Here is a 282,698-nt window from a genome sequence, read left to right as displayed (position 1 = left end):
GACCACAAGTGGTTCGGCCACAGTGGATATCTGCCAGTCTTTTCTGAGAGAGCGACCGGTCCCAGGTCTCGTTGGACCACCCCGAGTGGAGTCGAGTTTATTGTCTCCACCTGCTTCCTGGGGTCATTTGCCCCCTAGCAACCCGCCTTTGTGAGTAGAACTTCTATCACACTTATTGTCCACTTTTTGTTGATCTAACATACTGCACTACTTGGCTCCCGTTTTGTGTTTCCTGTTATTTTTCTAGGGCGTCGAGACACCCCCATCTTCCCTACATTAGAGGCAGACGATCAGTGTTGTCCACCAGGCAATGTGCATTATTTAATAGGAAATAAACATGTCAGCCTCCATATTCCACTCACCTCGGGTTCCCTTTAAAGGATAGATCCAAGCTAAAAGAAAAATCAAAATCCACTTACCTGGGGCTTCCTCATGCCCCTGCCAGCCATCCTGTGCCCTCGCTGCAGCTCCGCTCACTGCCGGTGTTCTCCGCTGAAGAAGCCGACCTCACCAGGTCGGCTTCCGGGTCAGCTTCTTGTGCGCTCCATGGCGCGGGTCACGTGGTCCAGCCGACATCATCAGGTCTGTACTGCGCAGTACAGACCTGATGACATCGGCTAGACCACGTGAAGCAGACCTGGCGAGGTCGGCTTCTGCAGTGGAGGACACCGGCAGTGAGCGAAGCTGCAGCAAGGACACAGGACGGCTGTCTGGGGCTGGAGGAAGCCCCAGGTAAGTGGATTTTGATTTTTCTTTTAGCTTGGACCACTTAAAGGACTTAGGAGCCCAGACATAAAAAAAAAAGATCAGTACCTGTACATTTTTTTGTACCATAGAGGATGTCAGCGGCGCCCTCCCTTTCATTCCGCCGCCTGCAATTGGTTTTATCTGCCCCCCCGGCGGGTCCCGCACGGGTCGTGTTATTTTCCCCACTAAAATGGCCGCTGAGCTGAGCCGCAGCTGCACAGTACGCATACACGCGAGTGCGCCTGCGCAGCTCTCAGCCCTCCTCCAGCCGCGTCCTTGTTCCCTGCTTCCTCTTGTGCCGCTGTAGAGACACGGCTGGAGGAGGGCTGAGACTTCTAAATACAGGAACTTTCACTTAAGGACTTTGTACCTGTATTCCACAAGAATTTTGACTTTTTCCAAAATCTAAGTATTCTTTTGCATTTCATCGTTTTTAGCACAATTCTCTTTGCTACACATTGTTACTTATTTTTCTGTAACAATAATGTATGCACTTTTTAAAAAATGACTAAAAGTCATATTTCGGCTATTTGTACTATTTGAGTACTGCAGAAAAATACCTGCTTCCTAAAGAGACCTGTATTGTTTTATAAAGATTAGGTTGTGTTAACCCTTTCTTTTCCTCGGGCTTAGACTAGTCAGAAGGGACCTCTCCCCTTTATAATTGAAGGGTTATGGCAGTTTTTTACCATTTAGTTTTGCATAGCAATTATATTCTGTTGACATCTTCCCTCCTGACCTATCTGTGTACCCAATTCCAGGTACCTGGCACACTGATTGTATCCACGAGATTGGATTGTCTGTGAGCTGAGTAGATTGGGAGGCTTGAAGCGGGCTGGCCAGTAGGGGGCGTGTGACAGCAGCCTCCATATTTCTTTCACTTCAGGTTACCTTTAAATGTTGGTTTTGCAGTTCCTGGTATTAGTAGAAAACTCCGACGCTAGTTTGAGCAACTGAGATTTCAGCAATATTTCAAAACCTGTTCTGGACACAGCACTTTATAACTTCAGCATTTTTAGTAAACAGAAGCTATGGGTGGCCAATTTTACCTCAAAGGGGGAATGAATTCCTTCCTGCCCCCACTGAGGCTGCTGGCTGAGGTACAGACAAATTCTACAGTATATACTTTAAACTAAACATCCGCTGCCTATAAGGTGCTGGTGGTAAGACCACATGCCAGGCCATTTTAGCATTCAGTCAACATAGGTAGAAGTAGAACTGAAAAAAATTAGATTCTGCTAAGGCTACCCCTCCTCTGCCTACAGCCACATCTCCACCTTCTACTCCCAACTACCGGTATCTCTTAGGGCCTGTTTCCACTACACGCAGATTGAATGCAGGATGGATGCAGAAAAACTCTCCAATATCGGCCTATGGGAAAATCTGCATCATAAAATTTGCGTTTAGTGGAAACAGGCCCATAGCCATTCATTGGAGTCAGTTTTTCTGCATCCAATCTGCGTGTAGTGGAAACAGGCCCTAAGCCTTCTGCCCACAGCCATCCCTCCCATTCCCAGAGACACACCTCTCACTCATAGCCACCCCTACCGCTCCCAGCCATACCTCCTGTTCCCAGAGCCACGCCTCCCACTCCCAGCCAGCCCTCCTGCTCACCACCATCCCTTAGCTATCTGCCTCCAACCATCCCTCTCATGCCCAGAGCCACGCCTCTCACTCCCAGCCACACCTCCCACTCCCAGACATCCCTCGGCCTTCTGCCCCCAGCCATCCCTCTTGTGCCCAGAGCCACGCCTCTCACTCCCAGCCACACCTCCCACTCCCAGACATCCCTCGGCCTTCTGCCCCCAGCCATCCCTCTTGTGCCCAGAGCCACGCCTCTCACTCTAGGCCACATTTCTGCCTCTTATTCCCAACCATCTCTCGCCCTTCTGCCCCCAGCCATCCCTCCCCTGCCCACAGCCTAATCTCCACCTCCTGCTCCTATCTCTCAGCTCAGCTAATTTTGTGGGGGGAATGCTGGATAATCTTGTGGGGGAAATTTTATCTTATTATGTAGGGGAGGAGCTGGCTATTTTTTTATTTATGGGGGGGGGGGGGAGTGGCACTATCTAATTATGCAGGAGAAGAGCTAAGTTGGGGGTATGCTGGCTACTTTTGTGGGGTCAGAGGGGGGGGGGGGGGGGCAGCAGATTCTCCCAACATGGGGCCCAGAGATATCTGATGGCAGCCCTGACACCAGCCATAGAGGGAGGGGGAAAGGGAAGAAGAGAGACAAGGACACAGAACAGTTTTTCTCACTCACACAAACATCTTATTTACTAGAAATAAACCAGAAGTGAAAAGAGAAATATTAATACATTTCCATTTCCGCAAGAACAACACTCACTGTCACAGCTCCCCAATGTCATTTTCAGCCATTATTGCACGTTATTGCACACATGCTTCCCATTTCATGTACAGGCCTGCAGATTCTTCCCACAGCCATACAAAAACAGAAGTCTCCACGCAGCACTGTGCAGAAGCATTAGACCAGTGGAGTCAAACTCAATTCTAAAACACAGTGTTGTGGGCCAATTTTTTTTTCTCAGGATTTAACATTTTTTGAACTGTCTGAAACCGGAGATGTGCAGGGAGGCTGCGTGATCGCTGGATCCAGGCTGGGGGGGATCCGGGGGGATCATCAGTAATCGGGGGGATGCCGGCCACCTGTACTAGCTAGCCTAGTGCTAGCTGAACCTGTTACAGCCGTAGGATCAGTTAAAATCATCCTGGGGGTCTCCTGGGGACAGCCGGCGGTATGCGCGACACAGTGTCCGGCATACCGCTACGGAGGTTAACCTCCTTAGCGGTAACCCCATGCTGGACACAGAGTAAGCCACGCAGGAGGATTTCTCAGGCCCCGCTGGACCGATTTGCATAATTTTTTTTCTTAATATGCAGCTAGCACTTTGCTAGTTGCGTGTTATCTTCGATCGCCACCGCTCGCCACCGATTCGCCGCTACCCGCCGCGTCAGAGGGTGCCCCCCCCTAAGACTCCATGCGTTGCCTGGCAAATCAGTGCCAGGCAGCGCTGAGGGGTGGGACTCCCTCTGACGTTGATGACGTCGGTGACGTCATCGCGCACATCGCCATGGCGACGGGGGAAGCCCTCATGGAAATCCCGTTCAGACCGGGATTACCTGACGGGCCTGATCGCCAGAGGCGATCGAAGAGGGTAGGGGGATGCCGCTGCTCTGCGGCTATCATGTAGCTAGCGCTAGGCTAGCTACAAGATTTTTTTTTAAAAAAATAAAAAATAGTGCTGCGCTGCCTCCCTGGCGGATTTAATTGACCGCCAGGGAGGTTAATTAGGGGAGCCCAGAGGCTTGATACACAAAACAGTGCTAACGCATAGCACAACTGTGCTATGCGCTTAGCATGAAATGTAATGTGCGCAAAGGTTTGTAAGCGTAAAGATTTACAAGCGCATGCTAACGGCTGTTGCACGTTAATGCGCGCACCTTGCCACGTTAGCGTGCGCACGTTAATCTTTACGCATTACATTGCGTGCTAAACGCATAGCACGGTCATGCTATGCGTTAGCACTGTTTTGTGAATCAAGCCCCATGTGTCTGTAGCATATGGTGTATATATAGACACATAGGAAACAGGACATAGAATGATAAGAATTCCAACCATGAAGAGAAATAGCTTTTAGTTTATGGATCCAGAATGTTTTCCTCTTTAGCAACCAGCAGCCACACTCACCGCTCTTTCTGTATTTGACAATCTGAGCTATAAACATTCCTCTAAGTTTACATGTGTGATGCTGCATGTGAGGTGTACAGCCGCTGTTCATTCATGACAAGGCCAATCTCTTCATCCAATCTCTGTAAAAACCAGTCTGATGTCGCTCCTGTGCTTTCAAAATCTCTTAAAGGGGCCTATGCTCTTAGCCACATAGGGAAGACCACAGGGGTATTTAAAGTGTAACTGTAGGGAGAAAATGGTGCCCAAGGTAGTTATTCACCTTAGAAGAGGGAAACCTCTGGGTAATCCAGAGACTTCCTTAATCTCCCGGTGCTCGTTGTTCCCTGGAGCTGCTCGTGCATGATGGAAAAAGCTATGCACGAGCAGCATGGGCCGGGTTTCTGCAAAGGCTTCAAAGGCCAGGGCCTTGGGTGACTGCACATGGAATGGGAGGGACGTCCCTGCACACAAAAGGGGAAACATTACACGCTGGTTTATAATGGGAGCCCAGGGGAGCTATGTTATAATACTCATGAGTACACTAAGAGTTTTCAATTTGCACCTTCAAACCACTTTAAAGACAATCAAACATGTAGTCTACACTCACCTAAAGGATTATTAGGAAAACCTGTTCCATTTCTCATTAATGCAATTAACTAATCGTCCAATCACATGGCAGTTGCTTCAATGCATTTAGGGGTGTGGTCCTGGTCAAGACAATCTCCTGAACTCCAAACTGAATGTAAGAATGGGAAAGAAAGGCGATTTAAGCAATTTTGACCGTGGCATGGTTGTTGGTGCCAGAGGGTCCGGTCTGAGTATTTCACAACCTACTCAGTTACTGGGATTTTCATGCACAACCATTTCTAGGGTTTACAAAGAATGGTGTGAAAAGTGAAAAAAAACATGCAGTATGCGGCAGTCCTGTGGGCGAAAATGCCTTGTTGATGCTAGAGATCAGAGGAGAGTGGGCTGACTGATTCAAGCTGATAGAAGAGCAACGGTGACTGAAATAACCGCTCATTACAACTGAGGTATGCAGCAAAGCATTTGTGAAGCCACAACACACACAACCTTGAGGTGGATGGGCTACAACAGCAGAAGATCCCACCGGGTACAACTTATCTCAAAACGTCCTCTTTGCCCTGTTGACATGTGTGCTCCTGCTGCTCTCACCCACTGACACTGACACATCTGTGATTGGTGAACGGGAACATGCGTTCCCTAAGCCAATCAAAGTGCCTGTAAGGGAATGATCATGGCTTAAACGAGAAGCCAATGATCATTCCTGTAACAAACAATGCCTATGTCCTTTGAACTCTGTTCAGAGCACACAGACTAAATAGTGTGGGTGACATGTAATGGTAAAATAATTCACATTTTACACTACATGTTAAAGTATATACATTAAATAAAGATAAATTAACCCCTTCTATCCCCCTTCTCCTATAGTTACCATAATAGAACACTTGAAAAAAAAAATTAACAACATTTTTAAAAAATACATAGTTACCTTAGGGACTCAGTTTTTTTTAATATGCATGTCCTGACAGTATATTACCGTTATTTTAGCAAATAAGGGCTTATAATTATTGATCGAGTAAAAAAAAATAACTAAACAAACAAACAAAAAAATACGCCTTTATTTCCAAATAATATGTTGTCACCATACATTGTACTAGAAACATAATTTAAATGTTATAATAACCGACACAAATGGCAAATAAAATGTGTGGGTTTTATTTACAGTAGCGTTATTTAAAAAAAAAAAAAACCTAAAAGGGATGGATTTTTTTACCTTGTTTTTCCGTCTCAAATGCATGCAAAATAAAGTAATTACTGATAACAATTATCACCCCCCAAAATCCTAATTTGAGGTGAAAAAAATCAAGATATAGATCATTTAGGTGTGATAAGCAGTGATAAAGTTTTAGCCAAATGAAGGAGAGGAGCACTAACAGGTGAAAATTGTTGGTGGGAAGGGTAAAATAGCCTGTGGAGGTACAGGGGTTGGACAAAATAATGGAAACACCTTGAAAATCAACAGAATATATTTTAATACGGTGTAGGTCCACCTTTTGCGGCAATTACAGCCTTAATTCTCCGAGGTATTGATTCATACAAATTGTGAATTGTTTCCAAAGGAATTTTAGCCCATTCTTCAGTTAAAACACCCTCCACTTCTTTTAGAGACAATGGGCTTGATTCACAAAGCGGTGCTAACTGTTAGCACGCCTGTGAAAACCCCCTTAGCACGTCTAAACGAGCTTTTCGCGCACAAAACTTTATGTGCGCAAAACATTTATTAAAGCCTATGGGACATAGTGCGCGCGTAGGACGCGGAACTTAGCACGCGATCAGATTCAGAAATTAGCGTGCCTAAAGACTTTAGACGTGCTAAGTAGGTTAGCACCGCTTTGTGAATCAAGCCCAATGGCGGCAGAAATCAACTTCTTACTTGAATCTCTAATAACAACCATAAATGCTTAATAATGTTAAGATCTGGGGATTGTAGTGGCCAGATGAGATGCTCAACTTCATTATAATGTTCCTTGTGCCATTATTTAACAATTCTAGCTGTATGGATTGGGGCATTATCATCTTGAAGGATGGCACCATAGGATGAACTTGGTCGCCCAAAATTCCTAAATAGTCTCGGCTGTTAACTCTTCCATGAAGGGAAATCATTGGCCCGGCGGATTTCCAAGAAATAGCACCACAGATCATCACAGAACCCCCGTCATGATTTACGGTTGGGCGAAGGCAGTCTGGATGAAATGCTTCTTTCGGCTGTCTCCAAATGTACACTCAGCCGGAGGTCGGACATAAGGTAAACGATGATTCGTCAGAGAAAATCAAATTTTTCCACTGCTCGAGGGACCAATTCTGGTGGTTTAACTTCCTACACCACTCCAAACGCTTAGAAACATTTGTCTTTGAGAGCAGAGGTTTTCTAACTGCAGTTCTTCCGTGAAATCCAGATTTGTGCAGCTCCCGACGAACAGTTTTTGTGGAAACTGGGTTCTGTAGGTGTTCATTCAGCTCTGCAGTGATTTTAGGAGCCGTGTTCTTGCGAGCTTTTGTAACAATTCGATTTAGAGTCCGACGGTCTTTCTCAGACAACTTAGATTTTCGGCCACAACTGTGCTTTGCTGAGGAAGCTTTTCCTTCTCTTTCAAAGGCAGTCATTACTTTTGAGACAGTACCTCTTAAAATGCCAAGCATTTGGGCAGTTTCTGTTACAGTAGCGCCTGCCATACGAGCACCAACAATTTGGCCTCTTTGAAAGTCTGAGAGATCTGCCATTTTTATAAATTATATCCAACTTTTGTTTAAATATCTGTAAAAAAACAATTATTTTAATTAAACATATCAAATAACAAATTTAATAAACAAAAAAAAATTAACATATGTTGTTTTGATTGCTTAAAACATGTTCAAAGATTATGATGCCAAAATGTTAGGTGTTTCCATTATTTTGTCCAACCCCTGTAAGTGGTTAATTGCGAGTCCCAAAGCCAGTGCAAAATAAATCTTGTGTCCCACAATGCTCGGGGGGAATTTCACATAGCTAATCCGCTTAGGCTAATCATCATATATATATATATATATATATATATATAGCAATAAATAGCTATAGGAAGTGTTTCTGGTGCTGAAACTAGGAAAATTACCATACAAGTGGGAATCCTGAAAAATGTACTGCATTCTACTACAGGTAGTCCCCGACTTACGAACAACCGCCGATACGAACGGCATGGATTCTGTGTTTCCATGAGAACAAGTCAAAAACATTTTTTTAAATTGGATTTGTAGTTTTTGAGAAAATCGATTTCAAAGAGAAAATGCCTTTTAAACTTGTGTAAGCAGGTACAGAGGGCAGAGGTGACACAGAAGCGGACACTGGAGGCACAGGGGGGCACAAAGGAGGTACAGGGGACAGAGATGGCACAATGTTCCGACTTAAGAACAGATTCAGATTAAGAACGAACCTATCTCGTTCGTTAACAGGACTACCTGTATATGTCAATGTCTACCTTTAAGAGACTCTGACGTCTCCTAAAGATTAGGTTTTTACTTTAAAAACCTCATTAACACAATTGTCCCTCCTAAGACACCGCATCCGCTAAAAACGCCATAAATCACCCGAAATTACCATCGCGGGGCTCCTTCCGCATAGAGGCAGAGCTTTTGGCTGCAGATCTGCCTCTACACACGTCTCAGCGCGGATCGCCGCCTCTCCCCCGCCCCTCTTAGTCTTCCTTCACTGGGGGCGGGGAGAGGCGGCAATCAGTGCAGATTGATGAGCATGGAGGCAGAGCTACAGCCCAAAGCTCTGCCTCCTCCAGCAGCAAAATCCACGACCAAGAAAGTCGTGGATTTTGCCAGGGGAATTAAGGATGATTTATGGCGTTTTCAGCCACGGGGATGCAGCTTTGTAGGAGGGGCAATTATGCTAAAGAGGTTTTCAAAGTAAAAGCCTCATTTTTAGGAGACTTCACAGTCTCTTTAATACAGATCTAGTCACACAGCACAACCAGGAGGGGATACCTAAAATATTCACAATTCCAGCATCTCTCTAAAAATCTCTTCACTGGAAATACATTGGCAGCGGCCAAGAGAGACGGAATCCAAACCAGTTAGATTTGTTTCCAGGAAAAACACCACAGATTCTGTAAACACGAGGAGGGCAGCGTCTTCTCGCCAGTAATTATTTAAACAGCTTTGTGCACTTTTGTTCACTTGGAAAGCATTAGCAATAAAGCATTGGAAATACAAATCAAATGAAGAGGTCAGGATGAAGAGGCACGTAGCTGTTCATATGCAGCTTCTGGCAGCCCTGAAATCAGGACCTGCCTTTTCACTGCTCAGGAACTGCTAGGAGTAGATGGTAATGTGCTGTAAGCATGTGGTTGGCGGAATCTGACTTCGTGACCCGCCCCCTTCAGCTTCTGCTCAGTGATAGGTTGGGAGATTTCACAGGCATAAAAGAGGAGAGGGGGCAGACAGGTCTTCAGCTGCTTCGCCCTTATTAGCAGCACTGTTATAGCGGGATTGTCAAACACAATTCTATTTACCCACTTCTCTGTGTTTATTATGAAATCTACATCCTGACCCTGCATTACAAGCATTCCAATATAATCATAAATGTTTCTGCTGTAAGGAATCTTATCTAAGTCAGCCTGGCTCTATTCTGGTACATAGCCGGGGAGAGGGAAGCTTGTTATCTCCCCTTACACATTCCTGCTCCTCCCTAATTGGCTGAGGGAAGATCAGTGTGATATGAGGCTGAGAAGGGAAATACACCTCACCCCTCTGCACAAGCTGCTGAAATATGATCTATGCTGTGCTCACATGTCTTTACAAAGCAAGCTAGATATGTCGTTTCTATTAGGAGAAAAAAAAAAAAAGAGTAAGGGAGGAAATTACATCAGGATTGGCTTCAGTCAGAGGCAGTAAAGCTGGAAAATGCCTGGAACAGTTTCCCCTGTGTACTGTATACATCTATCCTCCCCTGTCAATCACCTGTCAATCACAAATCAATCACCTCCTGTCACTGCCACCCATCAGCTCAGACCCTCACCTGCCCCTTGTGGGCACCTGATCACCCGCCCAAACCCTCAGATTGCCCACAGACCCACCCTCAAATCACCTCCGAAAGTGCATTGTTTACATCTGCTCTCCCCTCTAATCACCCAGTGATCACCCATGAATCACCCATCAAACATCCCGTCACCACCTGTCACTGCTACCCATCAGATCAGACCCTAATCTGCCCCTTGCGGGCACTCAATCACCCGCCACACCCTCAAATAGCCCCCCAGACCCCCTCTGATCAACTCGCCAGTGCACTGCTTGCATATATTCTCCCCTGTAATCACCTACTGATCACCTATCAATCACCCCGTCACCCCCTGTCACCACCTCTTACTGCTACCCATCAGATCAGACCCTAATCTGCCCCTTTCGGGCACCCAATCACCCGCTAACACCCTCAGATAGCCCCCCAGACCCCCTCTGATCAACTCGCCAGTGCATTGCTTGCATGTATTCTCCTCTGTAATCACCTACTGATCACCTATCAATCACCCCGTCACCCCCTGTCACCACCTGTCACTGCTACCCATCAGATCACCCCCACACCCTCAGATAGCCCCCCAGACCCCTTCTGATCACCTCCCCAGTGCATTATTTACATCTGTTCTGACCTCTGATCACCCACTGATCACCCATCAATCACCCCCTTTCACCACCTGTCACTGCTACCCATCATACCCATGAGATCAGACCCTCATCTGCCCCTTGCGGGCACCCAGTGACCGGCCCACACCCTCAGATCGCCCTCAGATACCCCCGATCACCTCCCCAGCGCATTGCTTGCATTTATTCCCCCCTCTATTCACACCCTGAGACACCCATCAATCACCTCCTGTCACCCCCTAGCACACCTGCCCATCAATTCAGGCCCTAATTTGCCCCGTGTGGGCTCCTGATCACTCAGCCAAACCCTCAAATCCCCCTCAGACCACCTTCCGATCACCTCCCCAGTGCATTGATTGCATCTATTCCCCCCTCTAATCACCCACTGAGACACCCATCAATCACCTCCTGTCACCACCTGTCACCCCCTAGCACTCCTATCCATCAGATCAGGCCCTAATCTGCCCCCCCTGCGGGCTTCTGATCACCCGGCCAAACCCTCACCCACCCCACCGCAGTGACAGAATTTTTTTTCCTGATCACTGCTGGTACGACTTAATTGTGGCTGAGACCAACCGTTATGCCACACAATACGCAACCGCCAATCCAAGAAGCTACTATGCCCACCCTTTTTCGTGGAAGCCACTTCAAGTTTCCGAACGTAACATTTTTTGGGGCCTTCTCCTTAACATGGGTCTAGTCAAAAAGAATGTATTGCGGTCTTATTGGTCTACGCACCCAATACATCACATGCCCATGTTCTCTGCTGCCATGTCCAGGTCACGATTTGAGAACATCCTGCGCTTCCTGCACTTCAGTGCCAATATAACCTGTCATCTAAGAGGCCACCCTGCCAGGGGCGTAGCAATAGGGGGTGCAGAGGTAGCGACCGCATCGGGGCCCTTGGGCCAGAGGGGCCCCAAAGAGCCCTCCCTCAACTACAGTATTAACTCTCTATTGGTCCTGTGCTCATAATAATCACTTCTATAGATACTTTGAATAGTGGTCATCATTAACAAGCTGCTCCCCATCCCCTTCTTGCACCTCTGACACTGTAGTTGCCATTGGCAGGTTTTGGTGCGCCGTATCAATTGTTATGTATAGAGTGCTTGGGGGGCCCCAATGTAAAACTTGCATCAGGGCCCACAGCTCCTTAGCTACGCCACTGCACCCTGCTTATGACCGGTTCCACAAAATTCGGCCCCTCATAGACCACCTGTCATCAAAATTTGCAGATGTTTATACCCCTGAACAGTCATTTTGAGGCATTCGGTTTCTAGACTACTCCTCACGGTTTTGGGCCCCTAAAATGCCAGGGCCATATAGGAACCCCACAAGTGACCCCATTTTAGAAAGAAGACTCCCCAAGGTATTCCGTTAGGAGTATGATGAGTTTTATTTTTTGTCGCAAGTTAGCGGAAATTGATTTTTATTGGGTTTTTTTTTCACAAAGTGTCATTTTCCACTAACTTGTGACAAAAAATAAAATCTTCCATGAGCTCACCATACACCTAACGGAATACCTTGGGGTGTCTTCTTTCTAAAATGGGGTCACTTGTGGGGTACCTATACTGCCCTGGCATTTTAGGAGCCCTAAACCGTGATGACTCAGAGATGACTCCCCCCCCCCCCCCCCCAGTACAGGCAGCCAGAATACCCCCCCCCCCCTTCCCAGAAGTAGGAACGCCCATTCAGATTCCACGGAATTTACATTTTTTTCAGAAATCAGCATTTCCGATCGGAATCTTTAAAGCGGAAATTGTAATTTTCGTGGAAATCCGATTTACTGCAACTTGATAATTTTAGACCAATCACAACTTGGAAGCATTGAAAAAATGAAAATCGTGAAATCATAAATCGAAAAAAACAGAGATCGAAAAAACAGAAAATCGGCATTGACGGAAATCAATCTCTGGGGAATCGAAAATGGGAATTTTTGAACATCCCTAGTCAGTGACAGGCAGCCAGAAGTAGCCCCAAAATATAGGTATCCAGAAGCCCCCCCCCAGCATAGATACCAAGAATCAATGATGGGTGGAGCCTGGAGAGGCGGGTCACTTCTCTTATGCTCTCCTGCCCCTATTCTGGTACTCGGGGGTTATTTTGGCATCCGCTCAGCACCGGATTTGGGCGCCCATAGAGTGTACTGCTCACCAGGGCCGGATTTACCATAAGGCACTGTAGGTACGTGCCTAAAGGCGCCTGATGATGTAAAGGCGTCTTACTCTGCTCCTCATGCGCCTTCCTCCTTTCTTCCCTGTGCAGACTCCCGATGAGAGTGTAAATGAGAGGTTACTCACCCTGCTCTCGGGATTCCACTGATGAGATCTCCCTTCAGTTGGGGGCACCTCTAGCTACTGAAAATTGAGGGTTCTTCTGGCTACTTAATACTAAGGGACACCTGTAGCTACCTATGACCGGCAAGGGAAGTAATGGGGACGTGACAGCTGGACCAGCCAGCTAACTCGCGGTACGGTTCGGTGGGGGTTTGTAGGCTCATGGAGGGTGAAGTCTAAGGTGCCAGGACATCTGTGCCTCTAGGCTCCTGTGAGGTAAATCCGGGCCTGAGGCTCACTGTGTAATTTGGGTGCCAGGAATAGCCAGACCACGAATTACCCAATCAAGAGACATATTAGGTACTGTATATTTTGGACTATAAGACGCACCTAAGTTTACTGGGCAAAAATCAGGGGGAAAAAAAATACTAGATCTGGTACATCCATGGTGCCGGGGCACCGTATAGAGCTTTAGACACAAATATCAGCAGCAGATGACAACAATATAAAGGGTATAGTGCAAGGCAACTACTAATATAAGCAAATTGCAAGGGAAAAGTACAAACGCTTCCCAATAGATGCCACAAAGGGAGATGCTGCTGCCAAGATGATCCATACCTCCCAAATTTTGGGGATCAGAAAGAGGGATATTTAAGCCACGCCCCTTCCACGCCTCTAACCACGCCCCTGACACACCCCTAATCACGCACACTGTAAAGAAAATGATGATGTTTTATAATTCAAATCACACCAGTCCATTCTATCCTGGTTCATTTTCCTCCATATTAACATTTGAACGTAAGAAATATATCAATATAAAGGATAGGAATAACGTTTAGAGTCAATTAAACACATTTTTCAGTAGATATATGTACATAAATCAGTACATCAGTCCTAAAAGAGGGACACATGTGGAGGAAAGAGGGACAGAAGGACAGGTCTCCCAAAGAGGGACTGTCCCTCCAAAAGAGGGGTGGTTCTGAGCTATGATGATCTATCCCACCAATAGATAGCACAAGTAATTCCAAAAATCTCAGTGCAATCCACATAATACTAGTCTTCTTTATGGATATAAACAGCCGCAAGGCATCCACCTGAAATCACCAGTGCTCACATGACTGGGTGACATCACCAAAGCAAGCAAAAAAGCACTGTGTTCAGTACACAGGCACAGCCTTAAAGGCAGATTTATTCATAAATGTTTCACACAGAAAGATAAAAGCAAACACTCACAATGCAGATCCTGAGCAACAGGCACCAACGCCGGATTTCAGGTAAGGCCACAAAGGCTGTAGCCTAGGGCACCAGGAAAGTAAGGGGTGGGCTGTGGGCAGCAGGTGGGCAGCAGCAGTCAACCTGCTAAATATTCAGAGAAGTCGGATGAGCGCCTGAACGGGCTATTCCTGATGCTGTCTATGCAGCGCTGAGCACACATTCGCTGCCAGTGCCGGTCTGCGGTCGTCCTGCTTCACAGTTTGCACATGGAAGTGGGTGGCTACCAACAGCCAGATCTGGCACTCGGGGGGTGAAGGGGCTGCAAACAGGCACTTACAGTAATATCTAAGCTGTCTGTTACTCACCGAATGCGCCCCTACCAAGGAGCTTGCAATTCAATCCCTGCCATCGTGTTACTTACTGTCCTCAGCAGGGCCAGATTTGTACTTTTTACCGCCCAAGGCCACTGTCACCAGCCGCCCCCCCCCCCCTTCAGTATAGGTAGTGAGATAACCCCCCCCTTCCCTCTAGTATAGGTAACCTGATGACCCCCCTCCTCCAGTAGAGGTAGCCAGATAACCTCTCTCCCCTTTCCCTCCAGTACAGGTAGTCCGATGACTCCCTTAATCCCTCCTTTTCCCACTCCCGCTCCCCTTTCAGTATAGGTAGCCAGCTTGCTTTCACACCGCAGCAGCAATCAGTGTCGCTCATTTCTCAGCTTGTCTCCAGTGCAGAAGCTTCCTCTTCCCCTCTATCTCCAATGCTGCCCAAGTCCATAGCCGCCGGCCACAATGCAAACGTGCACAGAGAGCAAGGTGGGCGCTGTACCTCTGCGGTCAGGCGCGTGCCTAACCTCCCTGCATTGCAGCATTTGCAAGCTTGCAAATGCTGCATAAGTTCAGCCTGCTGCTTTGGTGCCCTTGCTCCTGTGGTGCTCTAGGCCATGGCCTAGGTGGCCTTAGCCTAAATCCGGTCCTGGTCCTCAGAGGAGCTTATAATGTAATCCCTGCTGTACTGTGGGGGAAGTTTAGGATGCTGTCGGTCCGGGGGCAGCTGGTGATAGTGGGCCTTGGGCAGTAAAAAGTACAAATGAGGCCCTGTCAGGGATCAATCTATAAACGCATTAAAAGCACGGACAGTGCCAATCACAAATGATTATTATTATTATTTAGTATTTATATAGCACCAGCCACTTCTACAGCGCTGCACAGAGTATATTGTCTTGTCACTTACCGTATTTTTCGGACTATAAGACGCTCCTGACCATAAGACGCACCTAGATTTAGAGGACAAAAACCAGAGAGGAAATAATATATACTAAACCTTGTGCATCCATGGAGAAGGGACATCTTGTGGATTATGCCCCCCTTTGTACCTTATGCCCCCTTGTGTCTCTCTGTGTCCTCCTCTGTCTCCCTTGTGCCCCCCTCTATGCCCCTTTGTGTCCCCGTGTCCTCCGTTTGTCCCCCTGTGTCCCCATCTATGCCCCTTTGTGTCCCCGTGTCCTCTGTTTGTCCCCCCTGTTTCCCCCTGTGTCCCCCTCTATGCCCCTTTGTGTCCCCCTGTGTCCTCCGTTTGTCCCCCTGTGTTCCCCCTCTATTCCCCTTTGTGTCCCCGTGTCCTCCGTTTGTCCCCCTGTTTCCCCCTCTATGTCCCTTTGTGTCCCCCTGTGTCCTCCTCAGTATGGGCACAGTACAGGGAGTCCCCGGCATTGCGGTGGGTTGGAGGATTGTATCGGCAGGCGTTCACAAGTCAGGAACTCCCTGCATTTAGACTATAAGACGCACTGACTTTTTTCTCCTTATTTTGGGGGAGAAACATTGAGTCTTATAGTCAAAAAATACAGTAACTGTCCCTCAGAGAGCTTCTTGATCTAATTCCTACCATAGTCCTCTGTCCATGTAGGCATCATGTAGTGTAAGTAGATATAATGCGCTGACATTTCTAGAATAACATATGATTAACGTCATGAGCATCCCGCATGGCTGTATAGATGCAGTGTCAGTACATAGCGTGCGTAGAATGCATCCTTAAAATGCCTGTGCACGAGGTAGCAAACACCATAAACAAGATATGACCTGTAACGCCCCACTGAGTTACCACAATAGAAAAATAAAAGATAAACTAAAAAGTGAATTAGTGCAGCATATAGAAAACAAAGAGAACCATACAAAGCGCTCCACAAGCAAACAGTTGCTTAAAGGACACCCGAGGTGAAAATAAAGTAATGAAATAAAAAATTGTATCTATCCTCCTTCTCCTAAAATGTTTTTTTAAGATATTCCACAGTTTTATTTTATACTTAAATCTACTTTTTAAGTTTTTACTGCTTTATTGTTTTTGCTCAATGACACATTCATTGAAGTATGCCAGAGCTGAAATCTATGAACTATTGATCCTTTTTATCTCTTTCCTGCTCTCGGAAGCCATTTTTTGCTAGGAAAGAGTTTTATAATTGTAATTTCTTATCAGCGAGGGTCACACTGTAGTCTAAAGCCCCATACACACGCTCAAACAAAGACGCTCAGTACAAACGAGAAGACAAATTTAAGCGATAAAAAGATGCACCTTGACGATAATAATACACACCGCACAACAAAACAAGCGACTTCCTTAAAGAGGTGTGTTTCCATCCACCAGCCATACTGGCCAGTGCGTATGGAGCGGAGAGAGACAGGACTAGTGAGCAGGCAGACGGTACTCCATAACTAAGCCAATGGTCTAGCAGCGTGGGTCCGGACTTCTGCATACAGGATGCCCCACGCTTCCTCCCAGCTTGGTGAGTGACTTCAGACGCTGCCATTAGTGCTGATAGCCCCCTGGGCCGGACAAAGGCACTTACTGCTCTTGGACCAATCACAATCTTCCCACGGCTCACACCAATCAACGATGGCGATTGGCTCAAGAGAGGTGCCCTTGTCCCACCCGCGGGCCTATCATCACCAATCAACAGCATCTGCAGTAACTTACTAAGCTGAGCGGAAGTATGTTACATCTTGTTTGCGGACCCACATAGTAAGACCACCCACTCAGACCTGAAGGAAGGACAGAGGTGCTTTCCTAACTTGCCGCAGCCGTATATTCAGACTATGACACACCAACTTTTTTCTTCCCCACTTTTGAGGAGACAAAGTGCGTCTTATAGCCCAAAAAATACAGTAATCAGCAGGGGAACATATTTTTTTATATACACCAAGATTACCGAGTGCAGGGAGAGCTGTCTTTCAGCCTCTCCCTGATCCCCATATGAAACGCAGCTGAACCATACGTACACCCGCCGCGGATCTTCGAGTGCTCCACCACAGACCCCCATACCATTTAGAGACGTAGCTGGGGTTTTCAGCGCCAGGGGACAAAGAAAGTTTTTGCTCCCCCCTCTGGACAGGCCTATACAAAAATGGGCCTTGCCACAAACCAGATTAGGGGGATGGTCATAGGAGGAGCCAAATGTACGAATGCTGTTTAGCTAGCCAGATGTGCCCCCTTCCCCTCTATAGCCGAGCGCCCTCACAGTACTGCGCCTGGGACATACAGTATGTCCCCCCTTGACCCCCCCATATCACTTGCCTCTGATATCACTGCAAGCCACACCCATTGGGGCCCTTGTTGCTATGGACCCCCTAGCAGTCACTATGGCTGCTGTGATGATCCCTACTCCTCAAGTGAGAATCAAGCGTGTGTACAGGAGCCCCCAACATTACCTAAAGAATCGGGCATGTTGGATCTCTAGCGCCATTAGACACCCGACCAGGGCCGGTTCTCCCATGAAGCAAGGTGAAACATTTGCATCAGAGGCAGAGATTACAGGGGCAGCATTTTTGTACTATGTTTACACTAACAGCATGCAGAGTAGGAGGAGAAGTGAGAGGAGAGCGAGTGAGGTGAAGAGGTCATCATTGGGGAAAAGCAACTTGTTGTGCTGTGTGAGGAGTCTGTCAGTGAGTGAGGAGGAGGGAGGCAGGAGAGCAGCAGTGTTTCATTTGGCTTGCACAGCAGAAGGGAGGAGGTGGCACTGCTGTCCTGAATGAGGAGGAATGGAGTGGCTGAGGTTGAGCAGTTTGACACAGACTCACAGCCAGACAGGGTGCTATTGTGTTGAGCTGCAGCATGTCATGTGAGAACATTAAATGAAGCAGAGTACATTGTTGGGTGCTGTGCGATCATTCCAAATCAGGAGGGGGGGGGGGGGTTGGGGGCGGCGGGGCGCATCTTTACAACTTTGCCTCAGGCAGCAGAAAGTCTAGAACCGGCCCTGAACCCGACTGACCCCGACTGACCCCTGAGTGCATGGCTCTCCCACTCCCCCCACACGCCAGAAAGGCAGGAACCACTACATGTTTTTGCATTAAATTTGCATGCAAGCTGGAATTGATTGTGTTTCATTGGCTGCCTCTAGAAATATTTTAACTGGCAGCTGAAATATATAAACTGGCACCGATCCTCTACAGGGTGCTGCTGGCAAAAAGAAAAGCTGTCAGCACTGTTTAACCTTCACCACAATGGTTCAGATATTGGAAGCCGGACAGCCCCCCAACTTGCTTGCACGCTATTTTGGCAGTTAGCCTGAGCAACTGCCCTGCCGTGCACTAAGTGCTTTTGGAAACCCTAATGCTACGTACACACATGCGACAACGATCGTTCGTTAAGAACGACGAACGAACTTTTAATTGATGAAAGAACGACCTAAGTAAAGATAGTTTTAAAATGTGTGTAACGATCTGATCGTTAGAACGAACGTTACATCACAGAAAGCAACTATTGCGCCTGCGCATAAAAATGAGAAGTTCCATGGAGAAATAGTGAAATGCGCATGTCAAGCCTAGTACGAACGATCGTTTCCAACGATGTACTACTTTTGCAAACGATCGTCGTTGGTTAAAATCCGCCGAGACAGAACTTTCTTTTGTAGCGATTTGGCTCGTTCGTCGTTTGCCTTAATAGTCGGTGGTTCGTTTTTTGTAACGATCGTCGTTGGTAAAGATCGGGGAACGATCGTTACAAACGACTATAGTCGCATGTGTGTACGCACCTTGAGAATCTACCGGTGATGTCAGGTGCATATCTGCAGAATGTTTGTTTACTCTGTGTTCTGAAGGCAGTAGAAATAAGACCTGGTCTCCCAGAATGCTCTAACAGGAGAATTCCGCATCGCTAAACAGCCTTGGCTGTGACATCAATGGGAAGGCGGGGCTACATACTGATGTACAGCAATTATACAGATATAGGAAGAGTTTTTGATGCCGGACGTCACTGTCAAGATTTCAGTTCTTCTATGACATTGCTTGTGCACAACGGAGCTCTGTAATACAGCATGATTTCTTGTTCTTATGTCTGGGTAAATAACAGTATTACCAATGGTAAATAAAGCAGACCTGAAGTGAAAAAAACGTATGATATAATGAATTGTATGTGTAGTACGGATTATCAATAGAACATTAGTAGCCAAGAAAAGAGTCTCTTATTTTTAGTTTGAGTTATAGAGCTTTTTTTTATAACATTGCACCATTCTGTCATATTTACAGTTTACTAACTGCATTCTGTCTTTTAAACTATAAAACTGACCAGAGCTAATGAGCCTTTGAACTTTTCTGCAGTAAAACCTTATCTCAACCTGTTCCTCACTGTTTCTTGGCTGTTTAAGTACTTCAGAAAACAGGACTGTTATTCACCCAAGTTGGGTGGTAGAGCTCAGAGAAGCTCTTTTGCATAGATAACAATTGTTTTTTCCTATGTTTCTGTCACTTACAGTAGGCTGTAAAAATCCTTTTTTTTCTGCACTAGTCAGTCTCCTAATGGGGGATTCTCAAGGTTTTCAAAAGCACTTACTAGGCCTGAACGATTTTAGGAAAAAATTGAATTGAGTGATTTCTGTCTAAAATTGCAATTTCGATTCGATTCACAATTTCCTTCAAATCAAGTTTTGTTCTCCCTGTCTCTCTTTGTGCCCCCTTTGCCTCTTTATGCCTCCTCTGGGTTTCTCTCTTGCCCCCTTTGTGTCTCTCTCTGTTCCTGCTCTGTTCCCGATAATCGCCGCTTTGACGATTCCGAAATTGTGATCTTGGTGATCACGATTTCGGTTTAAATTCGATTTATCTTTCAGGCCTAGCACTTACTGAAGGGCAGTTGCTAAATTCAACTGCAAGAATAGCGTGCAAGCAAGTCGGGAGGCAGGCCGGCATCTTTGTATATGTCGATCTCTATCCTAGGGCTATCACAGCTGTGATAAGCTTATCCCGCGGGTTAGCGCGCGTACAGGTTTGCGCGCGTAATAGCAAAGGTTTGCGCGCATTAACCTTCCCAGTTCACACGCTAACCCATATGTTAGCATGTGAACAGGAAAGTTACTATTACACGCGCAAACCTGTACACGCGCTAACCCGTGGGATAAGCTTATCACGGCTGTGATAGCATTCATCACAGCTTTGTGAATCGAGCCCCTAGAGTGCTTTTGTATAGAAAAAAGGAAAAACTGAGAATCTCCCATGAGGAGATGGACTACTCCAAAATCTGTCAAATCTGTTTTTACTGCTTACTGTAAGTGACAGCAACATACAAAAAAAAGTAATTTATAGTGAATATACGTGTACACAAGAATTTTATATTATAATATTTTTTGTATTAGCGGTCCTTTAACTGAAACTGAAACATCCAGACGTGCCGGGTCACTGAGAGTTCCAATAGCAGCTGCGGAATGTGTCTGTCAGTATTTCTGCTTCCTGGAAGGAGGATATTCTTCTTAGGAGGTTACTTCAGTTTCTGCCATATCCATGCACAGTAACACGAGCTGCTGCCAATGGCATTCATTACTGCTGCTGATTGTACGAGATAATTCTCTGTATCCACAGGAGAAGGCAACAAGAAACAGTAAGCTGGGATCACAGCTAGAGAAAGCCCAAACGGTTCGTCGGCGAACAGTTCCTGGCAAACTTCAGTGGTTTGCGTTCGCCATCGAACGCGAACTTTTCCAGAAGTTCGGTTCACCCCCATAATGCACCATTAGGGTCGTCTTTGACCCTCTAAATCACAGTCAGCAGGCACATTGTAGCCAATCAGGCTACACTCCCTCCTGGAGCCACTCCCCCCCTTATATAAGGCAGGCACCACCGGCCATTTGACTCACTCGTGTGCCTGCAGTAAATGGAGAAGGGACAGCTGCTGCTGCTGCTGCTGCTGCTGACTCTTATAGGGAAAGATTAGTTAGGCTCTTGTAGGCTTGTTAGCTTGCTCCTTGCTGATTCTTATTGCTAAAATAGCACCCCACGAAAGCTCTTTTGAGAGCTAATCTTGTTCTTGAGATGTATTTTTTTTTCTGTGTGTCCAACTGACACTTGTGTTGCATAGACAGCCTTGATAATTCATACTGTGTGTGTGCCACTGCCAGGCCCAGCACATTCAGTGACTATCTGTGTGTGTGACATGTGCACATTGTAATACCCATTACTGCATATACCTACCTACTGTTGTTCACAGTGCACCCACCTACCTACGTGAGTTGAGCGCACGCAGTGTCACTGTGCCTGCCCGCTACCTGTCTGTGTGTGACAGGTGCACATTGTAATACCCATTACTGCATATACCTACCTACCTGTTGTGCACAGTGCACCCACCTACCTACGTGAGTGCACGCAGTGTGATATACCACTCCGTGCATACCTGTTAACTGCACCTGTGTGACTGCACATTGTATTAGTCAAGTCAGTGCATACCTTTCACTTCATCCCCCCCCAATATGGACAAAACAAAAGGCAGAGGCACGCAACCTGGCAGGTCTGTTCAAGGTTGCGCTGTCGTGATTTCGTGCGGCTCTTGATCACAGTACAGTGTTCAGAAGAAGGCACGTGCCATCAACCCCCAATATTGTCAGGACGTAGTTGACTATTTAACACAGAACACCTCATCTTTCTCAGCTTCCGCACAGAAGCGTGACATATCTTCCTCCTCCTGCTCTGATTCTGGCACCCCACTTAACACTTAGTCGGCCGCCACCACCAAAGTGCCATCACCCCAGGGCTCAGCGGTGTGGACATTTTTTTGTGTGTCTGCCTCAGATGAGAGCAATGCCATCTGTACTCTCTGCCACCGAAAATTGAGCCGTGGAAAGACCAAGACCCGCGCAGGGACAACTACCTTACAAAGGCACATGATTACAAAGCACAAACTGTAATGGGATGACCACCTGAGGAAAAGCAGCACAAAAGCAAAGCCCCACACCGCATTGGAAGATACCAGGCCGCAATTTTTTTCTCAAAAAGGCGATACCCAAACTGTACCATGATGTTGAAAGGCAAGTGGTGACATCTCTGGCACACAGCGTTGGGTCAAGGGTCCCGGGGGGGAGGCACACCCAAGATAATAAGGTCGTTGCTTGATTGTGGACAGACCAAATTTGATCAGCTAGACAGTCACTGTTGTTCTATCATTGAGCTACCACAGCCCGGTGACCATATGGGCTTGAAAACCGATATCGCCTGCACTCTCGCCATGGTGCACACTCAGTCGGCCGCCACCACCAAAGTGCCAGCACCCCAGGGCTCAGCAGTGTGGACATTTTTTGTGTGTCTGCCTCAGATGAGAGCGATGCCATCTGTACTCTCTGCCACCGGAAATTAAGCAGTGGAAAGACCAAGACCCGCGTAAGGACAACTACCTTACGAAGGCACATGATTACAAAGCACAAACTGCAATGGGATGACCACCTGAGGAAAAGCAGCACCCAAAAGCAAAGCCACACACCGCAGTGGAAGATACCAGGCTGCAATTTTCTCTCAAAAAGGCGATACCCAAACTGTACTGTGATGTTGAAAGGCAAGTGGTGACATCTCTGGCACACAGCCTTGGGTCAAGGGTCCATCTGACCACGGGTGCCTGGTCTGCAAAGCACGCTCAGGCCTGCCCGAAGACTAAGTCAGTCCCCACACACAGCATCTCTACCTGCACGCCGTGTGACTCCCTGCCCCAAGACTAAGTTGCTCCCCACACAGCACCTCTGCTTGCAGGCCGCTTGACTGCTTTCTCCGCTACCACCAACAGGGTCCAGGACTCCAGGTGGATTCCTGAATTTTTAGGGCCGCTGCTAGCAGCGGCCGCTATACTTATTCTTCTGGTGCGTGTACATGCCTGCCTAATTTTTCTGGCTGCACTGCAGCTGCAACAACAAAACAAAAGGCATGTACATGTGCCCATTCCCCTTCGTGATCATTACCTTGCCGCGGTGAAGGGGCTTGCGTATCAGAATGAAGCGATGACCGCCGGCTATATGAGTGTCTCGGGGGGGGGGGGGTGGCACACCCAAGATAATAAGGTCATTGCTTGATTGTGGACAGACCAAATTTGATCAGCTGGACAGTCACTGTTGTTCTATCATTGAGCTACCACAGCCCGGCGACCATATGAGCTTGAAAACCGATATCGCCTGCACTCTCGCCATGGTGCACACTCAGTCGGCCGCCACCACCAAAGTGCCAGCACCCCAGGGCTCAACGGTGTGGACATTTTTTGTGTGTCTGCCTCAGATGAGAGCGATGCCATCTGTACTCTCTGCCACCGGAAATTAAGCAGTGGAAAGACCAAGACCCGCGTAAGGACAACTACCTTACGAAGGCACATGATTACAAAGCACAAACTGCAATGGGATGACCACCTGAGGAAAAGCAGCACACAAAAGCAAAGCCACACACCGCAGTGGAAGATACCAGGGCGCAATTTTCTCTCAAAAAGGCAATACCCAAACTGTACCGTGATGTTGAAAGGCAAGTGGTGAGTGACATCTCTGGCACACAGCGTTGGGTCAAGGGTCCATCTGTCCACGGGTGCCTGGTCTGCAAAGTACGCTAAGGCCTGCCCGAAAACTAAATCAGTCCCCACACACAGCATCTCCGCCTACACGACGTGTGACTGCCTGCCCCAAGACTAAGTCGCTCCCCATACAGCACCTCTGCTCGCAGGCCGCTTGACTGCCTTCTCCGCCACCACCAACAGGGTCCAGGACTCCAGGTGGATTCCTGAATTTTTAAGGCCGCTGCTAGCAGTGGCCGCTATACTAATTTTTCTGGTGCGTGTACATGCCTGCCTAATTTTTCTGGCTGCACTGTGGCTGCAACAACAAAACAAAAGGCATGTACATGTGCCCATTCCCCTTCATGATCATTACCTTGCCACGGTGAAGGGTCTTGCGTATCACAATGAAGCAATGACCGCCGGCTTTATGAGTGTCTAGGGGGGGCGTGGGGGGGGGGGGAGGCACACCCAAGATAATAAGGTCGTTGCTTGATTGTGGACAGACCAAATTTGTTCAGCTGGACAGTCACTGTTCTATCATTGAGCTACCACAGCCCGGCGATCATATGAGCTTGAAAAACGATATCGCCTGCACTCTGTTTGCGGTGCATTACACAGTGAGTTCGGTGTGCCAGTGTGAAGCGGTACTCTAATTACACTACCTGATTGATGTATACACATGCAAGATATTTTAAAGCACTTTAGGCCTGCAGTTTAGCATTCAATGGGATTTCTGCCCTTAAAACGCTGCTTTGCGTCCAATCCAGATTTTTCCCCGGGACTTTTGGCGTGTATCCCACTCCGCCATGCCCCCCTCCAGGTGTTAGACCCCTTGAAACATATTTTCCATCACTTTTCTGGCCAGCAGATTTTTTCTTGTTTTCAAAGTTCGCCTCCCCATTGAAGTCTATTGCGGTTCGCGAAAGTTCGCAAACCAAAAATCGGAGGTTCGGGCCAATCACAGTAAAGTGTTGCATTCCCAGGAGCGCAACACACAGGGGAATGTAAAGTTCATATCACATGTTGTGTCGCATACACTGAAGCATAGCGCCCCTTTTACACTAGGACACTTTTTTGCACTGTGTTACCTTTTCTGCACGCAGGGTAACACAACAGCAAAGAAAGTCTGTAGGGCCCAGTACACTAACCACATTACATCATGTTGACGGCGGTACTGCGGCGCACATGCGTGGAATAATGCAAATACAACAGGGAAGCCAGGAATCCCAGTGATGTACTTCGTGTCCAGCAGGGAGTACGTCACTGGGCAAGGGGAGGGGACAGCCGTGCGGGGGGGGGGGGGTGCTATGCATATTACCCTGTCGGCGCACTCTGCTGCAGGGTCATATAAATCCGTTATTTGACATTGCGGTGTGATGCGAGGGGGCGGAGCATCACACCGCAACACTCAGCTCATGTAAAAACCGACCTTACTGTTAACACGTGCATTTTGCGGGAACACACTGCATGAAGATGCCAGATTGCAGATGCCAGATCACGACTTCCTCTTCATGCACGAGTGCGACCGTCCTACACCTGCAGCGTGGCTGTGCTCATGCGTGTGGAGGAGCGTGGTCGCCATCTACAGGAGGGTCCGAGCAGCGGCGGTAGAGGCGAGGAGGACGTGGGAAACCTCTGGAGGATCCGCTACTACTCAACAAAGTCACATGTTTTGTGTTACATTTTTGTCAGGAAAGATGTCCTTGTCAGCTTCAATCAAGGACAAACCTCGTTACATAGTTACATAGTTACATAGTTACTTTGGTTGAAAAAAGACATACGTCCATCGAGCTCAACCAGTACAAAGTACAACACCAGCCTGCTCCCTCACATATTCCTGTTGACCCAGAGAAAGGCGAAAAAACCCTTACAAGGCATGGTCCAATTAGCCCCTAAAGGGAAAAATTCCTTCCCAACTCCAGATGGCAATCAGATAAAATCCCTGGATCAACATCATTAGGCATTACCTAGTAATTGTAGCCATCGATGTCTTTTAATGCAAGGAAAGCATCTAAGCCCCCTTTAAATGCAGGTATAGAGTTTGCCATAACGACTTCCTGTGGCAATGCATTCCACATCTTAATCACTCTTACTGTAAAGAACCCTTTCCTAAATAAATGGCTAAAACGTTTTTCCTCCATGCGCAGATCATGTCCTCTAGTCCTTTGAGAAGGCCTAGGGACAAAAAGCTCATCCGCCAAGCTATTATATTGCCCTCTGATGTATTTATACATGTTAATTAGATCCCCTCTAAGGCATCTTTTCTCTAGACTAAATAAACCCAGTTTATCTAACCTTTCTTGATAAGTGAGACCTTCCATCCCACGTATCAATTTTGTTGCTCGTCTCTGCACCTGCTCTAAAACTGCAATATCTTTTTTGTAATGTGGTGCCCAGAACTGGATTCCATATTCCAGATGTGGCCTTACTAGAGAGTTAAACAGGGGCAATATTATGCTAGCATCTCGAGTTTTTATTTCCCTTTTAATGCATCCCAAAATTTTGTTAGCTTTAGCTGCAGCTGCTTGGCATTGAGTGCGATTATTTAACTTGTTGTCGATGAGTACTCCTAAGTCCTTCTCCAAGTTTGATGTCCTCAACTGTATCCCATTTATTTTGTATGGTGCTAGACCATTCGTACGTCCAAAATGCATGATTTTACATTTGTCAACATTGAATTTCATCTGCCATGTATGTGCCCATTTAGCCATCCTATCCAGATCCTGTTGCAATATGACACTATCTTCCTGAGAGTTGATGATTCTGCACCATTTTGTATCATCTGCAAAAATAGCAACATTGCTCACTACTGCATTTACTAGGTCATTAATAAATAAATTGAAGAGCACTGGACCCAGAACAGACCCCTGTGGGACCCCACTGCTAACAGTCTCCCATTTTGAGTACGATCCATTGACCACAACTCTTTGTTTTCTGTCCATTAGCCAGTTCCCTATCCATGCACACAGACTCTTCCCCAGTCCTTGCATCCTCAACTTTTGCACCAGACTTTTGTGGGGAACAGTGTCGAAGGCCTTTGCAAAGTCCAAGTATATCACATCTACAGCATTCCCAATATCCATATTAGCATTAACTACCTCATAAAAGCTGAGCATGTTAGTCAAACAGGACCTGTCTTTAGTAAACCCATGTTGATGCTGAGAAATAAGATTATTTTCTACTATGAAGTCATGTATAGTATCTCTTAGTAACCCCTCAAATAGTTTGCATACAACTGATGTTAAGCTTACAGGTCTATAATTTCCTGGATCTGATTTTTTGCCCTTCTTAACCACTTAAGGACCGCCCCCAGCCGATGGGCGGCGGCAAAGTCCGGGCCCAAACGACCGCAATACGCCCATCGGCGGGGTCGGCTGCGGGAGTGGCTATGCGGCGATCGCGTCATTCGTGACGCGATCAGCCGCCGGGGACTGGCTCCGCCCACCGTTCGCTGTAACCCGCCGGCCGTTCGGAAGCGCCGGCGGGTTACTAGCACCCGGATCGCCGCTGAAACAATGTATAATAGGCTTTGTAATGTATACAAAGCCTATTATACTGGCTGCCTCCTGCCCTGGTGGTCCCAGTGTCCGAGGGACCACCAGGGCAGGCTGCAGCCACCCTAGTCTGCACCCAAGCACACTGATTTCCCCCCCCCCTGCCCCCTGATCGCCCACAGCACCCCTCAGACCCCCCCCTGCCCACCCCCCAGACCACTGTTTGCACCCAGTCACCCCCCTAATCACCCATCAATCACTCCCTGTCACTATCTGTCAACGCTATTTTTTTTTTAGTCCCTAATCTGCCCCCTACTCCCTCCTGATCACCCCCCCACCCCTCAGATTGTCCCCAGACCCCTCCCCAGACCCCCCCCATGTGTACTGTATGCATCTATCCCCCCTGATCACCTGTCAATCACCTGTCAATCACCCGTCAATCACCCGTCAATCACCCCCTGTCACTGCCACCCACCCTATCACCACCTGTCACTGTTACCTATCAGATTAGACCCTAATCTGCCCCTTGCGGGCACCCAATCACCCGCCCACACGCTCAGATTGCCCTCAGACCCCCCCTTATCAATTCGCCAGTGCAATATTTACATCTGTTATTCCCTGTAATAACCCACTGATCACCTGTCAATCACCCATCAATCACCCCCTGTCACTGCCACCCATCAATCACCCCCTGTCACTGCCACCCATCAATCAGCCCCTAACCTGCCCCTTGCGGGCAATCTGATCACCCACCCACACCAATAGATCGCCCGCAGGTCCGACATCAGATCACCTCCCAAGTGCAGTGTTTACATCTCTTCTCTCCTCTAAACACCCACTAATTACCCATCAATCACCCCCTATCACCACCTGTCACTGTTACCCATCAGATTAGACCCTAATCTGCCCCTTGCGGGCACCCAATCACCCGCCCACACGCTCAGATTGCCCTCAGACCCCCCCTTATCAATTCGTCAGTGCAATATTTACATCTGTTATTCCCTGTAATAACCCACTGATCACCTGTCAATCACCCATCAATCACCCCCTGTCACTGCCACCCATCAATCACCCCCTGTCACTGCCACCCATCAATCAGCCCCTAACCTGCCCCTTGCAGGCAATCTGATCACCCACCCACACCAATAGATCGCCCGCAGGTCCGACATCAGATCACCTCCCAAGTGCAGTGTTTACATCTCTTCTCTCCTCTAAACACCCACTAATTACCCATCAATCACCCCCTATCACCACCTGTCACTGTTACCCATCAGATTACACCCTAATCTGCCCCTAGGGCACCCAATCACCCGCCCACACCTCAGAACGCCCTCAGACCCCAGCCCTGATCACCTCGCCAGTGCATTGCTTGCATCTATTTCCCCCCTCTAATCACACCTTGAGACACCCATCAATCACCTCCTGTCACCCCCTAGCACACCTACCCATCAGATAATTTGCCCCGTGTGGGCTCCTGATCACTCGGCCAAACCCTCAGATCCCCCTCAGACCCCCTTCCGATCACCTCCCCAGTGCATTGATTGCATCTATTTTCCCCTCTAACCGCCCCCTGAGACACCCATCAATCACCTCCTGTCACCCCCCAAGCACTCCTATCCATCAGATCAGGCCCAATACATCCTGTCATCTAAGAGGCCACCCTGATTATGACCGGTTCCACAAAATTTGCCCCCTCATAGACCACCTGTCATCAAAATTTGCAGATGCTTATACCCCTGAACAGTCATTTTGAGAAATTTGGTTTCCAGACTACTCACAGTTTTGGGCCCGTAAAATGCCAGGGCAGTATAGGAACCCCACAAGTGACCCCATTTTAGAAAGAAGACACCCCAAGGTATTCTGTTAGGTATATGATGAGTTCATAGAAGATTTTATTTTTTGTCAAAAGTTAGCGGAAATTGATATGTATTGTTTTTTTTTTTCACAAAGTGTCATTTTCCGCCAACTTGTGACAAAAAATAAAATCTTCTATGAACTCACCATACCCCTAACGGAATACCTTGGGGTGTCTTCTTTCTAAAATGGGGTCACTTGTGGGGTTCCTATACTGCCCTGGCATTTTAGGGGCCCTAAACCGTGAGGAGTAGTCTAGAAAACAAATGCCTCAAAATGACCTGTGAATAGGACGTTGGGCCCCTTAGCGCACCTAGGCTGCAAAAAAGTGTCACACATGTGGTCTCGCCGTACTCAGAAGAAGTAGTATAATGTGTTTTGGGGTGTATTTTTATACATACCCATGCTGGGTGGGAGAAATCTCTCTGTTAATGGACAATTGTGTGTAAAAAAAAATCAAATAATTGTCATTTACAGAGATATTCCTCCCACCCAGCATCTGTATGTGTAAAAATACACCCCAAAACACATTATACTACTTCTTCTGAGTACGGCGATACCACATGTGTGGCACTTTTTTGCACCCTAACTGCGCTAAGGGGCCCAAAGTCCAATGAGTACCTTTAGGATTTCACAGGTCATTTTGCGACATTTGGTTTCAAGACTACTCCTCACGGTTTAGGGCCCCTAAAATGCCAGGGCAGTATAGGAACCCCACAAATGACCCCATTTTAGAAATAAGACACCCCAAGGTATTCCGTTAGGAGTACGGTGAGTTCATAGAAGATTTTATTTTTTGTCACAAGTTAGCGGAAAATGACACTTTGTGAAAAAAAAAAAACAATTAAAATCAATTTCCGCTAACTTGTGACAAAAAAAAAAAAAATCTTCTATGAACTCACCATACTCCTAACGGAATACCTTGGGGTGTCTTCTTTCTAAAATGGGGTAATTTGTGGGGTTCCTATACTGTCCTGGCATTTTAGGGGCCCTAAACCGTGAGGAGTAGTCTTGAAACCAAATTTCTCAAAATGACCTGTGAAATCCTAAAGGTACTCATTGGACTTTGGGCCCCTTAGCGCAGTTAGGGTGCAAAAAAGTGCCACACATGTGGTATTGCCGTGCTCAGGAGAAGTAATATAATGTGTTTTGGGGTGTATTTTTCCACATACCCATGCTGAGTGGGAGAAATATCTCTATAAATAGACAATTGTGTGTAAAAAAAATTAAAAAATTGTCATTTACGGAGATATTTCTCCCACCCAGCATGGGTATTTGTAAAAATACACCCCAAAACACATTATACTACTTCTCCTGAGTACGGCAATACCACATGTGTGGCACTTTTTTGCAGCCTAACTGCGCTAAGGGGCCCAAAGTCCAATGAGCATCTTTAGGCTTTACAGGGGTGCTTACAATTAGGCACCCCCCAAAATGCCAGGACAGTGAACACACCCCACAAATTACCCCATTTTGGAAAGTAGACACTTCAAGGTATTCAGAGAGGAGCATAGTGAGTCCGTGGCAGATTTCATTTTTTTTTTGTCGCAAGTTAGAAGAAATTGAAACGTTTTTTGTTTTTTTTTGTCACAAAGTATCATTTTCCGCTAACTTGTGACAAAAATAAAATCTTCTATGAACTCACCATGCCTCTCACTGAATACTTTGGGATGTCTTCTTTCCAAAATGGGGTCATTTGGGGGGTATTTGTACTATCCTGGAATTTTAGCCCCTCATGAAACCTGACAGGTGCGCAGAAAAGTCAGAGATGCTTGAAAATGGGAAAATTCACTTTTGGCACCATAGTTTGTAAACGCTATAACTTTTACCAAATCCAATAAATATACACTGAATGTTTTTTTTTATCAAAGACATGTAGCAGAATAACTTTCGCGCTCAAATGTATAGGAAATTTTACTTTATTTGAAAAATGTCAGCACAGAAAGTTAAAAAAGTCATTTTTTTGACAAAATTCATGTATTTTTTTAATGAATATATTAAAAAGTAAAACTCGCAGCAGCAATCAAATAGCACCAAAAGAAAGCTGTATTAGTGACAAGAAAAGGAGGTCAAATTCATTTAGGTGGTAGGTTGCATGAGCGAGCAATAAACCGTGAAAGCTGCAGTGGTCTGAATGGAGAAAAAGGCTCTGGTCCTTAAGGGGCGAAAAGACTGTGGTCCTCAAGTGATTAAATAATGGGAAAACGTGGGCTGTACGCCAATCCACTGGGACTCTGCCAGTTGCAAGAGAGTCACAAAAGATAAGATAAAGGGGTTTATCTATAACTGAACTTAATTCCCTTAGGACCCGAGGATGCATGCCATCCGGGCCAGGTGCCTTGTCTATTTTTAATTTATTTAGTCTTGCCTTCACTTCTTCCTGTGTTAAAGCGGAATATAACCCTGCATTTCAACTTTGCTCTAAAACATTATTTACAGCATATTATATGCAAAAAGCATTTTTTTTTTTACTAGACCAGCATTGGAAGGGTTAAACACAGAGGTTTTAAGTTCCGTGGAGAGATATGCAGAAGTTCAGATAGTTACATTCTATTTAGTTATATGTATCTATTTAGAAATGTTACACACTCTTTGGCTGTCCTCCAACTCCTTCTCAGTGAGAGAGATGAGTCACATTCAACACTTAGATACATTTATGTAAAAAAAATGTATCTATCTCAAGTTCGGATGCGTCTGCAGAAATCTCCAGGAACTTTAAAGCACTGTGTAACCTTTCCAATGCTGGTCTAGTAAAAAAAAATGCTGGTTGCATATTATATTGTAAGGCTTGGTGGTGTATTCTCCACAGTCAGCATGCAACGCATGAGCTGACGTGGAGGAGGTACACACACTAGCACAAGGAAACAGGCTATCCCTAGTATAGTGGAGGGGAGGACTGACTCCAATAGGAGATTGTGGCGCACAGAGCAGGTGCAGATCCGACAGCCACAAACAATACTTTTGCGATAACGTCTCAGCGCAAGGTAGCGCTGAGCGCATAAACCAGAACTGAGGAGATCAGGACAGGTAGACAGAATGAATGCTTGCTAGCTAGCGGCTACTTAGCGACAGCAAGCGTCCAAAACAAGACAGACTGGAATGAGGCAGCCAATGCGATTGCAGCGATGGCGTGCCTCACAAAGACAGGACAGGATAGTCAGGAAATAGCAGGATCAAGATAGATGAACGTAACACAGACAAATATACAATAAGTATGTTTCCCTAGCGTATTACAATTACAGCTATCAATGAAACTATTTGTAACGTCTGACTAACATATGTATATATCGGCAATGAACCGATATATGACATAAGCAGGAACGCTGACTAGGACTGGAGTAATACAGGGAACAGGACTCAGAAGGATTCGCTATCTCTTCGCAGAGATGAACGCAATCCACAAACTGTAACAGAACAGGATTCAGAAGGATTAGTTATCTCTTCACAGAGATGAACGCAATCCACAAACGGTAACAGGACAGGATTCAGAAGGATTCGTTATCTCCTCGCAGAGATGAACGCAATCCACAAACGGTAACAGAACAGGATTCAGAAGGATTCGTTATCTCTTCGCAGAGATGAACGCAATCCACAAACAGAACCAGGAGCAGGGTAACTACCTCAGCACGGGTGGTCACGGTACGCGCAACCTACCAAAACGTGCTGGAAAGCTGACTAACTGCACACAGGATATAAACAGTTCGTGTACGTATACATCAGCGACACTGATGTATCAACGTAACACAAATACAAGGAAAATAATAAACGTGCTGGTATGCATATATTTGGGAATTAACCAATATATGATGCAAAGACCAGAAAAGTATCTTTAGAACAAGAAACACGATCGAGGGCTAAAGCGACAGCAAGACAGGCTTAAACTGAAGCTATGAAAACCCAAGTAAACCCTGCAGGAAGCAGATCTTTATACTGAGGTCATCCAATGGGAGCAGACATGCAGATTCCCACACAGGTGAATGATAATCAGTCACAAGCTGACAGCAGGGAAAGACAGACAAAGCTATGCAGCTTGCATGGAAAGACATCAGAACTGCCTGAGCTGCAGCACTACTACTTCCAGCAACACCTGCTGCAGCAGCGATCATTACAGTACCCCCGCCCTTAAAAGCGGATTCCAGACGCTTTTCAAAACTGAAATTCCCAACAAAACAGTCTGACTGATAATTCATGATGACCGGGACAGCCCGGCAAGACCGAATTCCAGAATCAGTCCCCACAAGACTGGACCCATCAGAACCAGAACCTACAGAACCATGCCCATCAGTACTACAAGCCCCAGTGTGACACCCATCAAAACCATGATTTCCAGAAGAAAGCCCTCCGAAACTCCCTGAGCGATACCCACCGCCTTCCAGGAACCGTTCAGAAACGCCAAAGCCTTTGCAATGCCCACCGGGACTGTCTTTACCAACACAAAACCCACTGTTGAACCATTCCAAGGCACCAGGACAAATTTTCTCAGAGACCTCCCAGAACACCTTGAAGCTCCAAAGAGATCCCCATAGGTCAGAACGCCCCTTAGGCTCACATGGAGAACTATCAAGAACCCCTATGGAACCTAGGGCAATTCCCGAGTCAGGGCCACAAGGACAAACATCAAGATCAGGGCTTTCAGGGACCAGAACCATCTCTGGGCATGTAGGCAGACTGGCAACATCAGAACATGTTCCCACTAAGGAAGCATCAGAGCACGCTAACACCTTAGACACACTTGGGCATTCTGGCACACAAAGAACATCTGGGCACACTGGCACAAGAGAAACCTCTGGGCATGTCAAGGAACTGTGAGCCTCAGGGTCAGCCAAGACAGGACCAAAACCAGGACTGGCCAAAAAAAAATCATCATGACTAGACTTCGCAACTACTGGACTTTTACACGAGAATGCAGGATCAGACTTAGATGTCGCTGATTCCAGCAAAGTCAGTAACAAATCAGATTCAGGGGCACTAACAAGACAGGACAAATCTTCTGATGTATGCACTGAACCAGATAGGGACTCCACAACTACCTCTGGACTGGACAGAGACTCATCTAATACACTGGATTGGAGCTCATGAGGCGCTGCAGAACAAGTCAGTATTGCAGCAGCCCCCACTGGACTAGGCAAAACTGAGGAATTCCCTGGACAGGAAGGGGACTCTGGAACCTCTGCCACAGCGGCCAGAGAACCAGAATCTTTCAGGATACAGGGCTGGGTTTCAGGAACACTCATCAGACCGGACTGAAATTCTGAGATTTCTATTATTTTGACCAGAGAATCAGAATTATCCATGTTACAGGGCAAGACTTCTGAAACATTCAGAGGACAGGGCTGGAGTTCCTCGGCTGTTACAACACTGGAGAGGGACTCAACAACATTGGTTAAATCAGACTGTATACAGGGCAAGGTATCTAACACACTTGCTGACGAGGACAGTATTTCAATGGCTTCTGCTTTGCTGGGCAGAAATTCATCAAGTTTTATTAGAGCAGACTGTAATTCCAAAACAGCTGCTAGACAAGTGAATATTACTGCAACACCAACTGAGGTAAGCAGTGCCTCAGACTCCTCTGCTAGAGGGTTTGAAGTATCCAAAGTACTGGGTGAAGCATAAGACTCTGCGACCACAGCTTCACTGGACAGGATCACTGAACAGTCCATATTGCAGGGCAAAACCATGGAAGCACCTGCTGGACAGCATAATGATTCTGTGACCTGAGTTTCATTTGAGAGATCTACTGCACAATTCATGGTACAGGGCAAATTTACTGGAACATTTTCTGAACAAGGTAATAATTCTGCGATTTCAGGTTCACATAGCAGATGCTCTGAGCTATTCACGAAACTAGAGCGAGGTGTAGAAACAGGAAGATCAAGACACAATGTTTGCGCATCTGAATCACCATTCATTTGTAAAATTGGAAAATTCAGATGCTGGGGTTCTGAGGTTTCTAAACAGGATTGCTGGGACTCGGAAACTGATGTAGTGCATCTATTGGCATCTGCTGGATCAGACAGGAGTTGAACTTTATTAACACAGGTAATTTCTGCAGAAGTGTTTGCAGAGGCAGGCAAGATTTTTCTGGTGTCTGTTTCACTGAACAAAGACTCATGAGTACTGGCTAGGCTGGACTCGGAAGTCAGCAGGACCTCTGGATTCTCTGCTGAGAAATTTGCGCAGGGCAAGGTTAAGAATGTATCAGTGGCTTCTGTTTTACTGGTAAGTAACACTGAGTTATCCATGGTACAGGGTGGAATTGCAGGAACTTCAATTTCACACAAAAAGAGCTCCGAATCACCTGCTGAATCAGCCAAAGGTGCTGAAGCAGGCGGGTCAGAACGCCAAATTTGCGAATTCGGAGTCACATAAAAATCATCCAAAATCAGTTCCCACACATCAATCAATGGAGCCACAAAGTCATACTCACACACACCAGTTTTTATTAGGTTATAGGCAGACTTAATGCATGCATTCAATACTAATTCACTTTTTGCACTGTAAAATTGACAAAATGAACTTGAATCATTCTTCCATTCATTGACCAGAGCTTCCATCTCTCCTTTCTCAAATGGAGGATTCCAAGCATACTTAACAGGCAGATCATGGTTTGCAGATATGTTTGTAGCAGGGACATATATTGGGTTAATTAGCAGGTGATTGGCAGATTCCTTATTCCTAAGAATCTCCAATACCTGTAGCAAGTGCTGAACTGTAGTGTATGCAAACTTTCCTTGCTTCACAAATAAGTTGATTTGTTCAATACTCTGTAATATCTCCTCATAATCATACTCAGATAATTCTTTTAAACAAAAATCTTTATTTTCCCTAGCCAGGGAGGAAAGTTCATTAGTAGTTTCATAAGTCCATTTAACTCCCCTGAAAGACAATTGCATTTCATTATCTGTTAATGGCAGAATCTCATTATAGGTCTCAGTCGCTTAGGCCTCGTTCACATCAGGGCCGTTTCTGTGCGCTTTCCACAGCGCACTGCCCTGTGCGATCAGCAAGGTATTCATTTTCCCATGTAACTAAATGTAGCTGGTTCACATCGCAGCGTTACAGAAACGTAGTGTTGCATGCATTTCTGTGCGCTGAGCTGGAAAGCGCACAGCAATGCAAGTGAATGGGTCCGCTTTTTTAGCGCATAGAAGCGCGTACAAGCGCATAGAAGCGCATGCGTTTTTTACCCCTAATTGGAGAAAAAAATACATTTACATACAAAAACAAAGTTTTATTGACAACTGCTGCTGCTACAGTAAGCAAAACGTGCTTTAAAGAAGCGCAGCGCAACGCATAGAAACGCGGACTAAAGCGCGCACAAGCGCATGCGTTTTTTACCCTGCGCTTTAACACGTTTTTCAGCGCAGCAGATGTGAACGAGGCCTAAGGATAACGACTCTGCAGATCGGACACGTTTCTTAGAACGTTTGCGTTTTGCCTTAGACCCTGCTGTTTTTGGTGATTTATTCAAGGCTGCAGGAAAATTATCAGTAACACTTTCTGCTTGCTGAACATTTTTGCAAGCAATTGAAGGAGTAGCTGATTGGCCTGCTGCCAGGAGTTCATTAAGAGGAAAAGGCAATGGATCTATGCGCAACCAGTTATGGATCACAAACGCTAGAAATTCCAGCGGTCTCTCTTTCAAATCGGAATGATTGAGAACATCAAATGCCCACTGGAATAATTCCCCTTTAAACAAAATATAACTTAGTTGGAGTGCCCAGGTTGAAACAGGAGTCGCTTGGAGATCAGGATTGGCCAGGAACCTGGCACATTCAGAGAAAAACTCATTTTCTGTTTCAGAGCTAAGTTCTTCAAATTTCTTAAAGGAACAGGAACCATAATTAACAGTGTCATACTTTCTGGGAATCCCCCCCACAATGGGGATTGGTAATGGGGTTTTCATAATGTAAGGCTTGGTGGTGTATTCTCCACAGTCAGTATGCAGCGCATGAGCTGACGTGGAGGAGGTACACACACTAGCACAAGGAAACAGGCTATCCCTAGTATAGTGGAGGGGAGGACTGACTCCAATAGGAGATTGTGGCGCACAGAGCAGGTGCAGATCCGACAGCCACAAACAATGCTTTTGCGATAACGTCTCAGCGCAAGGTAGCGCTGAGCGCATAAACCAGAACTGAGGAGATCAGGACAGGTAGACAGAATGAACGCTTGCTAGCTAGCGGCTACTTAGCGACAGCAAGCGTCCAAAACAAGACAGACTGGAATGATGCAGCCAATGCGATTGCAGCGATGGCGTGCCTCACAAAGACAGGACAGGATAGTCAGGAAATAGCAGGATCAAGATAGATAAACGTAACACAGACAAATATACAATAAGTATGTTTTCCTAGCGTATTACAATTACAGCTATCAATGAAACTATTTGTAACGTCTGACTAACATATGTATATATCGGCAATGAACCGATATATGACATAAGCAGGAACGCTGACTAGGACTGGAGTAATACAGGGAACAGGACTCAGAAGGATTCGCTATCTCTTCGCAGAGATGAACGCAATCCACAAACGGTAACAGAACAGGATTCAGAAGGATTCGTTATCTCTTCACAGAGATGAACGCAATCCACAAACGGTAACAGGACAGGATTCAGAAGGATTCGTTATCTCCTCGCAGAGATGAACGCAATCCACAAACGGTAACAGAACAGGATTCAGAAGGATTCGTTATCTCTTCGCAGAGATGAACGCAATCCACAAACAGAACCAGGAGCAGGGTAACTACCTCAGCACGGGTGGTCACGGTACGCGCAACCTACCAAAACGTGCTGGAAAGCTGACTAACTGCACACAGGATATAAACAGTTTGTGTACGTATACATCAGCGACACTGATGTATCAACGTAACACAAATACAAGGAAAATAATAAACGTGCTGGTATGCATATATATTGGCAATGAACCAATATATGATGCAAAACCAGCAAAGTATCTTTAGAACAAGAAACACGATCGAGGGCTGAAGCGACAGCAAGACAGGCTTAAACTGAAGCTATGAAAACCCAAGTAAACCCTGCAGGAAGCAGATCTTTATACTAAGGTCATCCAATGGGAGCAGACATGCAGATTCCCACACAGGTGAATGATAATCAGTCACAAGCTGACAGCAGGGAAAGACAGACAAAGCTATGCAGCTTGCATGGAAAGACATCAGAACTGCCTGAGCTGCAGCACTACTACTTCCAGCAACACCTGCTGCAGCAGCGATCATTACATATATACTGTAAATAATGTTTTAGAGCAAAGTTGAAATGCAGGGTTATATTCCGCTTTAAGTATTTAATATTACAGTTAGAAGATTGGGACTCTTCCGCCTCTGTAATTTGCAACAGTGCTGTTTCTTTTGTGAAGACAGAAGCAAAGAAAGCATTTAATAACTCTGCCTTACCTTGGTCATCCACCATTGAGTTCCCACCCTCATCCTTTAGGAGTCCTATACAGTCAACCTTTCTTTTTTGAGAGTTAATGTACTTCTAAAACCTTTTTGGGTTAGATTTGATATCCCTAGCGATTGGTTTTTCAGCTTCAATCTTTGCCTGCCTAATTTCTTTTTTACAATTTTTATTGCACTCCTTATAATTGCTTAATGCAGCCTCGGTCCCCTCCTGTTTAAAGACCTTATAGGCATTCTTTTTCCTCTTCATTTTATCTTTAACCTTTCTATTCATCCATAGAGGCCTTTTTTATTCCTAGATATTTTGTTTCCATATGGGATATACATACTACAATATTGATTGAGTATAAGTTTAAAAGCTTGCCATTTCCCTTCAGCGTCCTCCCCTTGTAGTACATTATCCCAGTTCACCAAACTTAGTGCCTGTCTAATTTGATTGAACTTTGCTTTTCTAAAATTCATAGTTTTAGTGGTCCCGCTGCCCCGTGGCCTATCGGTCACCAGATCAAACGTTATCATGTTGTGATCACTATTTCCCAAATGTTCTTGAACCTGCACATTTGATACATTATCTGGTCTATTAGAAATGATCAGATCCAGTAACGCATTCCCCCTAGTTGGTTCAGTTACCATTTGAGTTAAGTAATTGTCCTGTAGTGCTGCCAGAAATCTGCTGCTTTTACCAGAATGGGTAGCCTCAATACTCCAGTCAATGTCTGGAAAGTTGAAGTCGCCCATAATTATGACCTCATTTTTACTTGCAGCTTTTTCAATCTGCTGTAGTAATCGCAGTTCTGCAGCTTCATTAATAAGAGGTGGCCTGTAGCATACCCCAATAAGCAATTGGCAACTTTTATTTCCACTATAAATATTTACCCAAACGGACTACACATCTTCGCAATCTTCTTCCATCTCATCGTTGAGGACAGCTGTAAGAGAATTCTTAACAAAGAGACAAACCCCTCCACCTTTATTCCCTGTTCTATCCCTCCTAAACACATTGTATCCTTTTAAATTAGCTATCCAGTCATGGCTTTCATCCATCCATGTCTCGGTTATTCCCACAATGTCATAGCCTTTGTCATTCAGAATGAACTCTAGTTCATCTAGTTTATTTGCAAGGCTCCGAGCATTGGTTACCATGCACTTTATATTTTTACCACCACATTTACCAATTTTGTTTACATGAAATGGGCTACTTGAATTTTTACCAACCTCCTTAATCTTTACACAGTCCCCACCCCCCTCTCCACCCCCCATAATGCTCTTTGTTTTCTCTGTTATTATTATTTTATCTGTTATTATTATTATTTTGGGCAGCACGGTGGCGTAGTGGTTAGCTCTCTCGCCTTGCAGTGCTGGGTCCCTGGTTCGAATCCCAGCCAGGGCACTATCTGCAAAGAGTTTGTATGTTCTCTCTGTGTCTGCGTGGGTTTCCTCCGGGCACTCCGGTTTCCTCCCACATTCCAAAAACATACAGATAAGTTAATTGGCTCCCTCTAAAAATAAAGACATATGGCAATGGTAGGGATTAGATTGTGAGCTCCTTTGAGGGACAGTTAGTGACAAGATATATATATACACTGTACAGCGCTGCGTAATATGTCGGCGCTATATAAATACTAAATAATAATAATAATTATTATTTCTCTGTTATTATTATTATTATTTTTTATTTGTATAGCGCCAACATCTTCCGTAGCGCTGTACATAGTGCAAACAAATAATAGGGAACAAATATACATAAGAAATACAAGACATTGTACTATCATGACATTGAATAGAATAAATACAGATACATACATAGTTGATATGTAGTTGGTACATGTACATATGTTAAAATAACAGCAGTATGAGAAACACTAGGAGGAGGTCCCTGCCCTTGCGGGCTTACAATCTAGAGGGTAGTGGGGAGGAAACAAAAGGGAAGGAAACACAAGGATTAGTGGGTGAGCCAGTGTGCCTTCAGTGCTGCCTATAGCAAATTATAGGCTTGTCTGAACAGGTGTGTTTTCAGAGTACATTTGAAGGTTTCCAGACTCGTGGCATGACGAACCGGCGGAGGGAGAGAGTTCCAAAGGAGAGGGACAGCCCGTGAGAAGTCTTGGATGCGAGAGTGAGAGGAGGTGACTAGGCTGGAGGACAAAAGGGTCTCCTGTGAGGAACGGAGGGTCCGGGCGGGGAGGTATCTGGAGATTAAAGAGGAAATGTATGGAGGTGATAGCTTGTGAAGAGCTTTGTATGCAAGTGTGAGAAGTTTAAACTGGATCCTTTGGGCAACTGGTAGTCAATGGAGGGATTGGCAGAGAGGGGCTGCCTCAGAGGATCTAGAAGAGAGGTGGATGAGACGGGCCGCAGAGTTTAGTAGAGATTGGAGAGGTGCCAGTCTGCTTTTTGGTAGACCACAGAGTAGGGTGTTGCAGTAGTCAAGACGGGAGGTGATTAGAACTAATGTTCTGGAACTAAACAGAAACTTTGAAGCTTTGTTCACATTGCGTTCCATTCGCGTGAGCGTCCGCGTTGGGGGGATTTTGTGGCGTGTTTTTTTAAAGCGATTCCAGGCGATTACCTGCGCTCTGTTTTTTTTTTAAAAAAAAAAAAACCTTTTCTAAGCAGTTTTGCAGAGCGATTGCGGTTTTTCACTCCCTGACGCAAGTCAGAAAGTGAACTCTTTGAACCGGAAAAGAATAAATTTAATGTATTTATTTTTAAAAATGCTCACGCAATCGCTGCACACAGCAAGTTTGTAAGCGTTTTTCCTATGCCTTCCATTGAAGCAAATATGCCTCAAAAATGGTACATGCAGCGCTTTTCTGAGCGGATCGTAAACGAACCGCTCAGATGTGAACTCTCTCATAGAGAATCATTGCACTAGTGTGAACGAGCCCTGAAGGAAACCAGAGCGCATACAAACCAAAAGATTTATATACATACCTGGGGCTTCCTCCAGCCCCATCTGCTTGGATCGCTCCCAGGCCGCTGTCCTCCGATGTCTGTCTGTACCGGGTCCCCACACTTCTGTCATTCGGAGCAGGAGAAGCCCCTGCAGCAGTCCTGTGCCCTCACAGCCACTCACAGATCCTCCGGTCTCCCGCCACCAGCTACTTTCGTTTTCAGCCGACAGCCTCACTGCACCTGCTCAGGCCTGGCCACGCGCCTCTTTCTTCGCGTTCCCGTCCGCAATACCGCCCTGCGAAGGATGATATTGCAGATGGGAACGCGAAGAAGGCTACGTGTGGCCAGGCCTGTTGGCGAAATGAAAGTAGCTGGCGGCCGAGGACAGGAGGCACCGCGAGTGACTGCGAGGGCTCAGGACTGCTGCAGGGGGTTGGTAGAAGCCTCAGGTGAGTAAAACTGATTTTTTTGCAGGCTTAAGTGCCTCTTTAACCAAGAACTAAACTTCATTCCAATCAGTAGTTGATGCCCCTTTCCCGTGAGAAGTCTTTACCTTTTCTTGAACAGATCATCAGGGTCTGTGGCTGATATTGTGGTGAAACCCCTCCCTTAGTGTGATGTCATCATGACCATGGTCCTAACAGTTTGTTGTCTGTGAACCTCGTTGCATTGTAGGAAATAACTGCTTTTTCCAACTGCCAAGCAAGCAATATCTCACTCTATGCATAGAACTCTCAGGAAACAAACATTCTGTACAGATCACCTGGCAGAACTAAAGATGTCACCACCAGTGATAAAGGTCAGAATGTAAATCAGGGAGAGGAAAGATTTTACAATGGGCAAAGACTTGACTAAATAATCTATAAGGCCTTGTTCACATTGCGTTCCGATCGCGATAACGTTCGCACTGGGCGTTTTTGGCACAATTTTTTTTTAGCGATTCCCGTCGCTTGGGTGGGTCGGTGCGTTGCTTTTCCAGGGTGGTTTTTAAATTCAGTCCCTGACGCAAGTCAGGAAGTGAACTCTTTGACCGGAAAATAATTGATACAATGTATTTATTCTTAAAAACGCAATCGCTGCACAAAGCAATTTTGTGAGAGTTTTGCGGTTTTCCTATACCTTCCATTGAGGTGGAATCGCAGGCCGATTGTGGATTAAACAACATGAACATTTCTTGATCTCTCGTCTGTTTTTTAACTTCTCAGTTTGCAATGTATTGATATTTTTTTTTTCCCTTTTTGATTAAAGTTCCCCCATAAATAGTAAAACGTCCCGATCAGTAGCAGAGCAGAGATCCGGATCATTGCATGTTCCCGTCAGCGGCTTATGGATGATAAACGCATTTCAACTGATAACTTCATTGCTACAAAGTAACTGACATGAACTCACAGTGCTGTGTTTGGTTGAGGTATTCCGCGTGCTGCAGTAACTGGAGGTATCAGAGTTTTTCCCATAGTGCTGGATCATTACACAGACATGGTTATTATCTGGGTCTGTGCAGGAGTTATTGCATCATATCTAATGAGCTTGCTGGAATTCCTGCTAAACAATCCCCAGATATCATGTCAAGGACTGTGTTAATGGTTAACTGTACTCTTAAATAGAGATGGCCCGAACCTCCGTGGTTCCTGATCGCGGTGAAACAGGAACTTTTCTGGAAGTTCGGTTCGCCCCTATAGTGCACCATTAGGGTCAACTTTGACCCTCTACATCACAGTCAGCAGGCACATTGTAGCCAATCAGGCTACACTCCCTCCTGGAGCCACTCCCCCCTTATAAAAGGCAGGCCCCGCCGGCCATTATACTCACTCGTGTGCCTGCAGTAAATAGAGAAGGGACAGCTGCTGCAGTGCAGACTCTCTCATAGGGAAAGATTAGTTAGGCTCTTGTAGGCTTGTTAGCTTGCTCCTTGCTGATTCTTATTGCTAAAATAGCACCCCACAACAGCTCTTATGAGAGCTAATCTTGTTCTTGTGATCTATTTTTTTTCTGTGTGTCCCACTGACACTTGTGTTGCATAGGCAGCCTTGATAATCCATACTGTGTGTGTGCCACTGCCAGGCCCAGCACATTCAGTGACTACCTGTGTGTGTGGCAGGTGCACATTGTAATACCCATTACTGCATATACCTACCTACCTGTTGTTCACAGTGCACCCACCTACCTATGTGAGTGCACGCACAGTCACTGTGCCTGTCTGGTACCTTTCTGTGTGTGACAGGTGTACATTATAATACCCATCACTGCATATACCTACCTGTTGTGTTCAGTGCACCCACCTACCTACATGAGTGCACGCAGTGTGATATACCACTCCGTGCATACCTGTTAACTGCACCTGTGTGACTGCACATTGTATTAGTCAAGTCAGTGCATACCTTTCACTTCATCCCCCCCCAATATGGACAAAACAAAAGGCAGAGGCACGCAACCTGGCAGGTCTGTTCAAGGTTGCGCTGTCATGATTTCGTGCAGCCCTCGACCAAAGTACAGTGTTCAGAAGAAGGCACGTGCCATCAACCCCCAATATTGTCAGGACGTAGTTGACTATTTAACACAGAACACCTCATCTTTCTCAGCTTCTGCACAGAAGCGTGACATATCTTCCTCCTCCTGCTCTGATTCTGGCACCCCACTTAACACTCAGTGCCATCACCCCAGGGCTCAGCGGTGTGGACATTTTTTCTGGAGACACAGAGCAAAGTCCTGCTTTATGTAGAGAGCTGCTGAAGCTTGTAGATAAAGTTAGTCCCAGTTATTCTGCATCTGTGATTACTGAACACTTTTTGCACACATGGGAGTGAGTTTTGCAGAGTTTATCTTTTTTAAGAAGGCAAATCTATATTTAACATTATGTGTCAAGCCACCTACGTGCGTTTTTGAACATTTAATAACAAACCCTTGGCAGTCATTTATGTGATTTATGAGATGTTACTCCTACTTTGTTGTTACATCGCTTCCAGTCTTCAGCCTCCGTTAGATTGTGGAACATGGGTGTGGTATGTGTTTTCATTCAGACACGAGGTTCAGTGAGGTCAGGCGGTGATATCGGGGCCTGGCTCACAATCTGTTATTCATCCTAACGTTGCTGGACGGCGTTCAGTCTGCGCTCTTTCAATACCAGGAACGTTTCTCTGCACCATACTCTGCATGACCTGGCTTTGAGTGCCGGAGCATTACCGTGGCAAAACAGGAAAGGGGTAGCAGGAAAAAAGGGCGCCGTCTGAGGGTGGACGAAAAGGGCGCTGCCATAGACTTGAATGCAATTATCGTTAATATGGAGAAAAAAAGCAGAAAAAAAGGGCGCCACGAAAAATTTCATTAATAACATTAGAACATTATTGTTTTTGAGGTAGTTATCGTTTTCGAAGTCTACAACGTTATAGTTTTTGTCATATTATTTAGTTTTAGGCACCACCAGGGGAGTGGTTAGGGTTAGGCACCACCTAGGTGGCAGTTAGTTTTAGGCACCACCATGGGGGTGGTTAGGGTTAGGCACCACCAGGGGGATCTTAGGGTTAGGCACCACAGTGGGGTGGTTAGGGTTAGGCACCACCGGGGGGAGTGATTAGTGTTAGGCGCCACTAGGGGAGTGGTTAGATTCAGGCACCACCAGGGAAGGGTTCTGTGTGAGGGTAGGGTTGGGTTAAGCAATATTGACGAAAAATGCAACAACATTTAACATTAATATTTATTCGTTATTATATCTCGTTTGTTTTTGCAACAGTAAATATCGTTAATAAAGCTTGCCTACGATGGTTCTCGTTATTAATTTCGTTAATACCTGGCGTCCCATTCGTTAATAAGTCGGGCCCTTTTTTGACGGCGTCCTTTTTTCATGCACGCAGGAAAGGAAACCTCTCAAGTAGTGATGGTCATGTCTAGAAGAACTCACGGAGAAGCAGGTGATTTGTTTGATCAGCTGATAGATTTGCAAAGCTCTGATTAGCTCTGATTTGCTGTGATCACATAGTACTTTAGCACATGATCAGGGGCGTAACCAGGGGCAGACTGACAACCCATGGGGTCCCTGGGCAATAGGAGATTATGGAACCCCGTACACCCGCAAGCCACACCTGCCCATACTCAAGCCCCACACACACACAACCCCGCCCACATAACCTACACTTGTTACAAAATGTTTCTTTGCTATGCTCAAAATAAATGTGTACTAATTAAATGTAGCCACTATGACCATCAAATAAATAAATGCAGCAACCATTACCTCTGACACATGAAATGTAAGAACCATTACCTCCGACACATGAAATGCAAGAACCATTAGAACCATTACCTCAGACACATGAAATGCAAGAACCATTACCTTTAAGGACAACTGAAGTTGGAGGGATATGGAGGCTGCCATATTTATGTCCTTTTAAACAATACCAGTTCCCTGGCAGCCCTGCTGATCTATTTGGCTGCAGTAGTGTCTGAATCACACCAGAAACAAGCATGCAGATAATCTTGTCAGATCTGACAATGTCAGAAAAACCTGAATTGCATATGCTTTTTCAGGGTCTATGACTAAAAGTGTTAGAGACAGAGGATCAGCAGGATAGCCAGGCAACTGGTATTGCTTAAAAGTAAATAAATATGGCAGCCTCCATAGCCCTCTTGCTACAGTTGGCCTTTAAACACATGAAATCCAAGTATATGTAAAAAGAGAACCAAGAGCCCAATATAGTGTAGTAAGTATTGACAATTGGGTAAATGAAACGAGTACAACATATACTCACAAACCAGGGTTACCTCCAAGTAACCACTGTACAGGCAGGTGAGGAGTCCTCACTCAGGATTAAGAAGTCGCTCTCTGTAGACAGGAGAAAGAAAGGGATATCCCCCTCCACCAGGGGTGGATATCAATTATAATGTAATGAAGAACAGAGGCGCCAACAGGATAAAATCAATTCTTAAAACTTTTAAAATTGCTTAGGAGGCGGTGGTGGACTTACCCCCCGCAGGCAGACACAAAAACTATGTATTCAAAAACAATCAAATTTATTGGTACACTTCAGGGGTTTTGCAACGCATTTCGCAGGAATTTTCCTGCTTCCTCAGGCAATAAAAAATAGGAGTACACACAGTACAGCCTCAAGGTCACGATAAGCGCCTCTGTGAGTGTGTTTATTGGTACACTCCAGGGGTTTTTGCAACGCGTTTCGCAGGCATATTCCCGCTTCGTCAGGCAATAAAAAACAGGAGTACACAAAGTACAGTCTCAAGGTCACGATAAGCGCCTCTGTGAGAGGCGCTTATCGTGACCTTGAGACTGTACTGTGTTTACTCCTATTTTTTATTGGCTGAGGAAGCGGGAATATGCCTGCGAAACGCGTTGCAAAAATCCCTGGAGTGTACCAATAAATTTGATTGTTTTGAATACACAGTTTTTGTGTCTGCTTGCGGGGGGTAAGTCCACCACTGCCTCCTAAGCAATTTTAAAAGTTTTAAGAATTTATTTTATCCTGTTGGCGCCTCTGTTCTTTATTATGTTATACATGAAATGCAAGAATCGTTAGCGAACCGTTACCTCCCATACATGAAATGTAAGAACCGTTACCTCCTACACATGAAATGTAAGAACCGTTACCTCCTACACATGAAATGTAAGAACCGTTACCTCCTACACATGAAATGCAAGAAACATTACCTTAAACACATGAAATGCAAAAATCATTTCCTCCGACACATGAAATACAAGAACCGTTAGCTTGAACACATGAAATCCTTTGCATTGTTTGGGTGCTGGGTGGGAGAGAGGGTGGTTTGGGTGCTGGCTGGGTGGTTTGGGTGCTGGGTGGGAGGGTGGTTTGGGTGTTGGGAGGGTGGTTTGGGTGTATGGATGGGTGGTTTGGGTGGTAAGGAGATTGCGTAGGAGTGGGCCCCCACAGCTCCCAGGCCCCTCAGCGGTTGCAGGGGCTATTGTTACATGATCATGGACTAGCAAATCAGACAAAATAATGGAAACACCTTGAAAATCAACAAAATATATTACAGCCTTAATTATCCGAGGTATTGATTCATACAAATTGTGAATTGTTTCCAAAGGAATTTTAGCCCATTCTTCAGTTAAAACACTCTCCAGTTCTTTTAGAGGCGACGGCGGCGGAAATCGACTTCTTACTTGTATCTCTATAAATGCTCAATAATGTTGAGGTTTGGGGATCGTGGTGGCCAGATGAGATGCTCAACTTCATTAGAATGTTCCTCGTGCCATTCTTTAACAATTCTAGCTGTATGGATTGGGGCATTATCATCTTGAAAGATGGCATTCCCCTCCGGAAGCAGTTCTTGAACCATGGGATGAACTTGGTCGCCCAAAATTCGGTCAGAAATTAGAGTTGGGCCGAACGGTTCGCCGGCGAACGGGGTTCGCGCGAACTTAGGTGGTTCGCGTGCGGGTACCGCACGCGAACCTTTTGCGGAAGAAGTTCGGTTCGCCCCATAATGCACCTGAGGGTCAACTTTGACCCTCTACATCACAGTCAGCAGGCCCAGTGTAGCCAATTAGGCTACACTAGCCCCTGGAGCCCCACCCCCCCTTATATAAGGCAGGCAGCGGCGGCCATTACGGCCACTCGTGTGCCTGCATTAGTCAGAGTAGGGCGAGCTGCTGCAGACTGTCTCTCAGGGAAAGATTAGTTAGGCTTAACTTCTTCCTGGCTGCATACCTGTTCTGTTCAGTGAGCCCTCAGCCCACTGCATACCTGTACTGTGATCCTGCCACTGCATAGCTGTTCAGTGATCCTGCCACAGCATACCTGTTCTGTTCAGTGAGCCCTCAGCCCACTGCATACCTGTACTGTGATCCTGCCACTGCATAGCTGTTCAGTGATCCTGCCACAGCATACCTGTTCTGTTCAGTGAGCCCTCAGCCCACTGCATACCTGTACTGTGATCCTGCCACTGCATACCTGTTCAGTGATCCTGCCACAGCATACCTGTTCTGTTCAGTGAGCCCTCAGCCCACTGCATACCTGTACTGTGATCCTGCCACTGCATAGCTGTTCAGTGATCCTGCCACAGCATACCTGTTCTGTTCAGTGAGCCCCCAGCCCACTGCATACCTGTACTGTGATCCTGCCACTGCATACCTGTTCAGTGATCCTGCCACAGCATACCTGTTCTGTTCAGTGAGCCCTCAGCCCACTGCATACCTGTACTGTGATCCTGCCACTGCATACCTGTTCAGTGATCCTGCCACAGCATACCTGTTCTGTTCAGTGAGCCCTCAGCCCACTGCATACCTGTACTGTGATCCTGCCACTGCATAGCTGTTCAGTGATCCTGCCACAGCATACCTGTTCTGTTCAGTGAGCCCTCAGCCCACTGCATACCTGTACTGTGATCCTGCCACTGCATACCTGTTCAGTGATCCTGCCACAGCATACCTGTTCTGTTCAGTGAGCCCTCAGCCCACTGCATACCTGTACTGTGATCCTGCCACTGCATAGCTGTTCAGTGATCCTGCCACAGCATACCTGTTCTGTTCAGTGAGCCCCCAGCCCACTGCATACCTGTACTGTGATCCTGCCACTGCATAGCTGTTCAGTGATCCTGCCACAGCATACCTGTTCTGTTCAGTGAGCCCTCAGCCCACTGCATACCTGTACTGTGATCCTGCCACTGCATACCTGTTCAGTGATCCTGCCACAGCATACCTGTTCTGTTCAGTGAGCCCTCAGCCCACTGCATACCTGTACTGTGATCCTGCCACTGCATAGCTGTTCAGTGATCCTGCCACAGCATACCTGTTCTGTTCAGTGAGCCCTCAGCCCACTGCATACCTGTACTGTGATCCTGCCACTGCATACCTGTTCAGTGATCCTGCCACAGCATACCTGTTCTGTTCAGTGAGCCCTCAGCCCACTGCATACCTGTACTGTGATACTGCCACTGCATACCTGTTCAGTGATCCTGCCACAGCATACCTGTTCTGTTCAGTGAGCCCTCAGCCCACTGCATACCTGTACTGTGATCCTGCCACTGCATAGCTGTTCAGTGATCCTGCCACAGCATACCTGTTCTGTTCAGTGAGCCCTCAGCCCACTGCATACCTGTACTGTGATCCTGCCACTGCATAGCTGTTCAGTGATCCTGCCACAGCATACCTGTTCTGTTCAGTGAGCCCTCAGCCCACTGCATACCTGTACTGTGATCCTGCCACTGCATAGCTGTTCAGTGATCCTGCCACAGCATACCTGTTCTGTTCAGTGAGCCCTCAGCCCACTGCATACCTGTACTGTGATCCTGCCACTGCATACCTGTTCAGTGATCCTGCCACTGTATACCTGTTCTGTGAACCCGCCACTGTATACCTGTTCTGTTCAGTGGACCCGCCACTGTATACCTGTTCTGTGAACCCGCCACTGTATACCTGTTCTGTTCAGTGGACCCGCCACTGTATACCTGTTCTGTGAACCCGCCACTGTATACCTGTTCTGTTCAGTGGACCCGCCACTGTATACCTGTTCTGTGAACCCGCCACTGTATACCTGTTCTGTTCAGTGGACCTGCCACTGTATACCTGTTTAGTGAACACGCCACTGCATACCTGTTATGTTCAGTGAACCTGCCACTGCATACCTGTTCTGTGAACCCGCCACTGTATACCTGTTCTGTTCAGTGGACCCGCCACTGTATACCTGTTCTGTTCAGTGGACCTGCCACTGTATACCTGTTCTGTTCAGTGGACCTGCCACTGTATACCTGTTTAGTGAACACGCCACTGCATACCTGTTGTGTTCAGTGAACCCGCCACTGTATACCTGTACTGTTCAGTGAACCCACCGCATCAGTGCGCATACCTGTGCAGTTAAGTGAACCCACCTACCTACGTGAGTGCACGCAGTGTGATATACCACTCCGTGCATACCCGATATGGACAAAACAGGTAGAGGAAGAGGAAGAGGTAGTGGCAGAGGCAGAGGAAGGCCACCCGGCAGGTCTGCGCGAGGTCGTGTAAATGTAATTTCGTGTGGACCTGGCCCACAGTACAGTGCTCGGAAGAAGGCACGTCCCATCACCTCCCAAGATTGTCAGGACGTGGTTGAGTATTTAGCGACACAGAACACCTCATCTTGCTCAGCCACCAGCGCTACTACTAGCACCACTTCCGCTGCATTTGACACTTCGCAAGAATTATTTAGTGGTGGTGAAATCACTGATGCACAGCCATTGTTACAGCCAGATGAATTTTCACCAGCTCATATGTCTGCGTTACGCGACAACACTATGGATGTAACGTGTAAGGAGGATGAAGGACCTACACATTTGGATTTTTCTGAGGCAAGCGAAGCTGGGCAGGATGATTACGATGATGACGATGATAGGGATCCTCTGTATGTTCCCAATAGAGGAGATGAAGAGGGGGACAGTTCAGAGGGGGAGTCAGAGAGTAGTAGGAGGATAGAAGTTGCTGAAAGAAGCTGGGGCAGCTCTTCGTCAGAAACAGCTGGTGGCAGAGTCCGGCACCATGTATCGCCAGATTCGCCACCTATGTACAGCCAGCCAACTTGCCCTTCAGCATCAGCTGCTGAGGTGCCCACATCCCAGGGTGGCTCAGCGGTGTGGAAATTTTTTAATGTGTGTGCCTCAGATCGGACCAAAGCCATCTGTTCGCTCTGCCAACAAAAATTGAGCCGTGGAAAGGCCAACACTCACGTAGGGACAAGTGCCTTACGAAGGCACCTGCAGAAAAGGCACAAACAGCAATGGGATGGCCACCTGAGCAAAAGCAGCAGCAGCACACAAAAGCAAAGTCACCCTCCTTCTCCTCTTCCTCCTTCAGGTGCATCATCTGCTTATGCCGCTCTCTCCCTTGCACCTTCACAGGCACCCTCCTCCACTCCGCCTCTGCCCTTGAGCGGTTCCTGCTCCTCTGCCCACAGCAGCAGTCAGGTGTCCGTGAAGGAAATGTTTGAGCGGAAGAAGCCACTTTTGGCCAGTCACCCCCTTGCCCGGCGTCTGACAGCTGGCGTGGCGGAACTGTTAGCTCGCCAGCTGTTACCATACCGGCTGGTGGACTCTGAGGCCTTCCGTAAATTTGTGGCCATCGGAACACCGCAGTGGAAGATGCCAGGCCGCACTCATTTTTCCAGAAAGGCCATACCCCAACTGCACCGTGAAGTTGAGAGGCAAGTGGTGTCATCTCTTGCGAAGAGCGTTGGGTCAAGGGTACACCTGACCACGGATGCCTGGTCTGCCAAGCACGGGCAGGGCCGCTACATTACCTACACAGCCCATTGGGTGAACCTGGTGGTGAACGATGGCAAGCAGAAAGCGGCGGACCAAATTGTGACACCTCCACGGCTTGCAGGCAGGCCTCCTGCCACCTCCTCTCCTCCTGCTACATGCTCTTCGCTGTCCTCCTCCTCCTCCTTGGCTGAGTGGCAGTTCTCCTCTCCAGCTACACAGCCCCAGCTCCGCAGGGCCTATGCTGCATGCCAGGTACGACGGTGTCACGCCATCTTAGACATGGCTTGTCTCAAAGCGGAGAGTCACACTGGAGCAGCTCTCCTGGCTGCTCTTAAGAAACAGGTGGATGAGTGGCTGACCCCGCACCACCTGGAGATAGGCAACGTGGTGTGCGACAACGGCAGCAATCTGCTTGCCGCTTTGCATATGGGGAAGCTGACACACATACCCTGCATGGCACATGTCATGAATCTGGTGGTTCAAAGATTTGTGGCAAAGTACCCTGGCTTAGCGGATGTCCTGAAGCAGGCCAGGAAGTTCTGTGGGCATTTGAGGCGCTCTTACACAGCCATGGCACGATTTGCAGAAATTCAGCGTAAAAACAACATGCCGGTGAGACGCCTCATTTGCGATAGCCCCACTCGCTGGAACTCGACCCTCCTCATGTTCTCCCGCCTGCTAGAACAGAAGAAAGCCGTCACCCAGTACCTCTACAACTGGAGTAGAACGAAACAGTCTGGGAAGATGGGGATGTTCTGGCCCGACAACTGGACAATGATGAAAAATGCATGCAGGCTCATGCGGCCGTTTGAGGAGGTGACCAACCTGGTGAGCCGCAGTGAGGGCACCATCAGCGACTTAATTCCCTACGCGTACTTCTTGGAGCGTGCTGTGCGTAGAGTGGCGGATGAAGCTGCGAATGAGCGTGACCAGGAACCGTTACGGCAGGAACAGGCATGGGACCAATTTTCATCAGACCCAGCTGTTTCCTCAACACCTGCGGCAGCACAGAGGGGGGAGGAGGAGGAAGAAGAGAGGTCATGTGCAGAAGATGAGTCAGACTCAGAGGATGATGAGCAAGGTGTTTCTTTGGGGGAGGAGGAGGAGGAGGAGGGGACAGCGGCAGGAGAACAACCGCAGCAGGCGTCGCAGGGGGCTTGTGCTGCGCAACCTTCCCGTGGTATTGTTCGCGGCTGGGGGGAGGAGGTTGACTTACCTGACGTCACTGAGGAAGAGCAAGAGGAGATGGAGGGTACTGGATCCGACTTTGTGCAGATGTCGTCTTTTATGCTGTCCTGCCTGTTGAGGGACCCCCGTATAAAAAACCTCAAGGGGAATGAGCTGTACTGGGTGGCCACACTACTAGACCCTCGGTACAGGCACAAAGTGGCGGACCTGTTACCAACTCACCGGAAGGTGGAAAGGATGCAGCACATGCAGAACCAGCTGTCAACTATGCTTTACAATGCCTTTAAGGGTGATGTGACGGCACAACGCCAGCAAGGTACCACTGCCACTAATCCTCCTCCCGTGTCCACGCAGTCAAAGACAGGACGCTCCAGCGATCTCATGGTGATGTCGGACATGCGGACGTTCTTTAGTCCAACGCCTCGCCGTAGCCCTTCCGGATCCACCCTCCACCAACGCCTGGAACGGCAGGTAGCCGACTACCTGGCCTTAAGTGTGGATGTAGACACTGCTGTGAACAGCGATGAGGAACCCTTGAACTACTGGGTGCGCAGGCTTGACCTGTGGCCAGAGCTGTCCCAATTTGCCATCCAACTTCTCTCCTGCCCTGCCGCAAGCGTCCTCTCAGAAAGGACCTTCAGCGCAGCTGGAGGCATTGTCACAGAGAAGAGAAGTCGCCTAAGTCACAAAAGTGTTAAGTACCTCACCTTTATAAAAATGAATGAGGCATGGATCCCGGAGGGCTGCTGCCCGCCCCAAGACTAAGTCAGTCCCCGCACATACAGCATCTCTGCCTGCACGCCGTGTGACTGGCTGCCTGGCCTGCCCCAAGAAGACTAAGTCGCTCCCAGTCCCTCCACACAGCATGTCTGCCTGCAGGCCGCTTCACTACCTTCTCCGCCACCACCAACAGGGTCCGGGACTCCAGGCGGATTGCTGAATTTTTTAGGCCGCTGCTAGCAGCGGCCGCTGTAATAATTTTTCGGGTGCGTGTACATGACTGCCTAATTTTTCTGGCTGCACTGCGGGCAGCTGCAACAACAAAAGAAAAGGCATGAACATGCGCCCATTCCCCTTCGTGATCATTACCTTGCAGTGGTGAAGGGGCTTGCGTATCACAATGGAGCAATGACCGGCGCCTAGATGAGTGTCTCGGGGGGCACACCCACGATAATAAGGTCGTTGCCTCATTGTGGTCAGACCAAATTTGATCAGCTGGACAGTCACTGTTCTGTCATTCAGCTACATCAGCCAGGTGACTGACCATATGGGCTGTAAAGCCACCAAAACCTGCACTCTCGCCATGGTGCGCACCAGTCCAGCACGGCCGTCACTACACAAACAGCTGTTTGCGGTGCGTTACACGATGAGTTTGGTGCGTCAGTGTGAAGCAGTACCTTAATTACACTACCTGATTGATGTATACACATGCAAGATGTTTGAAAGCACTTTAGGCCTGTCATTTAACATTCAATGTGATTTCTGCCCTTAAAACGCTGCTTTGCGTCAAATCCAGATTTTTCCCGGGGACTTTTGGCATGTATCCCACTCCGCCATCCCCCCCTCCAGGTGTTAGACCCCTTGAAACATCTTTTCCATCACTTTTGTGGCCAGCATAATTAATTTTTTTTTTCAAAGTTCGCATCCCCATTGAAGTCTATTGCGGTTCGCGAACTTTAACGCGAACCGAACCTTTCGCGAAAGTTCGCGAACCCGGTTCGCGAACCGAAAATCGGAGGTTCGGCCCAACTCTATCAGAAATAAGGTGAACGATGGTTCGTCAGAAAAAAATCACATTTTTCCACTGCTCGAGGGACCAATTCTGGTGGTTTCTACGCCACTTTAAATGCTTTGAAACATTTGTCTTTGAGAGCAGAGGTTTTCTAATTGCAGTTCTTCCGTGGAATCCAGATTTGTGCATCTCCCGACGAACAGTTTTTGTGGAAACTAAGTTCTGTAGGTGTTCATTCAGCTTCTGCAAAAATAATAAACAAAAAATGTTTTTGCATATGTCAAGTTTTGATTGCTTGAAACATGTCCAAAGATTATGATGCCAAAATGTTAGACGTTTCCATTATTTTGTCCAACCCCTGTATATCTATCACCTGACAAAACTGATCACATGCTTCACTATGACTTCTAGACATGGCCATCACTAGTCTCAATCTGTTATTACTAAAGCTGGAGGGAAACATTGCTCTACCCATTGTGTGTGGCAGCAATACTAAATCCTAAATCCTAAAAAAACCCTCTAGTTTGCACTGAAAGGGTTAAGCCTCAGTGTTCATGTCTGCTTCAGCAGAGCTCCTGCAGTCTATTCACAGTTGCTGATAAGAACTAATTAGACACTTTGATCTAATCTTTGGAACACAGACACAGGGAAGTGTTTTTGTTCAGCAACTACCATGTATGGGAAATAAACAACAATAATAACAATAACCACAATATTTTTGTAGCTAAAAACAGGGAACACCAAGAGCCCTAATAGTGTAATACGTACTGGATAAGGTGGCAATAAATTCGTATTGCTAGATACTCACAAGTCAGGGTCACCAGCCGGTAACCACTGTAAAGGCAGGTGGGGAGATTGTCCTGACCCCACTCAGGATTAAGAAGTCGTTCTCTGTAGACAGGAAAAAAGGGTAACAACCCTCCACCAAGGGTGGACTCGAAATTGTAAATAAGGAACAGAGGCGCCAAAAGTATAACATTCTGTCAAAGGCGCTTAACTTGAATCCTTGTGCAGATCGCTTGATACTCCTCCCTGTATTGCCTGATGAAGCGTGATTGAGCCTGCGAAACGCGTTGCAATTTTTTGGGAGTTTCTAATAAATGTGTTTGACTGTCTGAATCGCAGTATTTGTCGCGTCTGCTTGAGGGAGGTAAGACCACCACTTCCTCCTTCATTTTTGCCAATTGAGTTGGTTTTTAAGCTCATTTAATCTAATTGTATACTTTTGGCACCTCTGTTCCCTATATACAATATTTTTATAGCGCTTTTCTCCCTGGGGACTCAAAGCGCTGTGACCCTGCATTATGCAGTCTCAAAGGCTAGGGAAAAGAGGTGAGTTTTTAGCCTTTTTTTTAAAGCTGTCCAGAGAGGGAGCCTCTCGTACTGATTGTGGAAGTGAGTTCCATAGAGTAGGGGCTGCGTAGGAAAAGGCCCGAGCACCAAATGTTAGGTGTATCCTGGGAATAACCAGCTTCATCTTGCTGGCAGAGCGGAGGGTGCGTGGAGGGGCATAAAGTTCCAATAGATCCGCTATGTATTTGGGTCCCATGTGGTTTAGAGCCTTGAATGTCAGCAGGCAGATCTTAAAATGGATTCTCCATTTTACTGCGTAGGCGCAGTATCCGCTCTTCTGATGGAGATAGGCGAAAATAGCCTATCTCCGTTCGGGCCGTTCTACTGCGCAGGTGCAAGTCTCCTGCGCCTGTGCAGTAGAGCGGACCCGCCGCAGATCGGCTATTTTCACCTATCTCCGTCAGAAGAGCCGCAGCAGCGCCCCCGCTGGAGCCCAAAAAGGTAAATATTGCACAGGCTGTCGGATTTGTCGCCTGTGTGTTCCGTGGGCTGCAGCGAGACTGCCGTGGGACTGAGGAGGACGGGGGAAGCCTCAATAGGGTCCAGAGGCTTCCTTCTACTGAGGTGAGTACCCCCAGGGGAACTTTTTTTCAGTACAGGTTTTCTTTAAGGATCCAGTTGGGCCAGGTCGCAGGTAGTGGAGCGGAGACTTTAAATGAGAATTCCAAAATCTTCTTCACTCAGAGTGTCAAACACTTGCCATGGTGGTACGGTAGTAGGCATATGCAAAGTCCAGTAGTCAATTGATGTTGTTGGTGTAATGCTGGCAGGGATGGCAGATACCTTGTTTGTGAAGAAGGCAGAGAATTCTTCACACCTTTCCCTGGAGAATGTGGTTGGGGCTTTTAGGCAGGAAGGATTGCAGAGTGATTCCACTGTGTGGAAGAGTTGAGCAGCTCTGTTGTTGGCTGTAGATATTTTGTGCGAGATGAAGTCTGATTTTTTTCTTGGTTATTGCTTGTTGGTATTGTCTGAGGTGTTGAACTAGGCTGGATTTGTGCTCCTCAGACCCTGATTTACGCCACTGTCTTTCTAGTCTGCGCCCTTTCTTTTTTAGATCCATGATGGTTTTGTCAAACCAATTAGCTTTCTGCTTTTTGGTTGCTGATTTGGTGCGCCATGGGGCAATACTGTCAAGTGTTTCATATGTCGTGTTGTTGTACTGGGTTACTAGAGTGTTGGGGTCCATTTGACTATGGAGCACATTTGTAAAATCCAGGTTGGTAGTTATCCTCTCCGGTGTTAATTTATTCAAGGGACGGATTTTGATTGTTTCCTTAGGGTGCTGCTTGATAGGGTGATGTTCAATAGTAAACTGTATTATGTGATGGTCTGACCACACCACTGGGGTTACTGTTATGTTACTAATGTCCATTCCAAGGTGAAACAGTAAGTCTAGCGTATGCTCTCCTCTGTGGTTAGCAGATTTTACAACTTGTGTGAAGCCTAGTCCACCCATGACATTTATTAGTTCATTTGCATCTTGTGATTAAGTGTCATCAGCCCAGACGTTGAAGTCACCAAGGATGATCCATCTCGGATAAGACAGGGTTAGCATTGCCAGAAGTTCTGAGAATTCCTGTAGGAATGGGTCAGCATCTCCGGGAGGACGATAAACCACTAAAATTTTGAAGCCTTTACCAGCTGAGATCTGGGCACCTATACATTCAAAGGACTTTGTTGAGCCAACATTCAGGGCTCTGATCTGCAGAGTTGTTTTGCCACAAATTGCTACACCCCCCTCCTCTGCGGTCTCGTCTTCCCTCACTTAGGACTGAGTAATTGTATAGGATGGTTGCTTCCAATGTGGGGCCCGCATTGGCATCAATCCAGGTTTCAGTGATGCATGAAAAATCGCATGTCTGAATAAGGTCCGCAATAATGTCTTATTGTTTATAGAGCGGGCATTGCAGAGTGATGCAGTGACTGAATGGGGCTTAGCAATGGCGACTGGGTTCACTGCTGGGGTGTTACTGCATCTCTGACTAGGGACATGGTAACCTCTGCTACTTTCAGCCTCTGATTTCCAGTAAACGTCACTGGAGATCGCTGGAAAGTTCTTTTCCTTGAATGGACCTGGGTCCCTGAAGTTGGACTGAGTCTGAGTGTGGCACTTTTTATGGGCCTGGCCACCTTTTTTTACCTCTGTGTGTTTTATTTAAAATCCCTAGAGATTCCAGCAAACTAACTTGTTTTTTCCCAATGTGAGAAGCAGCTCTCAATGACCTGAGAGACAGTAAGGCCCCGTTCACACTTGCGTTTTGGCATGCAAACGACGGACCGGATCCGGATCGTATCAGGACCTGATCCGGATTGGAACCGTACGGTTCCGATCCGGATCCGATCCGGTCCGTTTGCATCAGGACTGCTTCAGACTGCCATCCGGATCCGTGGGGGAAAAAAAAATACCTTAAAATTTGTTGGGGTCTGCAGAAGGTGCACCTGGTGCACCTGTAGAATCAGGTCCTCCTCTGTGTAAGCCTCACCTCCACCTCCGACATTCTGCCAAACAGCTCCAGCACGTCTGTCACTGCTGCTCCCCTCCAGATATGCTGGGCCCATGTGTCCCCATCCGAAATGGCCGCTATAAATACGCATAGGAAGTGGGGTAGAACGTCCGGTGTTTGTCTCCAGTGTGTTCTGTGCTTCCGTTTCCCATTGCTTTCATATTTCCGGATGGTGCAGTCAGGCTCCGGTCTGGGTTCGTGGGCCGGATGATCCGGACCGAAAAATAGCGCATGTTGGAAAAGCGTCCGGCTCCAGTCCGGCTCTGTACTGTACGGAACGGACGCGTGTGAACGTCTGCATAGCCTTTGCATTGCTATGCGGAACGTATGTTCCATTTGTACAGTATACGGTCCGGATCCGGCCCGGCGAATCCGGACAGGGAACGCTAATGTGAACCGGGCCTTAGAAGCTGGCTTTATATATTAACATTGCTCTTTGGGAAGGAAAGAGTTAATTAAGCTCTTCCTTGATTGTTGTTGTTTATCAGTAGGGGGTAGACAAAAGAAAACTGCTGGCCTTGAGAATCTGCTAGAAGAGGTGTGAAAATTCCATTGATGTGCAGAAACATGGGACTTACTAAGGCTCACTTAGAAAGGCAATGGAGTCTATATAATTTCAGCCTCTAAATGCATTTAAAATATTTGTACAGTCTTCAAAAAACGGATTGCCAGCTGAAAGATGTTACTGCTGTTTGGGAAGGAGGATGAATTCCCTTACCTTGGGAAGAGGACTTGGGAAGGTAGGAGATCTGCTTGCTGTGTTGCATGGACAAGCTTTTTGATGTGTTGGTTTGTTTGAAGCTGTGAACCTCATGAGTATCCTGGTGGAGAAATCCTATTCCATTGTGTGTCCTTGTTGGAGTAGAGATGGCTTTTGTTTGTTTCTGTGGGTTATCAGCTTCCCAAGCAGGACTCCAAAACCAAGGTCAGCTACACAGGACTTTCCTAGTGAGTACAATCCAGCGAGTAATAAAGACTTTTCATTGTGTGCTTTGCAAGAGTTTGAGTCCGCTTTAACTTCTTACCAATAAGTTTTGTTTAGGGAGACGACGGCATCAAGCTTCCTCACTCTATACTGGCTGCCACGCCCTCTCCATGTTGGTAGACTACAAATAATCATTCATCATTAATGATCATTCATTATGATATACTGGGACTTGATTTTTGCATCTACTGCTGTATATGGTTTCACTTTTACCTCTCGCCCTGTAGGGTCTTATTCACAGAGGGATCATTACCTTCTCCTATGCAGGGCCATTACTTCTCTGTGGGCAAACTGGGCAATTACCCAGGGCCTCCAAACTCCCAAGGGGCCCCACAAGTCTGGGACTGTAGACGTGACAAGTTTACTGTCAGCACAGTATGAAGCTGTAAAGGGCACCACATTTATTTTTTTCCCAGGTTCCCATTTTATCTAAAATAGTCCCTGCTCCTATGATACCCTCTCCTCCTCGTTCTTACTTCCCTTCGGCTGCTTTCTCACGCTGCTTTCTTCACTATCACTTCCCTCTGCTGTGTTATCTAGGGGCATTTCATCTTCACTTATCATTCATCAGTTCTCTTTTCTGTTCCCCTTGTCATACATTGACGTGTTAATAATGTGTATAGTCAAGTCAATTGTGTCTTGTTGGTAACACTGGCTTTGTTCCACTAGTACAATTGTATGCTCAGCTACTGGATGTAGAAGATGACTCCAGCCATTGCATAAAGTTTCTCGCATGGGGCACAAAAGTATGATCACACTTTATCATCCCCTAACCCGGAGATGCCCAGCTCCAGTCCTCAGGGGCCGAGGTCAGAAATGCATTAGGATGTAATGGGGCCCTAGGCAAGGTAGAGAAGGGCCTCCTTGTGGTCTTTTTGGTAACCTGAAGTGTAGAGAGGTCAAAGAAGGTGGCTGGTTGGCTTCTTCACACCTGATAGGGCCCAGGCACCTGCCTAGGTTGCCTGGTGAATGATCCTGCTCTGGCCGAGGTCCTCAATCATTTTTGGCACAGCTCAGATTTATTGATGGAATTGATCAGGATAGGTGAGGTTCATCAAGTAGAACACACTTCTAATGATGAGCGTAATGACCCAATTACGATTACACGAAATTTCACGTAATTCACGAAATTCCGATTACGGCTGTAATCGAAGTTTCATGTATTTCACGAAATTACGCAAAATTTCGCGTTTTGGGGGAATTTTGTAATTACGATCCTTTACGTAACAGAAACAAATCAGAATTTCGTGTTTAACATAGAAATTTGTCCATTCTCGAAATTGTGTTCCAGTCCAGAGCCTCCTGATACATTTAAAGCGACAACACTTGCAGGTACCTTTGCATTATCAGATATTGCAAGGTCCAAAATCAAGTGTCTCCGCATGCATGACCTCTAAGTGCACCTTGACAAAGAGAACCTGTCTTAGAAGTGGTTGCAGGTACACCCTCCTGATATATTTAAAGCGACAGCATGTGCAGGGGCCTTTGCATTATCCGTAATTGCAATCAGAAATTGCAATCAATGGGCTTGATTCACAAAGCGGTGCTAACCTAGTTAGCACGCCTAAAGACTTTGGGTGTGTTAAGTAGGGTGCTAACTAGGTTAGCACCGTTTTGAAAATCAGATCTCGCGCAAAGTCCCGCGCGCGCGAAACGTCACATCGCTGTGCGACGAAAAGGGCGCACCTGATGCCCCTATAACGTCACATTCGATGCGACCTTAACGTCGCATAGTGTGACTTTAAGGTCACATCCAAAGCGACGTTATAGGCGCATCTGGTGCTCTGTTTTTGTTGCACTGCGATCCGACATTTCGCGTGCACCGCGCTGTGCGTGCGCAAAGTTTTGCGTGCGGGACTTTGCGCGCGAGAATTTTTTAACACGTGAAGAGGGGCTTTTCACAAGCGTGCTAACAGTTAGCACCGCTTTGTGAATCGAACCCAATGAGTGACTTTCCTGAGTTTACTCATTACCTAAATGTGCATAATTACTATTAGAAACAAAATTACGTCCATTTTTCGTAACTAAAATAACGGTTTCTATAGAAAACATGAAATTACGAAACTTCGCGTTAAACACGAATATGCGCCAAAATGCAAAATTACAAAACCGAAATTTTGCTTACGGAATTCCAAATTACGGTTTGCATGGCAATTACAAAATTACACACTCATGTCGTAGCGGCAAAATTTGCGTCCATAATTAAGGAAACATGAAATTACAAAAATTTTGGCTCAACACTATACACTTCTCCATTTCTCTGTCCATCCTAAACATTGAAAAAACACAAGTTTTGATCCTATTGAGAAGTAGTGCATGTACATTTAAAACAAAACTTTTATTATTTCTAATAAGCGCCTCTTACAAATGATGTGCCACTTGGGGCCACAAAAACTTTTGAATGCAACGATTAGGTTGGCTGGGCAGCCCGGCCCCTACCTGTCAAACTTTGCTTATCTGCGACTCACCTTGCTGCTCAAGTCTTCACCAAGAGAGTTACAGTACTAGTAGGGTTGGTCAACGAGTGTCAATAATTCCAGCTGGTTAAACAGTTATAGCACTTGGAAACGGACCAATCAGACGCAGCAGATTTGGTATTTGATTGGTTGATGTCCAAGCTGCATCTCACTGGCCAACCATCCTTAGTCACAAGACATGACCTTCAGTTCCAGTTTCCCATGCAAATTTCCACTGACTTGAAACTGAGACTATAAAGCCCAGAAGCTGCTTGTTAATTAACCAACTGACAGTGAATTAACCAGTAGCTTGATTGGCGCAATTTCAAGCCAGTGGAAATTTGCAAAGAAAGTAAGAATTGGAGCTCATCTGCAGTCATCACACATCAGTATATCCTGCCTCTGTTTGTTCTGCAGGTGTCCTGAGTAAGACACTTCTTAATCTCTTTGTTTGGGGGAACCCCTCTGGCAGTGACTCAAAGTCAAGAACAGAAATCTTGTCCAAATAAAACTAGGACATGTGTCTTTACACGCAAGCCAACCAAAGTGTGCTCTAATTTACTTTACTTCCCTAGTCGTGTGTCGGTAAGAACTTTGCTGTGTACTTTGGCACTGGTTATTGGCAGATCACCACATCATAAGTTTCTCATTATCTTCCAATCAGCAGAATGGAATTTGAAATATTCAGCTGCGTTGATAGTTCAGTGACCAGAGCAGATAAGTATGAATAGTGGAGAACCATCTGGACCCACAATGGCCATTCAGCTGTCTTGATGAACAAAACCACAGCTATTAATTCCTGGTAAACGTTGGACAAGAAGTCCTTAGTGGAATGAGGCAATGATGACAATTTATGGAGAGTGGAAGGTTCCAAGGCTTGACGTGACTGGATGACCCTTCCCAGTCTCTGGCCAAAACACCTGCTTTTACACACACAACCAGTTCACCACTGAGGGTTTTTTCCCCTCTTGGACCAGAGCAATTATCACATTTCAGCACTCCTCCCTTTCATTTGCCAATAACTTTATTACTACTTATCACAATGAATAATCTATATCTTGGGAGTTTTTTTTGCCAAGAATTAAGCTTTCTTTGGGTGGTACATTTTGCGAAGTATTATTTTATTCGAAATAGATTTTAATGGGAATAATAAGAAAAAAAATCAGTTTTCGTCCATTATAGTTCAAAAATAAAACATTCTACTGTGCATAAAACCAACACATTTTATTTGCCCATTTGTTCCAGTTATTACAACGATTAAAATATGTCCCTAGTACAATGTATGGCAACAATATTTTATTTAGAAATAAAGGTGTATTTTTTCAGTTTTGCATGGCTTGTAATTAGTGACTAATTACAAGCCCATATTTGCAAAAATAACAGTAATATACCCTCATAACATACATATTTAAAAAAAATGATTCCCTAAGGCTTCTATTTATGTATTTTTTTTTAAATGTCACCTTTAAAAAAAATGTATACAAGTGTTTTATTTTGGTAACTATGGGTAGGGTAAAAATGCATACAATTTCTCATTAATTAACCCCCTACGGTTAATTAATGAGAAATTGTATGCATTTTTATTTAATGTAATGTATGTAGGTGTAATTTTACTATTTGGCCACTAGATGTCCCCCCCCACTTTTAATCCACCTGTGTACTGTGAACATCACACAGGAAGTATTGCGTGTGTCGTGTTTCACTTTCACGTTTGTCAATGACCACCGACATCTCATTGATGCCGGAGATCATTGATCCCAGGCCCTTTGTTTGGTGAATGGGACCTGTGTTCCCATTCACTGATCAGTGTACTACTACTCTGCCACTGGGGGAGGTTGCGGGCACACGCTTTGGCGCGTGCTGCGCATTAGAAGAGGAAGATGCATATCTACACCCCTGGGATGGGACCAGTCTTCCCGCGGGGCATGGATATACTCCTGCATTTGTGGCTAGTAGTTAATGGCATCCAGGGCTGGGCCGAGGCAGAGGCGTGAGTGTAGGAGGGGGCGCACAACTCACTCACCTATCATTCCCCTATTGTTTTTGAAGAAGAGAGAAATAAGAAAAGGGGATACATGGCAGTGACCGCAAGCCAGATAACTAGACATTAAGCTGTTGGGAAGGTTGGGGGCCCTGGGGTGCCTCTTGCGTACAGTGATAAATGGCGCCGGTTAAATAATGGTGCCCCCCTTCTTCCCGATATTTGTTTTAAAACAATATTTATCATTTTTAAGGTTAAAAAATGGCGCAGACCTTCTGAACGTAATTTATCGTTTTAAAACCTGCTTTTTTTTGTCCTGCCTGAACGATATTTCTCGTTTTAAGCCCTGCTTTGCTTCCGTTTGAAAAATGTCTGCCCGCCGAATTTAACATTTAATAGCAAAGCCCCCTTAACTATCCAGTGGCTGGATAGTGTAATGGTTAAGGGCTCTGCCTCTGACACAGACGACCAGGGTTCGAATCTTGGCTCTGCCCGTTCTGTAAGCCAACACCTATTCAGTAGGAGACCTTGGGCAAGTCTCCCTAACACTGCTACTGCCTAAAGAGCACGTCTTAGTGGCTGCAGCTCTGGTGCTTTGAGTCTGCCAGGAGAAAAGTGTGATATAAATGTTCTGTGTTTGTTAAAAGCTAGAAACACCAAATTTGCAGGTTATGTAATGTTAAGAAGAAAATTGGGAACAAGATGGAAAAAATTATCTTCAAAAGGCCCTAATAGTTTTTGAGAAAATCGATTTAAAAGTTCTCCTTCTGACCGTGGGAAAATTAAACGCCCGTCGACTTTAGCGGTTAATAGCAAACCCCCCTTAAATGCCAGAAACACCAAATTTGCAGGGAATGTTAAGAAGATCAGCAGGAACAAGAAGAAAAACATTTTTTCCAAAAGACCTTATACTTTTTGAGAAAATCGATTTTAAAATTTCAAAGAAAAAAAGTATACATTTAAATCCCGTAATGCCAGTTCTTAGGGAAACAATTCCCACCGACTTTAGCAGTTAATAGCAAAGGCCCCTTAAATCCTAGCAACACCAGATTTGCAGGATATGTTAAAAAGATAGTGGGAAACAATATTTAAAAAAAAAATTGTATTCTTATTTTTTTTTTTTATTTTTTTTTTAATGTTCAGAGTGTGGGAATTTTTTTAAAAAAATGGAGTGGGAGTCCCCCCTCTGGAGTAGTGTTGGGCGAACACCTAGATGTTTGGGTTCGCGAACGTTCGCCGAACATCGCCGCGATGTTCGGGTGTTCGCGCCGAACTCCGAACATAATGGAAGTCAATGGGGACCCGAACTTTCGTGCTTTGTAAAGCTTCCTTACATGCTACATACCCCAAATTAGCAGGGTATGTGCACCTTGGGAGTGGGTACAAGAGGGGGAAAAAATATTTGAAAAAGAGCTTATAGTTTTTGAGAAAATTGATTGTAAAGTTTCAAAGGAAAAACTGTCTTTTAAATGTGGAAAATGTCATGTTTCTTTGCACAGGTAACATGCTTTTTTTCGCCATGCAGTCATAAATGTAATACAGAGAAGAGGTTCCAGGAAAAGGGACCGGTAACGCTAACCCAGCACCAGCAGCAGCAGACGTGATGGAACAGGAGGAGGCGCAGGAGGAGAAGGCCACGCTTTGTGAGACACAACAACCCAGGCCTTGCATGAGGACAAGAAGCGTGCGGATAGCATGCTTTGTACCGCCATGCAGTCATAAATGTAATAAAGATAAGTGGTTCAATAAACAGGGACCACGCGGCAACGCTAACCCAGCAGCAGCAGACGTGATGGAACAGGAGGAGGCGCAGGAGGAGAAGGCCACGCTTTGTGAGACACAACAACCCAGGCCTTGCATGAGGACAAGAAGCGTGCGGATAGCATGCTTTGTACCGCCATGCAGTCATAAATGTAATAAAGATAAGTGGTTCAATAAACAGGGACCCCGCGGCAACGCTAACCCAGCAGCAGCAGACGTGATGGAACAGGAGGAGGCGCAGGAGGAGAAGGCCACGCTTTGTGAGACACAACAACCCAGGCCTTGCATGAGGACAAGAAGCGTGCGGATAGCATGCTTTGTACCGCCATGCAGTCATAAATGTAATAAACATACAAAAAGGCAGACCGGGCATCAGTCCCTTTGAGTTACTTTATTACAGCATCTTGCCAAAAAGAGTGTTGCAGTAATACATTCGTATATGGTCACAAACGGATGGATCAAACCTGCATTGTTGAGGATGTTCGGGGAGTGCGGGGTGCGGGTGACCAGGGGTGAGTGGACTGCACTACAGCCGTTTCGCGCCCGACTGGCGCTTGTTCACGTGTTTGCGTCCTTGGAAATGGCGGTGCCGGGCGGCTTTCCGGAATATGTCCGTAAGCCACGCCCCCGGCGCACGCCATTGGTCCGATTGGAGTGTCAGGGGGGTGAGGGGTGTAGGGGCGGGGACTCGCCATGACGGCGAGAAGCTAGTAAGTGTCCGGATGAGCCAGCAAAGAAAACAGGCTGCTGGCATTGTCTTAAAGGGACTGTGCATAATAAAACTATTACGTGTGTATGTAAACATTGAAACTTCAAACTTGTGTACATAGAACCACCCTGGATTAAAACAAAAGGTAAACTAATTTGGACATGTGTGTCAAGATTCAGTGGCAAATCAGTTAAAGTGCATAAGACAGTGCATCCTTACATAAGGGCAAACCTATATTGGCATTGCTGCTGTGGAGTGCTTAATAAATCCTTCACATTACCTCAAACTGCGTTTAGCATTACAAACACATATGTTACATAGCTATCCCATTCTTTATTACCCCCCCAAAAAAAACCCCATAAAAACCTTCCCTAAAAAAGAGGCCGGGGATGCGACTGTTTTTCCCAAGAGACGAATTAAAAAGGTATATTTACCTTATAATTGGATAAATAGCAACCATTACTTTATTTATACAAGGAGGAGGCCAGAGCAATATCTGTCGGCTCAACGTTGCCTGTAGATAGCTATATACTGTGGTCCACCTACGGACATTCTAACATCATTTAGAGGTGTACGGAAACCAAATAGATGAGGATAAGATAAGGTGGGGGAGGGAAACGAGGTGGGGACAATACCCCAATAGAGAAAGGTCATAAAGTCCAAAGGTGAGGGCCCGTGGAAAGGGTTTCCCCACCCATCAAGGAAAAAGAGAAGAGGCACCACTACAGAGGATCCCAGAGGGGGAGAGGGGCTGGCGGGCGAACCTCAAGACACGGACCGCTTCCCATTTTGAGTGACAGTGACCACATAGGGGACCCCCTTACAGGATGCATCCCAAATGGTCAAACACAGGGGGGGGGGGGGAGAGGGGAGGTGAAAGAAAAGGGGTTAGGGTGCGGGATGTGCCCCCAGTTTGCACGGCTGGAGAGCTGCGTCCGGCTGCTACCCATTGCCTGTTGTGCCACCTGTCTAACTTCGTGGCACCCTGATGTGGGTATTCAGGGCTGTTTATTTCAAAATCCCTCTCCTCCCCCATTTGTCATCTCAACAATGGTAGCCGACTATTGTCAGACAAGAGGTGTGTATTACACTATTTTTCTCATAAGCAGTCCATTAGAGGGACGCCCATCAGTCCAATCTGTCCCTTAAAGTTGAAAAATGGCAAGAAAAGTTGATGCATACACCCGTGTGAATGGACCGTAAGTCCTCCAAAAAAATTGGAGAGGCAACTTAAACTTCTAGATATTGTTCCGGGTTTTTAGACAAAAGATGTGTCCCTAGGAGGGGGGTCCCAGGAGATTAAGGGTCAAGGAAACAGGACAACTCCAATCTGTCATTTAGGCCCAGTGGTCCCATTGCCTCTGTGCGTAAAATAACCCTTGACTCTCGTCTGGTTAATTCCTGGTCTCGATCACCCCCTCTTCGGGACGGAACTACATGTAAAAGACCGGCGAATTTTAGGCATTCTGCTCTGCCCCCATGGGCCTCTCTAACATGTTTGATGAGTCGGGGACAGCCTTTCCCCGATTTTATTGATTTAAAATGTTCCCCCACCCTCTCCTTTAAGGGGCGAGTGGTTTTGCCCACATAAAAGAACTGACATGGGCAAAATACAGCATAGGTGACAAAACCTGTCTGGCATGTGATGAAAGCTCTTACCTCCCATTGGATCCCACCCAGACGGTAATTTGTGCCCTCCCACATGTGTCGACAATATTTACAGTTTCCACATCTGTGGTTGCCCTTAGGGCGTCTAATGGTTAGCCAGTTTTGAGTCTGTGGTGAGTGGAACTCACTTCTGGTCAGGGTGTCCCCTAAAGTTGGGGCTTTCCTGAAGGCTACCCTGGGTGGATCCGGGAACACCTTTTGCAGAGTGGGATCCCGAGTGATTATTGCCCAATTTCTCTTTATGGTTTGGGTCAATTTCCGCGACACAGGAGTGTAATCAAATGTAAAGGTGAAAGGATTCTTCCCTTTGTTTTTGGTGGGTCTAGTGAGGAGGGAGGTACGGTCTCTTTTTCTAGCTTTGTCTTGTGCCTCCTGAAGGGAATATTCGTCATAATTTCTGGCTTGTAGGCGTGCTGTCAATTCCTCTGCCTGTTTCTCAAAGGTGGCCAGATTAGAATTATTCCGTCTGAGGCGTAAGTACTGGCCGTATGGCAGGGAGGTTTTGACATGTTCCGGATGAAAACTGCTCCTGTGAAGGAGCGAGTTGACAGCCGTGGCCTTCCTGAACCCCTCACATGCCAACCTTGCTCCATCAGGCCTGATCTTCAGGTCCAAAAAGTTGATGGATTTATCGCTTATTTCAGAGGTAAAGCGCATATTTATTGGGTTGTCATTGAGGAGGTCCATAAAGGCCTCGAATTCATCCGTACCTCCCCGCCACACGACCAGCACATCGTCCACATAGCGAGCCCACATTTCGACATTATGTCTGAATACATTCTTTGGGCTTCTCACATAGTCCTCCTCCCAGGCCCCCAGGAACAGGCCCGCATAGGTACATGCCACAGAGGTCCCCATGGCCGTCCCGGAGGTCTGGTGGTACCACCTTCCATCGAAGAGGAACGCATTATGCGTCAAGACGAAACTCAGACATTCACACAGGAAGTCTTTGTAACCTTCGTCTTTGTTCGTTTTATCCAAGAACCTACGGACCGCCTTAATTCCCTCGTCATGGGGTATTCTGCTATAAAGACTTTCCACATCGATTGTGGCTAGTCTGTACCCTGGCCTCCATGTCACGCTTTCAACGAGGTTAATCGTGTCGAGCGTGTCTGCCAGGTAGGCTGGTACCCCAGATAATAAGGTGGTCCAGGAACCGGGACAACCGTTCTGTCAACGAGCCGCACCCCGAGATGATGGGTCTTCCCGGGGGGGTTTTTGCGGACTTATGTAGCTTTGGAAGGTGGTACCACACAGGGTAGCGGGGGGACAGGGGGAGTAGGTCGACTGCCAACCTCTGCGACATGTACCCTTTTTCCACTCCACGTCTAAGCAAAGTGCGTAGAGTGGACTGGTACCTGACCGTGGGGTTGCCACTCAACTTGGTATAATACTCCAAATTGTTTAGTTGTCTGTGGGCTTCTCTGATGTAAAATTCAGTGGACATAATTACCACATTCCCCCCTTTGTCCGCCTGTTTTATCACCAGGTCGCGATGCTGTCTGAACCATCTGATGGCGGTTCTGTCGGTCTGGCTTAAATTGCATGGGGCTCCCTCATAGCAGAGAGCTTTCATCTCAGCTGCGACCTGGTGAAGAAACTGGTCTATAGGCGAACCGGGGGGAATGGGTATGGAGCGTGTGGATTTACAAGCTCTGAAACTTCCGGGATCCCCAAGAGACAGGCTTTGTGTGGGTCTCACCCTATCTGCCTCATCAGGACACCCTCCCTCCTCCCATAGCTCCTCCAATATCCGGAGTGCCTCTATCTCGGTGGCATCCCAGGTCACCTCGGGGCTAAACCCCAAAGTAGACATAGGATCTGCCTCCGGTTTGATCCATCCGTTTGTGACCATATACGAATGTATTACTGCAACACTCTTTTTGGCAAGATGCTGTAATAAAGTAACTCAAAGGGACTGATGCCCGGTCTGCCTTTTTGTATGTATATTGATGGACTGTTATTCACAGATTTTGAAACCGGTGCACGTCCAGAGTTCCAGTCATATGCCATTTGTTTAAGTGACTGAAAACAAGAGGGGAAGTATCTATTGAACAATAAGCAAATGCAGAGCCCGCCCCTCATGCACATGCACTGGGTTTGAGTGCCAAGTGTTTTCTATTCTACATTGTACCATTTGAATTTTGTATCTCCACTTTTGAGCACCAATAGTACCCATGAATGCCGAGGGGTGCACACTCAATGATAACCCGGCGGAGTTAGAAAGTGACACGGACTCCTGTCTGGACTTTCCATTAATCAGCCAAGGTGTGTCAGAGGGCAGAGAAGGAGCAAGCTCCATCTTCGACTACAGTATTAGTCCTGCACCTGCAAACAGGGACGTGGTGACCAGGGTCTTGGAGTTGAGACTAGGGGGACTTTGCGAAAAAGAGACGAAATTGTTTTGGACGGCAACCACTTTAAATAAATACAAGGAGGAAGGCTACATTGCACGTGGCTTCAGATCCTACAAGGAACCGTCAGAATATCGTGAGGATGGGGAGTTTGTGGAGAGGTGTAAGGGAACGCACAATCGAGGAGCATAACAAAGTTTCTGAGGAGCTCCAGGACACGAGAGAAAAGTTACAAGAGGTAACTACGGAGGAAAGTTTTACAACTATTATCTCTAAAATCGAGAAAAAAATTCTACCTATCCAGAATGAGTTGAAGGCGAGAAAGCTGAAAAAATTCCACCGAGACCAAGACGACTTTAAGAAGGGACGGATTTTTTATTGGGGCCAAGGAGGCACCCCGATTCGAGGTGGTAAACCTAAAAAAGGAAAAGGCTATTGGACAACTGACTCGGGTTCTGACTCCGAAGGCGAGAAGCCGGAGGGCAAACCGAAACCTAAACACTACAGGAAAAAGAAACAGGGTAACAACCCGGAGCCAAAAGCAAAACCGGCCCCGATACAGTCATGTGCCTCGACCCCTTTAGGCGGAGAATCCGCCGAGGCGGAAGAAACAGACACCAGGAAAAATGTCACCTGGGACTCTCAGACAGCCACCAGGAACCAGCAAGGAAGCAACAAGATCAAGAGAAGGAGAATCAAGGAATAGAGGAAAAAAGTGAGGCGGATCAGCTGCCTGTAGGGGGCGAACTTCAGGTGGTTAACCTGACCGATGCCATTATCCCTCAGTTCTGCATCACCTTACTCCAAAAGGGACTGGGTTTTTCACCCACACAGGGGTTTGACTATGTGGATTTTTTCATTGATTTATACAAAACCACAAGGAAAATGATGATCAAACAGCTCTACCAACATGGGGAGGGATCTAAGGAGCTCCAAGGACAAGGTGATGGAGGCCCAACATCGGAGGCAGATCCTATGTCTACTTTGGGGTTTAGCCCCGAGGTGACCTGGGATGCCACCGAGATAGAGGCACTCCGGATATTGGAGGAGCTATGGGAGGAGGGAGGGTGTCCTGATGAGGCAGATAGGGTGAGACCCACACAAAGCCTGTCTCTTGGGGATCCCGGAAGTTTCAGAGCTTGTAAATCCACACGCTCCATACCCATTCCCCCCGGTTCGCCTATAGACCAGTTTCTTCACCAGGTCGCAGCTGAGATGAAAGCTCTCTGCTATGAGGGAGCCCCATGCAATTTAAGCCAGACCGACAGAACCGCCATCAGATGGTTCAGACAGCATCGCGACCTGGTGATAAAACAGGCGGACAAAGGGGGGAATGTGGTAATTATGTCCACTGAATTTTACATCAGAGAAGCCCACAGACAACTAAACAATTTGGAGTATTATACCAAGTTGAGTGGCAACCCCACGGTCAGGTACCAGTCCACTCTACGCACTTTGCTTAGACGTGGAGTGGAAAAAGGGTACATGTCGCAGAGGTTGGCAGTCGACCTACTCCCCCTGTCCCCCCGCTACCCTGTGTGGTACCACCTTCCAAAGCTACATAAGTCCGCAAACCCCCCCCCCCCCCCCCCCCCCGGGAAGACCCATCGTCTCGGGGTGCGGCTCGTTGACAGAACGGTTGTCCCGGTTCCTGGACCACCTATTACGTCCCTTATTATCTGGGGTACCGGCCTACCTGGCAGACACGCTCGACACGATTAACCTCGTTGAAAGCGTGACATGGAGGCCAGGGTACAGACTAGCCACAATCGATGTGGAAAGTCTTTATAGCAGAATACCCCATGACGAGGGAATTAAGGCGGTCCGTAGGTTCTTGGATAAAACGAACAAAGACGAAGGTTACAAAGACTTCCTGTGTGAATGTCTGAGTTTCGTCTTGACGCATAATGCGTTCCTCTTCGATGGAAGGTGGTACCACCAGACCTCCGGGACGGCCATGGGGACCTCTGTGGCATGTACCTATGCGGGCCTGTTCCTGGGGGCCTGGGAGGAGGACTATGTGAGAAGCCCAAAGAATGTATTCAGACATAATGTCGAAATGTGGGCTCGCTATGTGGACGATGTGCTGGTCGTGTGGCGGGGAGGTACGGATGAATTCGAGGCCTTTATGGACCTCCTCAATGACAACCCAATAAATATGCGCTTTACCTCTGAAATAAGCGATAAATCCATCAACTTTTTGGACCTGAAGATCAGGCCTGATGGAGCAAGGTTGGCATGTGAGGGGTTCAGGAAGGCCACGGCTGTCAACTCGCTCCTTCACAGGAGCAGTTTTCATCCGGAACATGTCAAAACCTCCCTGCCATACGGCCAGTACTTACGCCTCAGACGGAATAATTCTAATCTGGCCACCTTTGAGAAACAGGCAGAGGAATTGACAGCACGCCTACAAGCCAGAAATTATGACGAATATTCCCTTCAGGAGGCACAAGACAAAGCTAGAAAAAGAGACCGTACCTCCCTCCTCACTAGACCCACCAAAAACAAAGGGAAGAATCCTTTCACCTTTACATTTGATTACACTCCTGTGTCCCGGAAATTGACCCAAACCATAAAGAGAAATTGGGCAATAATCACTCGGGATCCCACTCTGCAAAAGGTGTTCCCGGATCCACCCAGGGTAGCCTTCAGGAAAGCCCCAACTTTAGGGGACACCCTGACCAGAAGTGAGTTCCACTCACCACAGACTCAAAACTGGCTAACCATTAGACGCCCTAAGGGCAACCACAGATGTGGAAACTGTAAATATTGTCGACACATGTGGGAGGGCACAAATTACCGTCTGGGTGGGATCCAATGGGAGGTAAGAGCTTTCATCACATGCCAGACAGGTTTTGTCACCTATGCTGTATTTTGCCCATGTCAGTTCTTTTATGTGGGCAAAACCACTCGCCCCTTAAAGGAGAGGGTGGGGGAACATTTTAAATCAATAAAATCGGGGAAAGGCTGTCCCCGACTCATCAAACATGTTAGAGAGGCCCATGGGGGCAGAGCAGAATGCCTAAAATTCGCCGGTCTTTTACATGTAGTTCCGTCCCGAAGAGGGGGTGATCGAGACCAGGAATTAACCAGACGAGAGTCAAGGGTTATTTTACGCACAGAGGCAATGGGACCACTGGGCCTAAATGACAGATTGGAGTTGTCCTGTTTCCTTGACCCTTAATCTCCTGGGACCCCCCTCCTAGGGACACATCTTTTGTCTAAAAACCCGGAACAATATCTAGAAGTTTAAGTTGCCTCTCCAATTTTTTTGGAGGACTTACGGTCCATTCACACGGGTGTATGCATCAACTTTTCTTGCCATTTTTCAACTTTAAGGGACAGATTGGACTGATGGGCGTCCCTCTAATGGACTGCTTATGAGAAAAATAGTGTAATACACACCTCTTGTCTGACAATAGTCGGCTACCATTGTTGAGATGACAAATGGGGGAGGAGAGGGATTTTGAAATAAACAGCCCTGAATACCCACATCAGGGTGCCACGAAGTTAGACAGGTGGCACAACAGGCAATGGGTAGCAGCCGGACGCAGCTCTCCAGCCGTGCAAACTGGGGGCACATCCCGCACCCTAACCCCTTTTCTTTCACCTCCCCTCTCCCCCCCCCCCCCTGTGTTTGACCATTTGGGATGCATCCTGTAAGGGGGTCCCCTATGTGGTCACTGTCACTCAAAATGGGAAGCGGTCCGTGTCTTGAGGTTCGCCCGCCAGCCCCTCTCCCCCTCTGGGATCCTCTGTAGTGGTGCCTCTTCTCTTTTTCCTTGATGGGTGGGGAAACCCTTTCCACGGGCCCTCACCTTTGGACTTTATGACCTTTCTCTATTGGGGTATTGTCCCCACCTCGTTTCCCTCCCCCACCTTATCTTATCCTCATCTATTTGGTTTCCGTACACCTCTAAATGATGTTAGAATGTCCGTAGGTGGACCACAGTATATAGCTATCTACAGGCAACGTTGAGCCGACAGATATTGCTCTGGCCTCCTCCTTGTATAAATAAAGTAATGGTTGCTATTTATCCAATTATAAGGTAAATATACCTTTTTAATTCGTCTCTTGGGAAAAACAGTCGCATCCCCGGCCTCTTTTTTAGGGAAGGTTTTTATGGGGTTTTTTTGGGGGGGTAATAAAGAATGGGATAGCTATGTAACATATGTGTTTGTAATGCTAAACGCAGTTTGAGGTAATGTGAAGGATTTATTAAGCACTCCACAGCAGCAATGCCAATATAGGTTTGCCCTTATGTAAGGATGCACTGTCTTATGCACTTTAACTGATTTGCCACTGAATCTTGACACACATGTCCAAATTAGTTTACCTTTTGTTTTAATCCAGGGTGGTTCTATGTACACAAGTTTGAAGTTTCAATGTTTACATACACACGTAATAGTTTTATTATGCACAGTCCCTTTAAGACAATGCCAGCAGCCTGTTTTCTTTGCTGGCTCATCCGGACACTTACTAGCTTCTCGCCGTCATGGCGAGTCCCCGCCCCTTCACCCCTCACCCCCCTGACACTCCTATCGGACCAATGGCGTGTGCCGGGGGCGTGGCTTACGGACATATTCCGGAAAGCCGCCCGGCACCGCCATTTCCAAGGACGCAAACACGTGAACAAGCGCCAGTCGGGCGCGAAACGGCTGTAGTGCAGTCCACTCACCCCTGGTCACCCGCACCCCGCACTCCCCGAACATCCTCAACAATGCAGGTTTGATCCATCAGTTTGTGACCATATACGAATGTATTACTGCAACACTCTTTTTGGCAAGATGCTGTAATAAAGTAACTCAAAGGGACTGATGCCCGGTCTGCCTTTTTGTATGTATATTGATGGACTGTTATTCACAGATTTTGAAACCGGTGCACGTCCAGAGTTCCAGTCATATGCCATTTGTTTAAGTGACTGAAAACAAGAGGGGAAGTATCTATTGAACAATAAGCAAATGCAGAGCCCGCCCCTCATGCACATGCACTGGGTTTGAGTGCCAAGTGTTTTCTATTCTACATTGTACCATATAAATGTAATAAAGATAAGTGGTTCAATAAACAGGGACCCCGCGGCAACGCTAACCCAGCAGCAGCAGACGTGATGGAACAGGAGGAGGCGCAGGAGGAGAAGGCCACGCTTTGTGAGACACAACAACCCAGGCCTTGCATGAGGACAAGAAGCGTGCGGATAGCATGCTTTGTACCGCCATGCAGTCATAAATGTAATAAAGATAAGTGGTTCAATAGACAGGGACCCCGCGGCAACGCTAACCCAGCAGCAGCAGACGTGATGGAACAGGAGGAGGCGCAGGAGGAGAAGGCCACGCTTTGTGAGACACAACAACCCAGGCCTTGCATGAGGACAAGAAGCGTGCGGATAGCATGCTTTGTACCGCCATGCAGTCATAAATGTAATAAAGATAAGTGGTTCAATAAACAGGGACCCCGCGGCAACGCTAACCCAGCAGCAGCAGACGTGATGGAACAGGAGGAGGCGCAGGAGGAGAAGGCCACGCTTTGTGAGACACAACAACCCAGGCCTTGCATGAGGACAAGAAGCGTGCGGATAGCATGCTTTGTACCGCCATGCAGTCATAAATGTAATAAAGATAAGTGGTTCAATAAACAGGGACCCCGCGGCAACGCTAACCCAGCACCAGCAGACGTGATGGAACAGGAGGAGGCGCAGGAGGAGAAGGCCACGCTTTGTGAGACACAACAACCCAGGCCTTGCATGAGGACAAGAAGCGTGCGGATAGCATGCTTTGTACCGCCATGCAGTCATAAATGTAATAAAGATAAGTGGTTCAATAAACAGGGACCACGCGGCAACGCTAACCCAGCAGCAGCAGACGTGATGGAACAGGAGGAGGCGCAGGAGGAGAAGGCCATGCTTTTTGAGACACAACAACCTAGGCCTTGCATAAGGACAAAAAGCGTGCGGATATAGCAGCAATGCTTTTTGCCGCCATGCAGTCATAAATGTAATACAGATGAGAGGTTCAATAAACAGGGACCGGAAACGCTACACCATCCCAGATGTTCATTAGTCATGTTACTTGGTTGGGGTCCTGGAGTGTTGCGTAGTCATTTCCAATCCAGGATTGATTCATTTTAATTTGAGTCAGACGGTCTGCATTTTCTGTGGAGAGGCGGATACGCCGATCTGTGACGATGCCTCCGGCAGCACTGAAACAGCGTTCCGACATAACGCTGGCTGCCGGGCAAGCCAGCACCTCTATTGCGTACATTGCCAGTTCGTGCCAGGTGTCTAGCTTCGATACCCAATAGTTGAAGGGTGCAGATGGATTGTTCGACACAGCTACGTCATCTGACATGTAGTCCTTGACCATCTTCTCCAGGCGATCGGTGTTGGAGGTGGATCTGCACGCTTGCTGTTCAGTGGGCTGCTGCTGCATGGGTGCCAGAAAATTTTCCCACTCCAAGGACACTGCCGATACCATTCCCTTTTGGACACTAGCTGCGGCTTGCGTTGTTTGCTGCCCTCCTGGTCGTCCTGGGTTTGCGGAAGTCAGTCTGTCGGCGTACAACTGGCTAGAGGAGGGGGAGGATGTCAATCTCCTCTCTAAAGTCTCCACAAGGGCCTGCTGGTATTCTTCCATTTTGACCTGTCTGACTCTTTCTTCAAGCAGTTTTGGAACATTGTGTTTGTACCGTGGATCCAGAAGGGTATAAACCCAGTAATTGGTGTTGTCCAGAATGCGCACAATGCGTGGGTCACGTTCAATGCAGTCTAGCATGAATTGAGCCATGTGTGCCAGAGTCCTACCAGCATCCTCATCATCCTCTTGTGAGCGTTGTGATAGTTGTTGTGATGCATCATAGTCGTCACCTTCCTCCTGGTCTGCTTCTGCTGACCATTCGCGCTGAATTGTGGAAGTCCAACTTGTGCACCGCTCTGGCCCTCGTCAGTGGTGGCATGAAATTCCTGCTCCAACTCCAGCTGTTCCTCCTCCTCTTCTTCGTCATAGCTGCTGGGGCCAGCGTTCCCTGAGGCGGATGGCCTGATGTTGGTACCATCACGCTGATCGTTTTCTCCTTCAGATTCCCCCAGTTGCATCATGACAGCTGTTTCCTTGATTTTCAACATTGACCTCTTCAGTAAACACAGCAGTGGTATGGTAATGCTGACTGAAGAGTTGTCACTGCTCACAAGCAACGTGGATTGCTCAAAATTTTGGAGGACTTGGCAGAGGTCCAACATGTTGGCCCAATCGGATCCACAGAAGCTTGGCAGCTGTCCAGATGCGCCTCGGTACTGCGCCGTCATGTACTGGACCACTGCACTCTTCTGCTCACAAAAGCAGGCTAGCATGTGCAGCATAGAATTCCAGCGCGTAGGGACATCACACAGCAAGCGATGGTGGGGGAGATTGAAGCGCTCCTGCATCTTGGCGAGTGCCCCCGAAGCAGTACTGGAATTTCTACAATGTTTGGCCACTCGAAGCACCTTCAACAGAAGATCGGCCACGCCTGGGTATGTCCTCAGGAACCGCTGAACTACTAGGTTCATCACGTGCGCCAGGCAAGGGATGTGTGTCAGCTTAGCCAACCTTAAAGCGCGAATGAGATTACTCCCATTATCACACACAACCATGCCCGGTTTCAGGTCCAGCGGTGCCAGCCACAAATCCGTCTGTTCCTTTATTCCCTTCCAAATTTCCTCCCCTGTGTGCTGCTTATCCCCAAGGCAGATCAGCTTCAGCAACGCTTGCTGACGCATGCCAACAGCTGTGCTGCACTGCTTCCACGATCCTACTGCTGCTGGGTTAGCGTTTCCGGGTGAGGTACAGCTTTGAGATGCGTTGGAGGAGAAGGAGTCAGAGAGGTAGGTGCTGCTGTTGTTATCCAGTGGGAGGGACGGCGGTGCAGCTGTTTGCGGCGTGGGCAACACCCGCGCCGTAGCAGGTGAGGAATCGCTGCCAGGCTCCACAAGGTTCACCCAGTGCGCGGTAAGGGAGATGTATCGACCCTGGCCGAACGCACTCGTCCAGGTGTCAGTGGTGAGGTGAACCTTGCAGACAACGGCATTCTTCAAGCTTCGGGTTATTTTGCTGACCACGTGCTCATGCAACTCAGGCACTGCAGAGCGCGCAAAGTGGTAGCGGCTGGGAACCACGTAACGTGGGATGGCCACTGACATCATGCCCTTGAAGCTGTTTGTCTCCACCACTCGATATGGCAGCATTTCGCAGGCCAGAAGCTTGGCTATGCTGGCTGTTACTGCCACGGCCCGGGGGTCATTTGCTGGCAATTTCCTCTTGCGCTCAAACATCTCCGACACAGACAACTGAACCGTAGCGCTGCACACGGAAGGGCTGTTGGTTGTTGTGTTTGATGAACACTGGGAGACCTCAAGAGCACTACTCCGGAAAGTGACAGTGTCAGCGTCGTCTGATGTTTGTGAATGTTGTGAACCACGCAATGGCTGGGCTACTGCTGCTGCTGAGGCGGGTCTGGTGGTGAGTCTGGTGAACCCAAGGGAGGCAGTGTTGCTGGTACCCTGTCCTGCCGCGTTTGCCCACAGAGTGGGATGTTTGGATAGCATGTGGCGGCTCATGCTGGTGGTGGAGAGGTTGTTAATACTTTTCCCCCTGCTCAGGCGGGTCTTGCACACCTTGCAAATCGCCATGGTAACATCCTCAGTGCAGTCTTCAAAGAAAGCCCAGACTTTGGAGCACCTGCCTTGCTGGCGATTTCTGTTTGCTCCTCTTTTGCCTCTCACTTGAACTTCCACGCTTGTGGTGCCTGAAATTGCGCGCCGCCTACCTTGTGGCACAAGGCGAACTCGTGCAGCAGTGGGTTCTTCAACAGACTCATCTGTGCTGCTGCTACGACGGCGATGTTCTCGTTCACAAACAAAATCTGGGTCTCTGTCCACATTGTCCATACCCTCCTCTTCCATCTCCTCAAACTCGTCATATGTCATTGTGGGGGGCCGCCGCCGTGGAGTAGAGCTCCCCAGAACAACCTCTGCGCAGCTCACTCCAACGTCGTCTTCCAGATCTTGTCGGCCGACCTCCTGCAATTGCAACCCCTCCTGCCCAACTTGCTCTGGGATTTGGGTTTCCGAGTCCTCCTCGGACTCGCCTTGTATTTCAGTGCGCGGTGCATTTCCCACAGTTAATGGTTGTGAATCCAGGCACAACATTTCTGGCTGTTCCTCCATTGACCTTTGAAAGGTGGAAGTTTGTTGGGCTGGGAATAGCTCCTGCGAATACCCCATTGTGTCCTGAGGTAATTCGTCGGACTGGTTATCTGGCAGTTGTGTGCGTGGTGTCGCTGCCGGTTGTGTCAGCTTTGTGCCCACTGGCTCCTTGTAACTGGCTGAGGACTCGGACCTCGTGCGTGATGTGCTGGTGCTGCTTAACCCACTGCTGGACGCTTGAGAGGTCATCCAAGTAATTATCTGGTCCTGTTCTTTTGGATTTGTGAGGGTTGTTGTCCTGGACAACATGGGCGGTATTGAGTGGGTTTTCTTGGGTGCTCCCCTGTGGCCTGTACGTGAACAGTCAGGGGAAACACCTCTTCCCTTGCCCCTCCCTCTTTCACCGGATTTCTTCCTCATTTCACTTATCCTTACAGTACACGCTGACTGGCAGCAGTACAGTGGCAGTACAGAAATGCTATACAGTACCACTATTCCCAGCAGCGACACAGAGCACAATGCTATACAGTGGCGGGTGAGCGGTGTACCACTATTCCCAGCAGCGACACAGAGCACAATGCTATACAGTGGCGGGTGAGCGGTGTACCACTATTCCCAGCAGCGACACAGAGCACAATGCTATACAGTGGCGGGTTAGCGGTGTACTACTATTCCCAGAAGACACAGAGTGGCAGTAAACAGAATGCTATATAGTGTAGCTGAGCGAGGTACACAGAGTGGCAGTAAACAGAATGCTATATAGTGTGGCTGAGCGAGCGGTGTACTACTATTCCCAGCAGACACAGAACAGTAAACAGAATGCTATATAGTGTGGCTGAGCGAGGTACACAGAGTGGCAGTAAACAGAATGCTATATAGTGTGGCTGAGCGAGCGGTGTACTACTATTCCCAGCAGACACAGAACAGTAAACAGAATGCTATATAGTGTGGCTGAGCGAGGTACACAGAGTGGCAGTAAACAGAATGCTATATAGTGTGGCTGAGCGAGCGGTGTACTACTATTCCCAGCAGACACAGAACAGTAAACAGAATGCTATATAGTGTGGCTGAGCGGTGTACCACTATTCCCAGCAGCGACACAGAGCACAATGCTATACAGTGGCGGGTGAGCGGTGGACCACTATTCCCAGCAGCGACACAGAGCACAATGCTATACAGTGGCGGGTGAGCGGTGTACTACTATTCCCAGAAGACACAGAGTGGCAGTAAACAGAATGCTATATAGTGTGGCTGAGCGAGGTACACAGAGTGGCAGTAAACAGAATGCTATATAGTGTGGCTGAGCGAGCGGTGTACTACTATTCCCAGCAGACACAGAACAGTAAACAGAATGCTATATAGTGTGGCTGAGCGGTGTACCACTATTCCCAGCAGCGACACAGAGCACAATGCTATACAGTGGCGGGTGAGCGGTGTACTACTATTCCCAGAAGACACAGAGTGGCAGTAAACAGAATGCTATATAGTGTGGCTGAGCGAGGTACACAGAGTGGCAGTAAACAGAATGCTATATAGTGTGGCTGAGCGAGCGGTGTACTACTATTCCCAGCAGACACAGAACAGTAAACAGAATGCTATATAGTGTGGCTGAGCGAGGTACACAGAGTGGCAGTAAACAGAATGCTATATAGTGTGGCTGAGCGAGCGGTGTACTACTATTCCCAGCAGACACAGAACAGTAAACAGAATGCTATATAGTGTGGCTGAGCGAGGTACACAGAGTGGCAGTAAACAGAATGCTATATAGTGTGGCTGAGCGAGCGGTGTACTACTATTCCCAGCAGACACAGAACAGTAAACAGAATGCTATATAGTGTGGCTGAGCGAGGTACACAGAGTGGCAGTAAACAGAATGCTATATAGTGTGGCTGAGCGAGCGGTGTACTACTATTCCCAGCAGACACAGAACAGTAAACAGAATGCTATATAGTGTGGCTGAGCGGTGTACCACTATTCCCAGCAGCGACACAGAGCACAATGCTATACAGTGGCGGGTGAGCGGTGGACCACTATTCCCAGCAGCGACACAGAGCACAATGCTATACAGTGGCGGGTGAGCGGTGTACTACTATTCCCAGAAGACACAGAGTGGCAGTAAACAGAATGCTATATAGTGTGGCTGAGCGAGGTACACAGAGTGGCAGTAAACAGAATGCTATATAGTGTGGCTGAGCGAGCGGTGTACTACTATTCCCAGCAGACACAGAACAGTAAACAGAATGCTATATAGTGTGGCTGAGCGGTGTACCACTATTCCCAGCAGCGACACAGAGCACAATGCTATACAGTGGCGGGTGAGCGGTGTACTACTATTCCCAGAAGACACAGAGTGGCAGTAAACAGAATGCTATATAGTGTGGCTGAGCGAGGTACACAGAGTGGCAGTAAACAGAATGCTATATAGTGTGGCTGAGCGAGCGGTGTACTACTATTCCCAGCAGACACAGAACAGTAAACAGAATGCTATATAGTGTGGCTGAGCGAGGTACACAGAGTGGCAGTAAACAGAATGCTATATAGTGTGGCTGAGCGAGCGGTGTACTACTATTCCCAGCAAACACAGAACAGTAAACAGAATGCTATATAGTGTGGCTGAGCGAGGTACACAGAGTGGCAGTAAACAGAATGCTATATAGTGTGGCTGAGCGAGCGGTGTACTACTATTCCCAGCAGACACAGAACAGTAAACAGAATGCTATATAGTGTGGCTGAGCGGTGTACCACTATTCCCAGCAGCGACACAGAGCACAATGCTATACAGTGGCGGGTGAGCGGTGTACCACTATTCCCAGCAGCGACACAGAGCACAATGCTATACAGTGGCGGGTGAGCGGTGTACCACTATTCCCAGCAGCGACACAGAGCACAATGCTATACAGTGGCGGGTGAGCGGTGTACCACTATTCCCAGAAGACACAGAGTGGCAGTAAACAGAATGCTATATAGTCTGGCTGAGCGAGCGGTGTACTACTATTCCCAGCAGACACAGAACAGTAAACAGAATGCTATATAGTGTGGCTGAGCGAGGTACACAGAGTGGCAGTAAACAGAATGCTGAGCGAGCGGTGTACTACTATTCCCAGCAGCGACACAATGACTGGGGGGACCCTGGCTAGCGTGGCTGGAGCGCGAACTACCCTGCCTGCCTACCCAAAGCTAAACCCACAGACAAATGGCGGAAATATGACGTGGTTCGGGTATTTATTTACCCGAACCAGGTGACAGTTCGGCCAATCAGAGCGCGTTCGGGTCCGAACCACGTGACCCGTTCGGCCAATCACAGCGCTAGCCGAACGTTCGGGGAACGTTCGGCCATGCGCTCTTAGTTCGGCCATGCGGCCGAACGGTTTGGCCGAACACCATTAGGTGTTCGGCCGAACTCGAACATCACCCGAACAGGGTGATGTTCTGCAGAACCCGAACAGTGGCGAACACTGTTCGCCCAACACTACTCTGGAGGCTCTGTAACCCCTTGTCTCCTGTGCAGGTTGGGATAGCCAGAATGCGGAGCCCCGGCCGCATTGGAAGCGCTCTCAGCTATACTGTATAGCTGAGAGCAGTTCGGCGGGGGCAACGTGTGGGGCGGCGGAGATCTTCAATCAACTGTAACAGAAGATCGCAAGTTAGAGGATACTGTCACCGTGGGACCTTTTCCCAAGGATATTGGCATGGGAATTTTTTCTTAAAGGTACAGGTAAGTATTTCTGAAGATCGCAAGATAGAGGATACTGTCGTTGTGGGACATAACAGATTATAGCGTGGGACCTTTTCTGAGGATATTGGTGTGGGAACTTTTTCTTAAAGGTACAGGTAAGTATTTCTGGTGAATTAAGGACTTTTCTCGTTGTTGCGTTTTTATTTCATTTAGCCCTTTATGGAAATGGTTAAGGGGTACTTTGTACGCCTATACTCATTTCTCCTGGGAGGGGGGCAGGCATCTGGGTTCCCCTTCTTAAAGGGGCCTCCCAAATGCCACCATGAACCCCCCCAGGGAGTCGTCGCCCCCACCTCCTCCTGGGGCACCGGAGGTGGGGAAGAGCCCCTTGTCCATGGATTGGACAAGGGCTCGGGGGGAGAGGGGAAGGCTTAGCCTCCCCCCTCTCGCCCGGAGCCCCCCATACCATGGACCATGCGGGCTGGCATAGCACAGGGTGCGAAGCCCCAGTCGGATGGGGCTCCGCATTCTGGCTTTCCCAGCCTGCATGTGACACAAGGGGTTAAAGAGCCTCCAGAGGGGGGACCCCACGCTATTTAAAAAAAAAATTCCCACACTCTGAACATTAAAAAAATTTAATAAAAAAAAAGTGGTTTCACATGGAAGCGGCCGCTCGTTCGAGCAGCCTTTCCATGTCAGTTCACGGAGGGTGTCTCCGTGAACAGCCTGCAAGCCTCCGATCGCGGCTCGCAGGGTAAATGTAAACACGCAGGGAAGATATCCCCGGTGTTTACGCCGCCCGGCGCTGCTGAGATCGGCGATCCTCAGCCTCTGATTGGCTGGGGATCACCGCCGTCTGATAGGCTAAAGCTTATCAGAGGCGGCGCAGGACGGATCGCCATCCTGTGCCGCCCACAGTAAAGAGGGGAGGGAGGGAAGGAGAGGGAGGCCAAAAATCGCTGTGGAGGTGGGCTTTCAGGAGTCCCGCCCCCCTGCTCACCCACACAGAGCAGCGGCGATCAGACCCCCCCAGCAGGACATCCCCCTAGTGGGGAAAAAAGGGGGGAAGTCTGATCACCCTGTGTGCCTCCTGATCTGTGCTGTGGGCTGGAGAGCCCCCGCAGCACAGATCATCAAAACATAGCCCGGTCCTTAACCACCCTGGCGTTCTGATAAGATCGCCAGGGAGGCTGCGGGAGGGTTTTTTTTTAATAAAAAAAAAAACTATTTCATGCAGCCAACTGAAAGTTGGCTGCATGAAAGCCCACTAGAGGGCGCTCCGGAGGCGTTCTTCCGATGGCCTCCGGCGCCCAGAATAAACAAGGAAGGCCGCAATGAGCGGCCTTCCTTGTTTTGCTTAGATCGTCGCCATAGCGACGAGCGGAGTGACGTCATCGACGTCAGCCGACGTCCTGACGTCAGCCGCCTCCGATCCAGCCCTTAGCGCTGGCCGGAACTTTTTGTTCCGGCTACGCTGGGCTCAGGCGGCTGGGGGGACCCTCTTTCGCCGCTGCTCGCGGCGGATCGCCGCCGAGCGGCGGCGATCGGGCAGCACACGCGGCTGGCAAAGTGCCGGCTGCGTGTGCTGCACTTTATTTGAAGCAAATCGGCCCAGCAGGGCCTGAGCGGCAGCCTCCGGCGGTGATGGACGAGCTGAGCTCGTCCATACCGCCAGGCTGGTTAAAGTGAACCTTAAGTGAAAAGAAAAAAACGAGTTCTACTCACCTGGGGCTTTCCTCAGCCCCCTGCAGCTGATCGGTGCCCTCGACGTGTCCCTCCGATCCTCCTGGTCCCGGCGGCGACCACTTCTGGTTTCGCCATCAGGACCCGACAGGCTGGGAACACGAGTGATTCTTCGCGTTACCAGCAACAATAGCTCCCTCTATGTTGCTATAGAGAGCTGCTATAGCAACATAGAGGGAGCTATTGTTGCTGGGAACGCGAAGAATCACTCGTGTTCCCAGCCTGTCGGGTCCTGACGGCGAAACCGGAAGTGGTCGCCGCCGGGACCAGGAGGATCGGAGGGACACGTCGAGGGCACCGATCAGCTGCAGGGGGCCGAGGAAAGCCCCAGGTGAGTAGAACTCGTTTTTTTTTTCACTTAAGTCCCTCTTTAAGTGGTTTGTTTCTTACTATCTTTTTAACATATCCTGCAAATTTGGTGTTGCTAGGATTTAAGGGGCCTTTGCTATTAACTGCTAAAGTCGGTGAGAATTGTTTCCCTAAGAACTGTCATTACAGGATTTAAATGTATACTTTTTTTCTTTGAAATTTTAAAATCGATTTTCTCAAAAAGTATAAGGTCTTTTTGAAAAAAAAAAAATGTCTTGTTCCCACTGTTCCTCTTAACATTCCCTGCAAATTTGGTGTTTCTGGCATTTAAGGGGGCTTTGCTGTTAACCGCTAAATTTGGCGGGTGTTTAATTTTACCACGGTCAGAAGGAGAACTCTAAAATCGATTTTTTTCAAAAACTATAAGGTCTTTTTGAAAAAAATGTTTTTCCTCTTGTTCCCAATTTTCTTCTTAACATAACCTGCAAATTTGGTGTTTCTAGCTTTTAAGGGGGCTTTGCTATTAAACGTTAAATTTGTCAGGCAGGCATCTTCCAAACGGCAGCAAAGCAAGGCTTAAAATGATAAATATCGTTCAGGCAGGACAAGAAAAGCAGGTTTTAAAACGATAAATTACATTCAGAATGTCTGCGCCATTTTTTAACCTTAAAAACGAGAAATATCGTCCGACAATGCAAGTTAATGGGGCGCCATTCTTTCACATCGGTTCTGTGCGCCATTTTTAACTGATCCGTGCCTCTTAGTCTAATATCAATCAGTGTGTGACGGCTGTGGTGGTCAGGGATGGAGGGGCGCACTTTGGTGTCTCGGGCTTGGGTGCTGGAGGACCTTGTCCTGGCTCCGATGGCATCACATTCTTAATCTATAGGGTTTCATGTGGAGTTGGTCCACCCTTTTCAGCTATAATAACTTTAACTCTTCAGGGAAGGCTTCTCACAAGGCCTAAGAGAGTGTTTTTGGGAAATATTGTACATGTGGGAATAGGAAGGGACCGTCCCCAAACAGTTCGCACAAAGTTGGGAACATGAAATTGTCCAAAATGTATCCTAAAATATTCAGAGTTCTTTTGACTGCAACTAAAGGGTCAAGTCCAACCCCTGAAAAACTACCCAGCAATATACTCACTTCAGGTATGATACTTACCTAAGTAGAAGAAAGGCAGTGGATACCATAGTCCATAGAGCCTCCCTGGGCCCCAGTTTGTCCCGTTGTTCCTGCACCATGACCGGTTAAAATTATTCCTCCTCCTAGGACTTCAGTACTTCTTGGGCAGCCTTCAGAAGTACTTGCATCCCCGAGTGGTTCTAAAGATTAGCGCCTCTATACTGGGCATGTGCAAGCCCGGACACGCAAGTGCACAGTACAGATGCACTCGTCTTCGGAACTACTCAGGGGCGCGAGTACTTCTGAAGGCTGCCTAAAGACTACCGCAGAGCTGTACAACCTAGCAAGTCAAACTTCAACCGCAGGTGGCGCAGGAACAAAGGAACACCAAGGCTCTATGGCAAAGCGGTCCAACTCCACTCCTCAAGGGACATATCCATAGCAGTGCTTAAAGAAAACCTGAACTGAAAATTAAAAGTCAAAATAAGCATACACCAGTCATACTTACCTCCCATGTAGTCTACTCCTCAGTGTCTTTCTCCTGTTACGCTTCCTGTTTGTTCACTGTGATCAAGGGAATTTTCCATCCTCCATTTTGAAAATGGCTATTACCCATAACAGCTTTCTGGTCAGCACACAGTTAAACTGTAACATCGCCCACTTGAGCCACAGGGAAACATGGACATTACCTGGTACATCAGTTTTCCTCTCAGCTATAACTGACAGCAACTGATATTTTACTGACAGCAACTGATATATTTCAAATCTGACAAAATATTGTCAGAACTGGAAGGGATTATTTTCAGAAGAAAATGGTGAGCTTCTGAGAGGAACTGATGGCAAGGTAACTATGTAATGTTCATTTGAAGTTACCTATGTGTTTATTTTAAATATTTTTACTCAGTACAGGTTCTCTTTAAGATAGACAGAGAAATGTGTTCTACTTGATAATCCACACTTTCCTAATTCAGCCACATCAATTAATTTGAGCTGTGCCAAAAATGCATAAGGGCCGCCCTCAGCCCTCAAGGATCAGATTTGGACAACACTGCTTTCTGGTATCCAGAGCTTTCCCTCTACTTAAGAAAGTATCAAACCTAGTTTCCTCACTTCAGGTTCCCTTTAATGATAGGACAAAACTGCACAAACTCAACCTCGTCGTGTAGCCTGCAGAACTGCGAAACAGGAATGACGTTACAACTGTAGCTAAACTGAAGTAGGTGGAAATCCGCTCGCAAACCTCCGTCCACCGACAGTGCAGGAAACTGGGTTGCTTAGACCCCAAGTACAGATTTGTAGGAAGTGAGTTCCGCACAATGTAGGTAGAGTCGAAATACCTTTATTGGATCAAACACATGACAGGCTAAAATCCATCACCACACGCTGACATGTTTCGGGCGTTACACGCCCTTAATCATAGCATAGGTGCATGTGAACAGAGGTGACCTATATAAGGGATAGGACCACACCCAGTATCACATGATCAGGCCCCACCCGCAAAGAGGTGTATGCATAAAACTTGAGGAACATCCTCAACAGTGTAATCAATACATAAAAACATATAACACAAGGATAAAATGTAAGTACACATGATTGGACACATTACAGTTTCACGCAGCAATGAAAGTACAAAAAATAAAATATATATGAATCTGACAAGCAGTTACATATATAAATATGCACACCAGGGACAGTACACCCAAATTAAGTAATTGTATTGAGGTCCCATCTGGCGTTAAGGCCTCTTGGCGAACGCGTCCCTAATTGGAAAATCCAATAGGCCTCCCGAGTGAGGAGACGCTTATAAACGTCTCCCCCCCTGGGGGGCCTCTGGACACGCTCAATACCTTGAAATGAAAATGAAGCCATGTCACCGGAATGGACCACTCTAAAATGCTTGGCCACATTGGATACCTCCGCAGTCAACCATCCTGCTCCCCTATAGTGCTCCCCTATACGCTGTCTAAGATGACGTGTAGTACAACCCACATATTGAACATGACATGAGGAGCATGAAATCAAATAGACCACGAACTTTGTGTGGCAATTAATGTACTGTTTCATAGGGAAAATGTTTCCATTCGAGTAAGAAGTGACAGAACGGGCGGATTGATGTACAACACAATAATTACAAGTAGAAAAATTACATTCATATGAGCCACAAGTGGTTAACCAGCACGGACGTGAGGAACTGCTGGAAAACAAACTGGGAGATAGAATACTCCCTAGTGTAGGGGCCTTTCTACTAGCGAATTTGACACCCTGTTTGAGGATCACATTAAGGGTGTCATCAGCCTGCAACACAGGTAAACATTTTCTTATAATCTGTGTAATCTGTGTATATTCCTGGCTATAAGCAGTCACAAACACTGTGTCTCTTTTCGTCTGTGATACCATCCTTCGAGAACTAGATGCCAGAAGGTCTTCTCTTGTTCTCGAAAGGGCCTGCTTCCTTCCCCTCTCTATCATCCATTTTGGATATCCACGCTCCGCAAGACGAGCACCCACGGCGCTCAACTCCACCCCAAGGGCCGCGGCATCAGAACAATTCCGGCGCGCCCGAATAGCCTCTCCCACCGGGACCGCACGGATAGTGTGGGACGGGTGACAACTATTGGCCATCAGGGTGGAGTTGCCGCCGCAGGGCTTGCGGTACGTCTTGGAGACAACAGAGGCCGAGGAAGGATCTCCCCTAAGAGTAAGGTCAAGGTAATTGACCTCTAGGGGTGACCACTGGAAAGTGAACACAAGGTTCAAGTTGTTAACATTAAGAAACTCAACGAACTGCTGAGCTTCGTCACACGTGCCATCCCAGACGACCAACAGATCGTCAATATATCTGCCACACCACACAACGTGGCTCGAAAAAATATTAGAGTCACTGAACATGTGGAGCTCCTCCCACTAGCCCATATATAGGTTAGCTAGTGAGGGAGAAAATTTCGCTCCCATCGAAGCTCCACACAATTGTAAATAAAAATCAGAATCAAAAAGAAAATAGTTGTGGGTAAGCAGATAATGGACAGCACATGCGACGAAGAATTGAAGATCCGAAGAAAAGGCAGAATATCTGGCCATATGGTATTCTAAGGCTTCCAGAGCGAGAACATGGGGAATACATGAGTATAAAGATTTCACATCAATGGCAATCCAACTATATTTTTCTTGCCATTGAAAATACTGTAAGCTACTAAGCACATGTTTGGTGTCACGTATATAGCCCGGAAGTCGTCGTACTAGAGGCTGCAAGTGTTCATCCACCCAATTTCCCAGGCGTTCCCCCAGGGAGCCAATTCCAGCCACAATTGGCCTGCCCTCCGGGGGGAAGCCCTGCTTGTGGATCTTGGGTAGATGATGAAACACTGGCAGAACAGGAGAGGGAACGGCCAGATATTCTGCCAACCGTTTGGAAAGCACTCCTAGACTTTCGCCTGTTTTCCAGCAGTTCCTCACGTCCGTGCTGGTTAACCACTTGTGGCTCATATGAATGTAATTTTTCTACTTGTAATTATTGTGTTGTACATCAATCCGCCCGTTCTGTCACTTCTTACTCGAATGGAAACATTTTCCCTATGAAACAGTACATTAATTGCCACACAAAGTTCGTGGTCTATTTGATTTCATGCTCCTCATGTCATGTTCAATATGTGGGTTGTACTACACGTCATCTTAGACAGCGTATAGGGGAGCACTATAGGGGAGCAGGATGGTTGACCGCGGAGGTATCCAATGTGGCCAAGCATTTTAGAGTGGTCCATTCCGGTGACATGGCTTCATTTTCATTTCAAGGTATTGAGCGTGTCCAGAGGCCCCCCAGGGGGGGAGACGTTTATAAGCGTCTCCTCACTCGGGAGGCCAATTGGATTTTCCAATTAGGGACGCGTTCGCCAAGAGGCCTTAACGCCAGATGGGACCTCAATACAATTACTTAATTTGGGTGTACTGTCCCTGGTGTGCATATTTATATATGTAACTGCTTGTCAGATTCATATATATTTTATTTTTTGTACTTTCATTGCTGCGTGAAACTGTAATGTGTCCAATCATGTGTACTTACATTTTATCCTTGTGTTATATGTTTTTATGTATTGATTACACTGTTGAGGATGTTCCTCAAGTTTTATGCATACACCTCTTTGCGGGTGGGGCCTGATCATGTGATACTGGGTGTGGTCCTATCCCTTATATAGGTCACCTCTGTTCACATGCACCTATGCTATGATTAAGGGCGTGTAACGCCCGAAACATGTCAGCGTGTGGTGATGGATTTTAGCCTGTCATGTGTTTGATCCAATAAAGGTATTTCGACTCTACCTACATTGTGCGGAACTCACTTCCTACAAAACTGTAGATAAACACTTAGAAAATTAATTCATGTGCCATCAGTCAGCAGGCTTCAAAAATATAACAAACTTTATTGTTGGGATTGCACACACTGGGATAAGCCATAAAACCAATTAAAACAACTGGAGCGCTCCGTGCCCAGACATGCCGCAAAGACACTCACACAGACCAACCATACAGGGGTACCGGTACCAGGACAGAGGTTCTTCCCTTTAAGGATGTGTTGGCTGGGCATCATAAACTCTCAGACACATCACCAGTCCAGCCAACAGATTACCATTAAATTATAGGAGGGGAATACTGTAACACCCTACTCTGCGGTTTACCAAAAAACAGACTGGCACCGCTTCAGTCCCTACTGAACTCTGCTGCCCGCCTCATCCACCTCTCCTCCCACTCCTCTGGGGCAGCCCCTCTCTGCCAATGCGTCTATTGGCTACCTATTACCCAACGGATCCAGTTTAAACTCCCCACCCTATCATACAAAGTTCTACATAACCCTTATATTTCCTCACTAATCTCCAGATACCATCCCATGGAACCTTTGATCCTCCCAGGAGACCCTCTTGTCCTTTAGCTTAGTCACCTCCTCTCATTCCCACATTCAGGACTTTTCATGAGCATCACCTCTCCTTTGGAATGCTTCTCTGAAAACTCACCTGTTTAGACAAGCCTATAACTTGCCATAGGTAGCATTGAAGACTTGCTGCCTCATCCACTAACCCCTGTGTCTCCTTTGCTAAGGTCTCCATCTCCAACCCACTACCCTCTATATTGTAAGCTTGCAAGGGCAGGGACCTCCTCCTAGTGTTTCTTATTCTTCTGTAATTTATCATATGAACGTGTACCAACATTGGTGATGTCTCAAGCCACACATCAACAGTGTATGTGTTTGTATTGCTGGATGTCCTGATTGTTCAGAGTTTTGAACTTCTCATTGTTCTATGGTCCCCACTATTTGATATGTGCTATGTACGCGTTCATGAAAAAAGGGCGCAGTGAAAAAAGGGCCCGACTTGATAACGAGAATGGCGCCGGTTGTTAACGAAATCTGATAATGATAAACATTGTTGTCAAGCTTGGTTAACGATAAATACCGTTGTAAAACAGACGAGAAATAATAATGAAAATATATTAACATTAAATATTATTACATAATTCAACAAAACAGCTTAACCCAGGCATGGGCAAACTTGGCCCTCCAGCTGTTAAGAAACTACAAATCCCACAATGCCTTTATGAGTCATGGCTGTCAGACTCCTGCAATGCATTGTGGGATTTGTAGTTCCTCAACAGCTGGAGGGCCAAGTTTGACTATGTCTGGCTTACCCTCACACAGAACTCTTCATTGGTGGTGCCTAAAACTAACCACTCCCGTGATGGCGCCTAACCCTAACCACCCCCTCCCCCCCCCCCCGGTGGTGCCTAACCTTAACCACTCCCCTGGTGGTGCCTAACCGTAACCCGCCCCCCCTGGTGGTGCCTAACCCTAACCACCCACCACCTCCTGTGTTGCCTAAAGCTAACCGCCACCCGGGTGGTGCCTAACCCTAAGCACTCCCCCTGGTGCCTAACCACCCCCTCTGCAGAAACACCCTTTTACACATAAAAAGATAATACCTTGGAAAACGTAAAATCTGTACATACAAACAAAATAATATGACAAAAACTATAACGTTGGAAGCTTCTAAAATGATAACTACTTCAAAAACTATAATGTTCTAATGTTGTTAACGATATTTTTTGCGGCGCCCTTTTTTCTGCTTTTTTTTTTTACGCTAATTGCATTAAAGTCTATGGCGGCGCCCTTTTCGTCCACCCTTGTCCTGCGCCCTTTTTTCCTGCTCCCCTATGTACAACGCTAGGGAAGATGCCATTATATAAATACAAATAATAATAAAATAATAACATGGGACAACCCTTCCCAGACAGAGTAGAGGAAAGTAGCGGAGGGAGAAAGCTGGTACCAGGGATATCTTGGAAATAAAACAGAGGGATATTTTATTGGTGCACAGTCACACCCATCACCTAAGGAAGGCCCATGCATGAGTCATCTCCTGAGTCACCCATCTCACATCTTCTATGAGAAGTGTCAACACATGACTTCATGTCTTCAGATCTGCCAGAGATCCCACGCACAGGGCCACCGTCTGTGCCTGCGGAGGCGAGTCTGGCAGATCGAGGGATTTGGAACCACCTGTTAGGAGAGGAACACACAAGATGCCACGCTGCTAGCTTGTTTTTAAATCAAAACCTCTGAATATAGAATCTGATTTACCTGGAGTCTGAGAAGCCAAACCATCATTTTATCCTCTTAAAGCACACCTGAACTAAATAAACCTGGGGCCATACCTGGCCCCAGGTATGGCTAACGCTTAAAGGGAACCCGAAGTGATAGGATATGGAAGCTGCCATATTTATTTCCTTGTAAACAATGCCAGTTGCCTGGCTGTCTTGTTGATCTTCTGGCATAAGTTGTGTCAAAACCCTGGAAAAAGCATATGGCTAATCCAGCAAAACCTGAGTCTGCTGAGTCAGAGTACCTGATCTGCTGCATGCTTGTTCAGGGTCTATGGATAAAAGTATTAGAGGCAGAGGATCAGCAGGGCTGCCAGGCAACTAGTAGTGTTTGAAAGGAAATAAATATGGCAGCCTCCATATCACTGTCGCCTCGGGTTCACTTTAAGAGTTAGCCATACCTGGGGCCAGAAGTGTAACTAGGAATCATGGAGCCCCCAGCAAAAATGTATGCTCCCCCTCCACCCAAACACCCTTCCTCTTGCTAACCCTTTGTAACCCTCAAAGATAGGGGGCCTATCTTGTAAAGGTTATAAAACAATTGTGGACATCGTAACCTTAACTCCCACAACAAGTGGAGACAGAAAAACACCTGATCTGGAGGATGGACCCAATTACCAGAGGGAGGGAAGTAAAAGTTGGGGCCCTCTGAGAGCTCTGGGCCCCACTCATGGCTGGTTCTAGACTTTTTGCTGCCTGAGGCAAACGTGTGAGGATGCGCCCCCCGCCCCCACCCCTCCCTTCCGGATTTGGAATGATCACACAGCATCTGACATTTTACTCTCCTTCATTTAATGTTCTCACATAATAGCGCACTGGCTGTGAGTCTGTGACAAACAAACTGCTCACCCTCAACCACTCTATTTCTCCTCAGGAAGGTACACAGTACAAAAATGCTGCCCCTGAAATCTTTGCACCTGATGCAAATGTTTCACCTTGCTTCATGAGAGAACGCTGCGGTTGCAGGGGCTGCTCTCCTGTAGTTATGCCCCTGCTTGGGACTTCTTTGTTTAGCTCCTCAGTTATTTTGGCATCCCCTCTATTGTGCTGCTGACGTCCCTCTTCCACAAGCAGTTGATAGGCAGTAAAAAGACTGTCAAACTCACACAACTGCTTCTGCTGCCTGACAAATGTTCACAGCTGCTTGGTAACCGCTCACGGCTGCTTGGTAACCGCTCACGGCTACTTGGTAACCGCTCACAGCTGCTTGGTAACAGCTCACGGCTGCTTGGTAACTGCCAGGGGCGTACCTAGAAATCCCCGAGCCCCCCTGCAAAAAAAAAAAAATCCGCCCCACCCACCTTCCTAGGGCCCGCTCAGGGACTTTTGTGGGGCAGGAGGGGTCGCAGCATACGAGGAGAGCATGGCCGCAGATCGGTGGGGAGGGGGGACATTCCCCCCCCCCCCTCCCTCACCTCGGGCTCTCCTCTCAGCGCTCCCCCTCCTGCAATCATTGGTGGCAGTGGGCGGGCGGCGGCAGGCAGGCTGAACACATTACCTCCTTCTCGCCGGAGGTCTTCCGATCTCTAGGAGCAACTTCCTGTTTACACAGGAAGTTGCATGAAGCTCTAGAGATCGGAAGACCTCCAGCGAGAAGGAGGTAATGTGTTCAGCCTGCCTGCCGCCGCCCGCCCACTGCCACCAATGATTGCAGGAGGGGGAGCGCTGAGAGGAGAGCCCAAGGTGAGGGAGGGGGGGAAATGTTCCCCCTCCCCACCGATCTGCGGCCACGCTCTCCTCTTATGCTGCGACCCCTCCTGCCTCACAAAACTCCCTGAGCGGGCCCTAGGGGGGCCCTGGGCCCCCAGCGGCGGCAGGGGTCGCATCCCCTATTGTTACACCAGTGGTAACTGCTCATTGGGCGCACAGTTCAGCCCCCTGTGGAAAAGAGCCCTTAAAAGCTCCCACTTGGCTGGGTTGCAACTTGCAGCTGCGTTGTGTGCTCTGTCCCATCCACGCCCCTTCTTCAATCCTCCGGAGCAGCTGCGCACAGCAGCCATGACCGGCAGAGTTTTGCACATGCGCATTTTATAAAGAGTTATGTTTGTGCAATGTGCAGAACCCTCCCACTCTGCAACACCATGGAGAAGGCATGCAGGGTCAGAGCATGTGCTGTAAATGTGACCAAGCTGGGTCAGAGCTTTTAAAGAGTGGGTGGGTGACAGCAGTATGATGGAGGGAAGATCAATGGAACTGAGGGGCTACTTAGATTATGTGGGGGGGGGAGGAGGAGGAGGGCTTAAAGAAGCACAGCATATGGCTAAATCTTGTGTTATTTTATTTTATTTTTTTAGTTCAAGTGTGTGTTAAGAATAAAGGGAATGTTTGGAAGCTCTGATTCTAAACCTGAATGAATCAAGCAAATCAGATTGTATATTAAGTTTTGATTTAAAGGGAACCCGAGGTGAGAGGGATATGGAGGCTGACATGTTTATTTCCTTTTAAACAATGCACATTGCCCATTTCCTGGCTGTCCTGCTGATCTCCTGCCTCTAATACATTAAGCCATAGACCCTGAACAAGCATGCAGCAGATCAGAGGTCTATGACAAATCTGACTAGATCAGCTGCATGCTTGTTTCACCATTTCTGATGCTCAAGTCCAGGCGGCTGCTCTGCTGTGGTGCCGCGCTTCGGCGCGCGATCGTGGGCGCTCCCCCGTGCCCCCATGCTGTCCCCCGGGAGCCCTGGGATCAGTGAACGGGAACATGGTTCCCGATCACCGATCCGTGTCCCCAGCAGGAAAACCGAAGTGCTCTTACTAGAGGCTTCAGTCTTTCTGCAAATAAAATTTTCCGCGTCCTCCTTGTGCTTCCGGTTAGCGAGAAGCACAAGGAGAAAAAATAAAACTACATCTACATATTTTTTACATTACAATTTACACATATAATAACATTAAAAATTAACTGTTTATTTCCCACACCAAAATATTACCCAAATACAATTTTTTATGGGAAAAAAAATTACAATAAAAAAAACAAAACATAAATAGTTACCTAAGGGTCTGAACTTTTTAAATATGCATGTGAAGGGGGTATACTACGAACATTTTTTTTAATTATAAGCTTGTAAATAGTGATGGACGCAAAACGGAAAAAGTGCACCTTTATTTCCAAATAAAATATTGGCGCCATACATTGTGATAGGGACAAAATTTAAATGGTGTCATAACCGAGACAAACGGGCAAATAAAATACATAGGTTTTAATTATGGTAACGTGGATTATTTTAAAGCTATAATGAACGAAACTGAGAAATAATGATTTTTTTTCATTTTTTTCTTATTAATCCTGTTAAAATGCATTTATAAAAAAATAATTCTTAGCAAAATGTTCCACCCAAAGAAAGCCTAATTAGTGGCGGAAAAAAACAAGATATAGATCAATAAATTGTGTTAAGTAGTGATAAAGTTATTAGCGAATGAATGGGAGGTGAAAATTGCTCTGATGCATAAGGTGAAAAATCCCCGTGGGCTGAAATGGTTCAGGTGCGTGTGATTTAGACCCTTCCGGCCAATAAGATCAGCAGGACTGCCAGGCAACTGGTATTGTTTAAATGGAAATAAATATGGCAGCTTCCATAGGTCTCACACCTCAGGTTCACTTTAACCACTTGCCGACCGCACACTCATAACGTGCGTCGGCAAAGTGGCAGCTGCAGGACCAGCGACGCAGCTGCAGCCTAATTAATCAGTACGAGCGGCTGCTTCCTGTCAAATCACGGCGGGGGGCTCCGTGAATAGCCTGCGGGCCGCCGATGGCGGCTCGCAGGCTAGATGTAAACACAAGCGGAAATAATCCGCTTTGTTTACATTTGTACGGCGCTGCTGCGCAGCAGCGCCGTAAGGCAGATCGGCGATCCCCGGCCAATCAGCGGCCGGGGATCGCCGCCATGTGACAGGGGACGTCCTGTCACTGGCTGCACAGGACGGATAGCCGTCCTGTGCAGCCCCGATCACCGGGGGAGGCAGCAGGTAGGAGAGGGAGGGGGGAATTTCGCCGCGGAGGGGGGCTTTGAGGTGCCCCCCCCGCCACCCACAGCAGGCAGGAGAGATCAGACCCCCCCAGCACATCATCCCCATAGGGGGGAAAAAAGGGGGGCAATCTGATCTCCCTGCCTGCACCCTGATCTGTGCTGGGGGCTGCAGAGCCCACCCAGCACAGATCAATCAAACCAGCGCTGGTCCTTAAGGGGGGGTAAAGGGTGGGTCCTCAAGTGGTTAATAAACAAGCTAGTTATATTATATTAAGTTGTATTAAAGGGAACCTGAAGTGAAAAGAATATGGAGGCTGCCATAATACCAGTTGCCTGGCCCAAAAACATACAGATAAGTTAAATGGCTTCCCACTAAATTAGCCCTGTACTATGATACATGCACTACATGATACATACATAGACATAGGACTGTGGCTGGATGGTGTAATGGTTAAGGGCTCTGCCTCTGACGCAGGAGACCAGGGTTCGACTCTTGGCTCTGCCTGTTCAGTAAGCTAGCACCTATTCAGTAGGAGACCTTTGGCAAGTCTCCCTAACACTGCTACTGCCTATAGAGCATGCCCTAGTGGCTGCAGCTCTGGTGCTTTGAGTCCGCCAGGAGAAAAGCGCGATATAAATGTTATTTGTCTTGTCTTGTCTAGATTGTGAGCTCCTCTGAGGGATAGGAAAGTGATAAGACTATATATACTCTGTACAAATGTCGGCGCTATAAAAATACTAAATAATAATGAAATATGTCAGTCTCCATATCCCTCTCACTTCAGGTTTCATTTAAAGCACCACTATCGCGAATGTCATAGAATGTAAAATACATGTAAACACATACAAATTAGAAGTGTGTTTTTTCCAGAGTAAAATGAGCCATAAATGACTTTTCTCCTCTGTTGCTGTGACTTACAGTAGGAAGTAGAAATCTGACAGAATCAGCAAGTTTTGGACTAGCCCATCTCCTCATGGGGGATTTTCAGGCTGGCTGCACACATAACATAACATGAAAGGCTGCGTTTTATGTTATGTGTTCATTTTATGTTGTGTGCGTTTTTCATGCGTTTTTATATTTCCATTTATGCAAATCACTAGAAAGACAACAGGAAGGGGAAATACATCACAAAGCAATTTGGGGGGGGGGGGGGGGGGGAACGCATATAAAAATGCATGGAAAACGCATGAAAAACGCATACCATTGCGTTCTCATTGACTTTCATTATGTGCGTTTTTTATGCGTTTTTGCACACTATGCAACAAAACCAGCATTTTTGAAAACGCATGTGTGTTTTTTATATGCATTTTCTCTTGCAGCCCATAGACTTCCATTAGCGGCAAAAACGCAGCGTTTTCCGCAATGCTAGCGTTTCTGCTACGTGGGCACCCAGCCTCAGGGTTTTCTTAATTTTCAAAAGCACTTAGTGAATGGCCATTGCTCCGTCCAACTGCCAAAGAGTGCAGCGAGCAGGGAGGCTGGCTAGCATCTTTGTATAAATCCATTTCTGGAAGTATCTTTATAAAGAATACAGGTCATGCTGAGAATCCCCCATGGAGAGATGGGCTAGTCCAAAACTTGTCAGTTCTGTCAGATTTCTACTACCTACTGTTACAGCAACATAAGAGAAAGATAATTTATGTCTCATTTTACTCTGGAAGAAACATTCTTATTTGTACGGGATCGTCTCAAAAAATTAGCATATTGTGATAAAGTTCATTATTTTCTGTAATGTACTGATAAACATTTGACTTTCATATATTTCAGATTCATTACACACAACTGAAGTAGTTCAAGCCTTTTATTGTTTTAATATTGATGATTTTGGCATACAGCTCATGAAAACCCAAATTTCCTATCTCAAAAAATGTGCATATTTCATCCGACCAATAAAAGAAAAGTGTTTTTAAAACAAAAAAAGTCAACCTTCAAATAATTATGTTCAGTTATGCACTCAATACTTGGTCGGGAATCCTTTTGCAGAAATGACTGCTTCAATGCGGCGTGGCATGGAGGCAATCAGCCTGTGGCGCTGCTCAGGTGTTATGGAGGCCCAGGATGCTTCGATAGCGGCCTTAAAGAGACTCTGTAACAATAAAAAGATCCCCTGGGGGGTACTCACCTCGGGTGGGGGAAGCCTCCGGATCCTAATGAGGCTTCCCACGCCGTCCTCTGTCCCACGGGGGTCTCTCCGCAGCCCTCCGAACAGCCGGCGACTGTGCCGACTGTCATTTCAATATTTACCTTTGCTGGCTCCAGCGGGGGCGCTGTGGCGGCTTTCCATTCCGAACTACACGGAAATACCCGATCTCATTCGGGTCCGCTCTACTGCGCAGGCGCAGGAAACTTGCGCCTGCGCAGTAGAGCGGACCCGACGGCGATCGGGTATTTCCGTGTAGTTCGGAGCCGACAGCCGTCAGAGCGCCTGCGCAGGAGCCAGGAAGGTAAATAATGACGTCACCGCTGCCCGGACTCCACGGAGGGCTGCAGCGAGACCCCTGACGGATGGAGGACGGCGTGGGAAGCCTAATTAGGATCCGGAGGCTTCCCCCACCCGAGGTGAGTACCCCCCAGGGGATCTTTTTATGTTACAGTTCCTCTTTAAGCTCATCCAGAGTGTTGGGTCTTGCGTCTCTCAACTTTCTCTTCACAATATCCCACAGATTCTCTATGGGGTTCAGGTCAGGAGAGTTGGCAGGCCAATTGAGCACAGTAATACCATGGTCAGTAAACCATTTACCAGTGGTTTTGGCACTGTGAGCAGGTGCCAGGTCGTGCTGAAAAATGAAATCTTCATCTCCATAAAGCTTTTCAGCAGATGGAAGCATGAAGTGCTCCATATATGAAAGTCTAATGTTTATCAGTACATTACAGAAAATAATGAACTTTATCACAATATGCTAATTTTTTGAGAAGATCCTGTATGTGCTCACATGTATTTTAAACTTTACAATTTTTTGCAATAGTGGTCCTTTAAATAGAGTGACCAGATTTTTGTGGGTCCAACCTGGGACGCGGCGGGCGAAAAGTGGGGGGGGACTAAGGAGCGCGCAGTGATAAAGACTCGGGGGGGGGGGGGGGGGCCGCGGCGAAAGAAAGCAGTGTTTACGCCATGATGTGGTCAAACGAGACTTTGCATCATGGGTGTGCAGAAACTTTGAGGCTAATAGTATACCGTAACCACAAAGCAGCAAACATAGCCATCTATGACCATTAAATAATAAATGCAGTAACAGTTACCCCAGACACCAGAAAACAAACGCAATGGGCAACATGTCAGCACAAAATAAACGCAATGCGGGCAAACATGTTAGTACAAAATAAACGCAATGCGGGAAATATGTCAGTACAAAATAAACGCAATGCGGGCAGACATGTCAGTACAAAATAAACCCAATGCGGGCAAACATGTCAGTATAAAATAAACGCAATGCGGGCAAACATTTCACCAGAAAAAAAAAACGTAATGGGAGCACATTTCACCTGGAAAAAGCATTTACTCACCTGGCAGAAGTCTCCGGCCTCTGGCGCGCTGCTCCCGGGACCACCTTCCTCCTCCTGCAGAGTTCCGCGCTGACAGGGCTATGGCAAGATGGCGCCCGAAGCCCTGTACTGGAGACACAAATAGTCTCCAGTACAGGGCTTTGGCAGCCATCTTGCCGTAGCCCTGCTCTCCTGCCGGTGTCAAAACACCGGAAGACAGGAAGGAGGGTGGAGCAGGGCTGCAGGCAATGAACTGGCACGGCGTCTATAGACGCCGCTGCCAGTTCATGAGGATAGAGTGGCCAGAGTCCCGAGGCCGGGACGTCCCGCTGCTGAAAGCGGGACGTTTCCTGGGACCTCATGCAGCCTGGGACAGCGGACTCCGAATCCGGGATGCGTCCCAGGCAATCCGGGACGTCTGGTCACTCTACTTTAAAGAGAATCTGTATTGTTAAATTGCACAAAAGTAAACATACCAGTGCGTTAGGGGACATCTCCTATTACCCTCTGTCACAATTTCGCCACTCCTCGCCGCATTAAAAGTGGTTAAAAACAGTTTTAAAAAGTTTGTTTATAAACAAACAAAATGGCCACCAAAACAGGAAGTAGGTTGATGTACAGTATGTCCACACATAGAAAATACATCCATACACAAGCAGGCTGTATACACCCTTCCTTTTGAATCTCAAGAGATCATTTGTGTGTTTCTTTCCCCCTGCAGCTATCTTCCACTGAAGTGTCAGGCTGCTCGTTTCTTCCTGCAGAGTGTTGTTATTCCTCAGTATGTGAAAGCCCAGCCAGCTCAGACGAGGATTTATCCAGCTTGTAAAAGATAAGAGAGAAGAGAGAAGCTTTCCTAATCTAAATAATACACAGGCAGTGTGCAGAGAGGGGCCTGGAGGGGGGAGATGCATCACAGAACCACAACACTGAAGAACTTGGCAGCCTTCCAGACACAGGCTGACAAGTCTGACAAGAGAGAGATAAGTTGATTTATTACAGAGACAGCGATAGTATAAAGTGCTGCAGTAAGCCAGAACACATTAGAATAGCTTTTGGAACTTGTAGGATGATAAAAAACAGGATGCAATTTTTGTTACGGAGTCTCTTTAAGGCTAGGTGCTGATAGTATGATGGACCCCTGAGCTTGTGTCAGGCTCGTGTTCAGCATTAGGAAGCACGTCGTCCTGGATGAGACTATTACATAATTCCATCCAGCTGGAGGATCTGGCTGACACACAATGACTTCACTCCGTGCTGTGCAGACCACGAACATCACCCGCGGCACGTACGTCTGTCAGGGGAGGGGCTTCTGCATGTGACAGTTCCATCAAGCAATTGTTTTTGTTTGCCACCCTATCCGTTAAGTGCCTAAAGAGAAACTGTGACCAAGAATTGAACTTCATCCCAATCAGTAGCTGATACCCCCTTTCTCATGAGAACTCTTTTCTTTTTCACAAACGGATCATCAGGGGGCTCTGTATGGCGGATATTGTGGTGAAACCCCTCCCACAGTGTGATGTCAGGACCATGGTCCTGACAGTTCCCTGTCTGTGAACCTCATTGCATTGTGGGAAATAACAGCTGTTTTACTGTTTGCAGCTGTTCCAACTGCCAAAAAAGCAAGCAGCATCTCCTTCCACTGACATCACCTACCAGCTGTAAAAATGTCACCATGTGATAAATGTCAGAATTTAAATCAGGAAGAGGAAAGATTTTACAAAGAGCAAACACTGACTAAATCATTTATAAAGAATTATTGTAAAAATGAAGAACTTTTTTATCACATTATTTTCACTGGAGTTCCTCTTTAAAGGGACCCCGAGTTCAGGCTAAAATAGCGATTTGCACTTCCTCCAGTCCCCTGCAGCCCATGAGGTCCCCCGCCGTCCCCCTGGCTCCTCTCCCAGTCCTGCTGGCGGCTCCTTTATCCCCCGCTACGCGTCATCACGTCAGCCGGCGTGAGAGTCATGCGCATGAGCGGTTCTCTAAGACTGAACCACGCATGCGCAGGACTCTCATGCTGGCCAGCGTGATGACGTTCAGTATGCACGGCAGGGGCACGCACAGGTGACTTCAGGCCGAAGTTGCTGATTAACGGAGCCGCCAGCAGGACCGAGAGAGGAGCCAGGAGCACACCAGAGGACCTCGCAGTGCACTATATGTTTTTGTTTCAAATAAATTGGAAATCTTCTTTTACTAATTTAAAAATGTAGAATTTGCGACTTATTACTTTATGTGCATTTTAAATTCCATCACCAACTTTTGGGCGCCTCCTGTACCTGTCTTATATACACATTGCTAAAGAAGTCTATGTGCTCCCTCGCTGACGTTCTGTTCTCTTCATGGACGGATTTTAGGCAAGGCCACAACATCCATGGCCTAGAGAACAGGAAAGCAAGGGCAGGCTGTGGACAGCAGGCCGCCACCCTGCACGCCACTTGCACGCCCCCGTCACCGCCCCTTGCCCAGTGACGTACTTCCTGCTGGACAGGAAGTATGTTGCTGGGATTCCCAGCTTCCCCGTCGTATTTGTGTCGTTCGCACCGCTGCTGCCAATACATTAAAAAAAAATTGCATTATTGGACATTGAATTTCATTAATTCCACCGCTGCGTCGCTGAGGAACTTAGTACAGCAGAAGTCAAACTTATGAAATAACGATTTAATATTCCAGGAAAAAAGTGGAACAATGCAGAAAATAATATATACAAAAGATTTACAAAAAACAAAGTAAAAAGTTACAAAATAAAAGTTACAAGGATACTGTGAGAAAGCGCGGAGGAGCCGCCGCCATGAGCCAGCGGCGGGCGGCTCCTTCCGCACACAGGAACTTCTCGCACGGAGAGGCAGCCGCCTCCTCGCATCATGAGGCGGCTGCCTCCGTGCATCAGGCCGCAGAACGCGGCGAAACCGCCGCGCTGAATGCGGCAGATAGCCAGCAGATCCCCGCTGCGGGGACACCGCAGAACGGGGCTGCTGTTGCTGGGACTCATAGTCCCACAAGATTCAGAGTGACGCGCGCGCGCGCACTCAAACATAATTTATTACTCTCAGGGGAGAGTCAGCTGACCAGGCAGGTCAGCTGACCATAGCTTCACTCCTCATTGGTCCAGCACTTAGGGAGGTGCTGGAGAGGGGATATGTGTATATATACTGCTGGCTGTTCATTTGTTCCTTGTCTGGCGTTGCGTTCACATTCGTGGGAGCACCCAGATCCGTTAGTCAGATCCGTTAGTGTGCCGGGACCAGCTGGAGCTGTAATCCTACACTAAGATAGATTTGTTGATAGCTTAAAGTACTAGTTTGATTGTGATATTTGTTATGACTTCTTGCCTGCCTTGACTACTCTTCTGAACTTTGATCTTGTACCTCGTTATCTCTGATACACCGTTGCCGAACCCCGGCTCGCTCCTAGACTCTGTTTCTGCCTCCTGATTCTGTACCCCGATATACCTGATACCCCGTTGCCGAACCCTGCCTGTACTTTGACTCCGTCTCTGCCTCTCGATCTTGTACTTTATCTGTCTGTGTGTGTACGACCTGGCTTGTCCGACCTCGAGAACCGACCTCATCATTGGAGGAGGTTCTTCGTTCTGTTAGTAACCCTTCCGCCTGAGGGTGACTTTCAGAAGATACTTCCTGCTAGCAGTCTGACTCCTCCCGCCTTGGAGAGCTCAGGGTTGCGGAAGTAATCTGTACAGTACGTCTTACTGTACTGAGGCCTAGTCCTCTAAGTGTTACTGTTACACCAAAACACTACACTCTACTCCGGTGAACAGAGGTTAGCTGGTATATTGGATTATCGGTGATACTGCAGATCACACATAATCTGGTATACGTCTGTATTCCCCGTGACGCTGCAGGTCACCGGTAATCAGACCTCTCTGTGCTTCACCGAGCGTTACAGAACGCCAGACCAAAAATACCGATGGAACGCACTGATCCTCTGACTGTGCTTGCCACTTCGGTGGATAGCATCCATCAAGCACTAGGTCAGCACAAAGCCTTAATTGATGCCTTATCAGGCTCTGTGAGAACCCTCCAGACATCAGTCGATTCAGTGCGATCCCCTCCTAGTGACGACATCCGTATGCCTGTCCCTGAGAAATTTTCCGGCCACAAGTCGGACTTCCGGAATTTCAGGAGTAGAGTATTGTCGTATTTTGAATTGAGACCCCGATCCTCGGGGACTGAGGCCCAACGGGTCATCTTTATTAAAACCTTATTGACTGGGACTCCCAGTCCTGGGCATATAACCTGCCTGCTACCGATACCGCTCTGACTTCGGTAGACGAGTTCTTTAAGGCCATGGCCATAATCTACGACGACCCTGACCTTGCTGTGACCTCAGAGCGGAAACTCAAGCTTTTGCGGCAAGGCAGAGGGTCGGTCGAGGATTATGCGGCGGAGTTCCGTAGGTGGTCAATCACCTCTAGATTTGATAACTTCGCTCTTATGGATTATTTTCTGTCTGGATTGACGGAGGAGGTCTCTGACTTAATGTTGACAGTACCAGAGCCCAAGACAGTTGATGAGGCCCTATCATCGGCCATTCGTGTAGATCGCAGGCTACGCCATCAGAAGCAGGCTAGGGGAAGTCACCGTGTCAGGGTGACTTCGTATACGGCACCGGTTGCTGCAGCCTCTGAACCAGCACCTCCGCCTGTCTCACCCTTTCTGGCCTTGCCTCCACCAGAGCCGATGCAAATTGGTCGTTCAAAATTGACCCAGGTGGAGCGAAGGCGGAGGATGACGGAACAACTGTGCCTATACTGTGCAGAGGCAGGGCATAGGGTGCGAAACTGCCCCAATAGGGCGGGAAACGGGTCTGCCTAGGAGTAGTGGGGGGTGACACCCTAGGCACACAGACTTCACCCCTTAGGGAAAAAAAATTACTTCTCCCATGTACGGTCACATGGGAAGATAAATCTGTTGCCACTGAAGCCTTCATTGATTCCGGCTCAGCGGCTAACTTTATGAATTTTGAGTTTGCTCAGGAGTTGGGGTTACCACTCACTCCCGTGAGACCCCCCATCCAGGTCACGGCAGTTGACGACTCCCCTTTGCAGCGGAACTGTCCCCTGTCACAGACTCCGTTTGTGGGACTCACCATAGGGGTTTTACACGGGGAGCAGTTACAGTTTTATGTGTTGCAGATGTCCACCTCCACTATTATCCTAGGCATGCCTTGGTTGCAGGTACATTCCCCACAGATAGACTGGGCCACAGGACAGTTGACGGCATGGTCACCTCACTGTTTCCAGCAGTGTTTGGGGAGACTAACGTTGGGTCTAACCAAGGTACAGGTGGAAGGTGTACCAAAGCAATATGCAGATTATGCCGATGTATTTTGTCCCAAGGCCGCGGATAAGTTGCCCCCGCATCGTTCCTTCGACTGTCCCATTGATCTTCGTTCCGGTTGTGTGCCTCCTCGAGGTCATTTATATAACTTGTCTGGCCCCGAGAAACTTGCCATGCAGGAATACATTCGTGAGAACTTGGCAAAGGGCTTCATTAGGCCGTCCCGGTCGCCCGCTGGGGCAGGTTTCTTTTTTGTCAAAAAGAAAGATGGGGGGTTACGGCCTTGCATCGATTATCGAGGTCTCAATAAAATCACTGTGAAGAATCGCTACCCGTTACCACTTATTGACGATTTGTTCACACAGGTCACTGAGGCTAGCATATTTTCTAAACTGGATTTACGGGGGGCATACAACCTGGTGCGTATAAGGAAGGGCGATGAATGGAAGACGGCCTTCAATACCCCCGATGGGCACTACGAGTATAGGGTGATGCCCTTCGGGTTGTGTAATGCCCCGGCCGTCTTCCAGGAACTCATCAATGAGGTGTTTCGGGAGGTATTGGGAAAGTTCGTTCTAGTCTATCTTGACGACATTCTCATTTTTTCTAACAACCTCTCGGAACACAGAACCCATGTCAGGATGGTGTTAGACAAACTGAGGCAAAATTTGTTATACGCCAAGCTCGAAAAATGTATTTTCGAGGTCACGTCGGTTGCGTTTTTGGGGTACATAATCTCCACCTCAGGTTTGTCTATGGACCCTGCCAAGGTTTCCGCGGTCCTGGAGTGGCCACAGCCGGTGGGGTTAAAATCATTGCAACGGTTCTTGGGGTTTGCGAACTATTATAGAAGGTTTATAAAGGGGTATTCCACAGTGGTCGCTCCTCTCACTAGCCTTACTAGAAAAGGGGCAGACACCACTCATTGGCCTCCCGAGGCAGTACAGGCTTTTTCTAAGTTAAAGGGGTTGTTCTGTTCAGCTCCCATACTCAGACACGTTGACACCTCCGTTCCATTTATTGTTGAGGTGGACGCCTCAGAGATCGGGGTGGGGGCTGTGCTGTCCCAGCGTTCTGGTCTCCAGGGTAGACTACACCCGTGTGCCTATTTTTCCCGAAGGTTCTCTCCGGCAGAGAGAAACTATGACATAGGCAACAGGGAACTCTTAGCCATCAAGTTGGCCTTCGAAGAGTGGCGTCACTGGCTAGAAGGAGCGGAGCACACTATCACAGTTTATACCGACCACAAGAACCTAGAATACATCGAGGGGGCTAAAAGATTGAGCCCAAGGCAGGCTCGATGGTCACTATTCTTCTCGAGATTTACATTTTTGATCACTTATACGCCAGGGAGTAAGAATACCAAGGCAGACGCTCTTTCTAGGTGTTTTGAGCCAGAGACAGCACAGCCCCCTGTTCCTGAAACCATTGTCCCACGAAATGTGGTCTTAGCCGCCACCGAGACTTGGGAGGACTGGGAAGAGACTTTGAGTCCTTTTCAGCAGGATATCCCAGAGGGGAAACCAGACGGGGTGTTATTTGTTCCGTTACCCTTCCGTCTCCAGATCTTGGAGATGGTTCACTCCCATAAGAATGCGGGACATCCAGGAGCATCTAGGACGCAGGATCTTGTGGCCAGATGTGCTTGGTGGCCTTCGCTAGCCGCTGACTGTAAAGAATTTGTCAGGGAATGTGCGGTGTGCGCAAGAAGCAAGCCCTCCCGGCTGGCATCTGTAGGTACCTTGCAGCCTTTACCCACCCCGAGCGAACCATGGACCCATTTGTCCATGGATTTCGTGGGGGAGCTTCCCAGATCTGAAGGCATGTCAGTTATTTGGGTGGTGGTCGACCGTTTTAGCAAGATGGCCCACTTCGTGCCTTTGAAAGGACTCCCCTCGGCCCAGGAACTGGCCGATTTATTTATCATCCATATCTTCAGGCTACATGGCATTCCAGAAGACATAGTATCTGATCGGGGAGTTCAGTTTATTTCGAAATTTTGGAGGGCATTTTGTCACTTGATGGGCATGAAATTGTCATTTTCCTCAGGGTATCACCCACAGACAAATGGCCAGACGGAGAGGGTCAACCAGTCGCTGGAGCAATTTTTGAGATGCTACGTTGCTGAGGCACAGAATGATTGGGTGAAATATTTACCTTATGCAGAATTTGCCCACAATAACTTAAAGAGTTCGTCCTCAGGTTTCTGCCCATTTCAGATTGTGACCGGTAAACTGCCTAAATTCTCCCCACTGCCAGTTGCGGCCACTCCGTTCCCAGCCTTGGAGATGTGGCTGAGATCATTTAAGGACATGTGGTGGATCATCAAAAATAACCTTGTAAAGGCATTCCAGAGTCAGAAAAGTCAGGCTGACAAGAGACGCTCGTTGGAATGGAAATTCCAACCAGGAGATTTGGTTTGGGTGTCAACCCGTCACCTGACCCTGAAACAACCCTCGGACAAACTTGGTCCCAGGTTCGTGGGTCCGTTTCCAGTTACTAGGAAGATTAACAATGTCACATACTCCGTTGATCTTCCCACCAGTATGCGTGGAGTGAGGTCTTTCCACGTATCGCTTCTCAAACCTGCAGTCCAGGTGGGTCCCGCCCCCCCTCCTCCTGTCTTAGTCAATGCCCAACCCGAGTATGAAGTGGAAAAGATTATAGATTCACGTACGGTACAGAACTCGGTGCAGTATCTCGTACAATGGAAGGGGTACGGCATTGAGGAGAGACAATGGGTACCGGGGAATCGCATGCATGCGGACGAGTTAGTGAAAGAATTTCATACTGTACATCCAGAAAAACCTGGAAGGAGCTGTCCGGAGTCCACTCCTCGGGGGGGGGGGTACTGTGAGAAAGCGCGGAGGAGCCGCCGCCATGAGCCAGCGGCGGGCGGCTCCTTCCGCACACAGGAACTTCTCGCACGGAGAGGCAGCCGCCTCCTCGCATCATGAGGCGGCTGCCTCCGTGCATCAGGCCGCAGAACGCGGCGGTTTGCGGCAGATAGCCAGCAGATCCCCGCTGCGGGGACACCGCAGAACGGGGCTGCTGTTGCTGGGACTCATAGTCCCACAAGATTCAGAGTGACGCGCGCGCGCGCACTCAAACATAATTTATTACTCTCAGGGGAGAGTCAGCTGACCAGGCAGGTCAGCTGACCATAGCTTCACTCCTCATTGGTCCAGCACTTAGGGAGGTGCTGGAGAGGGGATATGTGTATATATACTGCTGGCTGTTCATTTGTTCCTTGTCTGGCGTTGCGTTCACATACGTGGGAGCACCCAGATCCGTTAGTCAGATCCGTTAGTGTGCCGGGACCAGCTGGAGCTGTAATCCTACACTAAGATAGATTTGTTGATAGCTTAAAGTACTAGTTTGATTGTGATATTTGTTATGACTTCTTGCCTGCCTTGACTACTCTTCTGAACTTTGATCTTGTACCTCGTTATCTCTGATACACCGTTGCCGAACCCCGGCTCGCTCCTAGACTCTGTTTCTGCCTCCTGATTCTGTACCCCGATATACCTGATACCCCGTTGCCGAACCCTGCCTGTACTTTGACTCCGTCTCTGCCTCTCGATCTTGTACTTTATCTGTCTGTGTGTGTACAACCTGGCTTGTCCGACCTCGAGAACCGACCTCATCATTGGAGGAGGTTCTTCGTTCTGTTAGTAACCCTTCCGCCTGAGGGTGACTTTCAGAAGATACTTCCTGCTAGCAGTCTGACTCCTCCCGCCTTGGAGAGCTCAGGGTTGCGGAAGTAATCTGTACAGTACGTCTTACTGTACTGAGGCCTAGTCCTCTAAGTGTTACTGTTACACCAAAACACTACACTCTACTCCGGTGAACAGAGGTTAGCTGGTATATTGGATTATCGGTGATACTGCAGATCACACATAATCTGGTATACGTCTGTATTCCCCGTGACGCTGCAGGTCACCGGTAATCAGACCTCTCTGTGCTTCACCGAGCGTTACAGATACACACAAGGATATTTGCTTACCAAAATAAACAGGAATCAAGATAGAACCTTGGACTTGGTTTTTGTGGACGGGCACAGTTCTGGTTGGACCAGGAGTCCACCTAGCTTGGACCAGGGGTCCACCTAGCTTCAGCTACCGTCAGGGGCGGACTGATTTTAGGTATCTGCCCCTGCTTTTTATGCTGGGAGATTTGCCTTGAGGCTGCAAGCCCGTTTGGAAGGGGGGAACTAGTTTTAATTAAATTTCCAGACATAATTTAATTCCCAGAGATCTAACTTCCACATGTAAAAGTGTATTATAGCACACACATCAAAAGACTTCCCTACTCCAGGTTATAGGTGACAAACACATTGGTGACAGTATCCTATCAGATCAAAGGTAAGGATCTGACTGGCTACTGACTAATTAGCCATCTCCTTGCCAGAGGCTAGCAAATCCAATTAGCATTCCCTGCTCTTAAGTGTTTCCTAATTAGAAGCAGACAATGCTAGCTTCCCCTGCTGGACAACAAATGCAGAGTTAATTTACATTTACATACGGAACTCCACGAGCCCGTCCAATTACCCTGAGGCCAGCTGGCTTTGAGCAGAATTACACATACTGTATGACACAGGCAGAAAAATGGGGAAATATGGCTTCTGTATTATCCCAACATCATAACTAGCTGCGATATCATGACAAGCTGTTTCCCCCTCTGGGTGTGGTGCTTGCAGAGCAGGGACAAGGTCCTCCAGCACCCAAGGCTGAGACACCAAAATGCGCCCCTCCATCCCTCCCTCCCCAGCTGTCACACACTGATTGCTATTAGACTAAGAGGGCCACAGGGCCCACAACCTCCACAACACCTTAATATCTAGTTATCTGGCTTGCAGTCGCTGCTATGTATCCCCTTTTCTTATTTCTTTCTGCCTCATACATAATTAGGAATGACAGCTGAATGAATTGTGCGCCCCCTCCTACACTGCGCCCTGAGGCTGGAGCCTCTCCAGCCTATGTCTCGGCCCGGCCCTGGGTGCTTGTGTTTTATTACTGCCTCCTGCCTGCATGGCTCACCCTCCCACAAGATGCTAATGAGAGACATGCTCTCCTCCACAAATATCCCCGCGCTCACTTCACTGCATATACAGAGCAGCAGATCAATCAGCGGTGCTGGTGGCTGACAGTGCAGGCGGGAGGGCGGGTAAGCCATGTTGGTCAGGGAGCCATTCAAGCAGGAAGCGGTAATAGAATACAAGCCACACACAGAGGGGGAAACAGCTGATCGGCGTCCCAGCCTGCTGGAAGAGAACAGGTGAGTCACTGCTACTGTACACTGAGGGGTTACCCAGCTACCTATACTGAAAGGGGAGGCCTCTGGTGGCTGCCTAGACTGGGGTTGAGGGGCATCTGGCTTTAAGGGGGCTGGGCTTGTGTACATGGGCCTTGGGCGCCAAACAGTACAAATCCGGTCCTGCCTGTGAAATTCAGTTTCGATTTACAGTAAAGAGTGCACACAAAGCGTTACTTTGTTTCCTCTCAATCTATCAATAACTCGATCCGCAGTCCGGGAGAGGAAGTTATCTGAGAACGCCTTTCCAGGTCACACGAAACCCAACATTAATATGTCTGGGAAACTCCGCTCCTAGCGCCAGTCCAAATCACAATAATCAGGTCGCGGACCTTCAAGGTTGAGAAAGTGGGCAAACTCTTTGAGAAAGCTGAAAAAAACAGAAAATAACTGAATTGCAAAACATTCCTTTCCTTGTGACAGTCAGTTTTCAAAACTTCACACGCACCATTAAAGGGAACCAAGCATCATTTTTAACCCCCAGGGGAACTCAATAGTGCATTAAAAATGCATGCTAAAAATGTGGCTATTAATTTAACTACTTAAAGACCGCGTCACGCCAACTGGCAGCCCCAATACCGCCTAACGTCAATTGGCAGAGCTCCGCTCCGTCCTTGGCAATCACCGCTAGGAGACTGTCTATTTACAATGTACAGCGCTGCGATTTAAGGCAGCGCTCAGTGGCAGCCTTAGAGTACGTGAGGCCTGGGGCGAGGGTCATATGCGGGGCCTAGAGCCATAAGTGTAGGCCATCTACCATACCACCATGCTCATGGCTTGTCCACTTCTAATACAATACGCCTTATTATTGTTTAAAAACAATTACGGTAAGTTTGTTATAGGCCACTAAACTAAGCAATAAACTAAGCTAAGCTGGCTGGGGAGCTAGGGATGGGTACTAGGCCAGCTGGGGCGCTACGGATGGGTACCAGGCTGCAGGCACGTGCAGTGGGAGGTGCTCTGGGTGCCCAAGCATCCCCCCTTTTTAAACACCCATAAAAAGGCCCCTTTGGCTGCGCAAATGAAGCTCCGCCCCAGCCGTGATAAACCTCACCCACTGCCCACGGTATGCCCGCCCACCCCCCATCTTGGACACTTTGGAGTAACGAGGTGCCATATGGGAATCCTAGTGTAACCAGCTGTGTGGGAGCAGGTAAGATGGTGTCTCCCTGACAGCAGTGACCTCTCCCTCTCCCAGCATTCACAGTGACCTCTCCCTCAGCCTAGCAGCCTCAGTGACCCACCCATCCACCTAGGACCCACACTGACCTCTCCCTACCCAGCATTAGCACTGCAGTGATCCTACTTCCCCCAGCACCCACACTGCCGTCTCACCCCACAGCACCCACACAGACCTCTCCCTCCCTAGCACCCACACTGATCTTTCCTTCCCCTAGAGGCTCCCTTCCTGTCCCCAGCAGAACCCATAGTGACCTCCCCAGCATCTAAACTGACCTCTCTCTCCCCCAGCACTCCCAGTGACTTCCCCTTCCTGCAGCACCCACACTGACTTCTACTTCTCTCAACATCCACCCACACCCCTTCCCCCCATAGCTGGCACCCAGTATTCACACTCACATGACACCAAGTACCTGCACCCAGGCCTAACATTGCACCCAGTACTCACACCTGCACACAGTCTCCACATGGCCCCCACTATCTGCACCAAGCACCCACTTAACCAGTATCTGCACCCAAAGTACCTGCATCCACGTTACACCCAATGCCCATCCATAGCCAGCACCTGGTACAGGCATGGCACCACGTATTCGCAACTACGTCACACCCAGTACCTGTACCCAGCACCCACATGACATTCAGTACACGCACCCAGATCTCACATGGCACTAAAAACATGTAATCAACACACGCATGACTCTCGATACCCACCTATAGCCAGATCCCTGAACCCGCACCCAGAACCCACATGGCATCCAGCATCTGCATTCCGCAACCACATGACAACCAAAACCCCATAGCCAGAAGGGGGGGGGGGGGAACCATGCGGCAACTGGTGACAAGTCCGACTGTCTCCATACCATTGAATGCAGCCATTGCTTCTGTGACTGAATGTACAGTATGTGTCAAGTGGAGGGGCTCAGGGGGATAGTTTGGGACAGTTGGAGAGCCGGGCGAGTGAAGATCACTAGTCACTGCAGGTACACCACTTGTAGGTACTACTGAGCATTTTGGGGGGAGGGGCAAGGCCCCATTTTTAAATTCTGAGCACCCCCCACTTAAGGACCCTCTGCACGGCCCTGCCAGGCTAGCTGGGGCGCTACGGATGGGTACCAGGCTGGCTGGGGAGCTAGGAGTGTGTACCAGACTGGCTGGGATGGGTGCTGGGCTTAATGGGGAGCTGGGGAGCTCCCCCGGCCTTTTCTGCACCACCACCAGGGGACAGGGTGATATGTGTTGTGTCTGTTGGCCTGACTTTGCCGGCTGACTCTGATTCTGTTGGTGGTATTGTAGAGTATTGTAGAGTCATTACCTGTTTAACTAATTCAAAAATAAGATACTCCTGAGTCCCGTGAGAGGTTGTTTTTTGCAGACTCGCAGTGGTCGGCGATATTTTGTACGCCCATGGCCGGGAGTGCTATGCCCATGACGTAAATCGATGAGTCAGCACCTGATCATAAGCCGACCAGGAAGAATGGGGCTCTCAGTGCAAGTGCAGTGGGCATGACGTGGGGCCCCCTTCAGATGTCCCACTTGCCCCTCCCTAAAGCCGCTTCTGGCAGAGCTGTACTGGGGACAGCTGTGACATTCGGCTGTCCCCATGGGAGGCTCAGAGAGCGATCGGCTCTCATAGGTTGACGTCTTTGAGAGCCGATCGCTGTGATTGGCTGGCGGGGGGGGGGGGGGTGGAATTATTTAAAAAGGTAAAATGTATTTAAAACAACAAATAAATAAATAAAAAATAATAAACAAACATCCCAGCAGTGATCAGAGCCCACCAACAGGAAGCTCTGTTGATGGGTAGGAAAGGGTGGCAGCAAATGGTTGGGGGGCGGGGGGGGGGGGGATCACTTGTGTGCTGAGTTGTATGGCCCTGCACTCCTGGCCACTTTCATTTTACCACATCTTTTCATTTAAGGATTAATTATTCTTCTACTTCCTCCATCCGCTAGCCATCGTCCACAAGCAACAGAAAATGGAGGGCAGATAAGGACTCTTCTAATAAGACGTAATTGCCCAGAAGCTGAAATCAAACAAACCCATTCAACCTTTTGGGGAGGGGAACACTGTGCATCAAACAGATAAGATAAGTCATACATCATGAACTTCACACCAACCCTGGATAATGACAGTGAAAAGGTAGCAGGGGTTGGGGGGGGGGGGAGTGTGTTATGTATGGCTGCATCACACGTGTGATATAACCCTTCTCCAGTGAGTGTGTTATGTATGGCTGCATCACACGTGTGATATAACCCTTCTCCAGTGAGTGTGTTATGTATGGCTGCACCACACGTGTGATATAACCCTTCTCCAGTGAGTGTGTTATGTATGGCTGCATCACACGTGTGATATAACCCTTCTCCAGTGAGTGTGTTATGTATGGCTGCATCACACGTGTGATATAACCCTTCTCCAGTGAGTGTGTTATGTATGGCTGCATCACACGTGTGATATAACCCTTCTCCAGTGAGTGTGTTATGTATGGCTGCATCACACGTGTGATATAACCCTTCTCCAGTGAGTGTGTTATGTATGGCTGCATCACACGTGTGATATAACCCTTCTCCAGTGAGTGTGTTATGTATGGCTGCATCACACGTGTGATATAACCCTTCTCCAGTGAGTGTGTTATGTATGGCTGCATCACACGTGTGATATAACCCTTCTCCAGTGAGTGTGTTATGTATGGCTGCATCACACGTGTGATATAACCCTTCTCCAGTGAGTGTGTTATGTATGGCTGCATCACACGTGTGATATAACCCTTCTCCAGTGAGTGTGTTATGTATGGCTGCATCACACGTGTGATATAACCCTTCCCCAGTGAGTGTTATGTATGGCTGCATCACACATGTGATATAACCCTTCTCCAGTGAGTGTGTTATGTATGGCTGCATCACACGTGTGATATAACCCATCTCCAGTGAGTGTGTTATGTATGGCTGCATCACACGTGTGATATAACCCATCTCCAGTGAGTGTGTTATGTATGGCTGCATCACACGTGTGATATAACCCTTCTCCAGTGAGTGTGTTATGTATGGCTGCATCACACTTGTGATATAACCCTTCTCCAGTGAGTGTGTTATGTATGGCTGCATCACACGTGTGATATAACCCTTCTCCAGTGAGTGTGTTATGTATGGCTGCATCACACTTGTAATATAACCCTTCTCCAGTGAGTGTGTTATGTATGGCTGCATCACACGTGTGATATAACCCTTCTCCAGTGAGTGTGTTATGTATGGCTGCATCACACGTGTGATATAACCCTTCTCCAGTGAGTGTGTTATGTATGGCTGCATCACACTTGTGATATAACCCTTCTCCAGTGAGTGTGTTATGTATGGCTGCATCACACTTGTGATATAACCCTTCTCCAGTGAGTGTGTTATGTATGGCTGCATCACACGTGTGATATAACCCTTCTCCAATGAGTGTGTTATGTATGGCTGCATCACACTTGTGATATAACCCTTCTCCGTTGAGTGTGTTATGTATGGCTGCATCACACGTGTGATATAACCCTTCTCCAGTGAGTGTGTTATGTATGGCTGCATCACACGTGTGATATAACCCTTCTCCAGTGAGTGTGTTATGTATGGCTGCATCACACGTGTGATATAACCCTTCTCCAGTGAGTGTGTTATGTATGGCTGAATCACACGTGTGATATAACCCTTCTCCAGTGAGTGTGTTATGTATGGCTGCATCACACGTGTGATATAACCCTTCTCCAGTGAGTGTGTTATGTATGGCTGCATCACACGTGTGATATAACCCTTCTCCAGTGAGTGTGTTATGTATGGCTGCATCACACGTGTGATATAACCCTTCTCCAGTGAGTGTGTTATGTATGGCTGCATAACACGTGTGATATAACCCTTCTCCAGTGAGTGTGTTATGTATGGCTGCATCACACGTGTGATATAACCCTTCTCCAGTGAGTGTGTTATGTATGGCTGCATCACACGTGTGATATAACCCTTCTCCAGTGAGTGTGTTATGTATGGCTGCATCACACGTGTGATATAACCCTTCTCCAGTGAGTGTGTTATGTATGGCTGCATCACACGTGTGATATAACCCTTCTCCAGTGAGTGTGTTATGTATGGCTGCATCACACGTGTGATATAACCCTTCTCCAGTGAGTGTGTTATGTATGGCTGCATCACACGTGTGATATAACCCTTCTCCAGTGAGTGTGTTATGTATGGCTGCATCACACGTGTGATATAACCCTTCTCCAGTGAGTGTGTTATGTAATGCTGCATCACACGTGTGATATAACCCTTCTCCAGTGAGTGTGTTATGTATGGCTGCATCACACGTGTGATATAACCCTTCTCCAGTGAGTGTGTTATGTATGGCTGCATCACACGTGTGATATAACCCTTCTCCAGTGAGTGTGTTATGTATGGCTGCATCACACGTGTGATACAACCCTTCTCCAGTGAGTGTGTTATGTATGGCTGCATCACACGTGTGATATAACCCTTCTCCAGTGAGTGTGTTATGTATGGTTGCATCACACGTGTGATATAACCCTTCTCCAGTGAGTGTGTTATGTATGGTTGCATCACACGTGTGATATAACCCTTCTCCAGTGAGTGTGTTATGTATGGCTGCATCACACGTGTGATATAACCCTTCTCCAGTGAGTGTGTTATGTATGGCTGCATCACACGTGTGATATAACCCTTCTCCAGTGAGTGTGTTATGTATGGCTGCATAACACGTGTGATATAACCCTTCACCAGTGAGTGTGTTATGTATGGCTGCATCACACGTGTGATATAACCCTTCTCCAGTGAGTGTGTTATGTATGGCTGCATCACACGTGTGATATTACCCTTCTCCAGTGAGTGTGTTATGTACGGCTGCATCACACGTGTGATATAACCCTTCTCCAGTGAGTGTGTTATGTATGGCTGCATCACATGTGTGATATAACCCTTCTCCAGTGAGTGTGTTATGTATGGCTGCATCACACGTGTGATATAACCCTTCTCCAGTGAGTGTGTTATGTATGGCTGCATCACACGTGTGATATAACCCATCTCCAGTGAGTGTGTTATGTATGGCTGCATCACACGTGTGATATAACCCTTCTCCAGTGAGTGTGTTATGTATGGCTGCATCACACGTGTGATAAACCCTTCTCCAGTGAGTGTGTTATGTATGGCTGCATCACACGTGTGATATAACCCTTCTCCAGTGAGTGTGTTTTGTATGGCTGCATCACACGTGTGATATAACCCTTCTCCAGTGAGTGTGTTTTGTATGGCTGCATCACACGTGTGATATAACCCTTCTCCAGTGAGTGTGTTATGTATGGCTGCATCACACGTGTGATATAACCCTTCTCCAGTGAGTGTGTTATGTATGGCTGCATCACACGTGTGATATAACCCTTCTCCAATGAGTGTGTTATGTACGGCTGCATCACACGTGTGATATAACCCTTCTCCAGTGAGTGTGTTATGTACGGCTGCATCACACGTGTGATATAACCCTTCTCCAGTGAGTGTGTTATGTACGGCTGCATCACACGTGTGATATAACCCTTCTCCAGTGAGTGTGTTATGTACGGCTGCATCACACGTGTGATATAACCCTTCTCCAGTGAGTGTGTTATGTATGGCTGCATAACACGTGTGATATAACCCTTCTCCAGTGAGTGTGTTATGTATGGCTGCATCACACGTGTGATATAACCCTTCTCCAGTGAGTATGTTATGTATGGCTGCATCACACGTGTGATATAACCCTTCTCCAATGAGTGTGTTATGTACGGCTGCATCACACGTGTGATATAACCCTTCTCCAGTGAGTGTGTTATGTATGGCTGCATCACACGTGTGATATAACCCTTCTCCAGTGAGTGTGTTATGTATGGCTGCATCACACGTGTGATATAACCAGGGCCGGCCCGCCCATGAGGCGGGGTGAAACTTTTGCCTCAGGCGGCACTTCTGGAGGGGCGGCACCCGCCCGTCTGTGTGTGTGGGGGGCCGCCCGAGCTGGAGGGGATAGCGGGCAGGAAGGGGGTATTGGGCCTAGCGGCGGGGAGGGGGGTCGGACCCCCCCCCCCCTCGCCTGGGTCCCCCGTCCTCCGCTCCCCTCCAGCTTTAAAAGTGAGGTCGCTGGCTGCAGCTATATTGTAAGAGGCAACGGGCGGGGAGGACTCACCTCTTCCTCGTTCCAGCCCGAGCCTGCGCTCCACTGACGTCACTTCCTGCTACGCCGCAGGAAGTGACGTCAGTGGAGCGCAGGCTCGGGCTGGAACGAGAAAGAGGTGAGTGATCCCCGCCCGTTGCCTCTTACAATATAGCTGCAGGAGGACGGGGGACCCAGGCGAGGGAGGGGGGGGGTCCGACCCCCCTCCCCGCCGCTAGGCCCAATACCCTCTTCCTGCCCGCTATCCCCTCCAGCTCGGGCGGCCCCCCCCACACACACACGGCTTGGGGGGGGGGGGAGGGGCGGCGGCGATTTTTTTGAATTTTGCCTCAGGCGGCAAAAAGTCTAGGGCCGGGCCTGGATATAACCCTTCTCCAGTGAGTGTGTTATGTATGGCTGCATCACACATGTGATATAACCCTTCTCCAGTGAGTGTGTTATGTATGGCTGCATCACACGTGTGATATAACCCTTCTCCAGTGAGTGTGTTATGTATGGCTGCATAACACGTGTGATATAACCCTTCACCAGTGAGTGTGCTATGTATGGCTGCATCACACGTGTGATATAACCCTTCTCCAATGAGTGTGTTATGTACGGCTGCATCACACGTGTGATATAACCCTTCTCCAGTGAGTGTGTTATGTATGGCTGCATCACACGTGTGATATAACCCTTCTCCAATGAGTGTGTTATGTACGGCTGCATCACACGTGTGATATAACCCTTCTCCAGTGAGTGTGTTATGTATGGCTGCATCACACGTGTGATATAACCCTTCTCCAGTGAGTGTGTTATGTATGGCTGCATCACACGTGTGATATAACCCTTCTCCAGTGAGTGTGTTTTGTATGGCTGCATAACACGTGTGATATAACCCTTCTCCAGTGAGTGTGTTATGTATGGCTGCATCACACGTGTGATATAACCCTTCTCCAGTGAGTGTGTTTTGTATGGCTGCATAACACGTGTGATATAACCCTTCTCCAGTGAGTGTGTTATGTATGGCTGCATCACACGTGTGATATAACCCTTCTCCAGTGAGTGTGTTATGTATGGCTGCATCACACGTGTGATATAACCCTTCTCCAGTGAGTGTGTTATGTACGGCTGCATCACACGTGTGATATAACCCTTCTCCAGTGAGTGTGTTATGTATGGCTGCATCACACGTGTGATATAACCCTTCTCCAGTGAGTGTGTTATGTACGGCTGCATCACACGTGTGATATAACCCTTCTCCAGTGAGTGTGTTATGTATGGCTGCATCACACGTGTGATATAACCCATCTCCAGTGAGTGTGTTATGTATGGCTGCATCACACGTGTGATATAACCCTTCCCCAGTGAGTGTGTTATGTATGGCTGCATCACACGTGTGATATAACCCTTCTCCAGTGAGTGTGTTATGTATGGCTGCATCACACGTGTGATATAACCCTTCTCCAGTGAGTGTGTTATGTATGGCTGCATCACACGTGTGATATAACCCTTCTCCAGTGAGTGTGTTATGTATGGCTGCATCACACGTGTGATATAACCCTTCTCCAGTGAGTGTGTTATGTATGGCTGCATCACACGTGTGATATAACCCATCTCCAGTGAGTGTGTTATGTATGGCTGCATCACACGTGTGATATAACCCTTCCCCAGTGAGTGTGTTATGTATGGCTGCATCACACGTGTGATATAACCCTTCTCCAGTGAGTGTGTTATGTATGGCTGCATCACACGTGTGATATAACCCTTCTCCAGTGAGTGTGTTATGTATGGCTGCATCACACGTGTGATATAACCCTTCTCCAGTGAGTGTGTACTCAGCTCACAGTACAGCGTAGTGTTTGGAGAGGTGGATAGCAGCTGCAGGGAAATGAGTGATTGCGGATGGGACAGTCAGGGCTATTCATATCATTCCCAGTAAGTGTGTTCTTCCTATTAGGAAATGCTGACATCCTGTGACGGAGGCACCTGCAGGGAGGGACACAGGACAGTGCCGCAGTCACAGGCCCGGATTTACCTCACAGGAGCCTATAGGCACAGATGTCCTGGAACTTTAGACTTTGTCTTCCATGAACCTACAAACCCCCGCCTAACTGCACTGCAAATGTGCTGGCTGTCCCAGCTGTCACTTCTCCCTTACTTACTTTGCTGGTCATAGGTAGCTAGAGATGCCCCTTAGTATTAGGTAGACAGTTACCTTCAGTATGAAGTAGCTAGAGGTGCCCCTGACTGAAGGTAGATCTCGTCAGTGAAATGCAGAGAGCCGGGTGAATAACCTCTCATACACTCTGGTTGGGACTCTACATCGTAAAAATGGCCCTCCGGGAGGAAAGTGAGCCGCCCTGCCATCATCAGGCGCCTGTAGGCACGTGCCTACAGTGCCTTATGGTAAATTCAGCTCTCGTCCCTAAAATACGCGTTTTCTAAATACTCCGGCTTACAGGCTGGATGCTCTGACAGTAAGGGCTCATACACTTCTTCAGCTTTGGTCATCTGAAACGATTGCAGGTGTGTAGAGGGTCTTAGTGTAAATAGGCAGCTAGTCATGCCCCAGTTGTTAGTACTGCTAATGTTATTTCTCGCAATGGCCATTCTTGTCCAATGGTTATGCGGGTGGGGACATAGCAGCAAAGGGAAGACATAGGGAGCACAGAAAGAGGAGGGTGGGAAGACATAGCAGCCACAACATAGGGGACATGAGAGCCACACAAGGGAATACTGTATGCCACATATAGAAGGACACATGGGGCCAGAAGCGCTAAAGGAGGACATATGGGGCCACACATGCTAAAGGTGGATACATGGGGGCACATTTCCTAAAGGACGCCACATGGTGCTACACTGGTTAAAGGAGGACACAAGGCCACTATTGCTATAGGAGGCCCCATGAGGCAACAAGTGCTAAAGGTGGATACATGGGGCCCATTTTCTAAAGAAAGACACATGGGGCCATGCTTGCTAAAGGACACATGGAGCCACATCTGTTGTCGGTGTATAACTGATGGAGATGGAGAAATATGACGGGGAGATCTTGGCGGGCGTTCCGGCGATCTCCAGTCAGCGCGGGGCTGTTATTTAGTGGCGGCCCTTTGATGCTTGTTTAGCTTGGCTATTCGTAAATGAATATTTCCATCCTCCATGTTTATGAAATATCTGATTGCCTCCTTGTTTTATTTAGAGCTTTTGAAGCTCCACAATGGAAATAAACAAGAGACCTTTCTCCCGACACCTCCTCTGGGCAGGCAGCCACACTTTTTGGTTCCTCTGGTTCCTCTGATGGCGCGTTCCAGGTGGCGGCTGCCCAAAAGCGTGGGAGGGGGCTTCCGTGTGTTCCTGCTAGAAAATCTCAGTTACAAATCAAAGAAAATCTGAAAACTGCATGTTGTGGAGTCCCTGCTGTGCTGATCAGAGAGATCGGTGTCCAACTCCATCAACTAAACTTCTGGGAACCATCCATATCACACATGGGGCTTAATATGTGAGCCTTACCCTGCCCCCTTTTGCCGTTATAGGTCAAGTATTAAAGATGCACCATAGTGACATATAGTAAATGATTTAGGATACCCAATGCTGTTAATTTTCCTGGTTTCAGCATCAGAAACACTTCCTGTACCTATATATTGCTGTATATCGGTATATAACCCCGCCTTCCCAGTGACGTTTCGCCTAGGCCATGATGTCACACAGAGCTTCTGCCCCAGAGCACTCTGGGAGACCAGGTGCTGTTTCTTCTACCTTCAGAACACACAACAAATATTCCGCAGAGATGTACCTTGGCAGCAGTAAGGATATTGCCACCTGTGATCATTTTAAAGGTGGCCACTAATGATACAACTTTTATGAACGATTATTCTTATGAATGATTGGAAATTAATGTTTGGGACTACTAACGGGACAGGAATCTCCAAATCCAATCAAAAATCAAATAGATTTGATGAATTTGATTGGATTTTCATCCATTAAGGCCCATACCCACTAAACGATTATTTATAAATGATTTTTCCAGATGAATGAAATTCATTAACCTCCTTAGCGGTAACACAGTGTCGGGCATTCCGCTCTGTGGCCCCAGGAGTCCCCCTTAATGAAATACATCTGCCAAATGGCTGTAAATTCTCTAGCTAGCACTAGGCTAGCTAGTAAGAGTGTCCGGCACCCTCTGCTCCCCTGCAATCCCCCATGATCCCCCCATTTATACATTAACCCCCCTGGATCCAGCGATCGCGCAGCCTCCCTGCACAGCTCCGGTCTCTCTATGGGGAGGATCGGGTCGGCGCATGACGACGGCGATGTCATGTGCGATCCTCTCCATAGTGAAGACCGAAGCTGTCCGGGAAGGCTGCGCCGATCGCTGGACCCAGGCTGGGTAACGTATTAACGGGGGAGCGGCGGCGATCGGGGGGTGCCGAAGACTTCTTCTAGTTAGCCTAGTGCTAGCTAGAGGGCTTATAGCAATTAGGCACAATTATTTTAAAATCGGCCAAAAAGTGACAAAACCTTCTACGCGGCGTAACGGTCAGGAACTTAAACGATGGTCAAGGAAGCGTGACACCCACAGCGATTGTTCATTTTTGAACGACCAACATTTCCAAATAAGTTGGGTTTTGCTGTGATTGTTTAACCACTTGCCGACCGCGCACTCATAACGCGCGTCGGCAAAGTGGTAGCTGCAGGACCAGCGACGCACATCTGCGTCGCCGGCTGCAGGCTAATTAATCAGGAAACAGCCGCTCGCGCGAGCGGCTGCTTCCTGTCAATTCACGGCGGGGGGCTCCGTGATTAGCCTGCGGGCCGCTGATCGCGGCTCGCAGGCTAAATGTAAACACAAGCAGAAATAATCCGTTTTGTTTACATTCGTACAACGCTGCAGTAGCAGCGTTGTACCAGATCAGCGATCCCCGGCCAATCAGCAGCCGGGGATCGCTGTCACATGACAGGCAGGAGCCTGTTAGAGGCTGCACAGGACAGATCCGTTCCTGTGCAGCCTCCGATCTCCGGGGCAGGGAGGGAGGAGAGGGAGAGGGGGAATACTGCGGTGGAGGGGGCTTTGAGATGCCCCCCCCCCCCGCCAGCCACACGCAGGGAGGAGCGATCAGACCCCCCCAGCACATCATCCCCCTAGTGGGGAAAAAAGGGGGGCGATCTGGTTGCTCTGCCTGTTGTTTGATCTGTGCTGGGGGCTGTAGAGCCCACCCAGCACAGATCTTCTAAATCAGCGCTGGTCCTTAAGGGGGGGGGGGGGGGGGGGAGGTAAAGGCTGGGTCCTCAAGTGGTTAAATTATCGTTTACAGTGATTGTTTAAATGATCGTTTACATGAACCTTCGTTCCACTGCCACAAACAACATTTGCAAAATCGACCAGATGGATCGGGGAAACTAACGTTCGTTGTCTGCGATCCCCGATCCCTCTAGAGCCATATCTGCCAGTGGGTACATAACTTTAGTGGTCCCAAACAATCATTTCCAATCGTTTATACGCATAATTTGCCAAATTGTATTGTTAGTGGCCACTTTAAGAATGTAAATCGGACAGAGGAAAGATTTTACAAACTCTGACTAAATAATTTATAAATGAATATTGTCAAATATAAGCAATTTGCCACCCCACCCCGCACAGAGATTTTCCAACATTTCCAGTCAGACTTTTTATCTTTAAACTGGCCAAAATGAGGCAGCCGGTGACCAGCAGAATTGGCCAGACATCAATGTGGAAAACTGAAATGTGTGGGGTCAGCCGAAAAGGAAGCCAGAAGTCTACCATGACAGCTGGGCAACTGGCCTTTGTTAAAAGAAAAGAGAGATGGCAGCCAGTCTCCCTATTCCTCTCTGAACAGGTTCTCTTTAAAAAGATCACCAGTATTCTGTATGTATTGGTTCATGTTTGTTTATAACACGAGACATGTAATGATGTCACAGTCCATGTCACCCTGGTGGCCGGATAAACACAGCTATCAATGCGTTGGCAGGAGACCGCTATAAACACAGATGTTTCCTTTTATTCTGCGATCAGTGGTATGAATCATACAGGCTCCGGAACTCAGCCTATAGGCATAACTGTATGGAAAAAACAAAACCCAAATGTGATGATTCATAGTGTTTTGTTTTGGGTTTCCCAGGGAATCCCTTTGTGGGAAGGTGGGGCGGGGGAAGGGGGGTGCAGGGAATACTGCATATAAAGTTTCTTCATGTCAGCCTGAAATATAAACATTCCATTGACTGAATTGTTTTCCAAGTGCAAACTCTGAGGCCCAGTGCACACCAAAAACCGCTAGCAGATCCGCAAAACGCTAGAGGTTCTTGAAGCAGATATTCAGAGCGATTCTAAGGGCTGGTGCACACCAAAACCCGCTAGCAGATCCGCAAAACGCTAGCAGATTTTTAAACGCTTTTTTTTATTTTTATGAGGCGTTTTGCTAGCGTTTTGCGGATTGCTGCTGCGGTTTTCAGTATAGTAGATTTCATATATTGTTACAGTAAAGCTGTTACTGAACAGCTTCTGTAACAAAAACGCCTGCAAAACCGCTCTGAACAGGCGTTTTTCAGAGCGGTTTGCGTTTTTCCTATACTTAACATTGGGGCAGAAACGCATCCGAAATCCAAAAAATGCCTCACCCAGGCATTTTTCGTTTCTGCAAAACGCCTGCCGCTCTGGTGTGCACCACCCCATTGAGATACATTGACCAAGCAGATCCGCAGCCGCAAGCGGATCTGAAAACGCCCAAAAAGCCGCTCGGTGTGCACCAGCCCTAAGTATGTTTAGATAGATTTTCTAAACATGCTTAGCGTTTTTTGGAGCATTTTTAGCAGATGTTGCATTGTAGCAGATTTCATATATTGTTACAGTAAAGCTGTAACTGAACAGCTTCTGTAACAAAAATGCCTGGAAAACCTCTTTGATCTGGCGTTTTTCAGAGCGGTTTTCCACTTTCCTATACTTTAACATTGAGGCAGAAATGCCTAAGGGCCCGTTCTCACGGCAAACCGCTAGCGGTTCTGCAAGAACCGCTACACAATGTAGCGAGTGGCAGTGTTCTCACTGCCGCGGTTGCGGTTAGCGATAACCGCAACCACGCTGCATGCAGCGGTTTGCCGGCGACAAGCGTTCCGCGATTTGCGATCGTGATTAGCGTGCATAGCACGCTAAACGCGATCGCTCCAAAACCGCTGCAGAGTCCAGTGATTTTTCCGCGATAGTCGCGGGAAAATCACTCCCGCAAAACGCCGGCGGAAATCGCCGGCGTTCTGCGATTTTAAGTGTGAACGGGCCCTTAGGAATCTAAAAAAAATGCTGCAGCCCCCAGTTTGCGTTTGTGGAAAAAACGAACCGCTCTGGTGTGCACCAGCCCATTGAAATACATTACCCAAGCAGTTTTTAAACTGCTAGCGTTTTTAAAAACGCTCCAGAACCGCTCTGGTGTGCACCAGCCCTAAGTCTGGGAATAGCAATAGGGGTGTCAGGGTCCAGTTTGGATGGTGGTAAGAGATCCGTTTACCTTACCACTGAGGTGAGAGTTTACCGAGTGCAGAGTCTAAGTGACCACGAGTCTTCACCAGAACACCCCGCAAAGGATGATGGGCCGCTACCCATACCCCAGGTTGCACACAGGAAGAACTCTAACAGTTGTTGGGAGAACAGGTAATACCACAATGTGGTACAATCCGAGTCCAGAGGCAGGCAGCAAGAATAGTAGTGAGGAACAAGCTAAGGTCAGAGACAGGCAGCAAGGTTTCCAGATCAAGGTTCCGGCCAAGGTCAATACAGGCAGCGTTCAGGCACAACAGAGGACAGGCCGAGATTGGGGCAGGCAGCATACAAGGATATCGAAAATCAAGCCAAGGGTCACTTCAGGAAGTCAGATCGAGAGAGTAGTCGGGGAAGCCGGTGTAAGGTCTGATCGTACTGCCCAGAAGCTGCCTTCCACACTGAATAACGCATGCCCAGTGGGAACTTTAACATAATCCTCCAGAAATATTTAGGCAGCCACACTACCTACACTCCCCAAATTTTCTGAGTAGGGAATCCACCCCCTCCATAACCCCCCCCCCCCCTCCCCCCGAACTACCTCTGTGCCAAATTGTAGCCTCTGAGCCCTGCTGTTCCCGAGATAGATTACAGAAACCTATCTTGTTAACCAGCGGGGCTCGGGGGTGCAATTGGCACAGAGGTAGTTCAAGGGGGTCTCCTCCCTACCCTGAATTTGGGGTGTGTAGGAGGTGTGGCTACAGAGATATTTGGGGCAGTGCTGGGCCGAAATTACGCATGAGCGTAATTACGCATCGTAATTCAATATAAATGTACGCGTAAGCGCTATGCGTAAATTACGGTCTTACGCGTAATTATTTACGCGTAAGCAGTAAAGTGGTATCGTAATTACATTGTCTACCGTAATTGCTAGGTATGCGTAATTTTACGAACACTTACGCGTAATTTTACGCGTAATTACTAACGTACTAACATCCTAAGCAACCAATAGTATCTTCTCCCGCCCTTCAGTATAAGCGTACGTTTTGACGCATACGAATGATATGTACGCAATAACTGTCACATTGACTGCTATTGCGTACATATCGTCCGTATGCGTAAAAAAATACGCATTAATGGGTATTACGGCACTACGTGTAACATCATAGTGTAAGCGCCTACATTACGGTATCCTTACGCGTAACTGCGTAAGTTTACGCGTAATTACAGTGATGTACCGTAGATAATTTCCTACGCCGTAACCGTAATTGCGTAATGCGTAATAGCGTAAACTTACGCGTAATGATCCGTAAGCGTAGATTTTTCCATTACGACCAGCACTGATTTGGGGTGTTCCAGCAGCATCATTGAATAGGAAATGTAGCAGCGCAGGATCGGACTGCGCAGGCAGGGCAATGTAAATCATAAGGCAGCAGGATCAGACACAATACCGGGTCAAAACCAAAAGAAAATCATGAACAGGATGCATGAGCGACCAGCACAGAGGCTGACTTCTTACAGGCTGATCAGTGGTATCAGCGCCAAACCAAGGGGAAGACCGTCTTTTATACTCTGGCTCATTTGAATGTGGCGCAGAATTCCCCCCCCCCCCTCCCACCATGGGTACTGATTCACTAAACCATGTTAACTCAGATATCACACTTATCAAAAAGATCGTCCTGCCCTGAGCCCCTGCGGGTTCGTAGCACTCGCTATGCTACTCTGCTATGACTTACATCTTTTTTTGTAATATTACAGGTATTGGATTTGTCATGAAACCTGAAAATGTAAAGGGATTGGATGTGATATCTTATATCATGATTGTCTGCAATCAGATACAGTAAGTGCACTGTGGACTCAATTTAATTTTGTTTGTGATGTTTCGGTCACTTCCAAGTTGGAAGATCAGGTGACTTATTGATGTCATTTCCTGCATGGGTGGGTATATAAATGATCATGTGACTTGTCACAATTAGCATTGAAAAGGGTTGTGGTCAACCGAAACCTTTGCTGTGTATGATTCTGTAAGCTTTTTCGTTTCCCCAATAAATCTGAGCTTGTGTGCTGCAATTCTCTGGACTTTTGTTTGTATCTATAGGAACTGGGCACCCCCAATTGCGTGCACACCCTCCACCATTGGAGTATTGCTAGTGGAGCTGCTGCTTTCCCCTGGACTGTATATACACTGTATATATGGTAGCAGTTTGATATTGTTGCTGGGTACATAGCAGGAGTAGAGAGCAAAATGGGTGTCCATCTGATAAGTGTCCTCTGTAAAGATGGCTATACATTATTCCCCAGTGTAGATGGCTAGATGTGCCCCCGGTATGAGGTAGCCCCCCATTCCCAATATGGACAGACATGCCCCTGCTGGCTCATGCTGAAAAAATGGCAGCTCTAAGTTGTGTCAGATTGGATGGTGGCGTTTCAAAGCTTTGACGTGATCTTTTGTCCCACACATGCTCAATAGGATTGAGGTCAGGTGACTGTCTGAGCTGGCCATGGAAGCAGGTTAAACTCTGATTAATCCTCAAACCAATTTGAGACCGACCGAGCACAGTGGCTATGGCCCCACAACAGGTGCCTTTTCCTATTTTTCTGTGATACCAAAGGCACTCTTGATGGTCTCCTGCTGCTAAAGCTCATCCTTTGCTAAGTTCGTCTTGTGCATTGGGATATGCTTTTTGACCCATCTGCATTAAATTCAGCTGTAATGTCAGGTCATTCCCTGTTGCTGCGGACTATGTCTGCTACTTGCTACTATACATATTTATTTTTTTCAAATGTTTAAATCTCATATGCACTAAAATATTAAATTAAAGGCAGTACTTATAAAATGCATTCCGGTTTAAAAAATAAATGAATAAATAAATCACTGAACTTGGGCTTGTGGTGGGATTTATGAAGGGAAAATGTATTGGGAAATTGGCGGTGTATATGGAAAGTGATACGAGCAGCATTGCATTGTGGGATACAGTCTGGCAGAGAGGCTGGGAGACAATAGTGCCCAGGCGGGAGGGAGGTGGGGAGGGCGGGACGCACCCCGCTGCTGTTTGGACGACCTTGTCCTTCAGATAACCGTGTTTTCATCCTACGCAGGTGGCCCTGAGCCAAGGCCGTGTGAATCTCGCTGATATAGCCGGACTTATCTACTCATCCTCACCTGTCACCCAGAGAACTATGAGACCGAGCGAACAATGCCTGCCTGGGCTTTTGTTTCAAATGGTTTATTTGTGTGTGGAAAATGTATGCAGACCTCAACTGGGGTAAACTCAAAGCAAAGCACCCACCTTCAGAGCTGCATACGTTAACCACACACAAATAGAATACTTTTTGCAAAAAAAAAATAATAATCCAGTCTGCTTTTGCTTCCAACACAGGAAGCTGTCCATACTTTACTAAAGAATACCTAATGTTAACAAATACGGGCTCTGTCTGAATGAGGACAGATGGGGTGGTTGTCATGGTGTTAAAGGGACCCCGAGCAGTGCCTTACATTAAAAGATTACACTTACCTGGGGTTTCTCCCAGCCCACCGGAGGCGGCGGGGTCCCCCGGCGTCCTCCTGGCGCCTCTCCGTATGCCTCCGCAGGCCCGTTACCAGCGTCATCCGGCAACACCAGGGCCGGTTCTTCCTGGTTAATGATGCATGGGGTCATCACGCCGGCCGCCGTGATGATGGCATGCGTCATTAACCAGGAAGAGCCGGCCCGACACCCGTCCCAGGTGTCGCCGGTAAGGGGGCCTGCGGAGGCACAAGGAGAGGAGCCAGGAGGACGCCGGGGGACCTCGACGCCTACGGTGAGCTGGAAGAAACCCCAGGTAAGTGTAATCTTAATTTTAGGCACTGCTCAGGGTCCCTTTAAAGAGGCGTATCTACAGGGGTGCAGGAATGGCATATGCCCTGGGAGACTCATACTGGGGGCACTCCATATAAATTCATATTTTATATATATAGATATATATAGATATAGATATATAGGCTTTTGGCATGGTTCCCACTAGAACAATGATAAACACTAGCATTTTTGCCTGGTTAGAGTAGGACTCACCAGATTGGGGACACTTTGGCACAGTTGGTGAGCTTAAATGCGTTAAAGCGTAACCAAGAGCCCCTGTCACTGGTTTCCTGTTGTGTGCTGCAGCCCCTCTGTATTTATATATTTCTTATGGAGTCCGGGGACCTCCAGTGCTGCGTGCATGCTTTGCATAAAATTTGGTTTGTGCTGCTCAACCCCTGAATATATATATATATGAATTTGTGAGGCAAGCTTTATATTTGTTGTTTGGGGAGTATGTACAGGCTGACCTATTGCCATTCTTATTTCTTACAGGCCATGCTTTACTTCAACTTGGACACAACCAATTCAGCTGAGACTACACCTTAAATTTGTTGAAAGGCGCTGCTTACGCCCTTCCTTGGGGTGGATTTACTTGTTAGATATAGGCGCTGTTTTCCTTAGGTACGCCTCTGGGGTTAAATACTCACCTGCCATGACGTCTTCTGGTCACAGGTGGTGCATTGTCCTCCCTCAGCAGTGCAGTGGCAGCTGTTTCCGGAGACTGCCAAAGCCCCTTGGAAACCTCCGCCTGCGTTGCCATGGACCGCCCCAGCTTGTTGAGACTGCAAGAGGGCGGGCACAGAATGAATGCCTCTGAAGATATAGCTGCCTGTAGCACAGATGGTCTGTGGTGAAGAAAGTCCAGGCTGAATTAAGGAGTTGTGATTGCAGATGACCAATCACAACTCCCGAATTCAGTTAGTCGCAGTTTGTAGGTGGATCGGAATTGGGAAAATCGATATGGACAGAAACCCCCTTTACTTGTTCCAGCTTCAATCTGCACACAAACAGCAAGAGAATTTTGCAGTTTATCTATCATCTCTACTGTATTTGGCAAGGCTCAGCAGTGGGGATGGACAACTAGAGGTTAGTAATGCCAATATAATGCACATTTATATTTACTCTGGGCCAATGGAGATATCACTGACACTGTATCATTATTATCATCATATTTTTTTTGTCCCCTCTAGATCATATACTGATATCAGTTGCTCTGTCAGTTATAACTGAAAGGACAATTGTTGTGCAAGGTAATGTCCATGTTTCCCTATGGCTCAAGTGGGCCATTTATTACAGTTTAACAGTGTGCTGACCTGGAAGCTGTTATGGGGCAATGGCCATTTTTAAAATGCAAAATGGAGAATTCCATCGATCACTGGGGAAAAACCGGACGCAGGAGAGGAGAAAGATCGATGAGCAGACTACAACAGGAGGTAAGCATGACCTGTGTATGTTTATTTTTACTGTTAATTTCAGTTCAGGTTTGCTTTAAAGGGAACCAGAGAGGAATGGAAAGCTTTTATACATACCTGGGGCTTCTTCCAGCCCCATAAGCCTGGATCGCTCCCACGCCGCCATCCTCCACTTCCTGGAACCGCCGTTACCGGGCCCGTCACTTCCGGCGGACGCGGACAATTGTCCGCATCACCAGGGCTCTCTCCATACCCGTACGCATGCGGCTGCGCGGTGGGCAGCCTCATGCGTACTTGTATAGAGGGAGCTTCGTGTGATGCGGAGAATCGGCCGACTCGCGGCAATGACGGGACCCGATGGCGGCGGATCCAAACAGAGGACGGCAGCGTGGGAGCGATCCGTGCGTATGGGGCTGGAGGAAGCCCCAGGTATGTATAAAAGCTTTTTTTAATCCTCTCTGGTTCCCTTTAAATTGATTAAAAAAAGAAAATCATAAATTCATATCTCTACAAGGAAATTGGCAAATATTATTTCACATTCCTTAGCTTGGCTTTATCTGCAGAGACAGATACAGCCCTATACAGCAATGAAAGCACAAGGCCTGCTGGGGGAGTCATTTTGCTGATTACACAGCAGGAGAATGTGCATGCAGACAGAGGAGCATTACTGAGCAGGAAGCAGGACATACTTGGAGAGAGCAATAAAATGTACTAAGTTGTTGGAGGCGGGGCTGGTTGGAGGGGAATGCTATTTGAGTTCACAGGCAGTTCAAAGCAGCAAGTTAAAATGTAAAGATAGAAGGTATAATTTTTAAAAGAAGGTGGACTCTCACAGCATAATGTCTATTAAAGAGGAACTCCGGTGAAAATAATGTAATACAAAAAAAAAACCACGCTTCATTTTTACAATAATTATGTATAAATGATTTAGTCAGTGTTTGTCCATTGTAAAAGCTTTCCTCTCCCTGATTTACATTCTGACATTTTTCAGTTGGGGACATTTTTACTGCTGGCAGGTGATGTCACTGGAAGTCGCTGCTGCTTGCTTTTTTTTTGCAGTTGGAGACAGCTGTTTCCCACAATGCAACGCGGTTCACAGACAGGAAACGGCCAGGACCATAATCCTCACAGTTTCCTGTGGGAGGGGTTTCACCACAATACCACCCATACAGCGGCCCCTGATGAAAAGGAATAGATTTCTCATGTAAAAGGGGTTAAAGAGACACTGAAGCGGAAAAAAATACAGTGGAGGAAATAATTATTTGACCCCTCACTGATTTTGTAAGTTTGTCCAATGACAAAGAAAGGAAAAGTCTCAGAACAGTATTATTGCAATGGTAGGTTTATTTTAACAGTGGCAGATAGCACATCAAAAGGAAAATCGAAAAAATAACCTTAAATAAAAGATAGCAACTGATTTGCATTTCATTGAGTGAAATAAGTTTTTGAACCCCTACCAACCATTAAGGCCTGGAACCCACTGCAAACCGCAAACGCTAAACGCAACCGCTAGCGTTTTGCCTGAGCGGTTTGCAAGCTGATTCATGCGAGTTTTCGGTCGCGTTTTGCAACAGTGTATTTTTTTCCTCAGCGGTTGTGTAGCGTTTTGCGTTTCGCGTTTTTATCCTGATTGGTCCTGTGAATAATTTTTAATTTTGTTACAGTGTGCTGAACCGCAAAACGCTAGCAAAACCGCTCAGTTTAGGTTTTGCTGAGCGTTTCTGCTAGCGTTTCAATACTTTACATTGAAGCGCTAACGCTCCCAAAATGCTGCATGTCCTGCGTTTGCGTTTCTGAGAAACGCAAACGCTCCTGTGGAAGTTGCCCCATCCATTAACATTAGCCCAGCATTTTGGCAAACTGCTAGCGTATCGCAGTGCTGCCAAAACGCTGCCAAAAGCGCTCCTGTGGGTTCCAGCCCTTAGAGTTCTGGCTCCCACAGAGTGGTTAGACACTTCTACTCAATTAGTCACCCTCATTAAGGACACCTGTCTTAACTAGTTACCTGTATAAAAGACACCTGTCCACAGAATCAATCAATCAAGCAGACTCCCAACTCTCCAACATGGGAAAGACCAAAGAGCTGTCCAAGGATGTCAGAGACAAAATTGTAGACCTGCACAAGGCTGGAATGGGTTACAAAACCATTAGCAAGAAGCTGGGAGAGAAGGTGACAACTGTTGGTGCGATTGTTCAAAAATGGAAGGAGCACAAAATGACCATCAATCGACCTCGCTCTGGGGCTCCACGCAAGATCTCACCTCGAGGGGTGTCAATGGTTCTGAGAAAGGTGAAAAAGCATCCTAGAACTACACGGGAGGAGTTAGTGAATGACCTCAAAGTAGCAGGGACCACAGTCACCAAGAAAACCATTGGAAACACATTACACCGCAATGGATTAAAATCCTGCAGGGCTCGCAAGGTCCCCCTGCTCAAGAAGGCACATGTGCAGGCCCGTCTGAAGTTTGCCAATGAACACCTGAATGATTCTGTGAGTGACTGGGAGAAGGTGCTGTGGTCTGATGAGACCAAAATAGAGCTCTTTGGCATTAACTCAACTCGCTGTGTTTGGAGGAAGAAAAATGCTGCCTATGACCCCCAAAACACCGTCCCCTCCGTCAAGCATGGGGGTGGAAACATTTTGCTTTGGGGGTGTTTTTCTGCTAAGGGCACAGGACAACTTAATCGCATTAACGGGAAAATGGACGGAGCCATGTATCGTGAAATCCTGAACGACAACCTCCTTCCCTCTGCCAGGAAACTGAAAATGGGTCGTGGATGGGTGTTCCAGCACGACAATGACCCAAAACATACAGCAAAGGCAACAAAGGAGTGGCTCAAGATGAAGCACATTAAGGTCATGAAGTGCCCTAGTCAGTCTCCGGACCTTAATCCAATAGAAAACCTATGGAGGGAGCTCAAGCTCAGAGTTGCACAGAGACAGCCTCGAAACCTTAGGGATTTAGAGATGATCTGCAAAGAGGAGTGGACCAACATTCCTCCTAAAATGTGTGCAAACTTGGTCATCAATTACAAGAAACGTTTGACCTCTGTGCTTGCAAACAAGGGTTTTTCCACTAAGTATTAAGTCTTTTATTGTTACAGGGTTCAAAAACTTATTTCACTCAATGAAATGCAAATCAGTTGCTATCTTTTATTAAAGTTATTTTTTCGATTTTCCTTTTGATGTGCTATTTGCCACTGTTAAAATAAACCTACCATTGAAATGATACTGTTCTGAGACTTTTCATTTCTTTGTCATTGGACAAACTTACAAAATCAGTGAGGGGTCAAATAATTATTTCCTCCACTGTATATGATATAATGAATTGGTTGTGTACTATGAATAATTACTAGAAGATTAGCAGCAAAGAAAATATTCTCATTTTTATTTTCAGGTATATAGTGTTTTTTCTAACATTGCATCATTCTCTAATATGTGCAGTTTACACAACACTCAGCATTCAAAATGATTCTTTCAGAGCAGTCTGTGAACTAATGACCTCTGCTCTGGCAGAGGAAAAGTAAAAAATTAACTAATAGTTGAGATAATAAGTCATAAAACAGCCCATTCCACCACTTTGAAAGTCGTAGAGCTTAATGGCTTTTTTTGTATAGAGATAACAACTGGAGTTTCTTAAATCTTCCTGTACTGGAAACAATTAGACTGATGTATCTGATCTTAATGTTTTATTTCTTGGCTGTACTAAACATACAAATCATAATATGATAATTTTTTTTCGCTTCAGTCTCTCTTTAACAGCTACTGATTGGGATGCAGTCCAATTCTTGGTCACAGTTTCTCTTTAACCTCCCTGGCATTCTGGGTAATGCGTACATAAGTACGCATTACCCATTTTGTTAAAAAAAAAATTTCCCGCATGCTGTAGCAATCCCTACGTGTCCGCATGCACCCACCCAATCCCTGCTGGCCATACTTACGCGTTCATGATCCCGCGAGAAGCGTGACTTCGTAACGTCGCGTCTCCCGTCGCCATGGTGATGATCGGACATGAAGTCATCAACCTTATGGGGAGCTCTGATCCTTCCCATTGCGCAGCCTGGCGGTGATTCGCCAGGCTGCGCTAGGCATTTCGGGGGGGGGGGGACACAGCCCCTCTAGCAGCGCATCGCGGCGGATCGGTGGCGATCAGACAGAACATGTAGCTAGCAAAGTGCTAGCTACATGTTCTGAAAAAAAAAAGTAAGTAAAAAGACCCCCAGGAGCTGAGCAATCCTCCTTGGCGTACATGGACGAGCTGAGCTCGTCCAAACTGCCAAGGAGGTTAAGAGCAACTCCCGCCTGAGCATGATCATCTACCAGGCAACCTAGGCACGTGCCTGGGGCTAGTAGGTGTCAAGGGGCCAACCAGCCACCTTCTCTGACCTCTCTCCACTTCAGCTTACCAAAAAGACCATAAGGCGCCCCCAAATCTACTACCTCGCCTAGGGCCCCATTCTATCTTAATCCATCTCTGTTTCCTCCACACATCATACACAGACACACAGCCTTCACAATTTCCTGCCATGGTAACCTCATTTTTTGCAATGTCCACACAGGAAGGAGCTCTGAAGCACGCCACTGGCTGTTTGTGAAACTGTTCTGCAAATGATGAAAATAAAAAACTGCCCAGAGCTGACTGGAAAGATTACAACGAGCAGGTCTGAGGACACCACACAGAGGCCTGCAGAGGATTCTGGGAAATTTCTCACACACACCACAGTTCCGCCAGACAGTTGTGACAAGAGACCTGTTGTAACGGTGTGTCACAATAATGTGTCAGCCAGACAGAGGCCAGACACCCTGACGTGTATCACTGCTCAGGGGTGGAGCCCTCCTGTCCACCTCCTCTCACTCCCACATCCAGGATATCTCACCAGTGTCACCTTAATTTTGGAACTTACTTTGGGCTGGTGCACACCAGAGCGGTTCTGGAGCGTTTTTTTTAAACGCTTGCAGGGGGAAACCGCTTGGGTAATGAAAGTGAATGGGATGGTGCACACCAGAGCGGCTCGCTTTTTCCACAAACGCAAACTGGGGGGCTGCAGCATTTTTTAGATTTCTGAGGCGTTTCTGCCTCAATGTTTCAGTATAGGAAACTGGAAAACAGCTCTGAAAAACGCTACATCAGTGCGGTTTTCCAGGCGTTTTTGTTACATAAGCTGATCAGTAACAGCTTTTAGGCCCAGTGCACACCAAAACCGCTAGCAAATCCGCAGAACGCTGGAGGTTTTTGGAGCAGATTTCAGAGCGATTCTAGGCATGTTTAGAGCCCTATTCTATACATGCTTAGCGTTTTTGGGAGCAATTTTGTGTAGCAGATTTCATATATTGTTACTGAACAGCTTCTGTAACAAAAAATGCCTGGAAAACCGCTCTGATCTAACGTTTTTCCACTTTCCTATACTTTACATTGAGGCAGAAACGCTTCTGCAAACCGCAAAAAAGCTGCAGGACCCACATTTGCGGTTTGCTAAAAACCGCAAACCACCGGTGTGCACCATCCCATTGAAATACATTAGCCAAGCCTTTTCCAAGGCGGAAGCGGTTTGCAGATCATGCACCAGGCCTGACTGTAACATATTTGTAATCTGCTACACAAAAGCGCTCCAAAAATGCTAGGCATGTTTTGAAAACCTCTTTAAACATGCCTAGAAACGCTCTGAAATCTGCTTCAAAAACCTCCAGCGTTCTGCGGATCTGCTAGCGGTTTTGGTGTGCACTGGGCCTAACACAGCTTTTATCCCTCATCCTCCAAGTGCACCTCTTCAGACATACTTAGAATTTGTCTGGTACTGAAGCTCACTGTCTCATCCGCTAGTAAGCCCAAATCAGAGTTGGAAGGTTTTTTGTTTTTTTTTCCACAAATGTATAGCATATTTTTATTCATTTTACACTGAAGTCTACATTTAATCTATAAAAGATTTTTTCCCAAAGTCAATTGGCGAAACATAAAATTTAAACTGACAGTACACATTTAATCTGTCCTGTTTAGAAGAGTATTATCTACTTCAGTGTATTGCTGAAGGGGAGGCTATCAGTGAAAGGGGACACCTAGATTGTCACTTACTTGGAGGAAAGAAGATGGTTCTTACTGCATTTGCTAACTGCATTGCTAGTGTGAATTTTGCCTTGAAGCCCTTTTAACAAGGGGTGCCCAATACATCGATTGCGATCTACTGGTATATCATGACTAATATAGTGTAAAGCAAGGCTGCCCGTACTTTTTTGGCTTGCGAGCTACTTTGAAATTTGCAGAAACCAATCTTGGATTCTGCAAATTTCTAAGTAGCTCGCGGGCCAAAAAAGTACAGGCAGCCTTGCTTTACACTATATTAGTTGCTGTCAGTTGTAACTGAAAGGACAACTGATGTGCAAGGTAATGTGCCAGTGTTTCCCTAGGGCCTCTTTCACACTATATGCTGAAAAACTGAAGCTTTTTCACAATGAACTGCTATGGAGAATATAAATGCATTAAAACGCAACACATTAAGTGTAAACGGGCCCTTAGCATAAGAAGTCTGGAATAAATATAGGGTGAAAGGTCAGAGGAGGTATACCGATAGGGCATTATGTAGTGTATTGGCCCCTCCGATTGTACTAAACTCAAAACTCCCCCTCTGCTCTAAAAGATAGAAGAAAAACATTTCTTTGTTACAGCTGATACAAAGCCTGCAATAAACCTGCTACTGTCTACTTCCTGCTTTCATGGAAGCAGATATAGGGTTAACATCCTGTGCTTACAAATTAGCTGCTCTGCCGAAGCAGCCAGCTGACAGAGCTGAGGGTTCAAATAACAGCTGTGATTACTCACAGATGAGGGAGAATTAAACAGGCTCAACTCTCTAAATACATACAGGGGGCATTTCTTTCGGTGTTCCTTCTGTTCCGTGCAAGAGTTCAGCTCTGCTTTTAATGACAGGCTCTCTTTTATGTTAGAGAAATGTTCAGATTATTTATAAACACCTGCAGGAAGGGCATGCCAAGATCTCTGCGTGCCTTGTGCGACACTGTGCAGAACCAGCAGGGAGGAGCATGGTGTATACAGGACAACTCTGTACACAGCCTAGGAAAACAGACAAGTATTCTGCAGCGGGCTATGAATATTAGATGAGAGGTTATCAGCGTTGTATGTTGGGGATCTGACCACTGAGCAACATAGTGCTGCCATACAGAGCAGGGGAGCCAGCTGCCCACTTGCTTGCACAACAGTCACCGGAAAGGACCTTCGACGCTATAAAACACAATACAAAGTGATTTATAGTGGCAGAAAGCCACCCCTCCCAACAAAACCCTGGCCGACTGATTGCTACTTACCGTATATGTAAACTAGAGCTGTATTATTAAACGACACCTGATCCGAGTCAAGGCCACCTAAGAATACTCCAGTTACATACAACATGGGCTGGCATACCAAGCTTGGGGCACACTTGGAGGTTCTTCTAAAAGGGAAGCCCGTTTATGCATTTTCTTGGTAGAACAGGTAGAAATTAGCAGTGCTCCTAATCAGGCTGCACCTGAAATGACTACCAGCAGAGGCGTGCAGAGCTCCCTAGAGGCCAAATACACTTTGCAGATGGACACTATGCATTAAAGGGGAACTGAAGTAAGAGGTATACGGAGGCTGCCATGCTTATTTCCTTTTAATTAATACCAGTTGCCTGGCAGCCCTGCTGGTCTATTTCTGTGCAGTAGTATCTGAATAACACCAGAAACAAGCATGCAGCTAGTCTTGTCAGATCTGACTTTAAAGTCTGAAACACCTGATCTGCTGCCTGCTTGTTCAGGGGCTATGGCTAATCGTATTAGAGGCAGAGGATCAGCAGGGCTGCCAGGCAACTGGTATTGCTTAAAAGGAAATAAACATGACAGCCTCCATATACCTCTCTCTTCAGTTGTCCTTTAAGCCTTAAACTCAGGTTAAAACAGAATGCAAACTGAAACAGCACATGGATGCAGCTAGCCATATGAAAACTTACATTTCTAAAGAGCAGGAGGAGGAGGCAGCGCTTCCCAAGGAAGGCTGCACCTGAATGACCAACTGCATGGATGTTGGCTTCCAAGAACAGTTTGCGCACAGAGTCTTCCGTACTAGACTCTTCCACCGCGTTAAGGGATCCTCATGGAACAGATCCTAACCACTAACAAAAAGCTTATTGTGAACCTGGGGCAGCTTGCCATAAAAAGGTTTACAAATTTTCTTGGTAACGGGCAGAAATTGGCAGCACTCTTAAACAGGCTGCACCTGAAATGACTACCAACAGAGGTGTGCAGAGCCCCCTAGAGACTAAATACATACCTTGTATACAAAACAGACGCAAACTGTGCACTGTGACTAAACCCTAAACTCAGATTAAAAGGGCATGCAAACTGAAATAGCACATAGATGCAGCTCGCCATATGTAAACTTACATTTCTATACAGCAGGAGGAGGTGGCAGCGCTTCCCAATGCAGGCTGCATCTGACCAACTACATGGATGTGCAGAGCCTAAATATAGGCAGGTTACACAACTTGTAATCAGAACAGATGCAACAAAAATGGATGATGTTGGCTTCCAAGAACAATTTTGTCTTTATCCTATACCCTTCTATGCATTGTATGGCCTATATGAATAGATGTTTTGCACAGGTGTGGGTGACTGACAGCAAGAAGTAGTAGTATGTAAAGGAAACCAGAAAGGAGATTAACAAAGTTTTATACATACATGAGGCTTCCTCCAGCCCTATCCGCAAGGATCGCTCCCACACCGCCGTCCTCGGTCTTCTCCCTATTCGGTACCGGGTCCCATAACTTCAGCCAGTCTGCGCAAGAGAAGTGCGCCCTCTAAGTATATCTCCGGCAGCCGCGAGAGAGATATGTAAAGGGCACGCTTCTCTTGCGCGGACTGGCTAAAGTTATGGAACCCGGTACAGAAGAGGGTGAAGACAGAGGATGGCGGCGTGGGAGCGTATGGGGCTGGAGGAAGCCCCAGGTATGTATAAATCTTATTGTTAATTGTCTCTGGTACACTTTAAAGGATACATGAGCTTTGGGGGTGGGTCTGATTTCCAGATTATCCTTCGACTACCATTACTCTCAGCCTTTGCCTAAACCTGTCCATACTTGCCTGCCACCTGCCTCTTCCCCATCTTGTCATTCTACTCTCTTCATACAACGTGTTCCTGCCAATAACCGGAGGAGGACTGTGCCCTGGTGATATCTTACAGCCAAGGGATCAAGTGTCCATCAGAGTTATCGGCCCATTATCCCTTGTGTCGTGCTTTGGTGAAAACAAAGATATTGCGGAGACTCCAAGCCTTGGGCGACCCCATGTAACCTGCCAGCATTCAAACTTGGGGAGATTCTTGGTGTACCCTTAGTAAGTTAGGTCTAGAGAACATCAGAGGCAAAGGATAGGCGAATGCCCTTTGTGTTTTTAAAAGAACTTCAGCTTCCGACCGTACTCTAACTTTGTTCCCTTTAAAGCAGACCTGAACTCCGAACTTCCTCTCTGCTCTAAAAGATATGCAACAGCATAATAACATTTAAAGCAAAACATTTCCTTGTTACAGCTTATAGAGCTGATGCTGTAGTGTAGTTGCTTTCTGGTTTGTTGGGAGCACAGAAAGTGATAACCTTCCATTTACATATTACCTCACAACTAGGCAGACAGTTGACAGGTGACAGGCCGTTCTCTAGAAAACATGCAAGGTGGACACATGGGTGGATTTCTCGGTTTTCCTTCTCTCCTGTGCAAGAGTTCATGTCCACTTTAAAGGGATTTTTTTTTTTTTTTTTAGTTTTGGTTTATCTGTCTATTTACTAGTATTTTAACCAGAAAATGTTGGATATCACAGTTAAAGGGATACTGTAGGGGGGGTCGGGGGAAAATGAGCTGAACTTACCCGGGGCTTCTAATGGTCCCCTGCAGACATCCTGTGCCCGCGCAGCCGCTCACCGATGCTTCGGCCCCGCCTCCGGTTCACTTCTGGAATTTCTGACTTTAAAGTCAGAAAACCACTGTGCCTGCGTTGCCGTGTCCTCGATCCCGCTGATGTCATCAAGAGCGCACAGTGCAGGCCCAGTATGGTCTGTGTCTGCGCAGTACACTCCTGGTGACATCAGCGGAAGCGAGGACACGGCAACGCAGGCGCAGTGGTTTTCTGACTTTAAAGTCAGAAATTCCAGAAGTGAACCGGAGGCGGGGCCGGAGCATTGGGGAGTGGCTGCGCCAACACAGGATGTCTGCGGGGGACCATTAGAAGCCCCGGGTAAGTTCAGCTCATTTTCCCCCGACCCCCCTACAGTATCCCTTTAAGGTGGCCATACACTCGTTAGATTAGCAGCAGATAGATCATCACATTTTCTGATCTATCTGATGTGTTTAGGAACATTTTTTACTAGGAACAGATTTCCAATAGAAATCTATTGTATGAAATCTATTGAAAATCGATCTGATGGCATTTTTTTGCCATCAGATTTCTATTAGGTCTAATTCAAAATGATAAGCAATCTGAACAGATCGACCTAGATTTTCTAGCATGTCAGATCGATTGAAATCAAAATCGGCCACAAATCGATTAATTTCGATCGGCCGCTAATCGGCTCAGTGTATGGGCCCCTTTAGAAACGTGCTATTTCTTTGAACTCCACTAGTTAGTGGAATTGCTTTTGTAATCACAAGAGAAGCTAAGCTTGGATGCAGTAAAGATAAGATAACACCACAGAGATCAGGGTCAGTCACGGCATTGATCACCAAGTCTAGGGACTTTGCTCTGGAAAATAGCCTGAAAATATATATATATATATATATATATATATATATATATATATATATATAATATATATATATATATATATATATATATATATATATATATATATATATATATATATATATATATATATATATATATATATATATATTCAAGGTGAAAAAAAACCCTATATAATGTATAGAGAATGTTATACACACATACACACACTTACACCTAAGGCACCGTTCACACCTAAAATCGAAAAAAAGCAGCGATTACCACTAGCGTTTTGCAGGAGTAATTTTGCGGTTATTAACGCGGAAAAAAAATCACTGAACAGAGTAGTGTTTTGGGAGCGATCGCTCCAGAATCGCCACCAAAACGCATTTGCAATTAACGCTACGCGCAAAACGCCCGCGTTTGGGGAAGTGAGAACACTGTCACAGGGAAACATTAGCTATATGGTATGTAGTGAGTGAGAATCGTGCGATTTCCACTCAAGTGTGAACGAGCCCTAAAGGTGGCCATACACTGATAGATTTGCAGCAGATTCGGACATCAGATAGATTTCTGTCAGATGCCTGTCAAGTCGAATCTGACAGGAATCTATCTGATGTGTGCCACACCCTAGGAACAGATTTCCAATAGATTTCATTCTGAAAATCGATCTAAATGCATTATTGGACCTTAAGATCCAATGCAACTCTATGGGCCACCGATCTGCTGCCAGCAACAGACCGACCTAGATTTTCTATCCTGTCAGATAGATCAAATTGTTCAAAATCGGCAGCAAATCGATCAATTTGATAGAATCAACTTCCAATCGATGGATTAATCGATGGCTGAAATCAACAAGTGTATGGGCCCTTTAAAGAGAACCCGAGGTGTGTTTAAAGAATGTTATCTGCATACAGAGGCTGGATCTGCCTATACAGCCCAGCCTCTGTTGCTATCCCAAACCCCACTAAGGTCCCCCTGCACTCTGCAATCCCTCATAAATCACAGCCGAGCTGTGAGGCTGTGTTTACATCTGTAGTGTCAGTCTCAGCTGCTCCCCCGCCTCCTGCATAGCTCCAGTCCCTGCCCCCGTCCCTTCCCTCCAATCAGCAGGGAGGGAAGGAATGCAGGCGGGGACCGGAGTTCTGCAGGAGGCGGGGAGAGCAGCAGACTGACACTATAGAGATAAACACAGCCAGCTCTGACAAGCTGTTTGTCAGCAGCCTGGCTGTGATTTATGGAGGGATTGCAGAGTGCAGGGGGACCTTAGGGGGGTTTGGGATAGCAACAGAGGCTGGGCTGTATAGGCAGATCCAGCCTCTGTATGCAGATAATATTCTTCAAACCCACCTCGGGTTCTCTTTAAAGGATTGCTGTAGGGGGGTAGGGAAAAAAAAAAAAAAGTTAAACTTACCAGGAGCTTTGAATTGTCCCCCGCAGACATCCTGTGCCCGCACAGCCACTCACCGATGCTCTGGCCCCGCCTCCGGTTCACTTCCGGAATTTGCGACTTTCATCACCAGGAGCGTACTGCGCAGACACAGATCATACTGGGCCTGCACAATACACTGCTGGTGACATCAGCGGGAGGCAGGGCGCAGATGCGCAGGTGCAGTGGTTTTCAGACTTTATAGGTGAACCGGTGGCGCCCGCGCAGCCACTCCCCGGAGCATCGGGGAGTGGCTGCGCGGGCACAGGATGTCTGCGGGGGACCATTAGAAGCCCCAGGTAAGTTCAACTCATTTTCCACCTACAGTAGTCCTTTGGGAGTTAATGACATCAGCAGTCGTCCTCCAGGTCCACAACACTGAATGATTTTTAATATGTGTGAAGGAATTATGATGTCCGCCTTCTATTGTGATTTTTCCCTTACCATTGTTGTAGCAGCACAGTACTTCCCCAGTACAATACTGTTCAAATAATGCATCCGGAGGGTATGATGACACAGCATGTTCCAGCGGGACCTTTATGCAGACTGAGGAGGTTGTAAGTCATCAGGAACAGTTGGGACACCTGAAGGAAACTGGTAGTAACACATTTCAGGGTTTGATCAACCTTCACTGCTGCAAAACAGCTGTTTATTGTTAAAGAGGCCATTTTGTGTAATTCTGAAGAATAGATTCACCAGTTTTAGCCAACCTCTGTCAGCTCACTACTTACCTTTCTACCATTCCAAGCTAATCTTTGGACTCGAACAGCTTGAATTTCTATTGAAGGACCACTATCCTGAAAAACTGTAAAATTCAAAATGCATATGTATAAAATGTCCGTTTGTTCTAAAGTAAAATGCACTAAAAATTAACTTTTTACTACACCGTCATTTACAGTAGGTAGTAAAAATCTGACACATCTGAGGTTTTGGACTAGTCCATCTCCTCATGGGGGGTTGTCAGGGTTTTCTTTATTTTTAAAAGCAATAACTGAATGGCAGTTACTTAGTCCAGCTGCCAAATTAGTGTTCAAAGCAATATGGAGGCTGGCCGCTATCTTTGTATAGATCCTTTCCAGGGAGTGCTTTTGTAAAGATGAAAGGAAACACTGAGAATCCCCCATGAGGCGATGGACTAGTCCAAAACCTGCAAAATCTTTTATAGCCTACTGTAAGCGATAGCAATATAGTAGTAAAGTAATTTATGGTGCATTTTACCCTTTAGACATAGACTTCTTATAAAGATGTACTTCAAATTTTACAGTTTTTTTTGATAGTGGTCCTTTAAAAAAATAAAGTCAAATGAGTTAGAGCACTCACATTTTTCCATTTTGTTTCCCAATAAAAAGGAGGGTTTTGTATTGATACATGACCCACTCCCACTGCATAAATAAAGCACCAACACACAGAGCATTGTATAGGTAATAAACTCGTGTTTCTACAAGAAACAAAGCAGTTAATATACAGAATATACAACATTTCTTAGGCCTGATGCCCCACACATCCCCTGCAGACCTGACTGCCCCGCCCACCACGCTTATTGCCCCTCCCCTAGCCCTGCGTAGGACGCCAAAGAGGGGGCACTCCGCCAACAGCTAAAACAACTGAGACAAGAGCCAAAAAAAAAAAAAAAAAAAAAAAAAAAAAGGACGTCATAAAGGGTAACCTCTTCTACGTGTAAAACGCTTTGCTGATGTTGGTGTACAACGCCAGCTCACGCGATACTTCCTGCAGACTGAACAGCGATTTCTGGAAGAGCTAAAAAAAAAAAGCTCAAAAGCTTTCATCTATGCCCTTCTCAGCAATACAGGGAGGAGAGAACCAAAGCGGAGCTAAAGAGGCGATCGCTCAAGTCTCCGGTACGGATAAAAAAAATGTTCAGAATTTAGGAAACAAGTCAAATAAATTAATCATAAAACCTAAAAACCACATACATATTATTAGAATGGGGGGAAAAAATAACCAAAACAAAAAGAAATGGCAGCTTGTCCTTTTTTTACGCAGTCAGTGGTCTTGGAAAAGGTGACATGATTGGTCCACTGATCGCGGGATCTGAGCGCTAATGGTGGGAGGAGCATCGTGGGCAACAAAGTAGTATAAAAAACAGGTATAAGATATTCAGATCACTGTACAGAGCATCGTCTTTAAAACTGGCAAGTAGGCGGGAGGGGTTTGATTTCATGTGGCGCTTGACGGTCTTTCGACGCCACAACCTCATTTATGACCAGTGCCTGGGCAACTCCAAAGTCCGCTATATGTACATATGAACAAAGCGTAGTGTGCTCGTATATACAATTAAGAGTAGAGGGGCACCTTAATACAAACGGGGGACGGAGAGGTTGTGGGAATGGTCCATTGGGGGGGGGGGAGCAGAGACTGGAACCAAGGGTCATCCTTTCTCACGTCACAAGGAAAAGACGGTTTGTGCGTTACACAGTCTTTGTTGTGGCCAAAGAGAACTAAAAAGGGGTACAAGGGCACACCAAACCTGCTCCGGATGCTAGAGGGTCTACAACCTAAGTTTAGGGTTAGGGGGCGTGTCTAGGACTTTCACCATTAGAACTGTAGAAAATCAGTAGGAGAGAGGGGTTTAAGGGTCCACATCTCTTGGCCGCCGCCCTGTATAAATAACATACTCCCATAAAGGAATAAAAAGAACAGATAACTGAATTATATAGAAAAATAGGCCAATTAAAATGGCTAGCAAATAAAAAAATCAACATATATTTATATACAGATAAGTATGCCCCCTGCAGGACTGAAATTAAGTGGGAAGACCGTCTCCATACAGATCGGGTCAATGCTGAAAAGGTTCTGACGATTGACGCCACCTTAAAAAGTGCCATCTGTAGGCCGGGGGTTGTATTTTCCAGGTCCAGGGAATAAAATTAAAAAGAAAAGACATTCCAAATACCCACAAAAAGATGTCGCCGTCTTCTTTCGGTGGCCGCCATGGACAGCGACAAAATGCCACTTTGTCCTCGCATTAAAAAAAAGGACATAACAATAAAAATTGAAGTAACGGGCCAGGATGCTTCTACAACCTTTTTGCCCATTATGACCTCAATTGGGTTATTTGGCCGCCGTAAGCAGCGATGCAGAGCTCCTGGGGGGGGACCTGCAGCCACGCCCATGGTTTAATTCAACGTCCCCCGGCAGTTCTCAGTCCCACATAAACAGGGAATCTTGCTTTCCTCGATGGGGAACTTGTAGTCGTAGGTGATCTCCTCGTTCACATTGATCTGCTGCTTGGAGTAGATGACGATTTTCTTCTGGGATTCAATGGTGATGACTTTGGCGTAACAATTAGGCTAGAAAGAATACGAAAAAATATATCACTTAAAAACAGTAGCAAATGAAAAACCCACAATCTTCAACATAGAAAGTAACTTTATCACTGCATATTACACAATTTTAAGTAACTGCTTTCTTTTCTATGCCATTTTAAAAAGGGAAAAAAATTTAAAAAGTACACTATTGCTCCATTTCCACCCATAATAGTTTTACAATAAACAGTGGCACTATGAATAATACCCACACATTTTATTTGCCTATTTGTCCTTGTTATTGCAACATTAAAGGACTTACGAGGACAAAATGGCTAAAAAAGCAAAGTACCTGCAAGATGTTTAAATGCACGGAGGACGCCGTCCACGCCCTCCGTGCAGTTCCGCCGGGTCCCCTTCCTGAAATCACCCCCCGTGCCAATTGCGACCCCACAGGCCGGGTCGGGCTCTCATGCTGCTCCTAATATGGCCACCGGAATTGGCCGCGGCTGCGCAGTCCGCATTGCCGCTACAGTGCGTAGCTAGGGGGGCTGGCCCTAGAGCTGCGCAGCCGTACTCGCGGCAATGCGGACTGTGGAACTGCATGGAGGGCGCGGACGGCGTCCTCCGTGCATTTAACCTTCCTGGCGGTATGCCGCGCAGGAGGCTATCTCAGCTTCTGGTGGGGCGATTTGCCCCATTTAAAGTGCTGTGCGCGCAGCTAGCACTTTGCTAGCCGCGCGCACAGCTTGATCGCCCGCAATCGTCCGCACGCAGCGGCAGAACAGCCCCCCCCCCCCGCCAGAGCCCTGCGCTGCCCGGACCAATGAGTTCCGGGCAGCGCTATGGGCTGGATCGGAGGTGTCTGACGTCAGCTGACGTCATTCCGATCGTCGCCATGGTGACAGGAGCAGCCAAACGGGAACGCGTTATATACGCGTTCCCCTGTTTGCTATTGATGCCGGCGACGATCGCACTAGAAGGACACATGCGCCCTCTAGTGTTTCATGTAGCTACCACTCTGATAGCTTTACATGAAACAAAAACAAAAAAATAAAAAAAAAACGTATTTCTGCCTATTTGGCAGAAAACATCAGCCGCCAGGAAGGTTAAACATCTTGCAGGTACTTGGCTTTTTTAGCCATTTTGGCTTCGTAAGTCCTTTAAAATCATGTTTTGAGTAATGTACAGTGACAATATTTTATTTGAAAATAAAGGTGTATTTTAAATTTTGTGTTTGTTTTCTCATTGTATTCTATTACTACAAGCCCTTATTTGCAAAAATAACAGTAATACACCCTCATGGCGTACATGTTTAAAAATCAGAGTACCTAAGGTAACTATTTATTCTCTTTTTAATAGTCACTTTGTACCAAAATAAAACACTTGTGAAATAGAACTAGAGTATATAAAATAACAATTTTAATGCTTTTGATGGAGCTCCGCCTTCAGTCTCCAAGCGGCAATCGCCGCTCGGGAGACTGTTAGATGGTTAAACCGCCATCTAAGTACTGGTACAGCGCTGCGATCTGCAGCAGTGCTGTACAGGGGACACAGAAGCGATCCGCTGTGATAGGCAGACGGGGGGGAGGGAGAGAGGATAATTTACATAAAATTAAAAAAAAAAAAATTCATAAAAAAAAAAAAAAAACACAGTAAATATTTATTTAAAAAACAAAAACAAAAAAAAAACCTGGGGGTGATCAGACCCCAGCAACAGAGAGCTCTGTTGGTGGAGGGAAATCACTTGTGTGCTGTGTCGTGCGGCCCTGCAGCTTGGCCTTAAAGCTGCAGTGGCCTATTTCACACAAAATGGCCTGGTCTTTAGGGGGGGTAAAGCCTGTGGTCCTGAATAGGTTAAGGAGTAGACTACACAGGAGGCAAGTATGACCTGTGTATGGTTATTCTGACTTTTGGTTTTCGCTTCACGTTCTCTTTAACCACCCTGGCGTTCTTTTAAGATCGCCAGGGCGGTTGCGGGAGGTTTTTTTTTAATTAAAAAAAAAAACTATTACAAGCAGCCAACTGAAAGTTGGCTGCATGAAAGCCCACTAGAGGGCGCTCCGGATGCGTGCTTCTGATCGCCTCCGGCGATCAGAAGTAACAAGGAAGGCCGCAATGAGCAGGCTTCCTTGTTTCGCTTACCTCATCGCCATGGCGACGAGCGGCGTGACGTCATGGACGTCAGTCAACGTCCTGACGTCAGCTGCCTCCGATCCAGCCCTTAGTGCTGGCCGGAACTGTTTGTTCCGGCTACGCTGGGCTCGGGTGGCTGGGGTGACCCTCTTTTGCCGATGCACGCGGCGGATCGCCGCGCTGCGGCGGCGATCAGGTAGCACACGCGGCTGGCAAAGTGCCGGCTGCATGTGCTCCTTTTTATTTGACCAAAATCGGCCCAGCAGGGCCTGAGCGGCAGCCTCCGGCGGTAATGGACGAGCTGCGCTCGTCCATACCGCCCAGCAGGTTAAGCCATAGACCCTGAACCAGCATGCAGCAGATCAGATGTCTGTGACAAATCTGACCAGATTAGTTGCATGCTTGTTTCAGGTGTGTGATTTAGATACTACAGACCAGGAAGATCAGCAGGACTGCCAGGTAACTGGTATTGTTTAACCTCCTTAGCGGTATGGAAGCGTTATTACGTCATCACGATCGTCGCCATGGCGACGAGGGAGGCCCTAAAGGAAATCCCGTTCAGAACGGGATTTCCTTATGGCTAACTGCGCCGGCGGCGATCGGAGGGGTGGGAGGGATGCGGAAGGGAGGGGGGCATCATGTAGCTAGTGCTAGGCTAGCTACATGATTGAACAAAAAAAAATATTAAAAAAAATAGCGCTGCGCTGCCCTCTGGCGATCTTTAATAGAACGCCAGGGAGGTTAAAAGGAAATAAATATGGCAGCCTACAGAGGTCTCACACCTCGGGTTCCTTTACACAATGAATCGTGATTTTACTGTGACGCAATTTCACATAGATCACACGAGAATCATGATGCAACCGCGTGTCGTTTGGTATAATGCCTGTATGGTGCAATTGCAATTTTCTACAATAGTAGGTAAAATTTCAAAAGCACTTAGTGAAGGGCAGTTGCTCACTTTAACTGCCAAAACTGCATGCGAACAAGTGGGCGGGGGGACTGCATCTTTGTATTAATCCTTTCCAGGGACTGCTTTTGTACAGAATAAAATAACATATTGATAATCCCCCATAAAGACATGGACTAATCCAAAACCTGTCAGTTCTTCTACTTACTAGAAGTGACATCACAGGGAATAAAAAGTAATTTAGTAGCCAATTTTACTCTGGAAGAAACATGGTTCTTATTTGTGTGTGTTTACATGTATTTTAGAATTTGTATGTATTTTTGTATTGTATTTTGTATTATTTTAAAATTTGTACGTATTTTTTGAATTTATTTTTTTCGTTATAGTGGTCCTTTAAGCATGCAAGACCTGGCATTTTGCAATCCGCAAACGATCGGAATCAGATCACGGTTAGTGGAAAGCAGCCATAAAGCAAGGTGTAGTGGGCTATGTGGACACCAACCGTATTTGTTTTTGATGGACCAAAAGCAAAATTAACCCTGCTCCTACTCCTTGTTTCAACTTAAAGGGGCACTACAGCAAAATGTAAGCTATTGGGATTACCCAAGTAGCATGTTTCCATTAGAAAGAGCAACACATATTAGATGGTGCTGTTGTTTACAAAGGTCATCTGGAAAATGTATAGCTCTACCTACAGATCCTGCCATCACCAAGGCAAGAAAAGCTAGGCTTTGTGATAACAGCTAAGGGCTAGTCAACATTTAAAGTGCAAATCAAGAATCGCTATTGTGATTTTGCGGCTGAAAATGTTGCATTTTTACCGCAGTTAGTGATTTCCGTTCAGTAGAGCGAGAATAACAATGCAATTGCCCCCAAATCCCTGCATGCAGCGAGTTTTCGATGGATTCTAGTGAGAATGTATGCATAGGGATACATTAGCAGCAGCGTTTAGCTGATCACCGGCAATCAGCAAAGCGCTACCAAAGCGCCAAGCATGAACCAGAGTTCATATGTTTCTCCTCTGTCAGTTCAAAGCCCTGTTCTCCTAATGCAAGTTCATTCTGCAGTGGAATATCCTAGGTAAACAGCTTGCCTAATACCTTTCACAGTATTAGGAGAACTGGCTTGCATTACAAGAACCACAGGGATTTGAGTTGAGGGAGAGGAGAGACATAGCTGTTATCAGGCAGCCTGAGGCCCCTTTGCTTGAAGTTAAAACTGAAAGAAAACTGATTTTCAAAGTAATGCCCATGTTTACTATGACATTTCACACTATACGCGTTTTAACTGAAATCAAAAACTCAATGCACTGCTATGAAAAAAAAAACCACGCCCCAACGTGTACTAACGCATACCAACTGATTAAGTGTAAAAGGGCCCAAACTGAATATAGAGTACATCACTTACTTTGCCTTGGCGACACCAGGATCTGTAGGTGAGCTATAAATCCTATCCAGACAACCTTTATAAACAACAGCACCATCTAATATGTGTTGCTCATTCTAATAGAGACATACTAAGAAAATATAGAAACTTACTAGAAATTTAGAAGAAAAAAAAAAAAATAGAAACTTACTAGGGAAAAATAGCCTACATTTCGTTGTGCTGCCCCTTTAATTTGTGATCAAATGATAATTTAGTAGTCCATAATGGAGGAAAGTTATGTAGATTTTCTTTTATATCAGGTTGAACTTTCTTCACATTGTTATATTTGACTTCTACCCTCCTGTTTTGTTGTAGTAATACAGTGTTGCTTGTGAGAGATGAGACTAGGTATGGATGAGCTCTCTTTACGCTGCTCCACTGAATTGGTAAACTCAATGGCCTCCATTCACTAAGATCATGCTGGAGATAATAAGGCAAGAGAAAACTTACCTCCACATAAGAGAGAGTTATCTTATCTCTTCATTCCTTACGTTACCTCCTCTGTAGTTAATTTACCTCCTCTGTAGTTATTTTCACACGCAGTTAATTAACAGCCTGTCTTTAACTCTGGAGTTATTTTAAGGATTGGAGAGTTAACTTAAAGACAGAAGAGTTAACTTTAGGTTTGCCAGAGGTAAAATGTTTCCTGAATACTACATGCTTATCACCATGGTAACAACTCTAGAAGAGTTATTAAAGACAGGAGATAAGCTTAGTGATTTGAGGCCTTTAGTCTGTATTGACAAATTGATACAAAAAAACATGAACATGAACCCCCCCCCCCCCCAAAAGAAAAAACCACAATGGTGGCCTTACCGAGCAGCAGTGGTTAATGAACCTGGCCAGATTGCCAACCTTGGTGGCATCGATGATGGTGTCCTGGTCGACCCGGAACAGGTAGCTGCTGCCGATGCCTTGCTGGGCGTACCGCTTCTCACGCATATCCGCCACCACCTGTACCATGGAAATCACAGACACGTCATCAAGAAGGTCAGCTGGTGCAACTCTCGTACTGCCCCCTACATGGGCATCCCTCTCATCAACCAGCAATACATTCAGCCATATTCTAAATAAGAAAAGCTTGAAAGAAACAAGGTGAGGGGGATATGCAACTTATCTTGTCAGAGCATTTGAACCTTTTGTTCAGGGCCTATAGCTAAAAGTATTCGAGGCAGAGGATGAGCAGGGCTGCCAGGCAACTGGTATTGCTTAAAAGGATATAAATATGGCAGCCCCCCTATCCGTCTCAGTTGCCCGTAAGTTCAGGATTAGATGTATTCTCACAGAACACTTTCAGCCTCTGAGCGGTTTTCTTTCAGAGGCGTGCAATGTTACATAAAGGGATTACCAGCATAGTTACACACAGGGAATCTTGGCAGCACCAGATATTAGTTATTGGTGTGGCCTCTTTAACATTACTCTGGTTATGTATGATCTTATGGGTGCGGTCTGGCATTGGAATTAATTCCCTTCATAAACAGTAGAAATTACCTCTTCTTATGTAAGAGCTGGAGATTAATGACACTTCCACAATGAGCTGCAGCTGCTAAGAGCCTAATAAGCTAACATTACTGAACGCAAACAAACAGCACTGACAGGCCAAGCCCTCAGCGGATGCCAGCACACGTACTGTACAAGGCTCCACCTCTTTCAGCCAGCACTGACAGGCCAAGCCCTCTGGTGATGCCAGCACACGTACTGTACAAGGCTCCACCTCTTTCAGCCAGCACTGACAGGCCAAGCCCTCAGGTGATGCCAGGACATATACTGTACAAGGTTCCACCCCTTTCAGCCAGCACTGACAGGCCAAGCCCTCAGGTGATGCCAGCACACGTACTGTACAAGGCTCCACCTCTTTCAGCCAGCACTGACAGGCCAAGCCCTCTGGTGATGCCAGCACACGTACTGTACAAGGCTCCACCTCTTTCAGCCAGTACTGACAGGCCAAGCCCTCAGGTGATGCCAGGACATATACTGTACAAGGCTCCACCCCTTTCAGCCAGCACTGACAGGCCAAGCCCTCAGGTGATGCTAGGACATATAATGTACAAGGCTCCACCCCTTTCAGCCAGCACTGACAGGCCAAGCCCTCAGGTGATGCCAGGACATATAATGTACAAGGCTCCACCCCTTTCAGCCAGCACTGACAGGCCAAACCCTCAGGCCGACCCCACCGCTTTCAGCCAGCACTGACAGGCCGAGCCCTCAGGTGATTCCAGCACACGTACTGTACAAGGCTCCACCCCTTTCAGTCAGCACTGACAGGCCGAGCCCTCAGGTGATGCCAGGACACGTACTGTACAAGGCTCCACTCCTTTCAGCCAGCACTGACAGGCCGAACCCTCAGGTGATTCCAGCACACGTACTGTACAAGGCTCCACTCCTTTCAGCCAGCACTGACAGGCCGAACCCTCAGGCCGAACCCACCGCTTTCAGCCAGCACTGACAGGCCAAGCCCTCAGGTGATGCCAGCACACGTACTGTACAAGGCTCCACCCCTTTCAGCCAGCACTGACATGCCAAACCCTCAGGTGATGCCAGGACATATACTGTACAAGGCTCCACCCCTTTCAGCCAGCACTGACAGGCCAAGCACTCAGGTGATGCCAGCACACGTACTGTACAAGGCTCCACCCCTTTCAGCCAGCACTGACAGGCCAAGCCCTCAGGTGATGCCAGGACACGTACTGTACAAGGCTCCACCGCTTTCAGCCAGCACTGACAGGCCAAGCCCTCAGGTGATGCCAGGACACATACTGTACAAGGCTCCACCCCTTTCTACACAACTACTGTATGTGTGAACAGGCCCTGTGAATGACAGAACCACAAGGTGGCAGCACAAGCTACTGCAACCTCTACAGCACAGAGGGTCAATAAGAAGCAAATCAATCTGTCTGAACAAACCCAGAACCAGGAGCCTCAAGTCTGCGCAGTAGCTTGGAGCTGATCAGGCTCAGCTCTTTCCGCCAAGCCTGAGCTAGTATAGTGCCCAGTATGGGTAGGTAGTGCCCCAGTATAGCTAGTATAGTGCCCAATATAGCTAGTATAGCCCCAATATAGCTAGTATAGTGCCCAGTATAGCTAGTATAGCCCCAGTATAGCTAGTATAGCCCCAGTATAGTGCCCAGTATAGCCCCAGTATAGTTAGTATAGTGCCCAGTATAGTTAGTATAGTGCCCAGTATAGCCCCAGTATAGCTAGTATAGTACCCAGTATAGCTAGTATAGTGCCCAGTATAGCTAGTATAGTGCCCAGTATAGCTAGTATAGTGCCTAGTATAGCTAGTATAGTGCACAGTATAGCTAGTATAGTGCCCAGTATAGCTAGTATAGCCCCAGTATACTTAGTACAGTGCCCAGTATAGCTAGTACAGTGCCCAGTAAAGCTAGTACAGTGCCCAGTATAGCTAGTACAGTGCCCAGTATAGCTAGTACAGTGCCCAGTATAGCTAGTATAGTGCCCAGTATAGCGCCCAGTATAGCCCCAGTATAGCTAGTACAGTGCCCAGTATAGCTAGTATAGTACCCAGTATCGTGCCCCAGTATAGCTAGTATAGTGCCCCAGTATAGCTAGTATAGTGCCCCAGTATAGCTAGTATAGTGCCCCAGTATAGCTAGTATAGTGCCCCAGTATAGCTAGTATAGGGCCCCAGTATAGCTAGTATAGTGCCCAGTATAGCTAGTATAGTGCCCAGTATAGCTAGTATAGTGCCCAGTATAGTGCCCAGTATAGCTAGTACAGTGCCCAGTATAGCTAGTACAGTGCCCAGTATAGCTAGCATAGTGCCCAGTATAGCCAGCACAGTGCCCAGTATAGCCAGCACAGTGCCCAGTATAGCCAGCACAGTGCCCAGTATAGCTAGCACAGTGCCCAGTATAGCTAGCACAGTGCCCAGTATAGCTAGCACAGTGCCCAGTATAGCTAGCACAGTGCCCAGTATAGCTAGCATAGTGCCCAGTATAGCTAGTATAGCCCCAGTATAGCTAGTATAGAGCCCCAGTATAGCTAGTATAGTGCCCAGTATAGTGCCCCAGTATAGCTAGTATAGTGCCCCAGTATAGCTAGTATTGTGCCCCAGTATAGCTAGTATTGTGCCCCAGTATAGCTAGTATTGTGCCCCAGTATAGCTAGTATTGTGCCCCAGTATAGCTAGTATTGTGCCCCAGTATAGCTAGTATAGTGCTCAGTATAGCTAGTATAGTGCCCCAGTATAGCTAGTATAGTGCCCAGTATAGCTAGTATAGTGCCCAGTATAGCTAGTATAGTGCCCAGTATAGTGCCCCAGTATAGCTAGTATAGTGCCCCAGTATAGCTAGTATAGTGCCCCAGTATAGCTAGTATTGTGCCCCAGTATAGCTAGTATAGTGCCCAGCATAGCTAGTATAGTGCCCAGTATAGCCCCAGTATAGCTAGTATAGTGCCCAGTATAGCTAGTATAGTGCCCAGTATAGCTAGTATAGTGCCCAAGTATAGCTAGCATAGTGCCCCAGTATAGCTAGCATAGTGCCCCAGTATAGCTAGCATAGTGCCCCAGTATAGCTAGCATAGTGCCCCAGTATAGCTAGCATAGTGCCCCAGTATAGCTAGTATAGTGCCGAATATAGCTAGTATAGCCCCAGTATAGCGAGTATAGTGCCCAGTATAGCTAGTATAGTGCCCAGTATAGCTAGTATAGTGCCCCAGTATAGCTAGTATAGTGCCCAGTATAGCTAGTATAGTGCCCCAGTATAGCTAGTATAGTGCCCAGTATAGTTAGTATAGTGCCCAGTATAGCTAGCATAGTGCCCTAGTATAGTGCCCAGTATAGCTAGTATAGTGCCCAGTATAGCTACAGTATAGCTAGTATAGTGCCCAGTATAGCTAGTATAGTGCCGAATATAGCTAGTATAGCGCCCAGTATAGCTAGTATAGCGCCCAGTAGAGCGCCCAGTATAGCTAGTATAGCGCCCAGTATAGCTAGTATAGTGCCCAGTATAGCTAGTATAGTGCCCAGTATAGCTAGTATAGTGCCCAGTATAGCTAGTATAGTGCCCAGTATAGCTAGTATAGTGCCCAGTATAGTGTCCCAGTATAGCAGACTGTCCCGCGGCCCAACTGCAAACGTGCCACAGACCACAGGTTGGGGACCTCTGCATTACTGGACCATTAGATGCAATGCAACCCTATGGGCCATGGATCTGCTGCCATCAAGAGATTGACCTAGAATCGATTTCTGATCGATTGATTCTACAGAATCAATCGATTGATCGATGGCTGAAATCGACCAGTGTATGGGCCCCTATACTCTGATAAGACTGGTTCTCTATCACATGATTTTATGAGTGTGGAATGTGCAGCTGGGGATGATCTGTACCGCCTTGTAGATAAGAGATGGCGCTGTCTGACTCACACAGGTCAAACTAACCTTGAATTAGAACGAGCTACTGCATAAACAAATAACTGTAAAAATAATTAACAACTAAACAAAGTTATCTACTTAGGTTTTCAGGTATTCAAGATTTTTTTTTTACTGTATTATGCAGAACCAATAGTTGTTTAATTTATAAGTCAGGATCTAATCTACTGTCAAGGAAGGCGGAATAATCATACAGTAGAATCCCTTTATAGTAAACTCCATAAGGACCAGGCAAAGCGGTTTACTAGATCAGAGATGGTTATACTCAAGCACATAAAGTATACTATGGCACTGGATCTTTATTCAGTCAATAATTGAGTCAATTTTTTTTTTTAAATGCTTCAGCAAGCGAGCAAGCTAGACCAAAATGCACAGTGCTTAATATGCAGGGATTTGCATGCAATAATCATGCGACAGCTTGCACAGGAAGCATAGGTCTCACCAGTTAATGCAGGTACAGTACTGATAGTGTGCTCCTCTGTCCACATGTCTGTGCAGCCTGGAGGATACTGTAGTGTTGCAGCCATGCACAAGCAAGTCACAGATGACAGGCAATTCCCTCAGTAATCAGGCAGCAGCTTGCACAGGAAGCATAGGTCTCACCAGTTAATGCAGGTACAGTACTGATAGTGTGCTCCTCTATCCACATTGCTGTGCAGCCTGGAGGATACTGTAGTGTTGCAGCCATGCACAAGCAAGTCACAGATGACAGGCACCTCCCTCAGTAATCAGGCAGCAGCTTGCACAGGAAGCATAGGTCTCACCAGGTAATGCAGATACAGGACTGGTAGTGTGCTGCTCTGTCCACATTGCTGTGCAGCCCGGATGATACTGTAGCATTGCAGCCATGCACAAGTCTCAGATGACAGGCAATTCTCTCAGTAATCAGGCAGCAATTTATACACTAAGCATAGGTCTCACTGGCTGGTGTGTTTGAGGTAATCCACACTGGCCCAGAGTAGTGTGCAGATAATGAGCAGGCTGTCAGCCAACCCACTGACCACGGCACATGGGTCACCCCACTTTCCACTATAGCTGGATACAGAATAACGCAGGGGCCAAAAAACAGGTTTACTATAACAGAAGTTGTATTATATAGGGGTTTACTATACCAGGTCTTACCTCCCATATACTTAGAATGGTGCTTGGCCAGGACCTGGATGTTTACTATAGCAGAGTTTACTATAACAAGATTATACTGTAATCCGTCATTCATTTCTCCACCTTCCTTGGGTAGACGTTGCTATAATTCAGTGTGTTTTAGTCCCCTGTACTTTTCTAGCAGTTTTGGGTCACCCTGAGCTGCTTGGGTCTTCTATAAACCTACACTATACGTCCAAGCGAGTGAATGGTGACGTTCCACAACACACGTTAATATTTTATGTGCAGTCAGGGGACAGACACAGAATGGAATCCAGTAGCTAACTGAGCCCATACAGCTAGCGATTTTGGCGGCCGATTGACCAATAGACAGATCTCTCACCATTTTAATCTGTTCGGAGAGAGATCTGTTGGTTTGGGGGGGTACATGTACACAAGGGGGGACAGCAGCCGGGGGTTTCAGTCATGGCCGTTACTGCTGAGCACCCGCTCACGCATGACGGCCCGACATCTTGCAGTGTGTCTGATCGATACATTCGACCAATTTCAGGCCGAAATTGGTTGAATCGCCGATCGACATGCTTTTGGCAGTACTGATTTTCAGCGAATAATTATGAAATTAGACAGTTGACCTGCCACCAAATCTATAGGTGTATGGTCACCTCTAGTGAGAAGTTTACGGAGAGATTATAAAGAAAGTATTTGCACTTAGTGAAAGGCAGGAAGACAGTGAAGAGTGTTGCTGTATGCAGTGACTGAAGTAGAACTCATAAGCAGCAGCACCATCTAGTGGCAGAACAGAGCCTCTGCCAGAGTGAAGATGTATGCAGTGACTGAAGTATAACTCGTATAAGCAGCACCATCTAGTGGCAGAACAGAGCCTCTGCCAGAGTGAAGAGTATTGATGTATGTATGCAGTGAATGAAGTATGAATTGTATAAGCAGCAGCACCAACTAGTGGCAGAACAGAGCCACTGCCAGAGTGAAGATGTATACAGTGACTGAAGTATTCGTATAAGCAGCAGCACCACCATCTAGTGGCAGAACAGAGCCTCTGCCTGAGTGAAGAGTGTTGATGTATGTAGTGACTGAAGTATAAATTGTATAAGCAGCAGCACTATCTAGTGCAGTGGTCCTCAAACTAAGGCCTGCGGGCCAAATGTGGCCCCCTGAAGCTTTTTTACCGGCCCTCCACACACAAAATTTATTCCTTATAGATGCAGTCAGCTACATCTTTCAATATTGGTGGTCCGCCTATAGAATAGCAGTGCTGGCACCACCCATCCACATGGAAGCCAGAAAGCAGTAATTCGCTGGTTTCCCATCAAATTTCACATCAGGTGACACTGCTGTCCAATTGGACTGCAGGTTGTCACCTGGATATGCTTTACTATGTGGTCCAAAAAGTCTTGTACATAATTTTATGTATACTACGGCCCCCCAGCAGTCTGAAGTATGTTGACCTGGCCCTCGACCTAAGACATTTGGGGACCCCTGATCTAGTGGCAGAACAGAGCCTCTGCCAGAGTGTAGAGTTGATGTATACAGTGACTGAAGTATAACTGGTATAAGCAGCAGCACCACCATGTAGTGGCAGAACAGAGCTTCTGCCAGAGTGAAGAGTATATACAGTGACTGAAGTATAACTGGTATAAGCAGCAGCACCACCATGTAGTGGCAGAACAGAGCCTCTGCCAGAGTGAAGAGTATATGCAGTGACTGAAGTATAACTGGTATAAGCAGCAGCACCACCTAGTGGCAGAACAGAGCCTCTGCCAGAGTGAAGAGTATATGCAGTGACTGAAGTATAACTGGTATAAGCAGCAGCACCACCTAGTGGCAGAACAGAGCCTCTGCCAGAGTGAAGAGTATATGCAGTGACTGAAGTATAACTGGTATAAGCAGCAGCAGCACCATCTAGTGGCAGAACAGAGCCTCTGCCAGAGTGTAGAGTTGATGTATACAGTGACTGAAGTATAACTCGTATAAGCAGCAGCACCATCTAGTGGCAGAACAGAGCCTCTGCCAGAGTGAAGAGTGTATGCAGTGACTAAAGCATAACTCGTATAAAGCAGCAGCACCATCTAGTGGCAGAACAGAGCCTCTGCCAGAGTGTAGAGTTGATGTATGCAGTGACTGAAGTATAACTGGTATAAGCAGCAGCACCACCATGTAGTGGCAGAACAGAGCCTCTGCCAGAGTGTCGAGTTGATGTATACAGTGACTGAAGTATAACTCGTATAAGCAGCAGCACCATCTAGTGGCAGAACAGAGCCTCTGCCAGAGTGTCGAGTTGATGTATGCAGTGACTAAAGCATAACTCGTAAAAAGCAGCAGCACCATCTAGTGGCAGAACAGAGCCTCTGCCAGAGTGTCGAGTTGATGTATGCAGTGACTGAAGTATAACTGGTATAAGCAGCAGCACCATCTAGTGGCAGAACTAAGCCTCACCTGCCGAATGTTCTGCCCAACATATTCAATCACCATCTCATCCGCTGCGATGGGCTCCATGGCAAAGAGACCCCACTCGTGGATGCGGCTGCGGCCGAACCGCAGCTTCTTCTTGCGGAACTGAGGACAGAGAGGAGAATATCTGCCTTGAGAAGTGTGTACATAGCATACAATGTAACGCTACAGTATAAAAGCTGTGCTAGGTCACTGACAGAACAACATCGCCCCCTTGTGTCCCAGAGCAGTCCCTTCTCCCCCTCCCTAACCTTGAGAAAAGTGTACATAGCATACAATGTAATCCTACAGCAGAAAGCTGTGCTAGGTCACTGACAGAACAACATCGCCCCCTTGTGTCCCAGAGCAGTCCCTTCTCCCCCTCCCTAACCTTGAGAAAAGGGTACATAGCATACAATGTAATCCTACAGCAGAAAGCTGCGCTAGGCCACTGACAGAACAACATCGCCCCCTGGTGTGTGTCCTGGAGCAGTCCCTTCTCCCCCTCTCTCACCTTGAGTTGGTTGAGCTTCAGCAAGTCGCTGTCCAGCAGGGAAAAGGAGCCAATGGCATTGAGAAGGCGCCTCTGTTCCGATCGACGCTCTGACAGCACCCTGTTCGTTCCCTGGAGATTGTGAAAACGCAAAATGTTTAGTAAGAAATAACAATACAGATCCGAAACCTCTGCATATAGATGCAGCCTGTATTAGAGCTACACAAATCACTGTGTATAAAACTGCTTACTTTTTACAATATTACTTTAGAAATGATTTAGTCAGTGTTTAAGAAGGAAGATGCAAATATTTCAGAGTTCATGCAGTTTTATGCAAATTTTTATGCAAATATATGCAGCTTGAAAACGGACCAATCAATTTAAACCTGGGTGGGATTTGATTGGTCTATTTTCAAGCATATGTTTGCATACAAATTTGCAAGAACTGGGAAATCTTTGCAACCCTAGTGTTTCCCCCTTGTAAAAGCTAAACCGCTCCCCCATCACATCCTTCATCTTCCATTCTGGTGTAATAGCCCCCAAATGTCCCGGCCAGGTCGGGCACTACTGCACAAGTACTGGCCCGGCTGTGGGCGTCCTTGATTGCACTCCCATGGGAGGGAGCACTCTGCACATGCTCACTATGAGTTGTTATGTAGTCCGCATGTGCAGAGTCCACTTGGCCATCAAGGACGCCCGCCACTGTACCAGCGTTTGTCAAGTAGTGCGTGACCTGGCCGGAACTTACGGGGCTATTACACCACAATGGAGCATGACGGACGTGAATGGGGTGTGCGGTGGGCAAGAGGACAGGCCTGGAGCCTCGATTTTAGAAAAAAGATGTTCCCCTCAGGTATCCTTTAGTCTAAGTTCTCAGCATGCTGTACATGTATCCCCAGGGTGTACACTTATGTTGGGCTCAGGGGGTACTTTACCTTGACATCATCAATCCAGCAGATCCAATTCTATAAATTACTAAAATCAGGTGACACCCACCTGCGCGTCGCTCTCCAGCTCCCGCACGGACACAGGAATCACATTCAGGTATTTGTCTTTGTCCTTCTTGCTGATGGCGTAGTAACCTTCGCTCCGCGCACATCCCGTCTGATGCTCCCGCAAGCCGTCCTGCTTGCTGCGCTTCTTCTTGGGGTCGGCGATATTGGTGAGTGAAGCCGCGTTAAGGTGAACAACAACTTGCAACACGCATAATAACAACACTTTTTATAAACCCAAGCTAGCCTTATCAAGCTCTTGCTACCATATGCACGCTGCATGCAATCACTCCGGCTGACACTCCTCAGCTGTCCTCACTATGATCTAATTTGACTGCAAGATTACTTGTGATACCCCCACTAGAGATGCTCGTGAAGCTCCAGAGGAGGCAAACAAAGCTCGTCAATCAGCTGCAATGAAGATTTACACTGCGCCAAGAAATCCATTCAATGGGCTTCAGAAACTGGGAAATTTGGGCGTCTGCTAAACTAGCGGGCACCGGGGCCACCTGCTATTTCATTGGGTGCCTCGATTTCCCATTGTAGCCGGAATTTGTATGAAGGCGCCCAAATGTCTGAGGTCTGTGATATTTTTAAGTTTAGGCGTCGGTAGGGATTGATAAGGGTTAGGCTTTGGCGGTGCTGGTGGTTAGGTATCAGCAGGGAAGGTGGTTAGCGTTAGGCTTTGGCAGGGGTTTGGGGTTTGTTAGGCCTGAACGATTTTAGGAAAAAATTGAATTGATCGATTTCTGTCCCAAATCACGATTTTGATTTGATTTAGGATTCCCTTCAAATCAGGCTTTGTTCCCCTCTGTGCCTCTCTGGGTCTCTCTCTGTGCTCCCTGTGTCCCTCAAGCTGCAGCTGTGCTGGGCATACCTTCCAGCATGAGTCCAGAGATGCCCGTCTATCCACGTCACCTCCTGCAGGCTCTAATGCACAACATACTTCCTGTATGTCATGTGAGAGGAACCAGGAAGTATGACGTGCACAAGAGCTGGCAGACGGCAAGATAGGAAGGAAAGCGTTCGACTCCTGCCAGAAGGTATGTCCGTCCAACACTGCCGATGCTGCGGGCTGCACGCGCTGAGACTTGGGGGAAGTTTGAAGCTGCTTCTTCAAACTCCCGCCATCAAACTTCCCCCATGTGGAAATAACGTAATCGCAGAAATTGCCACTTTGACGATTCCAAAATTGTGAGCTTGGTGATCACGATTTCGATTTAAAATTCGATTTATCTTTCAGGCCTAGTGTTAGTTATCAGCAGGGCAGTTGTTAGGAATAACACAGGTGAACAAACAAACGTGGGATTCAGGAGACACATTATATAATCAGGATATTTTAAAGAAAAGGTTGGGAATTGGCTATCATTTTTAAAGGAGCCCTGGCTACCTGACACCCGAGTGTGACGTCAAGCCTAGCCTGCACCCGAGTGTGACGTCATGCCTAGCCTGCACCCGAGCGTGACGTCAAGCTTAGCCTGCACCCTAGTGTGACGTCAAGCCTGGCCTGCACCCTAGTGTGACGTCAAGCCTAGCCCGCACCCTAGTGTGACGTCAAGCCTGGCCCGCACCCTAGTGTGACGTCAAGCCTAGCCCGCACCCTAGTGTGACGACAAGCCTAGCCCGCACCCTAGTGTGACGACAAGCCTAGCCCGCACCCTAGTGTGACGTCATGCCTAGCCTGCACCCTAGTGTGATGTCATGCCTAGCCTGCACCCGAGCGTGACGTCAAGCCTAGCCTGCACCCGAGAATGACGTCAAGCTTAGCCTGCACCCTAGTGTGATGTCATGCCTAGCCTGCACCCGAGCAGGACGTCAAGCCTAGCCTGCACCCTAGTGTGATGTCAAGCCTAGCCCGCACCCTAGTGTGACGTCAAGCCTAGCCCGCACCCTAGTGTGACGACAAGCCTAGCCCGCACCCTAGTGTGACGTCAAGCCTAGCCCGCACCCTAGTGTGACGTCATGCCTAGCCTGCACCCTAGTGTGATGTCATGCCTAGCCTGCACCCGAGCGTGACGTCAAGCCTAGCCTGCACCCGAGAATGACGTCAAGCTTAGCCTGCACCCTAGTGTGACGTCAAGCCTAGCCCGCACCCTAGTGTGACGTCAAGCCTAGCCCGCACCCTAGTGTGACGTCAAGCCTAGCCCGCACCCTAGTGTGACGTCAAGCCTAGCCCGCACCCTAGTGTGACGTCAAGCCTAGCCCGCACCCTAGTGTGACGTCAAGCCTAGCCCGCACCCTAGTGTGACGTCATGCCTAGCCTGCACCCTAGTGTGATGTCATGCCTAGCCTGCACCCGAGCGTGACGTCAAGCCTAGCCTGCACCCGAGAATGACGTCAAGCTTAGCCTGCACCCTAGTGTGACGTCAAGCCTAGCCCGCACCCTAGTGTGATGCCAAGCCTAGCCCGCACCCTAGTGTGACGTCAAGCCTAGCCCGCACCCTAGTGTGACGTCAAGCCTAGCCCGCACCCTAGTGTGACGTCAAGCCTAGCCTGCACCCTAGTGTGACGTCAAGCCTAGCCTGCACCCTAGTGTGACGTCAAGCCTAGCCTGCACCCTAGTGTGACGTCATGCCTAGCCTGCACCCTAGTGTGAGGTCATGCCTAGCCTGCACCCTAGAGTGATGTAAAGTGACAATGAGGCTATGCTAGCCAAAACTGCCAATATTTAAGAGACTAGTAGACCCTCAACCCTTACCCAACAACAGGAATGTTATTTGGTTCCTTATTTGGGTCCTATTTTATAGCTCTCTATCTCACCATCGTTTATCTTTCAGACACATAAGGATATTTGTATGGGGCACCCAGTGGGTGTCATTAAGCCAATCTGTACTGTGGTCCTCTTGTAGCAGTCTCTCGTAAGTCTCCCTCAGGAAATACATGTCTTCTGTGTCCAGCCCATTGTTCCATATGTCATACAGGATGGTCATCTGCTCAAACTCACTGCGGACTTCGTATTTCGGTGGTGAAGAGGGCAATACAGGGCGACGGTTCTTGTGAGATCTTAACTGCCGCGTGCTCACCCAGAACTCCTCTTCTTCCTCCTCCTCCTCTTCTTCTGATGTGATCTCCCCAGGTTCTGTAACTTCTTTAATTTGTAGCAGCTTTTTGCCTCTACCCTTTGATTCTTCGAGAAATGCCCTTACGATGGTCTCTTCCAGTTTCCTGGGTGAAGACAGACGCAAGTCCCCAACTTCCAGCAATCCGGTATTGGCGTCCACGTTTGATGGCAAACCTCCCCCAACACAAATAACTTCCTCTGGGGCCTCCAACACTGGCTGACGCAGGTCCACATGGAGTAAGTCGCTGGGTTTCTCCAGTTCTAGAGACATTGCGCGCTGTCTCTTGGAAGGCTGCTTTAATGAGGCTGGTATTTGTGCATAACTGTGCTCCAGTAAGATCTGCCGAACTTGGGCAAAAAGGAGGTCTTCCAGAGATTCTGTCCTTTCCACCTCAGTAAGTTCCTGTACGGTGGTGGGTGTTTGTTCTTGTGGTTTTTCCAGAAGAAGAGTTGGTTTAAATTCCTCCTCTATATCCAAATCCTCATCTAACAGGTCCTCTCCATCTGACAACAAAGCTTCCTCTCGCCCAGCACGTGGTGAATTCGGCTTGACCAGACAGGCGTGGTCCCAAGGAAGATTTAATACTGTCATTGGTTCTTGCGGTTTCTTCTGTGGGGAAGGCGCTTTGGCAGGTGGAGATGGTGGAACTGGCTGCAATATAGGACTCAACGGTTTCTCCGGTACTTTTACTGGAGAAAGAACCTTTGGTGAAAGAGGAAGAGGTTCCACCACTGGTGGTGTGGGTTCCACCAATGGCTCCTCTGGTTCTTTCTTTAAAATCTCAGGGGCAAGCTTCTCTGCGACCACGTGATTTGGCGGTTTGCTCTCAGTAGGTTCCGGTTCCTCTTCTGGAGAAAGGAGGAAGGTGACAGTTTTTCGTCTCTTTTTGGGTGGAGGAAGAAGAGGTAGAGGAGGAGAGGGAGGTGTGTATGGTTTTGTTGGTGTGACTGGTGGTGGCGTCAGTTGTGGTTCTTCAGGCGGGGTTTCTATAGACGACTCTTCTTTGACCAATGGTGCTGGAGATGGAACTGTAAAAAGATACAAGTTGAAAGAGTCACCTTGAGTGAAGGAATTATCTATATCAACAACCTGGCTGAAGGATAAGTGAACTACAGATGTCAGCTCACTGCCCCGCATACATTGTTAGCTCACGGGACATACTGTTTCCCCCAAAATAAGACAGGCTCTAATATTAATTTTTGCTCTGCTCTATTTTCAGGGTTAATTTAAATTTTTAAAGATTTCAATGACTGCACCGCACGCTACCGCCGATCTCCCATCGCTGCAGCCTCCTCACTCTGCCGTCGCTATGACAGCAGAGCTCCGTGAGCAGGGCAGAAGCCGATTTCATTGGTTCCTGACCCTGTGATCACTGTGAGCCAATCACACGCGTCGGTGAGCACCATATTTCTACCAGAAAGTCTCAGGGTCCTTAAGGGGCTAGAGACTTCTGGTACTGGAGAAGTCATTAAAAAAAACCGAAACCAAAATTTATTAACATATAGTCGCATCATCATATTCTGGACCATCATCACAACTCTCTAAAACCTGAATTCCACCATGAATTTCTTGGGACTACTTCCATGTACCAAAAAAGCTGTTACTTTGTGCCTTTACTGATAGTATACTTGCTGCATTGTGTGCTGATCTCTTCTGCCTCCAGTATGTACAGTATAAGCTGTTACTCTGTGCCTGTACTGATAATAAACTAGATGTCATAAACCTGTCTCCTCCCCCAGCTACCCAGTTTCCCCAAAAATAAGGCCTACCATGATTTTTTCTGATGCTCAAAGCATAAAAATAAGCCATAGTTATAGTTCATTAACCCTTTCTGGACCAGCACCCTCTGCCCCCTTAAGGACCAGCAAGTGCTGGTCCAGCAAACCGCCGCTTCCCGACGAATCGCCGCAAGTTACCGTCGCTCCCGCCAGACACGCCGCTCTGTCCCCGCCGCAGGCTGCTCTCTCTGCCGTCGCTATGGTGGCAGAGCGCTGTGCGCTGGTCAGGAGCCGCTTTCATTGGCTCCTGACCCTGTCACTCCATGTAAGCCAATGGGAAAGGCTTACAGGAATGACAGGGCCAGGAGCCAATGAAAACGGCTCCTTCCCGGCTCACAGTGCTCTGCCGTCATAGAGGGGGCAGGGCAGCACATTGCGGCGGAGACAGAGTGGACAGAGCGACGGGGACGGGCGGGGGAAAATCATTTGCCAATCCAATGCAGCAAGACAGACCCCTCACCAAGGAAAAAAAAACAAAATGGAATTGCACTCCAAAGACCCCTACAGACCCAAAACATTAAGGGTGGGCAAAAACTGGGATCTTGGAAAAATGTATATATACGGTACATAGTGGAGGCAGCAGAGATCAGCACACACTGCAGTTAGTTTATTATCAGCATAAGCCCCCAATAAGAGCTTATACTGAACCTAATCGAGGGAGTGGAGCCGGTTCATACTGCACATAGCTTACCATCAATAAAAGCACAGAACCACCACCTATATTGTACATACCGGGGGTAGTATGCTTGTAAAAAAAATGCAGCACTCAGGGAAACATCTTTGCATATTTTAAGCAAATGTAAGTAGAAGTGCGCTAACAGCATAAGATTAAAAAAATGCAAAGGTTAGAGAAAGAATATAAAAAAAAAAAAAAACACGCACATAGAAAGATTTGAAACTCAAAGCCCTCCCCTGAAAATAAGCCCTTACTATCATCTTAGAATCCCTGTAATGACTATCTCAAGCAGTAGAGGGTGCTGGTCCTGCCTTGTTGTCTCTGGCAGTCCCAGGAAAAGCTGTGGCGTATGCTATGTCTGTGGGAGGAGATCGTGTGGAGCTCGGGGTGCCGGGATTGGATGAGCTGCTGCTCCGAGAGGTTACATAAGAGGTCGGACACAGCCAGCTACTTCCTGCAGCATATCGGAGGGCCTCTATGAGAAGTTCCTGTGCCCATGATGAGCTCTTCCCCTGCTCTCCCAGCAGGCAGCATCAGCGAGGAGAGCTGCCTGGATGTTAGTGAGTGGCTGCCAGCTGTCCTGACATCACACTGACCCCGGGTCAAAGGGCGCCGACTATCTTAGAATACTGGAGCCGTTTACAGGCGAACAGAGGGGGATGCAGCCACTAGGGCAGAGCGGTAAGAGACGGCACACCTCCCCACACATTAAAATAGCGTCCCATTTTCTGTACCCCTCAGAATATAAGATATCCCCGAAAATGAGCCCTAGCATATCTATTACAGGAAATATTAATATAAGAAACTCTTAATTTTGGGGAAGTGTGCGTGTGTCTACTTTACTGCTTGCTGTTACAGTGGATCAGTATTTGTACCACAATTATGGATGTTTGACTTTTTGGTTTATTTTTGCGATGAAGGTTAGAGAAAGACTCACCTGGGGTCACCTCCTTCTCCAGGACGGGCTCTGGCTCTGGTTCCGGAGGGAGTGGTGGAGGGCTGGGGGGTCTGAATGGTTCAGGGATGATGGGGGTCTCTGGAGGCTCCTCCTGATCTTCTTCATCGTCAGAGGAGGCTGGGGACGAGGAAGACGAGGAGGAGGATGAAGACGAGGATGATGATGATGAAGAAGAAGAGGAAGAGGATGAGGAGCTGCTGTCCTCGTCACTAGAGCTGTCACTGTCGTCAGACACAATCTTGTTGGAGAGTTTCGCCAGGGGTGTCTCATCTGAGCAAATATCAGGGGGGAAAAGAGAAAATAACGAGATATTATATATCTACATACACACATATACATCACAGACAGACAAAGATCAGCAATACACTTTATCAGCACTCAGCATACACACTTTATATCTGTCGCCAAAACGACTGTTCATGACCTGTTCAAGTCACAATCACTGTACAGACACTGCTGGGCTCTCTGCAGAGCAGCCTGTTCTACGAAGACTAAGGATAGGTGGGAGTCGCTTCGCTGCCAAAGCTACAAACAAGTTGACCGTAGATGATCCGCCAAACGATCACTGGTGATCCTCAAAGGATATCAAGTTCCCTGTACACATGTTTGATTTGCAACATTTGTATATCGCTTCTCTCCTGTCGGGCTCAAAGAACTCGAGCGTTGCAGCCATGAAGGTTGCCCCCCACAGGCCATGCTGCAGTGTAAGGGAGTCTTGCCCAAGAACTCCTAGCACCTCCCATGTATGAACATGACCACACTGCACAGGTGCAAAGTACCAGCGTAGTAGCACATAGATGGCTTTTTTTCTCTATGCACGAGCAGCTTTGTTCTACTGTGCAGGTGTAAACCCACTGGAGCCTGTGCAGTGTGGCATGGAGCCTGTGCAGTGTGGCATGGAGCCTGTGCAGTGTGGCATGGAGCCTGTGCAGGTGTAAACCCACTGGAGCCTCTGTGCAGTGTGGCCATGTTCACACATGGAGGGAGGTGAGACCATAAGCAATCTTCAACTCTAATTGTTTGGAAGGTCCCAGCGCAGCGCAGGAGGGGTGTAAGGAGACTAAGGAAGCATCTGCACCATCCAGAGGGTTCCCTAGTAAGGTAAGTATCTAACTTTTGTTTTCGTTTTTTTAAAGGGAACCTAAAGCAAGGCTTCCATATTTATTTCCAGTTAAACAATACCAGTTGCCTGGCAGTCCTGCTGTTCTCTGACTGCAGTAGTGTCTGAATCACACCAGAAACAAGCATGCTGCTAATCCAGTCAGACTTCAGTCAGAGCACCTGATCTGCTGCATGCTTGTTCGGGGTCTATGGCTAAAAGTATTAGAGGCAGAGGATCCGCAGGATAACCAGGCAATCTGCATTGTCTAAAAGGAAATAAATATGGCAGCCTCCACATACCTCTTGCTTTAGGTTCCCTTTTAAGATTACAGGTACTCTTTAAAGGGAACCTAAACTGAGAATATGGATTTTTCCTTTTAAATACCAGTTACCTGACTCCCCTGCTGATCCTGTGACTAATACTTTCAGCCACAGCCCCTCAACAAGCATGCAGATCAGGTGCTCTGACTGAAGTCAGACTGGATTAGCTGCATGCTTGTTTCAGGGGTGTGATTCAGCCACTACTGCAGCCAAATAAATCAGCAGGCAGCCAGGCAATGGGTATTGTTTAAAAGGAAACATCCATATCCCTCTCAGTTTAGGTTCCCTTTAAAGACACCACTTTTGAAACAGAAGATCAGGGTTTGAATCCTGGCCCCAGCCAGTTACCTGTTCAGCAAGGAGTCCTTGTGCAACACTCCCCAATGTAGCAGGGTGGCCTATTGAGCGCGCCCCTAGTGGCTGCAGCTCTCAAGTGCTTTGAGTCTGACCAGAGAAAAAGGGGCTATACAAACGCTAGCACATTCCATTATTTTTTACCTGAGATGATAACCAACATTTGCGCAAGGAAGATGTAAAGCGTGTCCTTCGATTTAACCGCCCAACTATTCAGTAAACAAGCAAAATAGGTCAAAAATCACTAAATTTATAAAACACTAATGCTTCCATATTCGGACTGTCCTCAAGGTGGCGCCATCGCTCTATTTTTGCTGCCTAATGGTCTGACTTTCTCCCTCTGCCAAGGCTGCAATTTGTGAAGCAAAATGATTGCCGAAGTTTTGCACATCTGAAACAGAACAGGCGCAACAGGCCACAGGAAGATGGACTGATTTTTCAATAATTAAGGCATATAAAATGGCTAGAACTCTCGCCTTGCAGCACTGGGCTCAGATCTTGCCTGGGAAAATATCTACAGCTGTGTCGCACTTCACCGGCCAGTGCAATGCATGCTGGGTGATGTAGTCCTTAAATTTCAGTACATCTCCCTACTGTGGCGGAATGGTCACACTGCTGCAGCTGTGATTCTGGATACAGAAGATAGCAGAGCGCATGCAGGTGCAGGTAGGGAGCAGACCCCTGTAGGTAAGCAGGGAACACATAGATTAACAAAACAATCAATTCCTTTCTGAATGGTTTCCTACCACACACAGCACGTCTATTTTCAATAGATTCTAGCAGGGATTCTATTTAAAAAAAAAGGAACAAAAAAAAAAAATCTAGATCTACTACAAGTTCAGAATCTTCTGGGCTTGGCCAGCCGCGCCGCTCGCGGTCCAGGTGCTGGGAGCGTCCTGAGCAGGCGCAGTAGTTCTGGGCCTGCGCAGAGTTCCAGGCAACGTGAGCACGAACATAAACGAGCTCGCGAAGAACGCACCAGGCCACGTGAGCACGAACGTAAACGAGCTTGCGCAGGAGATGCTGACCTGGCGAGGTCGGCATCTGCAACGGAGGGTACCCTGGGACAGCTGCAGCGAGGGACGTATCGGCTGCCAGCAGTTGGAGGAAGCCCAGGGTAAGGCTTCTTTCACAGCTGACAAAGCGTGCAGGAGCCGTTCTCCTGCACGTGTTATGGCCTGCGGTGTGTCATCAGGATGTTTCGGTGCGAAGCAATCAGCGGCGGTAGTTATTTGCCAGATGGGAAAACGCCGGCTCCGGACGATGAAATGCTCCCGGATGCGTTGAACCGCAACGCATGTGAAAGGTAAAATGTAAGTCTATGGACTTTCATTTTACCTTGGTTAAAGTGGATCCAAGATAAACTTTTACTTATTGCATAATTGTGTTCCTTTCATATAGTTTATAGGGCATTCCTCAAGCTCAATACTTTTTTGTTTTCATACTCTAATTCCCTATAAACTAAACAAGCCCCACCCACAGCTTTTCACAGTGCCTTGGCATTTTCAGACAGTAGCAAGGGCTTATGGGAGCTCAGTCTGGGCAGGAGGAGGGGGAGGTGTTACTAAACAGAGATTTCAGAAGCAGAGGGGAGGAGAGGGGGAGTGAAGTTTTCCCAGGCTGAGGGGTGGAGATGCAGAGCAGCTTGCCTGCGTGTTATGATCACAAGTACAATATGGCTGCTCTCATTGTATCACAGGAGGAAATAATCATCTATTGTTGAAGCTTTAGCTCTATTGTCTAAACTTTAGATAAGATATATAGACAAGTTACTTGTTATAGTTAGTTTTTCATCTCGGATCCGCTTTAATGCAAAGTATTGACTTTGCTTTAAACCGCAGAAAACCGGATCAGATGTGAAAGAGCCCTAAGCAAATCTTGATTTTATTTTTTTCCCTTGGACATTGAACTGCAGAGTTGCACTGTTTGATGCAGTGTAACACTATTGGCCTATCGATCGGCCGCTGATCCTAACCCACCTCTGATGGACCTAGATTTTCTGTCCTGCCTGAATTCAGATTTTTACCCAATATCCATCGAAAGTATCAATCGATTAACCTGACATTTTGGGGAATCGACTCCCAGCAGTTGAACCTAATCTGCAGTGAATGGAATATTTATGCGCGTTTGGGCACCTTCAGGGGAAGATAAGTATTTAATTAATTCACTGCAGAGATCACTTTAAAGAGACTCTGTAACAAAATGTTCAGCCTTATTTCTTCTATCCTATAAATTACTATACCTGTTCTAATCTGGTCTGGATTACTGCAGCCTTTTCTAGTTGCACTGTCTCTCTAATATATCTAATCTTCTTTTCTTTGTCAAGCTTTGTCGACGCAGGGAGGAATGCACTGCCTCTGCTGTGACAGGGACAAGTTATGCACGCCCCCTCCAGGCTGTGTGTGTGTGTGCTGTGTGTAGGAGTCACAGGCAAGGTCTCTGCTCACAGCCAGCATGTCTGGAGCTGTGAGAAATCAAACAGCTGTGAGTGCAGAGCGATCAGTGCAGAGCCCAGACAGGCAGCTAAGTGGGAGTAACATTCCAGCAGTCAAGTCAGGCTTGAGAGGAGCCACTGCAAATGGACACCTGTTCTGATGATGTATTTCCGGTTTGGCAGCCATCTTCATTGTTTACAAAAACAATGAATAAAACTGTGATTTTTTTTTCACCAAGAAAGCAGTGGGAAGCGGCAAAAATGTCAGAGGGGGCTAGAAGACAACAGCCTGGTACTTTTATTTATGTAAGATTTTCACAGTACATGAACATCTTACGGCTCGCTTGCAAGATAATATGCTAGTATTTGGCAAAATGTGGGGTGATGTCTCTCTATAACAACAATGCAAACACAGTTGCGGTTCGAAACGCAAGTTTGGGGTCAGAGTGTTTTTTTTCCGAATCAGCACATCCGTCGCATTGACTGCACTCCAATGGAAAGGAGGGTCACGGATGAAAACCTGATGCCTTTTTAAAAACTGATCCATTTACATGGATCAGTTTTTTATCCTGTAGTGTGAACAGGCCCTAAGTGAAGCATATATTTTCTAGACTGTAAGCTTCACTGTACCCGACGCATGCGAGTATAACATGCGGCACAGTGTCCTAATCTGATGCGATTCTGTTGTCACAGGGAACCCAACAGCAATTAGGAACACGGCCTACAAAAAACAAAACATGTGCATGGTAATAAATGGCTTTGCCCAACAGCTAACTATGAATGAAAAAGATTTCTCCATCCTTTTCAAAAAATACAAAGGGCCAATATTTCACAAACAAGAGCATGACTGTGCGCCATCTATTCCCCGAGGCTGCATACACACATGACGTGTGTACACACGCCAATGTACAGACGCAGCGCATGCATTGTTACCGCCTCACCTTCCGAATCATCATCCTTCGTGCTTATTTCATCATCGTCATCCTCATCTTCATCCTGAATGTTTGAGAGAGAGAGAAGAAAAAGCATTTTAACACACAAAGAGTTGAATGGAAGCATGGGCAGCCCTGCCAGACATTTTGTTAACTGCAAAGGTGGACATCCAGGTCTGGATTGCTTTCCAGTGTGGCAGTCGATAGGATTTTTTTATTTGGTGGGGGGGGGCTTATGTGTATATAATATATGTTGCACTGTACATACCTTGTATAGCACGCTTACCGAAGCCCTTCAGGGTGAAAAGAAAGAACGAATAAAAAGAGAACAAAAAAAAAAAAGAGGGGGGGGGGGGGGAGAGAGAGAGAGAGAGAGAGAGAGGGGGGGGAGGGAGAGAGAGAGAGAGAGAGAGGGGGGGGGAGGGAGAGAGAGAGAGAGAGAGAGAGAGAGGGGGGGGGGAGGGAGAGAGAGAGAGAGAGAGAGAGAGAGAGGGGGGGGGGGAGGGAGAGAGAGAGAGAGAGAGAGAGAGAGAGAGAGAGAGAGAGAGAGAGAGAGAGAGAGAGAGAGAGAGAGAGAGAGAGAAACTACTGAGCCTGCGCAGTACAGCCCGGAGGACGTCCGATGACGTCAGCGCGCACCAGTGAGATGCAGATTGGAGTGCAGAAGAAGCCCGCCCTGGCAGCCGGCCAGGTCAGGCGCGCCACCGGAGACCACCGGGAGCCTGCGGAGCGGTGCCGAGGGCACTACCTGCCTGCCATGGGCTGGAGGAAGCCCCAGGTAAGTGGATTTGGATTCTTTTTTATGTTTTTACAGTCCCTGAACCTTCCCTTTAAAGCCTTTTTTTACAGTGGGTCGCACATTATAAAAAAATTATAATGCAGACTAACGCACAGCAATACTAAAGTCTGTGCGACATTCACAGTGCACACATTGCGTTGTGTGTAATGTGTAGCAATATTTAGAAAGTGCGGCATGCTGTGCGTTTAGCAATACATTTGTTGCGTTATGTGTGTTGCACATGCTCAGTAATGTTTTTTTATTTTTTAAATGTAACGCATGCGCTGTTTTCGTTCCATCAGTATGCAACGAAAACGGCGCACCAAGAGACTCATAATAGTGCAAAATAACGTCCAATTTCAAAACCTGCATGCACTGCGTTAGGGGCACGTTGTGCGACTTTAACGTCGCATCAAACGCAAGGTCCCATTGTGAAAGAAGCCTTAAAGTGGATCCGAGATAAACTTTTACACATTGCATATTTGTGTTCCTTTCATATCGTTTATAGGGCATTCCTCAAGCCAAATACTTTTTTTTTTTAATACTCTAATTCCCTATAAACTAAATAAGCCACGCCCACAGCTTCTCAAGAGTGCCTTGGCACTCTGAACCTTAGTAGCAAGGGCTTATGAGAGCTCACTCTGGGCAGGAGGAGGAGGAGGTTATTAGCCAGAGATTTCAGAGGCAGAGGGGAGGAGGGAGGATGTGAGGGGACAAGGGAGGAGAGGGGAGTGAAGTTTTCACAGGCTGAGGGCTGGAGATACAGATCAGCCTGCCTGTGTGTAATGTGACAAACAGAACATGGCTGCTCTCATTGTATCACAGGAATAAATAATCATATACTGTTGAAGCTGTTTGCAGCTAGATTTGCTGTGTAAACTACCTAAACTTTAGGTAAGATATATAGACAAGTTGTTGGTTATAATTAGTTTTTCACCTCGGATCCACTTTAAGTATCCAACAATTTACGAACTGCCCCTGTGGCTGCAGCAGACACGCTATAGTGCGCAGCTCACTTGATTGATTACCCAGTTCCTAGTAGACTGGCACTGCTCCAATCTGTACTGAACTTCCTCTGCTGCCCCTCTCTGTCAAGCTCTTCATTGGCTGCCAATAACCAGAGGATCCAGTACAAACACCTAACCCTAACCTACAAAGCTCTCCACAATCTCTCTCCCCCATACATCTCCACACTAGTTTCCAGATACCAACCCAACCGCAATCTCAGATCGGCACATGACCTATTGTCCTCTAGAATCACCTCCTCACATTCACGTATACAGGATTTCTCACATGCTTCACCCCTCCTCTGGAATGCCCTTCCACAACACATCCACCACTTTTCAACCTTTGATATCTTTGAACACTCAATCAAAATGTACTTTTTCCGACAAGCATACATTCTACCTTAGGCCAAGTTGCACTCCTACTAGAAATCCTAAAAACACACTGCCTCTCGGTATGAATATTGTATAATACCCCACCTCTTGTATCACCCCCATTCCTTTAGATTAGGGGTGTCAAACTCAAATACAAAGTGGGACGAAACTGAACAATGGGGCCGAGTTGCGGGCCATCCTCAATGTCTTCACTGGCTACCTTCCTCCCTAATAAAGTTTCCTGGTGTCTATTGGTCCTCCATCCCCTATACAGTTCCCTGGTGTCTAGTGCTTTCCCTCTACCTCCCCCATACAGTTCCCTGGTGTCTAGTGGCCCCCACCTTCCCCTACACAGTTCCCTGTTGTCTAGTGGCCCCCTCCCTCCCCTATAGAGTTCCCTGGTGTCTAGAGGCCCCCACCCTCCCCAGTTCCCTGGTGTCTAGTGGCCTCCTCCCTTCCCCTACACAGTTCCCTGGTAAGTGCTTTCCCCTATCTCCCCCATATGGCTTCCTTGGTGTTCTAGGGCTTCACCCTCAATATATAGTTTCCCTATTGGTCTACAGTGGACCAAACATAATGCTAAGTGAGGAAACCACTTGGGTGCCAAATGTAATGGCTCTGAGGGCTAGATTTGGCCCAAGGGCCAGAGTTTGACATGTATGCTTTATATTGTAAGCTCGCATGGGCAGGGCTCTCTCCCCCTTTTGTGTCTTAGAATGTGTTATGCGTTTCATTATGCTCCCTTTGTCACTGTAATTACCAATTGTGTATTTTGTATATTAGAGTACACTATTACCTGTATTATTATGTACCCCTATGTATGTTTCTTTCTTTGTACAGCGCCACGGAATATGTTGACTTTATAAATCAATAACTATGTTTTCAAGAATTTTTTTGTTATTCGAATGTCTTGCTCTATGTAATTTTTGTATATTCTTTGTATAAAAATACATTTTCATGTAAAAATGTTCCAGTCTAAGACAAGTTATTTCATTGGGGATATCTGGGATACTACAAATACTGTATATTCTGGCGTTATAGATTACTTTTTAACCCTTGAAATTCTTCTGAAAAGTCAAGGGCCATCTTATACGCCGGGTGTCATTGATGCCGGGTGATACGCCCTATCCTGTTACCGCCGCTCAGATCTTGCTGCTGAGGACTGTAGTAAAGCAGTGCAGGCGCACATGTGCGAGATCTGAGAGACAGAAAACGAGGTAAATAAAATACAAGGGCGGGGCCAGAAGGGTGAAAGAAGCGTGTTTTATGGGCAATGCGCAATCTATTCTTCCATATCGCTCTGATAAACAGGGAGACAAGGAGAGCTGACCAATCCACTTAGGGAGAGGGAGAGTTGACCAATCCAACCAGCCATTTGCCTATATGCTTGTATATACTGGGTACCACATACAGTACAGCACCAGTATCTGTTCATACATAGCATCAGTATATGATTTTTTTTTAACCATTTCTGCCGCCCGCACGTCCGGGCGGCTGCTCTGCTGCGCTCCCGCGCACGATCGCAGGCGCGCCCCCGTGGTGTCCCCCGGTAGCCCTGGGATCAGTGAACGGGAACATGGTTCCCGATCACCGATCCCTGTCCCCCGCAGAAAAACCGAAGCGCTCTCACAAGAGGCTTCAGTTGTTCTGCCCGGAAAAATTTTGCATCCCCCTTGTACTTCCGCTTAGCGAGAAGTACAAGGAGGGAAAACAAAAATGAAGGTGGCCATCTTGTGGCCAAATAGTAAAACTACATCTACATAATGTTTTTATATGTGTAAATTGTAATGTAAAAAATAACTGTTTATGTCCCACACCAAAATATTAAACAAATAAATTTTTTAATGGAAAAAAAAAAAAAAGACAAATAGTTACCTGAGGGTCTGAACTTTTTAAATATGCATTTGAAGGGGGTATACTACAAACATTTTTTTAAAGAGAACCTGTACTGAGTAAAAATATTTAAAATAAACACGAGGTAACTTCAAATGAACATTACATAGTTACCTTGCCATCAGTTCCTCTCAGAAGCTCACCATTTTTTTTCTGACAATAATCCCTTACAGTTCTGACAATATTTTGTCAGATCTGAAATATATCAGTTGCTGTCAGTAAAACATCAGTTGCTGTCAGTTATAGCTGAGAGGAAAACTGATGTACCAGGTAATGTCCATGTTTCCCCATGGCTCAAGTGGGCGATGTTACAGTTTAACAGTGTGCTGGCCAGAAAGCGGTTATGGGTAATGGCCATTTTCAAAATGGAGGACGGAAAATTCCCTTGATCACAGTGAACAAACGGGACACGGGAGAGGAGAAAGACACTGAGGAGTAGACTTCATGGAAGGTAAGTATGACTTGTGTATGCTTATTTTGACTTTTAATTTTCAGTTCAGGTTTTCTTTAAATGATAAGCTTGTAAATAGTGATGGACGCAAAATGGAAAAAATGCACCTTTATTTCCAAATAAAATATTGGTGCCATACATTGTGATAGGGACAAAATTTAAATGGTATAATAACCGAGACAAACGGGCAAATAAAATACATAGGTTTTAATTTTGGTAGCGTGGATTATTTTAAAGCTATAATGGCCGAAAACTGAAAAATAATGAATTTTTTTCCATTTTTTTTCTTATTAATCCTGTTAAAATGCATTTATAAATAAATAATTCTTAGCAAAATGTACCACCCAAAGAAAGCCTAATTAGTGGGGAGAAAAACAAGATATAGATCAATAAATTGTGATAAGTAGTGATAAAGTTATTAGCGAATGAATGGGAGGTGAAAATTGCTCTGATGCATAAGGTGAAAAATCCCAGCGGGCTGTAATGGTTCATTTTTATTTGGTGTGCGTTGAAAGAGGGGGGTAGTCTTATACGGCGAGTATATGCCAAACTCTATATTTTAACTGGAAAAGTTGGGGGGGTCGTGTTATACGCTGGAGTATACGGTACATATAGTTGGTATGACAGTGGCTGAGAGCCCATTTGACTGACCCTAGGACGCATAAATGCAATTATCTTCGGCCAGTTGGGGCGTACTGCGCAGGTGGGGGGGGGGGGGGGGGGGGGGGGGATGGGATCGAGCACAGCCTGACTGCGCCAACCGGCGGAAGATAAAGATGCATTTATTGGATCATCCAGGAGGCGGAGGATGGCGGTGAGGGAGCGATCTGTGTTGGAAAGGGCTTGAGGAAGCCCCAGGTATGTATAAAAATGCTTGCACTCTTTCATCTCAGGTACACTTTAACTGTTCAGTACTCTCCACAGCTGGTTCACCCATCATATATAGGCAGTAAATTAATATAAGATTAGGATTTAAATATAAAAAATACTGGTTGTTTCATATGCATCTGTAGCCATATTATCTGTTCTGCAGCAAGTTTTGTGCTGGCCTCACCTTATCTGATGCAGACTCCTCAGAAGCTTCCTCCCCTTCGCTATCTAGATGGAAGCGGCCCCTGCGCTTGTGTTTGGCTCTCACACTTTCCCGTTGTGCAGGTTTAACTCCTGAGCGAGGTTCGGATGGGGTCTCCTTTTCTCGCTCTGCTGAAAGAAGTACATGTCAGAGAGGGATCGAAGATTAAGACAAAAGGGAGAAGGAGGGCAGAGTTCTGAAACAGATAGGAGCAGGAGGGCAAAGGTCTGAGACAGAAGGGAGCAGGAGGGCAGAGCTCTGAGACAGAAGGGAGCAGGAGGGCAGAGGTCTGAGACAAAAGGGAGCAGGAGGGCAGAGGTCTGAGACAAAAGGGAGCAGGAGGGCAGAGGTCTGAGACAAAAGGGAGCAGGAGGGCAGAGGTCTGAGACAGAAGGGAGCAGGAGGGCAGAGGTCTGAGACAGAAGGGAGCAGGAAGGCAGAGCTCTGAGTTAGAAGATGGCAGGAACGCAGAGTTCTGAGACAGAAGGGAAGAGGAGCGCAGAGTTCTGAGACAGAAGGGAAGAGGAGCGCAGAGTTCTGAGACAGAAGGGAAGAGGAGCGCAGAGTTCTGAGACAGAAGGGAAGAGGAGCGCAGAGTTCTGAGACAGAAGGGAAGAGGAGCGCAGAGTTCTGAGACAGAAGGGAAGAGGAGCGCAGAGTTCTGAGACAGAAGGGAAGAGGAGCGCAGAGTTCTGAGACAGAAGGGAAGAGGAGCGCAGAGTTCTGAGACAGAAGGGAAGAGGAGCGCAGAGTTCTGAGACAGAAGGGAAGAGGAGCGCAGAGTTCTGAGACAGAAGGGAAGAGGAGCGCAGAGTTCTGAGACAGAAGGGAAGAGGAGCGCAGAGTTCTGAGACAGAAGGGAAGAGGAGCGCAGAGTTCTGAGACAGAAGGGAAGAGGAGCGCAGAGTTCTGAGACAGAAGGGAAGAGGAGCGCAGAGTTCTGAGACAGAAGGGAGTGCAGAGGTCAGAGACAGAAGGGAAGAGGAGCGCAGAGTTCTGAGAGAGAAGGGAGCAGGAGGGCAGAGTTCTGAGACAGAAGGGAAGAGGAGCGCAGAGTTCTGAGACAGAAGGGAAGAGGAGCGCAGAGTTCTGAGACAGAAGGGAAGAGGAGCGCAGAGTTCTGAGACAGAAGGGAAGAGGAGCGCAGAGTTCTGAGACAGAAGGGAAGAGGAGCGCAGAGTTCTGAGACAGAAGGGAAGAGGAGCGCAGAGTTCTGAGACAGAAGGGAAGAGGAGCGCAGAGTTCTGAGACAGAAGGGAAGAGGAGCGCAGAGTTCTGAGACAGAAGGGAAGAGGAGCGCAGAGTTCTGAGACAGAAGGGAAGAGGAGCGCAGAGTTCTGAGACAGAAGGGAAGAGGAGCGCAGAGTTCTGAGACAGAAGGGAAGAGGAGCGCAGAGTTCTGAGACAGAAGGGAAGAGGAGCGCAGAGTTCTGAGACAGAAGGGAAGAGGAGTGAAGAGTTCTGAGACAGAAAGGAAGAGGAGCGCAGAGTTCTGAGACAGAAGAGAGCAGGCGGGTAGAGGTCTGAGTTAGAAGATGGCCGAAGCGCAGAGTTCTGAGACAGAAGGGAGCAGGAGGGCAGAGGTCTGAGACAGAAGGGAGCAGGAGGGCAGAGGTCTGAGACAGAAGGGAGCAGGAGGGCAGAGGTCTGAGACAGAAGGGAGCAGGAGGGCAGAGCTCTAAGACAGAAGGGAGCAGGAGGGCAGAGCTCTGAGACAGAAGGGAGCAAGAGGGCAGAGTTCTGAAACAGAAGGGAGCAGGAGGGCAGAGCTCTGAGACAGAAGAGAGCAGGAAGGCAGAGCTCTGAGACAGAAGAGAGCAGGAGGGCAGAGGTCTGAGACAGAAGGGAGCAGGAAGGCAGAGCTCTGAGTTAGAAGATGGCAGGAACGCAGAGTTCTGAGAGAGAAGGGAGCAGGAGGGCAGAGTTCTGAGACAGAAGGGAAGAGGAGCGCAGAGTTCTGAGACAGAAGGGAAGAGGAGCGCAGAGTTCTGAGACAGAAGGGAAGAGGAGCGCAGAGTTCTGAGACAGAAGGGAGTGCAGAGGTCAGAGACAGAAGGGAAGAGGAGCGCAGAGGTCAGAGACAGAAGGGAAGAGGAGCGCAGAGGTCAGAGACAGAAGGGAAGAGGAGCGCAGAGGTCAGAGACAGAAGGGAAGAGGAGCGCAGAGGTCAGAGACAGAAGGGAAGAGGAGCGCAGAGTTCTGAGACAGAAGGGAAGAGGAGCGCAGAGTTCTGAGACAGAAGGGAAGAGGAGCGCAGAGTTCTGAGACAGAAGGGAAGAGGAGCGCAGAGTTCTGAGACAGAAGGGAAGAGGAGCGCAGAGTTCTGAGACAGAAGGGAAGAGGAGCGCAGAGTTCTGAGACAGAAGGGAAGAGGAGCGCAGAGTTCTGAGACAGAAGGGAAGAGGAGCGCAGAGTTCTGAGACAGAAGGGAAGAGGAGCGCAGAGTTCTGAGACAGAAGGGAAGAGGAGCGCAGAGTTCTGAGACAGAAGGGAAGAGGAGCGCAGAGTTCTGAGACAGAAGGGAAGAGGAGCGCAGAGTTCTGAGACAGAAGGGAAGAGGAGCGCAGAGTTCTGAGACAGAAGGGAAGAGGAGCGCAGAGTTCTGAGACAGAAGGGAAGAGGAGCGCAGAGTTCTGAGACAGAAGGGAAGAGGAGCGCAGAGTTCTGAGACAGAAGGGAAGAGGAGCGCAGAGTTCTGAGACAGAAGGGAAGAGGAGCGCAGAGTTCTGAGACAGAAGGGAAGAGGAGCGCAGAGTTCTGAGACAGAAGGGAAGAGGAGCGCAGAGTTCTGAGACAGAAGGGAAGAGGAGCGCAGAGTTCTGAGACAGAAGGGAAGAGGAGCGCAGAGTTCTGAGACAGAAGGGAAGAGGAGCGCAGAGTTCTGAGACAGAAGGGAAGAGGAGTGAAGAGTTCTGAGACAGAAAGGAAGAGGAGCGCAGAGTTCTGAGACAGAAGAGAGCAGGCGGGTAGAGGTCTGAGTTAGAAGATGGCCGAAGCGCAGAGTTCTGAGACAGAAGGGAGCAGGAGGGCAGAGGTCTGAGACAGAAGGGAGCAGGAAGGCAGATCTCTGAGACAGAAGGGAGCAGGAGGGCAGAGGTCTGAGACAGAAGGGAGCAGGAGGGCAGAGGTCTGAGACAGAAGGGAGCAGGAGGGCAGAGGTCTGAGACAGAAGGGAGCAGGAGGGCAGAGGTCTGAGACAGAAGGGAGCAGGAGGGCAGAGCTCTGAGACAGAAGGAAGCAGGAGGGCAGAGTTCTGAAACAGAAGGGAGCAGGAGGGCAGAGCTCTGAGACAGAAGAGAGCAGGAAGGCAGAGCTCTGAGACAGAAGAGAGCAGGAGGGCAGAGGTCTGAGACAGAAGGGAGCAGGAAGGCAGAGCTCTGAGTTAGAAGATGGCAGGAACGCAGAGTTCTGAGAGAGAAGGGAGCAGGAGGGCAGAGTTCTGAGACAGAAGGGAAGAGGAGCGCAGAGTTCTGAGACAGAAGGGAAGAGGAGCGCAGAGTTCTGAGACAGAAGGGAAGAGGAGCGCAGAGTTCTGAGACAGAAGGGAGTGCAGAGGTCAGAGACAGAAGGGAAGAGGAGCGCAGAGGTCAGAGACAGAAGGGAAGAGGAGCGCAGAGTTCTGAGACAGAAGGGAAGAGGAGTGCAGAGTTCTGAGACAGAAGGGAAGAGGAGTGCAGAGTTCTGAGACAGAAGGGAAGAGGAGTGCAGAGTTCTGAGACAGAAGGGAAGAGGAGCGCAGAGTTCAGAGACAGAAGGGAGTGCAGAGGTCAGAGACAGAAGGGAAGAGGAGCGCAGAGGTCAGAGACAGAAGGGAAGAGGAGCGCAGAGGTCAGAGACAGAAGGGAAGAGGAGCGCAGAGGTCAGAGACAGAAGGGAAGAGGAGCGCAGAGGTCAGAGACAGAAGGGAAGAGGAGCGCAGAGGTCAGAGACAGAAGGGAAGAGGAGCGCAGAGTTCTGAGACAGAAGGGAAGAGGAGCGCAGAGTTCTGAGACAGAAGGGAAGAGGAGCGCAGAGTTCTGAGACAGAAGAGAGCAGGCGGGTAGAGGTCTGAGTTAGAAGATGGCCGAAGCGCAGAGTTCTGAGACAAAAGGGAGCAGGAGGGCAGAGCTCTGAGACAGAAGGGAGCAGGAAGGCAGAGGTCTGAGACAGAAGGGAGCAGGAGGGCAGAGGTCTGAGACAGAAGGGAGCAGGAGGGCAGAGGTCTGAGACAGAAGGGAGCAGGAGGGCAGAGGTCTGAGACAGAAGGGAGCAGGAGGGCAGAGGTCTGAGACAGAAGGGAGCAGGAGGGCAGAGGTCAGAGACAGAAGGGAGTGCAGAGGTCAGAGACAGAAGGGAAGAGGAGCGCAGAGGTCAGAGACAGAAGGGAAGAGGAGCGCAGAGGTCAGAGACAGAAGGGAAGAGGAGCGCAGAGGTCAGAGACAGAAGGGAAGAGGAGCGCAGAGTTCTGAGACAGAAGGGAAGAGGAGCGCAGAGTTCTGAGACAGAAGGGAAGAGGAGCGCAGAGTTCTGAGACAGAAGGGAAGAGGAGCGCAGAGTTCTGAGACAGAAGGGAAGAGGAGCGCAGAGTTCTGAGACAGAAGGGAAGAGGAGCGCAGAGTTCTGAGACAGAAGGGAAGAGGAGTGAAGAGTTCTGAGACAGAAAGGAAGAGGAGCGCAGAGTTCTGAGACAGAAGAGAGCAGGCGGGTAGAGGTCTGAGTTAGAAGATGGCCGAAGCGCAGAGTTCTGAGACAAAAGGGAGCAGGAGGGCAGAGCTCTGAGACAGAAGGGAGCAGGAAGGCAGAGGTCTGAGACAGAAGGGAGCAGGAGGGCAGAGGACTGAGACAGAAGGGAGCAGGAGGGCAGAGGTCTGAGACAGAAGGGAGCAGGAGGGCAGAGGTCTGAGACAGAAGGGAGCAAGAGGGCAGAGGTCTGAGACAGAAGGGAGCAAGAGGGCAGAGGTCTGAGACAGAAGGGAGCAGGAGGGCAGAGGTCTGAGACAGAAGGGAGCAGGAGGGCAGAGGTCTGAGACAGAAGGGAGCAGGAGGGCAGAGGTCTGAGACAGAAGGGAGCAGGAGGGCAGAGCTCTGAGACAGAAGGGAGCAGGAGGGCAGAGCTCTGAGACAGAAGGGAGCAGGAGGGCAGAGCTCTGAGACAGAAGGGAGCAGGAGGGCAGAGCTCTGAGACAGAAGGGAGCAGGAGGGCAGAGGTCTGTGACAGAGGGGAGCAGGAGGGCAGAGGTCTGTGACAGAGGGGAGCAGGAGGGCAGAGCTCTGAGACAGAAGGGAGCAGGAGGGCAGAGCTGAGACAGAAGGGAGCAGGAAGGCAGAGCTCTGAGACAGAAGGGAGCAGGAGGGCAGAGCTCTGAGACAGAAGGGAGCAGGAAGGCAGAGCTCTGAGACAGAAGGGAGCAGGAAGGCAGAGCTCTGAGACAGAAGGGAGCAGGAAGGCAGAGCTCTGAGACAGAAGGCAGCAGGAAGACAGAGCGCTGTGACAGAAGGGAGCAGGAGTGCGGAGTTTTGAGACAGAAGGGATGAGAAGTGCAGAGTTTTGCGACAGAAGAGAGCAGGCGGGTAGAGGTCTGAGTTAGAAGATGGCCGGAGCGCAGAGTTCTAAGACAGAAGGGAGCAGGAGCACAGAGTTCTGAGACAGAAGGGAGCAGGAGCACAGAGTTCTGAGACAGAAGGGAGCAGGAGCACAGAGTTCTGAGACAGAAGGGAGCAGGAGCACAGAGTTCTGAGACAAAAGGGAGCAGGAGCGCAGAGTTCTGAGACAAAAGGGAGCAGGAGCGCAGAGTTCTGAGACAAAAGGGAGCAGGAGCACAGAGTTCTGAGTCAGAAGGGAGTAGGAGCGCAGAGTTTTGAGTCAGAAGGGAGCGCAGAGTTCTGAAACAGAAGGGAAGAGGAGCGAAGAGTTCAGAGACAGAAGGGAAGAGGAGCGCAGAGTTCTGAGACGGAAGAGAGCAGGAGCGCAGAGTTCTGAGACGGAAGAGAGCAGGAGCGCAGAGTTCTGAGACGGAAGAGAGCAGGCGGGCAGAGGTCTGAGTTAGAAGATGGCAGGAGCGCAGTGTTCTGAGACAGAAGGGAGCAGGCGCACAGAGTTCTGAGTCAGAACGAAGCAGGAGCGCAGAGTTCTGAATCAGAAGGGAGCAGGAGCGCAGAGTTCTGAATCAGAAGGGAGCAGGAGCGCAGAGTTCTGAGTCAGAAGGGAGCAGGAGCGCAGAGTTCTGAGTCAGAAGGGAGCAGGAGCGCAGAGTTCTGAGTCAGAAGGGAGCGCAGAGGTCTGAGACAGAAGGGAGCGAAAAGTTCTGAGATGGAAGGGAGCGCAGAGGTCTGAGTCAGGAGGGAGTGGGAGAGAAAGACAGTACTGAGCCAAAGGTCTGCACATTCTTTATTTCTTCCCCACTGATTCCAGGAGAGAGAATGGGAGTTTCCTCATCTACTCACCGTCCTCTTCCTCCTCTGGTGGTGTGGAAGGCCGGGGCCTCTTCTGCTCACTGTCCTCATCATCTTCTGACGGCTGCTTCCTCTTCACCTGAAGCAGAGAAATAACGTGTGAGCCAAATCTCCCAGCTCAGTCTGAGCCCTCCGGACCTCACATCACAGCTGCAGTTCTAGTGGGCCTGTACTATGTGCCCCCCGGACCTCACCATCACAGCTGCAGTTCTGGCGGACCTGTAATATGTGCCCTCCGGACCTCACCACTACAGCTGCAGTTCTAGCAGACCTGTACTATGTGCCCTCCAGACCTCACCATCACAGCTGCAGTTCTAGCGGGCCTCTACTACGTGTCCTCCGGACCTCACACCACAGCTGCAGTTCTGGCGGACCTGTAATATGTGCCCTCTGGACCTCACATCACAGCTGCAGTTCTAGCGGGCGTGTACTATGTGCCCTCCTCACCATCACAGCTGCAGCTCTAGCGGACCTGTACCATGTGCCCTCCAGACCTCACCATCACAGATGCAGTTCTAGCGGGCCTCTACTACGTGTCCTCTGGACCTCACATCACAGCTGCAGTTCTAGCAGACCTGTACTATGTGCCCTCCGGACCTCACCATCACAGCTGCAGTTCTAGCGGACCTGTACTATGTGCCCTTCGGACCTCACCATCACAGCTGCAGTTCTAGCGGACCTGAACTATGTGCCCTCCGGACCTCACCATCACAGCTGCAGTTCTAGCAGGCCTCTACTACGTGCCCTCCGGACCTCACCATCACAGCTGCAGTTCTAGCAGGCCTCTACTACGTGCCCTCCGGACCTCACCATCACAGCTGCAGTTCTAGCTGACCTGTACTATGTGCCCTCCGGACCTCACCAGCACAGCTGCAGTTCTAGCAGGCCTCTACTACGTGCCCTCCGGACCTCACCATTACAGCTGCAGTTCTAGCTGACCTGTACTATGTGCCCTCCGGACCTCACCATCACAGCTGCAGTTCTAGCGGACCTGAACTATGTGCCCTCCGGACCTCACCATCACAGCTGCAGTTCTAGCAGACCTGAACTATGTGCCCTCCGGACCTCACCATCACAGCTGCAGTTCTAGCAGACCTGTACTATGTGCCCTCCGGACCTCACCATCACAGCTGCAGTTCTAGCGGACCTGAACTATGTGCCCTCCGGACCTCACCATCACAGCTGCAGTTCTAGCAGACCTGTACTATGTGCCCTCCGGACCTCACCATCACAGCTGCAGCTCTAGCGGACCTGAACTATGTGCCCTCCGGACCTCACCATCACAGCTGCAGCTCTAGCGGACCTGAACTATGTGCCCTCCGGACCTCACCATCACAGCTGCAGTTCTAGCAGGCCTCTACTACGTGCCCTCCAGACCTCACCATCACAGCTGCAGTTCTAGTAGGTCTGTACTACGTGTCCTCCAGACCTCACCATCACAGCTGCAGTTCTAGCAGGCCTGTACTATGTCCGCATGCTCTCTATTCTCTCAGCAAATATTGTCAACAGTAAAATCATTCAAGCCTCTTCCACCCTCTTCTGTGGCTTAAATGCAGCCCTTTCATGTAATTTCTATTGTCTCTCGAATTAAAGAGGAAAGAGCTGTAAAGAGCTGTAATTGAATTCCACAAATTCTGATTGCTTACAGATACTAAAACCTAAACATTATAATAATCTTTTGTATGGAACGTTTCCAGAGAGTGCTTTTGTAAACAATAAAATAAATGAAATGCTGAGAATCCCCCATGAGAAGATGGACAAGTCGAAACCTGTCAGTTCCGTCAGATTTCTACTAACTACTGTGACAGAGACATAGGAGAAAAATAATCTATAGCTCATGTTACTCTGGAAGAAACATACTTTACATGTATTTTGTATTTTACTATTTTTTTATGACAGTGGTCCTTTAAGGTATTTTCAAAACCGCTTTATTTACATTAAAACTCCACATGGTGACGCGTTTCGCAAGACCCACCTGCTTCATCGGGCAAAGGTATCTGTAAACCTAGATATTTTGCTAGATGAAGCAGGTGTGCACCACAAAATGCATTTCAAGTAGAGTTTTAATCCGAATAAAGCTATTTTTGAAATAGACCATCTGTGTCTTCTACCTGGTGGGAAGACCATCACTACCTCCCTTTTAAACGTTTTTTAGTGCATTTTAATCTAGTTGGGATCCCCTTGTCCAGACCCTGCAGAAGAACTTACCATGACTATGTATCAGATAAAAAGGTACAACAGCCTCTTACCTTGAAGGACGGCAGACGCAGCGCTTCCCGAAGTCCAGTACCAAATCCGAAGCCCTCGGCACCACCGCTCTTGGCCCAGTCCACCAATGACAGCAGCCCAGGTTCTTTAGGACGCGCCTTCTCCTTGTCTTCCTCCCGGGCAACAGGTTTGGCCACGCTCTGGAAGGGCTGAAAAGAGACAAGTGCTCAGTGGGCAGCCCACAGTGTCCTCACACTATCCTGCCACCCAATCAGATCACTGCATTCTTTTTTTCCCCTTATAATTTTAAAGCCATCTAAAGGTGAAATGCAGAAACTGTCAGCAAGGCTAATTATGCAAGTTTATCATGGTGTAGCATTAATCCTGGGTGTGCTGGGACTGTCTGGCAGCAGGACACAGAGATCCAGTGTGTGAGGTGAAGGCCACACACCACTCAGCTACAGGAAATGAGGTAACACGGGCCTACAGGAAATGAGGTAAAAGGCAGGGGAGTGCCACACATATTAGGTGTGGAATGTACATAAACACAGAGTGCACATTTTAAGGAATAATGCACTTACAGAGCATCTGATACCTCCCCTCCCACAAACTACTGCAGGGAGATCTCGCCATTGTGGAAGGGGAGGAGATACGAACTACTGCAGGGAGATCTCACCATTGTGGGAGGGGAGGAGATACAAACTACTGCAGGGAGATCTCAGCATTGTGGGAGGGGAGGAGATACAAACTACTGCAGGGAGATCTCACCATTGTGGAAGAGGAGGAGATACAAACTACTGCAGGGAGATCTCACCATTGTGGAAGGGGAGGAGATACAAACTACTGCAGGGAGATCTCACCATTGTGGAAGGGGAGGAGATACAAACCACTGCAGGGAGATCTCACCATTGTGGGAGGGGAGGAGATACAAACCACTGAAGGGAGATCTTACCATTGTGGGAGGGGAGGAGATACAAACCACTGCAGGGAGATCTCACCATTGTGGAAGGGGAGGAGATACAAACTACTGCAGGGAGATCTCACCATTGTGGGAGGGGAGGAGATACAAACTACTGCAGGGAGATCTCACCATTGTGGGAGGGGAGGAGATACAAACTACTGCAGGGAGATCTCACCATTGTGGGAGGGGAGGAGATACAAACTACTGCAGGGGAAATCTCACCATAATAGGAGGGGAGGAGACACAAACTACTGCAGGGAGATCTCACCATTGTGGGAGGGGAGGAGATACAAACTACTGCAGGGAGATCTCACCATTGTGGGAGGGGAGGAGATACAAACTACTGCAGGGGAAATCTCACCATAATAGGAGGGGAGGAGATACAAACTACTGCAGGGAGATCTCACCATTGTGGGAGGGGAGGAGATACAAACTACTGCAGGGAGATCTCACCATTGTGGGAGGGGAGGAGATACAAACTACTGCAGGGGAAATCTCACCATAATAGGAGGGGAGGAGACACAAACTACTGCAGGGAGATCTCACCATAATGGGAGGGGAGGACACCAACTATTGCAGGGAGATCTCATCACCGTGGAAGAGGAGGAGACACAAATCACTGCAAGGAGAGCTCACCATTGTGGGAAAGGAAGAGACACAAACCACTGCTGCAGGGAAAGCTCGCCACTGTGTGTGGGTTTGTATGTGAGGAAGATAACCACGACCTGCAGAGAGATCTCACCATTGTGGAAGAGGAGGAGACACACCACTTCAGGGATCTCTTATTAATGTGGGAGAGGAGAGGACAAACTACTGCAGGGAAATCCGAAATCTCAGCATGGTGGAAAGGGAGGAGACAAAAATCACTGCAGGTATAGCTAACCATTGTAGGAGCTTAGAGTGTGAGATGACAAGGTGGGAACCGGCGTGCACAACTCTGTATTCTCTATACTGCAGGTGTAATAATATAAGAGTGTGACTGTGCATGAGAGCGTGAGATGACCAGGTGGGAACTGGCATGCACAGCTCTGTACTCCAGGTGTAATAATATAAGAGTGTGACTGTGCATTAGAGAGTGAAATGATCAGGTGGGAACAGACATTCACAGCTCTGTAGTCACTGTACTGAAGGTGTAATAATATAAGAGGCACAGCTCTGTATTCTCTGTACTGCAGGTGTAATAACACAAGAGTGTGACTGTACAGTAGAGTGTGAGATGCTCAGATGGGAACAGACACGCACAGCTCTGTATTCTCTGTACTGCAGGTGTAATAATATAAGAGAGTGTGACTGTGCATTATAGTGTGAAATGATCAGGTGGGAACTGGCATGCACAGCTCTATATTCACTGTACTGAAGGTGTAATAATATAAGAGGCACAGCTCTGTATTCTCTGTACTCCAGGTGTAATAACACAAGAGTGTGACTGTACAGTAGAGTGTGAGCTGATGAGGTGGGAACAGACATGCACAGCTCTGTATTCTCTGTGCTGCAGGTGTAATAATATAAAAGAGGCACAGCTCTGTATTCACTGTACTCCAGGTGTAATAACATAAGAGTGTGACTGTACAGTAGAGTGTGAGATGCTCAGATGGGAACAGACACGCACAGCTCTGTATTCTCTGTACTGCAGGTGTAATAATATAAGAGAGTGTGACTGTGCATTATAGTGTGAAATGATCAGGTGGGAACTGGCATGCACAGCTCTGTATTCTCTGTACTGCAGGTGTAATAATATAAAAGAGGCACAGCTCTGTATTCTCTGTACTGCAGGTGTAATAATATAAGAGGCACAGCTCTGTATTCACTGTACTCCAGGTGTAATAACATAAGAGTGTGACTGTACAGTAGAGTGTGAGCTGATCAGGTGGGAACAGACATGCACAGCTCTGTATTCTCTGTGCTGCAGGTGTAATAATATAAGAGGCACAGCTCTGTATTCTCTGTACTCCAGGTGTAATAACATAAGAGTGTGACTGTACAGTAGAGTGTGAGCTGATCAGGTGGGAACAGACATGCACAGCTCTGTATTCTCTGTGCTGCAGGTGTAATAATATAAGAGGCACAGCTCTGTATTCTCTGTACTCCAGGTGTAATAACATAAGAGTGTGACTGTACAGTAGAGTGTGAGCTGATCAGGTGGGAACAGACATGCACAGCTCTGTATTCTCTGTGCTGCAGGTGTAATAAGAGAGTCACTGTGCATTAGAGTGTGAGATGCTCAGATGGGAACAGACACGCACAGCTCTGCATTCTCTGTACTGCAGGTGTAATAATATAAGAGATTGTGACTGTACAGTAGAGTGTGGGATGACAAGGTGGGAACAGACCTGCACAGCTCTGTATTATCTATACTGCAGCTGTAATAATGTAAGAGTGTGACTGTGCATGAGAGTGTGAGATGATCAGGTGGGAGCAGACATGCACAGCTCTGTATTCTCTCTACTCCAGGTGTAATAATATAAGAGTGTGACTGTGCATTATAGTGTGAAATGATCAGGTGGGAACTGGCATGCACAGCTCTGTATTCTCTGTACTGCAGGTGTAATAATATAAGAGATATATATAAATCAAGTCCTTGGCTTACTTTAGCCTTCTCTTCCTTCCGCTCCCACCACTCATCGAAGGCACGGAAGGCCACGTTCTCCACCATCTTCCTGTTTAAGTCCCTCTGCATAGTGCTCTTCATCTCTTGGATGAGGGAGGACAGCACACTGGTGACAGTGCCAGCATGTGGATCCACTTCCATCTCCGGACCCCAGCCCATCGGCCGGCGATCCTGACCCAGTGCTCGGTTCGTCCTGCTAGGTAGGTCCTGTAGTGGTAACAAGGGTTGGGGTTGCTGTGTCGGGAAAAGAGGGTAGGCGCCTCCAAAGACCTGATCGGTCATGAGCGGCGGGGGGTGGGTCGGTTGAAGTCTGTGAGGCAGCGGATGAGGCATTAATGGTGGGGGGTAGGGGTCCTCATACGGTTGCTGACCTTTGTCTTGTCTGTTCTGCTGCAACCGGCTCAACATTTGAGTCTGCATCTGAAAGGACATGGAGGTTCCTCCCCACTGGTTGCCCAGTCTGTTCACCAACTCCATGGAGTTCACAAAGTCATAGATGTGTGGAGGAGCAGCAGAGGATGAAGAGGATGCGGGGTCCATGGGTGGAGGGGTCGGTTGGTGTCCTTCCAGCTCCCCCAGTCTGCCTCGGGCAGCATTGACGGGTAGAAGAGGGTAAGAGTTGGGGGCTTGGTGGGGCGGATGATGGGACATCTGTAGGAGAGGCGTCGGAAGGTGCTGAGTAGGGAATCCACCGGCAGGACCGCCAAGATGGGGTAGGAGAGGGTAAGGTGGAACGGAAGCTCCTGGAATCTCGATAGCCATCTCTTCATCCGAAATTTCCATATCTTCTCCCGAAGACAACTGAAAAGAGACGAAGAGAAGAAATGAAAAGGTGACCACTGCTTCTGACAAAAGCTGGTAGTACAGGCTATTGCCAAACAACCCATCTCATCTTTCCATTGTACTGTAAGCCAGCATCAACTTTCTTTTTTTTCCAGACTCAGCTTTAGCATGCTACCCAACTAAGATCAAACAGGCTTCATAGGTGCCCTCGTGTTGGGAAATATTTGCATCATAGTCCGAAAAAAAAAAAAAAAGAGCTCTTTAATACGTCACAAATTTAGCCATTACACAATACAAGAATAACTAACCTACACTTTCACATTCAAACCCTCCCATCCATCCATATTCCCAGAGCTACTTCTCTAGAGCTCCTTCATATTTCACGCTCATAACAGCCAGTGTCCTACAAGCATTATAGTCAGCGGTAAACGTTGAAATGCCTAGCCCCGTCGCTAGCCAGTGGTTACAGTTTCCATAGTGCCTATTACATACTTCGAAGCAGTTTATTGTACCGCGATGCGCCACGGTGCTACATTAATCACGATTGCAAAACGAAGATTCGTAGACCTCTACCTTATTCTCATTATCGTCGAACTCCGCCCCTGCGTCCGAGCGCTGTAGGAGCCCTTAAATTGGATCCAAGGTGAACTTTTACTCATTGCATAATTGTGTTCCTTTCATATTGTTTATAGGGCATTCCTCAAGCCAAATACTGTTTTTGTTTTAACCACTTTACCCCCAGCAGTGCGGATTACTCCGTCCCCTTTTCCACCCTGTTAACACCAGGGACGGAAAAATCTGCCCGCTGCCCGCCGATCAATGAATGGGAAAAACCGTTCCCGTTCGTTGATCCAAGCCCCCGCAATGATCAGCTGCTTCTACGAGAAGCAGCGCGATCATTGTGAAAAGAAAAAAAAATGTTTCCCAGCCTCATAACACTTCCTGCAAGCGTCCGGACGTATAAACAAAAAGTTACTGTGGCCATCTTGTGGCCAAATAGTAAAACTACACCCTAAAGCATTTTTCATATACAAATACATTAGTTATACACTACAAATTTACTCATTACCTCCCACACTTCCCAATTTATTTATTTTTTTGTAATTAAAAAAAAAAAATTACAATTAAAAAAAAATACATAAATAGTTACCTTAGTGACTGAACTTTTTAAATATTTATGTCAAGAGGGTATAACACTTTTACTTTATAAACTATGGGCTTGTAATTAGGGATGGATGCAAAACTGAAAAAAATGCACCTTTATTTCTAAATAAAATATTGGCACCAAACATTGTGATAGGGACATAATTTAAACGGTTTTATAACCGGGACAAATGGGCAAATAAATTTCATGGGTTTTAACCACCCTGGCGTTCTATTTCCCCAGGATTTCCGTGCAAAAAGTGGTTCAATTAATTTCCAATAATTTTCAACCAATTTTTTTTGCAATCATTTTTTTTATATTGAATTCAATACAGGTTATTGTATTGAATTCAATAAAAAAAAAGTGTTTGCTGCGAGATTTTGATGATGCTGTGTGACATTGGTGCCATCAACGCCGATCGACGGGGGACATGTGATCGCCAAGGGAGAAGCAAAATCCGCCAAGGGACATGGAAGAAGGCACTGGAGAAGCTATCAGAGGTACGCGGCGAGGGATCAGCATGCCAATGGTGAGTATAAGACCCAGATGTATAGCCAGATGTATTAGCCAGATGTGCAGCCAGGTGTAGTTAGCTAGATGTTTTGCCAGGTATATAGGGAGCAAGATGTTTGCTGGTGTATAGGAGACAGATGTGCAGCCAGGTGTATAGGAGACAGATGTGCAGCCAGGTCTAGGGAGTCATATGTATAGGGAGCTAGGTTTGCGGGTGCCTCTGCCCCCCCCAACCCCATTGCCCCCGATGCCCCCTAACTGTGGCCGGGTGTCCCTTCTGTGGGGGGGGGCTCCCCTTCTGTGCTGGCTGGTAGTGGCCGGCGGGGATCCCCTCTGTGGGGGGGGGGGGGGGGGGGGGAATCCTCATACTGTGCGTGTGGGTGGCCCTTCTGTGTGTGCATTGGGGGGGGGGGCAGGTATCATCCTTCTATGGGGGCTAGTCGTGGTGGGTCGGGGACACCCCCTTCTGTGGTGGGTGGGAGGTGGGGGTCCCCATCTATGCGGGCTGTGGGTGGCCTCTCCCTCCTCTTCCCCCATCCCTCCCTCTCTGTCCTCCATGCCCCCCCTCTCACCCCTGATCCTGTGTCCCCCCCACTACACACAGCATACAGAACTAGCATCCAGCCACCCTGGGAATCCCTGTGCAGCCGGCGGGGCAGAGAATGTGTGGGGCTGTGCAGGGATTCCCCTTCTTTGCCGGCGGGTGGCTGGTGCGGGGATCCTCTCTGTGGGGGGGCCGGGGATCCCCGTACTGTGCATGCGGGGTGACCCTTTTGTGTGTGCGGGGGGGCGGGTATCCCCTTCTATGGGGCTGGTCTTGGCCGGTCGGGGACACCCCCTTCTGTGGTGGGGGGAAGGTGGGTGTCCCCATCTATGTGGGCTGTGGGTGGCCTCTCCCTCCTCTTCCCCATCCCTCCCTCTCTGTCCCCCGTGCCCCCCCCCCCCCCGATCCCGTGTCTCCCCCCTGTAAGAAGCCCTGATCTACTCACCTGAGGGCTTTCTCCTGCGGCGGCCACGATGGACACCCTCCTCCTCCATCGCGAAGTCTCGTGTTCTCTGTAATTACAGTACGCAGCTTGGTGACGTCAGCAAGCCGCGTACTGTAATTACACAGACCGGGACTTCGGCGATGGAGGAGGAGGGTGTCCATCGTGGCCGCCGCAGGAGAAAGCCCTCAGGTGAGTAGATCAGGGCTTCTTACAGGGGGGAGACACGGGATCGGGGGGGGGGGGGCACGGGGGACAGAGAGGGAGGGATGGGGAAGAGGAGGGAGAGGCCACCCACAGCCCACATAGATGGGGACACCCACCTTCCCCCCACCACAGAAGGGGGTGTCCCCGACCGGCCAAGACCAGCCCCATAGAAGGGGATACCCGCCCCCCCGCACACACAAAAGGGTCACCCCGCATGCACAGTACGGGGATCCCCGGCCCCCCCACAGAGAGGATCCCCGCACCAGCCACCCGCCGGCAAAGAAGGGGAATCCCTGCACAGCCCCACACATTCTCTGCCCCGCCGGCTGCACAGGGATTCCCAGGGTGGCTGGATGCTAGTTCTGTTAGCTGTGGGTAGCACAGATCGCTACCCACAGCGTGCTGGCAGGCATCCAGCCATCCTGGGGAATCCCTCTGATGAGGGAAAAGTGCAGCCGGCGGGGAAGAGAAACAAGAAATCTCCCTGGCGGTATTGACGAGCTCAGCTCGTCAATACCGCTTTCAGCAAGTTTTTCCTGGACGAGCTGAGCTCGTCAATACCGCCAGGGTGGTTAAAGTGACTCCGAGCTCAGAGTAAAAATAAAATTTGAACTTACCCGGGGCTTTCTCCATCCCAGCCCTGGTCGGGACGTCCCACGCCGGCCTCCTGGCTCTTCTCCCGGCGGCTGTCCGCATAGCGCGGACAGGCCGGTCCCCCGGGCGACACTGGCGAGTGTCGGGCCTTCTCCTTCCGTATATGTCAGGAATGACGTCATGACGGCGGCCGGCGTGACAGCACGGCACATGTGCGATTAAACCGCGCATGCGTCGTGCTGTCACGCCGGCCGCCGTCATGACGCGCGGCGGCCGGCATGTGACGTCATTCGTGACGTATACGGAAGGAGAAGGCCCGACACTCGCCAGTGTCGCCCGGGGGACCGGCCTCTCCGCGCTATGCGGACAGCCGCCGGGAGAAGAGCCAGGAGGCCGGCGTGGGACGTCCCGACCAGGGCTGGGATGGAGAAAGCCCCGGGTAAGTTCAAATTTTATTTTTACTCTGAGCTCGGAGTCACTTTAATTACTGTAGCATACATTATTTAAAAACTATAAAGGCCGAAAACTGAAAAATAATACATTTTTCCCCACATTTTTTCCTATTTTCCCATTAAAACACATTTAGAATAAAATAAATTCTTGGCATAATGTCCCACCTAAAGAAAGCCTAATTGGTGGCAAAAAAAACCAAGATATAGTTCATTTCATTGTGATAAGTATAAAGTTATAGACAAATGAATGGAAGGACCGCTGAAAGGTGAAAATTGCTCTGGCGCTCAAGGGGTAAAACCCCTCAGTTGTGAAGTGGTTAATACTCCAATTCCCTATAAACTAAATAAACCACGCCCACAGGTTTTCAGAGAGCCAAGGCATTTTCAGACAGTAGCAAGGGCTTATGGGAGTTCAGTCTGGGCAGGAGGAGGAGGTGTTACTAGCCATTGATTTCAGAGGCAGAGGGGAGGAGGGAGGAGAGGGGATTAGGTTTTTTTCACAGACTTAGTGATCAAGATACAGATAAGCCTGCCTCTGTGTAAGGTTTACAAACAACATGGCTGCTGTCATTGTATCACAGGAAGAAATAATCATATTCTATTAAATCTGTTTGCAGCTAGATTTGCTGTGTAAACTATCTAAACTTTAGATAAGATATATAGACAAGTTACTTGTTATAGTTCGTTTTTCATCTCGGATCTACTTTAAGCATCAACCTTCCTCCTCCCTTCTTTTATTAAAGCGGAATATAACCCTGCATTTCAACTTTGCTCTAAAACATTATTTACAGCATATTATATGCAACCAGCATTTTTTTTACTAGACCAGCATTGGAAGGGTTAAATACAGAGGTTTAAAGTTCATGGAGAGATATGCAGAAGTTCAGATAGATACATTTAACTAAATAGAATGTAACAAGTGATAAATGTTACACACTCTTTGGCTGTCCTCCAGCTCCTTCTCAGTCAGAGTGAGACAAATTACACACTTAGATACATTTATGTAAACAAAATGTATCTATGTCAGCTTCGGATGCGTCTGCAATTCTGTCCAGGAACTTTAAAGCCCTGTGTAACCCTTCCAATGCTGGTCTAGTAAAAAAAAAATGCTGGTTGCATATAATATGCTGTAAATAATGTTTTAGAGCAAAGTTGAAATGCAGGGTTATATTCCGCTTTTTTAATAAGGATAGCCCATTTTTCCTTAATTTGTCGTAACTCTCTTTCTCTAGTATCTATGCTTTCCTCGGCTTCCAAGAAACTATACACCTCCTATGCCCATTCTGGTACTGATGGTAAATTAAGGTTTTTCCAATGTTTTACTATCAACATCTTTGCAACAAGTATGCCATACTTAACTTATGTAATTCACCTTTTTTACCACCTTTGGTAACTTTCTGTAAGAATCCAACATCCTCTCCCCCGCCCCTTTCTCCCCTTAAAGTACACATGAAGCGAGAGGGATGTGGAGGCGGACATGGTTAAAATTTAAAATAAAATAAAAAAAGAAGGCTTACCTGGCTGTGCTGTTGATCCTCTGCCTCTAATACTTTTAGCCACAGACCCCGAACAAGCATGCAGCAGATGAGGTATTTCTGACTGAAGTCTGACTAGATTAGCTGTATGCTTGTTTCAGGTGTGTTTCAGACACTACTGAAGCCAGAATGATCAGCAGGACAGCCAGGCAACTGGTGGTGTTTTAAAAGGAAATAAATATGGCAGCCTCCGTATACCTCTTCCTCCAGTTTCCCTTCAATAAAATCTATGCAAATGTAGTAATAGTATTGTGTGTAAAAGGCGGCTTCCCAGAATGCTAATCTCTCAGTTCAAATATTTAGCGCTGTACTTTTGTAATTTGCCTGACCGCAGATGTAAAGTTTCAGACATCCCCTGCAAGGTCTGTACATTAACTACTAGAAAAACTTTTCTCTATACTGGTGATATATGCCGATGGTGCAATCTGTGTCTTAACGTGTCCCCAAAGTGGCGTAAGAAGGGCAGATAGGACACCGAGGTATGTTTCCTGCTCCATGCCATGCCTCTGTGTCACCTCGCTGCTCTCTGCGTCCCCAGCCCCACACTGTGACCTCCAAAAAATACGGACAAGCAGCTTGTCAGCAGCTAACAAGAGGAAACTGCCCCTGCAAAAAGCCCCCGCTGGCGTTAGGAACGCCCCTTCCCCAGCGCTCAATGACCCAGCTCTGCCTCTCTGATGAGACTCACAGAGCTGCACAATGAGAAACTAACAGATTACCGCGAGCAGGAGCTGAGGGGAGCGGCGGTGATTTATGTCACCTGATCTGGCTAGCCCCTTGGAGTAGGCAGTGGGTTTTTATTAATGAAAATGTGCTATCTCGGGTTCTCTTTAAAACACACCTGAAGTGAGAGGGATATGGAGCGGTATTGTCACCATAAAAATCAAATTTCAACAGCAGCTGGTCTGAGTGTATTAAGTGATAAAGATGCTAATCCTGCATTCAAAACTTTCAAAACTTTTTCTGCTGTTATGGTTTGTAGATATCACATACTTTAGGAGCACTGGCCCTAGTGCCAAACAGTGCCAACAAGTTGAATGCTGGGAGTTCTTTTTATCTAGAATATATTCCTCCTCTTCCATTTATTTCCCTGCCTAGCTGCTTATCAGAAACGCCCTCTGATCACTTGTGTTTACAAGGAAGGATGAGGTGACCCAGTGATTAGATGTGTAAATAAAAATTAAAAAAAAGACTCTGGGAGGAGGGCAGCTAATGAATACACAATGAGCAAGAGAAGGGGGGGGGGGGGGGGGGACAAGAGTCAGGGAGGATATGATGTCAGTGTTAGCTTGGCAAGATGGCCACTGCCTAGACTAGGATTTTCTGCTTTTCCTTTATAAAATTCACAGGAATCATTACGTGGACAGCACAATACATCAGTTAGGTAAGTAGAAGCAGTAGTTATCTACTTATATATGTGTTTTTTATTTCTAGGTTAGCATGGGTGACGCTTGTTCTTTAAAGGGGAACTGAAGAGAGAGGTATATGGAGACTGTCATGTTTATTTCCTTTTAGACAATACCAGTTGCCTGGCAGCCCTGCTGATCCCCTGCCTCTATTACTATTAGCCATAGCCCCTGAACAAGCATGCAGCAGATCAGGTGTTTCAGTGGTTCAGACTTATAAGTCTGATCTGACAAGAATAGCTGCATGCTTGTTTCTGGTTTTAATCAGATACTACTGCAGAGAAATAGACCAGCAGGGCTGCCAGGCAACTGGTATTGATTAAAAGGAAATAAACATGACAGCCTCCATATACCTCTCTCTTCAGTTCCCCTTTAAACAACTGCCTGGCAGTCCTGCTGATCCTCTGAATCTTTAAGCCATAGACCCCGAACAAGCATGCAGCAGATCAGATGCTTCTGACTGAAGTCTGTCTGGATTTTCCACATGCTTGTTTCAGGTGTGTGATTCAGACACTACTGCAGCCAAAGAGATCAGCAGGCCAGCCAGACACCTGTATTGTTTGAAAGAAAATAATTACGGCAGCCTCCATATTCTTTTCAATTCAGTTGTCCTTTAATAGTAGGACTGATCATATGATGAAAGCCGAGAGATTATCCCACTTAGCTCTGTCAGAAACTTAGCTTGTTAGCTCTACAAGACACATACAAGTCTCTAACATAAATGGTCCTTGTAGAGGGAGGGAGGGAGGAAGGGGAGATTTTAATTGGGTTTAGTACTTGTGCTCCAAAACAATTGATCAATCAGACCACAGAGGTCAGGTGACCCAGTGCTGCAAACAGATGAGTCATAAGCTATGCTAGTGTCCAGTCTGCTACTGTGTGCACCACTGCCATGAAGCTATTGTATAGCCTGCTTATCCTATATTAGGTAAACACAAGAAATTCACACGCTATTTTTTATTTAAACAAAAATTGCAATTTAATCCCAGCAAAGAATCATCCTCGTTCGCTTCCCTTATTCCAAGTGCTTTAAAGCACGCCTGCACTGTAAAACTGACGAGATAGACAACAGTTTTTTGTTTCTTTTAGAGTAGAAGTAAATTTAATAGTAGATGTGATTTTTTGATAGTCTCCGCTGAATGACAGTCTTTTAAGGTGGCCATACACTGGTCGATGTGCCATTAGATCGACCAGCTGACAGATCCCCATCTGATCGAATCTGATCAGAGAGGGATCGTATGGCTGCCTTTACTGCAAACAGATTGTGAATCGATTTCAGCCTGAAACCGATTCACCATCTGCTGAGCTGCTCCTGCCGCCTGTCCCCCCCCCCCCCCGTATACATTACCTGAGGCTGGCTCCCGGGCATCTTCTCCGCATTGCACGGCTCTGTTCCGGCTCCATTTCGGCGCTTCCTGTGTTACTCCGTGACCAGGAAGTTCAAATAGAGCGCCCTCTATTAGAACTTCCTGGTCACGGCAGTGACCCAGGAAGCGCCGGGATGGATGGAGCCGGAACAGAGCCGTGCAGCGCGGAGAAGACGCCCGGGAGCCAGCCTCAGGTAATGTATACTTGATCGGATCGGCCGCCGCTAGCGACGCGCACTTTACCCGCGGGCGATCGAGGGTAATTTCCCGCACGGCGCGATCGACAGACAGATCCGATTTCGGGAGGAAATCGGATCGGCGGCTGCATTTACCGCGAACGATTGGCAGCAGATTCGATCCCAGGATCGAGCCAGTGTATGGCCTGCTTTAGTGTTCCAGAGCCACAATATTTGACCTATCAACTGACTTCTTAACCCTTAGGGCCCATTCACACTTGTGCGTTTTCAGAGCGATTTCAGCTCAGCTGAAAATCGATAGCGATTTGAAAAACGTGTGCACAATGAAAGTGTATGGAAGTGTTCTCATCTAAGCGTTTAGCGATTTGCTGAAACGCAAACGCGTTGCATGCAGCGTTTTCTGAGCGATTCTGGAGCGATTAGCGATTCAATAAAAGTATTTGAATTGAACTAGAAAATGGCAAAACGCTAATCGCTGGAAAAACGCTCTCTATACAGTGAAAAATCGCTAGGAAAAAACGCCAGAAAACCGCACAGCGTTATGCATTAGCGTTTAGCGATTTCTAGTGTGAATTTGGGCCCTTACAGTGAGGAAGAAGGAAAAAAAGGAAAACAGCCTAGTTCTATGCATGGATGGCACTGTATATACACATTTGTTTCATGTCACTTATCAGCTCAGGGACCCTTTAAAATTCTGAAACGTTTGCAAATACCTGCATTTTTATGGCTGGATGGATGGCAAAAATTGCTACTCCATCTCTAATGCAAAAAAAAAAAGTCCACAACACGATATCCCTTTCAGAAAAACTACCAGAGGATTCAACACTACAACCCACGTGTGCCTGGATCACTCACCACAGAACAGAGAACAGGTCTGTACTCTCCACAATAAAGGAGTCAATTCAGGTTCCATCAGAGAAAACACTCCAGTAGTCATTGGATAACGAAAGAGATAGGGACAATAGATTTGTATGCAAGTACCCTAACCCCCCCCCCCCCCCTCGGTCCTCCTGTGCCACCCTGTGTCTCCAGTGTCCCCCTACAGTACCACTCTGCCTCCAGTGTCCCCCTACAGTACCACTCTGTGACTTCAGTGTCCCTCTACTGTGCCACCCTGTGTCTCCCTACTGTACCACTGTGTGTCTCCAGTGTCCCTCTACTGTGCCACCGTGTGTCTCCAGTGTACCCCCATGCCACACTGTCTCCGTACTGTGCCACCCTGTGTCTCCAGTGTCCCTCTACTGTGCCACCGTGTGTCTCCAGTGTACCCCCATGCCACACTGTCTCCGTACTGTGCCACCCTGTGTCTCCAGTGTCCCTCTACTGTGCCACCGTGTGTCTCCAGTGTACCCCCATGCCACACTGTCTCCGTACTGTGCCACCCTGTGTCTCCAGTGTCCCTCTACTGTGCCACCGTGTGTCTCCAGTGTACCCCCATGCCACACTGTCTCCGTACTGTGCCACCCTGTGTCTCCAGTGTCCCTCTACTGTGCCACCGTGTGTCTCCAGTGTACCCCCATGCCACACTGTCTCCAGTGTTTACTGTGCTAGCCTGTGTCTCCCTACTGTGCCACCCATGTCTCCAGTGTGCCACCCTGTATCTCCAGTGTACCCCCATGTCTCCAGTGTCACTCTGTGCCAGCTTGGCATCTCCAGTGCCCCCTGTGTCTCCAGTGTCACCCAGTGCCTCCATTTTGCTCCCCCCCCCCCATGCCATTTACTCACTGCCAAAAATGTCCCAAGCAGCCGTGACAAGCTTTCTGTGGAAGTGACATCATTGCCACGGTCATGCTGTTTGTATTGATGGGTTGCTTTCATCGGCGGAACTACCAGTACATTCCCAATACCATACAGGAACACATGCAAGTCAAGGCATAATATGGCGAGGTTCTGCGCACACAGGTTACACTTATGTAGGAACAGATACACAATGATAAAACAAATCATCACACGTAAAAGACCGGACAAGCCAACACAATGCACGGCTTCTACGCAACGATCCAGCAGCCAGATTGTATTAGCCTAGGTCGCCCACCCAGCTTAATAAATATCCCCTTTAAAGAGACTCTGTAACAAAATGTTGAGCCTTATTTCTTCTATCCTATAAGTTCCTTTACCTGTTCTAATGTGCTCTGGCATACTGCAGCCTTTTCTAGTTGCACTGTCTCTGTAATAAATATTATCTCCTTTCCTCTGTCGGCTCTGTCGGGCTCAGGCTGGAATGTGTGGAATGTGCAGCACTGCTTGTGATGGGCAGAAGCTTTACACACCCTCTCCAAGCTCTCCTCTCAGCCTATCACACTCTGGTTAGCAGCCATGTCTTATTTGTAAACACTGCCTAAAACTGTTAATTACAAGCCAGGATTGCAGAAGGGAGTGGCAGAAACAGCACAGAGGGGCCCATGAGAACATCATGAATAGAATGGTATGCTTTTTATTGTAAGAATTTTACAGTACAGATTCTCTTTAATCCCAGCCCAATTCCAGTGTTCTCCCCAGGCTGTTTTAGCCGGGTGCTCCACCCGGCTAGTTTTGGTGAGCACCCGGCTGTTATCAGCTCACCACCTCCTATGCTGTGAGCAAAGCTGCGCAAAGAACCACCCGCCCTGCATTCCCTCATATCGCCCCACCCGGCTACTTTTTCATGCCACCCGGCTGGAAATAATTTCTGGGGAGAACACTGCAATTCCATATTCATGTTTTACCCTATAGTGCCACCCATTGGTGAAAACAGTCTTTACCGTTAGAAAATAATCACCCAGCCATGACATCTAGTGGTAGAAACAAAAATAGCATGCAACTTCTAATTAAACTGGATTTCTAAACCTTATTATAGCACAAACCCCTTTATTAATGACTGTGCTGGAAAAGTAACCCCCACTGTGGGTCCTATAATCATAATTGTATATAAGGAATTTGCAAATATTCCTTGATGTTTTCGATTAACTTAACACTTATTTAGTTCAGTCCTTTCCAGAAGATCGGTACTGAAAAAACAACAAAAAGACACCCGGACACCGGGAGCCCGATCTGGTGTGATATCGTCTTGGCTGGTCAGAGGTGAAGACAATCTTGTGTACACAGAGGTGCCTGGCTCTTCTACTGACCACATATGGCACATACTTGACCTGAGGAAGCGGCTTACGCCGAGAAACACGTCGTCACTGTGCTTTTTGCAAACCAATAAATGAAATTATATTTCTTGACAAATTTATATCTATTTCTTTGAATAATTACTGCTCTTGCAATTCATAGTTTTATATAGTCGAATTGGGCGCCTCCGATTATCCAAATTTACCTTTCCAGAAGATCATTAACAAGACGAGAACTTAAACAACTGCAAATTTTCCCAGGTCAGGCAGTCCCAGCAGGTTCAGCACAAAGCTTCGTACATACCCTTGAATGCCATCGCACAGATGTAACGATAAACGATGTGGCGGCCGAGAATTGTTAATGAAAAAAAAAGTGTCCTATTGATGGTAAAAGGCAGCGATTATCGCCCATGTAGACAGATCCCTCCTTTCCGATTGGTTCAGGTGATAATCGGCCTTAGTCGCTCATTGGTCATTCAATGATAACAAGATACCGTTCCATTCAAACTGCTCACATGCGGCGAGTTTTGAAGTTCTTCATTCTCAAGCTTCCGCTAACTAACCGGTCTGCGAACCATCTCTGTGCTTTTTTAACAGTTATCAAGCGTGTATAGTGGGCTCAAGAGAAGAACCCCAAGATGCAGGAATTTAAGTGCTAGGTGTGTAATATAGTCCAGTTCCTGGAGCTCTGCACATCCATGCAGATAGATCATTCAGGTATAACCTCTGAAAGCGCTGCCATGTCTCCCGCTGTACAAATTGAATGTAAGTATACTTGTGGCTAGCTGCATTCATTGCTTCAAATCTACATTCAAATGTTTAGATTAGAATTAGTACATCATTTTGCATCGGTTTTGCATTCAGGGCATGTATTTAGCCCCAGTGGGGCTCTGCATGCCTCTGTTAGTTTGCATTTCCGGTGCAGCCTTGAGCGCTGTCATTTGTCTGTCTGTCTGCCTGCTTGATGAAATGTGTATACAGTTTATGATTAGCAGCACAAGGAATATTATGTTTTTATTGCTAGACTAGTGTTAGGCCTTCCCAGAGAGGGTCCGTCATCGCTGTGGGGAAGTCTATTAGGTAATCTATGCACACATTATTTACTGAAGCCAACACCCTCCTTTGCCTATTTTGATTGCTAGGTGTGTAATATTGTCCAGTTACTGGAGCTCTGCACATCCATGCAGATAGAGCATTCAGGTATAACTTCTGTTTGAAAGCGCTGCCATGTCTCCCGCTGTACAAGATGCAGGAATAAGTCTCAAAGACCCTCAGAATTTCACCATGTGACCTATAGACCACTTCTCTTCTAATGAGAATGTAGCGGTTCCTGACGATTAGCCCTGCGGATCAACTCGCTGAGCGCTGGCCAGGAGCACTGTTCTTACTCAAACGCCTGCTGCTTCTTTTGTGCTGCTCCATGTGCCTCTGCCCTCCTTCCCACCGCATGCCAATAAAACGCGCTGGCATCTTAGACTAGCGTTGCACCTAGACATGTGCAGACTGTACTTGCGCATGCGCGGTACAGCAATGCAGCTACATTATAGCTCTTATCACTATTCTATTGCATAAGCACGAATCTGCCATTATAAAGAAGCTGCACGAATAACTGTACATCTACATCGAACATGTGCCAAAAGGAACCTATTATTATTATTACTGTGCAGAAAGCACATTAGGGAAAGCTAGGCAAGACCTCAGCCTTCTGGAATAAAGTGATCTGAATAGACAAACCAAACACTAAGCACAGTCCTAGAAAACATTAGGCAAAAGTATAAATCAGCATTTCACTAGAAGAACCCGATGCCAACTGCGAAGCACGGTGATGAAAATGTCAATGAGGCAGCTCCCGCAATGGGGCCTAAGCAGCTCACTTTCATAGAATTCATTATTGACCAGAGGGTGTTCAAAGATTCCAGGGGGGGGGGGGGGGGGAGAAACTAAAATCTTGGTTTGAGGCCCCGAATTGCAGCTACAAGACCTCAGCAGAGCTCAGCAAATATGTTCTTAGTTCCCTCCAGGTGCTGCATCATCAGGGTGTCCCCAAGCTCAGTGATTGCTGCCCTAGTCACAAGGTAATTGTGCAAACACACTCAGAGGGCATGATACAATTATACGTGTAGCTAGAAGCTGTCCTGCTGGCTTGTACCATTCAGGGATCAGCCTAAGGATCCAATATAAACAATTCAAGGTCGGTCGGCACACCAATTCAAGTTCCCAAGCACATTTATTGAATGCACAGCATCATTAATGCTGTGCATTCAGTAAATGTGCTTGGGAACTTGAATTGGTGTGCCGACCGACCTTGAATTGTTTGTATTGAACTGATGTCGCTTCTACATCAAGGTTGAGCACCCAACTATTCACGGCAAGGTGTGCCAATCCTAAATCTGTTACCGTACGGATCCAATATAGGGACAGAGAAATCTGCATTATAGATTAAAAACTAGTTCTAATAACAAGCTATTGAAGAGAATAACTTTATTGAAAGATAGTGGGGAAGGGGGGGGGGGGGGGGAGGAGAATAAAATCCATACATTGCAAAGTGAAAAAGTACAAAAAATATATTATCTATAAAAACCAAAAAAAACACCCTCTAACAATGCGATAGGCTAAATCGTTCTGGTTGAACTCGATGGACGTATGTCTTTTTTCAACCAAAATAACTACGTAACTATGTTTAAAAAAATAAATAAAAAAAAATTAGTAAGTAAGCAGTAGCAGTGTTAGGAAGTCTTCCCCAAGAACTCCTTCCTCAATAGGTGCTGGCTTACTGAACAGGAAGAGCTGAGATTCAAACCCTGGTCTCCTGTGTCAGAGGCAGAGCCTTTAACCAGTACATTACAGTGTTCTCTCCAGAATTTTTTTTCCAGCCGGGTGGCATGAAAAAGTAGCCGGGTGGGGCGCAATGAGAGAATGCAGGGCAAGCGCTTCTCTGCACAACTTTGCTTACAGCATAGGAGAAGGTGAGCAAATGACAGCCGGGTGCTCACCAAAACTAGCCGGGTGGAGTGCCCGGCTAAAAGAGCCTGGGGAGAACACTGCACTCTCTGTACTATAGAGAACATAGGACAGAGTCTATATCAGCAGAGTATTGCTGGGCAGCCCAGCAGGTGCTCATTACACCTGTGCTTCTTACAGAAGCAGCAAAGGGTTGCAAGGCATATTCCTAACAATCATTATACAGAGAGGATTATTCACAGAGGAAAACTTTCAAGACAGGCAGTTGCCAATCATTCCAGGAGTGAATGTCCCAGTAAATTCACCTCAAAGTCAGACAGTGCAAAACTCAGAGGGACGGCAAACAACCTTAGCTCAAGCACTACAGAATAAATGTTAAAGGATACCCGAAGTGACATGTGACATGAAGAGATAGACGTGTATGTATAGTGCCTAGCACACAAATAACTATGCTGTGTTCCTTTTTTTCTTTCTCTGCCTGAAAGAGTTAAATATCAGGTATGTAAGTGGCTGACTCAGTCCTGACTCAGACAGGAAGTGACTACAGTGTGACCCTCACTGATAAGAAATGCCAACTATAAAATACTTTCCTAGCAGAAAATGACTTCTGAGAGCAAGAAAGAGATAAAAAGGGGAATTTTTTTTATCAGTGAGGGTCACACTGTAGTCACTTCCTGTCTGAGTCAGGACTGAGTCAGCCACTTACAGTACATACCTGATATTTAACTCTTTCAGGCAGCGAAAGAAAAAAAAAAAGGAACACAGCCTAGTTATTTGTGTGCTAGGCACTGTACATACACATGTCTATCATCATGTCACTTCGGGTATCCTTTAAAATTCTTGACAGTACCATTAGAAATTGGCTGGACAGGTGTTTTTTTTTTGTTTTTGTTTTTGTTTTGTTTTTTTTGTTTTTACCTTCTCAAAAGGTTGACAGGAAAAAGCCTCTTTTCTTTTGGCGAGAATCTAGCGGCCCCCCGATGATCAGTTCCACGGATTAACTTGCCGATCGCTAGCCGGGAGCACTGTTCTCGCTCAAACGCCTGCTGCTTCTCCTGTGCTGCTGTCGGCCCTTCTTCCCACCGCATGCCAATAGAACGTGTTGCCATCCTAGAGACCAGCGATGCACCTAGACATGCATGGACTGTACTTGCACATGCACGATACAGCACTGCGGCTACGATATGCTTACAAAATCCCAGTGTTGGATCGGTGGAGGCGAGGAGGATGGGGGCATCCTCTGGACTATCTGGAGGCTTTCCCTCTACTGGAGCAGTGTTCTCCCCAGGCTCTTTTAGCCGGGTTCTCCACCCGGCTAGTTTTGGTGAGCACCCGGCTGTGATTGGGTCACCTCCTTCTCTGATGTAAGTAGAGTTGTACAGAGAAGCGCTGGCCTTCCATTCTATCATCTCGCTCCACCCGGCTAGTTTTGGTGAGCACCCGGCTGTGATTGGGTCACCTCCTTCTCTGATGTAAGTAGAGTTGTACAGAGAAGCTCCTGCCTTCCATTCTATCATCTCGCTCCACCCGGCTAGTTTTGGTGAGCACCCGGCTGTGATTGGGTCACCTTCTCTGATGTAAGTAGAGTTGTACAGAGAAGCTCCTGCCTTCCATTCTATCATCTCGCTCCACCCGGCTAGTTTTGGTGAGCACCCGGCTGTGATTGGGTCACCTCCTTCTCTGATGTAAGTAGAGTTGTACAGAGAAGCTCCTGCCTTCCATTCTATCATCTCGCTCCACCCGGCTAGTTTTGGTGAGCACCCGGCTGTCATTGGGACACCTCCTTCTCTGATGTAAGTAGAGTTGTACAGAGAAGCTCTGGCTTTCCATTCTATCATCTCGCTCCACCCGGCTAGTTTTGGTGAGCACCCGGCTGTGATTGGGTCACCTCCTTCTCTGATGTAAGTAGAGTTGTACAGAGAAGCTCCTGCCTTCCATTCTATCATCTCGCTCCACCCGGCTAGTTTTGGTGAGCTCCCGGCTGTGATTGGGTCACCTCCTTCTCTGATGTAAGTAGAGTTGTACAGAGAAGCGCTGGCCTTCTATTCTATCATCTCGCTCCACCCGGCTAGTTTTGGTGAGCACCCGGCTGTCATTGGGTCACCTCCTTCTCTGATGTAAGTAGAGTTGTACAGAGAAGCTCCTGCCTTCCATTCTATCATCTTGCTCCACCCGGCTAGTTTTAGTGAGCACCCGGCTGTGATTGGGTCACCTCCTTCTCTGATGTAAGTAGAGTTGTACAGAGAAGCTCCTGCCTTCCATTCTATCATCTAGCTCCACCCGGCTAGTTTTGGTGAGCACCCGGCTGTGATTGGGTCACCTCCTTCTCTGATGTAAGTAGAGTTGTACAGAGAAGCGCTGGCCTTCCATTCTATCATCTCGCTCCACCCGGCTAGTTTTGGTGAGCACCTGGCTGTGATTGGGTCACCTCCTTCTCTGATGTTAGTAGAGTTGTACAGAGAAGCTCCTGCCTTCCATTCTATCATCTCGCTCCACCCGGCTAGTTTTAGTGAGCACCCGGTTGTGATTGGGTCACCTCCTTCTCTGATGTAAGTAGAGTTGTACAGAGAAGCGCTGGCCTTCTATTCTATCATCTAGCTCCACCCGGCTAGTTTTGGTGAGCACCTGGCTGTGATTGGGTCACCTCCTTCTCTGATGTAAGTAGAGTTGTACAGAGAAGCTCCTGCCTTCCATTCTATCATCTCGCTCCACCCGGCTAGTTTTAGTGAGCACCCGGCTGTGATTGGGTCACCTCCTTCTCTGATGTAAGTAGAGTTGTACAGAGAAGCTCCTGCCTTCCATTCTATCATCTAGCTCCACCCGGCTAGTTTTGGTGAGCACCCGGCTGTGATTGGGTCACCTCCTTCTCTGATGTAAGTAGAGTTGTACAGAGAAGCGCTGGCCTTCCATTCTATCATCTCGCTCCACCCGGCTAGTTTTGGTGAGCACCTGGCTGTGATTGGGTCACCTCCTTCTCTGATGTAAGTAGAGTTGTACAGAGAAGCTCCTGCCTTCCATTCTATCATCTCGCTCCACCCGGCTAGTTTTAGTGAGCACCCGGCTGTGATTGGGTCACCTCCTTCTCTGATGTAAGTAGAGTTGTACAGAGAAGCTCCTGCCTTCCATTCTATCATCTAGCTCCACCCGGCTAGTTTTGGTGAGCAACCGGCTGTGATTGGGTCACCTCCTTCTCTGATGTAAGTAGAGTTGTACAGAGAAGCGCTGGCCTTCCATTCTATCATCTCGCTCCACCCGGCTAGTTTTGGTGAGCACCCGGCTGTGATTGGGTCACCTCCTTCTCTGATGTAAGTAGAGTTGTACAGAGAAGCGCTGGCCTTCTATTCTATCATCTCGCTCCACCCGGCTAGTTTTGGTGAGCACCTGGCTGTGATTGGGTCACCTCCTTCTCTGATGTTAGTAGAGTTGTACAGAGAAGCGCCTGCCTTCCATTCTATCATCTAGCTCCACCCGGCTAGTTTTAGTGAGCACCCGGCTGTGATTGGGTCACCTCCTTCTCTGATGTTAGTAGAGTTGTACAGAGAAGCGCTGGCCTTCCATTCTATCATCTCGCTCCACCCGGCTAGTTTTGGTGAGCACCTGGCTGTGATTGGGTCACCTCCTTCTCTGATAGTAGAGTTGTACAGAGAAGCGCCTGCCTTCCATTCTATCATCTAGCTCCACCCGGCTAGTTTTAGTGAGCACCCGGCTGTCATTGGGTCACCTCCTTCTCTGATGTTAGTAGAGTTGTACAGAGAAGCGCCGGCCCTTCCATTCTATCATCTTGCTCCACCCGGCTAATTTTTAATGCCACCCGGCTGGAAAAAATTTCTGGGGAGAACACTGTGGAGGTAAGCTGTTTTTTTTTTTTTTTCCCCTAAAAGGAGTTAACTATCGGCCATAAAATCAATTCTTCATTTTTATCTGGTAAACAAGTAATAAGGATGCTAACCAGGCAACCAAAAGTTAAAATCACTATTACTTTTCTTGTTAATAAATGATCATTACCCAGTTTACCTGAGACTTATTTGGTACACACAAATTTTGGTACGCAAAAAGGAAGTTGCATGGCATGCTGGGTTGTCCTCGTTTGCTTTCCTACTTTCCCCTCAGACTTAACTAATGCAGCCTGATTGGCTGAAGTCTCTTTCCCTCCTGTTTTCCCCTCCCACACCTCTGTTCCTCTCTGATTGGCCAATATTTCTCATGCTGAGACAATGCACTTTCTATAGAGAAGGGCAGGCAATGCATACACAATCAGGCAGAGAGAAAGGGAGGAAATGACATCAGGATTGGCTGCAAAATAGCCACAGTTAAAATAGGAAATGCTATGAAAGAGCTTCTCTTTTTTTACTGTAGAAAAATCACTGAATTCAAAATGTGGACAGTGCAAAACATATAGTATGTAAGAAGAGCAAGAATTTTATCTACTTATATATGTAAGAAGAGCAAGTATTTTATCTACTTATATATGTGGGGGTTTTTTCTGAGATATATGTGGGGTTTTTTTCTGAGATAGTTTGGCTGACAGCTCCTCTTTAACCACTACAGGTTCACTTTAACAAGCCGTGCAGCTATACATAGAGAATATCGATCCGGCTAGATCCCTGCTCGCAGATTGAGGTACTATAACTGCTCATACGACAATTAGTTACTAGGGGATGCACACCTAATACAATATAACAGTCAATTCACAGAGGTTGCTTAATTGATATACCTGAGTGGTGTGTCAACCTACAATGAACCACATAAGATAGTGAACACGCACACCATGCTATTTCAAATGCTCACAAATCTGTAGTCATGAAAAAAATTACCAACAGTGGTCTAGCAAAATCCATGTATAATATATATATATATATATATATATATATATATATATATATATATATATATATATATATATATATATATATATATATATATATATATATATATATATATATATATCTCAAATGTACAGAAATATACCAGATGTCAGCAGGACAACCATTAGTTACAAAAGTGATACGAATATAATAAATATACAACAGCAAGTAAAATAGCACCAGCCTGGATTCAAGATTAATCATAAGCATACAGAGTTCCAGCACAAATAGTGCACTTGTATGTAGATAATAGAGTGATCCAGGTAAGGTACATAGAAAGTCAATGTCTCTTTAAAAGATTCACAGCAAACTGTAGCAAATAGCACAGCGTAGAAAAAGCAATTTGCAGAATGAGGGGAAGTGCTGCCACCCCCATATATTACCCAGACGCTGGCGTTTCGGATATAGTCCTTTTTCAATGGGTTGTTACCGTAGTGGAAGACAAGCAACTGAAGCAAGCAAGCGTGGCAGACAGGCAGTGTCCTTATAACTGCTGACCACCTACTTCCTGTGAACTAAAAGTCCCGCCTCCTGATGCAGCCACATGGGCCCTGATTCACCAAACTTACCTCCAGTGGTTTGTCAAAGAAGACTTTTTTTTAGACCTCTTAACCCCCAGCACACAAAAACATACACAAAATCAGCTATCCTGAATTCATTTACGCTTGATACTGCTTTTTTGTAAACATTATAGCAATTTTCCATTTGCTGGGGGGCTGAAAAGATATTTTGTAGAGAAGACGAATAAACAGCTTCAGAAAACTCAGGAGAAAAGTTAAATGAAGGAGGGTTATGATTTCTATTAAATTGCGAAGCTGTTGGAGAATGTACCAAGTGGAATTCACCAGGGATGATCAGTGAGATGCAAAGATTTCCAATTTCATGTAGGATTATGTACATTTTGTATGCAAATGTATGCAGCTTGTAAAACGGACCAATCGATTCCCATCAAGGTTTAAACTGATTGGTCCATTTCAGACTGCATAAAACATCAACAAAATTCCCAAATGGTAAGAAAGCCATGATTTGTAGGACAGGTTATACAAATAGCTAAACACAATAAAAAGATCTATCCCCAAAACACAAACCAGAGCTACTCAAATTAAGACACAGAACAATTATATTCCACTCCAGGCATAGATTGGTAGGTGAACAGAGGCGCTCTGCTTGGTATAGCTGAATTGCTGTTTATCCCCTGCTTATTGCCTGAAGAAGTGGGCTGTGCCCGCGAAACGCGTTGCATCTTTGGGGTATTTTCAATAAATGTGTATATCTATATATTTACAGTCCTTGGTGTCTGCTTTAACGGAGGCGGGTCCACCACTTCCTCCCAGCAATTTATGAAAAATGTTTATGTACCTTTATCCTTCTGGCGCCTCTGTTCACCTACCAATATATTTGAGTCCACCCCAGGTGGAGGGGTGATCTTTCTTCCTATCTACAGAGAGCGACTTCTTAATCCTGAGTGAGGACAGGTCTAATCTCCTCACCTGCCTAATGAGTGGTTATCTAGGTGGTAACCCGTGTTTGTGAGTATTACCATCTCACTGTTTAATTTATCCAATCAATTTTGTCATACTACACCATATTGGGCTCTCGATTTCTCCACTCCAGGCGTACTCAAAGTGGCAGAACTCAAGCTCTATAGGCAGTAGCAGTGATAGGAAGTCTTGCTCAAGGTCTCCTACTGAATAGGTGCTGGGTTACTGAGTAGGAAGAGCCGAGATTCGAATCCCAGGTCTCCTACGTTAGAGGCAGAGCCCTTCACCATTACACTCCAGCCAAAGAATTAAAAGAAAAAAAGGACACGATGTATGTGAACATTATAACAATTTTATTGATGGGACAGACCCTAAAAAAAGGAAATAAATGCCAAAACTTTTAAAAACAATTAAAAAACAGCAAGGTGGTGTAGGCACTAGAGGTGGGCTTCTCTCTAAAGAACATATAATTGATCTTTCTTTGAAATGTTTATAGTTAAAGAGATAAATGAAAGTTATATAGTGAGCAGCAGAGAGATGTAGTTACATGTTTGGCAAAAAAAAAATAAAAAAAATATTGATATACAAAAAAGGTGAACAAAATGCAAGAAAATAAAGAGGAACAAAAAAAAAATGCAAAAAAAACCCCTCACTCTAAGAGGCAAATTAGGTTCACAAGATTGCAAATTCAAAAATTTAAATGAGGTACAATAGATTAGGTTCTCAAAGATGCTAATGAAAATTAAATAAGGTAGATTTTGTTTAAAAAAAATTTAAAAAAAAAAAAGGCAAAAAATATTAAAGATTCCAAAGACCACAAAAAAAAATGAATATAAGGCGCGTTAACCAGACTCCACAACAAACTGCTCTAATTCATCTATACGTGTCAATAAAAGTCTAAACATCAAAAAATAAAAGTGCAGGAGATTAAATATGGGATTATACTCCCAAAAGTAACATTTCAGTAACTACTGTTAGCTACATAAAAGAACATTTGAAAGCATGCCCAAGTATTCACTGTGTAAAAACATGTATTTTTACTACATATAGCAGTCTAGGCTTGCTCATCTCTGGCTAATCGACAATGATTCATTGCCGGCAAGAATCTCTCTGCCTATGTCTTTACTTTGCCCCCTCCTTTTCTGCTGAAGTAACTCAGCTGTTGCCAGAGTGCAGAGAGAATGAGGAGGTAGCAGAACAAAGACACAGGCAGAGAGTGTCTCCTGGACGGCAATGTTTACATTTGCCGATTAGCCAGAGATAAGCAAGTCTGAAAAGGGACCTACACATGTCGGATCCCCCCCCCCCGCCCCGAAAACGGTCATTTGGACATCAAATCGGGCGTGTGTACGGTCGGTCCGTTAGCTGATAAGACTGGATTTCAACGATCTGCTTGAATTATCCGCCGTGTGTACGAGCCTTAATGCTCTCTGCAGTGAAAGTTAATGTTTTTACACACAGGGAATACTTGCAAATGTTCATTTCTATACCTAAGAATACTTACTGAAATTTTAGTTTTGAGAATATAATCCCACTTTAAATTCTTGCACACATGAGGGACATGGCGGTAAAACGATGATTCCCCCAACCAATTGTCAGTCAGAAAATGATCAATCCACTTTCTGCTCAGATCAGATGGATTCCAAAGAGGTCAATGAGGTCCCTCAGTCCCAGGCCTCAGGACCACCAACACTAAAGCAAATATCCAGCTAAAATCTTAGATCCCACAGGCCCTCCTCTAAGGTAAACTATATTTGACTGTCTTCCAGCCCCCCCCCCCCCCCCCTCAGTTTTCCCTGAAGCCCCTCTATGTGGCGGCTTCCAGCTCATAGCCCCATCCCTGAAACAGTAGGCCGGTTTGTCTGTCTACAGAAAAAACAGCCTGCGTTTTTCTTCAGGGGGCAGAGCTATGCGTTGGAAGCCATCATACACGAGCTTTGGGGATGACTTGTGGGGAGAAGACAAGATGGGTAAATACTTTCCCTTACAGGAGGGCCCATGGGATTTAAAGAGAACCCGAGGTGGGTTTGAAGATTATCTGCATACAGAGGCTGGATCTGCCTATACAGCCCAGCCTCTGTTGCTATCCCAAACCCCCCTAAGGTCCCCCTGCACTCTGCAATCCCTCATAAATCACAGCCACGCTGCTGACAAACAGCTTGTCAGAGCTGGCTGTGTTTATCTCTATAGTGTCAGTCTGCTGCTCTCCCTGCCTCCTGCAGAACTCTGGTCCCCGCCTGCATCCCTTCCCTCCCTGCTGATTGGAGGGAAGGGACGGGGCAGGGACCGGAGCTATGCAGGAGGCGGGGGAGCAGCTGAGACTGACACTACAGATGTAAACACAGCCTCACAGCACGGCTGTGATTTATGAGGGATTGCAGAGTGCAGGGGGACCTTAGTGGGGTTTGGGATAGCAACAGAGGCTGAGCTGTATAGGCAGATCCAGCCTCTGTATGCAGATAACATTCTTTAAACACACCTCGGGTTCTCTTTAAGATTTTAGCATTAAAGGCAAGAGGGCCCACGGAGGTCCCAGGGAAAAGTGAGAAGAAAATCTCCTTATTGGACAAAAGTTCTTTCTACAATGTCCAAAACTAAAATTTTCTCCTGAAATTAAGATTTAATTTAAAAGCCAACAAATTGTATTTAATATTGAAAGAAAAGCAGGGAATCGTAAGGATTGTCAGGACTTTTACTGCGGTCTGTGTCTCAGCTGGTGAGATTTTACCTCACTTCCAGCCTTAGATGTAAACCCTGAGGTTACAGAGTCACCACACACAGGAAATGAGCAACAACAGTAAAGTGCTGAAGCCAGATAAAAGTCGTTGGAAATAATCTAGGACGGGTCATCAGATATTTGTTCATGGATAAGCAGCGCAATGTGAAAACGTAACGACCGATCTCAGGCGCTATAAACAATCTATCCTGAAGGAAGCATTCAGGCTAGTATTGCTCAAGGGGAACCACATGTACCCAGTGTTCTCCCCAGGTTCTTTTAGCTGGGCGCTCCACCCGGCTAGTTTTGGTGAGCACCCGGCTGTCATCGGCTCACCTCCTCCTCTGTTGTAAGCAGTTGTCCAAAAAAGCGCCAGCCTTCCATTCTCTCATTTCACCCCACACGGCTATATTTTCATGCCACCCGGCTGGAAAAAAATTCTGGGGAGAACACTGTGTACCATACAGCTATCCTCAGAATCTGAATGAGGCACACATAGGCAGGCATTTACTTTCTCCACTTGAATGAACATCTCTGTCATTTTTTCCAGTCTATGCTGTGTTGCGAATGACCGTATTTTTGCAATATGTACAGAATGGTTATTGGTTATACTATTTGCATAAGTTGTTGGTTGCTCGAGAATCGTTTTATGACCAGTGCGTGGCCTAGAAAAATCCCAGGAATTAAAGAGGAACTGTAGTGAAAATAATCAATAAAATTGGTTTTGTTTTGTTTTTTTTCAAATTCTAGCATCTATCACAGGTGGTTCTGTATGGAATGTTCATCACTGAGTGTTCTATGCACAGAACGTTTTGCTTGCTTGGCAGTTGGAACAAGCCTGTATTTCCCACAATGCAATGAGGTTCACAGACAGCAAACTGTCAGGACCTTGGGTCATGACATCACACTGTGGGAGGGGTCTCACCACAATATCAGCCATACAGACCCCCCCTGATGAAAAAGGTAAAGATTTCTGGTGGGAAAGGGGGTATCAGCTACTAAAAGGGATAAAGGTCAGTCCTGGGTTTAAGTTCCTCTTTAACCAGTTCAGCCTTCAGTCGTTCTCACTTTATGCATCCGAGCAATGTTCACCTCCCATTCATTAGCCTATAACTTTATCACTACTTATCACAATGAATTGATCTATAGATTGTTTTTTTCACCACCAATTAGGCTTTCTTTGGGTGGTACATTTTGCTAAGAGCCACTTTACTGTAAATTCATTTTAACAGGAAGAATAAGAAAAAAAATGGAAAAAAAATCATTTCTCAGTTTTCAGCTATTATAGTTTTAAAATAATACATGCCTTCATAATTAAAACTCACGTATTGTATTTGCCCATCTGTCCCGGTTATTACACCATTTAAATTATGTCCCTATCACAATGAATGGCGACAATATTTTATTTGGAAATAAAGGTGCATTTTTTTCCGTTTTGCATCCATCAGTATTTACAAGTTTAAAAGTAAAAAAAAAAAAAAAAGAGAACTATTTCATCTTTACATTGATATTTAAAAAGTTTAGACCCTTAGTTAAATATTTACATGTTTTTTTTTTTTTTATTGTAATGTTTTTTTTTTTATATATTAAACATTTTATTTGGGTATTTTTGGGAGGGTGGGATGTAAATAGTATCTGTTTGGGGTAAATATATGTGCATGTTTTTATTTTTTTTTACATTTAGTTGTAGTTTTACTTTTTGCCCACAAGATGGCATGAGTTTGTTTACATGACGCCACTCTAAGCGTAACATACGCTTAAAGGGACGCATGAAGCCAGAAAAAGCGAAGCTTCCGAGAGAAGCTGTCGCTTTTTCTGCGGGGGAGAGGAATCAGTGATCAGGCACCATAGCCCGATTCACCAATTGCCTGGCTAACAAACCGCAGGCCGGTCATGCGCGTACATGCGCGCGATCGTCCGTGGGAGCGCGCGGAGGCGCACGTGGCCTCCTGGAGGCATAATTGGTTAAGTAGCCAGGGATTTTTTTTTAATTTACAGGTGGAGTCCATCATTCCAGTTTCTCTAATTACGGCCATTGAAGCAGACTTCTAAAAAACGTTTACGGCTGGTTTCTGGATTGGACAGACAAGCTACTGAACTCCATGTAAATTTCCCTAGCCCTGCACTTACATTTCTGTTCTTCAGATCATGTGCCTGGTTTTGCATTCAAGCAAGTATTCAGAGCTTAAAGCTAGCCATACAACCGCACTGCCCACCAACCCCCAAACAGCGTTCTCAACGTCGGCCAAGAACCCCCATTCCTGCTCACCTAACGCCATATGCGGGGTGATCGTGCGACTATCGTGTTGCCGTGGTTAACCACAATTTTTGCCCAACTGGAAATTCTTGTTGAATCAAATGTATAACCGGGCACAAATATTGTAAAGTGTATAGCCAGCTAAAAGCACACCTGAACTGGGAGGATTATGGAGGCTGAAATATGTATTTGCTCCTAAACATTGCAAACCCCATGGCTGTTCTGCTGATCCTCTGCTTTTAAGACTTTTAACCATAGACCCCGAATAAGCATGCAGCAAATCAAGTGCTCTGACTGAAGTGTGACTGCATTTGCTGCTTGCTTGTTTCAGGTGTGTGACTCTACTGATGTATGAAAAGTCAGATACTCTCCCCCCCCCTTCCCAAATAAATAAATAACTGATTTTACCTCAAAGCAGACCTGAACTCAGAACTTCCTCCCTGCTCTGAAAGATAAGCAGCAGCGTGATTAACATCCCTTAAAGAAAAACATCACAGCTTATCAAACTCCTGAGATGCTGCAGAGTGGTTACTTCCTGGTATCGTGGGAGCGCAGCAAAGGTTAACCTCCTGTGTATACATATTAGCTCAGAGTCGACAGACAGCTCACAGCTCATATTACACTAGCTTATTACTGGCTGAGAAGGGAGAATTAAACAGGCTGTTCTCTATAAAACACAGAGGGTTGATTTCTCTGTGTTTCCTTGACTCATGTGCAAGAGTTCAGGTCTGCTTTCAGTTACCCAATGATTGCCATCACATTTGTGCCTGAAGAAACAATGGAGGAGGCAGCCCATAGCATGCTTACAACAAGGCACTTTTATTTACAGTGTGACTATTAAACAGCAATAAAGTCATCATAATGAATAAGTGCAAAACACAAAGCCAGTCCAATCATCAATGAAAACAAAAAAGAAGCCAATCTCTGCTGAGTGTGTCACTCTGAGTCCAGGAGTGTCTGCCAGGGATGTCACAGGACACTAGTATGTACGATCCCAGTAGGTGTCAATGAGCGGACGCCGTGGACGGCAGCGGGAGCGGACTGTGCCAAGGCGGCACTTCAGTGAAACAGCAAAACAAGAGTGTTACTGGGGTACCCGGATCACAGCATCCATCACTTACTACAATGGCTAAACATGGACTCACACAAAGCCAATCGCATCTGATCGCAGCCAATCGGACCGCCACACCAAGTGATGATGGGAGCTGCCACTGCTGACGGGGGGGGGGGGGGGGGGGGGACGGGGAGGGGATGGTCAATGACATGTAAATACCACCAGCTTCCATGCAAGCTTAAAGCAGACCCATGCCAAACATTTTTTAAACTCAAAATATTTAGTTACACCACTCGGCCACATACAAAGATAAATAAACACCCCTTCAAGCCAATGAGCATTTCAGTGCATGCTTTTCACCCTTCTCTTTCCATAACTAGGGTTATACAGGTGGCAGCCATTAGCAATTCCTCCATTGCCAGACACCACCTACTCCACCAGTCTGCTGGGATTCTGTCCCGGCAATATGAAAGGAAGGGAGGGGTTCCTCCAATAAATGTAAAATAATTTATATTTGTCATCATGCAGCTGAAAAACGGCTGCTATTTATCATAATTTAGAAAGTGGATTTTATTTCTGAAATCTTGTATTTTTAATTTGGGTCCACTTTAATGCGGATTACAAAAATGGACCAATCAAATGCACTCCTTGCTGAATCTGCCTGGCCCAGTTCTAAACCGCTGGCAATTTGAATTATGCAAATTACTGGCATCTCAATAACCAACTCTACTACTTGCATGCTAAGAAAACAAAGTGCCCCACGCCTTGCTGCCATGGTGATCCCTGCACTTTAGATCTAGAAGCAGTTTCCCCCATATGGATCAGTGTTTTTTTAGCTAAGTCCCTACTGATCCAGCAATAACTGTATTGCTACTTATGACACATACATGTACACCTATACATTATGTATAATGTTTTAGGTTAGACTTTTGGAGGCACTTGGGTGACAGGAAGGTGGACAGCTGCATAGTTTTGTGCTGCACTGAGAAGTACTGAACTAGCTGCACAGTCGTTCAATACTCCCTCATTGGCTCAGATGCCTGCGTAGCTTTAACCGTCAGTGGTGGCCACTGTGTAAAACTGGCATGGGCAAACTTGGCCCTCCAGCTGTTGAGGAACTACAAGTCCCACAATGCATTGCATGAGTCCGACAGCCACAGTCATGACTCAAAGGCAAATGCATTGTGGGATTTGTAGTTCCGTAACGGCTGGAGGGCCAAGTTTGCCCATGCCTGGGTAAAATCTGATAAAACGGATTGCTCATTTGTGGTAGAAAGCGGATAGGACATTGAATCGAACATTCGCCATAATGCAGCATTCAAACTCATATCTGCTTTCTACCACAAACGAGCAATGCGTTTTATATCAGATTTTACACACTGGCCAACACTGACGGTTAGTTAGTGACAGCATAACAGCCAGGCAACCAGCATGAATAAAATGAAGTCAGCAGTGGCAGCGCACATCATCTCTCTGGAAGGCCTGACATATCAATATATAGCAACTGGATTATACATCAGCATCAGCAGCAGGGCTAACTCCAAACATAAAGCTATCAGCAGCCTATTTGTTATAAGTTACACTTAAAATATACAGGCAATCAAACATGACTGGAAATGACCTCTCCCCCAATGGCTTTGAGAGAAGTCCTCAAGGTACCCACCAGTTCAAATCTCCTGCTGTATCATCAACTGCAGATACAGGGTGCACATTTAAAGGCAACTCAAAGTGAGAAGTATATGGAGGCTGTCATATTTATTTCCTTTTAAACAATATCAGTTGTCTGGCAGCCCTGCTGATCTATTGGGCTGCAGTAGTGGCTGAATCACACCAGAAACAAGCATGCAGCTAAACTTGGCAGACCTGACAATGTTAGAAACACCTGATCTGCTGCATGTTTGTTCAAGGCCTATGGCTTAGGCCTGAACGATAAATCGTTTTTGGACCGAAATCGCGATCACGGAAATGACGATTCCGTGATCGCCATAGCAACGATTTTCACCCCCCTCTGTAGCCAGTCCAGCAGTACCCTCTCCCGCTCTATGCAGCGGCGGTGCGCGGCGGCTTAGTGCCAGTGTTTACACTTGCCGTGATGGAGGCGGCTCACTCTCTCCACTAACTTTAGAGTGCAGCCAATCAGCGGAGCGGGCGGCAGACTCCGCCCGCAGGCTCTCACGTGTCGCCGCAGGTCACTCCTCCCAGCATCTCTACAACATTAGCTGGGCGGGCGGCAGACTCCGCCTGCACGGCTGTCAATCACTTCTTGTTACGAGCGGCAGACTCCGCCCACCCCTCTTACACTCCGTCCCAGTGGCTTACTCCTCCCAGCACCCCCACATCATAAGCTGGGCAGATTGCACGCCTAGTCTGCTGAAAATCACTTGTCAGCAAACAATCACTATTGTGTCACTTTTTTTTTTTTTGTGGTATGAGCGGCAGAGTCTGGCTCTTACTTGGCGACTCCCTCCTCCCAGCACTTCCACATCATTTGCTGGGCTGGCGGCAGACTCCGCCCACATGCAAGTCAATCACACTAACATAAGCAGCAGACTCCGCCCACACCCTGTCATTCAAGTTTTGTATCACCTCTGTCACGCTGCACATTGTGTCAGCGTGATAATGATGATGACTGCTGTGGTGTGACTGTGTGGTGATCTTTCTGCAATCTGCAAAGCTGCAGCGGGGGCAGTAAAAAAACTTTAAGGGCCTGTTTCCACTAGCGCGGAAACCACGCCAAATCCGCAGAGTTACCCCGCAGGCAAATCGCACAGGGAAACTCTGCCGTAGGGATGAATAGTGCCGCCAGCCGAATCGCTTGCGCTAGCGATTCGGCCGGCATTTCCATCTGAAGTTGTGCGGGAGGCTGCAAATCCCATAGCCTTGCATGGCACGGCTGATGGGATTCGTCTGCGTACCCGCAGACCCGGAAGTGCCGCCGCGCGTCTCGCTGACGCGTGCGGCACAAGTGGAAGCGGGCCCTCAAGAATGTTCATGCAAGACACATGCATGTTTCATATTAATACATTTAATTGAAAGCAATTCTTATTTCTTGCCTTTAATTTTCATCACCGCATTTTAGATTTATAGCTATTTGTTTAGATAAATTCACATAATGCAGTAACCTTTATAAACATGACAGAAAATGACATCATACTATGAATTTGATAGTATGTTGTCATTTTCTGTCAGTGCATGTTTGTAAATGGTATTGTACTTTGAGAATTTAGTGCAAAGGCTCAAATTGAAAAAAAATCGTGAATCGAATCGAAATCGCAATTTCTGTCAGAAATCGTGCAATTCAATCTTTTCCTAAAATCGTTCAGGCCTACTATGGCTGATAGTATTAGAGGCAGAGGATCAGCAGGATAGCGAGGCAACTTTTAATGCTTGAATGGAAATAAATATGGCAGCCTCCCGAGGCACGTACCCCCCAGGGGCACTTTTTGGAGTTACAGGTTCTCTTTAAGTGACATCATGGAGAGGAGGGGCAAATTGTGATCCCTGCTGCCTCCCTAGTGACAGCATGTTAGCTTGCAGTCATTAGTAAAGTGTGGCTTCTTCAGGGAGAACCATTGTAAAGCCTCAGTCCAGGGTGGTAGGAAAAGCCTGTATTGTGCTCCTTCTAAGGACCTCTATTCTACTATAACCTATTCCAGTTGTAATAGAGCAGTCCCCACAGATTATATGTCAGGTCACATGATCAAAGGTCACATGATCACAGGTCACATGATCACATGCATCTCATTAAAACAATGCCTCTAGGTGGAAGAAAGACTCTGTACGTAGTCAACAGGCAGACCATGGATCTGCTTCAGGCTGGGAATACTGACATGATCATAGCAACTGGTCTCCCACAAGGATGGTCAATGCGATGCTGTATAGTTTCAGGTTGACACAAATTTATCCAGACTGAAAATGGACCAAATAAATGCAACAGCTACTACATATGTTTGAATAAAATCAGTGAACAATTAGCACCAATTCAAAAATTAGCATCTCACTGGCCAGCCTTAATCCTTGAGTGCAGCAGGTGAGCTCTGGCTCATAGGAAACCACCCACAGATCTCCAAAGATTCTGCTCCCAGCATGCTTTGCAATGTAACAGCAGCAAATCTGACACCACTGTCGTACATTTAGACACCATTACATAAAACTAAAGGCCAAACAAAACAAACAAAAAAAAGACACCCGATTCTGATGGTAACAACAAAAGATGAACAATGTTTGTTTTTTTCCTTCACTGACTAGGGCTTCAATGTGTAAAGATGGAATAAGAGGTATTGCTCATGTCTTGACAACAGTAACAAAATAAAAAAAAATAAAATAAAAAGCAGAAGTGAGAAGACTATGGAGGCCGCCATTGCTTTCCCATACAAGATACTACTCTAATGGTCGACATGCCAATCCTCTGCCTATCACCTGGTACACACAATGCAATATACCTGTTAGATCGACGGGCAATTTCCCATTCAGAGATAATTATTGATATTTCCGATCCGTTTCCATTGATCATGCTATGATTAAAGAGACTCTGAAGCGAGAATAAATCGCTTCAGAGCTCATAGTTAGCAGGGGCATGTGTGCCCCTGCTAAAACGCTGCTATCCCGCGGCTAAACGGGGGTCCCTTCACACCCAAACCCACCCCCGCAAGACTTGGTCGCAAGTTGGTTGTAAATCTTCTTCTTCCTGGAGGCAGGGCTAACGGCTGCAGCCCTGCCTCCAGTCGCGTCTATCAGACGCGCATCGCCGCCTCTCCCCCGCCCCTCTCAGTGAAGGAAGACTGAGAGGGGCGGGGGAGAGGCGGAGATACGCGTCTGACAGACGCGCGTGGGGAAAGGCTGCGGCGGTTAGCCCTGCCCCAACCAGGAAGCGCTCCCCCGCTGCACCGAGGGGATTTGGGGGTGAAGGGACCCCCGTTTAGCGGCGGGATAGCAGCGTTTTGTCAGGGGCACACATGCCCCTGCTAACTATGAGGTCTGAAGCGAGATTTATTCTCGCTTTCAGACTCTCTTTAAGGACGTGCAACGTCCGAGACATGTCAGCATGTGGTGTTGGTTTTAAGCCTCTATGTGTGGATTTAAATAAAGCCGTTTGACTCTACCGACACCGTGCGGAACTCACTTTCTACTCCATTGATAATGGTATCGATTTTGAGATCAGTACTGCACAAAATCAATCCCTTTATCGATCGGAAGCAGGTGGGACGTGTTGCAAATGCAAACAGGGCTGTGGAGTCATTTTAAAGTACCTGGAGTCGGTGGTTTCATAAAACTGAGGAGTCTGATGAAATTTTTACCAACTCCACAGCCCTGGTAACTAATAGAATAAGGGATCGGAGATGAGGAGTTGGAGAGTCGAAGCAATTTTGGGTACCTGGAGTCAGATGATTTTTGTACTGACTCCACAACCGTGGTTGCAAATTATCGATTAATTGCAAAGTGTGTAATAACCTTAAATTAACGGTACATTTGCCCGAACGAACGATTGACCTGCCGATGGGAAACAACCATTCTGGCCCACCAACTGGGAGGAAAATTACAGCCAATCTGATCAGACCAATAAAAATCAATAGAACAATCATTCATCATCAATCAACACCAATAAGTACCCAAACCAGTCAATCACACAGTCAATTGTATCGGTAATGGGCACCTTAATCGTGACCAGGAGATCTGCAGCTCATCTTCCACTTGCCTGTAAAGTCGATGTAAACTGCATGCAGCTTGGAGTAATCAAAAGCAGTTAATTTGCTCGGCCCATTTCCAATCTGCATAGAATTTGCATGAAATATAAATGCAAGCTGGAATTTTCAGCCTCCTAAATGATAATCTCCACTATTGGAGCCCAAAGACCACCAAGGCAATCGGCATAAAATGGCTGCCTCCATATTCCTTTCACTTTAGCTCTCCGGCTAGAATTAGAAGTCAGGTCATCTTACCCGCTCCTGTCCATTGGCCGTTGTCCTGGCGATCTCACCAAACCTTAGGAAGGCCTCTGCTGACACGTCTTCGAAGTTGGCAGGTGGGGGAGGTGTGTAAGGGCCGTGCGTAGGCAGTGGTGGTGGAGGTGGTGGCGGAAGAACGTCCTCGTGGACTTTGGTCTCCTGCGTGGACCCGTCTCCCGTCCCCTCGTCTTCCTCCTCCGTGTCAGAGGGCAGGAAGGAGAATTTGGAGCGCTGTTCCTTCAGGAGGGCCTCAATCCGCGAGTCCAGGCTGCTACTGTGCTGCGTGAATGGAAGACTCTCAGAAATTCCATCCGGTAGCGGGGAGCATGAGCGGGCCGGAGACGGGGGAGGGGAACAGGCCGGGAGCGGCGGAGGGGGAGGCGGTTCCCAGCTCTCTGATGGTGGCGGCGGTGGCTGTAGCTGAAGCAGGGAAGTGGATGGCGGGGAGGGTGGTAAGGGCGGATGTAACCGATAGTCCCGATCTGTCTGAGGGTCATCTGGGGGGAGTGGCGGAGGAGTGGGTAGGGGAGGAGTCCCAGGGAAGCGATTTAAAGGCGGTTCCTCTGGAGGCGGGGGAGGTTTCCGATGCCTGGAGCGGTAGGAATGAGGGGAGGTACGGTGTTGGTGGCGGTGATAACGCCTGTGGCTACTGTCGTGCTGCGTGGAGGAGGAGGAGGATGTGGAAGTGGAAGAGTAGTGGTGACTAGAGCGTCGCGAGTATGAATCGCCAGAGTTGTTCTCCTGTCGCCGCGACTTGTATCCTGAGGATTCATGGGTGCTGGAATGGCTGGGGGTGCCCTGCCTGTAGGACAAAGACAAGGACAAAGTCATCAGACCAACAAGTCCATCAAGTTCAAACTTTCGGCCATAAATGAGGCCAATTATGCTTCTTGACAAGTTTCTCTCTGAAGAAATGACAACCACCACATTACTGTCCGCGAGGAACGGTCAATGAGATGCAATCATTTTAATTGATGCAGGATCATGCAAATTTTGTATGCAAATTTCTGCAGCTTGGAAACAGACCAATTAAAAAAGTTTTACCTGAGCAGAATTTGGTTGGTTAATGTTCAATCTAAATAAATTTGCATAACAATATGCATAATTCTGCATCAAATCGAAAATATTTGCATCTAATTAACCATCCCCACTGGCCGTACCAAAGCAGAACTAAAAGGGCTGGTTCAATTACCGAAAAAATCATTTTAAAAATTGCTAAGTGCTAGGACTATTTTCCACTGTGATGGCGTTTCTATGTTTTACTACCATGATTCCGCTGCAGAAAGACAGGTGTGCGGCGCGATTGCAACTTTCATCGGGAAAAAAAAGCTGGAAAAATATTTAGAATCGCCGAAAACTCGCATAGCCGTTACAACTGCCATGCAATCTTCCTGCTCGCCTATATTCCTTATAGGCCAATCGCAGGAACAATGCAGCAGGCACGATGATTACAATAGGGAAAAATTGTGTTGCAAAAGCAGCGCACTAATGGTACAATCTTCACAGGGTTTCCATTAGTAGAGCGAGTACCTAGCCTTTTGCGATTGTAACATGATCGGGTCGCAAAAGGCACTCAGTGGAAAGTAGCCCTTAGAGATTGCGTTGTTTCAGTGTGAACCAGGCCTTATATTGCCTTCAAAATGAATGCAGTGCTCTCCCCTTACTCTAAAGTTAAAAAGGCTAACTTTCACTTCCCTTGAGCATTGATCACCATTATGTTTACAGAAAGCTGCAGACCAGTGGTGGGAAAGCATCTAGAGATAAAGGGAGACTGCCAGACATCCCTGGAGCCTCAGTATTTATTGGAGGGGGGAGGCTTGTGCGTTTTCAGACAGTTGCATCTGGCATCATCGAGAGCTTACTGCGCAGGCGCAGTACAAGAAAACTTTGTATTGTGCCTGCGCAGTAAGCTCCCGATGACGCACGCCGAGTGAGCACTCTTCATCTTCTTAGGCCCCGTTCAGATCTAGGGCGCTTCTATGCGCTGCTGTGCAATGCTGACACCCTGCGTACCACCAGAACGGCAGAAGGGCATAGACTGCCCTTCTACCGTTCACATCTAGTGCGCTGTGCAGCAGTACGATGCGCTGGGAAGCGCTGGCGTACTGCTGCATGCATTTTGCCCGCAAGCGCAGAGCTGATTCCATCACTGTCATGGATGGGATTAGCAGTGCAGCGGGGCAGCAGGGCAGATGGCGTGCGATCGTACGCGTTGCGTTCGGATCGCACAGCCATCTGCGTTAGCTAGATGTGAACGAGGCCTTAGACGAATATCAGACCCGGACCAGCGGCGGGAAACGGCGGCGTGGGACATTACTACACCCCCCCCCCCCCCCCCCCCGAACCCCTTTAAACTAATACTGTCAAAAATAACAACTGTAACAATGGATGTATATCATTCACAAATAAACCATATTATTGCATCATCCAATGTAAAATACCCAAGCCTAGGCCTAACATACTGGCTGGCTGGCTAATTCCTAACCTTAGATGAAAGTGAAGAAAAGGAAAAAAAAAAAAAAAGTATAGGATGAGGAAATAAAGAAAGACGAACATCAAGAAGACAGTAGGAATATAATAAATGAGAGGGATCCACTCTCGTTACTAATGGTACAGTATTCATTCACCATGAAGCATATGCAGACCAGGTGTTTCTCACATTATTAAGATTAGCTGCATGCTTGTTTCTGGTGTTATGCAGACACTACCGCAGCCAAACAGATCAGCAGGACTGCCAGGCAATTGGTATGGTTTACAAGGAAAACAATATGACAGCCTCCATATTCATCTCACTTCAGTTGTTCTTTAACCACTTGCCGACCGCACGCTTATACCGTGCGTCGGCAAAGTGGCAGCTGCAGGACCAGTGACGCAGTACTGCGTCGCCAGCTGCAGGCTGATTAATCAGGAAGCAGCCGCTCGCACGAGCGGCTGCTTCCTGTCAATTCACGGCGGGGGGCTCCGTGAATAGCCTGCGGGCCGCCGATCGTGGCTCGCAGGCTAAATGTAAACACAAGCGGAAATAATCCGCTTTGTTTACATTGTACGGCGCTGCTGCGCAGCAGCGCCGTAAGGCAGATCGGCGGGGATCGCCGCCATGTGACAGGGGACAGCCTGTCACTGGCTGCACAGGACGGATAGCGTCCTGTGCAGTGCGGATCACCGGGGGTGGACAGGTAGGAGAGGGAGGGGAGGAATCTCGCCGCGGAGGGGGGCTTTGAGGTGCCCCCCCCGCAACACCCAGCAGGCAGGAGCGATCAGACCCCCCCCAGCACATCATCCCCCTAATGGGGAAAAAGGGGGGCGATCTGGTCGCTCTGCCTGCACCCTGATCTGTGCTGGGGGCTGCACAGCCCACCCAGCACAGATCAGCTAAAACAGCGCTGGTCCTTAAGGGGGGGGTAAAGGGTGGGTCCTCAAGTGGTTAATCCTTCAGCAGCTAATTCATTAAGAGGCTTGCAAGTGCGCCAGGGCCAATTTATTTTCACCCAGTTTTAATTTCTTATTTGTTACATTTCCTTTACTTCTAATTAGTACTGCTGCAATGTCCATTTATAGGCATTTATCACTAGGGGGCAGTGTGAGACAATAACGGAGGACTTCTGCTTTTAGTTTCTATATTTTCTGCTAGTAGAGAGAGAGCAGAGCATTCTAAGAATTTACAGCACAGCAAGCTCTGCAGACTGAGGTAAAAAGCTGTGCACTTATCTCAAACAAGTTGTCTATGCTGAAGCTGCTAATGGTTAAACATAACCTGGGCTGATCCAATATTTTCATTTTAGGATGAGAATGAAGTACCTGCTTGAGTAGGCGGAGTCCTGAGAGTAGGGGGTGCCGGAACGCGGAGTGTAGGGAGTGCCCTGGGAGGAAGACATGGATGGGGTGTACTGGGTGTACTGGGATCCTGAATCTTGCGAGGATGGCGTCCCGTTTCCAGGAAGAAGGGAGCCATCACTGGATGAACGTCGCCGACTATCAACCTGCCGACACAAAGAACAACATGAGGTAACGACTTTGCACTTCCCTCTGTGTACTGACTACAATTACCAGCTTCTACAGAATTTTTCTTTTAAAAATTGTACAGTTCTACAACATTCAATATTATTCAATATCATCATAGATTACAGGGGACAAGGGTTCAGACAGGCATTACACCATAGCACAGGGACATTGTCAATGCAGTGGGAGTGGTTGGAAGGTGCATGGCTAGACGGGAAGGAGCTGTGGAGGGAGTTGCACAGACACCTGAAAGACATGAAAGGAGAGGAGCCCAGGGTAACCAAGAGGAGGTGCAGAGGGAGGAGCCCGAAGCTACCAATTAGGGCAGCCTTTCTCAACCTTTTTACCCCAGAGGAACCCTGCAAATAACTTTTGGATCTCAAGGAACCCCTGCAAACAATTTTTTGATCTCGAAGAACCCCTGCATTTATTTTGCAGGAGGCATGGTCTTTAAAAGTATGTGTAGCTTTTTATTTCACTACTCCCTATTACACTGTCACTCATTATACTGTCTCCTGAGCCCCCAATTTTTTTTTTTTTAAAGATTCTTTATTTATGAATTTTCACTAAGAACAGAACAAACAATAGGAAAAAAAATGCAGTTGGCATAACATCTTCAATCTCAAATTCACATTCTACAGAGTAAGTGAAGCACGAATAATAATAAAAGACATTTTAGCATGGAGGGCCAGGCTGCGGCACCCCTAATAACCAGTGCGGCTGTAATGTGGTGCTCCACTTTTAGAATCATCATAGAAGGAAAGATCATATTAGGCTTATAAGAAAAACGAGAAAGATTACTACTAGGTATCCATTTGGTTAAGTTAGATACTATCCATTCCGGACATTACATAATTGCACATAGCTGCCCCTATGTGCAGAAAGGTCTGGGCCTCTCATATAATGCTGAGCCCCCAATTTAGTGCTTCTTGTTACAGTACCACCTATTATAATGTGCTCTATTATACTTCCCCCACGATAGGGGAAAATGCCAAGGAACCCCTGCAGAGTCCTCAGGGAACCCTGGGATTCCAGGGAACCCTGGTTGAGAAAGCCTGAATTAGGGGATGCAGAGGGAGCAGCCCGGGGATACCATGAGGATATGCAACGGGGGCCACCAAGAGGGGATGCAGAGGGAGCAGTCTGGGGCCACCAAGGGAGAATGCAAGGAGAGGGGAGCAGGCATCTAGGAAGGATGCAGGGGGAGGAGCCCAAGAACCTAGAGGGAGTAAAAAGGAGAGGTGGTATACAGATGGATGAGCTCAGGCACCTACAGGAACTAAAAGAACAGGAAGACAATCAGTCTCCGTATAGTGAGCAGCTGTGAGAGGGAGCACAGACTGTGCAGCTACTCATGCAGTCTCTTCCAAGCTCTCTCTCTGGCTTAGGAGTGAATCTCATGACTAGGTGACCAGTGTTACAAGTCAGTCTGACTATAACTAACCTGTTCAGACAGAGCCCAAATCCCGGTGGGAACGGTCAGAGCGTTGTAAGAGCCGCTTACTATCAGTTCGTAGTACTTCTTCCGCTGCTGACCTGCAAATGACACCAGATATCCAGGTTACACAACGTTAGACGTACCACAGAGGGGGATCTGCTGCTGGGGAGACACACATGCATATAGTTTTGTACCGGCCCATGTATATTTACCTAGCAGATCGAGCTCTGCGTGGACAATGTTGCCCATCACTGAGGTGTTGTGGAGGTTATTGACGGTCTCCTTGGCAGAGCGAGAGCTGGAGAAGAGGACCTTGGCCAGCCCCAGGTGTTTGCGGGTTTCTGGGTGCAGCAGGATCTCCACCTCCTCTACACGCCCAAACTTGCGGCACATGTCGGCCAGGAAAGGCTCACGGATGTTGTCGTTGAGGTGGGCAAACGTGACCTCTTTCTGGGGGAGCTGTCCGACGTAAAACTTATCGTACTGAGGAGGAAAAGATGGAGGTGTTAAAGAACAACTCTGAGAGATTAGAAAAGCACCAACCAGTTTCCTCACCCCAACCTTGCAAGACCACTTTCAAAATGTATAAGAAAATAAAAAACTAAAAATTACTCACACATAGGAGAAAGAAAGTAGTAGGAAGAGTAAGAGTTAAAAGTTAAAAAAAAAAAATCCCTCCTGCTGTTTACATAAATATGACATTCTGCATGAGAAGCTGTTAGTGACAGACTTCTAGGGACGCTTTATTGCCTGCCGCGGGGGAGCAATTAATCATCCTTTTGATGCGGGAAAAAAAAAATTCCCTCTCCTTGAGCTGATGGTCGTTGGACCATCCCAATGACGTATGCAGCTCCCACAAGCATAGTAGCCGCTGTCATTTGCTTTCCTGCAGAGATGTAGAAACATCATAGTTGAAGGACTCCTCTCCAGTTTCAGACAGTCACGGCAGAGGCTTCCCACATCCTCCTCAACCCCATCACTGCTGGGACCCTCTTTTAGCCTGCGTCTGTGCGCCCCCTCATGGATGAGGCAGGGCTGTACTTACACATGCACACTATGGCTGCGCTTGTACACGGCAGGGAGTGCAGCCAGGAGAACATATCTAACAAGTTCTTGACAGAGATGTTCAGAGGGTCAGCACAAGGCAACTGTGGTCTGGAAGAGGATACAGGAAGCTTCTGGACTATTAAGAGGCTTCCCTCTACCTAGACGAGTATCTAACATTTTTTTTTTCCATCTCAAGTTAGGCAGTAATCACACTTGGCAAAACTCAGACCGTTTTCCTGTACCACGAAAACACAGTGGGAGCAATGTGTATTTTCCCACTGCAGGAAAAAAGAAAGTACCAGCAGTGCTACTTTTTAATCACACAGTGGCTAGTAAGGCCACATCTGGAATAAGGAATTCAGTTCTGGGCACCACATTACAAAACAGATATTGCAGTTTTAGAGCAGGTGCAAAGACGAGCAACAAAATTGATACGTGGGATGGAAGGTCTCGCTTACCAAGAAAGGTTAAATAAACTGGGTTTATTTAGTCAAGAGAAAAGACGCCTTAGAGGAGAACTAATTAACATGTATAAATACATCAGAGGGCAATATAATAGCTTGGCGGATGAGCTCTTTGTCCCTAGGCCTTCTCAAAGGACTAGAGGACATGATCTGCGCATGGAGGAAAAACGTTTTAGCCATTTATTTAGGAAAGGGTTCTTTACAGTAAGAGTGATTAAGATGTGAAATGCATTGCCACAGGAAGTGGTTATGGCAAACTCTATACCTGCATTTAAAGGGGGCTTAGGTGCTTTCCTTGCGTTGAAAGACATCCATGGCTACAATTACTAGGTTATGCCTAATGATGTTGATCCAGGGATTTTATCTGATTGCCATCTGTAGTCGGGAAGGAATTTTTCCCTTTTGGGGCTAATTGGACCATGCCTTGTGGGGTTTTTTTCGCCTTCCTCTGGATCAACAGGGATATGTGAGGGAGCAGGCTGGAGTTGTACTTTGTACTGGTTGAACTCGATGGACGTATGTCTTTTTTCAACCAAAATAACTATGTAACTATGTAATGCGTGCAGTTCCCTATTGCCGATGGTCAGCTGCACTCAGCTGACCGTCTGACAACATTGCAGAGTCATCGGCGAAAAAACACCATCATCCTGCTGTCAGAACTGCAAGGGGGCAGGGCACAGACTGACTTTCAGAGAAGACTGCAGCCTATAGCTGTGACAGTCCGTGGTGCACACCAATTCTTGATTAGGGACTCTAAAAAGGATATATTTGACGTTAGCTAATCAAGTTCTTCAGCTGAGCGCCTAATTGGGCTTTAATGGCCACCTGATGAGTTATTGTATCGAGCAGATTCTCGCCTATCCCGGCTTCAGCCACGTACCTTGAACTTGGGTACAGGAAGGGAAATTTCTCGTGGTTTACACCACATTCGTTGTGACCGAGGATCTCGCACATCTCCCAAGGGAAGAAAAGGCCCATCCTGGACAGGAGAGAGAAAACAGCTTCATCAACAACACAGCTAAACATTTCCCAACAAACCAACGCTGCAATAGGGATGGTGAGTGAAATGCCGCAATGTTCATGCTCTTTGGAAACCGACCAATCAAACGCACCAACTGCATTCTGGTTCATTTCCAAAGCTGCATCAATGTGAATGAAGTCAGCACAGCTACAGGTCGGGTCAGCAAGAGAAACGCATGCCAGATCCCGGCACAGCCATAGAGTGGGCTCAACTCTGGTACAACCAGAGGAAGACAAGCCAGGCACAACTAGAGGACAGACCCAGCCCTGGTACAACCAAAGAAATACTAGCAAACCCCAGGCATGGCCACAGGACAGGCCAAGCCCTAACACAAGAGAAATACATGCCAGATCCTGGCACAGCCATAGGATGGGCACAGGATGGTACAGCCAGAGGACAAGCAAGGCCTTGGCACAGCTAGGACTGGTTGAGGCCAGCTTACAGTGATGTTGAAGTGCACGCCGTCATATCGGTAAATCTTCTGACTGCTCCTCGTGGATGTAAGAGCCGGATCCAGCAGTAGCTTGTAGCTCCTCCACTGGAAGCCCCTGTGACTGTCGCCCTCAGGCTCCATCTGGGGACATCGGACCTGTAAGATAGAACAAGACCCTCAATGAGAAGACATGAAAATAGTGCAGCACCAGGTTATCTTCTCTCAATAACATGCCAGCATACGAGGCAGCACTGGAAATGCCCGGAATACTGAGGGGAGACTACAAGTCATAGCATGTCTCGCACCACAGCATTGAAAATACAGAGACAGATCTTCCTGACAGATCTCTAGGGGGCGGTAAAAATATCTTAGTCTTCAACTTCCATCGGGTGATTATCACGCTCTCTCTCTCTGCCTTTTTCTGGCTGAGAGGTCTCCTGGGTGTCTCTCAGTGTGTTCTGCTGTCCCAGCTGCCTCATGCTCTGTCTCAGGGGCGTGACTACAAGGGAGCAGCCCGTGACCTCAGGGGAACCCCAGAGCTTTAAGGGGCCCCAACTACGACTTCACTCCATCTGATAAAAGGACCCACCCTTCAGATCAGGTGTTTTGTGGCTATACTTGTTACGTGTGTGAAGATGACGATGGCCACACTTGTTCTATGACGCTTGTGAGATGGGCCCCCGGGCTGTGAGGGGTAGGTAAGGGAAGGGTGTGAACATCGGCTGGGGCCTATTGAAGTTTTGCTGGAGGGCCCCTTGATTTATAGTTAGACCCCTGCTCTGTCTATAATCCAGAAGTCTCCTGGGTGCCATATTGTGTGATCTCATACAGCCCAACAGACTTCTGGATATCTCCCCTTGTGAGATCTCATACTAACCCTAAGACTCTCCTTCCTGATGTCTAATCCTGAAACCCCTCTTCCTGACGCCTAACCTTAAGACCCCCTTCCCGAATGTCTAACCATAAAACCCCCCTTCCTGACGCCTAATCCTAAAACCCCCCTTCCTGACGTCTAGCCCTAAGACCCCCTTCCCGAGTGTCTAACCCTAAAACCCCCCTTCCTGACGCCTAACCCTAAAACCCTCCTTCCTGACGCCTAACCCCAAGACCCTTCTTCCTGACGCCTAACCCCAAGACCCTTCTTCCTGACGCCTAACCCCAAGACCCTTCTTCCTGACGCCTAACCCCAAGACCCTTCTTCCTGACGCCTAACCCCAAGACCCTTCTTCCTGGCGCCTAACCCCAAGACCCTTCTTCCTGGCGCCTAACCCCAAGACCCTTCTTCCTGGCGCCTAACCCCAAGACCCTTCTTCCTGGCGCCTAACCCCAAGACCCTTCTTCCTGGCGCCTAACCCCAAGACTCTTCTTTCTGACGCCTAACCCCAAGACCCTTCTTCCTGGCGCCTAACCCCAAGACCCTTCTTCCTGGCGCCTAACCCCAAGACTCTTCTTTCTGACGCCTAACCCCAAGACCCTTCTTCCTGGCGCCTAACCCCAAGACCCTTCTTCCTGGCGCCTAACCCCAAGACCCTTCTTCCTGGCGCCTAGCCCCAAGACCCTTCTTCCTGACGCCTAACCCCAAGACCCTTCTTCCTGGCACCTAACCCCAAGACTCTTCTTTCTGACGCCTAACCCCAAGACCCTTCTTCCTGACGCCTAACCCCAAGACCCTTCTTCCTGGCGCCTAACCCCAAGACCCTTCTTCCTGGCGCCTAGCCCCAAGACCCTTCTTCCTGGCGCCTAGCCCCAAGACCCTTCTTCCTGGCGCCTAGCCCCAAGACCCTTCTTCCTGGCGCCTAGCCCCAAGACCCTTCTTCCTGGCGCCTAACCCCAAGACCCTTCTTCCTGACGCCTAACCCCAAGACCCTTCTTCCTGACGCCTAACCCCAAGACCCTTCTTCCTGACGCCTAACCCCAAGACCCTTCTTCCTGACACCTAACCATAAGGCCATCCTTTCTGATGCCTAATCCTAAAATCCTGCTTCCTGACGCCTAACCCTAAAACCCTCATTCCTGACGCTTAACTCTAAGACCCTACTTCGTGACGCCTAACCCTAAGACCCACCTTCCTGACACCTAACCCTAAAACCCCCCCTTCCTGACGCCTAACCCTAAGACCCCCTTCCCAAATGCCTAACCCTAAGACCCTCCTTCCTGACGCCTAATCCTAAAATCCCCCTTCCTGATGCTTAATCCTAAAACCCCTCTTCCTGATGCCTAACCATAAGACCCTCCTTCCTGACACCTAATCCTAAAACCCTCCTTCCTGACACCTAACCCCAAGACCCTCCTTCCTGACGCCTAATCCTAACCCCCCCTCCCTTCCCCCCCCCATGCCTAATCCTAAAACCTAACTTCCCGATGCCTAATCCTAAAACCTCTTCCGCAAATAACATAAAAAATAAATAAAATTAAAAAAAAAGACGACGACATTTCTAAGAATAACACCTAACCCTAAAACCCTCCTTCCTGCTGCCTAATCCTAAAACCCTCCTTCCTGACGCCTAACCCTAAGACTCTTCTTCCTGACGTCTAATCCCAACACCCTCCTTCCTGACGCCTAATCCTAAAACCATCCTTCCTGACGCCTAACCCTAAAAACATCCTTTCTGACGCCTAATCCTAAGATCCTCCTTCCTGACGCCTAACCCTAAAACCCTCATTCCCAATGCTGGGCATACATGGGTTGATCCGGCGGCCGATCAGCCGCCGGATCGACCCCCGCCGCAACCCCATCGATTCCCGCTTGTCCCCGCCGGCGCTTCTTATCACACGCATAATGCTGGGCGTACACGGCGTCGAGGGGAGGATTATCAATCGAGCCATCAGGCTTGATTGATAATATCCGCCGTGTCCGATCACCGCGGGGATCGATTCCGGGCTCGATCCCCGCGGGCGGACAATAGTGGCGAAACGAGTGGGTGATAAGAAGCGCCGGCGGGGACGCGCGGGAATTGATCCGCGGGAATCGACCAGCCGGATCGACCTGTGTATGCCCAGCATAACGCTTCATTGTAAGATCCTCCTTCCTGACGCCTAATCCTGAATCCCCCCTTCCTCATGCCTAACCGTAAGACCCTCCTTCCTGACGCCTAATCCTGAATCCCCCCTTCCTCATGCCTAACCGTAAGACCCTCCTTCCTGACGCCTAATCCTGAATCCCCCCTTCCTCATGCCTAACCGTAAGACCCTCCTTCCTGACACCTAACCCTAATGCTAGGCATACAGGGCTAGATTGTTCTTATCAATCGAGCCGCTGATGGCTCAACTGATAATATCCAACCTGTCCGATCACCGCGCTGGATCGATTCTGCGCGAGCGGGGACGTGCCGGCATCGAGCCAGCAGCTCGATTCCGGCGCATAAACGCACCGTGTATGCCTAGCATAAGACCCTCCTTCCTAACACCTAATCCTAAAACCCTCCTTCCTGACACCTAACCCCAAGACCCGCCTTCCTGATGCCTAAAGGTGCGTACACACGCCGGACTGCCTCCCGCTGGGTGGGCGTGCCAACGACAGTCCGGCGTGTGTACGCACTGTCGGCGGACTGATACGGCTGCTTCTGAGCGATCCGCCGGTGCCTAATCCTAAGACCTCTTCCACAAATGACGTAAGCAAAAACAAAAAAAGACATTTCTAAGACAGTAAATTTCAAAACAATAATTCTTAAAACAAAAAATTTTGGCTGAACAGTTCCGGCACCTGCTATTTGTCGGGCACCAAAATGTCTGCTTTTGGTGCCCAATAGCTGATATTTTGCATTAGCGCATATGGGGTGCCCAAATAGTCCATTAGCCACATGTGCCCAAATGTCCTGCTTCCAGTAGGGACAATTCACAGGCAAGTAGGCAGTTTAGCTGACACTGTGTCAGAGGTCTGTGCACCATCCAGGTACTAGGTAATGCACAGTGGTTGCTATGTGGAAGGTAACCACAGCATGTGATAACCAGCGTATGGCTGCTGCCCGCTCAGATGTAAATGCAGCGGATGGACACCAACCCACTGCCCAGGTGCTTGCAGCTGTTTGTGAATATCGTTCTAGAGTCTGCTTGGACTGCATGAAACTACAGTCTGCTCTCCTAAGTGTCTTCCAGTGAGTAATCTCATGCTGTCCTTGCTGTCAGTGGAAAAGAGATGGTCAGTGAGATGTAAACCATTGCCAGTTAATACAGAACTGTGCAAATTGTCCATGCAAATGTACGCAGCTTGAACTTGGACCAATCCCACCATTGATTGGTCCACTTTCAAGCTGTTTAAATTTTCATTAAAAAAAAATATAGCAATACCCTGCATTATTTTAGAAATATTTGAATCCGGTTAAGGATCCCTACTCTGGACCAGAAGCTTTTGTGCATCTTTCAGAGTGGATAATCTCATGGCTGTCTATAGCCCAGAAAGTCTCTCACTGATCTCACTCTCTCCTGAATGTCTAGCCTTGCAGTCATCTAATTGTCACTGTGATCTCACATGCCCCTGATTGTCTCTAGCCCTGCAGTCACCTGGGTGTCTCACTATGTGATCTCACCTGACTGTCTCTAGCCCTGCGGTCACCTGGGTGTCTCACTGTATGATGCTCTCCTGACTGTCTCTAGCCTTGCAGTCACCTGGGTGTCTCACTGTATGATGCTCTCCTGACCGTCTCTAGCCTTGCAGTCACCTGGGTGTCTCACTGTATGATGCTCTCCTGACCGTCTCTAGCCTTGCAGTCACCTGGGTGTCACTGTGTGATCTCCCCTGACTGTCTCTAGCCTTGCAGTCACCTGGGTGTCTTACTGTGTGATCTCCCCTGACTGTCTCTAGCCTTGCAGTCACCTGGGTGTCTCACTGTGTGATGCTCTCCTGACTGTCTCTAGCCTTGCAGTCACCTGGGTGTCTCACTGTGTGATCTCCCCTGACTGTCTCTAGCCCTGCGGTCACCTGGGTGTCTCACTGTGTGATCTCCCCTGACTGTCTCTAGCCCTGCAGTCACCTGGGTGTCTCACTGTGTGATCTCCCCTGACTGTCTCTAGCCTTGCAGTCATCTGGGTGTCTCACTGTATGATCTCCCCTGACCGTCTCTAGCCTTGCAGTCACCTGGGTGTCTCACTGTATGATGCTCTCCTGACTGTCTCTAGCCTTGCAGTCACCTGGGTGTCTCACTGTGTGATGCTCTCCTGACTGTCTCTAGCCTTGCAGTCACCTGGGTGTCTCACTGTGTGATGCTCTCCTGACTGTCTCTAGCCTTGCAGTCACCTGGGTGTCTCACTGTGTGATGCTCCCCTGACTGTCTCTAGCCTTGCAGTCACCTGGGTGTCTCACTGTGTGATGCTCTCCTGACTGTCTCTAGCCTTGCAGTCACCTGGGTGTCTCACTGTGTGATCTCCCCTGACTGTCTCTAGCCTTGCAGTCACCTGGGTGTCACTGTGTGATCTCCCCTGACTGTCTCTAGCCTTGCAGTCACCTGGGTGTCTCACTGTGTGATCTCCCCTGACTGTCTCTAGCCCTGCGGTCACCTGGGTGTCTCACTGTATGATCTCCCCTGACCGTCTCTAGCCTTGCAGTCACCTGGGTGTCTCACTGTATGATGCTCTCCTGACTGTCTCTAGCCTTGCAGTCACCTGGGTGTCTCACTGTATGATGCTCCCCTGACGGTCTCTAGCCCTGCGGTCACCTGGGTGTCTCACTGTGTGATCTCCCCTGACTGTCTCTAGCCCTGCGGTCACCTGGGTGTCTCACTGTATGATGCTCCCCTGACTGTCTCTAACCCTGCGGTCACCTGGGTGTCTCACTGTATGATGCTCCCCTGACTGTCTCTAGCCTTGCAGTCACCTGGGTGTCACTGTGTGATCTCCCCTGACTGTCTCTAGCCTTGCAGTCACCTGGGTGTCACTGTGTGATCTGACACTCTCCTGTCTCTAGCCTTGCAGTCACCTGGGTGTCTCAGTGTGTGATGCTCTCCTGACTGTCTCTAGCCCTGCAGTCTTCTGGGTGTCTCAGTGTATGATGTTCCCCTGACTGTCTCTAGCCTTGCAGTCACCTGGGTGTCTCACTGTGTGATCTCCCCTGACTGTCTCTAGCCTTGCAGTCACCTGGGTGTCACTGTATGATCTCCCCTGACTGTCTCTAGCCTTGCAGTCACCTGGGTGTCTCACTGTATGATGCTCTCCTGACCGTCTCTAGCCCTGCGGTCACCTGGGTGTCTCAGTGTGTGATCTCCCCTGACTGTCTCTAGCCTTGCAGTCACCTGGGTGTCTCACTGTGTGATCTCCCCTGACAGTCTCTAGCCTTGCAGTCATCTGGGTGTCTCACTGTGTGATCTCCCCTGACTGTCTCTAGCCTTGCAGTCACCTGGGTGTCTCACTGTATGATGCTCTCCTGACTGTCTCTAGCCTTGCAGTCACCTGGGTGTCTCACTGTATGATGCTCTCCTGACTGTCTCTAGCCTTGCAGTCATCTGGGTGTCTCACTGTGTGATCTCCCCTGACTGTCTCTAGCCCTGCAGTCACCTGGGTGTCTCACTGTGTGATCTCCCCTGACTGTCTCTAGCCCTGCAGTCACCTGGGTGTCTCAGTGTGTGATGCTCTCCTGACGGTCTCTAGCCTTGCAGTCACCTGGGTGTCTCACTGTGTGATCTCCCCTGACTGTCTCTAGCCCTGCGGTCACCTGGGTGTCTCACTGTATGATGCTCCCCTGACTGTCTCTAGCCTTGCAGTCACCTGGGTGTCTCACTGTGTGATGCTCTCCTGACGGTCTCTAGCTTTGCAGTCATCTGGGTGTCTCACTGTGTGATCTCCCCTGACTGTCTCTAGCCTTGCAGTCACCTGGGTGTCACTGTGTGATCTCCCCTGACTGTCTCTAGCCTTGCAGTCACCTGGGTGTCTCACTGTGTGATGCTCTCCTGACTGTCTCTAGCCCTGCAGTCTTCTGGGTGTCTCAGTGTGTGATGCTCTCCTGACGGTCTCTAGCCCTGCAGTCACCTGGGTGTCTCACTGTATGATCTCCCCTGACTGTCTCTAGCCTTACAGTCACCTGGGTGTCTCAGTGTGTGATGCTCTCCTGACTGTCTCTATCCCTGCAGTCACCTGGGTGTCACTGTGTGATCTGACACTCTCCTGTCTCTAGCCTTGCAGTTACCTGGGTGTCTCACTGTGTGATCTCCCCTGACTGTCTCTAGCCTTGCAGTCACCTGGGTGTCACTGTGTGATCTCCCCTGACTGTCTCTAGCCTTGCAGTCACCTGGGTGTCTCACTGTATGATGCTCTCCTGACCGTCTCTAGCCCTGCGGTCACCTGGGTGTCTCAGTGTGTGATCTCCCCTGACTGTCTCTAGCCTTGCAGTCACCTGGGTGTCTCACTGTGTGATCTCCCCTGACGGTCTCTAGCCTTGCAGTCACCTGGGTGTCTCACTGTGTGATCTCCCCTGACTGTCTCTAGCCTTGCAGTCACCTGGGTGTCTCACTGTATGATGCTCTCCTGACTGTCTCTAGCCTTGCAGTCACCTGGGTGTCTCACTGTATGATGCTCTCCTGACTGTCTCTAGCCTTGCAGTCATCTGGGTGTCTCACTGTGTGATCTCCCCTGACTGTCTCTAGCCCTGCAGTCACCTGGGTGTCTCACTGTGTGATCTCCCCTGACTGTCTCTAGCCCTGCAGTCACCTGGGTGTCTGTGTGTGATGCTCTCCTGACGGTCTCTAGCCTTGCAGTCACCTGGGTGTCTCACTGTGTGATCTCCCCTGACTGTCTCTAGCCCTGCGGTCACCTGGGTGTCTCACTGTATGATGCTCCCCTGACTGTCTCTAGCCTTGCAGTCACCTGGGTGTCTCACTGTGTGATGCTCTCCTGACGGTCTCTAGCTTTGCAGTCATCTGGGTGTCTCACTGTGTGATCTCCCCTGACTGTCTCTAGCCTTGCAGTCACCTGGGTGTCACTGTGTGATCTCCCCTGACTGTCTCTAGCCTTGCAGTCACCTGGGTGTCTCACTGTGTGATGCTCTCCTGACTGTCTCTAGCCCTGCAGTCTTCTGGGTGTCTCAGTGTGTGATGCTCTCCTGACGGTCTCTAGCCCTGCAGTCACCTGGGTGTCTCACTGTATGATCTCCCCTGACTGTCTCTAGCCTTACAGTCACCTGGGTGTCTCAGTGTGTGATGCTCTCCTGACTGTCTCTATCCCTGCAGTCACCTGGGTGTCACTGTGTGATCTGACACTCTCCTGTCTCTAGCCTTGCAGTTACCTGGGTGTCTCACTGTGTGATCTCCCCTGACTGTCTCTAGCCTTGCAGTCACCTGGGTGTCTCACTGTGTGTCTCACTGTGTGATGCTCTCATGACTGTCTCTAGCCTTGCAGTCACCTGGGTGTCTCAGTGTGTGATGCTCTCCTGACGGTCTCTAGCCCTGCAGTCTTCTGGGTGTCTCAGTGTGTGATGCTCTCCTGACGGTCTCTAGCCCTGCAGTCACCTGGGTGTCACTGTGTGATCTGACAATCTCCCGTCTCTAGCCTTTTAGCTGCAGTCTCCTGGGTGTTTCACTGTGTGATACTCTCCTAAAGTCAATAGTTCAGCAGTCTCATGGGTATCTCCAACTAAACTATCCTGGATGTCTCTTATTGTGCAACTCTTCTAGACCAACAGTCTCCTGGATGTCTCATTGTATGAGGTCATGCTGAATTGGCCGTCTGTGGCTCAGCAGCCACCTGGGAATCTCACTGTGTGACCTTATGTTCTCCTGAAGTCAATGCGGTCTCCTGGGTAAATTTCACTGTGTTATGTTGCTGCCCAAAGTCAAGCAGTCTCCTGGGTGTCTCTTTGTGCTATGCCATGCTCTCTCGAAGTCAATAATTCAGTAGCATCTTGGGTATCTCATTATGTGATCTCTTTCTGCTCAGAATCTAGCAGTCTCCTGGGTATCTCTCATTTTGTGATCTCATGATCTCCTAGATGTCTATGTGTCATGTCACGCTGTATTGGCTGTCTCTAGACCAGCAGCCTCCTTGGTGCCTCTTATTGTGTGATCTCAGGCTGTAGTGACTGTCTCTAGCCCAGGAGCCTCCTTGGTGCCTCTCATTGTGTGATCTCAGGCTGTAGTGACTGTCTCTAGCCCAGCAGCCTCCTGGGTGTCCCTCATTGTGTGATCTCATGCTGTAGTGGCTGTCTCTAGCCCAGCAGCCTCCTGGGTGTCTCTTATTGTGTGATCTCAGGCTGTACTGACTGTCTCTAGCCCAGCAGCCTCCTGGGTGTCTCTTATTGTGTGATCTCAGGCTGTACTGACTGTCTCTAGCCCAGCAGCCTCCTGTGTGTCCCTTATTGTGTGATCTCAGGCTGTAGTGACTGTCTCTAGCCCAGCAGCCTCCTGGGTGTCACTCATTGTGTGATCTCAGGCTGTAGTGACTGTCTCTAGCCCAGCAGCCTCCTGGGTGTCTCTTATTGTGTGATCTCAGGCTGTAGTGACTGTCTCTAGCCCAGCAGCCTCCTGGGTGTCCCTCATTGTGTGATCTCATGCTGTAGTGACTGTCTCTAGCCCAGCAGCCTACTGGGTGTCTCTTATTGTGTGATCTCATGCTGTAGTGACTGTCTCTAGCCCAGCAGCCTCCTGTGTGTCCCTTATTGTGTGATCTCAGGCTATAGTGACTGTCTCTAGCCCAGGAGCCTCCTGGGTGTCACTCATTGTGTGATCTCAGGCTATAGTGACTGTCTCTAGCCCATGAGCCTCCTGGGTGTCTCTTATTGTGTGATCTCAGGCTACAGTGACTGTCTCTAGCCCAGCAGCCTCCTGGGTGTCACTCATTGTGTGATCTCAGGCTGTAGTGACTGTCTCTAGCCCAGCAGCCTCCTGGGTGTCACTCATTGTGTGATCTCAGGCTGTAGTGACTGTCTCTAGCCCAGCAGCCTCCTGGGTGTCACTCATTGTGTGATCTCATGCTGTAGTGACTGTCTCTAGACCAGCAGCCTCCTGGGTGTCCCTCATTGTGTGATCTCAGGTTATAGTGACTGTCTCTAGCCCAGGAGCCTCCTGGGTGTCTCTTATTGTGTGATCTCAGGCTACAGTGACTGTCTCTTGCCCAGCAGCCTCCTGGGTGTCTCATTGTGTGATCTCATGCTGTAGTGACTGTCTCTAGCCCAGCAGCCTCCTGTGTGTCTCTTATTGTGTGATCTCAGGCTGTAGTGACTGTCTCTAGCCCAGCAGCCTCCTGGGTGTCTCTCATTGTGTGATCTCAGGCTGTAGTGACTGTCTCTAGCCCAGCAGCCTCCAGGGTGTCCCTTATTGTGTGATCTCAGGCTGTAGTGACTGTCTCTAGCCCAGCAGCCTCCTGGGTGTCTCTTATTGTGTGATCTCAGGCTGTAGTGACTGTCTCTAGCCCAGCAGCCTCCTGGGTGTCTCTTATTGTGTGATCTCAGGCTGTAGTTACTGTCTCTAGCCCAGCAGCCCCCTGGGTGTCTCATTGTGTGATCTCATGCTGTAGTGACTGTCTCTAGCCCAGCAGCCTCCTGGGTGTCTCTCATTGTGTGATCTCAGGCTGTAGTGACTGTCTCTAGCCCAGCAGCCTCCTGGGTGTCTCTTATTTTGTGATCTCAGGCTGTAGTGACTGTCTCTAGCCCAGCAGCCTCCTGGGTGTCTCTTATTGTGTGATCTCAGGCTGTAGTGACTGTCTCTAGCCCAGCAGCCTCCTGGGTGTCTCTTATTGTGTGATCTCAGGCTGTAGTGACTGTCTCTAGCCCAGCAGCCTCCTGGGTGTCCCTCATTGTGTGATCTTATGCTGTAGTGACTGTCTCTAGCCCAGCAGCCTCCTGGGTGTCTCTTATTGTGTGATCTCATGCTGTAGTGACTGTCTCTAGTCCAGCAGCCTCCTGTGTGTCCCTTATTGTGTGATTTCAGGCTGTAGTGACTGTCTCTAGCCCAGCAGCCTCCTGGGTGTCACTCATTGTGTGATCTCATGCTGTAGTGACTGTCTCTAGCCCAGCAGCCTCCTGGGTGTCCCTTATTGTGTGATCTCAGGCTATAGTGACTGTCTCTAGACCAGCAGCCTCCTGGGTGTCCCTCATTGTGTGATCTCAGGTTATAGTGACTGTCTCTAGCCCAGGAGCCTCCTGGGTGTCCCTCATTGTGTGATCTCAGGTTATAGTGACTGTCTCTAGCCCAGGAGCCTCCTGGGTGTCTCTTATTGTGTGATCTCAGGCTACAGTGACTGTCTCTTGCCCAGCAGCCTCCTGGGTGTCTCTCATTGTGTGATCTCAGGCTGTAGTGACTGTCTCTAGCCCAGCAGCCTCCTGGGCGTCTCTTATTGTGTGATCTCAGGCTGTAGTGACTGTCTCTAGCCCAGCAGCCTCCTGGGTGTCTCTTATTGTGTGATCTCAGGCTGTAGTGACTGTCTCCAGCCCAGCAGCCTCCTGGGTGTCTCTTATTGTGTGATCTCAGGCTGTAGTGACTGTCTCCAGCCCAGCAGCCTCCTGGGTGTCTCTCATTGTGTGATCTCAGGCTGTAGTGACTGTCTCTAGCCCAGCAGCCTCCTGGGTGTCTCTTATTGTGTGATCTCATGCTATAGCGACTGTCTCTAGCCCAGCAGCCTCCTGTGTGTCTCTTATTGTGTGATCTCAGGCTGTAGTGACTGTCTCCAGCCCAGCAGCCTCCTGGGTGTCTCTTATTGTGTGATCTCAGGCTGTAGTGACTGTCTCCAGCCCAGCAGCCTCCTGGGTGTCTCTCATTGTGTGATCTCAGGCTGTAGTGACTGTCTCCAGCCCAGCAGCCTCCTGTGTGTCTCTTATTGTGTGATCCCAGGCTATAGTGACTGTCTCTAGCCCAGCAGCCTCCTGGGTGTCCCTCATTGTGTGATCTCGGGCTCTGCTGGCTTAGTATAGGTCAGCAGTCTCTGATGGGCCTCTCTTTCCCTTAGCGATGTCTCTCTTGCGACTCTGCCACTCACCCAGCCGTCACTCTGCTCTCCCGGCTGTCTCTCGCTGTCCCTTCCCCTCTCAGTCACCCGGTAAAGCCGTTTGACGTTTCCGAGACGCACTTTCGCCACGCCCCGGCCCCTCCCCCGCGCCAGGCCCCGCCTTTTTCGGTATAATTAGCTTCCCGTTCAGTCTCACCTTCTCACGCCCGCTAGAGTGCTTTTCCGCTGCTCCGGCCCGTCCGGGAATATTTATTCCCCCATCCACCTTCGTGACGAATCTACGCCCCTCCGGATAGATTTACCTACTCAGCTTTCCCACGTTGCACTTTCGACACATCCAAAGAAAAAAAATAGTTTTCCGCCGTGAACTTGGCTGTCGGCTTTCCCGTGCGGAAGGTGGGTACAAGAAAGCTCCAGCGGCGATGGCAATTTTTTTTTTCTTGCGAGTGTACCGATTTCAGTTTGTAGCGAATCTGCGGCAACATCCACCGGCCTCATAATGTAGTCAGACAAGGAGGGAGGAAAGGCGGGCTGACACCATAGAGACAAGAGTAGGCGGGGAAGGCTTGCCCCTCCTGCTCTGTTTCTCTATGGTAGATGACAGAGAGCTTGTCTTTTTTTTTTTTCTCCCGAGAAAAACTTTATTTTCAGTAGGTCAAACAACATTTTTTTCCTCATTGTTATTAGACAGACTTGGATTTTGTAACCTTTTACAAAACATCTGATTACACATATTACATTTCATCATGTCAGGTTAAACCTTAGTGGCAAAATGTTAAACTATTTTAAACGTACAGCTGAAGTGAGAGGGTTATGGAGGCTGCCATATGTATTTCCTTTTAAACAATACCAGTTGCCTGGCAGCACGGCTGATCTATTTGGCTGCAGTAGTGTCTTAATAACACCAGAAACAAGCATGCCGCTAGTCTTTTCAGATCTGAGAATAATGTCAGAAACATCTGATGTGCTGCATGCTTGTTCAGGGTCTATGGCTAAAAGTATTACAGGCAGAGGATCAGCAGGGCTGCCAGGCAACCGGTATTGCTTAAAAGTAAATACTACAGCCTCTATATCCCTCTCGCTAGTTGGCATAACTGCAATTCATGGGTCCCCCTAGAAAAATTTGATGTGGCCCCCAATGGTCACACTAGGGTTGCCAGGTCGGCTGATGGAGAAAACCGGACAGGGGGTGGAGTTAGGGGTGGAGTTAGGGGCGGAGTCAGAAGCGCACTTTTATGTAGAGTGGGGCTAAGCAATGGGCTTTTTTTAAAAAAAATTTATAGTATTTATATCGCACTGACATCTTCTGCAGCACATTACAGAGTACATAGCCATGTCACTAACTGTCCTCACCAGTAGTACTGGTCCAGTGCACATAAGAGACAGTTTTTCACCAGTAACTGCACATAAGAGACAGCTTTTCACCAGTAAATGCACATTATAAGAGACACCTTTTCGCCAGTAAATGCACATAATAAGAGACAGCTTTTCCCCAGTAAATGCACAAGAGACAGCTTTTCACCAGTAAATGCACATAAGACACAGCTTTTCACCAGTAAATGCACAAAAGAGACAGCTTTTCACCAGTAAATGCACAAAAGAGACAGCTTTTCACCACTAAATGCACATAATGACAAACAGCCAGTGTTCCCAGTATATGTAGCCAGGGATATATGTGCCCAGTATATGTAGCCAGGGGGTATATATGTCCCAGTATATGTAGGCAGGGGTGTAAATGTCCCAGTATACGTAGGCAGGGGTATATATGTCCCAGTATATGTAGCCAGGGGGTATATGTGCCCAGAATAGGTAGCCAGGGGCTATATGTGCCCAGAATAGGTAGCCAGGGGCTATATGTGCCCAGAATAGGTAGCCAGGGGCTATATGTGCCCAGAATAGGTAGCCAGGGGCTATATGTGCCCAGAATAGGTAGCCAGGGGCTATATGTGCCCGGAATAGGTAGCCAGGGGCTATATGTGCCCGGAATAGGTAGCCAGGGGCTATATGTGCCCGGAATAGGTAGCCAGGGGCTATATGTGCCCGGAATAGGTAGCCAGGGGCTATATGTGCCCGGAATAGGTAGCCAGGGGGTATATGTGCCCGGAATAGGTAGCCAGGGGGTATATGTGCCCGGAATAGGTAGCCAGGGGGTATATGTGCCCGGAATAGGTAGCCAGGGGGTATATGTGCCCGGAATAGGTAGCCAGGGGGTATATGTGCCCGGAATAGGTAGCCAGGGGGTATATGTGCCCGGAATAGGTAGCCAGGGGGTATATGTGCCCGGAATAGGTAGCCAGGGGGTATATGTGCCCGGAATAGGTAGCCAGGGGGTATATGTGCCCGGAATAGGTAGCCAGGGGGTATATGTGCCCGGAATAGGTAGCCAGGGGGTATATGTGCCCGGAATAGGTAGCCAGGGGCTATATGTGCCCGGAATAGGTAGCCAGGGGCTATATGTGCCCAGAATAGGTAGCCAGGGGCTATATGTGCCCAGAATAGGTAGCCAGGGGGTATATGTGCCCAGAATAGGTAGCCAGGGGCTATATGTGCCCAGAATAGGTAGCCAGGGGCTATATGTGCCCAGAATAGGTAGCCAGGGGGTATATGTGCCCGGAATAGGTAGCCAGGGGCTATATGTGCCCAGAATAGGTAGCCAGGGGCGGGGGAAGGGGGGAAATCTCCCCCCCCCCCCCTTCTTACCTCACCTTAGGGTGCTGTCTCTCTCCCCCGCTGTCTCCTCCAATATTGATGTGCAGGCTGGCGGGTGGCTGCGGGCGGAACTTACCTCTGTGTCGCAGGCGCCGGAAGTTCGGGTCCCGCAGCCGCTGAGTTTCGACTCAAAAAAAGATCCGGATCAAAGATCCGAATCATTCATGAGCCGGACAACACTATTCAGACTGATAGTGTTGTCCGGCTCATGAATGAGATTCTCAGCGGCTGCGGGACCCGAACTTCCGGCGCTGGAGCGACACAGAGGTAAGTTCCGCCTGCAGCCACTCGCCAGCCCTGCACATCATATTGGAGGAGACAGCGGGGGAGAGAGAGCACCCTAAGGTGAGGGAAGGGGGGGGAGATTGCCCCCCTTCTCCACTGCTGCTCTCAGCTCTCTCTCTGCTGCGCTGTTCTCCTCCTGCGCTGCGGGGGGGGGGGGGGGGCGGGCTCTAAAACCGGACGACTTAATTGTCCGGTTTAGCATGTTTTTTTACACTGGACACAGCGCACAAAAACCGGACTGTCCGGTGTAAAACCGGACACCTGGCAACCCTAGGTCACACCCTTTCCCTTGCCTACCCCTGGTGACTCTCACAGCCTGAGGGCCCATCTTGCAAGGGTCATAAAACGGCGTACGTGTGAAATCGCCGCCAGGAGACTTGGGTGCAGGATACAGCCGATATACGGCTTACTCTGCTCCTGCACAAGTCCCGGCAGTGTTAATTACTACTACCCCTTCAGGTCCACGTCGATGGTGAAGAATGATGTAATTCGGCTTCCAGCTATTGCTGATGGCTGAATTACATACCTCCCAACTTTTTGAGAGGAGAAAGAGGGACACTTAAGCCAGGCCCCTGATCACGCCCCATCACACCCCTAGTTACAATACAATACAGAGGAAATGGTCCGCACTTATCAGATTAAAGCAACCTTTATTGAGGACATATCCCAATTAAAACTCGACAGGCATCATGGCTGACATGTTTCGGACTCAACTGTCCTTAATCATAGCACACGAGGACAGTTGAGTCCGAAACATGTCAGCCATGATGCCTGTCGAGTTTTAATTGGGATATGTCCTCAATAAAGGTTGCTTTAATCTGATAAGTGCGGACCATTTCCTCTGTATTGTATCCTTGGTCTTGCTAACCTGGGTCGAGCACTGCAGTAGAAGTGGTGGAGTGGAGCTGTGTTCACCTGCTGCCTTGACCTAGTTACAATACCATAAAGATTTCATAAGAAAAAATATGTTTTATAATTCAAACCACATTGGTCCTTTCTATCCTGGTTCATTTTCCTTCATAGTAACATTTTAAAATTAATAATATATCAATTTAAAGGATGGGAATAAAGTTTAGGGTCAAACACATTTTATATATTTACACTAGCTGATTGCCCGGCGTTGCCCGGGTATGTATTTGGCTAGTGTTGGCTCCGCCCACTTTTTCTAACCCTAACACACAATTACTCAATAACCAAGTTTGTGGGCTTTGCGGTCTTTGGAATCAATAATTTGCATTGAAATGAAAAAAATCTGATAGGCTGTTTGTGGCTCCACCCTCTTTTCTGAATTTGAACCCCAGTCACCCAATGACCAACTGTAGCAGGTTTAAGGCCTGTGCCATTAACAGTGCAAGAATGGCAGCAATTAAATATTCCCCTTGAGAAGCAATAGGTGAATAGCAATGAGAAGCAATAGGTGAAGTTTGATTCACTTTTGTAGGCTCCACCCACTTTTCTGAATATTTAACCCAGTCACCCAGTGACCAACTGTGCAAAGTTTGAGAACCCTGCCATTAACAGTGTAAGAATGGCTGCAATAGACATTTTCCCAGTGAAATTTGTATTTGTCTCCACCCACTAATGACCTGGAACTGCCCGCCCGTGTATGTATTTGACCGGTTTTGGCTCCGCCCACTTTTACTAACCCTAATGCACAAACACTCAATGACCAAGTTTGTGAGCTTTGGGGTCTTTGGCATCAATAATTTGTATATTCCCATAGAAATTAAACAAATCAGATTGGCTGTTAGCGGCTGCGCCACTCTCCAACATTTGAACCCCAGTCACCCAATGACCAACTATAGCAGGTTTGAGGCATCTGCTACAGCCCCGTTTCTATGGGCGTGCGATACGTGCAATCGCCCGGGGCGCTTTATTGTGCTGCAGGAGGGGGGGGGGGCGCCGGAGCGGGGGAACGGCCATAATAGTTATAACTCACCTTCTTCATCCGTTCCCCCACAGTTTCAATATCTTTCCTCTCCCGGCGTCTGTCGCCTGGTAACAACACCCCCTGTGATGACGTACCGCATGTCATCACAGGAAGCGCTGTTACTAATTAGATAGATGCCGGGAAAGGAAGGACATTGAAGCAGCGCGGGTTCGGCGGAAGCAGGTGAGTTATTACTATTATGTCCGCTCCCCCCGCTCCTGCGCCCAACTCATGCCGCCCATACCTAACTAACCTAAACTGCGGGATCCTACCTAACACCTATATTGCGGGGCACCTACCTAACTAACCTAAACTGCAGGAACCTACCTAGCTAATCTAAACTGCAGGAAGCTACCCAGGGCCGGATTACCGACCAGGCAACAAAAGCAGTCGCTTGGGGCCCCATTCAGAGTCAAAGGGGCCCCATTAGCACATAAACCAGCCCTTGCCATCCTGTCAGCGGTGGCTGGATGGTATAATGGTTAAAGGGACTCTGAGCAGTGCAGTAACTATGGAAAGATGCATATCATTTTAAAGCTCTTTTTCTCCCCTTTCCAATGATATCTAAACGGCTGCTCTATGCCTTTTAGTTTTCGATATTTTCGCGATTGAAATCGCGGGCACAGGACGACTTTTCTCCAAAGTCAGCGGTGGCTGGATGGTATAATGGTTAAAGGGACTCTGAGCAGTGCAGTAGCTATGGAAAGATTCATATCATTTTAAAGCTCTCTTTCTCCTCTTTCCAATGATATATAAACAGCTGCTCTATGCCTTTTAGTTTTCGATATTTTCGTGATCGAAATCGCGGCCGCAGGACGACTTTTCTCCAAAGTCAGAGGTGGCTGGATGGTATAATGGTTAAAGGGACTCTGAGCAGTGCAGTAACTATGGAAATATGCATATCATTTTAAAGCTCTCTTTCTCCTCTTTCCAATGATATCTAAACGGCTGCTCTATGCCTTTTAGTTTTCAATATTTTCGCGATTGAAATCGCGGCCACAGGACGACTTTTCTCCAAAGTCAGCGGTGGCTGGATGGTATAATGGTTAAAGGGACTCTGAGCAGTGCAGTAGCTATGGAAAGATTCATATCATTTTAAAGCTCTCTTTCTCCTCTTTCCAATGATATAAAAACAGCTGCTCTATGCCTTTTAGTTTTCGATATTTTTGCGATCGAAATCGCGGCCACAGGACGACTTATCTCCAAAGTCAGAGGTGGCTGGATGGTATAATGGTTAAAGGGACTCTGAGCAGTGCAGTAACTATGGAAAGATTCATATCATTTTAAAGCTCTCTTTCTCCTCTTTCCAATGATATATAAACAGCTGCTCTATGCCTTTTAGTTTTCGATATTTTCGCGATCGAAATCGCGGCCACAGGACGACTTTTCTCCAAAGTCAGCGGTGGCTGGATGGTATAATGGTTAAAGGGACTCTGAGCAGTGCAGTAACTATGGAAAGATGCATATCATTTTAAAGCTCTTTTTCTCCTCTTTCAGATGATATATAAACAGCTGCTCTATGCCTTTTAGTTTTTGATATTTTCACGATCGAAATCACGGCCACAGGACGACTTTTCTCCAAAGTTGGCAGCTCGATTCAGCACAATGCAATGAAATATAAGGAACCCAGGGGGATATAATTACAAACATCATGCTGGTAGGTGTGAGGATGTAATGAATTAGTTGTGGGTATGCTTAAAGGCATACCCACAGGCACTGCTTGGAGTCCCTTTAAGGGCTCTGCCGCTGACACAGGAGACCAGGGTTTAAATCTCAGCTCTGCCTGTTCAGTAAGCCAGCACCTATTCAGTAGGAGACCGTAGGCAAGTCTCTCTAACACTGCTACTGCCTATAGGGCGCGTCCTAGTGGCTGCAGCTCTGGCGCTTTGAGTCCACCAGGAGAAAAGCGCGATATAAATGTTATTTGTCTTGTCTTGTCAAATGATGCCGTGCGCTGCTGATTGTCTTCAGAGCCAGGCTCTCCTCCTAGGTCCCCCTCCTGCTACTGTGCGCTCTGCCGCTGCCCACTCCACCCTCCCTTCCCACAGAGAACCACAGCTGCAGCAAGAATGATAGCAGCAGATGGCAAACGCTCACTCACCTATCCATGATCCAAGCAATAGAGATCCCGTCATCTGAAACCCATCTGTCTCTTCTACAGTGCAGCTGCTCGCTCTGAACTTCCTGATTCTCAGATCAGACATGAAGTAGGAAGTAGTAATAGTAGTAGTAACAGAGCGGCAGCACTCTAGAGGAGACAGATGGGCTCCGGATGACGGGACCTCTATTGCTTGGATCGCAATAGGTGAATGTGATTCATCTGGTGCTGTCATTCTCTCCCACTGCGGCTGCCTTCTCTGCTGGACTATCGTATTCACTGGGATGGAGGCTGCATGGTGGCTGTCTAGTTTGGGAGGAAATCGGTTGTTCGGTGGTGGGGGTGGTTATGTAATTCTGTCTGGGGAACGGCTTCCGGTTTGGCGGTGTCCAGAGCTTTCTGCTATTGCCAGGCTGGAGATGCAGGGGGAAAGTGCTGCTGCTGTGATATCTGGCGCCCTCTTCACAGGGGTGCCCCGAGTGACAACGTCCCGGCCATTCATCTCTCACTCTGCATTTTGCCGCTGCTATTCCCTGCATTGTGCACCCACAGAGGAAAGCGTGCTGTTGCCCATAGCAACCAGTAGCTCGGCTGCCCGGTGTGTGCGACATATTGCTGTGCAGCTGCATCTTCTGATTCTATTACGACATGATGGGGGGCCTAAATCAGTTACTTTGCTTAGGGCCCCATTTAGCCTTAATCCGGCTCTGAAGCTACCTATTTAACCTAAACTGCAGGAACCTACCTACCTAACTAACCTATACTGCGGGAACCTACCTAACTAACCTATACTGCGGGAACCTACCTAACTAACCTATACTGCGGGAACCTACCTAGCCAAGCTATACGCCGGGAACCTACCTAACTATCCTATACTGCCGGAACCTACCTATATAACCCATACTGGGGGAACCTACCTATCGAACCCATACTGGGGGAACCTACCTATCAAACCTATACTGCGGGAACCTACCTATCTAAACTATACTGCGGGAACCTACCTATCGAACCTATACTGCGGGAACCTACCTATCGAACCTATACTGCGGGCACCTACCTATCTAAACTATACTGGGAGCACCTACCTATCTAACCCACACTGGTGGCAACTATACAGGCTACCCTATACTGGAGGCACCTACGTAGCTAACCTGTACAACCTGTACTGTGGGCACCTATGCCTGGCTCCATGGGGGGGGATTTTCCCTTTGAAAATCAACAGGTGAATTTTGATTGGCTATTATAGGCTCCACCCACTTCCCTGAATATTAATCTCAGTCACCCAGTGACCATCTTGGCAAAGTTTGAGATCCCTGCCATTAACAGTGAAGAAGGGCTGCAGTTTACATTTTCCCAGTGAAATTTGTTTTTGGCTCTGCCCACTTTTTGTAAACTGGACACACAGTCACTCAATGACCATGTTTGTGAGCTTTGGGTCCTTGGCATCAATAATTTGTATTTTCCCAGTGAAATGAAACACATCTGATTGGCTGTTTGTGGCTCTATCCCAGGCATGGGCAAACTTGGCCCTCCAGCTGTTAAGGAACTACAAATCCCACAATGCATTTGCCTTTATGAGCCATGACTGTGGCTGTCAGACTCCTGCAATGCATTGTGGGACTTGTAGTTCCTCAACAGCTGGAGGGCCAAGTTTGCCCATGCCTGCTCTATCCCCTTTTCTGAATTTGAACCCCAGTGACCCAATGACCAACTGTATCAGGTTTGAGGATTGTGCCATTAATAGTGCAAGAATGGCAGCAATTTTAATATTCCCTTTGAAAATCAACAGGTGAATTTTGATTGGCTTTTTGTAGGCTCCACCCACTTTTCTGTATAATAATCTGTGCCATTAACAGTGCAAGAATGGCAGCAATGTAAATATTCCCCTTGAAAATCAAAAGATGAATTTTGATTGGCTGCTGTACACTCCACTCACTTTCCTGAATATTAATCCTAGTCACCCAGTGGCCAACTGTGTCAAGTTTGAGAACCCTGCCAACAACAGAATGGCTGAAATCAATCTAACAAATCTGATTGGCTGTTTGTGGCTCCACCGCCTTTAGTGAATTTGGTCCCCAGTCACCCAATTACTGACTATATCAGGTTTGAGGCCATTGCCATTAACAGTGTAAGAATGGTAGCAATGTAAATATTCCCCATGAAAATCAATAGGTGAATTTTGATTGGCTGTTGTAGGCTCCACCCACATTTCTGAATAATAATCCCAGGCACTCAGTGGCCAATTGTGTCAAGTTTGGGAACCCTGCCATGTAAAAAATTAAGTTTCTTGCACCGCCCACTTTTTGTAACCTTGACATATAGTCACTAAATTACCAAGTTTATCAGCTTTGGGATCCTTGGTATCAATACTTTGTATATCTGATTGGCTGTTTGTAGCTCTGCCCCTTTCTGAATTTGAACCCCAGTCTCCCAGTGACCAGCTGTACCAGGTTTGAGGCATCTGCTATTAACAGTATAAGAATGGTTGCAGTTTAAATATTCCCTTTGAAAATCAAAAGTTGAATTTTGATTGGCTGTTGTAGGCTCCACCCACTTTCCAAAATCTTAATCTCATTCACCCAATGACCAACTGTGCAAAGTTTGACAACCCTGCCATTAACAGTGTAAGAATGGCTGCAGTTTATATTTTCCCTGTAAAATTTGTTTTTGGCTCCACCCACTTTGTGTAACCTTGTCACACAGTCACTCAATGACCAATTTTGTGAGCTTTCAGGTTCCTGGCATCAAAAATGTGTGAATGGAAGCAGTTTATCCAGCAAAGAAATCTGATTGGCTGTTTGTGGCCCCGCCCCTTTAGTGAATTTGGACCCCAGTCACCCAATGACTGACTGCAGCAAGTCTGAAGCCTCTGTCATAAACAGTGTAAGAATGGCAGCAGTTTAAATATTCCCTTTTAAATGCAATAGGTGAATTTTGATTGGCTGTTGTAGGCTCCACCCACTTTCCAAAATCTTAATCTCATTCACCCAGTGACCAAGTGTGGCAAGTTTGAGAACCCTGCGATTAACAGTGTAAGAATGGCTGCAGTTTACATTTTCCCATTTAAAATGAATGGCTGAATTTTGATTGGCTGTTTTATGCTCCGCCCGCTTTTCCTGGATTTGTAACCTCGGTCACCAAGTGACCAACTGTGCCAAGTGTGGGGACTCTGGCTTGATTACTGTGAGAATGGCAGCCTTTTACATTTTTTCCATTGACTTGAATAGGTGAAATCTGATTTGCTGTTTGTAGCTCCGCCCAGGTGTGCAGGGGGGACGCGAGACCCCCAGAACATATCATCCCAGGTAGTAAGGGATCTGCATACCAAGTTTCGTTCAAATCGGTCAAGGGGTTTTCGAGTGATCGCGGCACATACATACACACATACATACATACACACACACACACATACACACACACACACACACATACATACATACATCCGATTTTATATATATAGATAGAAAGAGGGACAAATGAGGAGGAAAGAGGGACAGTTGGGAGCTATGGAATTACAGTATTTTAAAAGTAACTTCAGCTCCATCTGATGGTGCCAACGTTACTCTCTGTGCGCTGCTATACAGCCGTAATTCCTATTACAGTCTATGGTGGCGGCAGCCGAATCTCCTGCGCTCTAATCGACGTGTTCGCATAAAACAAGTGTGGACATAATCAGAACACCCATAACAAGTGTAGCCCCAAAAACCCTTAATCAGGAGTATGGATCCCTTTATCAAAGGGAGTAAAGTAGCAGTAGTGGCCCCCTTAATGCTCTAGGCCCCCCTGCAGCTGCAGGAGCTGCTTCTCTGTAGCTACGCAACTGCTCTTACTTCAGTTGTCCTTTTAAGCAGACAGCTATTTCTATGCTAATGAGGACCTCAATTTTCCAATTCTGTTTTCAGATCTTTCTTAGAACTTATTTTCTTCATCTGCTGCGTGAGGGAAATGGGTGATCGCTGTTTGCTGCTGCAGTGAATGTTGGCGGGGTTTCTACCTCCTCATACTAGTGTAAGGTGGGTTGGTTGTTGGCAGCTCGTGCATTGTAGCACCAACCTGCATTGCACACCTGCCAGCGTAATAGTTATGCAGCGCAGCTTGGTGTCGAAGGGGATCAAAGTGTTGGACTTAGCCTGACACCTTGATAAAATTAGCCTGATGCGTTGCTGGACTAGATGCAGTGGCGCTGGCAGCCCAAAAGCGTTGGACTTAGTCCAGAAGTTTGATCTGAAGGGGCTGACGACTCCATGCTGGATTATTTCCAACGACTACACCCCCATCGGCAGCCATTATGCATAAGCAAGGCACAGAGGACCAGCAGTTCCCCCAAGCAAGGCACAGAGGACCGGCAGTTCCCCCCAAGCAAGGCACAGAGGACCGGCAGTTCCCCCCAAGCAAGGCACAGAGGACCGGCAGTTCCCCCCAAGCAAGGCACAGAGGACAGGCAGTTCCCCCCAAGCAAGGCACAGAGGACAGGCAGTTCCCCCCAAGCAAGGCACAGAGGACAGGCAGTTCCCCCCAAGCAAGGCACAGAGGACAGGCAGTTCCCCCCAAGCAAGGCACAGAGGACAGGCAGTTCCCCCAAGCAAGGCACAGAGGACAGGCAGTTCCCCCAAGCAAGGCACAGAGGACCGGCAGTTCCCCCAAGCAAGGCACAGAGGACCGGCAGTTCCCCCAAGCAAGGCACAGAGGACCGGCAGTTCCCCCAAGCAAGGCACAGAGGACCGGCAGTTCCCCCAAGCAAGGCACAGAGGACCGGCAGTTCCCCCAAGCAAGGCACAGAGGACCGGCAGTTCCCCCAAGCAAGGCACAGAGGACCGGCAGTTCCCCCAAGCAAGGCACAGAGGACCGGCAGTTCCCCCAAGCAAGGCACAGAGGACCGGCAGTTCCCCCAAGCAAGGCACAGAGGACCGGCAGTTCCCCCAAGCAAGGCACAGAGGACCGGCAGTTCCCCCAAGCAAGGCACAGAGGACCGGCAGTTCCCCCAAGCAAGGCACAGAGGACCGGCAGTTCCCCCAAGCAAGGCACAGAGGACCGGCAGTTCCCCCAAGCAAGGCACAGAGGACCGGCAGTTCCCCCAAGCAAGGCACAGAGGACCGGCAGTTCCCCCAAGCAAGGCACAGAGGACCGGCAGTTCCCCCAAGCAAGGCACAGAGGACCGGCAGTTCCCCCAAGCAAGGCACAGAGGACCGGCAGTTCCCCCAAGCAAGGCACAGAGGACCGGCAGTTCCCCCAAGCAAGGCACAGAGGACCGGCAGTTCCTAAGCAGGGCACAGAGGACCGGCAGTTCCCCCAAGCAAGGCACAGAGGACCGGCAGTTCCCCCAAGCAAGGCACAGAGGACAGGCAGTTCCCCCAAGCAAGGCACAGAGGACAGGCAGTTCCCCCAAGCAAGGCACAGAGGACAGGCAGTTCCCCCAAGCAAGGCACAGAGGACAGGCAGTTCCCCCAAGCAAGGCACAGAGGACAGGCAGTTCCCCCAAGCAAGGCACAGAGGACAGGCAGTTCCCTCGGTAATCAGGCAGCAGCTTACACAGGAAGCATAGGTGTCACCGGCTGGTGCTATTGAGGTAATCCACGTAGTGTGCAGATAGTGAGCAGGCTACAAGTGGCTGCCAGCCCACTCATGGGTCTCTGACTGACGTATGACGCATGCGCCCACCCACTTTCCACTATAGCCGGATACAGAATACCGCAGGGGCCAAAAAAACAGGTTTACTATAACAGAAGTTCTATTATATTGGGGTTTACTATCTCATATACATATAATGGTGCTTGGTCGGAGCCATTTAGTGTACTCAAATGTTTACTATAGCAAAGTTTACTATAACAAGATTATACTGTAATTGTATTAAAGGGTATGTGAATTTTGGCCTGATCGTGCTGAATCTGTACAGTGTGATTTCTGTGAAAGGCAAGACACTGCGGAGGGATGGCTTGCAAATGAGGCGATTGCCTTGGGCCTTGTGGGCCCCACCTATGAACAGAAGGCCTGCTGTGAGTCCTGTGATGGGAATGCGGAGCATGCCAAGAGGGGAACTCACCTGTCCACTGGCGCATTCCTCTTACCTGCTCTGGTCAGTGTTTCCCATCTTCATGGCCTCGCTGCAGCCACTTGCTTGACCCGGAGTCAGTCCATACATGCTGGCAAGAGACAAAGATGCAGTGTTGGTGAAGAGAAGTAGGGATTTGTTGGCCTGATCAGCTGGAGAAGGGAGCATTGCAGCAGGACAGTGGGAAGCAGTGTTGGTGAGGAGAAGTAGGGATTGGTTGGCCTGATCAGCTGGAGAAGGGAGCATGGCAGCAGGACAGTGGGAAGCAGTGTTGGTGAGGAGAAGAAGAGATTGGATGTCCTGATCAGCTGGAGAAGGGAGCATGGCTGCAGGACGGTGGGAAGCAGTGTTGGTGAGGAGAAGTAAGGATTAGTTGGTCTGATCAGCTGAAGAAGGGAGCATGGCAGCAGGACAGTGGGAAGCAGTGTTGGGATTGATTGAGTGACCTGATCAGCTGGAGAAGAGAGCATGGCAGCAGATCAGTGGGAAGAAGTGTTGGTGAGGAGAAGGATTGGTTGGCCTGATCAGCTGAAGAAGGGAGCATGGCAGCAGGACAGTGTAAGCAGGAATTGGTTGGCCTGATAAGCTGGAGAGAGGAGCATAGCAGCAGGACAGTGAGAAGCCGTGTTGGTGAGAAGTAGGGATTGGTTTACCTGATCAGCTGGAGAAGGGAGCGTGGCAGCAGGACATTGGGAAGCAGTGTTGGTGAGAAGTAGGGATTGGTTGGCTCCCGAAGAGCAGTCTTTGACCGATCTGTCGGAGACTGCTAATGGGGGATCCAGCGCTGGAACGTGGGGACTGTAGGAGGAACGGCAAGGCTCTATAGAACCCAGAGCCTTCCCTCTCCTTAGGTAAGTATCTGGTTTTTTTTTTTTTTTATTTACATTTCAGACTCCCCATCCGCCTGGATTGCTCCCACGCTGCCGTCCTCCACTGGCCGCAGCGACGGGAACCGGGTCCCGTCACTGACGTCATCGGAGCCAGGCTACGCAGAAGTGTGCCCTCTACGTATCTCTCCAGCATACGCAAACAACACACTTCTCTTACGCTAGACTGGCTCCAACTGACGGCAGTGTGGGGACCTGGTTCTCGTAGCAGCGGAGGACGGCGGCGTGGGAGCAATCCAGGCGGATGGGGCTGGAGGAAGCCCCAGGTATGTATGAATTTTTTTTTTTTTTTTTACTTTCCCGTCTCTGGTTTTCATTCATATTGCTACAGTATATGGGGCACACACATCTAAAAGGTGGGGGAAGGTTAGTGTTAGGAGAGGGTTAGGGCCTTTTACACTAAATGCGTTGATATGCATTAGTATGTGTTTCCTCTGAGCGCGGCTGCAGCAGTGCTCAGATCTCACTCTGTGGGGAGTAGGGTTGCCAGGTTGGCTGATGGAGAAAACCGGACAGGGGGTGGAGTTAGGGGCGGAGTCAGAAGCGCACTTTTATGTAGAGTGGGGCTAAGCAATGGGCTTTTTAAAAAATGTTTTTACAGTATTTATATCGCACTGACATCTTCTGCAGCACATTACAGAGTACATAGCCATGTCACTAACTGTCCTCACCAGTACATGCACATAAGAGACCGCTTTTCACCAGTAAATGCACATAATAAGAGACAGAGCAGAAAACTATTACAAAACTGGAAAACTATGCAAATAATGCAATGCATTTATGGCGTTTTTGCACAGTGAAGTGGTCGATTTCTTGCGGGAAGTTTTAAAATTTATTTTTTTTTTCCCACCAAAATTTTTTATTGAGAACAATAAAGTGGACATACATAGGCATAAAGTTAAAATATAAATCTGCGCATACATGTATGTACACATTTTGAGCAAATATAACAAATATAACAGTATAACAGTATAAATTGCGTTGTACAATAGTATGAATTCAAGTGTAAAGTATAGTAAGCAGCGGGCTCAGGCGAGATTGAATGAGATTGAAAGTCACGCCTGGACTATACGGAGGGGAGATAGAGCGGAGCCAATGCACACAAAGAGCGGAAATACAACCAGAGAATTATGGGTCACTCACTCACCATATCTCCAGACTCCTGACCTTACCTTGCTTCCTTCGCAGATGCAGAATCGCATTGCAAATGACGTAGCAACGTCGGGAAGCGCGGGCTCGGGGGCGGTACTTAAGCTGGCGTAACTTACGCCGCGTAAGCTGGCTGGCTGTGCCTTTGACTGACAGCCAGGCAGCGAATCAGCGGTCGCGCAGCGCTGGCGGACGGGTGGCGGCAAGTGGCAAAAGGCATAAAACCGGACATCTTAATTGTCCGGTTTAACATGCCTTTTTGGACAGGAGACAGCGGCCAAAAACCGGACTGTCCGGTCTAAAACCGGACACCTGGCAACCCTAGTGGGGAGCGCCTGTACAACGACAGTACTGCAGGAGAGCAGCTGACAGGCGACGACTTCACCACTTGTCAGCTGCCCGTGTAAAAGGTCCCTTAGTCTAATATTTTACTGTTTAGAGTTACCAGGTCAAGCATGCTCCCATTTTACCTGTTCCGCACATGGCTACCCACCTCTGATAACGGGGACTATTTTTTTTTGGGGGGGGGGGGAGTTTGCAGTGATTAATATACCGATATTACCATTGAGTGTCCAGCGCCGTCTTCTAACCTTCCTGTCTCCCCAAGTCTCTTTTTAGCGTCCGTGCACGGCTCCTGATGGGTCATGTGACATGCCTGGAGCTAGGCATGGAGGACCTCGGAAAGCTGGTATGAGTGACAGGAAGGTAAGATGGCGTTAAAGAGACTCTGTAACCACAAAAAGATCCCCTCGGGGGTACTCACCTCGGGTGGGGGAAGCCTCCGGATCCTAATGAGGCTTCCCACGCCGTCCTGCGTCCCACGGGGGTCTCGCTGCAGCCCTCTGAACAGCCGGCGACAGGCCCGACTGTAAAATCAATATTTACCTTTGCTGGCTCCAGCGGGGGCGCTGTGGCTGCTTTCCTCTCCGAACTACACGGAAATACCCGATCTCAGTCGGGTCCGCTCTACTGCGCAGGCGCCGGAAACTTGCGCCTGCGCAGTAGAGCAGACCCAACGGCGATCGGGTATTTCCGTGTAGTTCGGAGCCGACAGCAGTCAGAGCGCCTGCGCAGGAGCCAGGAAGGTAAATATTACGTCACGGCTGCACGGAGGGCTGCAGCGAGACCCCCGTGGGACAGAGGACGGCGTGGGAAGCCTCATTAGGATCCGGAGGCTTCCCCCACCCGAGGTGAGTACCCCCCAGGGGATTTTTTGAGGTTACAGATCCTATTTAACCCAGTCAGTCGCCGCCAGTCAAGGTCCTTTGCGCATGCTCGGCCGCACGTGCCCCCTTCCCCTGGAGCATTCTGCGCCTGCGCAGTAGTACTACGCAGGCACAGAGCGCTCCAGGGGGCGTACACGAGGAATTGGCACAGGAGACTTGGGCGCAGGATACAGCCTGTAAGGCTGATCCTGCTCCTGCACAAATTCCCATTGATTTTAAATACTATTCCCCCTCTAGGCCGCAATGGATGGTAGAGAATTTGTGTTTTTTATAAGTAACTTCAGCTCCGTCTTCTGACCAGGGTTGCTCGTAAACTACGCCAGTGCGAATCTACACGTCGTCTGCAACTACACATCGTAGTTCATGGACGAAGTTTAAAAACTTTGCATACGTATTTCAGCGTAGTTGAAGTACCGCCATGCGAAGCTTCGCCCGCTACGCGTAGTTGACGTATGTATTGTGAATTCAACTACGCGTGCGGTAACTGCGTCTATACGGATCATTGCGCATGCGCAAAAATATTATTGCCCTTCTATACGTATACAATTCAGCATTGGAAGGTGGAATGTACGCATGTATTAGTTCACCCGTGCGCATAGTTAACAGATTAGTGCGGAATTTTTTCCGCATAAGGGCATAAGCATCCGCATAAACTACGCTTCGCACTACGCGAAGCTTCCGTATTTTAACGCGTAGTCTACGAAATGCAAACGTAGCGAAGTTTCTGATTTCGTAGCTGTAAATTGCGAAGCGTAATTGCGAAAAACTACGTGTAGTTTCAGCGTAGCGAAGTTGGCTGACTACGATCATCCTGATGGCGCTGAAGTTACTCACTGCTGCGCCCAAGTCTCCTGCGCTGGAATGGTAGTGTTCGTCCAGGGGATGGGAGAGCGAGGAGGGGTGCGTGCGTGGCCGGATGGAAGGCCAAGGAAGTTGGCGAGGGACTCAGCGTTGCTCAAGGGGCTGGAGGAAGCCCAGGGTAAATATAAATAAGCGCTAGTGAACCATCTCTGGTTCACTTTAAAGGGATACTGTAGGGGGGGTCGGGGGAAATGAGTTGAACTTACCCGGGGCTTCTAATGGTCCCCCGCAGACATGCTGTGCCCGCGCAGCCACTCCCCAATGCTCCGGCCCCGCCTCCGGTTCACTTCAGGAATTTCTGACTTTAAAGTCTGAAAACCACTGCACTTGTGTTGCCGTGTCCTCGATCCCGCTGATGTCATCAAGAGCGCACAGCGCAGGCCCAGTATGGTCTGTGTCTGCGCAGTACACTCCTGGTGACATCAGCGGGAGCGAGGACACGGCAAAGCAGGCGCAGTGGTTTTCTGACTTTAAAATCAGAAATTCCAGAAGTGAACCGGAGGCGGGGCCGGAGCATTGGGGAGTGGCTGCGCCAACACAGGATGTCTGCGGGTGACCATTAGAAGCCCCGGGTAAGTTCAGCTCATTTTCTTCCGACCCCCCCCCCCCCCCCCCCCCCTACAGTATCCCTTTAAGGCTAATCTCACACTGGGACGTCGTATTGGGTTGGGTTATAACATACACATAACACAACCAAAAACATTTGAGGCGCATGCGATGTGAGGCAGGCAAAGCAGCAACTGAACAATGTACACCTTGTCTGACAAACATTGTGTGCGATTCTAGCAACACACTGCATGCTCTGTATTGTAATATTGTAACAATGGAATCACTTGACTCGCATCCCAACTAATGAGGTGTGACCTGTTCATAGAGTTTAAATTACACCTCATGTCAGTTGCAATGTAATGGAAATAAAAATGATTTGTAAAAAGCATGCAAGTCTTCAGCGCTATCCTATCCTGCTATAATAAGGATTCGCACGCAGATTTCCACACAGAGGATTCATGACCTCTAATTAGTTTTCAGAAGAGCAGCAGTCTGGTTGGCTCAGACTGTAGGGATGAAGCACTGGTTTAACCCGCGCAATGTTTAATAATTTAACAGACGCTCTCTAAAGCCAAGTTCCCACCGCCAGATCACGGCCAGATACATGGGGAATCTCCACCGACAATTATATCCCGCGGCAGTCTCGCTGTGCCCCTCCGAACAGCGAGGATGTAAATATTTACCTTCCCGGCTCCAGTGCAGGCGCAGTATCAGCTCTCCTCTTGGAGATCGCTGTCGGTCCGCTCTAATGCTCAGGCGAAAGTCGCCTGCGTAGTAGATCAGACCCAACAGAGATCGGCTATTTCCGCCTATCTCCATGCTGATAGCCGCAACAGCGCCCCCGCTGGAGCCAGGAAAGGTAAATATATCAGCGCTTGTCAGGCTTGTCGAATCAGGATTGTGGGACGCTTTGGGGAGCCAGCACTGGATTGCCTGAAACTACAGGGGAGGGGGAAGCCTCATTGGGATCCTGAGGCTTCCCCCTCCCGAGGTAAGTAACCCCCAGGGGAGCTTTGTTTTTTTACAGAGCCTCTTTAACACATTTTTGTTAAACGATGTTGCGCGGTATCAAAGAAAATTGTTTGTCGCGCAAAATCTTTTGTAAAAATCGCTTAGTGGGTATGGGCCTTAAAGCAAATCTGAACTGAAAATTAAAAGTCAAAATAAACATACACACATCATACTTGCCTCCCATGTAGTCCACTCACCTCTTTCTCCTCTCCTGCGTCCCATTTGTCCACTGCGATCAATTAAATTCTCCGTCCTTTATTTTGAAAATGGCCAATACCCCATAACAGCTTCCTGGTCAGCACACTTAAACTGTAAAATCGCCCACTTGAGCCATAGGGAAACATGGATACTACCTTTCTAGAGGGAAGTGACACGCATGGCCATTGCAAGAGGCTCCTCCAGAGGGGTCATAGCACAACTTTATTGGAAGTTGTCTGGCTTCATTAGGGAGTGAATTACAAAACCGCTCAGAAAAAACGCTAAGAAAACCGTTAAGCACAAAAAAACGAATTGCCCACCCAAGCTCTGGGAATCGGGGAAAAATGACGCCTCAAAAAATGCCCAATGCGGACGGACACGCGAACGGAACACAATGTAAACAGGGCCTAAATGTGGCTATTTTGAAGCCAATTCTGATGTAATATCCGCCCTTAGTCTGATCTGCCTGATTTGCCCGCCCTTCACTATAGAAAGTGCATTGTCTCAGCATGAGAAATATTGGCCAATCAGAGAGGAACAGAGGTGTGGGAGGGGAAAACAAGAGGGAAAGAGGCTTCAGCCAATCAGGGTACATTAGTTAAAGTTAATCCGAGCTCACCCAAAAAAAGAAAGTTGTACTCACCAGGGGCTTTCTCCAGCCCAGTGCTGGTCGGGAGGTCCCACGCCGGCGTCCTGGCTCCTCTCCTTCTCCCCGCTCCGGAATGGCTGACAGGCCGCAGCCCGGGCGACACTCGGCAGAGTGTCGGGCTGCTCCTTCCGCGTATGACGCGGATTACGTCACACGCCGGCCGCCTCGCGTCATCACGGCGGCCGGCGTGAAAGTACTGCGCATGCGCGCTTTAATCGCGCATGCGCAGTACTTTCACGCCGGCCGCCGTGATGACGCGAGGCGGCCGGCGTGTGACGTAATCCGCGTCATACGCGGAAGGAGCAGCCCGACACTCTGCCGAGTGTCGCCCGGGCTGCGGCCTGTCAGCCATTCCGGAGCGGGGAGAAGGAGAGGAGCCAGGACGCTGGCGTGGGACCTCCCGACCAGCACTGGGCTGGAGAAAGCCCCTGGTGAGTACAACTTTCTTTTTTTGGGTGAGCTCGGAGTCCCTTTAAGTCTGAGGAGAAATAGAGAAGCAAAAAAGGACAACCCAGCATGCCCTGCAACTTCCTTTTTGTGTACCAAATATTGTGTGTACCAAATAAGCGTCAAAGCTTCAGCCTATCAGATGCCGGCGATCCCCGGCCAATCAGAGGCCAGGGATCACCGATCTCCTTTACCCTGCGAGCCGCGATCGGAAGCTCGCAGGCTGTTCACGGAGACACCCTCCGTGAACTGACATGGAACCATGGTAACACCACTTTGACCTGCCGAAGCCTATCGGCGTTAGGCGGTCGTTAAGTAGTTAAGTAGAAGTACATTCTGGTATAACAATCAATTAAGGGCTCATTTCCACTGTTGCGGTGCGGAATCGCCTGGATTCCACCGCAGAAGAAATCGCATGCGGCTGCGTTTCCACATGCGGATTTAGCCGCGATTTCGCATGCGATTTAGCATGGCAAGGAGCCAGGCTAATTTAACCATGTCACTGCCTGAGTAAAGCTTCATAGCAAACCATGCGAAATCGCGGGGAAATCCGCATGCGATTTCCCTATTAAATGCATTAGCGGCGATTCGCGCGTATTCCTCCCGCACGCGAAATCTGACGGCTCTGCCGTTCAGATTTCTGCCGCACCGAAAAACGCTTCCGCCGCCACACAAGTGGAAACAGCCCCGTCCACTTACATTGACTATGCGAATCCGCATGCAGTGCCCGCATGCGGATTCGCTATAGTGGAAACGAGCCCTAAAACTTGTTTCCCTGCCCTTTATTGCTCATACAGTTATCCTACTTGCTTTTGTCCCAAAGCAATATCATCTGCATAAAAATTGCAACTCCCTTAAGATCTGCGTACAGCAGTGTTTGGAACCTGTCATGACAAGGATGTAAAAAGGTGCGTAAACACATACGACAACGACTATTTGTACTGAGTGAGCAACGGTATGCTGGACACGGGGTAAGCCGCTGCGGAGGATTTCTCAGGCCCCGCTGGGCCGATTTGCATATTTTATTTTTTTTATATACACGCAGCTAGCACTTTGCTAGCTGCGTGTTACTTACGATCGCCGCCGCTACGATTCACCGCTACCCGCCGCGTTAGAGGGTGCCCCCCCCGAGACCCCGTGCGCTGCCTGGCCAATCAGTGCCAGGCAGCGCTGAGCGGTGGATTGGGACTCCCTCTAACGGCACGATGTCGATGACGGGGGAAGCCCAAAAGGAAATCTCGTTCAGAACGGGATTTCCTGATGGGCCTTATCGCCGGAGGCGATTGACGGGGGTGGGGGGATGCCGCTGCCCAGCGGCTAACGTGTAGCTTGCGCTAGGCTAGCTACATGATTTTAAAAAAAAAATAATTAAAAATTTGTGCTGCGCAGCCTCCCTGGCAAATTCAATTGACCGCCAGGGAGGTTAAAGGTGCGTACACACGTCAGATTTTTCCAAACGACCAGTCGTTTGGACGTCTTATCAGCCGAACGATCACTTGTACACATACCCGATTTAACGTCTAAACGACCGGTCGTTTGGAAGAATTAGACGTATGTATGTACCTTTAACCTCCCTAGTGTTCCACTTCTGCGGCCATGCGTCCGCAGGAGGGAAATTTTTGTTTTAACCACTTAAAGTGAACCTTAAGCCAGAAAAATGAGTTTTACTCACCTGGGGCTTCTACCAGACCCCTGCAGCAGTCCTGTGCCCTCGCAGTCACTCACTAATCCTCTGGTCCCCCGCTGCCAGCTACAAAAATACGCGTTGCCGCATATCTATGCGTGCGTAATGCGGCAACGCATATTTTTGTACGTGTTGCGGCCCGCAATAGCGCTAATTACAGTCGGGAATGCGGAAAAAGCTACGCGTGGCCAGTCCTGATGGGCCTGTCGGCAAAAACGAAACTAGCTGGCAGCGGGGGACCAGAGGATTAGTGAGTGACTGCGAGGGCACAGGACTGCTGCAGGGGGCTGGTAGAAGCCCCAGGTGAGTAACACTTATTTTTTTTTCTGGCTTAAAGGAAAACTATCGATTAGCATGTTTTTTAACCTGGGATTGAGAGTTCCATAAGTGCTGGTAAATAATGATGTATACATTTCATTTGCTTATCTCTTGTTTACTGTAACAAATTCCTTTCACTCTGAACTGACAGTAGTCTGCTCTAATCTGACAGCAAGTCTGCTCTAATCTGGTAGAGTGAACTATAAGGGGAGGGGGAATTACTTCACAGTGCATCTGTTAACCCTGTGTGTGAGAGAAAGTTGCGTGTCCTGAGTGTCGGACTGAAGTGTGTGAAGAGAGCAAAGGAAATGCAACCTGTTATAAACATTTGTAACTGTCTGTGAAACCACAGCTTTTCATACTTTTTTTCTATCAGAAAAAAATATTTTGTAGTATGATATGCAAAAAACACTGGCTTTGCATTGAAGCAGACACCCCTTTTGACAATAATTTGTTCCAATAGGGTTTAATCCAACACATAAGGAATTAAAGCGTTTTGTTTTTCTGACATTTAACATGAAAAGTAGGAAAATGTGTACACAGCTACTTAGACATTATTTGTACATTGTCATTTTAGAACACTTGGTTTGATAGTGTTCCTTTAAGTGTCTCTTTAAGCTCTCAGTCGTTTTCACTTTATGCATCCGAGCAATGTTCACCTCCCATTCATTTGCCTATAATTAGGCTTTCTTTGGGGGTACATTTTGCTAAGAGCTACCTTACTGTAAATGCATTTTGACAGTAAGAATAAGAAAAAAACTCAGTTTTCGGCCATTATAGTTTTAAAATAATACATGCCTCCATAATTAAAACCCACGTATTGTAATTGCCCATTTGTCACGGTTATTTCACCGTTTAAATTATGTCCCTATCACAATGTATGGCAACAATATTTTATTTGGAAATAAAAGAGCATTTTTCCCGTTTTTTGCATCCATCACTATTTACAAGCTTAACCCATTCAGGTTCCGTCGTTTTCACGTGAGAAATGTTCACCTCCCATTCATTAGCCTATAACTTTATCACTACTTATCACAATGCACTGATCTATAACTTGTTTTTTCCGCCACCAATTAGGCTTTCTTTGGGGGGTACATTTTGCTAAGAGCCACTTTACTGTAAATGCATTTTAACAGGAAGAATAAGAAAAAAATGGAAAAATTCATTATTTCTCAGTTTTTAGCCATTATAGTTTTAAAATAATACATGCCTCCATAATTAAAACTCACGTATTGTATTTGCCCATATGTCCCGGTTATTACACCGTTAAAATTATGTCCCTATCACAATGTATGGCGACAATATTTTATTTGGAAATAAAGGTGCATTTTTTCCATTTTGCATCTATCACTATTTACAAGTTTAAAATAAAAAAAAAATAGAAATATTTCATCTTTACATTGATATTTAAAAAGTTTAGACCCTTAGGTAAATATTTACATGTTTTTTTTTTTTTTATTGGAATGTTTTTTTTTATAGTAAACATTTTATTTGGGTAGTTTTGGGAGGGTGGGAGGTAAACAATAGATTTATAATGTAAATGTGTGTTAATTTGTATTTTTTTTTCCTTACAGGTGTAGTATTACTTTTTGGCCATAAGATGGCGGCCATGAGTTTGTTTACATGACGTCACTCTAAGCGTAACACACGCTTAGAGTGACTCATCGGAGAGGGAACGGCCAGAAAAGGCGCAGCTTCCGAGAGAAGCTGTCGCTTTTTCAGCGGGGAAGAGGAATCAATGATCGGGCACCATAGCCCGATACATTGATTCCCTGGCTACCGAATCCGCGGCCGGGAGTGCCCGTGCACGCGCGCGATCGGCCACGTGAGCGCGCGGTAGCGCGCATGGTTCCTGGACGTAGAAACTACGTCCAGGAACCAAAATAGGTTAAAAAAAAAAAAAAATATATATATATATATATATAATAGAAATATTTCATCTTTACATAGATATTTAAATAGTTTAAACCCTTAGGTAAAGATTTGTGGGTTTTTTTTTTTTTTTATTGTAATGTTTTTAGTTTTTTTTATTAAACATTTTATGTGGGTATTTTTGGGAGGGTGGGAAGTAAATAGTGTTTTATTTAGGGAAAAATTTGTGTAGTGTAATTTTTACTTTTAGATGTAGTGTTACTCTTTGGCCACAAGAGTTTGTTTACATGGCACTATAAGCGTACAATGTACGCTTAGAGGGACATAGACTCAGAAAAAGCGAAGCTTCCGAGAGAAGCTTTCGCTTTTTTCTGCGGGGGAGAGGAATCAGTGATCGGGCACCATAGCCCGATTCATTGATTCCTGAACTACCGAATCCGCGGCCAGGAGTGCGCGTGATCGGCCGCGGGAGCGCGCATGTCCTCCTTGACTTTTTTTATACGTCAAGGAGGACAAAGTGGTTAAATTTGTTTTTTATAGTGTAGCTAGCACTAGGCTAGATTCACATGTGCGCCAAGTCCACTGGCACCGCTCTGATCCCTCCCGATCGCCGCCGGCTATATTTACCTAGCCGCGATCCCGCGAGAACCGCAACTTCCCCTAACAGCTTCTGTTGTCGCTATGGCGACAATCGGACATGACGTCTGACATAATCTATGTCATGCGCAGTCCCGATCCTCCACATAGCGACGCCTGGAGGCTATTGGAGAGGCTGCGCCATCGTGGGTTCCGGGGAGGAGGTACAGTGTTCTCCCCAGGCTCTTTTAGCCGGGTGCTCCACCCGGCTAGTTTTGGTGACCACCCGGCTGTCATTGGCTCACCTCCTCCTATGCTGTAAGCATAATTGCTCATAGAAGCACCGGCCCTGCATTTTCTCCTTTCGCCCCACCCGGCTACTTTTTCATGCCACCCGGCTACTATTTCATGCCACCCAGCTGGAAAAAAATTCTGGGGAGAACACTGAGGTATGTATAAGGGCGGCGATCGGGGGGGATCAGAGGGTGCTGGCGGCGATCGAGGGCCACATGTAGCTAGCCAAGTGCTAGCTACATGATCTCAGGTGATTTTTATTAACCATTTCAGCCGACCCTCACATCCAGGCGCCTGCTCTGCTGCGGTGCCGCGCTTTGGCGTGCTCCCACGCGCGATCGCAGGCACACCCCAGTTCTGTCCCCCGGTAGCCCTGGGATCACCGATCCGTGTCCCCAGCAGAAAAACCAAAGCTCTCTTACTAGAGGCTTCAGTCTTTCTGCAAGAAAAAGTTTCCCCGTCCTCCTTGTGCTTCCGGTTAGCAAAAAGCACAACGAGAAAAAAAAAAACTCAAGATGGCCATCTTGTGGCCAAATAGTAAAACTACATCTACAAACATTTTACATACTATGTTACACATATTAGAACATTAAAAATTAACCGTTTATTTCCCAACACCAAAAAAATTACCCAAATAAAATTTTTAATGAAAAAAAAAAAAAATTACAATAACACCCCCCCCCCCCCCCAAAAAAAACAAATAGTTACCTAAGGGTCTGAACTTTTTAAATATGCATGTGAAGAGGGTATACAATGAACAATTTTTAAATTATAAGATTGTAAATAGTGATGGACGCAAAACTGAGAAAATGCACCTTAATTTCCAAATAATATATTGGCGCCATACATTGTGTTACGGACAAAATGTAAATGGTGTCATAACCAAGACAAATGGGCAAATAAAATACATACGTCTTAATTATGGTAGCCTGTATTATTTTAAAGCTATAATGGCCGAAAACTGAGAAATAAATGATTTGTTTCTATTTTTTTCTTAATATTCCTGTTAAAATGCATTTATAAAAAAATAATTCTTAGCAAAATGTACCAACCAAAGAAAGCCTAATTAGTGGCGGAAAAAACAAGATATAGATCATTAAATTGTGATAAGTAGTGATAAAGTTATTAGCGAATGCATGGGAGGTGAAAATTGCTCTGATGCATAAGGTAAAAAATCCCTGCGGGTTGAAATGGTTAAAAAAAACAACCCACCCGGGGCCATGTGATCCCCTGCGGCGGTATGGACCAGCTGAACTTGTCCACAACACCCAGGTGGGTAAGCCCCATACACACTCTCAACAAAAGTTTTTTAAATGCACAATTATCAAACCACCTTTGTTGTTGAAACAACTAAAAAAAGTTGTTTACTATTGTTCAAACAACTGCTAAGACGCAGCTCAAGTCAATCCAACTGTTGGATTGATTTGAGTTGCGTCTTATGAGTTGTTTGAATAATAGTAAACAACTTTTTTTGGGTTATTTTAACAACAAAAGTTGTTTGATAATTGTGCATTTAAAAAACTTTTGTTGAGCGTGTGTATGGGGCTTTAGGCGAGCTTCACACTGCAGTTTGGTTGAACAGACCAAACACTCTTATTGCATTAAGCCCTATACACACGCTCAACAGCGGTCTTTTAAAGGTAAGGTCCACGTCCCCAACCCCCCCCCCCCCAAAAAAAAAACACTTACCCGGGGCTTTTTCCAGCCCAACAGCTGTCCTGTGCCCTCGCCGCAGCTCCAATGCCTCCCGTTGTCCCGCTCTGCAGAAGCCGACCTGGTGAGGTCGGCTTCTTCTGCATTCCACGGCGCGGGTCACGTGGTCCGGCCCCACACCACGTGACCCGCGCCGTGGAGCGCAGAGAAAGCCGACCTCACCAGGTCGGCTTCTGCAGCGGGGGACAACGGGAGGCACCGGAGCTGCGGCGAGGGCTCCTAGTGGAAACGGGCCCTAACGCATACCAACTGATTAAGTGTAAAAGGGCCCTTACCTTTTCCAGCACTGCAGATGGAAGTCGCATGTGGCTCGCACTATAGTGTATTTCATGTATAGTAGGTCACATATTTAAAAAAGCATGCGATTTTGCACATATAAATCTCAGGAACGAAAAGTTTTTTTGTAGTGAAATAAACGCACTGCTTTTTCACACTCCTAATTGTGACCTAACTAAATGTCTAAATGTTCGATCAAATTTTGACCAAAAATCACTTGAAAGTATTGATATGTAGAGGATAAAAAAAATCTAGATCAATCGAGGCTCAGCAAGAGAGGCCCATAGCATTGCACTGCATAGACCTGCTCAACACTGCAGTTTGATCGATTTTTTTTTTTTTTTTTTTTTTTTACCCCCCCCCCCCCCTTTTTCTTTTAATATATTCCCTGTTGGAATCTATCTCGTTTCCACTATTGCGGTGCGGAATCGCCTGGATTCCACCGCTGATGAAATTGCATGCGGATGCGATTCCCCATGCGTTTTTTGCCGTGATTTCGCATAGTGAGGTTATATGCGATTTTAACCATGTCACTGCCTGTGTGAATTTACATTCGTACCTATGCGAATTCGCTGCAAAAAAAGCATGGGGAAACCGCATGCGATTTCCCTATTAAATACATTGCATGCATTTCACTCGCAGGCAAATTCTGCGGCTCTTTTGTGTATTTTTTTCACTGCTGAAAAAAAACGCACCTCAACAACGCTACACTGGAAACAGGCCACTTGCATTACATGTGCGAATCCGCATGCATTGGACTCATGCGGATTCGCGATAGTGGAAACGAGCCCTTATAGATTAGTCAGTGTTTGCCCATTGTAAAATCTTTCCTCTCCCTGATTTACAGTCCTCCCCCAATTGGCCCTAGACTATGATACATACATACACTACACAATACATACATAGACATATGCCTATGATGGGGATTAGATTGTGAGTCCCTCGGAGGGACAGTTAAGTGACAAGGCTATACTCATGTGCAGCGCTGCGTAATATGTCATCGCTATATAGTTTTTATTATATAAATACAAAAACCAGCCTGCCAGCGCTGATCAGCTGCTGGCAGGCTGATCACTGGGGCCCACTGTTTACAGTGATGGGAGCTTGCCATCAAATTTCTCTCCTCGCGAGTTGACGCCATATGGCATCTCGGAGAAACAAGAGAGCCACCTGCTGCCGATTTGCATTAGGTGGTCAGCAAGTGGTTAAAACAGAAGATACTTGCGATAGTTCAGCTTTAAGTGAACATCTGTGGTTACCCACAATGCACCACTACTGAATATGCAAATTATCTCTTTATGCCCCTGAAGCCGGACTAGCTTTGAGAACCGCTGGTGTCTAGCAAGCCTGTAGCTTTAAATTTTACAGAGTCACATCAACCCAACATACAGGTAGCCTGTTTTGGATGTTTGGTCCTCATCAGTGCATGGCAGGGATTGATACGGCAGTATGGGATAGGTGCTTGGACCAGTACAACAGAGTAACCAAGCAGCTCGGGATGACCCAAAACCACAAAGAAAGTATAGAGGACTAAATGCTCAAACTCCCTGGCAGCCTTTTCTTAGGACCTGTTTCCACTATCCCGAACGCATGCGGATTTGCATAGCCAATACAAGTGGATGGCCCTATTTCCACTTGTCAGTAATCTTGAGTGTTTTTCCGTGCGGGAGAAATCTGCACGGAAGAGCCGTCAGAATTCGCACGCCGCTATGCGAATCGCCGCTAATGTATTTAATGGGGAAATCGCATGCGGTTTTGGCATGCGTATTTTACCGCGATTTCGCATAGGAACTAATGTTAAATCACACAGGCAGTGACATGGTTAAAATAGTATCAATACTAACCTATGCGAAATCCCATGCAAAATCGCGGTAAAATACGCATGCGGAATCGCACCCGCATGTGATTTCGTCAACGGGGAATCAGCGGCGATACCGCACAAGTGGAAACGGGCCCTAAGCGTTAGTGGTTTGGAAACGTTTTGCTGATGCAATGCTATGGGGGATTTTTATAAAATCCTATCGCTCAAGTGGGATCACACCCATAAATTTACATAAGGGCCCTTTCACACCAGAGGGCTTTTTCGGCGTTTTAACGCCACAGCCGAAGTTGGCGTTTTTCCTAGGTAAAATGAAAGTCCATAGACTTTCATTTTACCTTTCACACTTAACGCTGCGCTTTGGAGCGTTGCGTTTTGAAGCTCCCAGGAGCTTTTTTAGGGCTGACCGCTGCGTTTCTCATTACAATTGATACTAATGTATTGGCGTTAAAACGCCTTAACGCCAGCAGCCAAAACGCAGCGTTTTAGCCTTTTACCGCTGCCTGTAGTATGAAAGAGCCCTTAGCAAGAGCTTTTCAGATCACAAAGTAGGTTCCAGGCAAAGGCTTTTTCACACCTAGGGCGTTTTTTTTTTGGGGGGGGGGGGGGGGGGGGTTTGAGCTCCGGCAATTTAAAAAAAACCTAAAATCGCTTGTGCAATGAATCCTTATGGGATAGTTCATATCTGAGCGTTTTGTTAGCTTTCTGCTAAGCAAAGCATTGCCTGTACAATTTTTAAGGTGTTTTTGCTATAATGGAAGGTATAGAAAAAAGGCAAAATGCTCACAAAATTGTTTTGTGCGGCGATTGCATTCGCTACAGTGTATTTCTTTTCCCGGTCAAATACTGTAGTTCACTTCCTGACTTGCGTCAGGAAGTAAAAAAACAAATTGCTCTGCAAAAGCGCTTTACAAAAAATTGTAGCACAAAGGTAAGCGCCGAAAAGGGGGGGGGGGGGGGGGGGAAAAAATCGCAAAACCCGTCCGTCTGCCTAAAAGAGAACGAAAAGCTCCCTACTAAAAAGCCGCACATACAATGAGCGATTTGACTTTTCTCCTCTGCTGAGATTCGTTTTTTTTTTTTTTCAAGATGCGCACCTCAACATGTCAATGTGAGCATATCATTAAGGCAGCCATACATCCTATCAATTTTTGCTGCCCAATCGACCATCTGATTCGATGTCATTGAATTGGATGAAAAGCACGACCGATCGGCTATTCAATTGTATCAAATAAACAACAATTGTCAGCGCCAAGGCAGAAGGCGACTGCAGCCGAGAAGGGCAATGTCCAAAAGTCCACACAAGCAATGAATATATAAAGTCAGCGCAGGTCTATAGTAATACAGCTTTCGTCATTTTCTGGTATACAGGATCTTCCAACAAAAAGGTAAAGAAGCAAGGCTTACCGGATTCCAACAACCCACATTATAAGGTTGTAAACGAGATTGATAGATGGTCCGCAGAACTTTCAAATGGTTTTGTTTCACCAGCGATGTTGCACACCACAGATTCCTCCGGAATATAGTAGATATCCTGAGGTCGCAGAGACTCACCAAAGGGGAGTCCAGTAGGATAGTGACATGAAAGAGATGTACGGCACATCTAAGTGTAAACCGTCTTTATTACATAACAAGTAAAACCATTTAAAAACAAGGATAAAGGAAAACTCACATACGGGGCCCGTGCACTGGGAACCCTGAAAAAGTAGCGCGCATAAAATGGTCAATAGAAGACCTCAAAATGGTGCCACTACTTTCGGGGTTCCCATTGCACAGGCCCCGTATGTGAGTTTCTTCTATCCTTGTTTTTAAATTGTTTTACTTGTTATGTAATAAAGACGGTTTACACTTAGATGTGCCGTACATCTCTTTCATGTCACTATCCTACTGGACTCCCCTTTGGCGAGTCTCTGCGACCTCAGGATATCTACTATATTCCGGAGGAATCTGTGGTGTGCAACATCGCTGGTGAAACGACACCATTTGAAATATGTATCAAACGCAGATAGACACATACTTACATATTACTTATCCACCCTTGGTGGAGGGGTACGCCCCCTTTTTTCTCCTGTCTACAGAGAGCGACTTTTATACCTGAGTGGGGTCGGGTACCAATTCTCCCCACCTGCCTTTCAAGTGGTTGCCTGCTGGTGACCCTTTTTTGTGAGTATATTTCTGCACGAACTATCTCTGTTAAAACTATATTGCACTATTGGGCTCTCGGTGCCCTGTTTTTTCTTTTGTTTTACAAGACACCATTTGAAAGTTCTGTGGACCATCTATCAAACTCGTTTACAACCTTATAATGTGGGTTGTTGGAATCTGGTAAGCCTTGCTTCTTTACCTTTTTGTTCAAGGATCCTGTATACCAGAAAATGACGAAAGCTGTATTACTATAGACCTGCGCTGACTTCATATATGCAATTGTATCGATGGAACATACTCAGGCCGTTGTGGTTGATCGGATGTGCGACGCTAAAGGCATGCAATATCGGGATGAGGCGGAACCCCTTGCTGCTGTGCCCCCAAATAATCATGTGCCCGTGCATTAAAATCTTACCTGTACCAGCTGCTCTGCTTCCTCCATTCATGTCTCACGTGGCTGCCGCATATAACACATGGTGCATGTGTCACATCACACACGTGCTATACGCGGCAGTCACGTGAAATGCGATTGGATGAAGCAGCAGCTGGTACGGGTAATGGTGTCCACTAATGATCCAATATTTTTCATCCAATCTTACCATTTCTATGTAATATAAGGGACTGCCTACATTATCTATTCAATATACTCACTCAATTTACCCTCATACTACATAGATCTGGTAAAATTGGATGAAAAAGATTGGATCATTAGTGGCGACCTTAACATTTTGGGGGGGATGCGGCCAGGCGGCATCATTTATTTATTTATTGTATTTGTAAAGCGCCAACATATTACGCAGCGCTGGACAATAAATAGGTATACATACAATATTTAGGGGTGACATACAGCAAAATGACAATACCTGAATACAAGAAAGACCAGAGCACAGTATGAGTACAGGGTAATGCTTAGTCAATCATGATTTCATGCTGAAATCGACTGGGAATCATCATGCAGTGTATGGGCAGACAAAAGATATTTCTCTGATCAGATTCAATCAGAAGCCAATTTGCAAATGACTTTTTCTCCTAGTGTTGTCCGGATCATGAACGATTCGGATCTTTGATCCGAATCTATTTTGTGAGTCGAATCATCCGAATCATCAAAATGAGTGATTCGGATCGCAAAGGGGGCAGGGCCAGGAGCGACATGCCCCCCTCTCAGCGGGGTCCTGGAAGCAGAGCAGAGATGGATCGCTCTGTTGAAGGGGAGGCAGCCTTGCACAGCCACAGGTAGATGAGAGAGAGGGGACATCGGTGCCACTGCCAGATATGTGTAGAGCACACATACTGGCTGAAATGTGCTGCTCATTATAGGCTGTCTGTTCCAGTTGTGCATAGTGAACACATTGGAAACTTTTGGCACAGCTCAGTAACGTTACAGGCAGCATGCTGGGCTAGGACAGGGCAGGCACTGTGACTGCTGTGCAATATGATCCTCCTGCACTGCTCTAAACAGCTGCACTTTACTTCTGGGAATGCTTTGGGGAATGGGAGTTGGGAGTATAGAGATGAACATATAGGTGAAATATATGTAAAGCATATGATTGCAGCATGTGGGTATTACGTGCAAACAAACATTTCTGCTCTCTGCTCGTCCCTCCTCCCTTCTCTGTGCACTTTCTGCCCTCTGTCCATCTTCTCCCCTTCTCTGTGTGTCCACCCCCCTCCCCTTCTCCTGTCCTGCTAGTCATTTCACCCCCGAATGCTTCCCTTGTAAAATGATCCGAAATTCGGATCAAAGACCCGGATCTTTTCAATGATCCGATTCAAATCATCCGGATCATTGAAAAGATCCGAACTTCGCATCTCTATTTTCTCCTGGGTTTTACCCTAGGACAGGGGTCTCAAACTCGTGGCCCGTGGGCCATTTGGGGCCCTCGATACAATATTTTGTGGCCCTCGCCGGCAAAAGCTTACTTATAGTTCGCTTCAGTGCTCCCAAGTAATCCGCCGCATCCCCTCCGCTAAACGAGGGCTGCAGAGCTCCCAAATCGCCCGGGGAGCAATCCGCCAGCATTTTCTGGAAGGGGCAGAGCTTTCAGCTTCAGCTCTGCCCCTCCTGAAGTCAATCGCGGCGCATCGCCGCCTCTGCCCGCCCCTCTCTGTGAAGGAAGAGTGAGAGGGGCGGGCAGAGGCGGCGATGAGCCGCGATTGACGTCAGGAGGGGCAGAGATGAAGCTGAAAGCTCTGCCCCTTCCAGAAAATGCCGGCGGATTGCTCCCTGGGCGATTTGGGAGCTCCGCAGCCCTCGTTTTGCGGCGGGGAGGCAGCGGATTACTTGTAATGGGAGCACTGAAGCGAACTATAAGGTAAAATAGTTCGCTTCAGTGTGAATTTGATTTTGAAATAAAAATCAATGCAAGGGACGGGGGGGGGCGGGAGCTGCTGATTGATTGATTCCCTTATGCGGCCCAGCCTCATCCTGACTTTGCCTCCTGCGGCCCCCAGGTAAATTGAGTTTGAGACCCCTGCCCTAGGAGATCATTTTTCTTCTGTTTAAAATATCTTTTCAGCACCCTGCAATTGAAAAAGTATTCTCAAAATTTATTTGGAGTATTTTCTTGATTGCTGGTGGTTTTAAAGCTGAACACTTGCCCCGCAACCTAGGAAGATGGATCCCAGCGACGTCCCACGATGACGAGCGGTCCTCCATCAATCTGCCTGGCAGCCGGTATACATGACTGGTGCAAACGAGAGTTTAAGCAATCGCAGTACTTTGCGCGGGAGTCGTCTGATCTTAAAGACCCGATCCGCCGTGACGGTTGTTGTCGCCAAGCATCGTTCGCATAATCCCGTGCCTGTACCCACATCGCGTAATCGTAGAAACTATTGCTCGTTGCTCAAAAAAAATCACCGGTCGTTGTAAAAATTACGTAGTGGGTACAGACCTTAAAAGGCATTTTATTGACAAGGTGTAAAATTAACACCTAGGTGAAAACTTAGGAAAAATCTAAAAAAAAAAAAAAAACGCGGACGGACACGCGAACGGAACGCAATATGAACAGGGCCTTCCTGCACAACAGAAATGACCAATAATCTGTTTCACTGCAGGGAACCTGTCATAACTTGCTGGTGAGAAAACACTGGCTGAAACATCAGTAAGGGCTCGTTTACACTGCGTTCTGCTCACGCCCCCCGATTCCCGGCGCTTGAGTGGGTGTTCCGTTTTTGTGAAAAGCGCTTTCCTACGCAAGTCAGGAAGTGAACTCTTTGACCCGGAAAAGAATAAATACAATGTATTTATTCTTAAAAACACAAACTTAATCGCTGCACAAAGCGATTTTGTGAGCGTTTTGCGTTTCATATACCTTCCATTGAGGCGGAATCGCCTCAAAAATGGTCCAGGCACTGCTTTGCTGAATGCACAGAGCACGGACTGCGCTGATATAAACCTGCTCGATGGCCTGGTGCACACCAAAAACCGCTAGCAGATCCGCAAAATGCTAGCAGATTTTGAAACGCTTTTTCTTATTTTTCTGTAGCGTTTCAGCTAGCATTTTGCGGTTTTGGGAAGCGTTTTTAGTGTAGTAGATTTCATGTATTGTTACAGTAAAGCTGTTACTGAACAGCTACTGTAACAAAAAACGCCTGGCAAACCGCTCTGAAGTGCCGTTTTTCAGAGCGGTTTGCGTTTTTCCTATACTTAACATTGAGGCAGAAACGCATCCGCAATCCAAAATCTGCAAAACGCCTCCCGCTCTGGTGTGCACCAGCCCATTGAAATACATTACCCAAGCGTATCCGCAGCCGAACCGCTCTGGTGTGCACTAGGCCTTAGAGATTCATTGCACAAGCGTTTGGTGGGCGATTTTAAAAATCGCCTGTGCTTGAAATAAGGCATGAAAACACCTCTAGTGTGAACGAGCCCTGAAAAGAGCCACACTTGTGTCTGCAGCAAATGCAATGCCTCGCAAGCATTCTGCTGTACCCTATGTGCATTTGACCATAGGCAGTAGGTAGTGAATTTCAGTAAGGGATTGCACATGTTGTGCAGAAAAGTAACACAGGTTGTATGTATTTTTTTTTAATGCTATACAGAATCACAAATGCAGTGGTGCCTGAAAACACAGCACCCTAACAGGAAAGCATTACTTGTGTTCTGATATTGCGGCAACATGCCCGCGATTTGAAGTGTGACCTCTGCCTGTCTCTCTGAATACTGATCTGCATGTTGCCCGGTTTTCAGTCAGTCATCAATGTGATCAGTGTGTAGTAGACCATATGCCAACAATTAAACTGCAACACTGTGTCCCTGTTTAGCTTTTTCTGTCACTTCCTGTCTTCTGTGGCACAGATGTGTGCAGGAACTAAAGCTTCCTATACACGCTGGTTCAAAATCAAATGACCGATGAACGACATATCGTTTACAAATTTGACCTGAGCAATTGCAAAAACATTACCAACAATTCTCCATCATAGTAAGCAATCTGACATGACCGATATTTTTCGGACAATAATCGGTGAACGTATTAGCACACTGCCAGTGAGTTGGTCGCAGGGCAAGCTGAATGGCGGCTCATCCTGCTGCTGCTCATATTCAAGCCGGCGTAGAATACTATTTCCCCACTGAGTCGTAGCAACTTGGGAGGTAGAAGTAATTTGGGGTCCAGTGATTGCTGGAACCCCGAATTACCCTTGTGTGGGGTGCACACTATTGAATTAGTGCTATAGCGGCCCTCAGCTCAGGCACCAAAACTTGCTTCATCATTTGCAAATGAAGGAGTCGTTAGATACCGAATGATATTTGCGCAAAGGGTACTTTCTCAACAATGCTTCCAGGATAGCTCTTTTGATCAAAGAAACCTTTCTTGAGGCCTGGAATCCACTAGAAAGCGCAAAGCGCTATCGCTACTGAGGTAGCGATTTCCCTGCTCCAATAAAATTCATCAGAATCAAACGCTCCACAAAATGCTGCATGTCCTGCGATTGTGATTTCCTTAACCACTTGAGGACCACAGTGGTGAACCCCCCTAAAGACCAGGCACATTTTAGGTAAAATGGCCTCTGCAGCTTTAAGGCACAGCTGCAGGGCCGCACAACACAGAACACGAGTGATTTTTCCCCCCACCAACAGAGCTCTCTGTTGGTGGGGTCTGATCACCCCCCAGTTGTTTATTATTATTTTTAATAAATATTTATGTTCGCTTTTTTTTAACCCTTTCCTCTGCCTCCCCCAGCCAACCTCCCTCCCTCCCCCAGCCAGCCTATCACAGCAATCGGCTGTGATGGGCTTCAGCCTATCACTGCCGATCGCTCTCTTGTCCCCCAGGGGGACAGCCGTGTCACATGGCTGTCCCCTGTGCAGCGCTGCTGCTGATCACAGCGCTGCGCTGTGTAAATAGACGCCGATCTCGCTGTCTAACAGTCTCCTGAGCGGCAACAGCCGCTCGGAGACTGAAGAGGGGGCGGAGCTCCGCCTCCCGAGCATGAGATGCGCGCGCACTGTGCATGTGATCGCATGCAAATTAGAGCCCCAGGACTTGACGCCAATTGGCGTTAGGCGGTCCTGGGGCTGCCGCCGCGGCCACGCCCATTGGCGTGGGGCGGACCTGAGGTAGTTAATTACTGTAGTGGAATCAGTCCCATCTATTTACATTGGCAAAGCGTTTAGGGAAATCACCAGCGACTGAAAGCGCCCCCTAAACGCTAAAAAACCCTGCTCTAGTGGGTTCCAGGCCTTACAGGTTACCTTGTGGAAAGTGATGTCTTCTCTCATTGCAATCTGTCCACTTCCACAATTTTGTAAGAAATAGGGGACTGAGGGGGGGAGATGCACTAAAACTAAGGCGCTAGTCTACTTTTTAGGGGACCCAGCAGGAATCCTCATAGGGAAATTCCGCTAACGTGATTGGGTGGACAGCACCCTCTCAAACTGCTAGGTTTCCAAAAGGTTGTAGCAAACTACGCTGACACTATTCGGCCAATCAGAATGCTTTGTGCTGCAAAGAGTGCTGAGATCAGAGAGCTGTTCCCTATGAGGTTTTCTGCTGGGTCCCCATAGTAGACTAGCACCAAAACTGAAATTGCACACCAGGACCCTCACCCCCTGGGCTTCAGGCACGGTGCTCACAGTCTAGGTTGGTGGCATGAGTAACATTCCCTGTTGCTTCCTTATTTCTTACAAACTAATGGTCGCGAGCAGGAAGAGCCTGTGGTTCTCCTCAACTAGCCTGGCACCAAAACAAACCCATATCATACCCTTTAGGCCCTTTCACAGTGGCTGCATTCCATTTTTGTTTTCGAAAAAGCTTACAATTTTCCTAACGCAAGTACGGTAAAGTTACAATTAGAATTGTGGGAACGCATTCATACTGAATGCTTTGCCAATTTTATAAAAAGGCAACCGTAGTTCTGCTGCATTTTCATTTGAGGCCATCACAGTAAAAATGTGCATGAGATTGCGTTTTGCAATGTTTGGTGTGAAAGAGCCCTTTCTAACTCAGTTCCAACTAGTCAGAAGAATAGTTTCAATCGTTGCAGCTATCGGCTTCCAATTTACAACCGTTGTTTAAGGAAGATCGTTCGAAACAATGCATACCTCCCAACTTTTTCAGATGAGAAAGAGGGACACTTAAGCCACACCCCTGATCACGCCCCTCAGTCAGGCATACCATAAAGATTTCATAAGAAAAATGTTGTTTTACAATTCAAACCACACTGGTCCTTTCTATCCTGGTTCATTTTCCTTCATATTAACATTTTAAAATTAGTAATATATCAATTTAAAGGATGGGAATAAAATTTAGAGTCAAATATATTTTTTTTAGTAGAGAAATATATATATTTACATTACATAGAAAGGGGGACAGGGCTCCCAAAGAGGGACTGTCCCTCCAAAAGAGGGACAGTTGGGAGCTATGCAATGGTCATTATCTTTCGTTTATAAGACTTTGATCACTGTGGGTTACCACTGCAATAAACCACTAGCACCAATCAAATCTCCCCCCAAACTTCTGCCTTCAAGCTGGCTATAGTGGTATATGAAACAACCCCCTCACATGTCCATGATGTTGGGCCTCATGGCAGCCCATGCTGGAAGTGACCACAGAGCCCGCTGCTGGAGGCCTGTGCATGTGAGTACACTGTATGAGCACACTCTATGCTGGAGCTCCCCCCACCCATGTGCA

General features: G+C 47.5%; 2 protein-coding genes and 1 long non-coding RNA gene across 4 annotated transcripts; 2 read left to right on the top strand and 1 right to left on the bottom strand.

Moving 5' to 3' along the window:
* Positions 1-127,783: 127,783 nt before the first annotated feature.
* LOC137525479 (uncharacterized) lies at positions 127,784-136,040 on the top strand. The gene is made up of 3 exons (XR_011022923.1): positions 127,784-127,867; positions 130,362-130,955; positions 135,842-136,040. It is a non-coding gene; the product is annotated as an uncharacterized lncRNA (long non-coding RNA).
* An 8,924-nt stretch (positions 136,041-144,964) lies between these two features.
* Positions 144,965-245,101, bottom strand: SETD1A (SET domain containing 1A, histone lysine methyltransferase). 2 transcript variants are annotated; one of them, XM_068243923.1, is made up of 19 exons: positions 245,020-245,101; positions 232,971-233,117; positions 232,388-232,486; positions 230,209-230,479; positions 230,003-230,094; positions 228,358-228,539; positions 224,554-225,361; positions 190,984-191,805; positions 187,477-187,644; positions 185,219-185,306; positions 178,778-178,923; positions 173,232-173,286; positions 168,060-168,350; positions 164,398-165,696; positions 161,611-161,780; positions 160,636-160,746; positions 160,128-160,247; positions 151,997-152,134; positions 144,965-146,757 (listed from the first exon to the last, which is right to left on the bottom strand). In XM_068243923.1, exons 2-19 carry the CDS (start codon positions 233,100-233,102, stop codon positions 146,584-146,586), a joined length of 5,166 nt encoding a protein of 1,721 aa, XP_068100024.1. In that variant the 5' UTR covers positions 233,103-233,117; positions 245,020-245,101; the 3' UTR covers positions 144,965-146,583. The 2 variants fall into 2 exon arrangements, with proteins under 2 accessions (XP_068100024.1, XP_068100023.1); XM_068243922.1 differs by lacking the exon at positions 245,020-245,101 and adding an exon at positions 244,854-244,930 and having other exon boundaries at positions 144,966-146,757.
* Positions 245,102-256,089: 10,988 nt separating this feature from the next.
* Positions 256,090-257,358, top strand: LOC137525975 (basic salivary proline-rich protein 3-like). Its single transcript, XM_068247186.1, has one exon. The coding sequence runs from the start codon at positions 256,090-256,092 to the stop codon at positions 257,356-257,358; it is 1,269 nt and encodes a 422-aa protein (XP_068103287.1).
* The last annotated feature ends 25,340 nt before the right edge of the window (positions 257,359-282,698 follow it).

Source organism: Hyperolius riggenbachi, chromosome 7 (assembly GCF_040937935.1).
Source record: "Hyperolius riggenbachi isolate aHypRig1 chromosome 7, aHypRig1.pri, whole genome shotgun sequence".
NCBI lineage: Eukaryota > Metazoa > Chordata > Amphibia > Anura > Hyperoliidae > Hyperolius > Hyperolius riggenbachi.
Note: the sequence above shows the minus strand (reverse complement) of the source record. Positions and strands in the feature narration are given on the sequence as shown.

Coding starts and splice junctions, on each gene's coding strand:
- LOC137525975 (XM_068247186.1), top strand. CDS start 256,090: ATGCTGGATTATTTCCAACGACTACACCCCCATCGGCAGCCATTATGC.
- SETD1A (XM_068243923.1), bottom strand. CDS start 233,102: ATGGAGCCTGAGGGCGACAGTCACAGGGGCTTCCAGTGGAGGAGCTAC. Junction 160,747..161,610: donor AGCTGGAGAGCGACGCGCAG/GTGGGTGTCACC, acceptor CACAATCTCCAG/GGAACGAACAGGGTGCTGTC. Junction 152,135..160,127: donor TTGGGCAGAACATTCGGCAG/GTGAGGCTTAGT, acceptor TCCATGGTACAG/GTGGTGGCGGATATGCGTGA.